This window comes from Rhipicephalus sanguineus, chromosome 3, assembly GCF_013339695.2.
Source record: "Rhipicephalus sanguineus isolate Rsan-2018 chromosome 3, BIME_Rsan_1.4, whole genome shotgun sequence".
Taxonomy (NCBI): Eukaryota; Metazoa; Arthropoda; class Arachnida; order Ixodida; family Ixodidae; genus Rhipicephalus; species Rhipicephalus sanguineus.
The window spans coordinates 169,539,146-169,827,503 of NC_051178.1; the positions used below are offsets into that span (position 1 = coordinate 169,539,146).

Here is a 288,358-nt window from a genome sequence, read left to right on the forward strand (position 1 = left end):
AAAGAATTCGGTCGAGTGATGCAATTAGGAAATTTGTGAGAACCGCTCGGAATCAACATGCGTACGACGGACATTAGTAGGAATTGTTAATTTATCAATCAATCGCACAATACTTCGCTGTTCTCACAGTACAGATAGGGAAAGGAGACGCAGGGTAAAATACTGCTCGATTCAGCTTGAAGGAAACTCTGCGACCAGTATCGTCACATGATACGGCAAAGTGAGCAGTCGCAACAACAGATCCCTGGAAACGGCCTTCATCTTGTACTGCACATAAAATAGGCTATTGACGATAGAAAATGGTTTGAAGTTAGAAAAAAGGCTAACTTCTGCAACACATAATATAGCACGGTACAGCGCTGTGAAGGGGTTTCGCGGGGCGAAGGGGGGAGCAGGAATAGGAGAGAGAGAGAGGGGGGGGGGAGGGAGGAAAGGCCACATTTCGATGTGAGTACCCATGCATAACTGAGTGCCACGTCGGGTCACTTGCAGATGAGGAAAGAATGAATGAGGGCGAAACCATTTTAAAGCAAAAGGCTAAAAGAACCCTTAAACCACCCACAGGTGGAAATTTAGATGTGGTGTTGCACTTGACCAAGGGTCTACAACGAGCACGTAGCCGTGAGAATTTTTCGAAATGGTGCCGTAATTGCGGAGTTACACGCGTTTGATGATACGAAAGAGGCCCTTGATCGTTTCGCTCCTTCCTTCGCTATATATGTTCCGTTCGTCGGCTTGTCTCTCCTCCTGGTCGAGTGCTCCTCCTCGCCAAGCGAGTAGGAAGAGCGGCGAGCGCGCGTACCTGCGTGCAGACAAACAGGTTCCTTTTGTAGATGGCATGAGCAGACGACAATGTTGACGTCACGGCGAACGCTGAGGGGCTGGCGATTGCCGAAAGTCTCGCAGAGAAGAGATAGTTTTTTTTTTTTTTGGAATAGGTGGTGCACCCGCGGCGTGCAGCGCTGCCGCGTTTCGCATTGTTGATCGTGAAGGCATTGTCAACTCAATGCGCGCGTTTACTTGAAATGTTAAAGAAAATTATCAGCAGGGGTCTAGGAGTCCTTTAAGTGTCTCGTTGAGCGGCCGCTTCAGCGAAACAAGACAGGAGAATGAAGCGGTACAAAAAACGCACGTGACCTACGTCACTAATGACGCCATGCTGTGACGTCACCGCGTGCATTCATCATGACGTCATGTTGTGACGTCATCATGATGATATCACCATGTGACTTCATCAGTTGAAACCGTCGCTTCTTAAAAAGTGAGCGAATGCCGGAATTAGTGCAACACCAAGTGAAGTGTAGAGAGCTCCGAGGAAGGGTGTGTTGGGTGGGGCGGAAGGGGGGGGGGGGGACAATGCAATCGACTGTGAACTTCAAGGTAACTTAGCATGTCGCTCTCACCTTGCGTTTCGTTATGCGTTACAAAAGAAACTCTGGTCCCCGATTGTATAACTATACGAAGTGAGCAGCAGGTTTCCGCCTTATAGTGTTGCAGAGAGTAGAAGCGTCTACAGTTTTTCACCTGATGTATCCCTCTCTCTACCCGTCCTCGTCCTGTTAATACTGCTCCGCAGCGAAAGCAAATCTTAATCATATCATGTGGGGGTGCCCTAAGCACACCCCTCCCGCATCCCTCCCAGAAGTGATAAATAATGAGGAGCAATGGGAGGCTGCCTTGCGCATACTGAAACTCGACGTCCAGGAGGCCATTCTGGGTTGGGCAGAGAGGGTTCAGGAGGAATACCGTGTGTAGTAATCTCCCCCTATCTGTATTCCCTCTGCCCCTTTCCCTTCAAAAGGAAAAATAAGGTTTTTTACCTACCTACCTGCCTACATTGCCACGTATGCAGTGCCTTGTCCAAGCAGCCGGGCGTCCTGTTCAAGGTGGCGTTCGAAGGCAAAGCCGTCTGTGGCTTGGGCACCATCGAGCGCGACGTGGGCGGCTGTGCGATCGTTCGCCACCTCATGGCCAATGGCGTGCGCGTGGCGCAGCTCCTGGTGCGAACGCTGATCGTCGAATTCCCGCCGGCAACCTCGACGGGCGTCTGCATGGTGGCCAGCGGCAAGCGCTTCCCCAACGAAGGCGGCCCTTCCAAGAAAGCTAGTGGCAAGCCGGCCTTCTTCTACGAGCCGTTGGGACTGCAATACGTCTCCACCATGCTCATGGCGTTTACGCAGCGGGAGCCCCGTATTGATTACAATCGCGTATTTGCACTGTATGCAGTATGGTCTGCCTTCGTGTTTGTCATGTCTACATATTAAGCTAGAAGCTCCGATTCAGCTATTAATTGTACATTTCGGGTTCGCTACCGCATTCCACGAGGAAGAGGCATTAACGATAAAGCGCGCCAAATATCGAATCAGTGCGCATTGTAAGAGCGTGGGCCCTTAGCTTATGTTTGTAGTAGTAAGCATATGTCTTTGGCGCAAAGCAGGTTGTAGTTATAGTAAATGCAAATGCAACACACGCAGTAAACGGCCATGTAGGAATCATCATTCACGGTTTAGTGCAGATGTAAAAGAAAATAAAAGTGACATTTCTATTGCAATGTTTAAAGCGAACAGAAAGGCGCGGAAAATGTGCACAGTGACTGGTTTGAATCCTGAGTAGAAAAAGTCCTAATAAACCCTCACAGGTGGGTCTTGCGATTACGGACCCAAGACTATTAGTATACCATCACTTTCAAGGCATGTTTACGGAGTGTATGACTCTCGGAAAAGCTTATATTGCTTGTAATGTATAAGCTTATAATGGTTGTAATGCTCGATAATAGCGCCGCGGTTGAAACGTCCTGCCCCGAAGCGTGCATTTTACGAGGTGCACAATGCGGCGATGAGAGGACCTTGTCACGTGGCTGTGCAAGCTAGAAAGGCGAGGCGTGTTGAGAATTGGCGGCGCCAACGTCAATTGCATACATAGCTCTTTCAATGCACGCGCCAGGCGCTATCGGGCTTTTTTTCTGTCTCTTTTCTGCCTTTTTTTTTCATTTCTCCTTTTTTTGTGTGTGAAAGTCGGTTGGATATTGATAGACAAATAATGGTGGCACTACCTTCCGCAACCTTTCTGGGAGCACGAATCAGTGCCATCGGGAAGGAATTAGAAGAAGGAAGGAGTAGAAGATATGGGAGATAAGCTCTAGCATTCCTGGGTGTGTCGCGGCGCATTCATGTTCCCTTTCTCCAATTGTAGGGCTGTGTTGTTAATGAACTAACTGCCCCGAACAGTTGTCGCAACAGTACGAGACTCTCCAACAACCAGGGGACGAATTCACAAAGGTTCTCTCTCGTAAGTTATCTCTCCCATTGGACGGCTGGCTCCATTGATGGCATGTCGAGCTTCAGTATTGGTTGAAATATTCTGTGACGAATATTTTTAGTGTAAGACGACGTTCTTGAGAATCAAGGGCCCAGGACGCCAAGACGCCAGAGTTACTGACGACGACACATGCGATGCAATGGCATTTCACTCTGTCGCTTCTCCCGCTGTCGTGCTGCGAAGCGATACGTGTGGCATGCAGAAACGATTGCGTCAAGATACGACATATAGAGCTTTCGGCCATTTGATCTATCTTGCTTTCTTCGCGTTGGCGCCGAATGAAACACGGAGAATGCTTGCCAGCTTTCAACGTATGCTGATTGTGCCCCTGGTGTTTGCAATGCAGCGCAGGACGGCAAGGAGATGAGCGGCGAGGTAACACAACAAAGCCATCACCGACTTACACAACCGCCAGGGATAGATTATGCTGGGCCAGTATAAATTAAAAACAACTTGATACTCAGCAGCGCAGAGGAGTGGCTTAGCTCATGTTTTGCGTTCGACAGTCGAGCTGAACGTCACATCCCAAACACCTTTTTGCTACCTCCTTGTAGAGAGCGACGGAAGGTCACGAGCAAATAACTAAATAATATCTGGCGTTTTACGTCACAAAACCAGGATATGATTATGAGGGACGCCGTAGTGGAGGGCTCCGGAAATTTCGACCATACGGTGTTTTTTTTTTTCTTTAACGTGTACCGACATCGCACAGTACACGAGCCTCTAACATTTCGCCTCCATCGAAATGCGACCGCCGCGGCCAGGACCGAACCCGCGACGTTCGGGTCAGCAGCCGAGCACCGTAACCGCTACACCACCGAGGCGGACTGTTATCAAGTAAACGATGCGCAAATGGCTAGAGAATGAAATAAAAGAGATTTCGCTGTTTTATTTAGTGCTGTCTAAGCGCAACGCATTCTTGTGGGCGAGTAGCAGCTCATAGAGGTGCTGGAATACTGCTTTCATAACAATACCAATTTAATGTTGATTATGGTAATAATGACGATGACATCAAATCATGGCACATGTTCACTCAGTTGTAATAATTGATCAGCAGCGCGTGTTGGCATGTGTGAGTTAAAAAAAAAACTACATTCCATACTCGATTAATCAATAATAATAATAAATGTTGTGGTTTAATGTCCCAAAACCACGATATGTTTATGAGAGGCGCCGTAGTGGAGGGCTCCGGAAATTTCAACCACCTGGGGTTCTTAACGTGTACCTAAATCTAAGTACAAGGGCCTCAAGGATTTCCGCCTCCGTCAAAGATTCCGGCCGCCGCAGCCGGGATCTCGATTAATCAAACTAAGAGAGCAAAATTTGGGATTAATCAACCAGACAGACGAGTTTTTCATACGTGTAACATTTTTTCGATAATGTGCACGTTGCTGCTTCGGGGTTCTGGCTTTTCTCAAAAGGTGAAGGTGTTTGCCAGATTGTTGACCTGACATCCTGTTCCACGTGCAAGGTTATCAAAACGTTCTTACTGATCCTAACACGCATTCTGTAATCGATACCCATTATACCCTTCAGTGCGTATTTTGCGTCTTCGCAGTCCTGTGGTTCGAAAGCGTGACACAATCGACGCCCTACTGTTCGTTCCCTGTCCAGCGCGGCGCCACATCTCTGCCGGCGCATTTGTTCAGTCTATATGAAAATAGCTTACTACAAGTTACTAGCAGACCGCGCACTCTACACAGCGAAAGTACGCCCAAAAATCGAAGCCACGTCTCCGCTATTTTGCCTGAGGTGCAATAAGATACCACAGAAAATATTAAAAAAAACTTTCTTCACAGTCTCTACAAGATTAAAATGGCTAACATAGCAGCACAGATACTGCTTGACGTGTAGCTTGATCTTATTGGTCTTGTGATAAAGGCCTGAACGTCTTAATAAATTCTATCGATAAAATAAAGGGCCACCATGCCCCTCTGTGCCTATGGGCAGCCGCGTGGATGCTCCTATGTGCGCGTGCAGGGGGGTACCCGAAACAAACGGCACAAAAAACCATGCTTCCACATTGAGCTCTGTTCAGAGGCACATTGTAGCCTTCGTCAACGTGAGCGCTAAACGAAGCCTGACAGAGAGAAGAAAATAAATGCGCTCCAAAAGGACGCTTCGCTGTATATTGTCGATTCACACAAAGCACGTTGGATCTGCTGCCATTTTTGACAAGTTCTTCGTACTTACTTTTGTCATTCATTTCTTCCTGAAAATTCACGCCGATTTTAATGACGACATTTCTTCGTAATGGACTCAAACTTTAATTAATTACCGGTAGCGCGCACGCGCCACCCCGTGAAGGAAAACGAAAGGAAGCGCCACGCGAGAGTTCGCGTGCACGGCTCGGCTGTAGTCGCCGTACCCGGCGTTTCGTCGGGACCATTTTGTTTTTAAATCTACGGAAGGCGCTGGTTCGTTTAACCAGCCCACACGTCGACAAAGTTGGCCACCAACGCTCCGTAGTTGCGCCCCTCCCCCGAACACGTCATCAAAATCTGCGTGAGGTGAGTCGACGAGATTCCTTCCCGCGTCCACGACACCAGACGGCTTCAGTGACGTGGACTGTATACTTCGCCGGTTCCGTGCCTCCGGAGACGTGAACCTCGCGCCAAGGCTCGTCTTTTTCTCCCTTCGCGTCTCTCCGAATGAATCGTTTAGAACAGGCTGCGAACATGTTCGATTGCTGCTACCGCGGCCTGAGGGGCAAAGAATCATCGGACAATGTGGCCCCGAAGCGGACCTTCCTAATGAGCGGCACTGGCTCGAAGCCGTCCATCGGTCAGCTCTCCGCAGCCATGGTTGAGCACCCGACACCCGAGGAGTCCGAGGAAAGGTGAGTGCCGAGGACCGTGGTTCGATTGGCTTTGTTATATTTCGAGTTATAGGGCTGCACCGACTCTGTTCAAATCCCCTGCATTAACGAGCGCCGTCATATACATTAGTTCTAATTGCACAGGAGGTGTGCTTCAGCGTTTGTACTTAATTGCAGTTTGCAGTTTTACCGCGTGTAGGGTAGAAGAAGTAGGCAATTCGATCCCGAAAACTTCGTTCTTATGATATTTGTTTCTCTTCCGTAGTTGTGTAACACAGTATTCAAGGTTTTCGTGATATTTTATTCGAAAAACTTACTTAACTCCTACACGCTGTAGCGCCTGTAGGACAACTGTGTAACCACCAACATTTAAAATAAAACGCAGAGTCGCGGATAGTGGACGGGTGGGAAACGTCCGCTACAAAACATTTGCTTCAAACGTAAGCCTTACATGACGTATATAATTGAGAGTATATTGCGATCCCTGAAATTTAGAGGTGATGTTGAGCACGTGAAGCGAACATTGTAACCGCATTTGCAAAGCTATCTTTATTGTGTGCATCGTATTAACAGCAATTCCTGTCAGAGCTATTAGGCGTATCGATATGAAACTCGGTAGATTGGAGTTTGCCCTCATGAGGAACGTGTGCGCTAAGATTTATATCTATACTGCCCAAGGTACAGACATTAAATTATTTGCATCTTGAATTGAATATTGGAGAACCTCCAGGTTGTAGGTGCATTTCCGGGTCCTCATAAGACTGGAAATCGAACGATAAAACATTTAACTGGCTTTCTTAAAGTACAATTCAACTCCTAATTGTAGCTTGGTGTGGAAAAACGCGGAAAGTACACACGTTTGTGCAAAGGTTGACCAATGACATCTTCGCGTACAATTTCTGCTGGATTGGGCTCTTCGATCGCCAAATGAGCTAAAGTTGCGTCAAGCGCTCGCCAAACGCAGCAGTTTTCAAAAGCATGGCAAAAGACATCGACATGCTGGCTACTCGGATTGCGTGCGCGCAATTGTGCGTGTGTATTCATTATGGAAACACTCTGTGGTAATCACTCTGTGATGCGCAGTTCGCCCTCCTCGTGTGGTACCTTTACGTAGACCAAACATAAACCCGTGTACATATTAAAAAAAATCACGCCATATACACGAAATCAATGATGATGAGTGGGCGAAGCTCCGGAGGTAATCTGGTAAACCGTGAATCATCCGTACATTTTGCCCACTCGATCATCATACAAATGTGACACAGAAACACGGGGGTGTGGTGTGATTATATATACAGTATATACATAATGTTTTATTATTTACATATTGATACAGTATATACACAGCTGCGGGTCCGCTTGTCGACAAGCCCGCGCCGCTTCCGCTTCGCGAGCTCTCACCATAAGATCTTGACAGCGAGCCCGCGCTGCAGCCGTTTTGCGAGTCCTCCGCTCTGCCGCCGCTTTGTCTTCTTCGGTGTTCATAGTAGCAGGGTAGTAGTATCGGAGCGCACTGTGTGACGACCGGCGAAAGGGAAAGAAAGCGCGCCAAGAGTGAGCGCTATATATAGGCGCAGCCCTCTAGCGGTCTCCTACCAAACTAGAGCACGCGCCGAGAGTGTAGTGAGCGCCGCAGCGCCATCTATACTCGCGGACAACTTTTCTTGGCAATGAAGGGAAAGCTACGGGGGCGGAGCGCCTGCATATGTGCTGCTACGCGAAGTAGTCCGGCTTGGCGCGCGTCTCGTAACGCCGTGGAAAGTGATGACTAACGTTGCATTTCGACGGAAACGCTGCTTAGCGTCTAAGGTACGGGTAAAAGGCGCGACTTTTGCACGCACGCAAAAACGCAAAGTGACAACGTATAAAGTAAAAGAAATACATATATCTCGCTTGTGAGCGCGGCGTTCGTTCTCAAAAAGCTACATGTAGAAAATGAAGGAGTATTTTACACATCTCACGCAGAAAATACGGACGCAATTGTGGAACTACATTCATTAGCGGTAGGATACGTGCAGTGTGGCTCTGTAGCCTTCGCTTCATTGCCAAGAAAAGTTGTCCGCGAGTATAGTGGACGCCATTCAAATCAAACGAGAGCACAGCTGCGCCTCTAGCGGGAGCGGCGAGTGCTAGCGTGGCTACAACGGCGTGACGACGGATAAGCCTCGACCCTAAGGGGCTTCGCCCCTAAAACATGCACACAATGCGAATGCCGGTGTTGAAACTGGTCACTGGGCGACGCATTGTCGTAGCTGTAGGACTGTCATCCCTCTTTCAACACATAGGTACATGAAATCAGCGGGAAACGCGGCACAGACGCTCGTGTCGTTTTAGAGTGCGTAGATGTACACAAGAAAGTCTGCTGCGACGACAGCACTCCGCCAAGTGCCCTAATTTAGAACGAAAATGAATTTCCTCGCCCATGCACTAACCTCAGGAATATCGCACTAATACAAGTAAGCTGCCATCTCTCACTTTCCTGCTTTCTTCTTTTTTTTTTGCATGGCTGTAAATATCCCTGCATCGCTTCAATAAAACTCTTTGTTAGTTGGGGGCAGTAGCGTAGCCAGAAATATTTGCGGGCGGGGGAGGGGGGGTTTCAACTATACTTAATGCGTGTTCGTGCGTGTGTTTGTGCGCGTGAGTATGCACACATGCAAAATTGGAAAATTTTGGAACGTTTGAACACCGCCGACCCCCCCCCCCCCGCCTTGCCACGTCAGTGGGTGGCGGTGTCCTCGTCACCTTTCTGTCGTCCCTATGCAACGTTACATGCTAGTTAATCCAGCCACTACGCGCTAACTAGCCCAGTAAAATACCGACTTAAATCGAATTATGCTATAAGACATTCAGCAACTGTTGTAACGGCACTTTTAATTATTCTACGATACTTTCTTTCTTTTTCCTTTTGCGCCACAACCATCAGACATCAACGGAACTTCGTAATTCGGGCAATGCGGCCTGAAGAGCTGGAGGCAGCCTATAAAATTCGACTCCAAACAAACTACGTGTTTTCCAAGAACACCCTCGAGACGTCGTGGAAGATGCAGCCCGACAGCTTCCTGGTGGCCGTCAGCGATGACGGTAAGCATATCTGTAAGAAGCCGCGCGTCTGTGAAGCCTCTGAAATTCAGACGGGCTTTGAGATCGAGTTAACACCGCTTTTCGCCGTTTCGTCTGAACGCAGGGACGTACAGATATGATATATGAAAAAAAGAAGTGCAACACTTCGTTAGCGAAGTGTGGGCCTCCTTTTTTTTTCATGTGTCATGTATCTGTGAGCTTGCCTGGTGCTTGCACGTGGAAAGCAAGGAATATATCGCGAACATAAATCAAGCGTCTTTACGGCCAGGACCATAAAGTTTCATAATCATACACTAGAGAGAAATCTGGCGCCAGTGTCTATGGAAGCTGCAATGGCGCTTCAGCCAGCATGGAAAGGATGGGTATACGTGGATTTGCTTAAGCTTCGTTCTGTCGGCTTCCGTGTCTTCGTGTGGCCTGCAGCCGCTTTGTCGCGAGACGAACTTCACGAAGCTCAGCAAAAGTTCCGAAGTCTAACTTCACCATCTTGACCCTTGAGGCTATCACCACTCGAAGTTCACAACGAGTGACTCTTCTATCCGAAATAAACGCCAAAACAACGATAAACGAAGTCACAAGTGCGTTCGAACCCGCAAGCACGAAGACCGGGCAAATCCACGTACTACCCATCATTCCCATGGTGGCTGAACGATCGCAGCGCCACGGTTTCATTCAGTAAATATTATGGGAAACGCTATGGCCAGGACCACGCAGTAACCGGTGGCTGGAAAACGCAGAAGCTAGATGTTGGTTGAGATTATTTTCCCCACTTCATTCATATATGAGATATGGCAAAGGGCTTCTTTCAAATGGCAACGTTAGGTGACATTTTGTTCAAGCTGCCCCACCCCCCTCCCCCATTCGCGGCTACAACTTTCTTCACTGTCCCTGCCCATCCCGAGGGTAAATTCCGTAACTGCGGCCCGCTAGCTGAGGTGAGTTTCAGACCCTGGTCCATACGGTTCTTCCCCCATTCCTGCTTTCAAAGTCATTGCAACTGTCTGCCTTTCATCTTTGCAATAAGAGCAAATGCGTAATCGTAATGAAAGCAAAGGAGGCACGTGAACTCGAAGCAGCTGCATGCCCTGACGTCTGTGTACGCACACATTTCGACATCCTCATTTTTTTTTTCACTAATTATACAGTTCATGCAAACATGGAGAAAAAATGCCGCACCACCTAACCGAACTAACTCTCTGTCGGTTCAGTTAGCTGCGTTCCTCGTGGCATTACCATGACCGACTGAAGAGACGTGCTGGCGTTTCTTCAGGAACGTTTCTTCTCTCCATTTCGGCCATGGCCTTAGCAAGTTCAAAGGTGTGAAGCGATCGACTAATGATGCTGCGGAGGGCGCGTGTGGTTGCTTAAACCTTAAAAATGCGCAGCACTTCATGCTTGTTCAGTGTTTAGAGCTGTACTTGGGCATTTCAGGGATAAGTTAGGCTGCTGTTCCCGAGGTAATGGCACGCATGAACTGCGCGTTTCGGGGGTGACCAGCGGCCGCATTTTCAGACGCCACGTAAATCTCAAGCCTCGGGGAACCTATCCCAGGTGAAGTGTTCGGCACCATATCGATGGTGAAGTACAGCGAAGACGTGGTGTTCCTGGGCCTGCTGGTCGTGAGGGAGGATATGCGCCACAGGCGCATCGGCACCGAGCTTCTCAAGGCGGGCCTCGAGATGGCGGGCACCAAGAACAAGTTCATGCGCTGCATCCTGCCACTGGAGCCCCTCTTCAACCGCATGAACTTGTTCATGGTGCGTTCGACCGTGCTGCTGGGGCGCAACGAGCCCGTCAAGGTGGACCCATCCAAGATGACAGTGGCGGACACGCGTGGAGTGAGCATCAAGCCTTTCGAGAAGGCCCTTTGGGACAGGCTTCGAAAGTGAGTGAAGTTAAACTAGGTCGGAAGCACTGTCCTATAGACCTCTTCACGGGTTAGAGGGAGCCTCTTCTTTCTGCACTATGGCCCGGGAGCACAAAGGCTGACGTCACTGCCTCGGCATTTGGGGGGGGGGGGGGGTGACGTTTATTTACCGCAGTCCAAAGGGGATTATGGCGGCGCCTAGGGAGCCTTCTGTGAAAAGGTGTATAGGACATAAAGATAATTAAGGTCTAGGCTGTCTTGCATTTTTCTTTATAGGAAAGGTGCTAGTACGGCGAAGCTCGGGGTTTGCCCAGCGCAGGAAATTTTCTGATATGGAGTAAATTGTGATACAAAGACGTGTTACGCGCCGTAATCTTCATTGGCGTTCTACAAGAAAATCGACTCCTTGGACTCGCTTGAAGTAGCAGTGTGGTGGGGAAAATGTCTGTGGCGACGCCATGGTGTGAAAAACAATGACATATGTTGAAAGTAGTTGAACAGAAGCAATAATCACTCAGAAATATTTGTCATCAGAGCAGCTATTCTGTAGTGACTTTATTAAGGAAGGCTGAAAGTAGTGGATAATGAAGTATGATTGTGGTGCAATATCCGGGCCCAGGACTTATACAACTGAGTCGCTGCATCCTGAGAATGTGCTCATGGCAAAATAGAGAAGAGAGGTATGAGAGCAACACATGTGCATACGTGCACGTTTCATAGCAGGCTGAACGCATTCGCAGTAATTGAGCTCCCGTACTACGTGCTGGGTCGTAACCGTACCCACCGATGTGTTACAAGCTGCCCAACGACTTTTTTCACTCTCTTTTCTTGATATATGACATCCTCATTCCAGTACACCTTGGACAAGCTTTCATTCAACACATCAGTTCTAGGCAAGAGAGAGTTAATAAAATTCAACCGAAGATGTTTACTAAGGTATAAGCTTGGGCGAGTTGGTGATTCATTCTTGGTTGCAGCGCAAAGAACACAGGACGCGGACAAGCGAAGCATATCATTGTCCGTTCACTCGTCCGCATCCTGTGATCGTTGCGCTGTGACCACGAAGATGTTCGTAATATGGCCCGTTGCACGGGTAACGCATGAATTCAAGCGCAGCTATTGCTGAATTTCACGGTGCGCTCTGGAGGCGACGAATCCACTCTAGCTTAACCTGCGCAGGTACGACGATGTTCTGATGACCGTGGACCGGTCGCAGATGCTCCAGGCCTTCATGGAGGAGGAAGGCACCCTCACCGACGTGGCGCTGAGGGAAGACGGCTCTGTGGCCGGCTACAGTGTCGTGCAGCTCATGTCGGACGGCTCGTGGTACTTCTACATGCTGGCTGCGGACACGCAGGACTTGGCGCGCATGCTCATAGGCAACTTCCTGCACCGCTGCCCAATGGCCAATGACAAGGGCGTGGTGCTGGTCAGCCCACTCTGGCCCACCGAAGAGGAGTCCTTCCTCGTGCGGACCCTCGGCTGGAGCGTCGCCAAACGCTCAGTCTGCCGCTTCAGCGACAGCGAACTCAAGTTCGACTACAGTAGAATATTTTCCATGTAGACGTTCGTAATGCGGGGTCCACGTCACTTCGGTTCAGCACACGCGTGCATCGTGCTCAAGGCAAAGAAAATGAATTCGAAAACACTCGCCGCACAGTCGCACGCGTGTCGCACACCCGATGGAAAATAGTTTCAAACAAAACCGGAAGGTCAATCTTTATTGCCGTAGGTCAGAATACTCGCTGCAGCTTTTAATGGTTCGACGTGAGAACACCGTTTCAAAATTTGGACTCACGGATTTGCACCGTGTAACCTTACTCACTCGATACCTTGAAATAAAGGAAACATCTCGGATACCATTCTGTCATCTTTGCCTGTGTTCACTTGGAAATAGCTGTCTAGACTTGGCATGCAGCTGCTTCGAGCATGGAAGTAAAGTTGTACCAAGATAAGTCGAAACTAATATGTGAGGGAGAAATGCAAGACCTCGCAAGCCTGATGGCGTGTTTTCCCGCGCATTTTCTTTTTTGCTCTTCGCGTGGGACTGCAACCGGTGTGATCGAACCGGAAGCCACGTGCTTTACTACATACCTTTTATTCAATGATGTCGCCTTGGCAGACCGGCAAGTGACATGTCGGCTCGTGCATTCTGTTTTCTGTAGACGAGGTGTTGGGCAGTCTGTCCTGGCGCCAGTTCGCCGATGACCTGATTATACTGGATCAGCTGACCGTAGACCGCGACCGCCATGGCGAAGGCATTGGTCCAGAGCTAACAGCCGCTTTCGTCGACCTGCTCTCCCCACAGAACATCATGGTGCGCTTACCGGAGAACATCGAGCAGCACTTTGTGCTTGAGATGCCTCCTTTTCCCTACAGGCGAGTGGAATAGACAATGTTGTATTGTAGTCTTACGTGAACAGTCCTAAAAGTAGGTTAAGGATCAAACTCTTAATTGGGAGTCTGCCCTCCCGCAAAGACGTCAACAACAAAGCGGTGAGCAGGGTCAATGAATGTGCACTGTAAGTCGGAGTATGAGATGTGTTGCTCTAAGCAAGTCGTGCTGTGTTCGCAGGACGACAACCACCCCAGAAGATCCGTCATGGAGGAATTTTGCCGGCGATATAGCCTACGTTATTGCGCTCTTCCTAGTTGAGCAGGTTTCGCTTGTCACGCCTGTTAATCCGTCAATCTCAACTTAGATTAATGCGGAAATTGGAACTGAAATGTCTACTACTCTGACAAGTGTCGCCAAAGTACGTGCCTACACTGAGAAGTAATGAGGAAAAAATCGGCAGTCCTCCTGCTAACTAGGAACAATGTATTCGTTACGAATCAGGACGTAACAGAAAGTTAAGATTGGGTGAGAACAAAAGCGCTTTAATGTGTCTACAAGCGCAGGCTCAGAAAGGCACGAAAACACGAAACCTTTAACATCTCTGATTGCAACTAGACGTTGAGATTTGAACTTGACACTTAGGATGCTTCTGGAGGCAGCTATGTAGTGACATTAGAAGGTAGAAACTCCAGCTCAGCCACAAATATTTCATTTCAGACTTGGGAGTGCATGCTCACTCCGTTATACAGGGGTACTGACGCCATTTTTCGAACGCGAGTTTACTCTGCCATACAAATCTCCTGTATACAGAGACGTCTCTGAAGAAGTGCGAAGCTCAACAAATGCTGATATTTTATTATTGCGATAGCAATTATATGGACACTCTCGGCTGGAAAATGTCCGTCCCCGTCGCCGTCATTCACCGTATATGTATAAGTATGTATATATGTAGAAAAGCCATAAAGAAAAAATTCAGAAATTCTTTCCGACGCACGGAATCGAACGGGCGACCTCTCGGTTTGCAGCCCGCCGCGTTAGACGTTAGGCCACGACAGCACCGCCTTTCAGCCTGCTAACGGCGCGCTATTTATATACACCATGTAATTCAGCGTGGTTTCTTAGTGGCTACATAGATGGCGCGACGTGCGCGCGCCGCTCCTGCGATCGCCGTTGCTCTACGCTCTACAGGGCGTGGTCGCTTTCGTGCGCTTATCTCGAGGAAAGAAGGGGCCCGGCCGGTGGGGTGCTTCGCTTCTCTCGCTGCAGCGGCCGCGTTTGCGAAAGGAGCGCGCTGTTCAAACAGAAATAAGTAACAAAAGTGACAATTAGTTCGCGCTCGTCTGGTGTGTACCTGTTCGTTCGTTTCGTGCGTCCTGCTTTATGTTTCAGCAGTGCGCTTCAATGTGTCGAGCTGTGACGCATTTTCTTATATTTGAGCAGGGAGAACCTTGCCCTTCCGCTGTCTGCTCGCGCGGTTTTCTCGTGCTGAGGGAAGAGGGATGTTTCACGCTTTCACCGTGATGTCCGCGCTCATGTTACGGAGCGTACGAAAGTCACTCGAGCTCAAGGGACGCCGCTAAACGAACAAACAGAAGATGAGCGCCAGCTATCAAGTGTCACAGCTCGACACTTGAAGCACGCTAGGCCGCCTTTGCAATTGGAGCGCTGTTCAAACTGAGAGTATCCATTGGCGAGCCTCACTTCGTATAGCATTAGTTTCTTGCTATGGCATTCATTGCTTCGCCCTTGCGGCGAAACTGTGACTTTTTTGTTTACCTGCGTGTTTCAACAGATATATATCCGTCATACTCAGCCAATCCTATACTATCTTACTCAATATACTCAATCTGGTTTGCATTGGTGCTTTGGGAGAACTGCCACTTCAAGTTTCTCGTTCACCGCCTATTCGCGAAAATTGAGATATTATAACGCTCAAGAGGCGCTATCCCCGAGATGTGTCTCTCGGGGCACCTTTCATTCTGTCTTTCATTCTATCGCCGAAGGCATTCGATACTACTGCTGAGCACGTGGCCGGCTTCGCTGCAACTCGAGCGCCTTCAGACGGATTCTGCCGGAGTGATCGTGGAGCCATTCGAGAATAAGTACTTGGAAAAGCTGCTGCAGTATGACATGGACGTGTTCCACTGCGATCGTACGTCACTCGTCAAACGCCTCGTGGAAGGCGCGTACAGCGTTAGCCTTCTGGCCTTCAACGACGACATGGAGGTCAGCGTGCGCAGTGAAGTCGGGCGCTGAACTAAACCTTCTAAGCTGCGTAGATTATATACATAACTTGCAAGTGACGTACGTCAGTTCCTCTCTTCCGTGCGCCATCACCGAGCCAACGGATCACATGCGTCTCAGTGAACGCGCCGTGTTTACGTTCGTACGGCGGATCGTTTGGCGTAGTGTGCGTGCTTTTATCGTTTGCCATGTGCTCATGCCGAACGAAAATCGTTCAGGACATTATGCAGCCTGCAGCGAAGCAGTGTTGACTGGGGAACTCGGATTCTCCGTGTCTGTAGTGTCCGACTCCATGGTGTCGCACGTAATGGGCGAAACAACTTCGCACGAGATTTGGAAACATAACTTGCCTGTTATGAAGTGACGCCCGCACACACGAACGTTGTTCAATGTCTTGAGGTCCTTCCTGTTTAAGCACGCATAAGCCATGTGCTCCGCTTCTCGGACAGCTCTTTCGTGCGGTCGCACGGGTCTGTGGTCACCTTTGACAAACGGTGCGTTCCCGCGTCTGGTCCTTTTTTTTATATGATTTACACTTACTTCTCGTGCGGCAGTCAAATACCGCCATTGCGACGTACGGCGTTGACGGGAAATGTGAGAGCCGCACAGCGTGACTCGGTGTCGTCTGCTGCCATGTGTTCGGTGATGGCGCCGCATGCCGAGATCGTATCCCAGAGTTCTACGGTGTGACGTACTTGCAAGTTATGTATAGCATCTACCTCCGTGTTTCTGGTTTCCAACTTTCTTGTGGCTTCATTTACAGAGCCACGTCCGCCTATATCGGCGTGATTTTCGAAGAAGACCTTTTCGAAGACATATTCTGCGCGACTGTCCGCAAATGCAGTGAACAGAGGCAATCTCTTTGCAACACGCTCGACTATAGTTGAATGGGGCAGACACATGGTGGGATAAAAGTGCGTACTCCCCCTTCAGCTTACGAGGGCGGAGGAAGACGTGCTTTGGAGGCATTGGGCTGGGATTGCCCTTCCACTGGCTGTCACCTCAAGGTAGAACAGCTCCCACTTACTACTGGGTGCTAAGTGTCCACACTGTTACGTTGCAGTGATGGAAGCATATGCATACCATCTGATGTGGACATGTCAAGCCTTACAATAGGAACGCTCCCGTCTACTACTGCAAGCCGGCCTTCGTGACTGTACCACAACCAGCTATGACCGCTGGGTGCACGATAACAGATTCCGTAAGACGCTGCTTCAATTCATTCACAACACAGGCCTTACAGCACACATGTAATGCACACACGAAGTATTATGGTTGGTTGAGTTGTCTGCTTTTCTCTTTCTCTCTAACTCTCGAAGAAATCCCGTATTTCTAAACGTAGAAGACAATACATCTCGGTGCGCATGCGCAATCATTGCTTGTTGTCGGCCCTCAGGTGCAAGTACACCCTGTCCTCAGGTGGCCCGCACACCCTGTCCTCATATTCGTTATCGAACAATTCACAATATCACCTAAGGCATAATCGACTTAGAACGCCAATGCTCAGAACTAAATATGGTACTCAGACACTCGCCTACTTAATAAAACGTTTCCTGAATAATAATCAAGAAGTGGCTAATATGATTCATGATTGCAGCTCGGCATACAGCCTCGGAAAAAAAAGTTAAAGATTACTTTTTGCTTGGCTTTTAACAATCCTTATACGGTATGCAGCTTTCCTTGCGGTCTTGATATCGTTTAGTATTTGCTTTTAAATTTCTTTCCTCTTCGTTGTATACTGTTCTCGAAACATTCATTAGCATTATTGCTTGTATATTTCCTTGCTACGCATTACTATAGTATGTATAAAACGTAACTATCTTACTTTTTGTACATTTGATTGCCTGTTGCATACATTCTGACCTTCTTTTCTTGTGTCTGTATTGTAGCACTATGTTTACGCGATTTTTCACCCCCAAGCAATGTATGGCTAGGGGATGTCTGTCAGGCAGTTGCATATGCCTTTAGCCCCTCATTCCAGTCAACGTGTTTAAATAAAGTTCAAATGCAATTGAATTGGATTCAATTCAAGTGAAACTGAATACCACTTCTCAAAGTCACGAAGCTGTTTGAAACCAGAAGGAGGAAGTTAAGCAATTTTGTGTACTGGAAGTTTTTCCCAGGTTGGACTTAACGTCATGCTCACAACCATCGGTCGCATCCTGTCTGATCAATGCCGCATCTGCAGAGGCAGAATGCGCTGGCAGCTGCCACCATGCGTATCAACATTCCTTCGGCAGCGCAGATTGCCACAGACGTTGTGCGGAAACAGAGTGCCTCCCAAGAATGGGCATGCTACCATTTATTTATTTATTTATTTATTTATTTATTTATTTATTTATTTATTTATTTATTTATTTATTTATTTATTTATTTTGTTACCCTCAATCGCCGAAGCTTTACAGAGGGGAGTGGGTTACAACATGAAAAATACAAAACAACGAAAAAAAACGTGCTATTTTATACATGAACAAGACTAAAGCAAAAAACATCTCTACTCAATGAAACGCAACAAAAGTGAAACGTAAAAATAAGGAAATCACAAAAAGCAAATAGTGAATGTGGTAAAATTGTACAGTACTAGCAGGAAAGTGTAAAAGTAAGAGAAATGACACGCACACACAAAAAAATCAAGAATCCACTGGAAAACGCTGGCATCTTGATGCTAGCCCCAAAGTTTCCTGCAGTCAACTTTGTGGTAACCTCTATGCCCTTTCTTCATGCGACTTTGCAGACGTGGTGATACGGACAAAAGAAATTCCAGCCAGCTACACTCCGTGAAAGCCGTCTAAACAGCGAAGCTGATAGTCCTTCCTTCGTCAGGCTATTGCCTCTCTATTGCCGACGTCCGGCGGCTTCTTCCTCGGGAGTACGAGCAGTCTTGACCATTCTGGAAGAGCGAACTCCCGAAAAACCGACACCCTCCTATATACTCCACCGAGCTCCTCACAGACCTACTTCTCGCAAACAGTTGGGTTCTGACCACGGTGTAAGATGTATCTATATCTTACACCGTGTTTCTGACACGCTTTCCGCTAAGCCTCACCCCGGGCCCCCCTTGGCGCGCCTCTCACTGGTTCGCGCCTTCCGCCGAGCGAAACCCTTTCCCCTCTCGGAGCGCCTCTCGTTGGTCCCCCCTTTCCACCAAGCTTCACACGCGCACCTCTAGGCAAGGCACTGCCTTAACCCCTCTCCGCCAGGCTTCTCTCGGTTAACATCCTTTCCTGTTGGTGTTGTCTCGGCACGGCGCAGCCCTCCCCCCCTTCCTACCAAGCCGCGCTCGCGCTACACCGCAAGGCCACGTGACCAACGTTACACCGCCAGCGCCAGCGAAGAGTCAACTAAGAACAGTTTCTCTTTTAATATGTATCTGTTCCCACATATTTAAATAGAAGCTCCTGAAGCAAATACTTCTTTTAATTCTTCCGCAAATGAATTCGCGCATAGGTGTTTTTTTGTAAAAAACAGCCCTTCTGCTTTGGTAACCACGGGGTACGTGTGTGCAGTTGTTGGGCTACGGAGTGGTCCAGGAAATGAGCAATGGAACAGGAGACGTCTCCGTGCTGCTTGCCGATGAAGAAGCGATCGCGGTCACCGTGTTGCGAGCGTTGGCACAGAACCCGGCCACGCCAAGACTTCTCACGCTCACCTCGCCTGCACCGCCCGAACGCCGTAGCCACTGCTTCGCGACGCGCATCGGATTAAGCGTGCGCCAGGCCTACGTTTGCCGCTTCACGCGTGGGAAGCAGGTCATCGACATCTCACGGGTATTCTCATTCGGTGCACTTTAGGCTTTAACTGGTCTCACAGGTGTGACGTCTTTAGTGTGCACTGGAAGTAGTTGTAACCGCGTGGTGGTCCTTGGCGGTGATTTTCAGAACATTTCCAACTGTGCCTTGGAACGCAGTGACCACGCCTCCTCGGAGTCTCTCGCAGTGGAATCATCAAACAATTATTTTATAATACCACAAGGACTCGAAATGGTCGCAATATATGGTCTTTCGCCTCTAAAATCTGTGAGGTTTTTCAAGCCTTACTGTTGAGATGCAGCGCAAATTTCACGGCGTGCTAGTTTCCGAGTATACACACTGCGAGAAAAGCTTACGGGGAGCAAGATTCGTGAAAAAAAAAACATTGCATTCCCCTGAAACCAGCGCACATACCTGGGCTCTGATGCAAAGCTTCACTGGCCTCGCGACTTACATATAATTACCGAACAAATTATTACGCCTTATTAGTGCTAGAACTCATATTTCTTGACGAGCTCACGACCCGTGAACTTTTGTAATCGATTGTAAGTACGTTCGATTATGCTCGTTATGTATGCATTGTGCGCTCAACTGCGCTTAGATGCGCTGCGAGCGTACCCATGCGACTTTTTAGCTGTTACAATGCTGGGATGCACCATCTGCGAGATTCACCTGGCGTCCTCACTCATCTATGTGCACCCGATTTATTTACACGCAACCATTCTCAAAAGCCGCCAGTCGCGGAGAGACAACCCGGCCGCAAGATCCCGCATACGTGTATCACAATTATTAGTGTGTGGGTTTGGGCTAGTTGTTGTCGGCAATCCATAACTTCGTTTTGTGTCAAATCAAAATAGACACTCAAAACTTCATTTGTGCCTAGTTGGTACGTAATATTTAAGGTGAAAACTACAGCGCGAAACAGGACGGACGACAAAGAAGAGATGAGACAAGCATCCACGTTCGTGAAGAACACAGAACACAGAAGCACTTGTGCGCATCTCGTCTTTCTGCGTTCTGTCTGCTTTGATTTGGCGCTGAACGAAGCTATGGATCTGTACGCGACGTACGCGACGTCGCTGCTGTATACCTCCGCCATTCCAAAGACGTCATCGATTTATTCGGCTTTCGACGAAGCCGCGCGCCGGTGGATGGGCGCTTTAATAAAGCGGCAGACCTTTTCGCTTGCCTGTGCTTCCTTTTCGCTTTCAGGCATTGCCGTGAAACGCTCGAAGGCTAACGAGAAGCGTGCCGCACTGAAAGGAAGAGGGGGCGCGAGGGAGCGGCATATATTACACCGCGAATAGACGGCCGCACACGCGCGCGTTATACTTTTTCATAAATTAAGAGGCGTTGAGCAACGGGGCCCTTCAAAGAGGAGCGGACAGTGCCGACATCGAGCCGGCAAAGAGAGGAGAAAGCACGTCTTTCCTCAAACCCCTTTCCCTTTCCCATCCGTACTTCTAACGCTCCACAGGTTCGTTTTCTTATGAAACGCCGCGGGATAAGGGCATATTAGTTTTCCCCAAAGTTCCGTGCCTGGAGGGAGAGGAGGCACGGAGAGGAGGTGCCAGGGAATGAGTTCCCTGGCGTTCCGGTTCCCTCTCTCTTCCTTTTCTCTCTCCCGCGCTGACAGCATGTCTCCCCTTTTTTGTCATTGCGCTTTCCCTCGAGCTCGGGAGATCAGCGATCGCGTCCGGCAACTCACTTGGCTTCCCGCGGCCGAGACCTAAACCGTTTACGCAATAAATGTATATAGGAGCCTTGTCCCCTCATATGCGCGTGCGCGCGACGGTGATGAGCTTTTCATTGCGTAACGGACGAGCACATTGAGCTCGGTACTATAAAGCGCACCGCGGTGCCATCCCTCATCGGGCGCTCCTTATTACGCGGGAGGATTACACCGACTTAGGTGTTAATTTGTCACCGCGCTCTCGTTGAGGAGCGGCTTATGCGGTATAAGAGCCTCGCTCGCTCTTCATCCGCGCTCACCGTCATCTCGCCATCTAGCGGTTTCTCTTTTGTTCCCGATGCCGTGGGCCGTGAGAGCCTCTTGCGCAAGCTTTGTTCAAAGAGAGGGCTGTAGAACGGGCACACGTGTGTTAGCGCGGGTGAATATGTGCTTGCTAATGTTCTTTACTCCATGCATCTCATGTGTTGGCGCATTCGTTAGTTCTTGAGTGCGCACGTATGTATGTGTGTGCAATTAAAGAGTGAGTAAAAGAGATAGAGCGTGTGCGCGTGTGTCTGTGTGTGTGAGAGAGAGAGCGCGTGTGTGCGCGCGCTCTATTGTCTACGCATGTGTTCGCGCAGGCGATCGCGTGTGCTAATGGACCTCATGTGTGGTCGCATAACTGTAATTTCACATAAATTGCTCTCGCTCACGTCGCTGCACATCACGCGCGCGGGTGTGCGCGTAGATTATTCCACCTGATGTTAAAGTGGCCGAAGTTTTCATATTGCAAAGCATGTACAAAACTGTACATTGCCTTGTATCCGTAACTCTGACTAAGCATACGTTTGCTTACTAGATCATGCACACACCTAAAACAATTAAGAATGCTTGTTTAACTTTTTAATCATGATTAATCCTTAACCGCGCCTCAGCCATTAAACGATGAATCCCCATCACTGAGAATTTTTTCGTCGAGTAATCGATTAATCGACACTTTTGGCGGTCGCATTCGAAAACGCTGAAACAGTTTATACAGTTCCAGCTTCCAAACCAATAACTTGAGCACGGGCTCTATTAATTTGCATGGAAGATACAACAAAGATGACAAACACGACTGCGTAACGGTCTGATAAATCATATTTCCTTTGTTAAATACTAGCTATAATTGGTGCTAATAAATAGCCAAATGATCGCTAGCTGCCCAGAGTAACAGGTACGATACTCTGGGCGGCACGCATCCGTTTCGTATTTAATGTCTACACTTACGGACGCTGGCAGGGAAGGAGGAGGAAGAGTGTGGTGGCGGATCGGCGTAGTGTGGTGGCGCTGTTGCAGTATGGCGCAGAGCGCTGCACTAAACAGGAAATGACGAGACGGCACAGCGCCCTCACGATGGAGGAACAAGCGCAGATGTGTCGACAGTAGCAACGCGAGTACATACAGCGAAAGCGATACCGTGCAAAAGCGGAGAATGAGGCCAAATAACCAGAGTCCGACGAAGAACGTCGTCGTAGTCGTCGTAGTCGTCTGCACGCAGTCTCTCGCATCGGAGAAACGAGCGGAGAGGCGTCAACAGCAGAAACGCGAATACAAACGCGCATAAAGCTTCGCCGATAACCTATCTCCATATGCATGTTGCGGCCCTACGAATTTTTTAACACGAAAGTGTTTCATGCCAGCGTGCACTAAGCATTGAAGCACTTATTTTCGTCACGGAAAGAAATTAAGAAAAACACTTTGCTGTGTTACCCGACCTAAAGACCGGCTCTCGAGCGAATGAGCCACACACGCTGTCACCACAACCGAGTACCGAACCTTACGCACGAACGCGCAATATGGGCTTCGCACTTCGACAGTGACGGTGCCGCAATCTTGGAACCGTGAAGTTAAGCGCTGCGGGGGCGTCTCGGCGCGGTACGGCGCCGTCATGATTCAAAAGAATGCGTTGCTGGGATAGCCGGTTCATGTTACGCAGTAGACCATAAAATCTCGCATGATTTCGTCGGTCCAGCGAGGCATCCGCCAGTGGGAAGCACAGCGCCTTCACCCGTTCTAGGCGCTCACTGCGAACTGCACTTCTCGCATTTGTGAATCTGAGGGTGACGAAACTTGCTGGGTTGCCAAAGACACTACGCAGTCCGATCAAAATGTTAGACGGGGAAGCAGCAGTGTGTGTCAATATCGGTGCATCCACGTAGAAGGCTGTCATACCGGCTCAATAGCAACGCAAGTAGTTTCAGCTCTGTTGAACGCTAATAAATGCAGTTCACGCAGTGCACGTTTCGCTTTCGTGTTACGTATGGTTCCTACGAAGAAGAAATCAGCAATCAGTTTTCCCCACTCTTCTCATTTCACCTTCTTGTTTTTTTTTAATCTGTAAGAATTCTACGCCTACCTCCTCCCCCCCCCTCCCCCCCCCCCCCCAAAAAAAAAAAAAGAGACGGCACGCTCCTGTACATAGGGATGCATGAGTTCGTACGTTCGGTACTGTATGACAATGCCGCATTACTGCAGAAGCAAAGCAGCACTTTGCAGTTTCTGCTGCAAGTAACCCAAGCATATACAAGCTATAGTGTAGCATAAGTGATGGCTGAGGCCACCTACTGACAATGGCTGTCCTCTGACAATGGCTCATACACAATGCAGGGGATTGGCCGAGTAGTGGATGGATTTTTCCATGAGTTCTATAGTGCAGCATTACTAAATCGTATCGTTAAATTCTATAGATTGGTTTGATGCGAATTATCAGCAATAAAATATTTGAAGAACGTAGAATTTAGCAAGACATTCTTTTAGTATGAATGATAAATTCCTACTCTGCGACCCGTCCCTGTGTCTCAGAGTAGTAGCCCCGAACGAATGAATAACTGGTTCTGTTAATTCCAGGAGCAGCTTTAGAAAATGTGGTACTAGCATTCTTTTTCTCGAAATCGTGAAATGGCGGCAGGACAGAAACAAGTTGCCAATCGTTTCCTCCAGATTACAGAAGAGGCACAGAGGGGACGCCGCTAAAGGTGATTGGGTAAGTAAAAAATTAAGGCTGGAAACATGGCAACATAATTTCATGATGGCCACTTCCACCATGCTTCACTTGGATAAATCGCACCGACAGGGAAAGAAAATGTGCTTGCAATCCGCAGAAGAAGTCAGTACTGGGTCTGACAGTCCTCTTCTGAACGTAAGTGAGCGAGATCTCGCTGTGGTGATGTGTTCTGCTGGTGGGAGAACACGAACGCTTCGCAGAAATTCTGGTGCCGGCGTCATTGGTATTGAGCGAAAAAGCGGCGTTATCCGTGAGCGCGAAATCGTGACAATAAAAACCATGGGTCCGAATCGGAATCGAACCCGAGCCTTCGACGTGGTAAGCAGGTGTTCTACAACAGAGCTACGCCAGTAAAAAAAACTGAACAAGTGTTATACATATAGTGTTTGGAGTCGCATTAACACATGTAATACTGCATGGCAGAAGCATAGAACCGCACCATGCGTCACACCATGTGAATTGCGAATTGAGGGGGTGGTTTAAAGGCCCACGAATCACAAAGCGCTCAGACATAATGGTTATCATCGGCAACAGCATTAACCAAGCGTACAGCTGCGTATGTGCGAGTATTGTCTTAACGAACGTGTAGTGGGTACTTCGCTTTTTCGCGGCATGATGAATTACGGCGTAGTGGGTACTTCTAAACTTTACTTGGAGCAGGTATTCTAGGATAGTTTAAAACTGAGAATTCTTTACAACGGAGCTGTATACTTCTCGTTGGTCGGAAAATTTCGTGGCGTAGACACGAAACGTCAGGTGAAAGGGCCCCTAAACCACCAACAGACGCTCGCGTGCTCCTCTGCTAGCAGATGCGCGCACTCCTTGCGCTTTCACTTCGGACGCTGAGGAAGGGCATTCGGAAAGGTGGACAGACGGGCCGATGAACGCAGCGTAGCGAAGGAAAGAGCGAAACGAGCAAACGCGTGTAACTCTGCTAGCGTTCGCTGTAGACTCGTGCACAACTTGCAACGAAACTACTGAATTTCCACCTCGGGGTGGTTTTTAGGGGCCCTTTAACGACTGAAGGCAAACGGCATATCTTTCTTTGCAATCAGGCATACAGAATAGAGCTCACTATTCGTTTCGATAAAGAAAACCACAAAACAAGCATGAAAACCACATGCTGGATGGTAATGCGCCTGTGAACAATGGGAACACCCTCCCACGCGTTCCCGGTAAAGTTTAGGTGGCAGCTGCTTCGCACTTCACACGAGGGCTTCGAATGACGTCAAACGGCTCTTGTTTCTCCCCGCGTGTGTTTCCCTCTTTCGTGCACAAAAGGGAGAGACCTATCTAGCAAATGATACAGTCCATTCTAAGACTGCCATGGGTAGACCACCTGAGAATATCTAGCATCTTGAAGACATGGAAGCAGCGCGGCCAATCCTTCACATAAAGGCGGCAAGCCCGGCACGCGTGCAGACGTTCCTTTCTTTCCTCGCGGTACGGTTGATATGCCCACCGAGAAGCGAAGCCTGGCTAGCGAATGAGAAGGCGATGCGAACGGGGCCCAATTACGCTATCGCGTTCTACTCTTGAAGGCGAAGCTCAAGCAGCCTCCAAGTTTCTGGCTTGTGTCAGCTAAATTGCGGATAATGTCAGCTAGTGTTGGGCAATGTAGTTTACACTGCTGCCATAGGTACTCACTACAATGGGGGAAACCGCTTCTTTAACAACTGTACTATAGTGACGGCGCAAAGATTTATCGTACATGTGCGGCATCCGCACCGTATGGAGATTCTGTGTACTTTATGCTTTAGCGGTCTCCCTTTGTCACCTGGGCGCACGTAAATACGGTTGGGTCAACGCACACGTACACATAACAGTTTTTTCATTCATTCATTCATTCATTCATTCATTCATTCATTCATTCATTCATTCATTCATTCATTCATTCATTCATTGCTAATGCTATTGCCCTCAGAGATTCTTTTGGTTGAACCTGCCCCATGTTTAGCGAAGAATTCGTTGCAGGCATTTAAGCGTCCCTCTTCCAGGCATTTTCATCATCCTGCAGCCATTTAGTTAAAGGATGAAATGGAAATATAATTTATCTCTCGCGCGGCATACCTTACTGTGTAGGTTAGGAATCAAACAATTTCGAGAGGAGCAGAACTCTGAATTCAGCCGGATCGATCAGGGAGGCTTTACAGGATGACTAAAGTTAGGCGCGCTCTTCTACATTTGGATTCAAGGACGGTAGTGCGTGAACGCCCTCGACGGTTAGCGGCCGCATATGGATTGGCTGCAGCTCCGTGCACAACAACCTCGGTTGTTGAGCAAAGAGCAGTCCCCTTGCCTGGGTAAGGCAGTGATTTTTCTCGTTTACGTGAGGCCTCGAGAAATGCCGCGTCTGTTCGGCGCTTCTCGCCGAACGGTGGCACCCTTGTCCGGGAAACTCCTGGGACCCGGGGCCGGGGCCCTGCCGGGGCGGACGTTCTGGATGATGAGGAGTCGATGAGTATGTGAGCTCATGTGAGCTCCGGGACTAGATACCTTCGGGTGTCAACTCCCCTTCTGACAACCGTAGCGGTTGCTATTTTCGGGACGGTTCACTGCTATTCCATAGTAGATTACATATATTACTCTAAATCGCCGACCGTTGTTCTAAATACGCAATGTCTGTGCACACGGTGAGGGACAGCTCGCGTAGGAACCAATAGAGAATATATTTTCTGGCGTCACGAATTGTGCCGAAGAGACTGGTAACACCAGGAGATAATAGACAGTTTTAGTTCGGCGTCCGCAGCAGCTCTGCGGCCGCAAGCTGCCAGCCATTCCCAATGGCAGGCTGCGATGGCAGAGCTGTTGCGGACGCTCAACTAAAACTGTTTAATAGATAGTTTTAGTTGTGCGTCCGCAGCAGCTCTGCGTACACATGCTGCCAGCAGTTTCCAATGGCAAACTGTGTCCGCAGAGCTCTTGCGGACGCACAACTAAAACTGTCAAATAACGCGTCCGCCTTTTAAGCGCAGAGCTGTTTAAAGGGCCCCTCACCAGGTGACATAATGAATTTTAGTTAGACATAGGAAGTTGTTGCGAGACCAATAAAGAGCGTTATGTGACAAGAATTTTTCTAATCGGTCCGGTAGAAGCTGAGAAAAACAATAATTTGTAGCGGCGCGAAACCATGATGCGAGGAGGCGAGTTTCAAACCCTTGCCGCTCGCCCCGTGTAGCCTTCGCAAGCGAAATCCCTTCCCTGCCCTCTCCGGCACGCGAGCAGGAGGATCACGTAACGCATACGCATGAACACGTCATGCGCACAAAATGTCACGAGCGCATGACGTGCCCGAACCATCCCGAGCCCCCGAGACGCGAGCGGTGTTGTGGCGGCGTTCGTTGCGCTTCACCTATGCAAGTTATGCCGAATGCGCCCTCGCCGATCACTTGGCTTTTACCCTATTACTGAGCAAGAAAGCTGCAGCATTTGTACGGACGCGAGACTAGCGGTGTGCCGCATGAAAGTTAGACGCGGGAGGATAAATGAGCCTAATGAGCGCTGGAACGCACTAGAAAATTAGTTTCGTTGTAAAGGGTGGCGTCTGCACGATGCGCAAAGCGCGAGAACACGAACGCGTGCGAAACAGAGGGAGATTAGACTCGAATCTCGCTGCACTTCGCAGTAAAAATTAAAAAAGAAAACGCACACATTCCGTTTGTGTGGTTTATTATTGCTCTGAAGTTTTATTCATTCATTCAAGCAACAAATTACACAAACTACACGTCGTGTCAAATAATTATCGCAGTGTCACGTGTTACTGTTGGCGACGTCAGAGCACAGTCGTCTACGTAGAGGGGCGACGTCACAGCACTAACATCTACGTAGGGCCATTTTCTCATGTACGTCATCCCCTCATTCTCTAAAGCGCGCGCCCGCGAGGGGAAGGGCAAGCAGCGTTCACCTTGAAATCTGAGCCATTTCCGCGGCGCGTAGCGTTGCAAATTTTGGCAGACGTGATCGTGAACGCCCAGTGCGTGCATTGCGCTCGCCAGCTCAAAATTGTCAAACCTGGTGAGGGGCCCTTTAAGGCGGGCGTTAGTCCATGAGCCGCGAACAGAAAGTGATCATCATCACTAACCGACACGCGCTCTCTCCGTCCTCTTCTTCATCGTCGTCGTCTTCTTCATCTTCTGCTTCCCTCCCAGAACAATTGCACCTATTTCTCCGGCGCGGGATATAATAACCCGATGGGCGAGACAATTACGAGTACAGAGAGAGAGAAGGCGGAGGACGAGAGGTTGAGGAGAGGAAATGAGGCTATTTTTGCAGCCCTAGTTGGGAGCCCGGCTCAGCGCATGGGAAGCAGGAGAAGGTAAAAAAAATTACACCACCTCCCGCTAAATGGGACCATGAGGCGATGCGAAGCCGGAGCACCTGCACGATCGCGTTCCGTTGGCTTTCGTTGGGCATGCTACCGACCTCGCGTCGTGGAACGCGAAGAGGAACGCTACGCGCGTCGTGTCTTCCGTCTAGTCTAGCCGTTAATTCTCACAGGGCGAGCGGCGAACGCGGTCGTCAGGCGCGCGAGGGGGGAGGGGGAGCGTAGGAGAGGAGAAAGAGGGGGAGGGGACGTGCATGCGCTGGCGCTCATCGCGGCGTTGCGCAGGATAGGGGCGATGCGAAGCAGCGTTTCGGCATGTAGAGCCCGCGTTTCAGAGGGGGAGTGGAAAGGGGTAGAGGGGGAGGGGAGGAGGAGGGGGAGGGGAGGAGGAGGGGGATGGGAGAGGTGTTGTGGAGAGGGGGAATGAGAGAGGGGAAGTGGAGAGGGGGCAAAGAGAGGGGGGAGGGGGAGGAGGGGGATGGGAGAGGTGTTGTGGAGAGGGGGAATGAGAGAGGGGAAGGGGAGAGGGGAAGTGGAGATGGGGAGGATGTATGTGGAGAGGGTACGCGCATGCGCAGTAAGGGTGGTCATGCCGCACACCACCACCGGTTTGAGCTCCACTAAAAGATGCTTCGCATCTAATAAAATCTGAGGAGTAGAGGAGAAGAAAGATGAATAAAGATAGAGAAAGAGAACAATTCTAGGGGGAAAACTTTCATCGCGAGACGAGATTCGAACCCGCGTACCCATGATCAGAAGGCGAGCGTCTTAACCACTCGGCTCTCCAAGTACTCTAGCAGAGCTTAGCCTAGCCTTGTATACAACAGTATAACAAGGCTGTGGGAAAGGGAAGTGAAAGTGAGGAGGGCAGATGTGAGAAGGAGGGAAAGGAGGAGGGGAGAGAGCATAGCATAGAAATAGATACATAGAGAAAGAAAGGTAGAAAGAGAAAGAAGGAGAGAAAAAGAGAGAATCAAAGAGAAGGGGATACAAAGAAGAAGCGAGAAATACAGAGAGAGAGAAAGAGAGAGAGAACGAAATGGAATAAAGAGAAAGAAAGATAGAAAGAGCAAGAAAGAGATAGAAAGGCGGAGAAAGAAATAGAAATAGAGACAAAAATCACGTGCGCAAAAAAAAGAGAGAGAAGAGACAAAAAGAAAGAAATAGAGGTAGAAAGAAGGAGAAAATTTGCAAAACTTAGCAAAACAGCAACAGCCAGGGCTACCTAGGTGCCTATCAGCTCCGCTGTTTCTCTAGAAGTGCGCCTTCAGTGCAAGCCACGCCAATTTTTAAGTGCGAAGCATTTCTTAGCGAACCAAAGACACTTTGGCTGTTCCTATCTATCTGGCGATCTATTTATCTAGCCGTCTACGTCTGGGCGCTCTCGTGGCCATCTCCTTAGCTTGGCATATAGCAAAATTGGACTAGGAGGGCACGAGTACATGATGAACACGATTCACGTGTCTGGCACATACATGCATTCCGCGGCCCGTGGTAAGCGGAAATGCCCCACAGGTGATTCGCACGTGCCCGAATCTCTTGGTCAAATAAAGTTTTACCTCCTCCTCCTCACACTCTACACCAGAGAGAATGAACTTTGGAAATCTCCACCTGATAGCGTTAACGAGCCCGTGTTGTACAATATCCTGTACCGGCGTCGGCAGCGTTGTCGATGAGCAAGATATCCCGATGGAGACAAGGAATAAAATTCACTCCTCGAGCCGGAATTGAACCCAGGCGTTCTGCATGGCAGACAAGTATTCTGCCACACAGCCACGCCAAGCGCTTCAAATGTATTTGGGAAAAGACCCTGCCATGTCGGCCTATGCCAATTGTGCAGTGTTGGCTATCCGCTTTTATAGCAACGTAATACGCATTATAATTATGCACTCCTGTGACTCCGCAAGACATTGTCAAGCGCTGCTCGAATACTCCGACAACCACTGCTTAATAATACGAAGGTCATCGCACCGTAACGTGCGCTTCGTTGCGATTAAAGTGACGTCTGTGCTGTACTGTGAGTGACAATGTCACGGCGGACCGTGAGCTACCCTTTGCACGTCAGTGTATTCGACGTGCCTTGTAATCTCACGATATGCGCTCGACTATACTAAACTAACACAAGGACGTCGATCCACCTCCCAATACTTTGCTCAAAGCGAAAAATCCGGCATACGCTGCTACTCGTCCAGTGCTTCCCATGAAATCGATTCCCACTATGCGTGGGATCTGCCGAACATTTTTGTATTTTCGGAAGTTGTTTAGGGGACCTTTAAAGGGAGCATATGCTAAACTCAAGAGGGACTTTACGAACAAACATTTTGGATTTAGTTGCAGGGTGGACAGGCGACCGCGGCTCACCGCAGGAACTACGGAGCTGCGAAATACACGACGATGCTTATGATCCTTTTAGGTTAACACTTTCTTGTAAGCTACCTCGTGCCATCCGATTCTTGGTCAATCCCGGTTTTAATGTTTACAAACACATGGCCTGGACGGCTTCCGGTTTTGTCCACCGACGTAACATACTAGCATTGGCGGGGAAGAAACGCTTTGGTGACTAACCCGCAGACTTTCATCAATTTTCTCCCTGTGCTTAGTCAAATATCTCAAATAAGTATTCTACTAAAACAGTCCTTTGGTTTCGGCTAGTTCGTGCAAAGTAAACAAAGTAGACGCCCGTGGCGTCTACTGTTTCTTTGCCCTTGTGTCTTTGCGCTGCCCTCTCTAAACAGTATTCTACTAAGCTACACACAAAATTATAGAAGACGCTCTTATGTCCACTACACAGCATAACACCATCAGTTAACTTTGTGGACGGACCCGCACACCCCTACAAGAATCGGAAACAGTGTATCAAGGGACACGAACCCGGATCTCACCTTCACAGCGGGAATATCCCAAGTCGAATGGACGAGACTCGAAGAAACTCCGGGAAGCGACCACCTCTTGTTGCAAACGGAAATAATCACGGACGGGACTGTTTTCCAAAAAGAAGAGCTCACACAAAGTATTGAAGACCTTGAGGAGTGGACCAAACTCACGACAGAAAAAGCACACAAGTACACGAAAGGAAATTCAACTGACTGATGAAAAACCAGTTGCGGACCCCCACCTGCTCCACCTGTAAGAAGCTCGTAGAAGCCTTATCTGTCGATGGAAGAAACAGAAACGGAACAGGGTCTTAAAAAACGTATAGCGGAGCTAACCAGGCAAGCCGACAAATACGCCGATGAATTAGCAAGGCAGAACTGGAACCAGATGTGTGACAGACTCCAAGGAACATTAAGCAGCCGCAAAACCTGCAACATCCTCTAGTCAATGTTGAGCAATACGGAATCAAAAATAAATTCCAGAAAGAATCTCGCAAAACCCATTCACAAATACGGGAGCGCGGAAGGTGAAATCCTGCAAGAATTAAGGAAGAAGGTGACGGAAGGTGCCAAAGCTGTAGCGATTCCTGCTTTGCACCTAGATTACGCAGGAAAACGAAATGATGAACTCGATCGCCATTCAGACTGGGAGAAATGGAAGTGGCAGTGGCAAAACTCACTAGAAACACAACCCCAGGTAAAGACCGCATAAATAACAAGATACTCCGCAACCCAGGCAAGAAAGAGGAAGGTTATCTCCCAAAAACTATCAACGACAGCTGGGAAAGTGGGACCGTTCCAGCAATACGGAAACACGCTGACATCGTCATGATTCCGAAGCCAAACAAACCACTGGGAATAGGAAATATGCGACCTATATCCCTGACATCCTGCGCCGGTAAACTGTATGAGCATATGGTCCTTAACAGACTAACTCCATACTTGGAAGGAAACCGATACTTGCCTGACACCATGTATGGATTCCGCCACTATTTATCAGCGCAAGACATTTAATTACAGCTGAAGGAGGACGTCATCTATCATCTAGGCAAGCGCAGCAAGAGCGCAGTCTTGGCATTGGATGTGAAAGGAGCCTTTGACAATGTCTCCTATAGGGCGGTACTGAGGAACCTTGAAGACACGCACTATGGCGAAAGAACGTACCACTGCGTACGAAACTTTCGCACCGGCAGAACAGCGACAGTGCGCCTTGGCAGTCTGAAATCGGACCAGTTTGAAATGGCCAATAAAGACACCCCTCAAGGCTCTGTGATCTCGTCACTCCTTTTTAACATTGCCATGATGACACTGCCGAACATATTGAAAGAAATAGAGGGGATAAGACACGCCTTATATGCAGATGACCTAACCATCTGGACAACCGGTGGCTCTCCAGAAATGCAACAGGACGCACTTCAAGAGGCGTTGGATCGCACAGAAAACTACCTCAATACTTGTGGGCTCACATGCGCGCCCGAAAAATCGGAGCTTCTTATACTAAAAAATAGAACAAGGGGACGACCACCAACAGGTGAAATCCCAGAACCAAAGCTTTGGTTGAATGGTGTACAAATACCTAAAGTAGACTCGCTCAGAGTCCTTGGTCTGCACATCCACACAGACGAATCGGGCGCAGCCACCTTACCAAAACTTCAAGAAACCGTCACGCAAGTCGCGCACTTGGTACGACGGGTATCAAACAAAAGGCATGGCTTGAAACAAGACAAAATCAAAATCGTCCAAGCGCTCATTATCAGTAGAATTACTTTTGGGACTCCTTATTTAGACCTCAAGAATGCAGAAATTGAAGAACACAGGACGAGCGCGAACTAAATGTCACAGTTGTTACTTATTTCTGCAGGAACAGCGATAGCGTCGCCTGCTTCGGGACCACCCACTCGCATCGAAAAGGAAACTTTAGAATGCCACCTGCGCTGTAATTTTGGTTAAATGGGGAAGTTTCCCCGCGTCGGTCGTGCGCTTGAGAACACTTGAAAACACTGCAATGTGTAGTCGCTGTCTTTCAAAGCGTTTTATATGGTAGGCCAGTACTCGGTGCCGCAGTGCAGGACGTACGCAACGGAGCACGGTGTCAGCCTTCACACATGTCTGCAGGGTAAGAAGCTCCGTGCAGCTTGGATTGTGAAATTTATAATAGTGAACAGCCATCGGTTGCAACAGACGCGTGTAGCCAGCACTTCCGCGAGGAAGATTTCTGCTTCGGCTTTGGGCTGGGATGTTCGGTGAGTCGCAAAAAGCGCTCGCTGAGACGCTCGCCCGCGCACGCTGGTCGGCTGAGGACGCTTTTCTCCCGCCAGCTGGCCCATATGTTGCGCACCTTCATAAGAACACCAAAATTAGGTTGGCTCACACCCAAGTTCAAGTTTCTCCATCCCAATCCTATTTGTTTTCTACGGGGCCGCATGTATTGTTTCCGGAAAGGCGTGACGCCTTTCGCGTTATAGACACGATTTTGCCACCAAAATTGCTGGAGAACTTACCAACGAATTAATGGTGCGCGTTAAAACATTACATTGCGGTCTCTGCAACTTGTCTTTACACCGCTTTGCAGCCACTTGCTGCAATAACTTCTCTGTTTTTCACTGCGATTCCCAGCTCATGCAGGTCCTTGTCTACTGCCGTTTATTGGAGAACTATTCCCGCGAACATCGCACGTGATATCTGTTCGCCTTCGCTTTGCACCACGCCACGTGTTTCACGTCGTAGACTTCTTCTCCTTCTAGCCGCAATCGCGAAGCATACAGTTCTAAGCTTTGGTCTATGCTCGTTTTGCTTATATAGATACTGTCATGTTCAGTGTAATAGAAAGGGGGCGGTAGGAATCATGTTAAAAAGAAGGCACGTCATATGATCATGTCTTTCTTAGCCCCAACAAATGTTCGCACTGGATTAAAAATAAAGAAGCAGCGGGAAATTGATCGCTGAGGAGAAAGATAAACGTAGGGTACGACGTCACTTGATAATGGTAACAAAACGTCGAATAACTAAAAATAAAGCAAGCAATCTTGCTTACGGCGCGCGCAAATCGCAGTAGGTGCTAATTTCCTTAACGTTTTTAAGCAATTATCTTCCAAAAGCTTTAATAACGTCCACACAACAGCGATTACTTGTGTACACAGTTAAAATGCTCATGATCATTCATGAGCATATATGGAGTGGCCGCACGATCGCTTTATTTAGGCTTCATTCCGGTTTGCGCTATTTATTTATGGACATAGACCGATGTAAGAGTACATGTCACATAGTCCGGCCCCGGGATTGCCTGCTTTTCACACAGGACGCTTTTTCGGGGATTATGTGCACTCCTTACAGGCTCTATCTGTTTACTGAATATTTACATATTCGGTAAACAGATAGCGTCTGTAGTCGATTTTGCGGTTTCTCTTTGTCCACGATTATTATTTTGACTGGCAATGGTCGCTTCAAATCAAGCGGGCCATCTGCTTGCCAGCGGCACCATTAAAACAGGAAATTCGAAATCGCTAAGGAAGCGGCCCCAAAAAGTTAATGGCTCCATTTGACGACAATTTGATTACGGCGCTGGCGATTGTGTACACAGCGGCCAGCGTCGTCGTAATCAGTGACTCTAAGACCGTGATTCATAACTTCGCTAACAGAAGGGCCTCGAAAGAGGTGACAAGACTCCTGACGAATTTTTGCCGAGAGCGCAGCGTTTGTGTCATATGGACGACCGCCCGCTCCTCCCTCCCGGGCAAAGAAACCGCACACACCCCATAGCTCGAGAGTTAGCGAGCCGAGCAGGTGCATGAATGACACGGAGCCCGCGTGTGGAGAGAGACCGCATGGTAAAGTACAATGAAATTGCTAAACAATACAGATTAGGAAGGCAGTTTTACCTCCACCACACTCCTCAATAAATAAAAAGCAGGCGACAGCATGACGCCTATAACAAGCAAACAACCTCCCAAACCCAATCGCTTAGAGTCATCGTTGCCCAGGCCTCACAGACAGATGTAAACACTGCAATCAGCGGACGGACCTCAAACACATTATCTGGGCTTGGCCCAACATCTCGAAGGTACCAAATAACACATATGAATGCGGAGCAGTGGGAGACCGGGCTGCTTGGCCCAAACATCGAGGACCAAATATATACAATCGCCAGGCAAGCCGAAGAGGGCGCTAGGGCTCAAGGACTCCTATCTGCCACCTACGGGAGGGGGCATAAACTCCACTGACACTTGCGGTTTCAATAAAAGTTGTTTCGCTCTCTCTCTCTAAAAACTTTCCTCATTTCGAAAGTAGTCACAGAAATTTCCAGGAGGTCTTCCGCGTGGTGTTTTCGTAGAGCGCCGATAGCTAAACCTATAAAGAGCGCGCCGGCGCTATCTATACCTACAGCACGCAGGAGAGGCGCGCCCGATAGAGGGCGACTCCGCAACTCCTCGCCCCCAATAGTGGACACCCGCCATAAATTTGAATCATCATCAGCGGCACCACGACCACCTTTACTACGTCTGCATGCTTGCTCGTTGACCAATCCACCCGTAGTGGATACGCGCCATGGTATATAGAGAAGCGAGTAAGCAAGAGGAACAAGATTGGCAACCGTTCGCCTCGGAACTCACGAAGGCAGCGGCGTCCGGCGGCCTCCGGCGTCACCATGTCCGTTGCCACGAGTGCCAGCCGAGTGAAATTTCCCACAGCGCGTCGTGCGTCTGAAGTGGAACCCAGGGTTGCAGAGCGAGTGTGCTGCTCTGCGGGCCTCCTGCCGGAAAATTACCTGGAGTTGTTCAGAAAGATCGTGGGCAGGTTTGAGCTCTGTCTCGACGAAAACGGTAAGAAGGAGCAGGGCCGGGCTAGAGGGTCGCATCTCCTCTAGCCCGGCCGTGAGGTGCCTGAGGCTTTCGCCTTAAAAGTACACTAAAGAAAAAAAACATTTTCTTGTATTAGTAACCTACCCTTTCCAAATGCCAAGAGCATTAACTGGTAATGTGTCAGAATTATTCATTTTCCTTCTTACCACGCACAATAACTGATCGGAACGCCTTACCATTACCAGAGTCATTCAACGCTTCTGAAGGTCACGAAACTGCCGCGTCAGTTTCGTATGGAGCCATCGGCCGCCGCCAGAGGCGCAGCTGTGCTTGAGAGGCGATGCGAACGCTGCCATCGCTGGGGTTGTGTGTGGGACAGCCTCGGTGTTTTAGCTTTCTAAACTTTCGCAACAGTCGAGTTGCTTTCACACTTTTAGTTTTAGCACTCGGCATGCATAAATACATTCTGAACGCGTTTTCTGTTTTAAAATGAGCACCCGGGAAGGAAAAAAAACTAGCATCGGACACGTTATTCGAAGGTCGCAGGTTCGGTCCCTGCCGGCGGCAAGTTATCTTTTCGTCCACTTTACTTTCTTCACATTTATATCCCAATTATTACAAATCACATCCCCTATACTTTCGTTGGCATTACTGTCTGTTAGTTCTCATTAATATTGTGTCTAACAAAGAAAAACGAGCCCTTAAAAGTAATCTTTCCTTCACCTCAAGACATGCAGCTCGCGGTGGTATCAGCCGAAAAAATACAAACATTCGGGGATTAACAAGAGAATACCAACATATAGTTACGAACGCCTTAGCGGGGGACGTCTGAATGATTTTTGCCACCTAGGGTCAAAATGTACCTAATTCTGAGCGCACTGGTGTTATTGCATGTGCACCCCATCAAAATGTGGCCGCTGCGGCCTCGCAAGCTCCTTTCGTCTCAACACTACGACACTACGGTAGGTACAGCTTTTTAACATTTCCGTCAAGTTAATCATCGTGCATTCGCAGCAATGTGCCAGCGGTGCCAGTTGTACAAATAGGCAAAAATACGACCTGTTACACGCCCATTCGTGTGGCTACGATGCGGTACAAACAGGGCGTCGGCGATGCTCGCAGCTCTTCACAGGACCACTCACGTGGTCGTTTGCATGGTGGTCGCATTGTCGATGAGCGAGATCGAGGTTTGAGCTTCGTGAGATACGAAGGAAGTCCTTCAGAAATCCTTGGAGCGGCGTCAGCCTTCAGCGTTGGTTTGTCGCGTTTCAGGGACACGGGAGTCGCCGTTGATGTTAAAGTCATACGCAGTGACACTGTCCGAGGCGTCGAAATGGTACGCACATAGACGTGTATACTTCGACTCAAAGTTAAAATCGCCACTTTCCTGCCGCGGTGTGGCCCGCTTCCCTTTCTCGCGCTGCTGCTTGTCTAATGGCAAAGAAAACAACGACTCCTTTCTGGTTCCCTTGTCGCCGGAATGGCACCCCGGCGCACGCAACATCTGTTAGGCATCCTAGTCCTGAGACAACGTTTACGCTAACTTAAACATATCATATCCAGCCGCTTGTCTCGCACTGCGCGAGTATTTCAATACGCGTATGGCGCAGACGATCGCCTCTGTGGCGCAGCGGCGGCGCGTTGCGGCATTTTAGAGCAACATATGAAGCTCGCCCATAGCGTGACGGGCCTGACGGCGCAGTTTCGTGACCATAAAGAGAATTTAATGACTCTGCCATTACTCATTGCCACTGAACCCGACCTAAACAAGTTTCAAGATCTAATTTGCTCACGAATAACCATATCACCTTATTATTATTATTAATTTTACGACTTTGAAGTTATTTTCTGGCGATCTCCTCTTTCCTTTTTTTTCTACGGTCTCATGCCACCCATAGTATTGTCTAATGTATGAAGTGCGGAGCACTTTAGGGGCCCGGCTTGTCGCCCATCCATGCATCTCGTGTGGCGTGATCACGCTCACGGTAAAGCGCTCAATACACTCCATAACAAGGCTATCACTGCTCAAAACTGGGTTAACATGAACGAACAAGGTCTAAAATATGAAGGAAAGAAGATGATTCTTAAGGGCTCGTTTTCTTTGTTAGACACAATATTAATGAGAACTAACAGACAATAACGCCAAGGAAAGTATAGGGGGTGTTATGTGTAGTATTTAGAATATAAATGTGAAGAAAGTAAAGTGGACGAAAAGATAACCTGCCGCCGGCAGTGACCGAACCTGCGACCTTCGAATAACGCGTCCGATGTTCTACCACTGAGCTACGGCGGCGGTCATCCTCCCGTCCACTTTATGGGGTATATATGTGCATTTAAACCTTGGAGTGTTAGTCAGCGCCAATCGCAGCCATGGCGGCGAGTGTGGAACACTCTTTTTCTGCCTTTATGGCGTCACGTAGCACGTGATCTTTTTACGAGCTGGCCGCCGACCAATAATCCCTCGCATACTACCTGAAGGCATCAAGTCTGCCAGAACGAGACCCTTGCTATGAATGAAGGAAAGAAGATGATTCTTAAGGGCTCGTTTTCTTTGTTAGACACAGTATTAATGAGAACTAACAGACAATAACGCCAAGGAAAGTATAGGGGGTGTTATGTGTAGTATTTAGAATATAAATGTGTAGAAAGTAAAGTGGACGAAAAGATAACCTGCCGCCGGCAGGGACCGAACCTGCGACCTTCGAATAACGCGTCCCAACCCCCTCCCACTGAGGTCCTTACGAGCAGTACGCACTGCACAGATTAGGTATTAAGGGGAGAGGGGGAGGTTAGAGAGCGCCGCCCCCTCCCCTCCCCGTGCGCACTCTTATGATGATATCACTAATTTCGGCGATCAATGACGTCGCGATGATGTCACATGACATTATCGAGGAGGCCATCTTGTCCCATGACATTACTGATGACGACACGTGGCATTTTGCTCTGGTCTCGCGACGACAACGCCAGGTATCGCAAAACGTCGCAGTGCCTCAGCAGGTCGCGCGAAGTATCATGGAGTCACGCCGTATCTTGCGAAGTATTTTGACTTTCGCCTTAATTTAAAGGACCCCTGACCGCGAAATCATTGTTTGCGACTTTTTTACCGTAATTTGTAGCTTTGTCTCTGGTAATACTGAAATTGAATCGTAGATACTGTAACGTATCTTATAATAATGCTAGCGTCGTTAATTGTGAACAATATTAGCGTCACTTCGAAACGCCCGCTTACAACTAAGAAACTAGCGCCCCTCTGCGGGGGAGTGCCTAAGACCGCGTGCGCCGAGCTTTCGTGATGTTGAAAGCACAGTTTTCAAATAGGGGCAACGCACGCGGCGCCTCAAGAGCGTGTCCCCTCAGAGAAAAGCAGTCCTGGCGTAAGCAGCCACAAGTACCTTGAGAGGAGCCCGACAACAGAACGAGGGGGCGAGGAACAATGGCCCTCGTCGGGTTTCAGCCGTGGCGACCCGCAAATCCACTGCGACGTCGACAAAAAATTGAAGGACACTTTGTAAATTCCAAAGTGTGTTCGGCGAAAGCCTGTGGCTATTCGACTCCGCCGACGGACGCCGCCGCTGGACGCCGCCGCCGCGTTGAGCAACGGTTGCGGAAGCGTGTCGGAAGGAGCAACGCGCAACCGTTGCGCGTTGACGGACGGACGGACGCCGCCGCTAAACGCCGCCTCCGAGTTGCGCAACAGTTGCGCAACGCGCGTTGGAAAGAGCAACGCGTAAATGTTGCTATGTGCCGCTTTGCCATCACGTGATTGCTGAGAGAGTGTGAGGGGGATAGGCCACAGCTTGCACCGTGTCAGGGCTAGAGCACTGCACTGGCCCGGGCCGGCCCGAAAGCCCGGGCCCGGCCCGGCCCGCGGGCCGGGCTGTCCGAAGCGTTTTCCGGCGGGCCCGGGCTGGGCTCGGGCTTGAAAGTACGGGCCCGGTCATTAAAAGGCGGACCCGCTCATTAAAAGGCGTAAGTCGGGCCTTCGAGCACACGCGAATGTTGTGCATTCCATGGTCTAAGGTATACTGTGCCAAGCTGAAGTGACACGTCTATATATATATATATATATATATATATATATATATATATATATATATATATATATATATATATTATATATATATATATATATATATATATATACATATATATATATATATATATATATATATATATATATATATATATATATATATATATATACAGTAGAACCCCGCTGTTACGTTCCTCACTGCTGCGTTTTCCCGGCTGTTACGTCGTTTTCCGCCGGTCCCGGCATAGCTCCCATGGGGTACAATGTATTGGGAACCCCGCTGTTACGTCGTAACTGTCGGCCCGTTCCCGTATGATACATCGCGAAGTGCGCTCGGAGCCGACCGAGTGACTACCAAAGAGAGCCGCCATGGTGCATTTTCACGCAGCTTGGCCTCGTTTGACCGTAATATTAGCCGCATGAGAGGCGCCAGCAACAGAATCTTTCAATTGATGCAAACAAAAGCATGGCCTTCGAGATTCAAATTGCAAAGATGGCGTCTATGACGTAACTGCTCGCGAAAGCAAGGCCTTCGAGATTGGCATTTACTATTGACAAAAGCATAGCCTTTGAGATTTGTATTGCACAAACATGGCGTGTATGACGTAATTGCTTGCGAAAGCAAGGCCTTCAAGATTGGCATTCACTTCTGCCATCGCGTTGGCGTAGACTCATCATCATCGTTATTTGTCGGAGAGCGGAAGGAGTTCGAGCTGGTTGGAGCTCGCATGGTCGTGCGTGCGGTTTGCGGTCGGACTCGCCGCGCCGGTCGTGATTGCGTGTGCTTAGTTCTTTCATGCCTACAGCTGTTGGTGTTAAAAAAACCACATACGTTGATTACATTTCTGTGGATGAGGCCGTCCTAAGCTCCGCGTTTCTATCCATCGACTAGATCGCGGCTGAGCGCGCCAATTTTTGTGCTGCTCGTAAGAATTGAAATAAAATTCTGTACCACTAAATATTTTGCCGTTTTTCCTGTTTTTCGGCTGTTACGTTTCCCGTCTCTTACGTTTATTTCCTACGGTCCCTTCAAAAACGTATCAGCGGGGTTCTACTGTATTAACAGCACTAACAATGGGCCAGATCACGGTTGTTCCCATGGGAGGCATAAGGATTTCGGTCTTTTATTCGAGGTTGACATATACGGTACATTTCATTTATATCCCTTGGTATTACGTGCCAAAACCACGATATGATTACGAGGCACGCCGTAGTGGCACCGGATCAATTTCCACCACCTCGAGTTCTGTAACGTGCACCTAAAGATAAGTATATACACGGGTGTTCTTGCATTTCGCCCCCATCAAATTGCGACCGACGTGGCCGCGGGAATCGCACCCGCGTCCTAGGATTTAACAGCGAAACAGCTTAACCGCTGAGCTACCACCGTGGGCAAAGCAACATTTCGATGCATGTACACACCGGATTTTCCGTCCGATCGCCCGCTACAAAGCGCACGGCATCATTGATAATCATCAACAACTAATATCCTCTAGCGGGCCCGGGTCGGGCCTGGTGATGAACAAGCGCGCCCTGGATTAGTTTAGTAATGAACGCCCGGGCCGGGCCGGGCCCAGGCTTGGAACGACGGGCCCGGGCCGGGCTCGCGCTGGGTACGGTCAAGTACGCCCGGGCCCGGGCCGGGCTCGGGCTGGGTTCGGTCATGTACGCCCGGGCCCGGGCCGGGCCCGCGCTTGGAACCACGGGCCCGGGCTGGGCTTGGGCTTCATAAAGCGGGCCCGGGCCGGGCCCGGGCCGTAAAATCCGGCCCGTGCAGTGCTCTAGTCAGGGCACGATCGGATGGACGGACACCGCGAGTATGAGACATCATAGCTTTCGCCTTAATACTCGATCGCTTTACTCGTGGAACATCACACGGGGTCCCAACCTACGTCATACCAGTGGCGATGTCGCGAGGTGCTGCCGAGTAAGATGAGCACTCACGCTTACTTTAAAATGGAATTGAAATACCTTAAAGTCGACATTCGCCACTAATAATTGGTCAGAAGTGTCCACCTATGCAGAACTATCAAACAACACAAACGGCTCGAGGTTTATGTCTTGGTGTCAGGGGAGCTTTAAACTGTTATGAGTATTTGAATGCCAATGAGTGTTTGAATGAGTATTTCAAGTGGCCTTTACGGTTACCGACGAAACTCCTAGGCTGGTGTCAGTGGTCCAGAGCGTGCCCTGAAATGACACTTCACGTGTCTTAGTTGTGTGGCAGATAGCCAGCGTAAAAACAGGTGGTATATTAGGATAAAATACATAAGCTATTGATTCTTTTAATGTCAGGCGGCATATTAGGTTAAAAGACATAAGCTATTGATTCTTTCTCGAAATTTCTCCCGACCGCCATCCTCGGCCGCTGTGGAGCTTCGTGAGCACTTTGAAAAAAGTTTGAGGGGATCCCAGCGCGTTTGAGTAGGTCATTTACGATCGTATTCATGCACTTATCAAGTCTTATATGGCTCCATTACCAGTGCAGATCCTGTCAGCGAGCGGTGCGCATCTGTACAGACAATCAATCGTAGAAGTTGTTCTGAAAACATCATTGGCTTCGTCGCTACGCAATCCCATAGCGAACACCACCTAGAAGTCACGGTGGTGTTGCCATAGCACAGAGTGGTTCATAGCACCGTGGATTCCAGCAACCCTTTCTCTTTCTGAACAGAAACGTTAGTTGAAAGTAAGCGACTGTATCGTTTTCTGTAGCCTGTATCCCTGTGTTTTTTGCGCTAATTTCACAGTGCATTCATACCAACGGATACAACTTTAGAAGCCTGAGAAGTTTCCTTCTCAAAGGCGGATGCACAAAAGCCTGCACCAATGGGCGAGCACTCCAGGCTGACGTCACGAGTCTAATAATAATATCTGGGGTTTAACGTCCCACAACCACGAGATGATTATGAGGGACGCCTCCGGACATTTCGCCCACCTGAGGTTCTTAACGTGCACCTGAATCTAAGTACACGGGCCTCAAACATTGTCGCCTCTATCGAACATGGCGGCCGGGATTCGATCACGCGACATTCGGGTCAGCAATCGAGCGCCATAACCACTAGACCACCGGACATCACGAATCAAACGGCCGGTAACTCCCCCCCCCCCCCCCCGCCCTCTTCGGAGAGCATTGCAGAGCGCAAGAGCGGGACTATTCGCGGAGGCGAGCGGCTGCCGCGCTTCGGTCGTCTGGGCGGTGTGCATCCGTATCCGACTATAGCTCGCTTTTCTTACTACTGTAGCACATGACGATTCTTATAGCGCTAACTCAGAACAAGAACAAAAGGACACAAAGACGAGCCTGAGTTCGCGCTATAACAATCGTCATGACCTACCAACTAGCCCAAGCCGCCACCCTTCTACTGTAGTACATAGCGTTATAAGCTATCATCGGGCGTTTTTCGTACACCTCTACCAATTTACAGTACGTGGTACTCAATATCATTATCATTTCTTGTTCAACCCTTTTTTTAAGCGGAGGCAGCTGCGATCCCATAATACTGCAGTACGAAGTAATGTTGCCATTTTAGAATACTGCTATTAAGCGCCCCGTGGGCTTGTTTTGCGGCGTTGTTTTCACGTGACGTCACACTCAGCGGCGCGTGAAGCGGCGGGCAGTCCGTGCGGAGCCGTCGTGCTCGTTTCTTCGTGGTTTTTTGCAGTAGTTCAGGTGATTGTGGTGCTTTTCGTGCAAAATGCCGACGCTTCTTAGTAAGCAGCCCTTAGACCCGACTTATAGTTCGGATCTTTTCAGCGCCCTCGCGATGCAGAAAAAATGCAAATGTCTTACAATATCGACCCCTTCACGTAGCGACCGGGAACGGCTACTTCAAGCGATGTGGACATATTTCCGGACATTTGTTACGGAGAGATCGCCAGTTGTCTCGTTTTTTCTGCGAGTTATTTGACCCCGAGGAAATGAAGGCGTTCAAGTCGACCGAGGCGCATGGTTATTTCACAAGCGGTTGGGTCAAGGGTATGTCGGCGAAACAGTCGCAAGATGACAAGATGCTTCTGCTTGGCGAGGTAAGTGGCAGTTTTTTTTTATTTTTCAGAGTGAGAGAGAGCGAAATAACGTTTAATCAATGCACAAGTGATTTAGTGTGACAATCCACTCGGCTATTTTCTAACTCTCACTCAATCCCAAAGTGCCATCACGCGTCTTTTTTTTTTAACTCTCATGTGATACGAGCTGTCGTTGGTTTGCATAGGCGTGCGCAGGGTTCCCCATAAGGGGGGGAAAGGTTTGTCGCAGCACCCCCCCCCCCCACCCTACTAAGTCAATGTATGGGCAGATTTTGCGCCCCCTCCCTATTAGGTGACTAGAAGGGTCAATGTATCGGGCAGATTTCGCGCCCCCCTTTTAGGTGATTAGCCCCCCCCCCCCCCCCCCCTCTGCCCTCCCTGTGCGCACGCCTATGTTGGTTTGTTCAGTTTGGAAGCTTGGCAATTTAATGCGCGAAGAAAGAAAAATACGGCAACGCGTGAAGAGATTCATGTTACTCGCCGCATATATGTCAACCAAAAATTTAGGTACCATGCACTCGTCGCGTCGTGCAATGAAGGCCTGCTTTAACTGATCTAGCTTGTCGCTATTGCTCGCTCAGTAGCGCGAAAAACTCGACAGCGACGTGCACAGGTAAGTCCTACGTTACTTTGTATCTTGCAACATTTCCTTTGCAGGTGAACCATTCACAAAGGTTGCGAGACCAGCCTCTACGTGTGTGGATTCTGTGCAAGAAACATGGGGTTGTGCTCTCAGCCCATTACTCGTGCATGGCAGGCGCTGGGGAGGCACGTTCTCAAGTTTGAGCTTGCCTGTACGCTGTAGAAACTGGCATGCGGATGAGAAATGCTACCAGCTGGACGTCACAGAGCAACATTTTGCTTCCTGCCTACATTGAATAGGTACAATTCAAGAGACTGAAAGACACTGACTTCACCTCATCCAGAGCCAAAAAGCGAAAGCTGGACGATAGCATCAACCGCTGCAGTTCAGCAGAGGACGAAGTGAAGGAACAGATGGACATTCCAGCGCCAAAAAAAAAAACAGGAACTACGAAACCTCTACAGAGCTTTTGAAAGCACTAACGTTGTGCCCGAAATATTTTCAGTGCCAGCATATCAACACAACTTTCAGATGCCCTTACGGACGAAGCCTGCTCATTGAAGAAAGCTATATTGTGATGAAAACTCGGCCGATGATCTCGACGTCTTTCTGGAAAAGGCGAACAACTTTATGTCCACATTTTCAGCCACGATGGACACTGTAAAATCGGTCGAGGCTGCAACAAGACGCCAGAGCAGCTCGCCCGACTGCTTTCTTTACTGGTCGGCGAGATGTGATGAAAAGGGTATGCCACACAAGCATTCAGAGCCCCAGCTTGTTACTGTTGGAGTCGGTATGTTACCTTGAAATAAATTTCATCAATGTTCCAGCTGTCACGAGGGGATTCGACCATGAACAAGATCCAAGCTTACGAAGCGAAAGAAGCCAACAAACACCGTGACTTCCAGTGCCGAAGGTCTGCAGGGCTGCACCTGGGCACCCCTTCACTGGCGCATCACCAGATGCGATAGTGTCGCGGAGGTTAAGTATTCATTTTTGCTGAAAGATGCTGAGCAGATCACCACCAAGAGTAGTTGTCTGAGTGACGGATCACTTAGGCTTTAGGCCAGTCACGTTTACTTCTGCCAGATCCAAACCCAGGTGACTGTGTGCCAACTTGAGTTCTGTGACTTCGTGGTGTGGGGGCTAAATGCACTGCATATTGAACGAGCAATGCGCGACCAACAATTCTGCACCAACATATTTGCTCGTGGAAGGCAGTTCTTTGAGAGGGTAATTTTACCCGAGCTGTTTAGTCGTTTCTACACCAAGCAACAAAGCAGTCATGAAGACAAGCCGTCAGATGGTGTAGAGCACCATTTATGTCGTGGACCAGATACAGGCAAAATGATGGCTTGTGACAGTGCATCATGCCAATACAAGTGGTTCCACTTCTCTTGTGTTAGACTCAAACGCAATCCAAGAGGAAAGAAATTGTATTGTCAGTGCAAAGAAACCAGCACGGACTAGTGTATTGTCCCTCTCCCTTTTTAGGTGCAGTTAAAAGCTGTGTGCGCAAATGTGAAGGAGGAGTTGAGATCTGGGCCAGTTGATTCATGATACTTTAAGAAAGCCAGCTATAGAATGGGACACGAGAAAGAGGCAGACGCAAACACCGCTGGATGTCCAGCGATGCTTGCGTCTGCCTCTTTCTCGTGTCCTGTACTTCTGCTGGATTTCTTCAAGTAATGTGAGGGAAATTTCCAGGGTGTGAAAATTTGCTCTATACATCATGAAATGGAACCTTTGCCACGTTTTAATTAAGCAGAACTTGCGTAAATAAAAAATACAGTCCCTTCCTCAAGTAGAATGTGTTATGGTGCTTTCTTTTCATTCATTGTACAGACATAGTCAGCATTAATTACAACAATATGTTCCTGGGAATAACTAGAAACCTACATATGTTTAGGTTGCATCGTAAAACCATTTTATTGATGTCCATCAACAACCGCCGCAATATTAAAAACAATGCATACATATTATGAGGTCATATTATGCACTGTAGGCAATTAAACAAATTTGTACATGCAGGAGGTGTATAATGACTGCAGGCCACGCAAAATGGTGCACATAATGCATGCTGACACAAAACAAGAAACGTGACAATGTTGATCTATCTTTTTACTAGTGCTGCTTAATACAAGTAATTCACCTCTGCCATATTTTGAAGACGGATGGAGCCATAAAAACACAACATTGCCAACACACACACACACACACACACACACACACACACACACACACACACACACACACACACACACACACACACACACACACACACACACACACACGCACACGCACGCACGCGCACACACACACACACACACACACACACACACACACACACACACACACACACACACACGTTGATTCATGATACTTTAAGAAAGCCAGCTAAAGAATGGGACACGAGAAAGAGGCAGACGCAAACACACACACACACAGACACACACACACACAGACACACACACACACACGCACACACACACACACAGAGAGAGAGAGAGAGGGAGAGATGCCAAAAAAATATGCATGACACGGTATCTAGTACAGCTAGGCACGTATTTCAGAGGCTAATGCACCATATTTGTATCCGCCCTGTAAAGTGAAATGACTAGGAAGGGGGGAGTATAACGGGTAGGTTTGAACCAATGTCATTCCCCAACTAAAAGAGGCACTCAATATTCATCATCCTGTTTCTGCAATGCAACTATCGATGGGCATAGACTCACCACTGTGCGTCCAATGTAACGTCCCAGAAGATCTGAATCATGATCTTCGTGAATGCAAGCGATACGCATCAGAGAGACAGTCTCTGAAGGCGGCCTTGCACCTTCAACGGGGATCGTGCTTAGATTTGCGACATGTTCTGGGCCCATGGCAAAGCAGCACCTGTGCGCTACGTGCCACGAAAGCGCTGTTGACTTTCTTGCAGGCCATGAGCCTGAACGAAATTTTGTAAACATGTGTGGCAGTATGTGTTATGCGTTTATCAATGTATATATCATAATGGTCACCCAGCACCTGGAGTAGCATGTCAGGCGAATAGCCCGGCAAACATCTCCAGCTTTTCATTAAAATGTTTCTCTCTCTCTGATGGGCATAGATTGGACATGCCACAGCAAACAGTAACAATTTTGTCTAGAGGTGTCAAATTATCGCTCTGTCCGCTAACAACATAGCCAGTAGGCAGTGTGGCCTTCAGGGTGACATAATAATTCCTGATTAGTCCGATAACTCGCTCAACATGGATCCTAACATTAGCCAGTTTCCTAGTGCTCAGCACATCTGCAGCGGACAGTTGTTTCTTACCCTTCGTTAATGCTGGTACGTGAAGTATGGCGCAGTAGAAGCCGACACTTCCAGACACGTTGAACCCTCGGTCTGCTAGAACAATGTCACCTGGAAGTAACTTGTCTAGGAGACCACAGTGTTCAGTTATGTGCCTGTCACTACAGTGCCCTCCCCAGCCTTTAGAGATAAAGTTGGCGATACCTTGTGGTGCTATACCAATTAAGTACTTTGCCGTATTGCTGCCTTTATACTGAGACCATGTCTCACATCTGGGGAGGTAGGAAGATGGTCTCTCTATCTTGATCTCAAAGCAGTCAATTATGACGGCAACATTTTCTCCAAAGAAATCGTAAAATGCTTGAGGCATTGTGCTTTGCAGAGTACTTCGTTCAGGCCACAATATTTGACTTCTCAGACGGCAATAGCCAGCATGCATTCACTTGTCAAAAATGCGTGACACTGCGGCATCAAACACGCTAAATCTGAAGGCAAGGTCACTAATGTGTAAGTTTAACTTCAATTTCATCATGAAGAGCAGGAATTCCTGGAACTTCAGCAAACTATTGTTTGTGCTGTGTGACACAATTCCCTCAATCACATTGAACACTGCAGAGAGAATTGTGTAGTTTGCCACGCCAATATAATATGTAACCTTCGTGTCGCTACACGTGAATGCATCTTGTGTAAGCTCCAGCAACTTGTTTTCATTCCGTGATATGTAAAGACGTTCATTCAGTAACACACACTCCCTCTACAGTTCTTCAATTTCACCCATTGTCATGTCTGTCTGCACTGCAGTTCCTGGAACAAAATACATCTTTTTGTGTAGTTAATCGCGTTTTCCAAAAAAGACAATGCTAACACGGGAATGGGGGAGGGGGCGAGCATTGTTCAAGAAAACCAGATAAGGATGCTGTCACAGCAGTACACCATCCAGTAAAAATTAAACCATAAACTCCATCCCACATTTGCTTGTTTCGCCGCAACCAGTCTCAAAACTTCCCAACTAAGAAAAAAAGCTCACCTGTTTCGCCGTCCTCTATGCCAACTTCGTATTTCGCTCGAGGTGAAGACACCGGAGAAGCGACAACGACGTCCGGGCATTCGAGGATCGTCGATTCTGTTGCCGCTGCTTCGGCCTTACGCTTCACCTGAGCGGTCTCTTTCTGGAATCGTCGTCTCACCAAGCGATCGTGCCGTGCGAGGTCACCTTGTATTGAGCTGTAGCCGAGAAAAAGCCCAGTCCGGGCCTACCTCCTTCCACAGTTTCGATGGCCTGCCCAAACGTAACACAACTTAGCTTAGAAAAGTAAGTTGTCCCGTTGTGGGTGTACATCGTGACCCAAATAAACAATGAGCGTATGAAACGGGCCTCCCTTTTACAAGTGGGTGCCACGAACACGTATGTCTGTCCTATCAGTGTTCAGATCGGCGCGTCTTATCCGGGCCAGCCACAATTCCCGTCGCTTCGCGCTTAACTATTTCGTACGGTCACATTGATGTTCGGTGGTCTTTGCGAGACGGAAAAAGTTAGTGTTCGTTGATTTCGGCTAACAAGTGCAGTTGGAACAACCAACAACAGCGCAGATAACCATAGCGGCGCGTCGAACGTTCTGCCAAGATCCAAACTGCACTGACTGCACCGCCGCGGCCGCTGGCCCGCTGCAACAGCATGACGGAATCATATCCCAGGATTCCTAGGCGTGACGTCAGTGCAAGCTTTTTTGGCAGTACTGTGAAAGCTACAGAAGCGAAACGCATGCCTGCTACCGCGCTAAAAAATAGTGCTTAAGTTTACTGATAATTTTCTCACTTGCCTTGCTGAAATAAATACTGCTTTTTTATTATGAGACTCAAACAGTTGCGGGAAGTCGTAGGGAAAGTACAGTTATTGTTCACTTTGGAAGAATGCCTTCCTTTTCTTTCTGTTTCTTATACAGCACCACCTTTTCAGCACGCCCGTTTTCCAAAGTAAACATGGCGTCCGCGACGTGAGTGGGTCAGTGTGCCGCCGCGAACGCGCTGTTTAGTTCTAAAAGAAAAATATACTCGTAATGTGACACTAAAACGTACACTGAACAATCTAAATGTCAATCCCATTCACATTTTTTCGTGTATGTGTTTTTCTGAACACGTTAACTTGAACTCGTACTACTTGCAGAGCAACGCGAACGTGAGGAAGCCCCGCCTCCGCAGCCTTCGCTCCACTGCCAAGATAAGTGTTCGCCGAGTGTAGCGTTACCGTAAACAGCGTTACCGAGAGAACAATGTACTGGCTCAAAAGATGACAACGAAAGAGCAAACGCCGAACGCTGCAGAGGATGAAAAAGGGCAAACGCGCCAGCCATAGGCGTGCGCAATGTTCTCCATCAGTGGGAGGGCAAAGTTTCATCTCAATGCTTCCTCCCCCCCCCCCTCAGCCTCCATTGACGGAGTTCAAGAGACAACATGCATGACAATAGACGAAACAATGAAAATGAAGCGGTGACTGGCTGCTCACAATGGCTTGCGTCGGCTCTTGGCTTTTCAGGAGTAAAGCTGGGAAGGAAACAGTTGTTGGAATGCAAAATCAGGGGCCTTCGGCCAAAAACCTTCGTGGCTATAACCCTATTGTTGAAACAATGATCGGACAAGTACAACTGAGTAAAGGTATGGGCAGACTTCACCCCCCCCCCTTTTAGGTGGTTTGGTGGGTGGGGGTCGCCTCGCTCTCTGCCCCCCTCGTGCGCACGTCTATGAGTGACCAGTGCTGATGTGCCCCTACCCCCATGTATAATATAGTATTCTCGTAAAGAGCGCCTAATACAATAATAATAATAATAATAATAATAATAATAATAATAATAATAATAATAATAATAATAATAACCGAGAGCAATTAGGCTGCAGCTTATCACGCATAGATATCGTGAGATATCGTGTGGATTCATATTGATAAGGAAAACTACTAACGCCTACCCGTGCATCACCTCTTTATATGTTCAGCTCCAAGCGCATCCTATAACAGTAAAACAGATCAACAAAATAAACACAAGGACTTTATTGCCACTAACGAATGTTCCACTTCGGCAGACCAGGTAGTGGCCAGCCTGGCGACCATCGAACTCTCGGACGACACCGTCTACCTGGGCCTCATGAGCATGAGACGGCCGGAGGACTGGCCGTACGTCTACCAGCTCTGCAAGGAGACGGTCGAGAAGCACTCCACCAAGAACGTGTTCGCGCGCGTCACCGATGAGATGGAGCGCGCCTGCAAGATCACGGAGGTGCTGCGCGTCCGCTCGCCCTGGATGCTCGTGAAGACGGTGGCCAAGGTCATAGAACCGAGCAGGCTTGTCTACCGTATTCCGGGGGTAACGACGCAACCGATAACGCCGCAGAACTTGAAGGAAGTGGCTCTTTACGATGAGTGCGTCATGAAGGGTCTGCGGGACAACTACCTCACGGTAAGCGAAGTGCGCAAGAAATATGCCGCAAACGTAGTCTCCTACTTTATCGCAGTATTGGAGATGCGAGTTGGGCTAGTTGGTGCGAACTGACTTCATACATATCTGTGTCAGACGCTTTTAACTTTGTTGTCTTCTTTGCAATTTTTTTATTTCTTTCTTGGCTTACCAAGGCCTCTGTTCGCACAAGTAAAACGGTCAGTTATGCCTAAGACGACTCGGAGGCGAAAGGCATCTTCTTTTTCTTCTCAACTGATTGTACTGATCCCTCCCCAAAAAACTTTATGCACCAAACGTGGTTTTGCACAGCCTCCGGGATCGGCTGACCTTTGACCAAGCGGCTATGGTGTACTAGCAATGTCCCTGGGAGATGAATCTTACGTTTGCATAGCGGCAGTCTTGTGATGACATCATCATGTGACGTAACCATGACGTTATAAATTCTGGCGACCAGTGACGTCATCATGGTTTGATGTGGTAACGTCATCACATGATCATATTTTGCGCCGCTCGTGTTGACGCCGTAGTCGCCGACTGTCACTTTTCGGGTTTGATGACACACTTAAGACCGTAACGTTCTAGTTCTGCGGACAAACGTAATCCGCCTCTTTCATTTTCCTGTGCTGCCCTCTACCGTATTGGTAGGGGTTTGGTAGGGGCCGGGAGAACCGGTATTGCCAGAAGTAAAGCCTCCGAGATGAGGAGACGTTTCGCGACTTTTCCGCTAGGGGAGGGCGCATGCGCCGGGGCGTCGTGAAAAAAAAAGGCGGATTCACGAATAGAGCTCAGATTACCGTCCTCATTTATTGCGATTCGGCATACTTTCCACGCTTCACAGGCGCTTACATCCGACAAGAGTACCTTCAGTCGGGTGGCTCACGAGAAAGGCGCCGTCTGCGGCTTCCTGGTCATGCAGCCGCTTCCCGACAGCTCCGCGATCGCCACGCACCTGGTGGCGAATGACAAGCACGTGGCCAAGCTGCTTCTGCTGCAGGCGCAGAACGACTACCAACCGGCTGCACGCAAGGGTATCGTGCTCGTCGTGCCACTCGTGGACGACGGCAACAGGCCCAGCTCGCACAGCTTTGCCGAGGACCTGCAGCTGCTCGGGGACACGGTGTCCTGCCTCCTCTACTCCCGCTCCGTGCTGCCTTTCGCGTACAAGAGGATCTTCTCTCTGGGAGACTTCATCTGATCGGACATCCGCGTCTTCGCCAGAGGTCACGAAATAAAAGGGTTGCGGAAACACGAGCGTTTCTTTTACACACACGTGCATAGGCGCGTACACAGGGGGGGGGGGTGCTCTGAGGGGGGCGGGGGCGCCAAATCTGCCCTGTGCCTTTACTCAGTCGGACGTGTCCCGTCGTTGTTTAAAAAGCAGGGCTATGGCCAGGCAAGTTTTTGACGATAATGGCGGCCGAAGGCCCCTGATGTTGCATTCAAGGAACTGTTTACCCCAGTTACCCCTCAAATACCGCGGCCCAAATGAAGGTCGTTGTGGGATGCACGTCATCGTTTAATTTTCATTTTCGCATCCATTGCGAAGCTTGTTTTCTATCTCACTGGACCAAAGCGGTGGGGGTGGGGCGGCTTCGGTGAAACTTGCATCCCGCCCCCTCCCCGCCAAAGGAGACCCCTGCACACGCCTATGCTTACGCGGCCATCTTTCAAGCAATAGGTGAATGTACTGCCTTACTAAGTACAGCAATTATATGATCGAGGCGAGTTGTCCCTTGGCACTGTCGTATTGATGCGCGGGACCAGGAAGTATTAACGGATTTCCGTTCTTTCGAGTTATTTTTCCGGCAAATATAGTTATTTTAGTGAGCGTTACGTTCAATAATAGCGCGTTTGTCGACGACTTTCTGTTGATGAACGTTGAAATGAAACATGCGTCGTGCGTGTCAACATTAACGTTATTCATGTTCTGACAAACATGCGCTGAACAGAGTAGATGCTACCCTGGAGACTGTTCAAAAGTAAATATATACTTTCGTTCCTACTTGCGCATATTTTCACGGTACAAAATAATTGAGGTTATTTTTTCACCTTCCCTTCGTATTGATTGTCTTGTTTATTATAGCTAAAAATACTTTGAAGAATGACAAAATTTATTAACTTTCCGCATCTCTAGAGCTTCCTCGCAAAAATCGCGCCGCTTTGTTTTAGGCTTCTTCTCGGATGATTATTTGCTTGTTAGCTCTGCAGAACCTGGCAACTCTGCTTCCCCGCCTCTTGTGAGGGAGCTTGCCGCAGGATATTTCTGGGGGGAGGACTATTCCTGCAACCCCATAGCACGTGATTCTGATTGGCTGGATCTGTGCCGCAATATTTACATTTTGAATTATAGATGCCTTTGGATAAAGTTGCACAAAGCAGACGCCTCACGCCATCTTGCTTCAAATGAGAAAAACAGAGGTGCCTCTAGTATCGGCCGCCAGAGCCTTCTACCAGGGTTGCACTGAGCTATCGATTCGCGATCCTCTATTTGAGATTCCCGCGCGCAGCCTTCGCGCCATCACAAGTGCTTTTGATTCATTACTGTCCTCCTCTCTCTAGAAAGCTACCAAAGGTGGCGCTACTCGTTAAACTTCTTTAGTATTGTCAGAGAAGCAGAAAACCAACAAATTTCCGGACACTTCCTACTTAGAGTATCCGGCCCCGTAAGAGCAGAATGCACTTCGTTTTTGCCTATTAAGAACTGTGCGCGTCAAAATTTATGATGTATGGGCGATTCGTGCAGGAACTTACAAATGGCGTCGCCACCCGCCTTTTCTCTTTGCGCGTTTTCTCGCTTAGAAGGCGCGTTCCTGCGGCAAGTTTTTGGCATTATGAAAGAGTAATTTACTCACACGAGAAAAGTCGTTTTTTCTCTTTAACATCACTTACTATGTTTTTAGAAGATATTTGCGTAACGACGAAACAACGTCTTTTCAAATTTTTTTGTCCACGTTATAACATACTTAAATTGTCTTTTGTTTGCTGCCTATTGTGCGAACAAACGAAGCAAGGGTTTGGCCATAGTCAAGAATTGATGAAGTCTCACCTATTAATCGGCTGGAAAAACAGGGTACAGCACTCAAATTTAGCATAACGAAGTGACACATACGTGTGTTATTACTCAACTCTTCCGCACTCAAAGGTTTGTACACTATAACGAAGTGACACATACGTGTGTTATTACTCAATTCTTCCGCACACAAAGGTTTGTAGCATGGTGTACACACTGCTAGTACAGCAGAACCCGACTATATTGAACTCGGTCAAATCAAGTTATGCTTCATATCGAACTATGTTCGAACATGACAATGTTTTAACGCCAATGCATGGGAAAATTTACGCCTACATCGCCTACATTTACGCCTACCTAGCAGGCACACTTTATATATCGAACATCGGTCAGTGCGATACGCCCCTATAAGGTGGCTTGCCCTCACAAGAGGTTGGCTTTTTCTCACGGATGGAGACTTTCCCGGAAGTATTTGGGAGAGTTAGCGTGGTGGTTAAGGAGGGCGCCGCGCAGAGCGGGTAAAAACTATCGCTTGCCGTGCTTTCTCCCATGATTTCTTGTCGCGGCAGTCGTGTGGGGTCGCCGTTAACTTCTCAGCTCCCTTAGTTAACGCAGTGGCTACCGTAAAAACGGAAGATCCTGTCTGTTTTCCGCAAAGCTGGCGATAATCAACACAGTCGAACGTGGAGAAAAGCCTGGCGTCTTCATTGCGCAGAGCATCGCAGGAAGCACGCGGAGTTTGACATCGTAAAACAACGCCAACATTAGGGCCAAGGCTAACTAGAGGCTTCCGGCGCACTCCGAGTATACGCAGCTGCGTATAAAGATGTTATGTCTCTATTTACATCGATACCGTATATTCTCGTCTACTTACCGCGCCTGCACATAATCCGGATCGCCAACTACAAACCGCGAAAAATAAAAAGTAAAAAAAAGTGACAGTTTCGACGCAAGGGCGAAGCAATGAATGCGATAGCAAGAAATTGGAATGTCACGCGAAGAACGAGAAGCAGCTCGATACTTTCAACGCAATGATTCTTATTATTATTGCGCTTCTTCTTATTGTTATTTTTATTCTAATTCCTATTCGGGACAACGATTAAGTGTCTGATCTGAATGTTTGAAAAATTTTATTCCACTCTTTCGTTGATGCGTACGTTTTTTTATTACTATTTATTTATTTATTTATTTATTCTTTTTATTGGCATCAACATTCAATACTGAAAATATTTTTAAAAAATTTTCATAAGATGACTTCTTGGCCAATCCCCCAGAGTGGGTATGAGCCATGCCGTAGAGGCTACTGCAGCGCGCCACTGAAGCATAAAGAAGGACGCGCCAAAAGAACACACAGGCATACACAGGACAAGCGCCAACTAACAACTGTCACAGCTGTTACGTCTTTGTGCTTGAGCAACGCGCTGCAAGTGTCGACAATGGAGAATCAGACGCTCTCAGATATTTCTTTTTATTTCCAACTGCGGCACGTGGAGTGACCCCTCTGCGTCTCCTGCCACACGGGGGAGTCTGACGCAAGGTGTGCCCGGTGTTCTTTGTTTCTTTTTTCCTTCCACATCACGAGTGGGTACAGAAAGGGGCCACCTTGTCGGGCGCGTCTCAAGGGCAGTATTCAAACTGAAAGGAAATGTAGGAGCGTTGCGTGATAGAAAACACGCTCAAGCTCCTCCGAGATTTGCGTACCACCAGCGGTAAACGTCGCATATAAATAGCTCGTCGTCATTTCGCCGGCGCATGCATGACGCATGGTTGAGTTGTCTAACGCAGCGCGCTGGGGAGCGAGTGTGCTTCGGAATTTTTTCTTCTGCTTTATTTTTCTTTGTCTTATATATATATATATATATATATATATATATATATATATATATATATATATATATATATATATATATATATTATAAAGGAGATTTATTGGGCGTCGAGCTTATCGTTGGTCGCGTAATGCACCGAGCACAGTCCGCTAGCGCGAGGCTCTGCCGCACTCTCGATGCTGCTGCTTCTGCGCCGGAGTACTTCGTCTTCGTTACAATGGCCCCGGGGAAAAAAAGGAGCCATCCTGGCGACTTAGTCGTCTGCAGGGACCGTAGAATCATGATAGGGTTTGAGTCTCTGGACGTGTACAACCTCGCGATTACGGCGCCGCAGGTCAGACGGCGGCGTGAGAGGTTCAATAAGGTAGTTGACCGGAGAAGTCTGTTCGAGAACGCGGTATGGCCCGTCGTACTTTGGAAGAAATTTAGAAGAGAGCCCTGGTGTGCGATGCGGCACTGACAGCCACACAAGGGCACCCGGGAGAAAAACGGGAGTCGAGTTTTGTGCATCGTGGATGGCTTTTTGGCGGTTCTGGTCATCGGAGGTAAAGTGGCGGGCCAGCTGGCGACATTCTTCTGCGTGTCTGGCGGATTCCAAGATCGGCGGGCACTCGGACGCGTCCGGTCGATAGGGCAGGATGGTGTCAATGGTGTGGGAAGGGTGACGGCCATAAACGAGGTAAAAAGGGGAGAAACCAGTTGTAGCTTGCGTCGAGGTATTGTAGGCGTAGGTTACGAACGGAAGAACTAGGTCCCAATTCGAGTGATCAGGTGTGACGTACATAGCGAGCATGTCACCAAGAGTGCGATTAAAGCGCTCTGTTGTGCCATTGGTCTGCGGATGGTAAGAGGTACATGTGCGGTGTACGATAGCACATTCAGCGAGCAATTTTTCAACGACCTCTGATAAGAAGACGCGGCCACGGTCGCTGAGTAGTTCTTGAGGACCTCCATGACGCAGCACAAAACGGTGCAGTATGAAAGAGGCGACCTCTTGTGCTGTGGCAGTTTGAAGAGCAGCAGTCTCGGTATAGCGTGTTAGGTGGTCGACTGCAACTATTATCCACCTGTTGCCGGTAGGAGTCAATGGAAGCGGGCCATAGAGATCTATACCGACCCTCTCGAAGGGTCGGGAAGGGCATGGCAAAGGTAATAGTTCACCGGCGGAGATGTGCGGTGGAGATTTTCGGCGCTGACATTCACGGCAAGAGCGGACGAAGTTGCGGACGAAAGTATACATGCCACGCCAGTAGTAACGGTGTCTAAGTCTCTCGTACGTTTTGAAAACTCCTGCGTGGCCACACTGTGGGTCAGCGTGGAAAGAGGAACAGATCTCCGACCTCAAGGCTCGCGGTACGACGAGCAACCACGTGCGTCCCTCTGGTGCATAGTTGCGTCGATAGAGGAGCTTGTCACGAATCGCAAAGTGCGAGACTTGGCGCCGGAGCATTCGCGACGCTGGGACTTGAGAAGGGTCGGAGAGGAGGTCTAGCAGAGACGCAGTCCACGGGTCATTGCGCTGTTCGGCAGCAATGCTGTCAAAGTCGAGAGATGATAATGTGCTCTCACACGTGGAACCAGCAGTGGCTTCCAGAGAGAGAGGGGAACGGGAAAGCGCGTCAGCGTCAGCGTGCTTCCGTCCTGAGCGATAGACCACGCGTATATCGTAGTCTTGAATTTTCAACGCCCAGCGAGCAAGGCGGCCGGATGGGTCTTTTAACGTCGAAAGCCAGCACAGCGCGTGGTGGTCAGTCACGACGTCAAAAGAACGGCCATATAAATATGGGCGAAACTTGCCAAGCGCCCACACAATGGCCAAACACTCCTTTTCTGTGACGCTGTAGTTACTCTCTGCCTTGGTGAGCGTGCGACTTGCGTATGCAACGACGTATTCTGTGTGGCCAGGTTGACGCTGAGCAAGCACAGCACCCAGGCCTACACCGCTGGCGTCGGTATGGATCTCAGTTGGAGCCTGAGGGGTAAAATGGCGAAGAATGGGTGGCGTCGTGAGAAGCCGTCGCAAAGTGGTGAAAGCCTCGTCGCAGGCAGGCGACCACGATGAAAGATCTTTAGTGTCGCCAAGGAGTTGCGTGAGAGGCGATATAATTGACGCAAAGTTTCGAACAAATCGCCGGAAATAAGAACATAGGCCAATGAAACTGCGAAGTTCTTTGATGCTAGTAGGTTTAGGAAACGCAGTAACAGCGCGCAATTTCTCGGGATCCGGGAGGATGCCATCCTTGGACACAACGTGGCCTAGAATGGTCAGTTGACGCATGGCAAATCGACATTTTTTAAGGTTCAATTGCAAACCCGCGTTGGTCAAGCAACTAAGGACGTGCTGAAGGCGGCGCAAGTGTGTTGCGAAGTCAGGGGCGAAGACCACGATGTCATCGAGGTAGCATAGGCAGATCTTCCATTTAAGGCCACGCAGAACGTTGTCCATCATTCTTTCGAACGTAGCAGGCGCGTTGCAAAGTCCGAAAGGCATGACGGTGAATTCGTACAAACCGTCTGGCGTGACAAAAGCGGTTTTGGGGCGATCAGCCTCCGCCATCGGCACCTGCCAGTAGCCTGACCGCAAGTCTAGCGAGGAAAAGAACTCGGCACCCTGTAAAGAGTCCAGAGCATCGTCAATGCGCGGCAGTGGATAGACATCCTTCTGCGTGATCTTGTTCAATCGCCGAAAATCGACACAGAAGCGGATGGAACCGTCTTTCTTTGTGACAAGTACCACCGGAGACGCCCATGGGCTCTGTGAAGGTCGAATGACACCTCGGCGGAGCATGTCGTCCACCTGGTCGGCGATGACACGGCGTTCTGTAGCGGACACGCGATATGGACGTTGCCGCAGCGGTGAGTGAGAGCCAGCGTCGATGTGGTGTTCGACTGCTAAGGCACGACCTAGCGATGTTTGTGCAACGTCGAAAGAAGGGCGATAGTGCTGAAGCATGGTAAGGAGCTCTGATCGCTGCGCAGCTGTCAAATCTTCGGCAATGAACGGACGGAATACATCTGTAGATGCTGGGTCAGGCGTGGAGAGGACACCCAATTCACAAACGGCCGTCGAAGGCACCTCATCGGGGACGGAGATGATTCGTGTGGTGTTGACCGTCTCGACGTGGCCAAGGCACTCGTGACAACGCAATGATAGCGGCGATGAATGATGGTTGTAAATGGGCATTGTGGCGAAACGTGCGACAAGGTCAAGAGCAGCAAAGGGCAACGGAAGGGCTCTTCGGGTAACGAAGATCTGAGAGGGCGTGAAGAAGACCGTCCCATCGGAGATGGCGCTGCACGAGACTGGTACGGCTGCCGAAGAGTACGGAGGGATGTAGGTGTCGTCGTTGACGACAAGTTTAGCGGAAGATTGGTGGTCGACGGAAGGTGGGTCATCGAGTGAGCAGAATTCGACTTCAGCACGAGCACAATCGATCACGGCGTTGTGACGCGACAGGAAGTCCCATCCTAAGATAATCGCATGGGAGCACGATGAAAGTACGATGAGCTCTATCGTGTACAGAACGTCCTGAATTGTCACACGCGCTGTACAGACTGCGGCCGGTTGAATGGGCTGAGCACTGGCTGTACGAAGCGACAATCCGGAGAGAGGCGTCGTTACTTTACGAAGTGAGCGGCAAAATCCAGCATCGATAACAGAAACAGCAGCACCGGTATCTATAAGAGCGACTGTAGCGACATCTTCGACGAACACATCAATAACGTTAGCAGGTGACGAATGAGGACTTGGACAAACTGAAACTTGCGCAGTTCTTGCCTCAGGAACTGCGTCGTCTAGTTTCCCTCTTCGTTAGGTGCGGACCGTCGACGCATAGGGGAAAGCGAGCGGCGGCGCGGGGATGGCGAGCGAAGATGTTCCAACCTCGGGCGGCGATCAGACTGGTAGCGAGCTGGCGCTGGAGCAGAGGGAGCGTAATGCGCGTTTGAGTCTGGCGGGCAGTACGGCTCTCGAGGGCTGTCATCGTTGCCTTGCACCCGTCGGCGGCAATACCTGGCGACGTGTCCGGGGTATCGACATGCGAAGCATATCGGGCGATTGTCGAGCGTGCGCCACGGGTTGGCTGTGGCATTGCTGGCCCAGCGGACCGGAGGTGGAGGATAGCTCGCAGGATGCTGGAAAGCAGGTACGGGTGCTTTGCGAGAAGGCATGGCAGCGACCGCAGCGTATGTAAGTGGAGCAGTCACAAGACTTTGCTCGCGGGCAGCTGGTAGCGCTTCAGCGACCTCTCCTTGAATGACGCCGCGGAGGGACGGTGGCAGAGTTGTGGTAGCTTCCTGTGTGAAGGGCACTAGGGAGAGCTGTCGGGCGACTTCTTCGCGGACAAAGGCTTTAATTTCGGCTATCAGCGACGCTTGATCGTGCCCGTTGGTCAGGCTGGACAGTGATGCCAGATCGCGTGCGGGAGGTCGTCTCGTCAGAGCTCTCTGCTTCCGCAATTCATCATAGCTCTGGCACAAGCTAATAACGTCATTAACTGTGGTCGGGTTCTTCGCCAGGAGCATTTGGAAAGCGTCATCATCAATTCCTTTCATGACGTGCTTGATTTTCTCACTTTCCGTCATGGCAGCGTCCACGCGTCTGCACAGGTCGACAACGTCTTCTATATAACTGGTGAACGTTTCACCCGTGTCTTGTGCGCGTGCGCGCAACCGCTGCTCGGCTCGCAGTTTTCGGATGGCGGGTCGGTCGAATACTGCCGTGATGGACGTTTTGAACTGCGGCCACGTTTGGACATCTCCCTCGTGGTTCCTGAACCAAAGACTGGCAACACCCGCGAGGTAGAACGATACGCGCGTTAACTTGTCCGCGTCGGTCCATTTGTTCAGAGCGCTCACCCGTTCGTAAGTCGAGAGCCAATCTTCAACGTCGTTGTCGTCTGTTCCGCTGAAGATTGGAGGCTCACGCTGCGGAACGCTGCCAGGGCAGGTGGCAGGTGGTGATGGAAGTGTCTGCTGGTTGGCGTCCGGCATAGCAGAAGGTAGCCTCCGAGAACGAAGATCCAGGATGGTAGAGGAAACGTTACCCAGCACGGCTCCACCAAATATAAAGGAGATTTATTGGGCGTCGAGCTTATCGTTGGTCGCGTAATGCACCGAGCACAGTCCGCTAGCGCGAGGCTCTGCCGCACTCTCGATGCTGCTGCTTCTGCGCCGGAGTACTTCGTCTTCGTTACAATATATATATATATATATATATATATATATATATATATATATATATATATATATATATATCAGGACCATGACGGCGACGACAAAAATCAGCTGAATGTCCATATAATTGCAATAAAAAAAGCCACGTATTGCCGTAAGTCGCATTTCTGGCATTATCGTGAAGCAATGCCGTGAAGCCAACTTATGCACTGAAATTCACACCGAAATAAAGTGAATTCTTTAAAAGTTTTATACCGAATTACACGATATATTGAACTATTTCGCGTGTTTTAGAGAGTTAGACATCTGCGGGATCGAACGTATTTGTGCAACGAGTTTAAGAGTTTTATTGGGAAAAGACCAGTACTTCGCGCAGAGAAATGCAGGAAATGCACAAAAGTGTAATAATGGTGACTTTTTCGCCCTAGCTATTAACCAAATTACGGTAAATCAGTTCTGGAAGAGCCCACAAGGTAGAACAAGCTTCATGGCGTTTCTAACGTGAAGGTACAAGAAAATTCATACGATTTTCTCGGGAAGAAAACTTCTCAGTGAAGTGAAAAATTCATCCGGGTCTGGGATCTTGGACCAAGACGAATTTTATTTGAGCAAGTACATTGAACATCGCGCGCAATTCACTTATGGAGTATCTGAGCATTGATACCCTATCCGCTTCTCCTCATCATCTTAGTAGGCGGTGATATAAGCAAGCACAGAGCTAAAAAAAAAAACACCGCCCAAACACTCCGTGCAGATGGTTAACAAACGAAGCCGAAACGTGCGGCCCCGGTGTTCATCACTGGGTAAATCGCGACGGTTCATTAACGTCTCTCACAAATATTGTTACGAATGTGCGGGAATCTTAATTAGTGTTTGCCGCCCGTGTGTTCCCTTCATTTTTAGCGATCCTGCGGTGAGTAGTGCAGTTTACCTTATATTTTTGCGGCACATGCGGTTTCGCCCGCGGACGACTTCATTTTTAGTGGACCAGTGGTGAGTAGTGGGGCTTGCCCAATTACTGTGGGACATACCTATTCATGATGATGATAGCGTTTTGCGTACATAGGACCGCTAGATTTTCTTTTTGGCTAGCCATATAAACCTCTGTTTAAAAAGAAATGAAAATGTCACAGTTTCGCCGCGAACGGCGAAGCAATGAATGCGACAGCAATTGGAATGTAACGCGAAGAACGGAAAGCAGCTCGAAATTTCGAGCGCGTCGCTCAAGCGCAAAGGACACACGAAAAGAATACGCGCAGGGCGAACGCGAACTATCAAGTGTCACAGTTGTTACTTATTTCTGTTTGAACAGCATGCTCGTTTCGCAAACGCGGCCGCTGCAGCGAGTGACCTTCGTACGCTCTAACTTCAGCGCGGACATCGCGGTGAAAGCACAAGACATACAACCCCTCTACTCCCTCCACGAGATAAGCGCGCACGCAGGTGACCACGCCCTGTATGGCGAAGTGCACGGAGGCGCGCGCGCGCGCAACGGCTACGAGCGGGGCGCTGACCATTTAAAGCACGCCCCTCGCGCACTTCGCGCCATCTCGCTGGTGAACAAGAAAGCACGCTGAAGTAAATGGTGTATATAAATAGCTCGCCGTTAGCATGCTGAAAGACGGTACTCTTCGTGGCCTAGCCATCTAACGCCACGCGCTGCGGAGCGAGAGGTCGCCCGTGCGATTCTGCGCGTCGGGAAGTATGTCTGAAATGTTTTTCTTAGTGGCTTTCATATATATATATATATATATATATACGGGACACGACGGCGACGCCGACGGCAAAAGCCAGCCGAGAGTGTCCATGTAATTGCTATCGCTATAAATATCACACACCTATATGGACGAGTCCAAAGCGCATATGACACTCAGTAAAGCTTGTTTCACGTGAGGCCAAGTATTTTTCAGTATCACTGTTTTTAATAGGTAATCTAAAGAAAACACGTTCACAGACAGTTTAATAAGGTGCCATGAGGCCGACAAATTTTCATGGTCACCTTTTCAAAAAGTCGCGGGCAAACGTTACCTTTTCTTACACCAATATCAAAGCCCACAAAGATGCCTACCCACAACCACGCGCGGCCTGTTCGTGCAGAGCCCACGGTGCGAGACAGCAGTTGGCGGCCAAGGATCGCGGGCGAGCCGAAGAAGCCAAAGAAGAAAATGTCCGAAGAAAAACCGCCTCTCATCAAAAACGGTGAGTGCCGGCACAAAACGGACGAAGCGCGAAGACGTGACGACGCTGTATTTGCTATGAATTCGCTACTAGCATTACGAGCCACTGTATTGCACTGATTGTGGGACTTGAAGCCTTCCAGCGATCAGACATATTTCGTGGATCGTCTTTCGCCTGTTTCGTTTCCGTCACGGGGTATATACGGCCACATCCCTTTTACGCCCACGTTTAGTGCAAGCATACATAATCTTGACTCCAGTTGTCACCTGTGGGCGCGGCCAGCATAGGGACTACGGGTCTGGCTACATCTCAGTCCTTAAGCATTAGATAAGGACGGGTCGGACATCGCCCGAGGTCCCCTGCCAAAGATTACTGCCCCTACAAGCGTTGAATTCTGTTCTAATGATCATTCGGGCGACATAGAGACGCCGTTTTTCATTTATCGATGGTGGTTTTTCTAGTGTGAGACGAGCAAACGTTCCGCATTGCAACGTTTAGTAGGGCTATGATCTGACGTCAGAGCTCCGACGATAACGAGAAGACCCCATCTTTGACATGCGGAATGGTCTCTGTCTCTGACGAGTTTACTTGTCGAAACGCTACGTCCTGAGTTTCCCGTTGTTTTACCACCCTTGATAATATCAATTCGCCGCCCCCCTATGAACTACAGCCTCCGCATACTTAGGCAGACTGATCCCAGGCACTACGACTAGGCGTGCCTCCCCCGGAAAGTAACGGCGTAGAAGAGGACGCATGCGCGATGAATGTTTCAGGCATCTGCGGGCATTACTGCCAGACTCGAAGATAAGCGACGTTGTAAGGCGCCGCCACAGCGTGTGGTCGAAGCTCGTGCGACATAGTAAGTAAAGTAAGGAAAACAAAAGCCATACGGAGAAACAACACTGCAGTTACTAAGATTGGCAGCACTGCGTCTTTTGCACGGAAGCGATGGAATAAAAAAAAGAAGAAGAAGAAAAACCTAGGTTTCTTGACATTGCTATCTATAACTGTGCGGCCACGCATGCAACAAAACGACTGTTTCCTTCTGAAATAAACAGCGTATAGCTATCGGTATCGAACATTATCGCCTTCGCAAGGTGTTCACATAGCGTGCGATTGGTGCTCGCGCGATATAAATAAAAATGTGCTGTGCCGTACCTCCCTCTTTAGCAAGCACTGAACTAAATAATAAAGGAAAGCCCCTATGGTAAGTTAACTCATTGTTTTGTTTACTGGCCTTGTGGGAACGTTAAGTCAGCGCTTGTTTTCATGTTCCAAATAACAAGAAATTAACATAACACAAGTAACACAAGTAACTTGCCGCAGAGGGAAGCTCATTTAGGTGGTGGCTGCTCGCTGTTTCTGCTCCTGTTTGCCTTCTCGCCTAGTATGATTTTGTTTAATGTTGTCAGGTCCGCTGAAATAAAAAAAATCAAGCGCACATGATTCTTGTTAGATAAGAATCCTCCTTTCGGCAGTGCTCGCTGGTTTGCTGGTTTTCCGTTTTCCGTCTGCGCAAGATCAGCACATTTCGTGCAGTTTCCAGGGCTTTTGTCCGCCCCGCCGAAAAGTTACAGTGAACCGCATCGACGCGCGGCTACATGAACCCGGGACCTTGACCTTTCAAGCAGATCGGGATAGCTATAACGAGTCACCACGCTGGCCGTATGTAAGCCCAGACCACATGATGCTCTCTTACTCGGAGTGCAAGAAGCTTCGAGTTCTGGGCACAGTGGCTAGCAGTCACAATCATCATCATCATCATCATCATCATAATCATCATCATCAGCCTGTCTACGCCCACTGTAGGGCAAAGGCCTCTCCCGTGTTCCGCCAATCAACACGGTCCTGTGCTTTCTGCTGCCATCGTTATACCTACAAACTTCTTAATCTCATCTACCCACCTAATTTTCTGTCTTCCCCTCACGCGTTTGCCATCTCTTGGAATTCAGTCAGTTACCCTTAATGACCACCGGTTATTCTGCCGACGTGCTACGTTCCCGGCCCATCTGCATTTCATCAATATTAGTGCCAAATACGTGTTCCGGCCATGCTTTCGGGTGGCACAGCGATCAACCTGGTGCCCTACAGAGGCTACGTCGTTGCGCTGCTGACACGAGAACGCCACTTCCATTCTCGACCATGGCAGCCGCATTCCGATGTGGGCACACCTTTGCAGCCAGAGTCAATCCTGCCGATGAAGATGAGTTAATCCTGATGGCAGCGTTTCTCACAGTTACTACGTAATACCAACAGAATTCAATCATTAAAGGGACCGACAACTGATTTTTTTCGACCCAGCTTTTTACGGCGCGACAGGAAGCTTACCCTTCGTAGCGTTTGTAGCTGCAGTGGTTTACCCTAAAAGCACGTAGTTATTTTATAAGCAGTATTTTTCGATCTGAAAGGCTCCAAACACGCATGAAGGCTTGCTACAGCAACGCTGAGAATTGATAGCAATGCCGCTAGCCCTTGTGAAAGCTGTCGTTGTTCTGCTTTCGCAGGAGTTGCTGTAGCTATGCTTAACCACCTTTATTTTGAGCTTTCCAGCCATTTTCGAAAATAGCAAGCTGTTACAATGAGATCATGTGGCTTTATACACCTTCTCGGTATTTGTACAGCGTTGTGCGCGCCTACGACCAAGGTTGCCTGCGCCTGTGTCGTGGATGGCTTTTCGCGGCATGGGATCATTACGCCAAGCGATGGCAGCACCACTTTGTCGCATACAACTAACGCGGGCCTATATGTACATTTTTATGGAGTAATATCTTTTAATATAAAGAAATGAACAATATTTCAGTACTAACAGAAAAGTCATCGAACGCATACACCAATCAATGGTCACGTGACCGGCTTCATCGGACCGTGTATGATTTTGCCGCCAGAGGCGCCAAATGTCATTTTTCGCGACTTTCAATGAAGAAATAAAAATATAAATCCGCCTCTCACAAGGTAAACAGGGTTGGTTTGAGTCAATGCGAAGGACAATCTTTCCATCAGTGCAGTCATCTTATTTCATGTTCTGGGCAGTTGTCGGTCCCTTTAAACAGCCATTGTCTAACGAGTTGCGTGTTACGGCGCGTTTTGCACTGACATTCTCAGCGCCTGCTGTATACACACGACGATTCGGTGCGCTGTGTTCGCAGCGATGCCCCTGAAGGACCGCAAGTACACCATCCGGGAGCTGCAGTACGAGGAGCTCCCGCGGCTGGCGGAACTCTGGAAGACCATCGGCTTCATGATCAGCGGCGACCTCATCGACTCCCTGTGGAAGTGTGACCGGGCCGGCATGATTGCTGCCGTCGCTGAGGACGGTGAGGTCGAATGTCGTCAAATGAAGGGATAACTCGTTAAACAGTGAAGGAGCTCGCGTACCGTTCACTAGACAACCTGTGAAGCCGCTCCCTTATCGTTTCTTCTTTTCTGCTGGTTGTTAAGCGAATTGCACCCTGGTAGTTTCGCCTAGACGGTGAAAAATAACGGCAGCAAATTTGAACCCGCCTGTGCGCATATAAGTACACGATCATTTCTTCATGGTGAAATTCCTATACCATCCCATTAGATTCTCCTCTCTTTTGCAGGTGAGCGTGATGGCAGGGCTTCAAGATTGCCACATGACCATCCCGTGACAGCAAATAATAGCTAGATATTTATACAGTAAAAGATGGTTAATTCGATCCTCGTTAATTCGGAAAACTAGATAGTTCTGACGTGTTCTCTGGTCCCGGCCATCAAATGCATTGTCTAATGGCATCAAACTGTCGTTAATTCGGTCACATTGGGCCGCAACGCGGTTCATTCTGACGATCCGTGGAACGCGGCGAGCGCGGAGCGCCACAATTGTGCGAAGCAAAAGAGCGAGAACGGCGTTCGCACAAGCAAAAACGACGCGGCTCTGTCCGCAACGCAATCTTCATCAGTTAGTGACCACGGTTTTTTCCAATGCGGATCCGGCACTTAGCAGCTTCGTTTTAACTTGACGCAATGCGCGCGCAATTTATCAGAACTCAAACATGGCGGAAGCTGTTGAGGATGAAAAGCTTTTAGCCGCGGTTGGCATGCTGGCGTAAAACTCGTTTGGTACATCGTGAGGGACAAACAACGTGTTGCCGGCCATTTTACCTGGCCATTTTACCTGCGGCCATTTTACCAGCGCGTGGTGGTGTTGGCGATATGCAATAAGGGAGGTGTGCAGAGCACGCTGCGGGCTAATTTACCACGGGAGTCTGCCGCCGTGGTCCCATTCAGAACGAAGTCGCTGCATGAGGAAATTTTGGTTTTTTACACTTACGCAAAGTAATTGCAGGATTTACGTATCATCAAGAAACTGAAAGTGTATTGATGTAACGGACAACTGTTTTTTTTTTGTTAATACTTTCAATAATTCGGCATTCATTTATTTCGGACACTTTTTCTGGTCCCGTGAAATCCGAATTAACAAGCTTTTACTGTATTCAGCCATACTGTATTCACAGTATGGCTTCTGAAGAAGGAAAGCTTGACAATCCCTTCAGGCAACGCTAAGGAAAGCACAGGCGTAAGCTCTCACGAGACACTCATTAAACCTACGTTCTCAGTAAATTCCGTGACGTCATCAGATGACACCATCAGTTGGTCACATGACTTTTGGTACCATTGGTGTTCCCGCCGACGCCGGATTTTTTTACTCATGAGACATCGAATCCAATATTTCGCTCATCGTAGATGGATGTTCAGCTACTTCCCCACTGCTGCGGTGTTATATTAGCAAGACATGTGTGCAGTCGTTAGCAAGCTTAACTCGAACGCTTCGCAGCGTGGCCTGGACTGGTTTGACTGATGCCAGCCGCCAAGCGACGGGCGCTGTTGGCGATATAATACCTCGGTATGCTTGGACAGTATGTCGGCATGCATTGGTAACATCTCGGCAACAGAACCCAAAGCTACGCGGCGCTGGCGTCAATCATACTGTTTCAGGACACACTGCGGAGCGTTCGAGTCGCGCTTGCTGACGACTGTAGATGTACTACCCATCACTCTCTCAACAGATGAAGCGTTCGCAGCGCCAATGATGTCTCTATAATCGGATACAACTGTAGAAGTCCGCGGCGCTTTCTCCTCAATGGCGGACGCACACAAGCCTGCACCAATGAAGGCGTGCTCCAGATTGACGTCATGAGCCGGATGGCCGGTGACCCCGCCTTCGAAAAACATTGCTGAGTGCATGAGCAGCACTATTTCGTTAGTCGCGGAGGCGATCGGCTGCCGTCCATTTTCGCGGTGTTCTGGGCGGAGCCTCTCCAGACACCTTAAGTTGTATTCGACTGTAGTAACTTCAGTACGAAACTATGCGGCAAGAAGAAATCGCCTACACAAGATTGCACACAGTGACTTTATATAGAGCATTAACTGGAGTCTTGCGTGCAGGCGAGGTGATCGGCTCGTGTTGCGCCCCGTTCGTGGGGGAAGGCATGGCCAAGCTGTGGCTGCACGGCCTGCAGCAGCAGTACCGCAACCAGGGCCTGGGCACGCAGCTGGCCGACCGAGCCATGGAGCACATCGGCGACGCGAACGCCTACACGCTGTGCATCCCCGAGCACGAGCACATCTACCTCAACAAGTACCAGTTCAACGTGAGCTCGCGCCTCTTCCAGATACTGGGACCCGCCGTGCCCCGTCTGACGGGCGTCATCACGTCGCTGCCCGGGGTGCGCGTCATGGAGAGCGAGCGGGGAGTCCGCGAGCTGCTGCTCGAATACGACACCGACATCGTCGGCTTCAACAGGTCAGTATGCCGGTAGTGGGCCCTTCTCTACGGGCACATGTCTGTATATAGTAGCGCAGTTGAAAAAGTAATACAGGCTAACAGGCTATTTACAGCCTAAACGCATCGCAATTCAGCACCTAATAAGTACGCGATTTCACGGAAGACAAGTACCCTCTTCGAATTTCTCTTTCTTTAACCCTTTCGGCCCTGGCGTCGTGAAGTGACGACACCACACAAAGTTACTCTAGCACCTCGGAAACGAAATCAAAACTGGTAATTCTTGGGGTAGTATTTTTTCAACGTTCCCCACTGCGATCGACATCACCATTGTGGAATTTTTCCGGAGTTGGGAGCCGCAAAGAGGAAGAAGCTTGACCGAAGTCATGGGTAGTCATGGGTGACGCCGCGGCGAGCGAGCTGAGGCGGGTAAGCGCCGTTTTTGGGACGAAGTCCGGAAGTTGTTTCGAGGACTTCCACGCTTCCAAATACGCTGTTGGCTGTGATTTGGAGCTACTCTAGTGAATAAAAGCAGGAATAAAAGAGCCATTTTTTCTCATTTCATGACCGCTGAGCCCTGAAGACCTAATTTGAGGTCATGTCTGTAAATTCATAAATACTTACACCATTGGCTCAATTTTTTTGTTTGGGGTCTTCTGAGGCCGTAACTATTAGGAAAATACACACTAAAAACTCTCCGGCAAAAATAAAAATTCCAGGGCTGCAAAGGTTAAAAGCGCCGCGTTTTCCTGCCATGGGGATTCACTCTGAATGTTACAAATTAAATTATCCGTCCGCTTTATTTAAGCCCAGCAATAAGAGATAAACCGCCTATCCGACAGGTTGATGTTTCCCTGTCAACTTGCATTCTTTTTCGGATTACTGTAGGGTGTTTAAGCAGTGACGGTAACATCGAACAGTTCAGGATACGGTATCACCATTCCGTGTGAAATGCAGCACGATCCGAAAACGTTTTAGCTGCTCGAGTTGCTCGATGCGTGTAGTAACATCTGATGAGATGATAACAGGGTAAAAATGCATTGCCTGTTTACCCTATAAGGCAAGCACAGAAATACCGTACCGTCGTGGTGGGCTCGTAGTTTTCTGTCAGAAATACATCTGTTAGCTAATTAGATCACGTCGTCACGTTACCGTATGCGGTGAGCAACTCGCTCGGCTAGAATATTTTTAAAAGCTGTGTGCCGACCACGAAGACACGGTATTTCCGTACTTCGTGCGGTAACCTGCCACTGCTAAAACACCCTACTGATTTTATGCAGTGCTGCACCCATCGTCTCTACAGTACGGTACTTTCGAAGCAGCATGCATTTCAGTTTTTAACCGCTTCTCGCCCTCTTTTATTTATTAAGGCGACAGCCTTAGATGCCTCATCAAACGTGAAATTTGACCGTCGGTGTCGGCGGAGTTGAGGACGAGTCATGCAAAAAAAAGAATCATCACGTGATGACGTCATAGAGCGCCAAAATTTGACGTCATTATGTCGTCACGTTATGACGTGACGTCATAACTTATGACGTCATCACATGAAATTGGAACTTCGTCAAAGGTGGTCCAATCACGGAGGTGAGGTGCCTCCGATCTTGGAGGCAATGCAAAACCATGTTAGGGGCAGAGAGTTTTCGAAGGGTGGCGGGGCAGCATCAATACATCGACTGAGAAGAAAAAGAAAAGGGCTTTTGCCTTCAAGTCTTCTTAAGTGAATGCATAAGAGACCCTGTGAGTTTCTTCATATTTTTGTACCAAACCTTCGTTACACGATACCCAGTCGCTTGTCGATCAAACAGTCATCAGTATTTTTTATTAGAAAAACTTCAGTTTCATTATAGACGGTCGTCGAGAGACAATACGCCTTCGACTTTCACGTCACGTAGTATTATATAAGTTTTAGAATAGAGTACGCAAATATAGTGGTCGTTGCAGTCGCCAACTGTTTCCGTCACTTAACGTAGGCCCGCAAGAGGATAGCGTACGATGCATGCGCAGTGGCGACAAACGCTAAGGCAAAGCTTTGCGTACGCTATTCTAAGCTTTTTTTTAATCTGTCTGGTATTCCGTTCTCGCAAAGGCGTAGCATAATACCGGATAGCGTGTGTCATAGCTGCTACCACGTCAAGTGGCGCCAGCTATGAAGGATAAAAAAAAACGTATGGCAGCTCCACTACTGCGAAACCTGAGGAAGTGCGTAGCACAGGCACCCAGCGATTCCCGTTCGTAGAGTTTCCACTGCTCCGTTCAGCAAAGCGTCGATGACGACAATGTTTGAGGTAAGCACGTAGAGCTTCCCCGGCACGAGTAAAATCTTGTTAGGGAAATTCGCAAACTCGGTGTTCGGGATGTGCGCTACTTTTTGCTGCGTTATATCGACTTCCTTCTTGTTACGGCAGTTGAGATACGCGTCGTTTACAGCAAATTCCGTCAGGTTGTTTCAGCGCCGGCGAATCGCAGGGAGAGGGGCATTCCCTCGCTCGGCGAGGCGGTGGCGCCCTCTCTTACGAGGCGCCGGAGTCAGCCCCATGTTTCCGAAAAGTCTTTAGTGATTTTAAGTTAATTATCGCGATTACTTCTTGGTAATTTCTGCTAATTATATTATTTTAGACGTTGTTCGTTCATTTTAACACGTATTTGAGCATTGATAGCCTTGGTATGGCCTGTATTGAGCGCTTTGCTGTGAGCGTGATCACGCCACATGAGATTTATGAATGGACGACAAACCGGGACACTAAAGTGCTCCGCATTTAAAAACAGTTAACAAACACGTAAGCTATGTCTTCAGAGATTCCGGGAGCGCCAATCGCCACTCGCTAAGCCTACAGCATTGATTATTTGAGTATGATTCTCCAAAACGGTGCCGAATCGACACGAATAATTTTCTGTCGAAGCTTAAGGATATGAATTTAATACCCCTGTCACACGGCAAATCTAACGTCATTTACAACGAATGACATGAGGTGAACTTAACGTCACTTTACCTGCCTGCTGTCACACGACGAAAACAAATATTTTAAAATTATGACCATGACATTATCCCTCCTGAGCCGTGACCTTGGGAGAAATAAAAATCTATTAAAAATTGCATGTAACATGTGTGTATCCCCGAAAACACTAAAAAGCTGCTCCTAGCATATAAACGCAGCCGTTTTACACAACTTGCCACAGCTGCACGACACAAACGAAGTCAAGACAAAAGCCAATCGAAACCCAACATGGCCGACGATATGACCGGGCGTGAATACAGTGAACCGAAGCGTGGGGGCACGACTGACACCCCGGTTGCAGAAATTAGACAGCGGCAGCTAATTCGTGTAGTCACCACCTTGATCATGAAAATCCGTGCAATCGGACGATCAACACCGGCAATACAGGCAACAACGACAACAGAGCACAAATAAAACATGGCCGGCGCCCAGCCGCTGCAGTTGAGAGTAGCTTTCTTTTAGGAACGTTTGGCGCGTGCTGTTACGTCATAAAATCAGTAATAAGTTAATCTAGTAAAGAATAACATATTTACGAATTACAAAAGTTGCGTGTACATAAGTTAACAGCCATCTCCCTAAAGGGTCCCTGGCGTCGAGACTATGCATTCGGTCCGAAATCGAATACGAATGTGTTTCGTGAACTCATTCGACAGGAAGTGTCGTTTTCATCGAATGGCACTAGTTTCCCCGTGTCGTGCACAGCAAAGAAATGACATTACAAACGAATGACATCCGCTGTATGACATTAGATTTGCCGTGTGACTGGGGTATAAAGCAAATAAAAGCATAAGTTCGGGGCTAACGAGCTACAGATCGCATGACGGCCAGTTGATAGATTAGAGGTGGACGGCAACCGCTTTGGGCGGTGCGGCCATGTTTCTCACCCGGTATACACACCCGGTATACCGCTATACGCAAAGCATTTTGCTATAGCGGAGTGCTGGTCAGACTAAAAAATGTCCGGGGGGCAGCGCCCCTTGGACCGCACGTTAACTTCAAGAACCATCCCTCGATTCACGCCCACTTGATAAATGACTGCTGAAAAAAACATCCGTGAAAAGGATGCTTCCTGACTGGCTGATGTCTAGCGCCCGTACTGCTTACGTGTCTCTACCTGCTGTGATTGTTGCCTCGCGCTTGTCAGGATGCACAAGGTCGTTCATCATGTCTGGTGCACGCGCGTATACTTTTCAAGTAGAGGAGTTTCAAGTACTCAGCTAAATGTCTCCACGTCTTGTGGATGCCACGTTGGCGCAGGACGGCACTGCTGGACCGCATGCTGAAGGAGAAGAACACGATGCTGCGCATAGCGCTTCGCGAGGACAACCAGATTGGCGGCTACGGCTTCATAAGCGAGGGCCTCCATGGAGCGGCCATCGTGCGCCACCTTAGCGCCGACTCGATCGACATCGCCGAACTGCTGCTGGGCCGGCTGTTCAGGGACTGCCCGGCGGTTGCCTCGAAGGGTGTTTGGGCCGTCGGCTGCATCCAGAGCTACGAGTCGCACAGCTTCTTCAAGAAGTTCAACCTCAAGTCCATCCATGAAATGAAGCTGCTGCGCCGCCGAGGAGTCGACAACGACATGTCGCGGGTTTACGTCTTCTACTGAAGCGCCACCTCGGAGATCGTACCGTGGCACCGTTGGCAGCGCCCGCTTTGACAGCGCGTGCCTTTCATGCACCGTCCTTCGATTCACGCCCGCTTGAAAATTGATTGGCGAAGAAAAAAATACGTGAAAACATTATTTTCTGGCTTTTTCGGCTTAATATTAAGGAGATAAAATAGGGGGTGGGGGTGGGGAGGAATGAGAACTTGTCTTCAAAAGGCAAGAATCGCGTTGTATGATCTAGTCCCACGGCTAGTTCACACCAGCTTCGGTGTGAACTCGCCGGCAGCCTCTGGATAGTACCGAAGTGATCATTAAACGAACACACAATGAGGTGTATTACGGTAGTTACTTCGCCTGAAATATTTATTTCAGGGACAAGCACGCGCGCGAACGCACCGCGCATGCAGTACATTCATATCGGACATTTCCTGTCGAAGATCGGCTGTAGCTGAGTATTGAATCAATTAAGACCAGTTATCTACGATGCGTGTCAAAAAGTTCCGTATTTAGCTTAAGTTATCTCGTGTTTACTCGGAACAGATGCTTACCCATTAAACAGCAGACGGGTAAGTACTTACATCCTGGCAAGTCGCTCGTAAGCGGTTCCCTCTTGTATCGCGTTTATGATGGTGGTTGCGGAGCATGTCAGCCTACAGTGATGCTGACAGGTTGAGCGTTCGTGTGTTCTCGTGTCGCTTTTCATCATCCGTGACATGCGCGGCATCGTTGAACGACAGCGTGCCATTAACTTCTTTTTTATTAAACGCCGTCATCGTGGCATTGTCGTAATCTGATTACCAAAGGTTGAGCGCTTGCTTTGCTTTTGCTCGGAGTCCGATTTGATGATGCTCCAAGGATTATTGCCCAGAAGTTAGGGGGGGGGGGGGGGTAGGCTAGAGCCGGGAGGCGGATAGTCCATGCTTTGAGAAGTCAGAATTCCCGGTGAAAGTCGGCTTGAACAAGAACTGAGCAGCGGTTTCTTGGCCCTAGGAAAGTAGGCCCCACACACATGGTCCGCCTTCAACTGCAATTCCAAATCGAGAGACTCTAGCCTAAAATCATGCCAATATTCTAAGGTAAACTTAAGACCTAGTTCAAGCCACTCGAAGATCGTGAAGATGGAGATCGCTTTCAGCTCCTTGCAAACCGCGAGGGAAAAGTCCTGTACTCGTGAAATGCAGAACACCTTCTTTAAACAGGTCGCAAAGGCTAAACATCGCTGGGTATCCGGACCACGTGAGAGCCACTGTTTGTAATAAGCTGGTTTGTGTAGTAAAAGAAAGAAAAAGAATCTACAGGGAGACGGTAAGAAGGTCACTGATAAGCACAGAGTTACGGCAGTCCAATATGTCCATGGCCCCTCGCACGGCCTAAAGAAATAGGAACGAAGTATGGCTTACGCATGACCTTTTCAGCGCCGCCCAAGCTGTCCAAGGACTGCAGTTTAGTGAGCCGAAGGAAATAATCTGCCAGTATGACACAGAGAAATGAGTGTCATGTTCAACATAACAATAAATATGTGCCATCCAAGGTAGGCATAGTTTATCAGGTCTACTTAACATGAGCGAAATCTTATATCGGTGAAAGCGGAAGATGCATTAATATGAAGTTAAGCGAACATGAGCGGTCGCTTTCTAACACACCGGGCTTACGCTCGCCAGCGTACTGCCGAGAGTGTGGTGGAGATCCCGTTTTAATGATGTGCCAGTTGTCTACAGGAAAAGCAGGTACACAGGCGCTTAGATAATTGAGGCATTTCATATCAGGAGAAAGGGAGATACGTGTATTAGCTACCCCTCTATCGATTTATCTGACAAGGAGGTCGCATATCTGTGCTCCATGTTCTACAGCTGACTACGCGGCCGTGACTAAAATCCCTAATTGGTTTTTTGTTTTTGTTCAGTTGCTACTCTTTGACAGTGACACGTCGTCCTTGCTCGGAACTATTTAAGGTTGTCCCGTGTATTAAATAGATCAGTTGCGAGTCTGCGCTCTTCTGTCTTTTCTTTCCTTGTGTCCTGTGCCCCTACGCAGTTCGTTAGAAGATGGTCCCTTGCGTTCTCCGGCGCTGTTTCACTGCGATTAATTCACTGCTTTCCGAAAGACTTGCTTAAGATAGGATCCAACATACGCATTCATCTGCAAAGTTTTTTATTCCGCTTAGAGTTGCTACTGTAAACACGTAGCCAGCTAAAGAACACCCCAGTGAAGACATCAGGATGGCATACTACCCCTTACAAAAATAAAAAGAATTGTCTCAGTCCACGAAACAGCCACGTGCGCACAGGTCGAGCCGCTGAATGTAAGCGTTGTCATCTACTGCGAAAGTGAACAAGTTGGAGGTTCTTCATTGAATAAGTGCAGAGCATAGACTGCAATGAGTACGGTACAGGACAATATTGGAGACGTCAGTCCAACGAAAGCAATTGCCTACAAGTTTGTCACGCTGAAACGCACCTGAACTTTGTCGTCTGAGACAAAGCCACATGTTTCAGCATGTGCGATGTTCACGGCTTGCCAGCTGGTAAAATAGTAAAGGGTTTCCGCGCCCATAATTTTCCACGGAAAGCCAACTTTCATCCAAGATATGTGTTCTTTCAAACAATCATCATTTGCGCCACCTGCGCGGCTAACTAGCCGCATTCTTAACACACAATCCGGGGGCTCCTCATGCATGGTATTAAAGAAGCGCTTGAACGCATACACAGTGAAGCGAACCCGGCTGGTTCCGTCTATAGTATGTAACAATGGAATAAGCAAGAAACCGTAACCATGTATAGGCACGCGACATTCACATCGACCATTCCGAATATAGGCTGTAGCATGGCCCGTGCTGAAATGCGTCCAGTTCTCTATGATGACATCGCAGCATTCTTGGATTTCGCTGTCCTTAGTGTCGTGCTGTGGCCCCAGAAGCGATGGTTGTGGGTTCATCAGGGGACGTTCACAATCTGGCTCATTCAACCCTTCGGCGATTACCTTTTGTATCGCGTACGTTGTTCCAGGCCAGGCCGGACTTGAGGACTTCGAGAAAGCACGATCGGAGGTTTCAAGTTTTATGGCGCGATTTTCCGCCATGGAATGCGCTGCCTTATTTCGCGACTGTGCGTCACTATAGGAAATTCGGTTAAAAAACGTCATGAAGTTATTCTCATTCGTACAGATGAAATCTTCTATTTCACTGATCCAGGCAACAATCTGAGGACCCCACGTGGTGCCCTTGATTCGGCCGGCTTCAGCTGTCATATGGCATATAGTCGCCGACAGGTGATCCATCATCTTCTTCATTTCGTGAATGCGCAACACGATCGATGCTAGCCCCGTCTGCGTAGAAGCGTTCTCTTGCGACGTCTTTTCGAGCATTTCGCTGGTGTAGGGAAAACTGGCAGCAAGGGTGCCCTTATCGTACCTTGCAGGAGAGCGGGTGGCTGCGCAGCCAGACATCACGTGACCCGGAAGTTCTCGATGCAGCATTTTCTCGCCGCACTTCTGGCAGTTCACGGTGTGGAACATACAGGCGTTGGCAAAGTGGTCCAGCATGATGGAGACGGTGTCTTCAGCGTCACAACCGTTGCCCGCGTTCCAGCAGCGTATCCTGAAGCCGAGAATGGCTTCCTTCTTGATGAGCGCGGGAGCCACTTCCTCCTGCCTGAAGACTCGCTGGTCCAGGGGGCAACGGTCGCTAATTTGGCGGCACTGGTAGAAACACGATCCGCACAGCAGATGCTTGCAGGGCAGCATGAACGACGCTGCGGGCAACAGTCCACACAACGAGCACAAGCTTTTGGAAGGCAATTCAGGCACGAATATGGTAGGCCGCCAGTCGAGATGAGCGCCGAAGCCAAGCACGCTCTGAGCGCATATGGACGCCATGGTCGCGTGCACTTTCGCGAGCAGTGTAAATTGTGGTCTTGTAGCGGCGCCGTGTACTTAGCGGGGAAAGGCGAAAAACAGGTTGAGATAACATGGATGCTACGAGCGCCCCTTTTATAACGGGGCGGTGACATGTGCGCCACCAGGCCCGACAAAAAGAAAAAGAAAGAAATATCTTTTTTTTTCGTTGGCTTATTGCCTTGTCTACTTCGATTAAATCGATCTTACCATAGAAAAAAAATCACATTTCAGCTCTCTGCCTCTCACGGCAGAATGGCCTGTATATTTGTTTTTGTTCTAAGTGCCTTCGGCAGCGCCACCCTGGCATTTGAGTGGACGGTGAGCAAACTACAACCTGCATACAAACCACACGGCGCGACGGAACTCTTATTTGCCGTCTCAGTATCGCCGTCATCGGCCGACGAGGGCACCAAGAAAGTGAGGCGTTTGCAGAAGACGTCTACGAGCTCAAGCGTCTCCCTTTTGCGCACCTTTACAAAGAAGGCTCCCTGAGTGCGTCCTTAAGGAATACTGACACCATTTTTCGAAGGCGAGTTTACTCTGCCATACATATCTGTATACAGAGGCGGCTCTGAGCAAGTGCGAAGCTCGGCAAATGCTGATATTTTATTTTGATATTAAAATCAATTTTGCCACGGCGCACCTACCGACATCGACATTAGTTTCACGTCTGGCTACAGGGTAGAGTGACCTAGAATAGGGGGAGTGTCCAAAGCGCCGGCTCCCGCGCGTCCTTTTGCAGTGAACTACCGGGCCGCGCCGCTGCTGCGCCGGACCCGTGGACTTTCCGCGCGCTCGGGAAGCGCGCGGAAAGCGAGGGGCGTCTGTTGCGCGCTGTAGTTTTTTGTGCTGAGTTCACGCATAGGGCACTTGACGTCTACTTAATTTTTATTGCGATAGCAATTATATGGACAGTCTCGGCTGGATTTTGCCGTCGCCGTCGCCGCCGTCATGCACCGTATATGTATAAGTATGTATATATATATAAAGGCCCCAAAGAAAAGTAACTCAGAAAAATGCTTCCGAAGCGCGGAATCGAACCAGGGACCCCTTGCTCCGCAGCGAGCGGCGCTATCCACTACGCCACGAAACGCAGATCTTCCACGTAGCTAACGGCGAGCGTTATATACACACCATTTAGCGCTGGACGGACTCAGAGACAGCAGGCGATAATAAGCGTTTCTTCATTACCAGCGAGGTGGCGCTAGGAGCCCGACGGGCGCATTTAAAAGTCGTCGACGAGCTCGCTCGCTTCTTCTTATAGTTTGCGCATGGGAGAAGCTTGCCCTTCCGCTGTCTGCTCGCGCGGTTTTCTCGTGGCGAGGGGTAGAGGAATGTTTCACGCTTTCACCGTGATGTCCGCGCTCATGTTACGGCGCGTACGAATGTCACTCGAGCTCAGGGACGCCGCCAAACGAACAAACAGAAGATGAGCGCGAACTATCAAGTGTCACAGTTCGACTCTTAAAGCACGCTAGTTTTCTTCGCTGTTTCGGCCGCCTTTGCAACAGAAGCGCTGTTCAAACTGAGAGTATCCATTGGCGAGCCTCACTTATAGCATTAGTTCCTTGCTATCGCATTCATTGCTTCGCCCTTGCGGCAAAACTGTGACTTTTTATATTGCGGTGCGGAATGGAGCTTTTCCATATTTAAGCGCTGTCTTAGTGCTGGGGCAACAACAGAATGCAAGAAAATCATGTGTCAAGCGGCATCAGCGTGGCCTCGTTCCGGTAATAGAGTTCGAGAACGTTGATACGTGCGCAAAAACGCGCAAAACGAACACGCACAAGGAAAGAACAAAAAAAAACTTATTCTCACGGGTAATTGGGAGTAGCATCATGCATGCAAGAATTAAGAGTATTAAACAAAAGTAAATTACACGCGCAGTCAGCTGAAATACTTACGCGCAGTGACCGCTTCAACTACGAGCTTTTTACTCATGGTCGCCAGTGGTTTGCTAGGCATATGTACTATCGTGAGCAATATGAGCTCGAACGCACGAGCGCGTGGCGAATAGCCTCGGACCCTACATCGGCTGATTCGCAGCGGCCACTGTCGGAAACAAAGTGGAATGGGCGCCGCGCTTCCGCTAGCTGTTGACACTCCCGCCTCAATATCGTTGCAGAAACGGCAGCTTATAGAAACGGCAGCTGCAGAAACGGCAGCTTATAGCGTGTCAGGGACCGCTAGCGGTGATATGAATTCACATCAACGAGCACAGCCACATCCAATGACCCGTAAGGAATGCAGCTGCATAGACATCGGCTGTGATATAGCCTGCCGTGATGCACAGGCCATACTTTTATTATATCTAGGTGGTGTTGGCTGAGCATTTTGATACGCCTCTTTTATTTATTATTGTTTTCGTGCTATCTTTTTTTTGCGTTTTCGTTGCTAGCGGCCGATGGCACGCAGTCAGCTGCCATTTCGCAGCAACGCTAGCGAAGCGGGTGTGCCAACAGTCAGCGGAACAGCGCCCCTGCTTTCCCCTCCGGTTTCGGCCAACGTTACTAGAACATTTCAAAGCTCCGTATCTCCGCCAGCGGAGGAGGGTGGTCCGAACGGCGGTCGCGAGAACTAGCGGCGCTGCAGTTCCATCTTGCGCCACTATCGGCGCGTCGTCTGCTGCCACGGCATAACGCTGCGGTCCGCCGCGCAGTTGCTCGCGGCAACTTTCTTATTGTACTAGTTAGGTGGATACTTAGGTGGATATGCATAAGGTCGTCTGTATGCATTGGTCCGCGTGCGTTGTTCATTGATTGGCTAAGAATCGATGTTCGGTCTATATTGCCACGCCCACTTCTTGTTTTATTTTGATGTATTCGGGTTTGACCAGCAAGGACGGTTATCAACGCTCGACGCTGTCCTGTTCGAGAAGCTTCGCGATTGTAATAGATCGTTTTGTTAAGATTGCGCGCTGCACGCGAATGTTCCAGCTTTGTCGAGAGATAACGCCGCCACCAGCGATATCGCTGGAAAGTTCGATAGCGCCTGTATAAAAGCCGACGCGCTTGACCGCTTGTCAGTTGATCGACGGTCGACGCTCTGTTCGCCGCTATCAGTGTATTGCTGTAGTTTGATTTTGTTTCCCGGCCACAAGTTTGGCCAAACAAAGAGTTTCATCTCGGACCTGCTGACTGCTACCTTCGTCGACGTCACGACCCTGTAACAATATTTGAGCTGTCTACATTGCGCTTAACTTCCAAGCATAGGAGTTTCCAAGCGAATGAGTGTTTTCAGAGTAATTTTTATAACTACCACCACAACAACCCAACACGTTTGTAAAAGCCTTTATAGTGCACAAAGAAGCGTACTTACTCGAGATACACAAACGTTCTAGAAAAACAGTACTCATGTTTCTACAATTTATTGAAAAAAATTTTCTCAAAAAACATCACCATTGCTTTGCAATGTGTACAAGACACGTTTTCGCGACGGTTAAAGAGAAACTGACCCAAAATCGAAAAATTTTACGAGAACTCAGTAAATGAAATCTCAGTGTGCGATTACATCGATTAGATGTCGTCTCTGAGCAATTATTTCAGCGGATAGTTGTATTTTCGGCGTCTCATCTTTCTACGGTGCCTTAAACAATTCGAACAGATCGGTCGTGATGTGAGCACCGAGCAGTTATTCGCGCGTACTCTGTCGCTAGAAGAGTCGTCAGTATTGAACTTCAGTTTTTCAACTTCACCGAGCAGATGTTCCATGCCCGCAGCACTTTACACTGTACGACAGCCGTTTGCGTTTCGTGCTGAAGCCGTTCACTACGCAGTTAAATTGCTCGTCAACTACAATTATCTTTTGCACAAGTAAGTCTCCGTCCCCGAAGCAAAGTGTGGGATTGGGCTAGTTGGTATTCCATTATTAAACTGCTCAGCGCAAAAAATTTGACACGGTACACAAAGAAAAGACGAGGACAGCGCTGGTCCTCGTCTTTTCTATGTGTACCGTGTCAAATTTTTGCGCTGAGCAGCCCGTTCCCGAGCCGGCGGGTGTAAAATATTCCGCACATCTTGTTCAATACCTCGTCGTAAAATCTCTCGAAAATCCACTGCTTTGAAGGCATAGCGACAGCTGACAACTGATCGAATGTTAGTGTGATGCAACTCTCAGTCTCGGTAGCTTGAATGGCGTAGGGTCTTTTGCAGGTCCGAAGAAGTGTCGTGAAGCGGTGTCGTTGCGGTAGCCGCTCTTGCAGCCCGGCGCAAAGCAAGTCGGCATACCGCACTGTGAATCTGTTCGCCCTCGTTACGCTTCGTACATCATGCACGTGTCTCCGTACAAGACGCCAAGCCTGGTCAAGAACAGTCGCAAAAATGACGAGCTAACAAAGCGCACACGACGCTGTAACCCGTGCGCTCGTACATTGGCGGCGCCGATCACAAGCGCCAGCCCGCCAGCCGCGGGAGCTAGACGTGACTGCAGCGCCACTAGTTCTCACGACCGCCACTCGGACCGCCTCTCCGGCGGAGCTTTTAAACTGAGTTTGCTCTAGTAACGTTGGTTTCGGCAGCGCCGTCCACATATCGCGCTATCTCGGTTTTGAGACTATTCGCCACGCGCTCGCGTGTCCGAGGTCATATTGCTCACGATAGTACACCGCTTTATTCGACAATTTCTTAGCCGCCCTTAGCACTTTATTATGGACAAAGCACGCCGGGAAGACGTAAGGGAAACAAAAAGGAAGAGTAGAGACGGCCATATGACCGCAGTGCTGTTGGCTTACTTTTGCTTCTGAGGTAGCGTGCAACAGGGCTAGCTCACCGTACGCAAACATTTGAGAGAAAAGCAATGCCAGGTAAGCCAGCCTTATACTTCAAGTTTTTGCATAAAAGGCGTAATATAGAAAATGCTTTGCAAATATCCAGATGTAATGAAATAAAGTTACAAATACCCCCAGATATAGACTAGATGTTTTGGAGCCAGCTGTGATCACTCATGCGTCGGTCTTGTTTCTATATCTATAGGGATCGCTGAACGTCAGTACGAAACGCTCGCGCGTTTCAGAGACTTTACAAAAACATGTGGACGAGTAGTTATATAAAATAAAATTGTTTCCGCGGCAATTGAGTGCGCGTGAACAGGGCACAATTTCCCGCTTTTTCCTGATGAGCTTAATATAGCGTCCACCACGCTTTGGTGCTGAAGCTACGGAGTACTTAAACAGTGTGTCCAGTCATCTCTTTATTAAATATAAAGAGATGACCAGACGGGTAAAGCGAGGTGTGGGAGCGGGCTAGTTGGTATTCCATAATGCTAAAACTTTAGCGCAAAACGAGCACAGCGGACAAAGGAACGACGAGGACAAGCGCTAACTTCCAACTATCGTTTATTAAAGCAACACACACATATATACCTGTCACATGTGATTACACAGATATCAGTCAACGCGGTGTCATAGAAGAAGCGATATTTGAATTTGGTGCGGTAGCATTCCAGAATGAGTGCGGTGTCGCAGTTTCCGATTTCCTTGATTTGCTCAAACTCTATCTCACTTCTACCTATGCCGACTGGAACGGCAGTGTCTTTTTGCAAAAAAGTGGCGTCTGCATTGGTTCCTGTATAGCCCCAGTGCTCAGTGACCTGTTCTTGGCGCACATGGATAGAAAGGTTCAAGAACGCTTACAGGAAACTAATGTTCGGAAATGCTTCCGTTTTGTTGATGACTATTTAATTTTGTTTGAGTGTGATGATAGAGCCTTTAATACTTCCCTGCAGCAAACATTGGCACTGTTCAAGGATTGCCTGAAGCCGCTAACTCTCACGTACGAGATTCCTGAAAACGGATCCCTGAGATTCTTGGACCTTAGGCTTTCCTTTTTGAGTAACCATATATGTTGGAGATATGAGCCTCGTGCGAAAAAACCTATGTTGCCTTTTGCCTCTACACACAGCAAGCTTGTCAAGCGCGGAATTGCTGGTGCCTGTCTACACAACGCTTTGACCAAGTCCTGCTACCATTCGATGCAAGAAAGCTTCTGCGGGCAGATTTCTCGCTTGAAGGCAGCTGGTTATCCACGTCACCTGCTGGTATATGTTTCAGAGAAGCTCCGAAAGTGTTCGAAGAACAGTGACCCGTGCACTAATTCGCAGGCAGCAGTTCGTAAGAAGGTGGCTGTGATTCCATACCTGCATGGTATATCGCACAATCTGAAAAAGATTGGTCAAAGAGCGGGGATATCAGTTGTGTTTTCAGCGCCTAATAAGTTGTCGCAGTTATGTGCCAGAACCTGTCCGGTAGGAAGGCTTTCCAATAGCTGCAAAATTAGGCACCGAAACGAATTTGTCGAATGTGTGAAGGGCGTAGTGTATCACATCCCTTTGTCTTGTGGTCAAAGTTACGTCGGACAGACAGGCAGATGCCTGAATGTGAGATTGCTCGAGCACAATCAGAAAGTGAAAAAAGGCAGTGATGGTTTCTTGGCTGCTCATTGCGCAGAATGTAAATGTGTGCCTTTAATTGACAGTACATCAGTGTTGGCATCTCACCCTAAGGAGCATCAGGCTCATCATTGAGGGGGCAGCGATTGCTAATGGAAGCTGCATCAGCAAGCCATCCATCGCACTAATAAAAAAGGAACTAGGTTACTTAAATTCACCCGCACGTGTAGGTCCTGCGTAGTTTTGCTGCTTTTTTTATTTATATAAGTGTCCCCTTTTGCGCTGACTGATATCTGTGTAATCACATGTGACAGGTATATATGTGTGCGTTGCTTTTATAAACGATATAGTTGGAAGTTAGCGCTTGTCCTCGTCGTTCCTTTGTCCGCTGTGCTCGTTTTGCGCTAAAGTTTTAGCATTATGGGTAAAGCGAGCCTCTTTTGTACCACAGACGCGCGCAGTCAGCTGCTCTGAGCTTAGAATCACATTTGTTTTCGGGCTATCCCTTGTAGCATGAAGTGAGGCATACGCGTTGTTGCACTGTTATCATTTCATTTACTCTGGTTTGTCTTGCTTTCTTGTAAAGGCAGAATCCTTAGATGCCTCATCAAACACGAAAATTGACCGTCGGCGTCCCGCGTCGCCGACACGAGTGCTGCACAAAGTCATGACGTGATGACGTCGTCATGATGTCACAGATCGACAAAATTTGTGACGCTACTATGACGTCATCGTGAAGTCAGTCAACATGACGTCATATAATGACACCATCACATCATATGGTCGCTTTGCATTGCCTTCGTGATCTGGGGCCGATCACGGAGGCAGTGTAAAAGCAGGTGAGGTGCAGAAAGCTTGCAATGCCTTCGTTCCTGTGGGCAGTCCGAAACCACATTATGTGCAGAAACCTTTCGGAGAGGGGTGGGGAGGATCAATGCATCGACTGACTTGAAAAAAGATGGCTTTCATTTTCGAGTCGTCTCAGGCGAATTGCATAAGGTACCGTGATTTCTTTTTTTTTTCATGTATTTTTTCGCATACAATTTTCCTATGCGGTTAGTTCTTCAAAATGTATCGGCAAGTCCTACATGGTGACGTCGATATTGGTGACCACCACGTTTTTATCATCTGACGGAGACAAATCGTCAGACCACACATCGTCAGAATTATTTCTGGCCGAAGAAAGCGGGTTTGTGCGCCACACGCAATATTATTATTGTTAGTCGTTACGCAAATTCCAAGCATGTCAAGTTAGCTATGCCATGACCTATCGATCACGTTAGGCCTACATTCGAGCCCCTCCATGCCAATTTTAATGTATACCAAGTGAACGAGACGCGAGTTACACGAGTAACTTTTCTTTTGGTACAGCGGCCCCGCCGACGGACACATTCGGCTTCGCGTGAAAAGGCTTGAAACAGCAGAGCGCGGGAGGCAGCCTTGTAATACAAATCGAACGCACGAAATAAAAAAAGAATATGAAGGGTACAAACGCGTTAACATGAGCTAGTCATTTACTACGTGCATATCTGCTATGTTCTCCTGGTTATCTCCATTTTATTCTCTCCTGAAGCAAATTTACGCTGTCATTACACACAAAAGTAAATTAAGCGCCTTCTGTACATACTCGCCTTTCCCCACCCCCGGTGTAGAGTAGCAGGCTAGAGCATAATATCGCTCAGGCCGACCTCTCTGCCTTTCTATAAATAAACCTCTCTCTCTTAAGCGCCTTCTCTCACGATGAAGTGCGCGCAGAATGCGGTCCTCAAACAGGTGCGTAAGGGTAGAGCATTGCGGTGACAAACCAGCTGAATATAAATGACTACGAATTTATATGCTAGGTTTTGTCCCTTGCCCTCCTACGTTTCCCAGCTTGGGTGGGGGGTGGACTGAAAAGCGATCAAGTGGCCCTTTACTCCTCCCCTCCGGTTCCTGCCTACGTAAACTGTGTAAGCTCAAATTTTCTTTGAAAAAATCTGGGCGATTATAATGTTAAATTACCCAGCATTGTTTCCTTCCGTATAGGTCGTTAGCTGTTAATGATTGGTCGAAATTTTCTGGGTCATGCTCACAGCACCTGCTCGTAAAACAACGCAACAAATGACGCGTAAGTGATCCACCGCGCAATTACCACGTACGCATGACTGCGTAAAAAATGATAATAATGAACTAGTTTCAAACGGTGTATTGTTTGTCATTGATTCTTCGCTATTCGTCAAAAATTTTCAATGTGCCATAAAATCGCCTCCAATTGTTACGCGACGTCACAAGTCTGCGAAAACTCGCGGCGTTAAAATAAACTGTGCACAATAAGCAGCACATTACTGTGCTGAACAATAACTCTTTTTTTTTTCGGAATAGCCACACAGTGTCTCTTTCTGAACGTAATTTAAGAAGGCTGCCCACCAGTCACATTGGCAGCGGCTGCTAATATCAGCGGGCGAGATGGATTCATATGTGTATGATAGATACTCTCAGTTGTAGTATAACGATGCGGAGCTGTTTTTGCGCGTGTACAACTCTTTGTGAACTCATCGTTGCTGACAAAGTGGTAGCGAGAGAAATAAACATTATCAGGAACAGACACAATCCTTTGCAGGTAGGCAGCCTCCTTAGTCCGGAAAACGGTGGACGCGCTGATCATCTCCCTGGTGAGGTAGATGAAGTGACGGGGCAAACTTGAAAGCTGGTCTTCTCAATGTGCTCGAGTCCACTGCCTTGTTACAAGCCGCCACGATCGCTGCAGGCTACCGTATGATAAGCCAAGTCAAGCAGGCTAATCGGAGACTAAAGGGGGAATCTATTTTAGCTGTCCTGGCTAGGCACAACTAAAATACTGGACACTTCTACACACTCATCAACTCACTGGAGCTTGAATATGCAGCAGTGGCAATGCTATTAGTTTTCAAAGAAACGGAATTTCCTGAAAAAGGAGAGCGTTCGGGCTATAAAACGTTTACTGGCTCCCGCCTATATTTGCGTCGCGGATTGTTTAAATTTCAGGCCAGGCAGGACAAAATAAAATCATGACAGATTGCTGTAATGCTATAGAGCCCCTGCTGAGCGATAGCCTCCTCTGCAATGCTCGAGCGCAAGACGCACAAGCGTGGAATAGGCAGCCCGCACGGCAGGTAGCCTACAGTGCGTGGTCATGAAACACAGAGGGCAGCCGTCACAGCAGAATCGTAGGACAAATTTTATTACAAAATTACGTTATTGCTGCGTTCAAGTAAAACTTTGCCTGACTTGTTAGCTTCATGGTCTGCAGCCGAAAATAACCACTGTCGAAAGTGGGAGCGCTCCGCCCCCTCAACATTTCTCAGAGGGGGGGGGGGGGTAGCGCCCCCCTTGCCCCCCCGGTAGATACGCCTATGGATTTCAGGATAACAAAAGAGCAAGCATTTGCTGCTACAAATGTTATTGGTTCCGTGTGTATGCTCTAGCCTTGCAAATTGCAGCTGCAGGTGGAAGAAAGCGCAGTAGCAATTGAAGAGGTGAATTCGTGGAATGGTGAAAGTCACAGTACTGGGCTGAACTGAACCAAATGAAGTATCCCATGCCTATAGAGGTGTGTCAACCATCTTGAAGTTAAATGCACCATCTAATCTGATGATGGTGTATTTAACTTCACACATTTTGCATTACGCCAAAGATCGTCCTCAAAATTGCACCTTTACCGACCCCAAACCGTAGAAACAAAGATGCAGGCGCATTCACACCACTGATACACCCGTCCTACAACATGAATGAAAGCAGTCTTGCTTCTTCTCAAAACATTTCGCATCTCTTTATCTCCTCACCATGTAGATGTATCCTTGTCACTGTATGTCCAAACATTTAACACTAGTAATGTGGTGTAACCAGCAGTTGCAATTATTTTTTATTACGACTTCGCGTCTAAGGAGCCTGCTCGGTTCTTTATTTATAGAAGCATGGACACTTTCATTATTTTGAGTGCATGTGCCCTAGATTTTTAGCGTCAACTACTTTAAAACTCAATCACAGGCACGGGCAGAACCGTTATTGCAAGTAATACCGGTGACACACGGGCACCTTTGATCGCAGTCAGGGTTGACCGGAACCTGACTTCTTGATCGCGATCAACAATCATTGCTGCTACACGGTTCAAAATAATCCGGATCATGTTTGATGCAGACGTCAGTCAAATCGCGATCTGGGAGCCAGATCTCGATGCGCAGATCGTTGATCGCGAATAAAAGTGACTGTGTAGCAACACCTGATCTGGAGCGAGCCTAATACCGATCAGTCGTGATCGCGATCAAAATTGCCCGTGCGACACCGGTATAACGATCGGCGAAGTGCTTTCGTTCATGCCAATTTCCTAAAACGTGCAATATTCTCACCTGCACTGATAATCAATACTACATAATGGTAGCTGGAGGCGTTTGACGGGAGTAAAAACAAACACGGACGGTAAGTGACGGCGCGACAGGGCTACATGGCATCATACACACCTAGGCGGCAGAGCACGGATGCGCCGTCCGCCAGCAAATCAACAACCCTCGCACGCCAACCCGCGAACAATGAGCGACAAGCTCTCCTAGAGATAAAAAGAGCATCACATGTATTTCTAGGTAGTACCCAGACATAGGGAGATCTTCAAGGAGCAAGCGGGGCGAAAGTCCCCAGATCCAAGTTACCCGGATGGATTCTGTGAGAAAGAGACACTCGTAATTTTGGGTACTTCGTCCTTCTCACATTTTAAGCAGCAGATTTAGCGGGGTGCAACGTCTTGCATCAAATTGGTGCTTCAAAAAGCGAGGTCCTGTGACGCAATGAGCAGCATTAGTTCAATGTCCAATCGTGTGGCGGATATGGCTGCTCTTCGTCATGCAAGCAGTAGTTTCCATAAACCGCAAGTTAATTGACCGTACGCACAGCCTAGAATCATATTTCTCTTTCGTTCTTTAGCTCAAACGTTTATTTCTAAGTGGTAGAGTACGGCGAAGCACTTCTTCGGAAAAATTAAGTATTTTTTATCACGTTACGTCATCGCAAAATACTGTGTCATAGAGCTATTGCAGCACCACATCACGAACGACTTCGCGTGACGAATCAAATCAGGCAACATGGTGGAATTTGACAATGTCCAGAATAGCACCCCTGTACGACATGACCAAACAACGTAAGAAAGAAATAGACGACAAACAGCCGCAGAGTGAACGCTGGCCTTATCGTCTGCCTTCCAAGTTTAATGGCCATTCATTACTTTTTTACGCTTCGTAAATTGTACATCGACGCAGAAGTCTCCGAAGTAAAAAAAAACTCATTTCTGTGCAATGATAAAAAAAGAAATAGCTAACTACGCGCTCCTTCAGTACATATCGACCATTCTGACGCAAGGAACGAGTCGAAGACAGACGCATCTTCGAGGTGTCGGGGCTGTTCGTGAACGATGCCAACCCGAACCAAGTCTGAATCTACCCCAGCATTCCCATGCGTACAAAAGAGTTTATGTATGCAACCTTTAGGTAGGTAGCGTATACAGTGAGTTTATGCACTGAGCGAAGGATGCGTCTTTCTTCAGAGCACACCGTGGCATTCATGTATCTAAGCTGTCACTGACCGGTCTTTGCTCTGCCTTGTGGATGATTTCCCGACCTTCCGAAGTATTCACAGGTCGGCATAGCCAGAAGCTTTGTGGCACGAAGTTCTTCTCCTTGCAATTCCAGGGAAATTCCAGCTGGGTCTCAAAGGCGGATATCCCTTTTATGGACTTTATGTAGTCTCTTGGCGAGTTGCGCTACCTCTAGTCCGGAGTCGGCACATACAGACTTAAAGCTGAATATTTTGACGTTGCAAGTCTGATTGGGTTACCCAAGGCCAAAGCAAAGACTGGTGACAACTCGGATACATTAGTACCACGCTGTGCTCCGAAGGAACAAGTAGACGCGTTCTTCGCTCAACGACAACTGGAACACCAGGTACCGAATCTTCTCTCTTCAACAGAATCGTTTGCAAAAGCAACCGCCTCCTCAGAAGCTGCAAAACACCACGCGGCACAGGAAAAGAAACTCGCCGTTCTTACCAAAACAAAAGAGCAAAAAAACACAAGAAATGATTGACCAGTATCTTGTAACCAACCTATCGGCAAGGGATCTCACAAGCGAAGAAACTTCAGTGCTCTCTAAAGGCCAAAGATTCAGTGTTATCACGGACAAACCCCCCATTCCGAAGATGGTGGCCGCACTGGAGAACGGCATCCGAAACCTAGAACCCAGTGTTAAAGATCAAGTGAGACTCATAGAAGTTGGCATTATCAGCTCGACGAAGAACCGCACGAAAGAAGTCTCCAGATGAAATGAGCGCACTCGGAACCTACAAAAAGACACAATCATAGTATTCCTACTCGCAGACAACGGCAACTCCATCGTCCTCCTGAACACACACGACTAAGAGAAGAAAGCACCATCATTGTTAAGCTCTGGAGAAAAGAGAAGCTAGAAAAAGGATCCCACCACAGGAACACAGCAAGTACTGAACAAGACGCTAGCAGATATATTCCGGGCAAGCCCAATTTTCGCAACCTTTACCTCCAACTAATACGCAGAAACGGGTCAGCCCCAGCATTCTGTGACCTCCCGAAAATTCACAAATCTGGAGTCGCCCTGCGCGCAACCGTAGACTTCTCAAGTTGACCGATACGATCACTCTCCACGTACCTACAACGGATTAATTTCACCGCTGACCGGAAAGACAGCATCTCATGTGTGCAACGCGCAAGACTATGTTGGACTGACACCAAAGCTACGACTAGACGACCACGAGTGCCTAGTCTTGTTTGATGTGGTATCTCTGTTTACCAGCATACCCATACCTGCCAAGTTTAGAGAAACGGAATCCGGGAGATCTACTCAACGGGGGGGGTACTGCGATAGAAATTATATGGACACTCTCAGCGGAATTTTGCGGTCGTTACCGCTGATCGGTACATACGCATCGTCTGTTTCACGTGCGAGTAAAAACGTGCTAGCGCTAGGGTCGAACGCATTTGAAGCAGAGATGAAACGACCCGGCCGTCACCGTCGCGCGAAGGGCACATGTACAGTAGAACACTGTAGGCACGTGCGAGGCCTGTCGTCGCTTGCTTAACAGTTATTTCGTCGGGCAAGGGACCATCAGGGGCGCCGTTGAGACGGGGACGGTCGCGAGCGCTGGCGAACGCGCCATCTCGACAGACATCGGTAACGGCTACCCTTTTAAGTGCTGGGCTCTTCACTTAAAGCAGTAGTGACACAAAATTATGAAGGCGAGATAACCTGTGGGATAGATTTGTGTGTACACAAACGCATCATCTACGAAATATTAACGGCTGATATAACCTATAACACATTTAGGATAAATTTTTAAATTGCGTGTAGCGCATCTGTACGCGAAACGTCCCACCTCGCGTCACGACAACAAACAACAGCCATTTCCGGAAGATTTTCCTATCACCCGTACAACCGGAAGAAACGTTCAAAATCCGGAAGTCTCCCGGGTAATCCGGGAGACTTGGCAGGTATGCATACCCATACAACTTGCAGTCGCCGTGAACCGAGATGCCCTAGAACGCGACAGTGCTCTGAACGAGAGATCTCCTTTGAGTGCACACAAAATCTGTCGACTCCTGGCATTCTGCCTATCAAACACGTATTTTTACTTCAAAGGCGAATATACTTCAAGCAGACAAAAGGAGCACCAATGGGAGCCTCAATCTCAGTGACCATGGCCAACATCAGCATGAAAAACGTCAAAGAGAGAGCCCTGAGCACCTTTGCACAGAAACCCACTGTCTTCATCAGGTATGTGAACGATTGTTTCTGCATTGTAATGGCATCGCAAGTCTCCAACCTACACAGCCATCTAAACTCCATAGAACCGGACATTCAGTTCACTGGTGAGCGCAAAAAAAGACGGATCCCTTCCATTCCTTGATTTACTAATGAAACGAACAGGAGACTTCCTACCTAAGTTTCTCAGTCTACTGCAAACCTGCACACACAGGCCACTACCAGCACTTTAATTCAAATCACCCTGCAAGCTACAAAACATCGGTAGTGAATACTTTGATAAGAAGAACGGGAATGCATTGCACATTAGAATGGGACAGAAGGAAAGAAAGAAGCACCGTGTTCACCGCACTCCAAAAAACGGCTACCCGCACCATTTCATTTGGAAATCAATCCGGCAGCAAAAAAGAAAAATACTTCTAACTGATACCTTAGCCTCCCCGCCTTCCCAGAAGCGAATCTCTCTCCCCTACATGAAAGGCACCAGTGAAGCCATTAGCAGACTCTTAAAGAAGGAAGGCATAATGGTCGCACACAAACCAACCAACACAATAAATCTCCTTCAACCGAAACCCAAGGACCGTCCACCAAGAAAGAAAGCGCAAGGCATCGCTATAAAACCAAATGTTCTGACTGCCAGGCCACATACATTGGCGAAACAAAAAAAGATGGTTGATCCCTCCGTCATGGGAATCGGAAAAACACGAAAGTGAAGCGTGCCCTTACAAAAGTAACAGAATGTTTACTGTACATTGATATAAAAGAGTTTGCACTATGTATATTGATGTCTGGCAGCTATAGAACCCTTTAACGTGGATGCATCCACTTTGATTATTGGTGGTACATCTCCATCCCGATGACTAACGCCCATGTTAAATGATTAAACAAACCCTTGTGGTAGCTGTAATAGTTAACGGTGAAAGCGTAATCAGGGAACGAGGTGTGATAGCCAGCAGAGCGTTGCATATTGGACGCTGAACTTGGTCGTCATCCCGCCTCATGTTAAAATGTGATTGAACACCACGGCCGGACTAGAGGGAAACGCAAAGCGCGTCGTGCCGCCCCGGTAGCCCGGCCGCGATTTTTTCTCGGGGCGAGCGCGTGAGCGGGGAACACGGTGTTACAGCCAGGTGAGGCAGGCGCGCGTCGCAGAGCTAGCTTTCGTTTGGATTAGCGTGATGCTATGAGCGAGGCCGACGCTTTTACGACACTTGGGCTAAGATCGCCACCTGGCGGTGTGTTAAGGCATTGACAAAATTGAACTTCTATTGAAAATGTGCCGAATGGGACGGACGTGTAACAGGTTGCCGGCGCTAATCGCGGAGGCCACAGTAATGACGAATTCCTTTACCTTACCGCTCCCAGAAGGCAACACCACCCCGCCGACCAGGAGAGTGGTAGATATAAGAGGCGCGTTTGTAAACCCTCTACAGTCTGTGACCGTGGCGCAGTGGATAGCGTGACCGGCATCTGTTGTTGCAGACCGAGCGGTCGTTGGTTCGATGCCGGTTGACGGAACGTTTCTTTCTTTGCCATCTGAACGCCTAATTTTTTCGACTTCATTTCCGTGACGGGAATACGCCACTGAAGTCTTGGTGGACCCCGGCATAAAACACTTTCGTGTTAAAAACTTGATCGAAATAATTAAACAGCACAAAAGCAACGTCAGGACATCCTCAAGACTACGAAACCCCCTTGCAGAACACTCTAAAGATGCTCACCGTAAGATTGCCTTCTAAAAAACCGAAATCCTAACAACAGATACGAACCAACGAATAAAGGCTGTTACTGGAGTCGTGGTTCATCCAAAACACCAAAAACTTGAACCGTTGCAAAGGAAACCTGTCGTCGGTATACAGACACGGACTAACCACAGCAAGAAAAGCAAGGCAAACCGAGCCTCGAGTGAACTAAACCACCCCTGGCCGCCCCCTGCCCATCAATCTCACGCAACTGCAGCAACCACAACCCCCTCAACACTCTCCCCACCAAAGAAGACTTGCCTTCCCTCCTTCTCCAGAGCTGGTTCGTGAAAGAAGTTTAAGGTTGCAACTCGACGCCTCCGCTGTCACTCCCTCTGAAGAAGGAAACGAGTCGATTCCGAAACGTCGGGAAATAAGCTTATTTTTTTATTGGAGCCCTTTGAAAGTCTTAATTACCTGGGGGGTATACCAGCTGATCTAGCCCTGGTGGAACCACTTGAAGTGGTTTATTGAACCTGGACTGCAAGTGGAACCACTTGTGATTCAGGTTTAATAAACAACTTCAAGTGATTCCACTTTCAGCAAATTTTTGCCCGGGGTACGTATGTGCACAATGATCGTGTGAGCGGTCAAACATAGAACGCATCTCTCGATCTGCTTGTAGTCAACTCACTGGAGCGTGAAGGTGTGTCCTTTTGGTTTCGTCTTCGTCTTGCAGCAAAGCTGACCGCGTCTCGGCAAGGTGTACTTATCAAAAATGCGAAATATATGCAGTTTCTTGCATTGCCTTGGTACGCTACATCTGCGCGGCGCTGCGATGTTCGTGTGCTTGTTTTTGCCGAGCTGGCGCGAGCACCAACACGTGACTGCTCCTAGGGACACGCAGACCTCATCACCAGCCCTCGCTGGAGGACTCAGGTGGAAGGATAAAAGAATGTACCGGTTTTTTCATTTTATTGAGGTGGCTTATTGGCAGCAGTACTATCTTGAGAAGTGGAGTTCAGCTAAGGTTCATTGTTTCGCACGGTGGTGTTTCTATAGCAGTATCCTGTATCTTAAGATACACGGAACATTATTACACGGAAAGACATGCATACACGGAAGGATACACGGAAAGACATACATATACTTGTTTTGCGAGAATATCGCGATACAGATAGTCCACGAGTATCTAAGATGCATATATCTTCGATACTGCCCAGCAGTGGCAAGCGTGGGTGTTCAGCCCAGTGGTAAGTCTGGGCGTGGCACAGGTACCTAGATTTCAAACCCAGCACGGTCAAGAAAATTTTGTTTTCTTATTAGTGGCAGAGGGACGCATACAAATTCTCAGGCATTTCACATATTTTTAGGAGTGCCACATGATGGCAAACTGCATGCCGATTTCACCCAGATAAAATTAATGACTTTTTAAAAATGTTTAGTTGATGTGACCTGAAATCCCCCATCTACGCTTGCTCGAAATGGTGGTGAGAGCAGCATTAAAGGGACACTAAAGTGAAACAATGAATCATTTTGGACTGATAAATTATACTATGAAAGCTCTAGTGCCATTAATATCACCTGCATAAGTGCATTATGTAGAAGAAAAAAATAAAAGTCAGTTTCATTTTTAAATTTCGCTCTACGTGTGACATCACGGATTTCAAACTGTTTTGTTCGTACTTTGGCCACACTAGCTCAACGAAATTTTCTGAAAAATGGTATATGCTAAGTCTCTGGTCCCCTCGGAGGACAATGTGCTTCAAATTTACAGATTAGGAGCACGTAGGCCATAGTAGACGCCGTCAAAATCTGCGATGTCACAGCAATTGGTGCGGGAACTTCAAGGTGGCGTCACCTACCACGTTTTCTTTTTGCGCGTTTTCTCGCTTTCCAAGCGTATTCTCGAGGCAAGCATGGCGATTTTGGTATTCTGAAGGCGTAATTTATTAATACAAGAAAAATCGATTTTCTCTTAAATGCCCCTTTAAACAACTAGTTTATAACTGAGTTACCGCAGCTAAATGATTGATAGGGATTCCACAGCCCCATAATTCTTGATAGATGACACTAACATAATGATACAGTGCTCATGGACAGAAACCTGACAATTTAGGGCCACTTAATACACACAATTTTGTTTCCACTGCCTTAAATTTGTTTCATATCGGCATAATTTTGATTAAAAAGTACTTGCATCAGAGTGAATAACCTTTAGCGGCCAGATTCATAGCGATATAATGTGGATATCTAAAGTCATTACAAGTACCGGTTATTATATAAACACTTGTGTTCAGCATCAGCTGGGCATTTAGTGCAAGTGAGTGAAATTGCACTGTGCTGTAGCAGTTGAGCAAGGAGTGTCACTGACATGCTCTCACAATGTAGGTACATGAAATTTGATATGTTTAATTAAACTATTTTTAGCTCCTTTGTGGCTCGTTTTATGTATGGTTCTATACAAATAATTTGAGGACACACCAGTAATTATATAAGGTACTCAAAAATTTGAAGAGCTAGTAATCCTTCCAAAATATTCATTCCTTCATTCCACATAAATGTTTTTATTCGGTCTGTGGGGAAAAAGCATGCCCATACATCAATCTCGAAAGCACGCCGGTGCTTAGAGGCCCAAAAGAGTCTTGAGTTTCTCGACTATGTAGGCCAGTATCTTGAGGCCCATTTCGAGCATGGTGCTCAAGCATTTCATACTGACAATGCATTGTCCATCTGCGGATCGTCCAGACTTCGAGCATGTGTCAAAGTTTATCACAACTTTCCCCTCAAATGGCTTTATGGCTGGAAAACAAACATATGGAATAAAAACATTTTACATTTCTTATATTTACTACATTAAACACCACAATGAATTCACAATAACTCACTGTACCATGGCATGCCTGATCTTTAAGATAAAAATTTGGAGGGTGCAAGAGTAGAGTAAAGATGCAATGCAAGTGTACTTGTACCTCATAATATTCCTCTAAAATCTTACTGAAAAAATCAAATATCGCAATATTAGTCATTTTTATCAAGGTTGCCATGAACCCACGTAACCGGAGAAAAATGCAGCCACCATGGACGGTGCTGACAGGGTGGCATTGCGTGCCCTCCCAACATGGTCAAGTCAGTATAACTTCCATGACAAAAAACCACTGCTAAGCACTCCAAAGCTTCGCAAGCTAACACATTACAAACAGCACAAGAAGTGTACACAATGCCTTGAATAAGTTCCAAAATGTTGCCAGAATTTCGAGCGCATTATGTGTCATGCATAAAAATTGCAAAAAAACGGTGTCAAGCAAAGGCTCAGAGTAAATATTCACACAGATCATACTCCTGTTATCAGTTATGTCCACAGTAGCTCTACAATGCACTGAGATACTGGGATTTCTTCTAGTAGAGAGGCAATGCATGTCGAATACAACGCATACTTATGCACAAGGTACGTAGATTCCCTTGATGAAATGTGTGCTTGTATCTTAAGTTTTAAGCATCTGGAATTAATACAACTTAACCAGTAAAATATACCTGCAAGCACTATAACGCATTCTTGATGTATATGAAAAAGTCCAGCAGCTGCTCAGTGAGTTCAGAGAGACAGTAAGGGGGAGGGGGGTCGATCCCGCTACTGTTTCATTACTATAAAATTCTATATGCACCTTTGTTTCAGCATGAAAAAAAAATCTTGAAACTGAGACAACGTTGAGCGTGCAGCTTTAGTCACGTTTTGTTCAAACTTTGCGAGAATGTAAAAAAAATATTCACAGCTTCTCTACTTTTTGTATACCACTGCGTGAAAAAGAAGTGACCTGTTGCCCTTGCAAGCATTGTGTTTACAAGCAATTCCATTAGTCCCACAGGCTTACAAGCAACATTAACTGCTATAAATTGAATCAACGAGTGTCAAGTTCCAACTACAGAGGCCCATTAGTCGTAGCACATTTTTCTGCAACAACACCCATACTTCAATGAAAATGAATGCAAATACACTCCATTACTTAAGAATTTGGTAAACAAAGTAAGACTCTGTAAGAGTGCACACTGCCTCCTATCACCATTTACTGAACTTTTGATGTCAGCCTGCGCTCCAAAAAAAAAAATGTTGCAACCTTTGGAGGGGTATTTTTGTCACAACAAAAATCATCTTGCTTGAATTTCCTTTCTCGAAAAGAACAACAACAAAAAAAGCAACCCTCACCAGTTTTCTATCAAGAACGCTAGTCATGCCGAGTGTGCAACCCATTCGTCCCGTGGAGGTACTGAATGCATAATGTTAAAGCAAAGTAGCAGTTCGGAAATACATGGTGCACTAGTATGCACCTCAGTGTCCCAATTCCCAAAGAGGATAAACCAGTAATCTCAAGAGCTATGTTTTAATACTGCGGGCAGCAATGTCAAAAGCAAGAAACAAGTCATGGTTGCCATAGGCGTATCAAAAAGGCATGTTGGAGGAGTTCAGCTCCCTAGCACTCCCTGAAACTTTCGCAATTTGTATGCACATTCTACATGCATTTGCCCAGAAAACGCATACACGTGCACCAGGGGCGGCGCGAGTGGGCAGCTGCCCCCCCCCCCCTCAAGAGCAAACATATTCAAAACTTCATGTGTAAGTTCTCCACCTCCATGCCACCGAAGGAACTCACTTATCATGAGTGCCCCCCCAGTAAAAGAATCCTGGTGCTGCCCCTGACGCACACATACATATTGGGGCCAGACCCTACCACAAGTAAAATCCCAGCTATGCCCTGACAGCTGCCATTTTTTATAAATAATATAGGCCATGTAGGTGGTTCAGAAGTTTTGTCGCCTCCTCAAATTCTGTCACAATAAAGCTTTTTAGCTATGCACATGGCACTGTGTTGGGCATAGTGTTTGTAGACGACAAACCAAATTCTTAAGGACTGCAACCAGTCAAAAAAGAAAGCGCAGAGGAGAGAAGTGGCACACAAAACAACTTTATGTGTGCTGCTTCTACAGTAGTGTGTGTCGCATCTCTCCTCTGTGCTTCGTCTTTTGGCTGGTTCCCATCCTTAAGAATATGTACCACCTGTCCCTGATCACAACTTTATTACAAACCAAATGCGCTGCATGGCTGAGTGCACCACGTACTGAAGAAACAACAGCTGCTCTCCATCACTACACTGATTAACAAGATACTCCCCTCAGCCATGCAAAATCAGAAGCTGAGCAGCTACGCAGAATATTCACACCACATATAAATGCTTGTGCAGTACAGACAGCACCCAGGCATAGATGGCGTGAGCTTAGTAAGTGATGTACTGCACCCAACTAGCTAAGGATAAACAGCTCCGCCAGTGCCAACTCTATTGTTTGAATGCTAATCAGATGTACCTGATCCAACCGTTCACCACCCTCTCCTATCGTCTTTTCCTACTCTCCCCCATCGGCAAGCGTCTGCGCTTACTTAATTTGCATTCATGGGGGAGAGAACCCTTTAGGTGGTGCCTCATGACGCAAGTAAGAGGAGGTAATTTTTTGTTCAGATATGTTTCTATCCAAGGAGCGGCGTCTTGCATCCCTCATGATCACTATGTTCGCTGTCACGCTGGCTGTCTAAGAGGCACGGTGTTTTGAGATAGCGCGTTTCCGTTCGTGGCGCTATGCGTGCGCCACGAGATGCATCACCAAGATCATGCTGCATGAGCTGGCTTTAAAATTTGCCACACGAGCGCTGCGAGGTGGCAGCGATACCGATTCAAGCCACAAAGGAACAAACCTGACGGGTGCATGATATAGGAAAGGGACGACATGTCTACTGCATCTCTGCGGGAACAGCAGCAATGAGCACTCAGACGCACGTGTGATGCAGGCAGTCGTACCCTTTAGGTGGTGTCACACCATGACAACTACCTGAAGGTGGTCCAACGGTTTCAATTGAGGAGCAAGCATATTTCATTTCATTTAATTTTAGTATACCCCTCAGGACCAGAGGCATTACAGAGGGGGAGTGGTAACAACACTTTGACAAAAAAAATAAATAAAATAAACAAGGGAACAAAGAATAAAACAAGTACCAGAAAATGCACATGAAACGAGAGCAAAATATGAACTTACAGTGAGATTAGAAAGAGCCTGAGTGTACAATATTAGCTATAGAATTATGGAGCTGTTCACGATGATTAACGTTCGCAATGTCCGCGGGAAGGCCATTCCTATCGCGAGAGGTTCGTGGCAGAAATGAACGATAAAAGTGCGCAGTATTACAGTATGCATTGGCATTGAAAAAAAATAGAGGAGGCGTTGGCCCCATGCAGCAAATGGTTTCACATTTTATTCCAGCAGCTTAGATTTCTGGCTAGTAGCAGATCGCTGCAAAGACCCACACAAACAAATAGGGGTGAACTGAACAAGTTGTCCATCTCTTTAGCCATCATGTCTACTCGCTTTCAGTTTCGAAATGCTGCTGGGCATAGCCGCCATGCATTAGAACATAGCAGTGTCACAAAACCGGTACATTGATCCACACATTGATGAAAAATTCAAAGGCCTCGTAGTAAGATTTTCAAGCAGCATTTATTGTAACATCGCACTTCTTTTGACAGCAGTGACGGAGCATGTAAGGATGTGGAAATTTGTACCTCACAGTTATTGTGTATTACCATTCAACACAGAGCAATGTTAAGTTTTTTGCAGGTACATATGAACGAGGCTTAACTGCACCAGGATTTTTGCAGCAGCATTGTTTCTTGCATCAAAATGCAACACAAGACACTAGTTTTGTTGCTTTGCTTTGTGCTTCCTTTACACACCAAAGGTTTCAAAGTGAGGCAAATATCTTACATTCTTTGGGCAGAACTGTGTTGGTCGTCCGCGGCGGCTGCTTGTTTTGAAGCTTCTGGGAGACCTGTCCTTTGTTTATGACCTCAAACTGCACCTCATGTCTGCACTTGTGTTCTATCTTCAGCTGTAAAGGGAGAGCCATATTAGCATGAGTGCTTTCTTATCATCAGGCGCTCATCTTCGCTATATCTACCATATGTGATCACAGGCAATATAATGAAACTGCAATGCATTAGCGACCTTTGCTTCTGAACCACGCTAATCAAAAAGGGGAGCACCAGTAACTCATGGTTTTACATGGCCAGTGTGCTTGTCAAGTCGAAAATTTATTTCTTTATTGATACTGTTAGCCCTTGACGGGCTATTACGGGAGTGGAATAAAATCGTATTAAACAGAAATGTGCATTAGAGAAACTTAAGAAAAGGAACCATTACTACTGAAACATCATTCCACAGCACATATCAAAATACATAGAACAAATACAGCTCAGACCACTTATAACGTAACCGCTTACAGTGCAATACCGGCTATAATGCGGTTTTTTCTGACTCCCGTTTACCCTCCCATAGAACTCCATGTATACGCATACCGCTTATTGTGCAGTCCCCCGAGATGAAAGACCGGTTATAATGCGGCTGCCGGAACGTTGTCAAAGACTCGAGGGAGCGAGCGTGCTTCTCAGCGGAGATGCGCCGGCGGGGGAGAGAGCGGCGACAGCGTTACAAAGGAGGAGGGGACGCGGAACGAATGAACAAGGAGTGGGGGAAAAAAAAAAAGGGATGGCTTTGGGGGGCAGCAGCCCGGCGCGGGTGCATAGTGTGAGGAGGTGGAGCGGTCGCGCGGCCGACGGAGAAGCCTTTGCCCCCTTCAGCCGCTTGACATGCGCGCTCCGCTATGTACGGGCGCCCGCGTCCGCATCAAGAGCGCGTTACCGCTGTTTGTCTCCGTCGGGAAAATAGTTTTGAGAAGGATGCACCAGCTTAGATGCCGCAAACTTCGAGTACTCGCATGTCAGTTTTGTTTTCGACTTCGCGCTGTATATCAAAAGAAAACGTGCTCCATACTTGACGACAGTGGTTTAATTTTTTGGTTTAGGGCCTCCACAGCATATGGCCAATCTATTTCGCCAAATGCACCGCGCCGTGTGATTTTTCGCTACCGAGAGAACTGGTGCCCATGTTGGAACAGCCCTGCAGATCGACTTGCGTTGGTTCTGATGAATGCTGGAATTTATTATTTTTTTTTACAGCTGAGGTTTTATCAACACTTTGTGTGACAACACTAGAAAATAGTCCTGGATGAATATTTTGGCTAGAGAGACCTACTTTCAGCATGACAGCTCCTGGGAGGAAGTCACTCCCACTAGAGATGCTGAAACTTATTGGGATGATCGTCTACATGAGCTTTCCTAGTGTCGCGACTCCACCTATACTAGTGGATAGCCGGAATATCAGTGGCCAAATCATTGGCACAAGCAACTTTCTCAGACAGTGCATACGTTGGTGGAAAACATTTTTTTTGCAATATGAGGATCTTGTGAGCGTCAAGAGCTTCATTCTCTTCCCTGAACACCAAAAAGACAACCCAGCAGTCCCAGAACTTTCCAGGGGCGCCTATTTTGACCAATTGGCATATATAGAAAGTAATTCTGAACACATGTTCGGAGATGATGATGTTCCATAAGGACACGCCCCCTTCTCCCCCCCCCCCCTTTTTACCGCCGGACCTCGCTACACCAGCCAAAAGATGGAGAAAATAAGAAATTGTGATATTTTCTATCAGAAAACAAAGACGAAACAGAACAAACACCTTCTGTTCCACCTGAAAATTTTATCTAAGTTGTCTGACTTCAAGTGACTGCTTTGATGAGTGGCACAGCCATCAAGGCTGCTAGACTGTTGTTCTCTGGAAACTGCAATACATGGTACACTGGATTGATGTACATACAAAAATGATAGCTAAGGGAACCAGGAACAATTTCTATATTTCCGGATTGGGAAAATAATTTCCTGGCTAAGCACACTTACTCACTTCTGTTGTGTTTACACCTTTTTGTGCATGTTTTTTTTAATTGCCAAATAAACTTTAAATAATTGTAACCCTCAAAGCACTTCCCATATATATACAAAAAGCCAAACTGATGAGCTATGATTTCATATACAGCAATGCTAAATGTGCCTAGTTGTTCAAGAGAATTTTTTTTGTGGAAGCACTGAAAATTAGCCATTTTTCTTCAGTAAGAAAGAGTTAAGTGGGAACTAGTGGCATATAATTAATTTTTATTTTCTCACTTGTTTGGTGGTCTTTGCAACATGAAATATGAGCAAGACCACTTGCCTACTCACATTGCTTGTATGTCTCAAGTGCTCTAATATGGCATGACGTCCTTAAGAAGGAACAGCCTAGTGGACGATGGGCACAGCTTAGCACGCCCTGTGGACATGTGCTTACCATCGTTCTCTTTGCAACTTCGCTCCGTTAAATGGCACTGACACAGAAAAGCGCCGCTTGCACTAGTTGAAGATTTCGGCGCCTGTACATTTCCCAATGTAGTGATGCTACCGAGGACTTCTGATTTGGAGCAATTTTTGGAGCAGCAAAATTTCCACTTTGGAGCACTTTAGAGCAGCAAGAATTTCCATCTTGCAGCACTTTGGAGCAGATAATTTTGCCTCTGGGAGCACTCTGGAGCAGCTAATTTTACACATTGGAGTGCACTAGAGAAGCAAATTGCATTAACATTCAAGCACCCGAATAAATATTACAGGGCTCTTATGAAGAACTAGAAGTATTTCGATTCACTGCAAACCTCATGGAAAAAATCATCTCGGGAGAACTCCATATTTCACTCGATAATGCAAAAATAAGGGCTCATGCAGTTGAGTGTTCTGGATTAACCACTTCAGTGGTTATTTTCAACAGTAGCAAACAAACAGAATACCGGATCAATAAAATTGTACTTTATGAAATAATACTCTAAATACATCTATGTGGTTGTCAGCTAACGTGGTAGACAAACGCCATGACATACAACAGTGCCTCAAAGCCAAAGTCACACTATTTCTAATGCATTCCCCTAAGACGACTCCAAGGTGAAAGCCAGGTTCTTTTTCTTCTCGATCGATGTGTTGATCCCCCCTCCCTCTCTGCAAGCTTTCTGCACATCACCTGGTTTTGCACTACCTTGATCGGCGCACCGATCACGGAAGCATGACGTCATCACGTGACATTACAATATGTGACGCCATGATGACGTCACAAGTTTTGACGATCTATGACGTCATGATGACGCCATCACGTGATAATTATTTTTTGCATAAATCATTTCACGCTGCCGACGGTCAATTTCCGTGTTTGATTAAGCATAGATCTAAGTCTTTCGCATTTATATTGCGTATTGAATGTTAATAGCCTGGCCGTTAACAATCTGGCCTTACATACCAAACTGTCCTCTATCATGTCACCTCTGTGCCGTGCGCGAAACAGCTTCGCTTATCATTACTTCACAGAGTGGAATGGCTCCTGATTTTTAAAAATTTTTGTTGTGATAGCAATTATATGGACACTCTCGACGGGTTTTTGCCATCGCCGTTGCCGTAATTTTCCTGCAAAGTCTAAATTGATAACATCACCCCGCGCATTCTACCCGCGGGTAAAAGCTCGCGAGCGCTGGCGACAAATGCGGCTGAAGCAGAGGTTAAAGGAGCCGGCCGTCTCCGTCGTACGGAGGGCACATGCGATAACATCATCCCGCTCGGAGGCCTGCCATCGAAGCAGAAAGGAAACGCCCCGCCCTTCTTGAATGTGCATGAAAAGACGCGAGAGGAAGAAGGGTGCTGCTAGGGCAACAACTTCGAACTTCGATTCTAAGGGCGCGGTCGCGATCGCTGGTGCGGAAAGAGCATCTCTCTCTCGAGCGGCCGTACTCTCTTACACCAGCGTTTTGTACAGTTACGCGAGATCGGATCCTTGCTATCGCATTCATTGCTTCACCCGTACAGTGAAACTGTGACTTTTAAAAAGCAAGCAAAGAATTCGAATCGGAACACTAGCACTGACGAGCTCGAAAGGGCAGGGCCTTTTAAGGGGTATTTACCGCAGAGTGATTACAAACCCGGATGTGCTGGTGGAAGGAATTATGAAAAAGTTCTTCTGGATAAAGATCTTTGGATAAGTATATCTGAGGAAAAGCGTCAATGCGTTCCCACCATTCACGTGCTCTTCCATAGACGCGAAGCAAGGAAAATTCGATATTGTACCATATATATTTTGCTATTGATCCCATACTTCATTCCACGATGTCCAGAAACAGAAGTGACAGACATTTTAGCGGCACGCGTGTAGTTATTACTGAACATTGCTTTCATTACGTGCCATGCGACGCTTAAAACGAGCTATCAGCGGCGTTTCTGAAACAGATGACGTTCGCCGATGAACCGCCGCCATACTTTCACGATGCCGATTGGCCTAGACGTCACGAGCGTCAGCGGAGAGCGCGTTTTGCTGTCAAGCCGACTTGCAGAACAGAAGCTGCGTCGGCACCGTGCATGGCATCATGCCTTACTTGGCACGCATGCGCGAGCGCTGTTTATTCAGCGAAATAATTCTTGGTCCGTGGTTGTAACTTTGACAGCCCCAAGATCAAACTGCACATGTTTTCACGCGCCGGCGGTGCGACTGCCGGTGATAGACGCCCCCAAACCCGAGACCAATCTGGCGCAGTTTGGCGCAATTTTCGTCGATATTATTAGGATGGCGCAGTAAATACAATATGGCGCACTTTGGCGCAGGAGTGGAATCACTGCCAATGTCTTGCGGTGCTTACGGATCCGCAGTTGTAATGTTGACTTATTTTCTTCACGTGCTCCTTTGTAGCCCTGATCTTTTTGGGCTCCTTGTATGTTGCAACGACAACGTGTGGTGGCTGGGCCATCTGAAAAAAATATCAGCAAAGACATCATTAAGGAGCTCTTAACAAATGCTACCTTTGCACAATACACGGCCACCAACATTTCTCACGACCACAATAGAACCCGCATCTTCTATGTAGGCAGCCGAACACAATAGCCACTAAACCACCGCAACAGCACAGGAGGACGTGGGTCTAAAATGTCTTTTTAATCTTGAGTGAATATGAACTAAACTTCACTGTATCGGCCAGTTTTTCATGAAATCTGTAGTTAGTTTTCTAATAGCTACGCTGATTCAGAAAATATTGAGGTTCAAAAAGAAACAAGTGCAACGTTCTCATGGAACTTCCCAACAATTTCGGCATGCTAAAACCAAAATATAAGTGCATGGTCCCAATGCCCATGTCACGCTGTAGGGGTTGATGCTGTTTATTCATTTGAGAGCGTATGTAGGCAAGTGAGAAAACGGTTGATTACTTGATTATTTCTCTTATTTACTCTCATTAATATCTTTATAATTTGCAAAATGATGCTAGAGTATTACAAATAGCAGCACCCCGAGGATCATTTCAATATGAGTAAAATGATACTAAATTTGTAATTTTTGCTCAGCGAAATGGAAAAAATAGCTGCAAGGCTGAGAGCGGTGAGCAAAAACATCAAACTGAAAAATACGCATTTGAAGTTTTAGGCAACTGTAAATTTTGCAGAAATGCCGCTGCAGCACTACTAGTTATCTTGTTTTTAATTATAGTTTTGTTCTTCCCGAGAGTATTCATACTAAATATGTGACCATGCCCTCATAACGCAGTGGCAAAATCTTGTTATAAGGCCATGTACTGCACGCAGAACCAGCGTAAAAAACTACATTTACCAGTTCATAGGACTGTGCCAGCTCTCCGCAAGCTAAAGAGATACAAAAATTGTCTAATAAAGTGGCCTTGCCATAGACAAACAAAACAGACACAAATATAAAGTCTAGAAGGCACACGGTATATTATTAAACCAAAAATTGGTTGTCCAGCAATAACACTTGGCTCAACAGCAGGTAAGGGCTGTACTAAGGGCCACCTGCTGGCTTGTGTTTTGAAAGCCTGTTCTTGGTGTCACTATGGTCCAAGTGCTCCTTTTGCAATTTCACATGTAAGCTTTTATCCTTGTCAACGTTGTAGCACACGAATTAGTGCGCCAGTTTACCAGAGTAATTCAGCACCTCGAGTATTCGGGTGCAGCTCATATCGGGCCGTGGTTGAAGCGGTTGCCGTTGTGCCTTTGCTGATGGTATTGGTGGCCTTAATTGGGGACTTTCACTTCAAAAGGCAATACTTTAGCACCACTATCACCTTCGATGAGAAACACTTTGCACGCGTGTCGCGCTGTGACAAGGAAGAACGATCTTCGAACACAGCCCACACCTTCCGCTCACAAACATCAATCTATTAATGACTTTAAATGCATTTCTGGAGCTTATAAGGCTGTGGTATGTACAAAGGGGCCAACTGCAATAAGTTTATTTAAAACTGCGGCTCGTACCGCCACTGCTTCAAGGGCCGTTTAGAGTTGCAAGTGCTGGACAGCTTTACTTTTATAGACTACGATGGCGACACCACCAGATGATGAGATTGTATCCTCGCGATTTTTTTTAAGAGTGATGCGTTGTCGGAGAAAGTTGGTGTGCCTCGTACTTTCAGTGAGATTCTTAGACACACAGTACTTTCGCATTAGACTTACTGTACTGGACTAAGGTGCCCAAAAGATGGCCCAAATGGTGTGACTAGCCGAAATTGACTTGAGAGACTCTTTTAAAGCAGCGAAATTCCGATTTTGGAGAAGAAATTTGATTTGCAGTCATCAGATGCAATTAAAGTGGGGTGAGACTTTGAAAGCGAGTTTCAAAGTTTGGCTGTACAGCAGTGGTAATAAAAGCTATCGCTATAAAATTTTCAAGGAAGTAGTTTGAAGGTAGACGCAGGTTGCTAAGTTGTGTTTAATATTTTTTATCTTGGTTTTTCTAGATATATGCTTTTTTATAAGATATGCTATGTACGAAGCATTGCAGTTTTTAAAAAGGGTAGCTACTAACGCTTTACGGAACTGAAATTGTGAGTGTACAACAAAAACTAGATATCTTATCTATTTTTTACGTTTCTAGATGTATGAAAATTGCCACTTATGAATGTTTTTTTATACTGAAAAATACAAATGCACCTCACCTACTCATTCTAGCTAGTACAAGTTACGTAAATGCCACTAATTAACCCATGGGAAAAATTTTGTTTGCTTATGCACGATAGTTCCCGAGAAAAAAGGTACACAAATTCCGAAAATGTTGTTTTGAGAAAAACGCTGCATTTTCTGTCAAATGTGTCAAAGAAAAAGGACCGACAATTCTTTTTGAAACTGGACTCTGTCTAAATGTGGTAATTTTTTTATCTGTCAGAAAACTTATCAGGTGATTGCAAAATCCCCAAATTGAATTTTTTGACCAAATGAAGTCTCACCCCACCTTAACATGTCATCCCAAGTGCTTGACAAAACAAATCTGTAGAAACTTGGGAGACAAGTACACATATTAATTCGCTTAAAATAGACATAACACTTCAACAGGGTTAGGACACAGCCTTTTAACATATCACGAGGTATGAACTTCACTACCTTTTTAAAAACCATGCTCTCTAACCCGAGTGACAAAGTATGGAGTAATGCAGAAAGGCTCTGCAAACTAGGTTGACTTCATAAGCGTTTGAAAAAAGGAAACTAGAAAACATCATGCTTCTCGAAAATTAAAATAAAAATGTCATTACACAAGAATTACAGCTACATAGCAGTAAGCATTTACTTAAAGGAGCCCTGCAACACTTTTTGAGCGTGGTCAGACAACAACGCTGCCGATCGGCAGTCCAATCTCCTGAGAGCACGCGAGCCAAACGTTATAGCGCAGCACGACGCCTGGACTTTATAATTAATGCTCAATGTCAGCTAGAAATCGCTCCGTCTTTACAAATGATGCCCTATACCCAAATTACAGCGTCATATACCCAAGTCCACGGCCATTGGCTGATTGAAGCATCGTGGGCTGAAAGGCGTGTGCTCGTCGAAAAAGAACAGCGCCGTATATGAGCGGCGAGGAGGCAGCAAGCAGTATGTTACCAGCAGCTCCAAGGGCCCCGGCAGCAGCGGTAGGGGTCATAGGGTGGAGGGACGCTTTGCAAAGGGACACTAAGGGTGATCGTTGGATGTGCGGCAAGTGGAGTGGCTGCGAGTGACTGGAGGGCCGTTGTACAAAGATGGTCCTCGAAACGGTAGCGACGCTTCATCTGGAACTCGGCCCCGATATCGTTACCCGCGGCGTCGTGGGTAACGGAGGCTCCGCGTCAACCGCGACACTCGGCAGTACGTTAGGCGACAGCACCGCGAGGAGTTTGGTTGCGACGGCTGGCATGTCTTCCGTGAAGCGCCCCCGTCGTCGCTGCGAAATTCGCTCGGACGCGAGCGCTTTCGAGTAGGTTCCAATATGACTGGCTGTGCCAAGAAGGTCGATAAGACTTGCATGAAATGCGTTCAAGTGTGCAGAGAGGCTGCGGTGGCGGCAACGGGCAGGAGGCTCCCGAGGCCGCCGGGCATCCGGCGATGGCATGGTCGGGCGTGAACCGATTGTGCCGCGAACGTCGTCAGGAAGGTCTCGGTATCGGCAGAAGTTTCCAGAAAATGAGGAGCTTTGGGTTGCTCGCTGACGAGTCGCTGGACACCTACCCATAATAAGCCACATTGGCACAGGCGATGAGGTGTCAGAGTACGCGGTTCACGTGAACGCGACGCTCTACGCACGCCTATGCGACTAGGTGAGACCGTGGGCTGTGGTCGGCGTGTATGCCAGGTAGTTGTGAAGATGGCTGCGCTAAAACCTCGCGGGTGGTATCTATTGCGGATATGGTACGTGTTAGTCCTCGATGAGGACTGACAGTAGCAGAAGTGCTAAATCAGCGAGGAAGTCTCCAGTAAGAAACAATTGCTCGAGCATTGAAGCCGAAGTGCGACAATGCGAAAAGCACTGCGTGATATTTACGCTGTAGCGTCTCCAGCAGATGCAGGAGCCACAAACGAAGTCTGCTCTGTGCGAATACTCGTGGAATCATTTATACAGCAAGGTGACAAGGTCCATTCCAAAATGGTTGTTCGCGAGAAAACCACGACGAGCCGTTGCGCTAAAGCGAAGCGCAAGGACATAAACGTCTGATGGCGCCTTAACATACAAGCCGAAGCTCGGTCCTCGCACAAAGACCCAGCAAGGTAACCCTACCGAGCCTTGCTTGCTTGCTTCCTTGCTTGCTTGCTTGCTTGCTTGCTTGCTTGCTTGCTTTTTCCTTATGTTGGCTCTCACCCACTACGGGGGATCGGCCATGAAACCGGCGGTTAGTAAGATATTCAAAAAGATTGTTTTGTCTAAAGAATGAGGAATAAATCAATTGCCGAAAAAATAAACGAAAATTTAAGAATAACTTGTCGATATGGAATAAGGAGCAGAATAATACAACAATATGAGAAACAATGATTGAATGAAAGGAATTCTGGAGTACCAAATTTTGTTCAGGAATAAGTTAACAAGGAATTCTTCGTGTCTGACCTAGAAATTCGCATAGGGCTGAGCAGACGTTCCTGTTACTGAAGCCAAGAGAAGCCACCCCAAGGAAAAGAATATTTTGAGAATTCAGATTAATTCATAAGTTTCTGAATAGCACTTCGCAATGCATATTTCTATGCCTAATGAATCGACGGCAGGTAAGCAAGAAATGATCAATACTTCCAGATTCCTGACAAAAATAGCACATAGGAGATGGTACCAGACCAGACCTGTATAAATAAAAATTAAGTGGGGGTATCCGGCCTCGCAATTTCGTAATAGCCACTTCCAGTCTTCGAGTGGAACACCATACTCTGGCGTTCATTTATAGACAACTTTTTGGATATAGGCTGCTCATTGGCGGACACCGCGGTCCGCATGCCAACACTTCATTGGCGAACAAAAGCCCAGGATGCGGGGACGTAGCCAATTTTTTTTTCTTTGGGGTTTGATTTGGGGTGAGGGGGGGGGGTTAAAAAACACAGAGCGTGTTGGGGCGGGGGGTTTAAACAAAATTCACCATCTCCCACTAAAGGGCTAAAGGGGACCATGTGGGGATGCGAAGGAGAGCATGGGTCGACCTAAAGTTCCGTTCATCACGGGCACCTTGCCCGATGTTAACGTCTTTGCATGTGGAGCACACCATGAATTCACTGTAGTTGATGTTGCTCTTACTCGCCCCGAACTCTTGTTCGAGCACGCCACGCGGGTTCATCGCGCGTTTGCAGAATCTCGTTCACCGACGCCATCACATGATTGCTGAGAGAGTGTAAGGGGATAGAGGCCACAGTGTCTTACACAGGCCCGAACGCGCTAGCGCGTGCCAGCACACGTGGTTTTGTCTGCGTTACGCCGAGCTAGGGCAGCATACGGTAGCCCGGGCCCCTAAAGTGCTCTGCTTGTATCATCATCATGGCGGTCGAAGAACGAGACGAAGAAGACTTCTCCTTAGTGCGAGCGCGTGCTCTGCACGTATCATCATCAAGGCGGTCGAAGAACAAGACGAAGAAGACTCCTCCGTAGCGCGAGCGGGCGCTAAATGTGTTACAGATGACTATGGTAGGTTTTAGAAAGCGGACGGTCGCCAATGGAACTACGGACAAAGCCCAGCGCAAAAGCTGCTTCGCATCTAAAACACAGAGCGTTCTATGTGTGAGCGTTCTAGCGTGCGCTCGCTACAACCTGTCACGCACGCCAAGTGGCTGACGCGGGCCATGAAACCACCGCCAACTGATCGGCCTACCGCCCTACCGCTGCAACGGAGCCGACGAGTCGCGGCCGCAGCTGATTTCGTTCGCTCAAACCACGGTTGAGAGCAGCACGATCGCGCCGCGCGAATGCGCTAGTCAGAAGACGTTAGCTAGTCACGTAGTATTTTAGGGGCGAAGCTCCTTAAGGCGGCACCCGTTCGTCCCTCGTAGTCGTCGTGATCGTAGTAGTGAGTAACAAGTCTTACGCTTTGACCTCCAAGGTGGTGCCGGTGGGAGATTTCTCCTGTGCATTGTTGAACAATAAAAAATTCGCAGCGTGCGCATTAACTAAAAGCCGAATTCTTCTGTCTCTCATTCCCCATTAGCAGCCATTGGCATGTTCCAGTAGGAAACGTTAGTAGAAGTAGAAGTGTAAGTGTTAGCTAAAAGCCGACTTCTTCTGTCTCTCATTGCCATTAGCAGCCATTGTTTACCTCCAAGGTAGTGCCTGGTGAGATTTCTCCTGTGCGTGATTAAACAATAAAAATTTTGTTCAAAACGCCGTTGATTGATGAAATAAACCAACGAAAGACGCCAGATGTTTTGTAAAAGCAGAACGAAAGAACGCCAGATGTTTTTCTTAAAGTGTAGTAGTAGTAGTTGTATTTAGCCACCTCGCCCGATCGTCAACGGGCGAGGTGGACCGGCAACGGCGCGAGGACCCTGCCGTACGAGAGTTAAATCACACTAAAAGACATACTTTGCGGGCGATACACTCTAGTGAGCTTTCAACTTTTCGTCTTAATGTACATGATAAAGAAATTATTTCTACGAAAAACGCAAGGCACACCTTGAGCAATATGTTTGGTTTTGGGACGCTAAATGGAACCATGAGGCGATGCGAAGCCGGAGCACTTGCACGATCGCGTTCCGTTGGCTTTCGTTGGGCATGCTACCGACCTCGCGTCGTGGAACGCGCGTCCTGTCTTCCCTCTAGCCTTGCCTTTAATTCGCACAGGGCGAGCGGGGAATGCGGTCGCTCTTGGCGCTCTTTCGCTCGGGAGCGGACTTCTTCCTTGCATTTCACCGATCACAAGTGATAATGAAGGGACCACGTAAACCAACAGTACAATAAAAGTTTGATGTTTAATATACACACGATGTTTCACACTCTTTATATTATGTACTGGGCGCATTTCACGGAAGAGTTTCACGGTTTACAGATGATTCCCTCCGTAGCTTCGCCCCACTCATCATCATTCACCCCGTGGATATGCTGTGATTTTTAACCCTTGGCACAAGTTAGCTTGGACACCCGGTATATTTGTCACTATTGTTACGAGAGGCACCAGGGTCTCGTGGGCAGCATGACACGAGGGCCAAAGGACTGGGCTGGGAAGATCCAGGCAGTGGCAAGGCAAACGGTAGCCAACGAAAAAAAAACGTTCAATACGTGGCGAGGACAAAGCACAAACAAAGCACGTGGACGAAGAAGCCCCCGACGCTAGATGCGCCGGCCTTTTATGAGCACTCAGACGGCTAAGAGGAGAAGGGCGCAGCAGTCCAGCGTCTCTGAGAAGGACGCCAGCAAGGAAGAGAGCACTGCACATGGGGTCGCGCGTCCTGGAAACAAAATACCATGGCTCTTCTGCAGAGCCACTTTTTTTCTCTAAAAATTCCTTCCGCACGGAATTCTGCTGCTTCTGAATGGTTGCGTCTGTATCCAGATCTTTCACAAACTTAACCTTGTCGACCGAGCGCAGGCCTTTAAGATTACTACACGACGGCGGCAAGATAACTCTATGCAACGCCTCATTTTGCATGGCAGCTTGCCCTTGCACCTCCGGAGACGCGGCATCTGTTCTAGCAACGGTTCTAGCGTCTAGATCGGCAACGCTTTCTGGCGTCGCGCCATCGGCGTTCGGCTGCGGCGCCTCGCATGCGTCTATCAATGCGAAGGATCATAGTTCACCTGCCTAGCAAGTTCTCGTGCTATTGAGTGGGTAAGAGGGCAAACCTCCCCCTACTCAAAACAAGTTCCCATTTTCCTCGCAAACGTTTTTGATTTAATCGAAAATAAGTAGGAGTACTTTGGTGGGAGTCTGGCCGAAACCGCAGCCTCAGTAGTGAACGCTCCAAAGAACCCCTCGAAGCGGACGCGCGCGAGTGGCAGGCGAACGCTGTTCTCCTGCACCACGTGTCGTATCCATATACACTCGCCAGTGAAGTCCTTGGCGCTGACATAAGACGGATGAACGACATCCATGGTGGCTGCGGAACCTCTAAGAACACTGCAGCGCTTTCCGTTCACCGTACACTCTTTTCATGAATGGCTTAAGTAGCTCTAAGTTCTCATCGTCGGCGCTGACATACGAGAATATTAGACGCTGATTTCGGCAACCTGAGGCAAGGTGCCCCAGTTGAAGGCACTTATAGCATGTTATTGGCTTCTGCGCTTCAAAATGCTTGTTCTTCTCGTCTTTAAAAGTAGCTTTCGGTAGCGTCTGCTCGACTTCCTTCTCCGGCTCTGCGCCTTTCGCGTTCCCGTCGTGTTTGAAAAACATTGCGGATCTATTCTCCACGCCTTTCTTCGGAAACGCACTGTGTGTCCGCCCTTCATTGGCTGCGATGTATGGCGCGACGCGTATTCCTCCGCGAGCTCAGCCACTTTTTCAACTGTGGTCACGTCGGGCCTGTCGAGGATCCATAAACGCATTCGGTCAGGAATCGTGTTGTAGAAATGCTCTAGGCACAGGCACTCGACAACCATCGCCATGTCTCCGTAAACTTCCGCGCTTCTTGGCCATTCAACGAAGTTGGGCTATAAGTTGTATGCGACCTCGACGTACGACTCGTTTTTCAACTTAGTGGCTTTTCGAAAGCGCTACCAAAATGCTTCTGGAGACAGGAGGTGACTGCATTTTACAATCTTGTAGTCCTCATACTGTTCTGCGCTAAGTCTACCCATAGCATCCGCTACCTGACACTGCAAAACGGTTAACAGGCGCTGTGGCCATGACGCCTTAGGGAACTTCATTCTTTGGCAAGTCCGTTCAAAGTTCACGAGAAACCTTCTGATGTCCTTTCCTACTTGGAAAGGCTGCATGAACTCCTTCATAGTAAACTTTTCTCGTGCTTCAGCGACTGGCAGCTGTGCTTCGACGCTAGCCGCCTTCGCATTGTGCAGTTCCAGCTCTAAGAGCTTTAATTGAAGCTCAAGCAATAGTCTCTCCTTTTCATCAGCGCGCCTTTTTTCTTCGTTTGCGTGACGCTCTTTCTCATCAGCTCGGCTATTTTCTTCGTTTGCCTGGCGCTCTTTGACAATTTCCCAACATTCGAGAAGCTCGCTGACATCTGCTTCCAAGGCAAGCAAAGCCTGAATGATTTGCGGCTTGGCGTTCCCCGCTTCCAATCCCAATTCTGCGCATAACAACAACAATTCAGGTTTACGTAGAGAATTGAGATCCATGACAAGCTTAAACACTGAACCTCTCTCCCTATCTTTTCTTTGTCAGCTACCGCCAAGTGCGATAACGCAAAGGGACTCAGTACTGATAAAGACAACCTGCCAGCTTCAAGTTTCAACTCTATTCTTAAAAGCCTGGCAAATTTCAAAGGGGAAAAGTCCGACACTCACGTGGCTGCAGTCACGGGCTTGGTTGCGAGGTCCACGGTTCGGCTGGCACAAGTTGCGAGGTCTACTGCAATCCCACCTCCGCCATCCAGTTGTTACGAGAGGCACCAGGATCTCGTGGGCAGCATGGAACGAGGGCCAAAGGACTGGGCTGGGAAGATCCAGGCAGTGGCAAGACAAAAGGTAGTCAAACTAAAAAAAACGTTTAGTACGTGACGAGGACAAGGCACAAACAAAGCATGTGGACGAAGCCCCCCGACGATAGATGCGCCGGCCTTTTATCAGCACTCAGACGCTAAGAGGAGGAGGGCGCAGCTCCGCCGTTCGGACGCGTCCGGCGTCTCCGAGGAACGCGTCCTGTGTCTCTGAGAGGGACGCCGGCGAGGAAGAGAGCACTGCACAGGGGGTCGCGCGTTTTGCACGTTAATGCAGCTCGGTTCTGAGACATTTTCCCAGGTAGTCGTGCTCGTTGTCCAGCCTGTGGGAGCCTCTATGGTGGTCGGTCGCAGCGCGTTCATAACACTATGTTCTATTCGAAGCCTATTTTTTTCGTCACGACTGTTTCTGAAGGGATAGATTCTCACATAATTATTCAAGGGGTCGATTAAACAAGCGTGCGCAATGATTCTAATGTGGCTGCAGCGCACCGGTGAGAAATGAAGAAAACGCGCACGCAGAGGACAGCGTCTTAACTTTCAAGATCTAGGGGCTTTGATCATGAGTACGGTTCGTGGATGGATGGATGCTATGAGCGTCCCCTTTATAACGAGGCAGTGACATGTTAGCCACCAGGCTCATGAAAGGAAAAAAAGGTTTTTTTTTCTTTCTTGACCCCCCCCCCCCTCTTTTTTTTTTAGGTTGGCGTAATGCCTTGTCTACGATTAAATAAATCTTACTATAGAGAAAAACAAAAAAAAAAACTAATTCACAGCCCAGTTCTCTGCACCTTACGGCAGAATATCCTTACTTTTCCCACTATTTATTTCTGTCCTTCCTCTCTAGTTTTCTGCCACCAACACGCTAGCCGTCTCTTACTTATTTCTATCGCGGGCTTGTTCAGCTTTCCAATGTTGTCCCTAAAATCTAAGGCGTCATGTAGGCTCGCGCCCAAACGTACACCTGGGTGTATATCTCCACATTCAATCAGAACATGAGGGATGCAGGACCCGCCCCACGATTATGAACGAAAAATTACCACCACTAATTTCCGTCGTGCGGCACCACACTATAGTCGGATACAACTTTAGAAGTCAGCGAAATTTCCTCCTCAAAGGCGGATGAACACAAGCCTGCACCAATGGGCGCGCACTCTGGACTGACATCATGAGCGGGACGGCCGGTGGCTCCGTCTTCGGAGAACATCGGCGCGTGCATGAGCGGGACTATTTCTTTAGTCGCGGAGGCGATCGGCTGCCGCGCTTCGGTCGTCTGGGCGGGCCCGGGCCTCTCCTGACTTCTTAAATGGGTCATGAAGCACCCTTTGGGCTTGTTGAAAAAACACATCCCGCGGAAAGTTGACACGGCTATGAACTGCTCTGCAAAATATTACAGACGTGCGCGCCGCGTAAAGGCCACAAGCGGAGCGCGAAGTTGCCGTTTCCTCAGGCGCCCTCTTTTCAAACAGAGGCCGGTTCTCACTCACGTCGGTAGGCGGGGCGTCTGCACGTTGACGTCGCGGATCTGCCTGTTTACGTCGCAAGAGACATAGCATGCTTATTGGCCGATAGCCGGATGAGATGCGCTTCTTGCCACGGGGTGCCGCCACTTGCCCGCGCCGCACTCCTCAGTCTGCTAACTTTACAGGGTAGCCGCACTCGCGCATGCGAATCACAGTGGGAGAGCGATCGCGTTTCATGACGCGCGCTGACGTAACTTCTTACCCCCGTGCCATCCCTCCCAGTCTAGCTTCCAGCGCGCTCGCCGGCACGAGAAAAGAGAGAAAGCGCTGAGAGCGTGCGCCAAACCTCCGTAACTCCGCTCATTCTTGACGGATTCGAGAAATTTTTGCGGCAGTCGATTCGGGAGGCAGTAAACTCCGATATTGAGGCCATTAGATCATTACTTGGAAAAGTGGTCCATGACCCCTTTAAGTTGTATCCGACTATTCGCCTCGATATCTTTGAGTGGCTCCCTCGCACGTGTGACGTCACAGAGAGAGGACTCGTGTGCCGCTCTTCGCGCTCGCGCTCGCTACGTGAATGCTGCTTGACGCTACCAGCCAGTCTATCCTGCTCGGTTTATTGAAACATTAGTGGGCAAGTTCATAAAGCAATTTGTACTGAATGTTCAAGCAAAATGCCCAGCGAAATCGAGCGGAGTTGCCGTCAGGAGCACGTTCAGTGTCGATTGCTCCTGGTGTCGTCTGCTAGCCATCAGTGTGTACATCTGCATGTATGGCGACTATTTCTTTTCGCGTCTGTTCTATGGCTGTGGCGCACTCAAAATGACTTCCCGGCCCATTTTCGATCACTGATTTCAACGCTCAGGTTTCGGCTACCGTGTCTGCGTTAAAGCGCAATATACGTATACCGCGTGCTGCGCGTGTTTGGTTGCCGAGCCTGCTCCTTCGATTCAATTCCTTTATGCGGAGTTTTAAGCACATGACAAGCGACGTGTGATGTCATTCAAATAAATTGAATGGTCGTTACAGGCAACAACGTTTGATTAAATCCAAGTTTGCAGGGGCTGCCGTGCAAGAGCGTCGTAAGTACTTTAGGTTTAAACAAGAAATGAAAAGATTGAGAGCACGTGTCAAAAGGGGATGCACGACGGTGATATGAAATATTTCGTAGGTTGTGCGGAGTTTTTTTTTGCAACATGTTTTAATCCCTACGTTAAAAATCGACGTTTTCTGACTCGTTCATAGTCGTCTGAAAGTATGCTGAAAAAAATGAGTGTAACCATACTAACGTAGACAAATAGAAAGCTTTCGTATCAGAAAGTCGTAATAAGATGTATTCGCAGTAAAATAGTCTAAATCATTCTCAATGGTCGACTCCTCATAGGGCGTGGTGCGATCACTGATCTATAGAGACTCACAGGGTCCCTCATGCATTTGCCTATATGACTCGAAGGCGAAAGCAATCTTATTCTTTTTCTTCAGTCAATGTATTGTTCCTTCCCCGCTCCCCTCATAATGCTTTCTGAGCGTAACGTGGTTTTGCACTGCCTCCAGGATCGGAAGTATCGCAAGCCTTCTACACATCACCTGGTTTTGCATTGCCTCCGTGATCAACCCACCGACCACGGATGCAATGCAAACCGATGGTGTCATCTGATGACGTCATCATGTGACGTGACGTTATGACATCGCAAATTTTGGCAGTCTTTGATGTCATGAGGACGTCATAAGGTGACGTCATCGTGTGATGATTTTTTGCATCACTCGTGTTGACGCTGCCGACTGGGAACGCCGACGCTGAATTTTCGCGTTTGATCAGGAATCCAAAGCTTTCGCCGTAAAATATTCAATCTTGTTACAGCGCGGTAAAGAATAGCAATAACCAGCCAAAGGGACCAAAAGAATGGTGGGAAAGCGCTCTCTTTCTCCTCTTCTTGGACATCTCCGATTTTTCTGCTGTTTACCAAGCTGTGCTATTGGTGACAAATGAAACACGAACAGCGGAGCGCGTTTCCCAAGCATTAAGGCCGAAACATATACAACGTTCTTGCCGCCTTTTTCTGACGTTACGTCCCTCGGCGTCGTCGCATCAACGCCGCCAGAGAGGGCGGCAAACCATATGAAAAGCGTTAAGGCCAGCTTGCCAGCGTCAGCTCAGCGTCGCACAGTGTGACCAGAGGGAATGAACCTGACACCTCGTAAAGCAGAGTACAGTTTCTGTCAATAGATTGTGATGCCCGTGAACCCTCATAACATCATTTTTTCTTTTATTTATTGATTGTAATTTATGTTCTGTTAATGCCATTATTGTCGAGAGGTCAGTAGCTCTGTTTTTTCCTGACGTTGCTTCTGTACTATTTCTGTGTGTGATGTATCTTGCACTAAGTTATAGTCACATATCCATGTTATGCATTTACACCATTCTCTACTAGTCAGTTCTATTGTTTATTTATTAGTGCTAGTACTTTTTTGTATATCATGTATTACACGCTCGCGTGTATGGTGCTAGAGGCCTATATAGTCAGGTGACGTTTCTTTCAACGTCACCTTTTGCCACAAGCACCATGACCATCTTGTATTGTTGCACAAATGAAGAAATAAATAAAATAAATAACTATTCCTCATTATAGCTTTTATGTCTCATTTGCAGTTTTGTGGCGCAAAAAAACGAGTCACGGTGCCGCCGAAAGGTCTTTCTTTTTTTATTTGACTTGTAGCGCCAGCTATTGGCATTAAGAGGAACCACAAACTCGTAATATACGGCCTCTGAGCTTGAAGTTGTCGCACATCTTTGAGGCCACGTATTCGGCCAATACATTCATTCCTGCTAAGCCTACCGATGAACCTGAGTACGGCTCTCGGAAAGAGTTCAAGTATTTCACAAGCGCTTTGCTGTCGAAGCTTCTAGGGAACAAGCTAAGTCAAATACAAGCATCAGTTGAGAACTTAAAGGCCGCACAGTGCGACGACTTATTAGATCCGAGGCGGGCGGCAGCCATTTTGGCAGCAGCGACGACGCCGTTACGTAGCGGAAGTCGCTGCCAGCCGCACGCTGATTGATACCACGACCTACTATACTCCTGACCTGCCCAGATGTCTCCTCTCCAGCGCCCACATTCTAGTTCATACCTCTTGCCGCTAGGGATGTAACCTACGAGCGTTGTGTCGCTAGTCAGCACCTGTTCGCTGACGTCAGCTTTAACTCTCGTGATGATGTTTCGCCAGCGCAGAGCGCTCATATCGTGTAATTATTATTCATAAATGCAAAATACTTTAGAAATAAAAATACGGAAAGTGAATTAGAACATTTTTTTTTTTGCATTTAAAAGGACACAGCCGTCGTACACTATGCAAGTCTACGGTTTCTCACGTTAGTCAACCAGTGCGTAGTAATACTTAACCGCACAGAATAGCTTACTTGACCCTCGGTCTAAGTTTGCAGAAACAGTCACATATAATGCCGGCAGTTCGTCACATAATACAGGCGTTCTTACTCCAGCGTCGTCCAAACGGTCGCAGAGTAGCAGACGAACAGGTTATAGGAAGCGCCACCTACGGCGAGCGTTTGAACGAGAGCGGGGACGCGCGCTCCCATAGGAACCGCGATATCTGGGCAGGTCAGGAGTACAGTAGGTCGTGATTGATACTACGTCCATCAAACTGCTTCCGGCGCCGACGCTGACGCCGGTGATGTCTGGACCGTCCTGAGGTGGACGTTTTGGTACTGGCCTCGAGGAGTTACGGAGTCGCCCTCTATCGGACGCGCCTCGATTGCGTGCTAGGCAGGATGCCGCCGGCGCGCTCCCCATAGGTTTTGCTGTCGGCGCTCTACAAAAACACCTCGCGGAAGCCCTCCAAGGCATTTCTGTAAGTACTGTCGAAATGAACTGTGTTCTTTACTGTCAAGATAATCATTTTCGACGAACTGAAAGCACAAGATAGTCTACAGTCGCTGTCTCTTTGCAGAAAACCGAGCACCCGCTTCACGGTGTCACCGCGTTGGAGACCCCTGAACCGGCTTCTTGCGTGGAAGGTAGTCACTCGCTGAGTGCAAACTATGTGAAATATCTCGTTAGAGTAGACTGCCTGTATAACCAAACGGAGCATAACAGAAAGAAGCCTCAAGCCAGCGATCGCACGGGTTCGCGACGACTGACGGTGCCTCTACATGTATGAGCGTCTGCATGTATGTTCGTACTGATGGTTTCGCTTTTGCTACGAGCGCGTTTTGGCACCGCGCTGTGAACTTTAGGCCGCAAAACATGAGAATTTGTGAGTAAACAAACAACTATATACTGTTGCGCGGACGCTATCAGAGCAGTTCAAAAACAATTTCCTTACAACTTCGGCTTCGGTGCGCATGACAACTTTGTGATCTGCCGTCCCGACGATTCAGTGTTTTTTTTTTCTTTTTCGGTCTAAATTCGGGTACGTTTCAATGTCATTTGACAAGTTGTCTCGCACTGCGTATTGATCGGTCTTCTCAGCGGGCAAATGCCGCTGCTTCTGTTTCTTTATTCAGCGCATTCGTTTCGTTTGGTGCTCACACAAAACGTGAGCAAATGCGACGCCTTTTTTTAATGCTCCTTAATTATCGTTCCGTTTGCATTCCAGTGAACTTGCTGCTCTCTGTCATCAACAAATTCATAGACCAAAGCTTCACCACTTCGAGATTGCTGGTGGAAGGAGAACCAGTCTACGAGACCGAGCATGTAGTAGCATGCGACGCCTAGGAAAAGAAAGAAAATACAGTAACGCGGGAGAATCAGTACATCGACTGACAAGAAGAATATGGCTTTCGCCTTCTAGTCATCTTTAACGAATGCATAAGGAACCCTGTGCGTTTTTTAATTCAACGTATCTAAACAATGACTTGCGCATCTGCAGCCGATTTTGTGGACGCTGAGCGCGGGGCCGACGATCAAGAGGTCGCATTGGAGGGTTCTGAGATGGCATCGCACGTAGTAAAATGTAGCGCTTTTACCATCCTGTGGCAGATAAGCATCATTTGCCGGCGGGAAGCGCGCGCGAGCCATCGTCTCAGTGCGCGCTGTCTGCTACTCACCGAACATCGCAGGCCCGACGCAGTAACAAAAGTCTCCGTCGCGGAAGTGCTTGTTGCACACAAGACTCGTAGCGGATGGCTACTTGCCGGTTCTTGGCTTTACAACCCATGCTTCACGCTGTTTCTTGTCCCGCGGTTACCAGTGCAGGCTGACACTGGGCTCCTTTGCGTAAGCGCGGCGCTGCGGCGCTGCGGCACCGAGCGCTAGAGCCCCATGTTCGTCGCCTTCGGAGGCAGTCACTCTATTACAATGGTTTCAATTGAGTAGAAAATGAGAGAAAACTTCCGCATTTGAACAGACCGCAGCGCATGTGGGACTTGAAACTCGTTTTCAAAGCACGCGGCAGTGCGCCACAAGCAGCCGACGCGGCCGCGGAGACCACGTGATCCTGCCAAGTACGTCACGCCGACGGTGGCGCCGGCGTTTCCAGTGGTGGGCCTCGAGGCCAATATACTCAGGGAGAACTTTCTGTGGCAATGAAGGGAAAGCTACGGGGGCGGAGCGTCTGCACATGTACTGCTACGCGAAGTACTCCGGCTTGGCGCGCGTCTCGTAACGCCGTAGAAAGTGATGGCTAGCGTTGCATTTCGACGCAAACGCTGCTTAGCGTCTGAAGTACGGGTAAAAGACGCAACTTTTTCACGCACGCAGAAACGCAAAGTGACAACGCATAAAGTAAAATAAATACAAATATCTCACTTGTGTGCGCTACGTTCCGTCTCAAAAAGCTACATGTAGAAAATGAAGCAGAATTATCTCACGCAGAAGATGCGGACGCAATTGTGGGACTACATTCATTAGCGGTAGGATATGTGCACTGTGGCTCTGTAGCTTTTCCTTCATTGCCACAGAAAGTTGTCCCCGAGTATAGTGCCTACAATATACTTACTATACTCGGGGACAACTTTCTGTGGCAATGAAGGGAAAGCTACAGAGCCACAGAAACCTGATGCCGCGTCGAGCGTTGAGAAGTACCTGGCTCCGGATATCTGTGAGGCTGCGTCTTCTAGGGTCGGCATTGGGTAATGTTCCTGCAGCAGCATTTTGTTTAGCGCCATAGGATCCAGGCAAATTCTAACCTTGTCCTTCTTAACGACTGTAACCATATGGCTAAACCACTCGGTTGGCTCCGTTACCTGTGTTATGACGCCTTGGGCTTCCATGCGCTGCAGCTCGGCCTTGACCTTGTCCTGAAGAATCACGGGGACTCTCTTCGCTGGAACGACGACGCCCACTGCGCCTGTTGAGCTTCATGTCGTACTCGAAGTCTTTTAGCTGCCCGAGTCCTTCGAAGACATCTGCAAAAGGTTGCACTGGCGGGTACAGTTCTTGCTGTATGTCTCGCATACGGTAGATGAAGCCAAGACTTTCAGCTGCTGCACCACTCAAAGTGGCAGGGACGTCTTGTTCGACAATAAAAAACCTTTTGTTCTTTTGGTTCTGGCATTGCCCGAAAGTGTCAAGTGAACTTGCGCATGCGCGGCTGTTGTGTGCCCAAAAAATGCTGCGAGCTTAACATCGCAAGCTTGCTGAGGTTTATCTGGCAGTTTTGCAACAGTCTTGAAATGACAACAGTTGGCGCCAGTATCTAGCTTGCATGTGAGGGGATGGCCCTATGTACACAGTTGCGCTCCAGTCATCGGTGGCGATCGCACCGACAGTCAACGTTTGTAAAAAAAAATCATTGTCTTCTGCTCGTAGCTCTCGCATTTGTTGGCTGACGTTTCGCGGGTACTTGGATGACCTGCATACTCTAGCGAAATGGTTCAGCCGTCCGCACTTTCGGCAGGTTTTTCCTCTTGCTGGACACATGTCACTGCGGTGCATTTGACCCCCACATTTGTAGCAAACATTTTTTTTCTGTTGCGACTGTGTTTACAAAGGTGCCTTCACTGGATCCTGTAGCTCCACTTATCACTCGGAAATGCTCTTTGCCTTGTTCATGCTCACGGCATATGTCGACAGTTTATTCGTACGTCGGGTGTTCGGCTATCAGTCTTTGCTGCAGGTTCTTATCCGTTGTGCACAAAATGATTCGGCTACGCAACATGCGGTCTTCAAGATTCCCAAATTCATAGTTCTTCGCTAACACACGCAGTTCTGTTAGCCACTCGTTAAACGTTTCGCCTGCCTTTTGGTTTCTTGAACCGAAAAGAAATTCTTGAAATGTTAAGTTGGTTGCAGGCCTGTAGTTCTTCTCAAATGTCTTAATTAGAACTTCAACGTCATTTCTGTTTTCCGCCTCCTCGAACTTGAAGGTACTGTATGCCTTTCGAGCTTCTTCGCCTATGGCGACTAGCAACGTGGCTGCTTGAACATCCTTTGGCTGATCGTTCAATTTCGTCGCAGTGGAAAAGAGCAAGAAACTCACTTTTCCCAGTTTTCCAGGCAACCCAAAGGTCCTGTGACACCTCCATGGGCTTCGGGGGCGGTAGTAACGCGGACGCCATCGACGCATTATCTGGGTAGAATGTACTAGAACAGGGGAGTGCTGGGAATGGCCGCAGCACCGATGTACAGAAAGTGAAGCCCAAACAGGGTCAATCCACCTGCAGCGCTGCGATCGGTAGTCTGCAATGTGTCGTCGTTTAAGAGTTGCGCGCGGCTCCGGCACAGTGGTGCAGGGATAGAATGCCCGCTTCCCACTCAGAAGGCCCGGGTTCGAATCGCAGCTGTAGATCGTGGGTTTTTATTCTTAGTGTCTCCTTTTATAGATGTGTTGGTTTTTTTTACTTTCTATCTTAAAACTAGCTTCTGTTGCTACATATTCCTACAAAAAGTAACGTAAAATGTGAAATTTTCTTTCGAGTCTCGTCTTCGCGAAAATCTCGGAGGCCACACTTAACGTTTTTGTTCAATCCCGGGCGGTGGCGCAGCAAATAACTGCGCTCGCTCTCAACTTTCTTCTATTTTACTTCACATTTTGCGTTACTTTTTGAACCAACACGTAGCAACTTAAGCTAGTTTTAAGAAACAAAGGAAAACCAATACAGCTACAGAAGGTGACACTAAGAATACAAAACCCACCCTTTGCAGCTGCGATTCGTACCCGGGCCTTTTTAGTGGGAAGCGGTCATTCTACCCCTGCACTGTTCCGGCGGAGCCGCGCACATCTCTTAAACAACGACACATTGCAGACTACCGATGGCAGCGCTGCAAGCGGATTGACCCTGTTTGGGCTTCACTTTTTGAAGCTCGTTCCGGGCCCTTCCCTGTTCTAGTACACTCTATGTGGGTTTCGCTGCCACCATGTAGCGAGGTCGACAGTCAGGTGAAGGACAACTTTATTGCCGTTTAGTTAGTGCTACATAAAGAGAAGAAGCGTGACGTAACATGTCACGTAATTACGGGTGTTAGGTGACGGCTGCACACTCAGCCGCGCTGAAAATTTCAAGAGCATTTTTATGAAAGATTAAATTATACGAAACGTTCGGCACTTAAGTGCGACTTATGTCGCGTGAGCTGAGGGAAGAATCGTACATGTTAAGGCCATTTTCGATCTCAGCTAGTCGCGGCCGGTCTGAACGTAGTTCATATCGAGCGCGACTGGCTCCTTTCCGCAACTTGCACGAATGAGTCAGTCATGACCGAAAGATTTGATCCTGGTCACGCTTTAACGCGATCAAATTTCATCGAGTGACACATCAATAACTTTCTCCATCACGAGCTTGCGAGACCGAAATTCTACAAGCGCGCCCTACAATTACGATGGCTTCGACATTGTTTTATATTGATATGAATAACGACAATGTACAGCGGCCTTTCGCGGTTTTCTTGCCGTTCCTTGGGCACTTCACATAAGCAGTAATCCGAATTGCAATAAAACCTGTAATTGGGCAAGGCGAAGGCTGTCAGATGAGAGAAAGCAGGAAGGGATTCCCTCGAAAGCCTCCGATGAAATTATGCAATGACCTATTTGTTTCCAAATACGTACGAGAACATTTACAGACTCTTCTGGTAGCCAGGCAAAAAAAAAAAGGTTTGTGCAATCATCTCTACTGGTATTTCAAAACTGCACTTATAGCCAGTGAGCAACGCTAATGTCTGTAGCAATGAACATGACGAGAGTAGCAGCGACGGTAGGATTACCCGACTGAGTTCCAGCCAATGTTTCCCAGCCCAACGGAGTATGTCTTCTTCGGAAATGCCTTCACGACATCATCGCCAACTGAACATGAGCGACTGTCTCGGTACCTTTGATGCCGCATGACATCGCGCGCTGTGTGGGCACAAGTAAAACTTTCCGCGCGTTCACCACCTCTTACTGAGTCAATACAAGAATACCATCTAACGCGCCCTTCGAGCGCCTATTATTTAGCGCAGCTGCAGACGTATTCACTAAGAAGCGAGGCAAGCTCTCCGATGACAGCTTTGAAATGCAGATGTTGCTCATGCTCAGCAAGTTGTACGTACATGCCGTACTCTATAGCACTGCCTGTAAACTTCGTTTTCACAATTACTTTTGCTTCTTCCTATCTGTAACTGCGACTACGTTTCTGGTTATTAACTGTGCACACTCGCAATTTGTTACGCCAATTATGCAGGCTTAAGCGAAACAAGACCAATACAGCTATAATAGGTGACACTAAGAATAAAAACCCACTATCTACAGCTGCTATTCCAACCCGGGCCTTCTGAGTGGGAAACGGGCATTCTACCCCTGCACCACTTCGACGGAGCCCGCGCAACTCTTAAACGACGACACATTGCAGACTACCGATCGCAGCACCACGAACGGATTGACCCTGTTTGAGCTTCACTTTACGAAGCTCGTTCCGGGCATTCCGCTGTTCTAGTATACTCTAGCTGTAGTTTGTTCACCGTCCATTGAAAGACAGGAACCGCAGGGTGGCGCTGTCAAATGCTCTTTCTTATCTCAACGTGTTTCTTTCTTTTCCCAGGTAACTGCACGGTGCCGCTGCAAGACCACAATTTCCACTGCTCGCGCAAGTGCGCACGACCATGGCATCCGCGTGCGCGCAGAGCGTGTTTGGCTTCGGTGCTCATCTCGACCGGCGGCCTACCATATTCGTGCCGGAATTGGACTCGAAAAGCTTGTGCTCCCTGTGTGGCCTGTTGCCCGCAACGTCCTTCATGCTGCCCTGCAACCACCTGCTGTGCGTGTCGTGTTTCCACCAATACAGCGAAATTCGCGACTACTGTCCCCTGGACAAGCAACCCTTCACAAAAGAGGAAGTGGGTCCCGCGTTCATCAAGAGCGATGACATTCTCGCTCTCAGGATACGCTGCTGGAACGCGGACAACGGTTGTGACGCCGAGGACGCCGTTTCCGGCATGCTGGACCACTTTGTCAATGCCTGCATGTTCCACACCGTGAACTGCCGGACATGTGGCGAGAAAATACTGCACCGGGAACTTCCGGGTCACGTGATCTCTGGCTGCGCAGCCACCCTTTCACCTGGAAAGTGCGATAAGGATATTCTTGCTGCCATTTTTCCTGACACCAGCGAAATGCTCGAAAAGACGTCGCGAGAGAGCGCTTCTCTGCAGATGGGGCTGGCATCGTTCGAGTTGCGTATGTACGAGATGAAGGAGATGATGGATCACCTGTCGGCGACCGTAAGCCGTATGAAAGCTGAAGCCGACCAAATCAAGGGCACTACGTGTGCTCCTCAGATTGATTCCTGGATCAGTGAAGTAGAAGCTATTATTTGTACAAATGAGAATACCTTCATGACGTTTTTTAAGCGAATTTCCTATAGCGAAGTGCCGTCGCTGAATAAGGCAGCACATCCAGTGGCGGAAAATCGCGCAATGAAATGTGAAACCACCGATCCTGCGTTCTTGAAGTCCTCTGGTCCGGTATGCCCTGGAACAACCTACATAAACTCGATCCAAAGGGCAACCGCCGAAGGATCAAATGTGCAAGATTGTGAACCTCCCCTAATGTACCCACAACCATCGCTACTGAGGCCACAGCATGATACTAAGGACAGCGAAATCCAAGAATGCTGCGATGTCATCATAGAGAACTGGACGCATTTCAGTGCGGGCTATGCTGTAGCGGACATTCGGAATGGTCGATGTGAATGTCGCGTGCCTATACATGGTTACGGTTTCTTGCTTATTCCATTGTTACATACTGTAGACGGAATAAGCAGGGTTCACTTCACTGTGTATGCGTTCAAGCGCTTCTTAAATACCACGCATGAGGCGCCCCCGGATTGTGTGTTAAGAATGCGGCTAGTTAGCCGCGCAGGTGCCGTAAATGATGCTTGTTTGAAAGAACACATATCTTGGACGAAAGCTAGATTTCCGCGGAACGTTATGGGCGAGGAAACGCTTTACTTTTTCACCAGCCCAATAGCTGTGATCACAACAGATGTACAAACACGTGGCTTTGTCTGGGGGGACCAAGTTCAGGTGCGCTTCAGCGTGACAAGCTTGTAGAATTAGTTTTCGTTGAATTGGAGTCTCAAATATTGTCGCGTACCGTAGTTCGCAGCAACTACATTGTAATCTATACTCTTCGCTTATTCAGTGAAGAACCTCCAACTTGTTCACTTTCGCAATGGAGGACAACGCCTGCAGTCAGCGGCATGACTTGCACGCACGCGGCTATTTCATAGACCAAGACAATGTTTTTTTATGTTTTTAAGGTGTAGGATGACATCCTGATGTGCTCACTCACGTGTTCTTTAACTGACTACGTATTTACAGTAGCAACTGTAAGTGAAATAAAGGATATGCAGATAAATACGTATGTTGTATCCAATCTCAAGCGATGCTTTCGAGATGCAGTGAATTATTGTCGGTAAAACAGCGCCGGAGAACACAAGCGACCACCCTCTAAGGAACTGCGCAGCAGGGCAGGAGTGAAAGTGAGAAGAGACAGGCGAGCGCAGACTCGCATCTGATCTATTAGGATACGTGGCAACTTCATATTGTTCCCAGCAAGAATGGCGTGTCACTGTCAAATAATACCTGAACAAAAACCAGGAAGGAATTTCAATCATGGGCGCCTAGACAACTGTAGCACGTGGAGCGCAGATATGCGAACGCCTACTCAGACACACCGAGAGAGGGGTAGCTAATACACGCATCTCCCTTTCTCCTGATATGAAATGCCTGAATTATCTTGCGGCCTATGTACCTTCTTTCCCTGGAGACAACTGTCGCATCATTAAAGACGGGCTCGCAACCCCACTCTCGGCAGCGCGCTGGCAAGTGTAAGTCCGAGGTGTTATAAAGCGACCGTTCGTGTTCGCTCATCTTCCGCTCTCGCCGATATAAGATTTCCCTTATGTTAAGGGGACCCTTTCGTGCACCTTTTCAATGAATTCTCCCTGGGGCGGACGGGTAGTGACACCATTTTTCGAAATATTTTTGAGCAAGTTTTACAGGGGAGTTGAACGGCACCTTTTTGGTATTGCTAAACATAGCTTCAGGTATGTAAGGTTCTTTTCGTTCTGTTCTTTTCGTTTCTGTTCAGGTAAGGTTCTTTTAGTTAACTTGCTCTTCTGTTAATTCTCAAAGAAGGCCTTTTGAGCATGCGCGGTTTGCTGTAGAGATCGAACAGTTCGTGGAGTTGTCATTACGGGTCTTAGGCTGTGGGTGATAAGTGCCATCACATTAGTGCGTACTGCGCCACTGGTAGATAAAGAGATTAACAAATCCAGACGTGGGAACAAGCCGCGACCACCTGTCTGCGCGCATGCGTGATCTGCGCTGCCGTGTCGAAAACGCCTACTTGAATGGACGTGACGGCCGCTGGCGCCGATTGTGGCGGTATTAGTGTAGTTACGACTCAGCCTATTACGCTTGGCGCCACAGCCGAAGACTAGCTGCCGCACTTTGGTTCCTCCCGGGATAATTCCCAGAAAATAGATAAACTTCGTGACTGAGTCGAAACGAGCCACAGAAGGAGAGTCGCACTAATGGCATGCCTGACCCTCGCCTGTACTGCGTCTCCAGGTGCAGGGATTGGTCACCACGTGTCTTTAATGACGTCGGCGATATTCCATTGTCGCTGCCTTTATAAAGAAGATAATTATAGGCTCCATCAAGTAATCCATGTGGGTGCCTTGTGGCAGGGCCATGCCTAAGCCTCGAACAAAGAAATTGCTTGGTGCAGTGCGGTGGTGTTTAGGTGATTTGACCGGCCCGCTTCGCTCTTTCTCGGGGGCGGAAAAGGTGGTTCGCTACCTTCTTGCCCCTTGGGGCGTCATGTTGGTACTGGTACTTAATTTGACAAATGACGTGAACAATACTTTCCCTAGCAAGCGGTCTAGGGACACCGAAAGACATTTAAAGGGGTGGTGCCACCAAATTTGTGGCTTGCGCGTTTTTTTGCTGTAAGCGTTTCCTATAGCTCCAGGAAGCATGATGCACGCACAAAGATTAATGTATTCTCGCTAAATAATTCTATATCGCCTTTTGATGCCGACAACTTGTGACGTAGAAGTGTAGGAGGCTTGGTCACGTGACCACACAAGGCTGTGACGCACTTAGCCAGGAAGCGGTCGAAACTCGGCGAGTGATGTAGCAACCGATGCTTTGCCGGTACTATAGTGAAGTAGAATATATTCTAGTTCATTACAGCCGGTACGTACGTTGCGGAGGTCCGGAGGTCACTCACGTCACTACAGCAGATCTGGTGTGACGTCACTACAACTTTCGTTGCCCCTCCTATAGATCTACGTCAGAGTTGGCGCGCTATGTCCGACCCTTCGGCTTCGATCGGGAGAGTGGGCATTTAGGTAGACATTGGAAATGAATTAAAATATATTCTAAACGTTTGCTGTGTCCGACCTTTCGTGTGGAGTGTCCTTGCATACAGAGGAAACCCGCAACAGGTTTGCTTTAGCCTCGAAATTCGATGGCACCACCCCTTTAAGTCGGGATGCGGCCCGTGGGAGGAGTGTCAGCTACTAACACGTAATCGAATAAACATCTCTTTTTACTTCTTATCTCCCAAACTAGCCGTTCCGTCTTCCTCACTGCTACAAGATGGCAAGTTGGCCTAGCTGGTATCCGTTCATCTTTTAAAAATTAGGATGAAGCGCACCGATGACGTGGGCAGTAGACGTGGACAGGACAGCGCTTTCACTCACAACTGGTGCTTTATTAGTCAGAAAAAGGCGTGTAAAACAGATACACGATTCTTCGGACATGGGTAACAGTCTACAGAGGAGGGCGCAACAAAAAGCATTCATGTCAAAATTACTACAAGAATTTTCTACGTTACATGTCATTTATTAGTTATCACAAGCACTACGTGTCTAGATACACGTGCTCCTTGTCGTGCAGCAAAATCGCGGCTTGACTAACACAGTCATGTCCCCACTCCAAGATATGGTACGATTCTGCTATCTCGCGAGTCAGTTGGTCCTTGTGCCGAAAAATGATTTCGGTTTCACGAAACACGGTGTAACATCCGCAGTTTTTACAGTGAGCAGCGACATGAGTACTGCGTGATGCCTTTATAGATGCGTGGTGTTCCCTAAAGGCTCTCATATACCCGAGCGTAACGTCGACGCGCGCGTGCGCATGTCACGGCGTGACGTAACGCACATGCCGTAACGCGCGTCGACGCCTGCGTGCGGCCTGCGTGACGTAAGTGCGCGCGTTACGTCAGGAAAAGAAAAAAATGTTGCAGTGGCTTAGCTCGGTTATGCCAGGGTATACGTAGCGTTAGCAAAGGTTCAGCTGATTATTCTTAGCTTTCCAGATTGTCTCGGATTAGCTTGATTGTCATGCTTACTGCGGCTCCAATGACACAAGGTTATATGTTGGGCGAGTTGGTTTCTAGCTTCCATATTTCACAGCGCAAGACGACAACACAGTAAGGAACACAAGACACACGGAGCGCTGACTGACAACTGATATTTTATTGAAACCAGCCAGTCTTTTATACCACTGGTGGCGAGGAGAAACGGGCAAGGTACATGCGCGGAAGGGTCATTAGTGCCGGGAGCAAACAGACATGCGTCAAACTTCACAGTCAAGATATTTGATTTCTTTTTGGGACCGACCTTGCGGAGCGCACCCTCAGTAGCATTGTCCCAAAAAGAAATCAAATATCTTGACTGTGAAGTTTGACGCATGTCTGTTTGCTCCCGGCACTAATGACCCTTCCGCGCATGTACCTTGCCCGTTTCTCCTCGCCACCAGTGGTATAAAAGACTGGCTGGTTTCAATAAAATATCAGTTGTCAGTCAGCGCTCCGTGTGTCTTGTGTTCCTTACTGTGTTGTCGTCTTGCGCTGTGAAATATGGAATCCAATGACACACACACGGTATACGTATTATGTGGACGTTCCTCCCTTTCCTCCAGTGTCTCCGCAGCACGTTTAGCCTTCTTCTGCTCATTCTTCGTACGCTGAACCGCTAATTGCCAGTCAACTACTTCGGGATCCGATGAGATAAGCTTATCGGCTCTTCTGTGCCGTCGAGTAGCATTTGCGCTCTCCTTCTCCATGGCGCTACCGACCTGCAAACGCCAGTCAGAGGCGCTATCACGCGGCCCCAGCGCAGTGTCAGACGGCGACTCCACAGGGAATGCGAATAGCTTCGCGCGCGCCGGCGCCAGTACGTCTACGACGTCACTCCTCTCGAAAGCGGCGAAGTGCGCGTGAGAAGCCAGCTCCGGTGACCCAGCAGTGTGACATCACTGATCCTCGCGCATGCGCAGCACGGCTCATGACGCTCCACGCGAAATTGGCTCCGGCTAGGCAAGTGTAGCTAACGCTACAAAAAAATACGGCAGATCCCACGCACTGTGGGAATCGATGTAATGCGAAGCAGCCAGCAAAGAGCTGCATACATCGCTTTGCTTATTTTTGAGCCAAATGAAATCATTCATGCCATGGCATCTAGTTCACCATATATCGCATGTTTGCTATGCACGCGTGCATGCACAATCTGGTATATACCATGCCAATGAAACGTATATTCTGGTATATACACTGCATGACCGCTCATTTATGTTTATCACGCGCTCCTGTCATGCCATACCAATTTTGGTATATACCCAGCTATGTATATTTTGGTATATACCCAGTATATACCCAGCGCACCATAACAGTATCATGTAGACCATATGCTACATGACATGCATAACATAATTCGTATGTTAGGACCTGTCATTTATGTTCGTCATACAGTCACATCGCACAATACCAACTTTGGTGTATATCAAACGAGCGAAATGGCCGCGGGTCCACCATGAGCGTGGCATGTAAATCATGCCATACATGACATGCATGTCATGGTTTTCATGTTACCACCTGCCATTTATGTTCGTCATACATTCGCGTCACGCAATGCCAAATTTGGTATCAAGCAAGCGAAATGGCCGCGATCGGACAATGAGCGTGGCATGTAAATCATGCCTTAAATGATATGCATATCATAATTTTCAAGTTACCACCTGTCATATATGTTTGTCATACAGTCACCTCGCGCAATACCAATTTTGGTGTATATCAAGCGAGCGAAACGGCCGCGAGCGCACCATGAGCGTGCCATGTAAATCATGTCGCCCATGACACGTGTGTCATGATTTTCATGTTACCACCTCTAATTTACGTTCGTCATACAGCCGCGTCGTGCAATACCAATTTTGGTGTATATCAAGCCCGCGAAACGGCCGCGAATGCACCATGAGCATGGCATGTAAATCATGACATACATGACATGCATGTCATGGTTTACATGTTACCACCTGCTATTCATGTTCTTCATACAGTCACATCGCGCAATACCAATTTTGGTGTATATTGCCACACCCACTTCTTGTCTTGTTTTGATGTATATATTCGGGTTTGACCGGCAGGGACGGTTATCAACGCTCGACGCTGTCCGCGAAGTAGTGTTCTAGAAGCGTCGCGATTGTAGTAGATCGGTTCGTTAAGATTGCGCCCCGCACGCGAATGTTCCAGCTTTGTCTAGAGATTACGCCGCCACCAGCGATATTGCTGGAAAGTTCGATAGCGCCTGTATAAAAGCCGACGCGCGTGACCGCTTGTCAGTTGATCGACGGTCGACGCTCTGCTCGCCGCTATACCAGTGCATACCGCGTGTATTGCTGTAAATCAACTTTCCGTTTCCCGACCGTCGATCAACTGACAAGCGTGACCGCTTGTCAGTTGATCGATGGTCGACGCTCTGCTCGCCGCTATCAGTGCATACTGCGTGTATTGCTGTAAATCAATTTTCCGTTTCCCGGCCACAAGTTCGGCCAAATAAACAGTTTCCTCTTGAAAACGCCGACTGCTGTCTTCGTCGACGTCACGACCACGTGACAATATCAACCTAGCGAAACGGCCGCGAGTGCGTCATGAGCGTGGCATGTAAATCATGACGTGCATGACACGCGTGTCATGATTTTCATGTTACCACGTGTCACTTATGTTTGTCATGTCGAACTGTGTCGTCATACCAGTTTTCGTATATATCCATTCATTTAAACGGCCGCGAGCGCCCTGAGACCATGTCATGTAAATCATGCCGCACATGACATGCGTGTCATGATTTGCACGTTAGATGTCGTGCATGACACGCGTGTCATGATTTTCATGTTACCACCTCTAATTTATGTTCTTCAAACAGTCGCGTCGCGCAATACCAATTTTCGTGTATATCAAGCCAGCGAAACGGCCGCGAATGCACCATGAGCGTGGCATGTAAATCATGTCGTGCATAACACGTGTGTCATGATTTTCATGTTACCACCTGCTATTCATGTTCTTCATACAGTCACATCGCGCAATACCAATTTTGGTGTATATCAACCTAGCGAAACGGCCGCGAGTGCGTCATGAGCGTGGCATGTAAATCATGTCGTGCATGACACGCGTGTCATGATTTTCATGTTACCACGTGTCACTAATGTTCGTCATGTCGAAATGTGTCGTCATACCAGTTTTCGTATATATCCATTCATTTAAACGGCCGCGAGTGCCCTGAGACCATGTCATGTAAATCATGCCGCACATGACAGGCGTGTCATGGTTTGTACGTTAGGACCTCTCATTGTGTTGGCCATGAACTCTTGTCACGTCATACCAGTTTTGGTATAGGTGAAATTAACGGAATGGCCGCAAGAGCCCCAAGGCCGTGGAATGTAAACCATGCTGTTCATGACATGCATGTCATGATTTTCATGTTATGACCTGTCATTTATGTTCGTAATACGGTCATGTTATTCCATACCAATTTTGGTATACATCTTATTAACGAAACGGCCAGGAGAGCACAAAGTCGTAGGCGGATAGATAGATAGATAGATAGATAGATAGATAGATAGATAGATAGATAGATAGATAGATAGATAGATAGATAGATAGATAGATAGATAGATAGATAGATAGATAGATAGATAGATACGCTCAAACTCGCAGAAGTTCGCTAAGAAATGCTTCGCATTTAACAGCCCTCTATCACGGCCGCTAAATAAAAAAGAGGTGCGGCCTGCCGAATGGGTGCGTTTTCAATGGGGGAACGCGTGACATACAGAGTTTTGAGACGCTACCGCGGGGGCGCTGCACATCGGTAAACCGCGGCCGCTAGTAAGCGAACGCTCGGGGCGTTGGCTCGGGCGAGCGCAAGCAAACGCTCTTGCTGGAAATGAGCAGCCGTACGCTTGCTTACGAGGTAGAAAATATGCAAGTTTTTTTTGTTGCGTTGGCTCTATCAGTGAGCGTCTAATGTGATTGGACATTTCACCATAACTGCGATGCCAAGACCTGTCGCCGTGGGGGAGATCGGTCACTGCGAAGAAGTCGCACATTCACTTCGTTCACTTCAAGCAGTATGACTTCAAGGTAGAGCGCAAGGTGCTGCGACCGACAGCCGTGTCGACCATATTTTCATCTTTTCCAGCTTACAAGCTAGCCGCGTCCTCATTCAAAGGTAGACCACTTGTTCGTGTTTTGCCTACTCGTTCCATATCGAACAGCAAACAATGTTAACTAGACGAGTGCCAAAGCTCAAGAAAAGAAGTTGTCAATCAGCGCTGTGTACGTCCCCTTCCTGTGTGTCCTGTGGTTTTGCGCTGTTTTTTCTAATCATGTACAACCAACAAGCCCAGCTCTCCGCACTTTTGTCAATCCCTTGCGTGTGGAAGTTGCTGAAACAGAAAGCTTGGTGAGTGGAATGACGTCGAACGCGGAAGGATTATCTGGACTGGACGGCCACCTACACAGCCCTGCCGTGGAAGACCGCGTTAAAACGCGAGAGTTAAAACCCAATGAACCTCCAGTTCGTTGTGCAGCGCTGTGTGTCTTTCCGCCATTTCTTGTTTTCGTTTCTCATCTGCGCTGTTTATTCAGGACGTGAGTACGCGCCAACTCGCCCAACTTGCCATTTTACTACAACATGTAGGCAAGACGTTTGCATTTACTGTATTTCAGTAATGCAGTTCAATGGTAACAACTAATGTTTGAATCGGGTGTCATTTAAAAATGGCACTTACTAGTGCAATGCGAAGCAGATATACACCAGATTTAGCAAGTGTACACGTGGGAGATATTCCAAGTCACGCTAATTTATTTTGAAGAGCAGAAAGTAATCACGCATCTCTAAAAAAACCCTCGCATTGACGAAGTCGTCCACGCAGATAACAAAAGCCAGAGCATTCAAACGACTGAGGACATCAACGAACAGCAGCGGACCACTTTTGTTCCCAGTAGAAGAAAAAAAAAGAACGATTGTTCAATAAAGTTTTACATTCATCCATCTATCCTTTGTCAGCGGCGCTGTACAGCACCCTTATAGGCGTGTCTTCATGGAAGCATGCCCCTCACGCGTATAGCAGCAATAACCGCAAAGGAAACCATGCTGATACGTCATCTGGCATGTCTTGCACATAATTAGCCGAAAGGCAATCACAGGTCAACGTGAGGCCACTGTAATGACCACTAAAACGAATGCACGCAGCCGGCTGGCCGCCTGTGCGAGCGGGTTTTCTTTACCGTTGTGCAGCGTTGCGGCGGCGGGAGCAAGAACTAGCGCTGTCACCGGCGCAAAAGAGCGTTCGGCAGGCCGCACCTCTTTTTTATTTAGCGGCCGTGCCTCTATAGTCCGGCGTCGGCTGAACGCCGACGCGGCCGACGGCTGCTGGCGTGCTCGGGCGTCGCTCGGCTCCGAATAGATCCTGCTGCATTTCGCGCCGGACGCGCCGGACTCGCATGTATACCTGCTTTGCGGGCTGTTTCATCGGTTCCCGAAAGGTGGCGCGGCGCGTTCTTCGCTTCACTGCGCATGCGCTCTTCGAGCTGCCATCGCACCGGCGCGTTGGAGCCGGCTCGACTAGAGTCATTAGAAAAATTTCAGAGTATCGCATCTGTTTTCAGCGCGCCGCCGCCGACGCGATTGGCTTACTGCATCGTGGCCTACCTCAAGAAAAATTCACCAGGCAATCTCTGGCGCTCATTAAACACCTTATTGGCAAGAGCTTTAATATAAAGTTTCAGTGGATACCATCCCACGTTGGCATTGAAGGCGATGAAAAGGCTGATGCCCTTGCATGCGAAGCGCGGACATCTGTTCCAAAAGTAAGAACTCCTAAAACTTACCAGAACAACAAAGATGCGATACGCAATCATTTCAAGGCGATCTACAAGTTTCCACACCAAGCATGTGTAATCACCGGACTTTCTCGTGAACAAGCGACGCTGTTGTACCGCGTAAGAACCGGCTCCGCATACACCCCGGCTTGGTCATTCAAGACTGGGCGATATGCTTCCCCGTTTTGTGCTTTCTGCGCTGACATCGGGGACATTGAACATTTTATATGGCTTTGCCCGCAGTTTGATGTGGAAAGAGCAGCGATGGTCCGCACGTTGCAAAAAGGTTGTCATAGGCACCGAACATTTGAAGACGTCATTTTTCCTGAAGCGCCCGCGGCAACGAGGAGGAGCGTGCAACGAATTTTGTTGGTTTTCCTGCGAGACACTGGGCCGTTCGGCACTTGGTGACATACCCCTACAATTCAGGAGATGCTCAGGCGGAACAATTGCCGGCCATGCAGGCCAGGCTAACCCCGCCTGCTGCAACATCACCATCACCACCACCACCACCACCACCGATTGGCTTACTCGTGACCTCTCGCGTGACCTCTCGCCGCCATATCCCTTCCAAGCGCTTTGGGTGCAGACGCGTTTAATGCTTAGCGCGGCCGGACATTTAGCAGTACCACGGTCCCTAGAAGTACTTCGTCGCTTTTTTAAACGAGTCATGCAGATGCCAGAGAGTAGCTCACCAGTAACCGAACGTTGCTGGTGAACTACTCCGGGAATTTCGTATATTTTTGTATTCCGTGTGGGAAACATTAACGTCAAAGAGCGTCGTTGTACGTGGCTGCATAGTTGGCCGCGGAACGAATTCGCCCCCCTCTAAGAACACTCCTTTCTGCAGTGAACTACACAAACTTTGCTGTAAAAACTCTCATGCAACATGATACTTCATCTTTTCGGTTCGCTATGTTCAGCGATATTGAAAACTACATACTACATACCTTTCTATTTGCTCGGCTGTTCATATCTCGATGTGTTGAACAGATCAGGCCCGTAGCCAGAAATTTTTTTTCGGAGAGGGGGGGGGGGGGGGGGGAGGTTCACTTGCTGAAAGCCTTGACTACTTGAGAAAAACGCCTATTTTCATTATTTATTTTTGGTAAAACATCACGTATTATAAAAATTTCGGGGGAGGGGGGGCGCCTCCCACCCCCCTGGCTACGGGCCTGGAACAGATTGTACATGCATTTAGAGTTATAAGCGTGTCACGCACGAGAGCGAAATCGAGGACTTATTAAAATAATAACTGTTTAGTGTATACCTTGAAGGTAATTGTCGCATGATCATTTGCCACTGCGCAAAACTGAAGCGTGGAACTCTGTTGATAAACTTGGTATAAGGCAATGTTATTAAGCATATTTTATTTTTTTTTGTTGCTAATGTTGCATTGCGCCGAGCGTACCCTTACAATACTGTTTAGTGGGTGAGAAATGGTCACAGCAAAAAAAAAAAAAAAAAAAAAAAAAACTTATCATCCCACGCATTCAGGGGATCGATTTGATGCGAGCCCTATATCTATATGCATACTGTGTTGCGGTAGCATGCGCGTTAAAAATTTTCGGGATGTGCTACTTCTGATCAAAATAACATAAAGCACTACGCCGAGGAAGTTTTAACAAGAATGCATTAGGAAAAAAAAGTTGAAATTAAAAGCAGTGCAGAAACCGAACCCCAGCTGTTCACGGGCTGACAACGCCAAAAGAAAAAATCTTCTTCGGAACACAGCAAAATATTTGCAAATGCACTGCAACGTTGGGAATATTAAGCAGACCAAAAATAGGAAATGAAACAACTGAGTAGTGACGTCAATCATTTTTGATGGCCTATTTTCTACGCATCTGTTCGCAAATGTGTTCGCTATTAAGGACCCACCTTAAATCCAAAAATTGTAACTCATTATTCTCAGGCAGTTCTGTAGTGAAATTAAGGCCCCTGCCATTCTTCCTAAATGCCTTTGAAACATTCACTACATCTCGAGAGGAATCCGTGTTATGTATGAATATCAGGAAGTCAGCTACATACCTGAAGATATGTTTAGAAATACCAAAAAGGTGCCGTTCAACTGCCCTGTAAAGTTTGCTCAAAAAGATCTCGAAAAATGGTGTCACTACCCGGCCGCCCCTAGAGAGCATTCTTTTAAAAGGTGCACAGAAGGGTCCCCTAAACATCAGAGAAATCTTATACCGGTGACAGCGGAATTACCTCAGGCAAAGGTAATCTGCCTTTAGCCCCTTCAACCCAGGCAAACTTCCCTTTTGTCAAAATAAACTGAATGAATGAATGAATGAATGAATGAATGAATGAATGAATGAATGAATGAATGAATGAATGAATGAATGAACATGAGGTTAAAGGAACACGAATAGCCGCTTTATGACACATCTGGCTTACACTTGCCGAGAGTATGGTTGCGAGCCCGTCCTTAATGATGTGACAGTTGTCTCCAGGAAAAGCAGATACATAGGCGGAAAGATAACTGAAGCCTTTCATATCATTAGAAAAGGAGATTGGTGTATTAGCTACCATCTATCACTGTGTCTGACAAGGATTTCGCGTATCTGCGTTCCACATTCTACAGTTGTCTAGGCGCCCATCATTAAAATCACCAACTGGTTTTTGTTTAGTTATTATATGACAGTGGCATGTCATCCTTGCTGGGAACTATTTAAGGTGCCACGTATTTAAAATAAATCAGATGTGAGTCTGTGCTCGCCTGTCTCTTCTCACCTTCACTCCTGTCCTGCTGCGCAGTTCATTAGAAGGTGGTCGCTTGTGTCCTCCGGCGCCATTTTACTGCCATGAATTCACCGCTTTTCGAAAGCATCGCTTGAGATTGGATACAAGATACGCATTTATCTGCATGATTCTTTATTTCACTTACAGTTGCTACTGTAAATACGTAGCCAGCTAAAGAACACGCCAGTGAGGACATCAGGATGCCATTTTACACCTTTAGAAAATAGAAATCATTGTCTCGGTCTATGTAATAGCCGCGTGCGTGCAGGTCGAGCTTCTGACTGCAGGCGTTGTCCTCCATTGCGAAAGTGAACAAGGTGGAGGTTCTTCACTGACCAAGTGAAGATCATAGATTACAATGTAAATGTTGCAAACTACGGTACGGGACAATATTTGAGACTCCAGTTCAACGAAACTAATTTGCTACAAGCTTGTCCCGCTGAAACACACACGAACTTTGTCGCCCCAGACAAAGCCACCTGTTTGTACAAGTGTGGTGTTCAGAGCTATCGGGCTGGTGAAAAAGTAAAGCGTTTCCTCGCCCGTAACGTTCCGCGGAAAGCTAGCTTTCATCCAAGATATGTGTTCTTTCAAATCAGCATCATTAGCGCCACCCGCGCGATTAACAATTAACATTAACAATTAACAACAGTACAATCCGGGGGTGCCTCATGCGTGGTATTAAAGAAGTGCTTGAACGCATACACAGTGAAGTGAACTCGGCTTATTCCGTCTACAGTACGTAACATAGGAATAAGCAAGAAACCGTAACCATGTATAGGCACGCGGCATTCACATCGACCATTCCTAATGAGCGCTATAGCATAGCCCGCACTGAAATGCGTCCAGTTCTCTATGATGACATCGCAGCATTCCTGGATTTTGCTGACCTTAGCGTCGGGCTGTGGACTCAGAAGCGATGGCTGTGTGCTCATCAGGGGAGTTTTATCTGGCACATTCGAACCTTCGGCGGTAGCCTTTTGGATCGGGTACGTTGTTCCAGGGCATACTGGACTTGAGGACTTCAAGAACGCAGGATTGGTTGTTTCACATTTCACGGCGCGATTTTCTGCCGCAGAATATGCTGCATTATTTAGCGACGGAACTTCAGTATAAGAAATTCGCTTAAAAAACGTCATAAAGTTATTCTCATTTGTACAGATAATAGTTCTACTTCACTGATCCAGGAATCAATCTGAGGAGCGCACGTAGTGCCCGTGATTTGGTCGGCTTCAGCTTTCATACGGCATACAGTAGCCGATAGGTGATACATCATCTCCTTCATCTCGTACATACGCAACTCGAACGATACGAGCCCCATCTGCATTGAAGCGCTCTCTCGCGACGTCTCTTCGAGCATTTCGCTGGTGTCAGGAAAAATGGCAGCAAGAATATCCTTATCGCACTTTTCAGGTGAACGAGTGGCTGTGCAGCCAGACATCACGTGACCCGGAAGTTCCCGATGCAGGATTTTCTCGCCACATGCCCGGCAGTTCACGGTATGGAACATGCAGGCTTTGTCATAGTGGTCAAGCATGACGGAAACGGTGTCCTTGGCGTCACAACTGTTGCCCGCGTTCCAGCAGCGTATCCTGAGAGCGAGAATGTCATCGTTGTTTACGAACCCAGGAGCCACTTGCTCCTGCGTGAAGGGTTGCCTGTCCAGGGGACAGTAGTCGCGAATTTAGCTGTATTGCTGGAAACACGACACGCACAGCAGGTGGTTGCAGGGTAGCATGAAGAACGTTACGGGCAACAGGCCACAGAGGGAGCACAAGCTTTTCGAGGCCAATTCCGGCACGAATATGGTAGGCCGCCGGTCGATATGAGCACCGAAGCTAAACACGCTCTGCGCGCACGCGGATGCCATGGTCGGGTGCACTTGCGCGAGCAGTGGAAATTGTGGACTTGCAGCGGCACCGTGCAGTTAGCTGGGAAATGAAAGAAACACGTTGAGATAAGAAAGAGCATTCTGCAGCGCCACCCTGCGGTTCCTGTCTTTCAGTGGACGGTGAACAAACTACAGCCTACCACGGCCACTCGATAAAAATAAAAAGTTGCGGCCTGTTGCGCTCAAGGAGATTTTGAAAAAAAAATTGCTGGAGTGGCGAGTATTCCTCAAGAGTGAAGCCGTGCCCCCAAAAGATGGTGGCGATGGCGCCATCTTAGCCGTCCAGAGGATTGTTGAAGGCATGATCCCAAATAATATTTGCCAAGAGTTCGAGGCTCCCCAGGAAAATCTGCAACACAAAGGCACTCGTGCGTTCTTTAGCCACCTTGGTGCGACCCGCCTTGTGGCGCCACAGCGGCAATAAGTTCAAGCAGGCAGCTCCCACTGTTTTCTGGGCGCATAATGGGCCGCACCTTTTTTTACAGCGAAATCTGTTATGAGATCAAAACAAGGGCCGTTTTTGGCGCCGTAGTTTTCCGCCGTCGCCGCCGGTGTCTGTAACCACTACCGCGCGAAATAAGAAAAAAGAAACATAGCTGATCCCTCTATCATAGGAATCGGTAGAACACGAGAGTGAAACGTGTCTTCAGAGACGTAGTTGAGCGTTTGTTGTGCATTCTTTCGCCCCAAGCGCGAAAGAATGAACACTACAGCAACAAATTGTAATGTCCCGCGAAGTAAGCCAAGCACCTCGAAACTTTCAACGCGCTGCTCAAGTTGAAAGGACGCACGGAACGAACATACACAGGATGAGCGCGAACTGTCACATTTTTATTTTATTTCTGTGTGAGCAGCGCTCTCCTTTCGCGAAAGTGGCCACTGCAGTGAGCGAAGTGACCTTCGTGCTCTCAACGCAGACTTGCTGTGAGAGGGGGCGACGACCTTTAAGGCGCGCTCTTAGAGTCCTTCGCGCCATCTCGCTAGTGATAACGAAAACGTGCTGATATACCACCGATCTCTGCGTATCGCCACCGGCAGATGTTGTATATAAATAGCTCGCCGTTAGCCTGGCAAAGAACATGCCGTGTGTGGCGGAATCGTTTCGCGCTGCGAGCTGCGGAACCAGGGGTCTTAAGTTCGATTCCCAATCACGGAACTATTGCTTCTAGTTTTTGTCTTTGCCATCTCTTAGTCCTTATATTTTACAACGTCACATCCGTGACAGAAATACGTTAGTGGAGCTGTGGTGGACCCCGGCATAAAACTCTTTCGTGTTAAAAAACTAAATAGGAAAAAATATCCGAGATGGAACGAGGTTCGCACCTGGACCGTCTGCGTGGGAGCCCAGTATTCTACCTTGGAGCCATGAGGATGCTTGAAACTGCTTTGCAGAAATACCCTATACAGGCTTCTTGTCGGGAAGGAACCATATTACCATATGTAATATAGTGTGGTAGAAGAGTAAAATAACAACCAGGTGTCACACAATGAGAATTGCGCAACGAGTGGGTTGTTGAATGCTTCCAACAAGAGCCGGGCGGGGGATAATCCATGCTTTGAGAAGTCTGGATTCCCGCTAAAAGTTAGCTTGAACCAGAAATGAGCAGCGGTTTCTTGCCCCTAGGAAAGTATGCCCAATTGCAATTCTAAATCGAGAGACTCTAGCCTGAAATCATGCCAATATTCTGAGGTAAACTTAAGACCCACTTCAAGCCACTCAAAGATCATAAAGATGGGGATAGCTTTCACCGCCTTGCAGACAGAGTGGGAAAAATCCTGTACTCGTGAAATGCAGAACAACTTCCTTAAACAGGAACAAAGGCTAAACATCGCTGGGTATCCGGACCACGCGACAGCCACTGTTTGTTATAAGCTGGTTCGTGTTGTAAAAGAAAGAAAAGTAAGCTACAGGGAGACAGTAAGAAGGTCACTGATAAGCACAGAGTTGTGGCAATCTCATATGTCCAAGGCCCCCTCGCATGACCTAAAGAAATAGGAACGAAGTATGGCGTACGCATATCCTTTCATCGCGGCCTAAGTTGTCGAAGGTCTGCAGTTTAGTGAGCCGAAGGAAAGAATCTGGCAGTATGACACAGAGAAATGAGTGTCATGTTCAAAATAAGAATAAATATGTGCCATGCAAGGTAGTCATAGTTTATAAGGTATACTTAAAGGGGCCCTGCAACACTTTTCGAGCATGCTCAAAAAGCGCTGCCGATCGGTAGTCGAGGCTCCCGAGAACACGCGAGCCAAATATTATAGCGATGCGCACGGCCTGGAATTTACAATAAATTCTCAAAGTCAGCTGAAAATCGCTCCCTCTTCTCTCGACAAATGATGTATTAGTCCGCAAAATATGACGCGATTGTCGGCCGTTCCACCATTGGCTGATGTTATAATCACGATAGCACCCTCATTTTTACTTTCGTTGTTAATTTTTAGTTCAATAAGTAGATAATATGTATGTTTATATTATGTTATCGCGTTAAAAACACCGAACAAACATTAATATTAGCACTTCCGGTCTCGCCGACAGCTCGTCTGCTCGTAGTTGCGTGGTTCCGTTTTCTTCGCCATGCGCAGTGCCGAAAACGTGAATATTTCTGTGCTTTTGACCATCGCCGGTTGCCGTTGAGAGTGGCAGCCGTTCGAGTGTTGCCTCGTCAGCTGAGAACTGCATCGTCGGCACGTTCTCACGACCGACCGAGGCACGGGCGCAGCGTGTCTCCGATAACAATGCTGGCGTCCGGTAATGGCGGCGCTTCGGGGTCGTCTGCCAGTGCCGTCTTACAAGGCGGTGTATCGGAGTATGGGCCGAAACCGATCTCAGCTGTCATTCGTTCCAAACGAGCGCGCACGTTTGCTTCCATGGTTGGCAGAGCGATGAAAACACTACGGCGTTCGAGGTGCACACCCAACATTACCAAACCGACGCGCAGTTTTCAAGCACGCGCGATACACAGCGCGATCGACTCCGCTCGACGAGAACGACGCAAGCCGACCGGAAGTGCCGGCACAGACCACGTGGTTGCGCCGAGACGCCAGAGAGAAAAAAATGAAAAAAATGCCGCCGGCGCTGACGTCGCCTCCTCGCACCTCCGCCCTCCTTCCCTCCCCTCACGCCGCGCGCAGCTTTCCGCGCGCTCGCTGCGTTGAGTTGAGAGAGAAAGCTGCGGAACGTGATCTCTATAATTTGGTAACACCACTTAGACTTGACGGATTCGAAAAATTTTTGCGGCATATGGCTCGTGAAGAGTCATACGTCAATAATGGGACTATTCTAGGGGTGTGCGAATATTCGAAAGTTTCGAATATTCGTCGAATATTACATTCGAAATATTCGTATTCGATTCGAAAATCGTGTATTCGAATGGTTTCGAATATTCGATAACTTCGAATATTCGAAAAATTCGAATATGCGATTCGATTATCATGCATAAAATAACTCGTCTTCCACATTTCTGCTGCGTTCGTATCGCTAAAAACGTTGCCGAGAGGAGCGATAAACATCCTAAGTACACGGAGGCACGATATCTGCCTGCGACGAGCGCCCCAATACGTATGATTTATTGCTGGTGCATCTCCGACGTGCAGCGCTGTTGGCGATCATGTAACCGTACATTTTCAGTATTATGCCGCCGTAACGTGCCGCACTACCACTCGTTCACTATGCGGCACCACTTCTGAAGAAAGACAGTGACCCACGTGACTGGTGGCAGACTGTAGGCACCTTCAGATACCCCAGTATGGCAAAGCTTTGGCCCATGTAACTTCCTATACCAGCCACTTCTGTTCCAAGCGAGCGTGCCTTTTCAGTGGCAGGGGGGGGGGGATGTATCTGTTACAAGGGAGCGCCTGCTGCCTGATCATGCGGAGCAACTCATATTTCTTCATGATAACATGTATTCATTACTGCCATTGTGCCGTGATATTTGCTTGTGTTGTGATGTGCATTGTGCTAGCCTGGACATTGTGTTCTGGAGATAGCAGTGTATGTTGTGTTGCCAGTCATGCTGTTAATGTTTTTTTTTTTTTTTTTAAATAGCTACATGTTAAATAAAATATTGTTACTGTGGATGCATTTTTCCTTTGATATTCGATATTCGATTCGATATTCGAAGGTGGATATTCGTATTCGATTCGTATTCGAAAAATTCGATATTCGCACACCCCTAGACTATTCCAATATAACAAAGAAAGGTGTTGCAGGGCCCCTTTAACACGAGCGAAATCTTATATCGGTGAAAGCGGAAGATTAATATGAGGTTAAGAGAACGCGAGGGGTCGCTTTCTAACATCCCGGGAATTGACAGCGTACTGCCGAGAGTGTGGCTGCGAGCCCGTTTTAATGATGTGCCAGTTGACTCCAGGAAAAGCAGGTACACAGGCGCTTAAATAATTGAGGCATTTCATATTAGGACAGACAGATAGACAAACAACTTTATTGTGGTCCTAAGAGGCAAGGCAGCGGGCCAACCAGGTATACGCCCCCACCCAGCCGTTGGCTAGTCCCACACTCTAAGAAAAAAGAGAGTCAAAAGAGGGTCATGGAACCGTGACTTTCTTCGGGTGTCCACCTGACCCCTTTTGGAAGGCACAGGCAGAGAAAAAGAGTTCGCATTTGGGAAGGAGTCACTGGACCCTCCTGAAGCGCGTTTCGGTTGGCTTCGGTATACGGAAGAGCCGCCGTATACGCCATACATATCGCGCGCTTGCCCTTTGGCGCCGTTGTGGCGCCTTGCTCGGCCATGCAGAGGGGGTTGGCGCCGGGGTGGCGCGCCGCTCTCCTCTCTCAGTCGTCTCAGTCAGTCTCAGTCTCCTGGTCTATTGGAATGCGTTGCGTGGTTGCGCGTCTTCGGTGGTGTTGATGGTGTTGACGCCGGCTCCGTGCACGAAGTGACGCTTGGAGGGCGGAATATTCATGGAGCTGCGGACGTCGACAACGGGTGCCAGTTAACGGTGAGTGTACTGCTTTTGGAGGTACTAATTATAGAGTTTTAGCTGGGCGTCCGCAGCAGCCTTGCTGAAGTTATCCGCCAGCCATTTCAAACAGCAGCCTGCGTCCGCGGGGTTGTTCCGTATGCCCAGCTAAAGCTGTCAGTTAACGAGTTACCACCGTTATGCGCGTTGCTGTACAAGCTCCCATAAAGTGAGCGATGCAAACAATTATCGAGGGTCATTTCTTGCGATCGCACGTTGTGTCTGCACTACTGAAGGTGCAAGATGTCGTTTTGAGAGGCACTTTAGTCTACTTCATAATAACAGTTCCATCGACCTTGAGTATGCAGCGTGCTTCCGCGCGTGGGAACGTGAAAAAAAAAGCCTGTGTACATAACGCTCAGACGCACTATATATAATGGTTTTTGTTGGCTTAAAGACGGTAGTTTGAGGTGCAGATATAGTACGGTGCCTTCCAGGACGTACGCGGTAGTCATTCCAGTCGGACACGCCTCGCCGGTAAGGCGAAAAAGCTAGAGACTTTCGACGGCGCCCGTTGTTGCGGCCACCGCCGTGCACTTTTTTCCTTCGTTTCTGTTTGCTGTTTTCGTGGTTTGCATACACTGCGATGACGTTGGGCGCTATAACAGAATCGAGTGAGTGTACGTGATTGTGGGAGTTATGTGCGCTAATTCTAGGATATGACATGTCTGATCTCGACGTAGACGGCGTACGCACGCGCTGGGTGTCGTTCGGGCCCTAGTACTCGCATCTGTTTATCTGAGTATTTAAGGATGGGTTACGTTTGTAAAACATGCGGTCAATAACCGCTCACGGCATGCCCCTGTCTGCCGGAGGATGTGCTTTGTTGTTTTGTTGTTAGCCTTTATTATGTCTGTGTGAACCACTTATTGTGTAGGTTTTGCAAACCTTTACTGCAATTTCATTTTCTCATCATATTATCACGTTCTGCTTTTCAGATGCTGTTTTTCATGGTGCTCACGCTGGACAGGAGCGACAACCTAGCAAGCCACAAGTCTGATGCCTCAAGCCGTCACCACTTTTTGATTTATTCTTAATCACAAGGAATAAATATGGAAACATGATGGCGATTTCTGCTGTTTATTTAGCACCATATGACACTGTGCACATCACAGTCACACATTTTAGGTGGCTGTACTCATAGAAGCATGTAAATGAGGAATACACAAACTTCTTAATTGGAAATCACAGACCATCTTTTCGCGCTTTCTACATAACTTTGCTGGAAAATATGTGTTGTTTTGACGAGTTTTATTAAAATAATGCTAAAACTGAACTATTCTTTTTTTACAGTCGCTGGGCAGAACGGCAAGTATTATTGGACTTGCTTAAAATGAATACTCCACTATTTTCAACAGTAGTCACGCAAAAGTAGAGCAAGGGTCAAATGAGTAGCTTAAAATACTTGTGGAGTCGCTTGATGCTTCTGTGTGGGTCCCTTGACCCCCGTAGGAGTGCTACCGGCAAGAGTCGTCTGACTCCCTATAAGTGGTAACGTGATCCTCCGGATGAGAGTCTTTCCACTCTTCCTAGAGGGTCAGGGGACTCTCCTAGAGCGAGCCGACCCTGACCCACCAAGAGAGTCACCGTGACTATTTAAAGAGAGTCCTATACGTGGCAAGTCAGAACTCTTCGACAAGAGTCACGCATACTCTTTTTTTTTTCTTAGAGTGCATGTCGGAACAGAGAGGCCATGCCTCTCCGCTCTTTCACGAGCCCTCTGGACAGCCTAAAGCTGGATGCCGTGTCTGGGGTCTGTGATTGCCGTCGTCCAGTCTTCTTCTCTTTTAAAATCCTGTAACACAGTGCACTGCCAGAGCATGTGACTCAAGGAGTCAAATTCACCACAATCTGGGCAAAGTTGATCAATATCCGAATGAAGCATGCTCAGAAAGCCCCTAGAGGGGTAAGACCCCGTCTGCAGCATGCGGAGCGTGCTTGCTTGTGATCTGTGGAGCTTATAATGGGGAAAGGGAAAAGTGTCGCTCTCCTCTGTAATGAGATGTTATCTCGTGAAAAGTAACGAAAGGATCGCTTTGGACGAGCTCTCCCGAACTCACCCGAGAGGCCACCCCGTCGCGGCTTGTGAAAACTCGCGCACTGTCGTGGGCTATCTCGTTTGGGTTCAGGTGACCCGGCAGTACATCTGGTCCCATGTAAGCGGGAAACCAGACTATCTGGTGAATAGTGTCTGAGAGAGGTTTGCTGCGGAGAATTCTGGCTGCCTCTGTGGCTATCAATCCCGATGCGAACGCCCTAACTGCCACTCGGGAGTCGGTGTACACCGTTGTGCGTTTCGTGTCCAGTAATGCCAGTGCTACAGCAGTCTGTTCTGCTACATCGACCAAGGAGGTCTTCACCGAAGCTGCCGAGAGGAGTTCTCCCCTGTCACTGACGACTGCCACGGAAAACTTGTTGCCGCTGGCGTGGCGCGCCGCGCCAACAAATGTCTCCGTTCCGGAGAGGCGCTTTATGAAAGCCCTAGCCCTCGCCAACCTATGACCTTTATTGTGTTGGGGATGTATGTTTCGTGGAAGTGGGTCTACAATGAAGGAATTCCTCGTTAGATAATCATGTTGCGTAGTTTCTCCTTGATTGAAGATAGGACGGAGGCCTGCCGCATCGAGCAGTTGTCTTGCTGTTTTGAAATTTGATAACCGAATTATTTGTGCCGACCTTTGTGCTTCAATTCCGAAGTGGTATTGTGCACTCCCAACTTCATGAGCTTTTCTGTGCTAGTCGTGATTGGGACGCCGAGCACCTTTATGACACTTTTGCGCATGAGTGTGTCCAATTCATCCCTCTCTGTTTTGGTCCAATTGAGAGCCGCAACTATGTAAATTATATGGCTCATGAGGAAAGCGTGGTGAGCCCTAAGAAGGATATCCTCGCCTATGCCGCCCTTCTTGTTGGACACCCGCATAGTTAATCTCAGAATATTCTCCGTTTTTGTGGTGAGATGGGCTATAGTTTTTGCGTTGCATCTAGTGATGCAGAACTATCGATGGTACTATCGATACTATCGATAGCTGAGTCACTATCGAACTATCGATGGCAAAAAATACTATCTATAGTGCTATCGATAGTAAAAAATTCGATGGTACTATCGATAGTATAAAATCAACAGCGCGGGCTCACTGCAGAATAAACTTGGTTCCCCGCGCGCGTGGTACACAGTGGAGCCGGATGAGTATGCTGGAGGGCAAGAAAGTTGGCATGATTGTGTTCTTCACCAGAGTGCTTTGCTGACACATGATCATAAAGTCAAACTGTTCAGCTGTAGCGGAAATGAAGCCGTTACGTGTGGTGGAAGTGCGCGGCTTAAATTGATATTGCATTTTACGATTTCAAAATAAAAAAAAATGTCAAGAAGTTAATTGTAAGGTGTAACTGGTTGCTTTTGGATACGAATTTATTGATGGATATATCCCCCATTTTCACTGCGTGAATAATTAATTTCTCTGCCAAAAATTGCTCCTAAATTAAGCGAAGCTGGTCGTAGGCTATCGCAAATATTTTGGAAATATGGCCGGCCAGCAACCGCATCATTATTCACACCACTATCAATAGTATTGTCACGTGGTTGTGACGGTGAAGAATGCTCCAGCAAGACTGGGAAATACGGAGTTCTTTATTTGGGCGAACTTGTGCCCAGAAAATCAAAACTCAAAATACAAGCGATACATGCTGCGCACTGACAGCGGCGGGAGCAGTCGTCAGCCGTTGAGTAATCTGATCATCGGTGGAACGCTACGTCCTTCATACATCAGTCATCAAACCTTCCAGCGTTATCGCTGGTACTCGCATAAGCTCTCAAATAAACTTGACTTTTCGCGCCCGCCACGTAATCTTAACAGAATGATCTCAAACAATTGTGAAGCTTCTCAAACATTACGGCACGGTCTGCGTCAAACGTTGCTTACAGTCTTTGTGGGTGAAACCCGAATACGTCAAAACGAAGCAATAAACACGCGGGGCAGTAATATCGCTAGTAATATTAACGGTGGTACTACCGTACTACCAATTGCACTATCGATAGTTTGTCGATACTAGCACTATCGATAGTTTATTTACACTATTGATAGTTTCATGAAAACTATCGATACTATTGATAGTCAATTTACCGATAGTTCTGCATAACTAGTTGCATCGCTTACAGTCTAATAAAAGCCCCAGAATTTTCATAGTATCGACTCTAGGAATTGTGCGACCATCCTTGGTGCAAACGCTAATGGGCACCTGATCGAGTGGGGTGAGACCCCTAGCACCTCGTCTAGCCTGTCTGTACAGCAGGAGTTCCGACTTTTCCGGCGAAAGCGCCAGTCATGTACCTTCCAGGAATGACTCTGTAACGTCCAAAGCCTCCTGCAGAGCTTGTTCAACCGCCGCCTCCGATCCTCCGGGACACCAGATTGTAATGTCGTCAGCATATAAAGCGTGTCCGACATTATGAATTGTTGAAAGGCTTTCCGACAGCTTGCGGATGGCTGTGTTGAATAGAAGGGGGGAGATAACTGCCCCTTGGAGAGTACCCCTTCGTCCGAGTTAGAAAGGCTCTGAGATTGATTGTCCCAATTTTATTGCCGCCGTTCGGCTCTCGAGAAAGGAAAAGAAAGGGAGATACGTGTATTAGCTACTCCTCCGTCGGTGTGTCTGACATGGAGCTCGCATATCCGCGCTCCACGGGCTACAGTTGAACACGCAGATGTGATTGAAATCTCTACTTGGTTATCGTTCAGTTGCTACTCTACGACAGTGACACGTCATCCTTGCTGGGCACTATTTAAGGTTGCCACGTATTTTCAATAAATCAGTTGCGAGTCTGCGCTCATCTGTCTCTTCTTTCCTTGTGTCCTCTCCTCCTGCGCAGTTCGTTAGAAGATGGTCCCTTGGGGGTGCTCTCCGGCGCTGTTTCACTGCGGTTAATTCACTGCTTTCCGAAAGCATTGCTTGATATGGGATACAACATACGCATCCATCTTTAAAATCTTTTATTCCACTTACAGTTGCTACTGTAAATACGTCGCCAGCTAAAGCACACGCGAGTGAACAAATCAGGATGGCATACTACGCCTTACAAAAATAAAATATTGTCTCAGACCACGAAACAGACACGTGCGCACAGGTCGAGCCGCTGACTGCAGTCGTTGTCATCTACTGCGAAAGGGAACAAGTTGGAAGTTCTTCACTGACTAAGTGCAGATCATAGATTGCAATGAGTACGGTACGGGACAATATTTGAGACGTCAGTCCAACGAAACTAATTTCCTACGAGCTTGCCACGCTGAAACGCACCTGAACTTTGTCGTCTGAGACAAAACCATGTCTTTCTGCATCTGTGGTGGTCAGGGTTCGATAGCTGGCAAAAAAGTAAAGCGTTTCCTCGCCCATAATATTCCACGGAAAGCGAAGTTTATACCATGAAATCTGTTCTTCCGAACCCGTATCACGTACGCCACCTGTGCGGCTAACAAGCCGCATTCTTAACACGCAGCCAATGGGCATCTCACGCGGGTCATCAGAGCAGCGCTTGAACGCATACAAAGTGAAGCGAACCCGGCTGGTTCCGTCTCTAGTATATAACAATGGAATAAGCAAGAAACCGTAACCATGTATAGGCACGCGACATTCACATCGACCATTACGAATCTCGGCTATAGCATGACCTGTGCTGAAACGCGTCCAGTTCTCTATGATGACATCGCAGCATTCTTGGATTTCGCTGACCTTAGTGCCGTGCTGCGGCCCCAGAAGCGATGGTTGTGGGTTCATCAGGGGACGTTCACAATCTGGCACATTCGACCCTTCGGCGGATGCCTTTTGGATCGGGTACGTTGTTCCAGGCCAGGCCGGACTTGAGGACTTCGAGAAAGCACGATCGGAGGTTTCAAGTTCGATGGCGCGATTTTCCGCCACGGAATGCACTGCTTTATTTAGCCACGGTGCGTCACTATAGGAAATTCGCTTAAAAAACGTCATGAAGCGATTCTCATTTGTACAAATGAAAGCTTCTATTTCACTTATCCAGGCAACAATCCGAAGAGCCCACGTGGTGTCCTTGCTTTGGCCGGCTTCAGCTTTCATACGGCATAGAATCGCTGACAGGTGATCCATCATCTTCTTTACTTCGCGCATGCGTAATACGAATGATGCTAGCCCCGTCTGCAGAGAAGCGTTCTCTTGCAACGCCTTTTCGAGCATTTCACTGGTGTCGGAAAAACTGGCAGCAAGGGTGCCCTTATCGTACCTTGCAGGAGAGCAGGTGGCTGCGCAGCCAGACATCACGTGACCCGGTAGTTCCCGATGCAGTATTTTCTCGCCGCACTTCTGGCAGTTCACGGTGTGGAACATACAGGCGTTGGCAAAGTGGTCCAGCATGACGGAGACGGCGTCCTCGGCGCCACAACCGTTGCCCGCGTTCCAGCAGCGTATCCTGCAGCCGAGGATGGCTTCCTTATTGATGAGCATGGGAGCCACTTCCTCCTGTCTGAAGACTCGCTTGTCCAGGGGGCAATGGTCGCTAATTTGGCGGTACTGGTAGAAACACGATCCGCACAGTAGATGCATGCAGGGCAGCATGAAGGACGTTGCGGGCAACAGGCCACACAACGAGCACAAGCTTTCGGAAGCCAATGCAGGCACGAATATGGTGGGTCGTCGGTCGAGATCAGCACCGAAGCCAAACACGCTCTGCGCGCACGCGGACGCCATGGTCGTGTGCACTTTCGCGAGCAGTGTAAATTATGGTCTTGCAGCAGCACCGTGCACTTAGCGGGGAAGTGCGAAAAACGCGTTGAGATAGCATGGATGCTATGAGCGCCCCTTTTATAACGTGGCGGTGACATCGCCACCAGGGGTGACCCATAGAAAAAGAAAAAAAATAGGATTTTTTTTAGTTGGCCTGCTGCCTTGTCTACTTCGATTAAATCGACCTTAGCATAATAGAAAAACATGTTCGCAGCCCAGCTCTGCCCTTAAGGCAGAATGACCTATATAGTTTCCCACTATTTATTTTTGTCCTTTCTAAGAGCCTTCGGCAGCGCCACCACTTACGTTTCAGTATTTCAATAGACGGTGAGCAAACTACAGCCAACAAACCAGAGGGCGCGACGGAGCTCGTATTTGCCGTCTGAGTATCGCCGTCACCGGCCGCTGAGGATACCAAGAAAATGAAACGTTCGCAGAACACATCGACTAGCTAGCTCTAAGTGTCTCCCTTTTGTGCACCTTTTGAAGAAAGGCTCCCTGTGTGCGGCCTTAAAGGGATACTGATACCATTTTAAGTGTGGATCACTTCAGGGGCCCGGGCTGTCGTATGCTGTCATCGCTTGGCGTAATGCAGGCAAAACCACGCATAGCATAGCCATCTGTAACATATTGAGCGCACGCTGGTGCCAAGGAGAAGCCTTCTTCCTCTTGTATGATGATATTATGTGCGCAGCACTTTAGGGGCCCGGGCTGTCCTTTGCTGTCGTATGCCGTCGTCTCATGCCGTAACGCAGGCAAAACCACGTAGCAAGCGAGAAATAGAAAGAGACAGAAAGAAAGGGGAAAAAATAGGCAGAAAATATAAATAAATAGAAATAAAGAGAGAAAAAAGATAGAAAAAATGGAAAAAGAGAAAAAGAAAGAAAGGAGGAAAGAAAGAGAAAACCGAAGAGAAACAAAGAAGGTTTCGCACTTCCTTCAGGCTTGGCACCCCTCATGCGAAGCTGCCTTACTTTTTTCAAAGGCGAGTTTACTCTGCCATACGAGTCTTCTTTATACAGAGGCGACTCTGAGCTAGTGTGAAGCTCAGCAAATGTTGATAAGATATTTTATTAGTGCAATAGCAATTATATGGACACTCTCGGCTGATTTTTGCCGTCGCCGTCATGTCCCTGATATATATATATATATATATATATATATATATATATATATATATATATATATATATGAGAAGACACAACAAATAAGCAGAAGAAAGAATTCCGAAGCACCCGACCGGGGATTCGAACCATCGACCCCTCGCTCCCCAGCCCGCTGCGTGACAATTCAACCATGCCCAATGTATACGCCGGCGAAATAACGGTGAGCTATTTATATACCCCATTTGCCAATGGTGGCAAGCAAAACCCGGAGGAGCTTAAGAGTGTTTTCTATCACGCAACGCTTCCAGTTTTCTTTCAGTTTGAAAACTGGCCTCGAGGCAAAGTGGTCCATTTCTGTACCCTCTCGAGATGTGCAAAGGAAAAAAACAAAGAACACCGGGCATACCTTACATCAGACGCCCCCCGTGTGGCAGGGAATGCAGGGAGTCATTCCACGCGCCGCAGTTTAAAAGAAAAAGAAATATCTAAGAGCATCTCATTCTCCATCGCCGACACTTGCAGCGCGTTGCTCAAGCACAAATACGTAACAACTGCAACAGTTCTTAGTTCGCGCTTGCCCTGTGCATGCCTGTGCATTCTTTTCGGGCGTCCTTCTTTGTGCTTCAGCGGCGCGCTGCAAGAATCGAGATGCTTCTCATTCTTCGAGTGACATTCCAATTTCTTGCTATCGCATTCATTGCTTCGCCCTTACGGCGAAACTGTGACCTTTCTTTTATATTAAAATCAATTTTCCCATGGCGCACCTACCGACATCGGCACTAGCTTGACATCAGGCTACAGTACTAATTCTGGTGACTTGTGGTGCGATCTTGTACGCATTCCAAATAAACACGGAGGCGTGGCGTCACATCCAGCCGCACGCGAATGACCCATGTGAACCGCGACAGACGTCTTGCCCTGCATTGACCAATCGCGTGCGGTCACGTGCGGCTGAATGTAATGCCACGCCTCCGTGTTTATTTTGGAACGCGTACAAGATCGCACCACAATTTATGCAGCAATCTGGCTAGTTTTAATGATGTCAGGTACCAAAACTTCCAAAATGGCCGCGTGTGTGTCACCAAAACGTTCAAAATGTCACCAACGGAGCCACGGTGCGTAGCGGCCGTGGAAACGTGATGATATCTTGCGCGAGCACGTGATGAGAATTTTATACCGTGTTGTGACGTCAGGGTACAGTAGGAACCGAAACTAGCTTTTAAAAACATATCGTGATTATTTTTTCAGGGTACAGTCACGCTTAGCGGTACATTTTCTAGGCTCTTGAAGGCTTGGCCTTTCAGTTGACGCGAGAAAACGACAAATGGAAATGTTTTTGTGAGTACCATTATAATTCCTTCGGCGGTGTTGTAAATATGCGCGACCCCTCCACCACACTGAAAAAAAAAAAAAAGCACTGCCGAGCCCGATTTCTCTGCTTCTACTGGCTCGGCTGTGTGGTTTAAGGGGCACTACTTTCGCATCTCGAAAGCTGCATTGCCCGGTGCATGCAGCAGCGAACGCTCTCGCCGATTTTTTTGTGTAGCCAGAATAAAGGGACTGGCAACCAATTTTTATGGTACCTCTTTTCCTTTGCACAACAGAAAGCGTAGAATCGGTCAGAGTGTCTGGTCGCGGGAAGACAACGCGGAGAACGCCGTGAAACATTTGTAATCAAACTGTTTCGATCTGCGGCGACTGTGAAGTCGTATACACAGAGCACATGCTGCAATCAGGGCCCGTATTCTCAAACGATCGCAAAAGGCAATAATATCGCGTTTGGTGACGTAGAATCTGATGCGTTCAATAACTGAAGAAAGACTTGCCTGTGACGTCATTGTTGCACGGGCCATTGGTGTTCCGAATGTCTCCCAACACAGGAGTGAGCGCACCGTACGAGCGCAGAGCGACCCGAGTGTGGTGTTTTCGAATGTATGCTGGCTTCTACGCAGTGGCCAGGCTTGGCTGTGGTTACTTGAAATATAGGACGTGTTGAAAGTGCATTCAACGTTTCAGGGGCGAAGCTCCTTTAGCTGGGGCCTTGTCTCCCGTCGCGCCGTAGCCAGCCGCTAATACTGGAAGCGCTCGCTTTCGCACTCGCGCCAAAGAGAAGTCTTCTTCCTCTTGTCCTTCGAGCGCCTTGATGATGATGCCAATAAGAAAAATTTCAGAATCACGGCATATCCACGAAGTGAATGATGACGAGTGGACGCAGGCAAAACCACATATAAAAATTTAAATAGAGGAAGCAAGCGACAAATAGAGAGACAGAAATAAAAAATACGAAGAAAAATAGAACTAAAGATAAATAAAGAGACAAACACGAAAAGAGAAGAAGAGAGGAGGAAAGAAAGAGAAAACGGAAGAGAAACAAAGAAGGCTGCCCAGCTCCGCACTTCCTTCAGGCTCGATCAGAGGGACTTGCATTGACCTCGTCTTCTCAAATTTCAGGTTGGATCCCATACAAGTACCTTTGGCCTTACATTTCACCGATCATAAGGCGGTCATAAAGAAAGGAAAACGCCACCCACATCTCAACACCCTACACACAGTGTGATTAATAAACAACTTTGTATATACTGCACATGCGTGTTGTCAGGTCTTTGCATGATCGAGTGGGCAATGTGTGGGGGGATTCACGCTTCATGATTTCCCGGAGCTTTGCCCACTCGTCATCATTCACTTCGTAGATATGCTGTGAATATTTTTGTGCAATTGTTTAATGCACAGTATAATATCTAGAGAATGCAACTTTGTGTGAAATGTATTTTCGTTGAGAGTTTAACACGGCGTACTCAGAGAGTTCAACTGTAGTGCGCCGCCCCAGCGACATTGTCTCAACGTCTCAACATGTTACCGGCGCGCAATAAACCACGCGAGCAATACACGGTTCATGTTCCTGGAACGTTCGAACCACGAAAAAACACGCGCTCGCAAAGAACGAGTACTGAAAACACTCTAAAGTAATGCTCGCTGAAAGCTTCAGCGTAAAAAAATGCTGCGCACATCCACCGAGGATTGAATACTAGAAGCTACCATCTATGTCACTGAAATGCAAGACTTCACCACCAACCGAAGGTGATAAGGTGTGTTCGTTTATTCCAGGCATGTCAGGAGCGCAGTAGAGCACCGTCATTTCGACGGAAATTTAGATGGCGCCCTCACATTTATAGTTTTGCTCAATAGCCAATCAGCGCGCACCAAAGGCGATACTTTTGCGACTGTCGCCTTTTGCGATCGTTTAAGAATAGGGCCCCAGTGGGACGTGAGCACGACAACAGTTCGTGTTGGTGCGCGGCGGTTTGGTGCGCATGCGTACACTCTGGGCACATGCGCCGTGGCTCGACATGTTCCGCTAGATGCCATGAAGGCAGCGCCGTTTCTCAGCGTGCAACTCCATTAAGCAGCAGAGATGTACATACTCTAATTTCTGCCCTCATTCTGGCGCACATGAAAGCATCAGACTACGTACAGTACAGTATAAGACTCCATAACCCAGCTTCAAGGCTCTTCTTCCGCTAGGCTACGTGACATACCAGCTTTTTTTGTGACCTTTAGACGCGTTTAACAATATACACGCATCCTACTCAGATCGCAGAACGGATTTCTGAATCTGTGACTATAATTCACGGCATTTTCATTCCATCAGGATCTGACCACATGTTCTGGCCAGTTGTCGGCCCTTTTAATATTGTTTATCTTGCGAACCTTTTCCTACCCTCTGAAAAACTGCCGCCAGAGATTAGCAGTTATCACCACTTGCTTAGTTTATTCTTTTGCCTCAATTAAGCATCGCTGATGAAAAACATAACATTGTGCATTCGCCGATGAGTGTGACGCCCGTTGACACGATTACGGTGCAAAGGGCAAAGCGTCATTATGAGGTTACCAGTGTCTCGCATGGCGTTTTCCTGGGATGTAAAGGTCATCATTGCCTCAGTGCGATGAAGGTTCTTTCAGTTAACCTGTTCTTCTGTTAATTCTCAAAGAAGGCCTTTTGAGCATGCGCGATTTGCTGTAGAGATCGAACAGTTCGTGGAGTTGTCATTACGGGTCTCAGGCTGTGGTGGATAAGTGTCATCACACTAGTGAGTGCTGCGCCACTGGTAGATAAACAGATTAACTAATCCAGACGTGGGAACAAGCCGCGACCACCTGTCTGCGCGCATGCATGATCTGCGCTGCCGTGGCGAGAACACCTACTTAATCGACGTGACGGCAGCTGGCGCCGATTGTGGTGGTATTAGTGTAGTTACGACTCAGCTTATTACACTTGGCGCCACAGCCGAAGACTAGCGGCCGCACCTTGGTTCCCCCCGGGATGATTCCCAGAAAATAGATAAACTTCGTGACTGAGTCGAAACGAGCCACAGAAGGAGAGTCGCACTAATAGCATGCCTGACCCTCGCCTGGACTGCGTCTCCAGGTGCAGGGATCGGTCACCACGTGTCTTGAATGACGTCGGCGATATTCCATTGTCGCTGCCTCTATAAAGAAGATAATTATAGGCTCCATCAAGTAATCCATGTGGGTGCCTTGTGGCAGGGCCATGCCTAAGCCTCGAACAAAGAAACTGCTTGGTGCTGTGCGGTGGTGTTTAGGTGATTTGACCGGCCCGCTTCGCTCTTTCTCGGGGGCGGAACAGGTGGTTCGATACCTTCTTGCCCCTGGGGGCGTCATGTTGGTACTGGTACTTCATTTGACAAATGACGTGAACAATACTTTCCCTAGCAAGCGGTCTAGGGACACCGAAAGACATTTAAAGGGGTGGTGCCACCAAATTTGTGGCTTGCGCGTTTTTTGCTGTAAGCGTTTTGCCATAGCTCCAGGAAGCATGATGCACGCACAAAGATTTATGTATTCTCGCTAAATATTTCAATATCGCCTTTTGATGCTGACAACTTGTGACGTAGAAGTGTTGGAGGCTTGGTCTCGTGACCACACAAGGCTATGAGGCACTTAGCCAGGAAGCGGTCGAAACTCGGCCAGTGACGTAGCAACCGATGCTTTGCCGGTACTATAGTGAACTACAATATATTCTAGTTCATTACAGCCGGTACGTACGTTGCGGAGGTCCGGAGGTCACTCACGTCACTACAGCAGATCTGGTGTGACGTCACTACAACTTTCGTTGCCCCTCCTATAGATCTACGTCAGAGTTGGCGCGCTGTGTCCCACCCTTCGGTTTCTATCGGGAGAGTGGGCATTTAGGTACGCTTTGAAAGTGAATTGCAATATATTCTAAACGTTTGTTGTGTCCGACCCTTCGTGTGGAGTGTCCTTGCATAAGAAGGTAACCCGCAACAGGCTTGTATAGCCTCGAAATTTGATGGCACCACCCCTTTAAGTCGGGATGCGGCCCGTTGGAGGAGTGTCAGCTACTAACATGTAATCGAATAAACATCTCTTTTTACTTCTTATCTCCCAAACTAGCCGTTCCGTCTACCTCACTGCTCCAAGATGGCAAGTTGGCCTAGCTGGTATGCGTTCATCTTTTAAAAATCACGATAAAGCGCACCGATGACGTGGGCAGTAGAAGTGGACAGGACAGCGCTTACACTCACAACTGATGCTTTATTAGCAATAAAAGGCGTGTAAAACAGATACACGATTCTTCAGACATGGGTAACAGTCTACAGAGGAGGGCGCAACAAAGAGCATTCATGTCAAAATTACCACAAGAATTTTCTACGTTAGATGTCATTTATTAGTTATCACAAGCACTACGTGTCTAGATACACGTGCTCCTTGTCGTGCAGCAAAATCGCGGCTTGACTAACACAGTCATGTCCCCACTCCAAGATATGGTACAATTCTGCTATCCCGCGAGTGAGTTGGTCCTTGTGCCGAAAAATGATTTCGGTTTCATGAAACAAGAGGTAACGTCCGCAGTTTTAACAGTGAGCAGCGACATGAGTACTCCGTGATGCCTTTATAGATGCGTGGTGTTCCCTAAAGGCTCTGATATGCTCCAGCGTAACGTCGACGCGCGCGTGCGCGTGTCACGGCGTGTCGTAACGCGCGTGCCGTAACGCGCGTCGACGCCTGCGTGAGGCGTGCGTGACGTAACGCGCGTACGTGCGTTACGTCAGGAACAAAAATGTTGCACTGGCTTAGCTCGGCTATGCCAGGATATGCGTAGCGTTAGCAAAGGTTGAGCTGATTATTCTTAGCTTTCCAGATTGTCTAGGATTAGCTTGATTGTCATGCTTACTGCTGCTCCAATGACACACACACGGTATACGTATTATGTGGACGTTCCTCCCTTTCCTCCAGTGTCTCCGCAGCACGTTTAGCCTTCTTCTGCTCATTCTTCGTGCGCTGAACCGCTAATTGCCAGTCAACGACTTCGGGATCCGATGAGATAAGCTTATCGGCTCTTCTGCGCCGTCTAGTAGCATTTGCGCTCTCTTTCTCCATGGCGTTACCCACCTGCAAACGCCAGTCAGAGGCGCTATCACGCGGCCCCAGCGCAGTGTCAGACGGCGACTGCACAGCGAATGCGAATAGCTGCGCGCGCGCCGGCGCCAGTACGTCTACGACATCACTCCTCTCGAATGCGGCGCAGACCAGCAGCGGCGAGACGCAAGCGGCGGCGGCGGAGAGCGCGTGAGAAGCCAGCTCCGATGACCAAGCGGTGTGACATCACTGATCCTCGCGCAGGCGCAGCACGGCTCATGACGCTCCACGCGAAATCGGCTCCGGCTAGGCAAGTGTAGCTAACGCTACAAAACAGCCCTCTATAGTCCGGCGTCGGCTGAACGCCGACGCGGCCGACGGCTGCTGGCGTGCTCGGGCGTCGCTCGGCTCCGAATAGATACTGCTGCATTTCGCGCCGGACGCGCAGGACTCGCATGTACAGGGACCTGCTTTGCGGGCTGTTTCGTCGGTTCCCGAAAGGCGGCGCGTTCTTCGCTTAACTGCGCATGCGCTCTTCGAGCTGCCATCGCACCGGCGCGTTGGAGCCGGCTCGACTAGGATCGACTGTAGCGGGGATCGATTTGCGCCTGGCGTAGCGTCGCCGGCTCGGTGTGATGAAACGCAACGTCCTCGCGCGCGCTTGCGTCGGAAGTCGGAGTATAACAGCGCCTTAAGCCGATCACTCACGCACCTTCCACACTGACTGACGTACACTTTACCACAAGAAAAATGAATCATATAAACCACCCCTTTTACGCATTGCACAAACTTATTGCGGTGTTTTACAGAGAAAACTTTTGTACCTATCTGCTTATTAACGCGCGGACACAAACTTGCCATTTTGTTTCATGCCGCAGACTTCATGTCTACGCTATACCTACTGCCAACATGTTTCATGTTGTGTGCCAAGTGGTGCACATATGGAATGATAGCCATTTTTCCGCGGTTCTTTGATTGCTTGTTTCCAAGCTGGCTCCCTCTTTTCCGCCATTTTCCGCCATTTATTTCTTGGCTAGTATGGTGCGCAATGAAAACATTACCTGCGTGGGGTGACCTGACTTCTGGAAATTCTCCAACTGACTCTTGTAACTATCACTTACTAGATGAACAAAATTTTTTCCAAGCGGTCATGAAACATCATTTGACTATTCCCCTTTTCACTATCTTGAAGTGTCCGGATGCATAATCTAGCACTGGCATAACACTACTAGGATGGTAAAACCAGCAAATGTGTTCGCTATTGAGGACCGACCTTAAATCCAAATAGTGTAACTCATTATTCTCAGGTAGTTCTGTAGTGAAATTAAGGCCCCTGCTATTCTTCTTAAATACATTTGAAACATTCACTACATCTCGAGAGGAATCCGTGTTATGTATGAATATCAGGAAGTCATCTACATGCCTGAAGATATGTTTAGAAATACCAAAAAGGTGCCGTTAAACTCCCCTGTCAAGGTTCCTCTAAAAGATCTCGAAAAATGGTGTCACTACCCGGTCGCCCCCACAGCATTCTTTAATGATGTGACCATTCTTTGAAAAGGTGCACAGAAGGGTCCCCTAAACATCAGAGAAATCTTATACCGGTGACAAATATGCATTAACATGAGGTTAAAGGAACATATGGCCGCTTTATAACACATCGGGCTTACACTTGCCGAAAGTATGGTTGCGAGCCCGTCCTTAATGATGTGACAGTTGTCTCCAGGGAAAACAGATACATAGGCGGAAAGATAACTGAAGCCTTTCATATATTTCATTAGAAGCGGAGATTGGGGTATTAGCTACCATCTATCACTGTGTCTGACAAGGACTTCGCGTATCTGCGTTCCACATTCTACAGTTGTCTAGGCGCCCGTCAATAAAATCCCCAACTGGTTTTTGTTTAGTTATTATATGACAGTGGCATGTGATCCTCGCTGGGAACTATTAAAGGTTGCCGCGTATTTAAAATAAATCAGATGCCAGTCTGCGCTCGCCTGTCTCTTCTCACCTTCACCCCTGTCCTGCTGCGCAGTTCGTTCAAAGGTGGTCGCTTGTGTCCTCCGGCGCCGTTTTACTGCCATGAATTCACTGCTTTTCGAGAGCATCGCTTGAGATTGGATACAAGATACGCATTTATCTGCATGATTCTTTATTTCGCTTACAGTTGCCACTGTAAATACGTAGCTAGCTAAAGAACACGCGAGTGAGGACATCAGGACGTCATCCTACACCTTTAGAAAAGAAAAATCATTGTCTCGGTCTATGAAATAGCCACGTGGGTGCTGGTCGAGCCACTGACTGCAGGCGTTGTCCTCCACTGCGAAAGTGAACAAGTTGGAGGTTCTTTACTGACCAAGTGAAGATCATAGATTACAATGTAAATGTTGCAAACTACGGTACGGGACAATATTTGAGACTCCAGTTCAACGAATCTAATTTGCTACAAGCTTGTCACGCTGAAACACACCCGAACTTTGTCGCCCCAGACAAAGCCACCTGTTTGTACAAGTGTGGTGCTCAGGGCTATCGGGCTGGTGAAAAAGTAAAGCGTTTCCTCGCCCATGACGTTTCGCGGAAAGCTAGCTTTCATCCAAGATATGTGTTCTTTCAAATCAGCATCATTAGCGCCACCCGCGTGGCTAACTAGCCGCATTCTTAACACACAATCCGGGGGCGCCTCATGCGTGGTATTAAAGAAGCGCTTGAACGCATACGCAGTGAAGTGAACTCGGCTTATTCCGTCTACAGTACGTAACATAGGAATAAGCAAGAAACCGTAACCATGTATAAGCAAGCGGCATTCACATCGATCATTCCGAATGAGCGCTATAGCATAGCCCGCACTGAAATGCGTCCACTTCTCTATGATGACAGCGCAGCATTCCTGCATTTAGCTGATCTTAGCGTCGGGTTGTGGACTCAGAAGCGATGGCTGTGGGTTCATCAGGGGAGGTTTATCTGGCACATTCGAACATTCGGCGATTGCCTTTTGGATCGGGTACGTTGTCCCAGGGCATACCGGACTTGAGGACTTCAAGAACGCAGGATTGGTTGTTTCACATTTCACGGCGCGATTTTCTGCCGCAGAATGTGCTGCAATATTTAGCGACGGGGGTTCAGTATAAGAAATTCGCTTCAAAAAAGCCGGCAGATCCCACGCATTATGGGAATCGATGTAATGCGAAGCAGCCAGCAAAGAGCTGCATACATGGTCTTGTATGTCATTCAGGAAAATGCGTGTCATGGTTTTCATGTTAACTCCTATTGTTTATGTTCGTCACACAGTAACGTGGCGCAATACCAACTTCGGGGTCATCAAGCTAGAGAAATGGCCGCCAGCGCACCATGAGCGTGGCACATAAGTCATGCTGTACATTACATGTGTGTCATGACTTTCATGTTAACTCGTGTTATTTATGTTCGTCACACAGTCATGTCGCAAGATACTAATTTCGGTGTATATCAAGCTAGCGAAACGGCCGCCAGCGCACCATGAGCGTGGCACGTAATTCATGCTGTACATGACATGCGTGTCATGATTTTCATGATAACTCCTGTTATTTATGTTCGTCACACAGTCACGTCGCAAGATACCAATTTTGGTGCATATAAAGCTAGCGAAACGGCCGCCAGCGCACCATGAGCGTGGCACGTAAATCATGCTGTACATGACATACGTGTCATGATTTTCATGTTAACTCCTGTTATTTATATTCGTCACACAGTCACGTCACAAGATACCAATTTTGGTGTCGAAACGGCCGCCAGCGCACCGTGAGCGTGGCACGTAAATCATGCTCTACATGACATGCGTGTCATGATTTTCATGTTAACTCCTGTTATTTATATTCGTCACACAGTCACGTCGCAAGATACCAATTTTGGTGTATATAAAGCTAGCGAAACGGCCGCCAGCGCACCATGAGCGTAGCACGTAAGTCATGCTGTACATGACATGCGTGTCATGGTTTTCATGTTAACTCGTGTTTTTATGTTTGTCACACAGTCACGTCGCGCAAGACTGATTCCGGGGTAGATCAAGCTAGCGAAACGGCCGCCAGCGCCCCATGAGCGTAGCATGTAAATCATGCTGTACATGACATGCGTTTCATGATTTTCATGTTATGACTTCTCATTATATTCGTCATACAGTCATGTTACGCCATACCAACTTTGGTGCACATTCGATTAACCAAGCGACCAGGAGAGCACAAAGTCGTAGGCGGATAGATAGATAGATAGATAGATAGATAGATAGATAGATAGATAGATAGATAGATAGATAGATAGATAGATAGATAGATAGATAGATAGATAGATAGATAGATAGATAGATAGATAGATAGATAGATAGATAGATAGATAGATAGATAGATAGATAGATAGATAGATAGATAGATAGATAGATAGATAGATAGATAGATAGATAGATAGATAGATAGATAGATAGATAGATAGATAGATAGATAGATACGCTCAAAGTCGCAGAAGTTCGCTAAGATATGTTTCGCATTTAAAACGTCATAATGTTATTCTCATTTGTACAGATGATAGCTTCTGCTTCACTGATCCAGGAATCAATCTGAGGAGCGCACGTAGTGCCCTTGATTTGGTCGAGTTCAGCTTTCATACGGCATACAGTAGGCGATGGGTCATACATCATCTCCTTCATCTCGTACATACGCAACTCGAACGATACGAGCCCCATCTGCATTGAAGCGCTCTCTCGCGACGTCTTTTCGAGCATTTCGCTGGTGTCAGGAAAAATGGCAGCAAGAATATCCTTATCGCACTTTCCAGGTGAACGAGTGGCTGTGCAGCCAGACATACCGTGACATGGAAGTTCCCGATGCAGGATTTTCTCGCCACATGCCCGGCAGTTCACGGTATGGAACATGCAGGCTTTGTCATAGTGGTCAAGCATGACGGAAACGGTGTCCTTGGCGTCACAACTGTTGCCCGCGTTCCAGCAGCGTATCCTGAGAGCGAGAATGTCATCGCTCTTTACGAACCCAGGAGCCACTTGCTCCTGCGTGAAGGGTTGCTTGTCCAGGGGACAGTAGTCGCGAATTTAGCTGCATTGCTGGAAACACGACACGCACAGCAGCTGGTTGCAGGGTAGCATGAGGAACGTTACGGGTAACAGGCCACAGAGGGAGCACAAGCTTTTCGAAGCCAATTCCGGCACGAATATGGTAGGCCGCCGGTCGATATGAGCACCGAAGCCAAACACGCTCTGCGCGCACGCGGATGCCATGGTCGGGTGCACTTGCGCGAGCAGTGGAAATTGTGGTCTTGCAGCGGCACCGTGCAGTTAGATGGGAAAGGAAAGAAACACGTTGAGATAAAAAATAGCATTCGGCAGCGCCACCCTGCGGTTCCTGTCTTTCAATGGACGGTGAACAAACTACAGCCTACCACGGCCACTCGATAAAAAAAAAACTTGCGGCCTGTTGCGCCAAGGAGATTTTTTTAAAAAATTGCTGGAGTGGCAAGTATTGCTCAACAGTGAAGCCGTCCCCCCAAAAGATGGTGGCGATGGCTGCTATCTTAGCCGTCCAGATGATTGTTGAAGACATGATCCCAAATAATATTTGCCAAGATTTCGAGGCTCCCCAAGAAAATCCGCAACACAAGGGCACTCGTGCGTTCTTTAGCCACCTTGGTGCGACCCGCCTTGTGGCGCCACAGCGGGAATAAGTTCAAGTAGGCAGCTGCCGCTATTTTCTGGGCGCATAACGGGCCGCACCTTTTTTTTACAGCGAAAGCTGTTATGAGATCAAAACAAGGGCCGTTTTTCGAGCCGTAGTTTTCCGCCGTCGCCGCCGGTGTCTGTAACCACTATCGCGCGAAATAAGAAAAAAGAAACATAGCTCATCCCTCTGTCATAGGAATCGGTAGAACACGAGAGTGAAACGTACGTGTCTTCACAGACGTAGTTGAACGTTTGTTGTGCATTCTTTCGCCCCAAGCGCGAAGGAATGAACGCTACAGCAACAAATTGTAATGTCCCGCGAAATACGCCAAGCACCTCGAAACTTTCAACGCGCTGCTCAAGCTGAAAGGACGCACGGAACGAACATACACAGGATGAGCGCGAACTGTCACATTTTTATTTTATTTCTGTGTGAGCAGCGCTCTCCTTTCGCGAAAGTGGCCACTGCAGTGAGCGAAGTGACCTTCGTGCTCTCAACGCAAACTTGCTGTGAGAGGCGCGCGCTCATACGCGTGGGGCGACGAGCTTTAAGGCGCGCTCTTAGAGTCCTTCGCGCCATCTCCCTAGTGATAACGAAAACATGCTGATATACCACCGATCTCTGCGTATCGCCACCGGCAGATGTTGTATATAAATAGCTCGCCGTTAGCCTGGCAAAGAACGTGCCGTCTGTGGCTGAATCGTTTGGCGCTGCGAGCTGCAGAACGAGGGGTCTTAAGTTCGATTCCCAATCACGGAACTATTGCTTCTAGTTTTTGTCTTTGCCATCTCTTAGTCCTTATATTTTACAACGTCACATCCGTGACAGAAATGCGTCAGTGGAGCTGTGGTGGACCCCGGCATAAAACTCTTTCGTGTTAAAAAACTAAATAGGAAAAAATATCCGGGATGGAACGAGGTTCGAACCTGGACCGTCTGCGTGGGAGCCCAGTATTCTACCTCGGAGCCATGAGAGTGCTTGAATCTGCATTGCAGAAATACCCTATACAGGCTTCTTGTCGGGAAGGAACCATATTACCATATGTAATATAGTGTGGTAGACGAGTAAAATAACAACCAGGCGTCACACAATGAGAATTGCGCAACGAGTGTGTTGTTGAATACTTCCAACAAGAGCCGGGCGGGGGATAATCCATGCTTTGAGAAGTCTGGATTCCCGCTAAAAGTCAGCTTGAACCAGAAATGAGCAGCGGTTTCTTGCCCCTAGCAAAGTATGCCAAACACACATGGTCCGCCTTAAATTGCAATTTCAAATCGAGAGACTCTAGCCTGAAATCATGCCAATATTCTGAGGTAAACTTAAGGCCCACTTCAAGCCACTCAAAGATCATAAAGATGGGGATAGCTTTCACCGCCTTGCAAACAGCGTTGGAAAAATCCTGCACGCGTGAAATGCAGAACAACTTCCTTAAACAGGAATAAAGGCTAAACATCGCTGGGTATCCGGACCACGTGACAGCCACTGTTTGTTATAAGCTGGTTCGTGTAGTAAAAGAAAGAAAAGTAAGCTACAGGGAGACAGTAAGAAGGTCACTGATAAGCACAGAGTTGTGGCAATCTCATATGTCCAAGGCCCCCTCGCATGACCTAAAGAAATAGGAACGAAGTATGGCGTACGCATATCCTTTTCATCGCGGCCTAAGTTGTCGAAGGTCTGCAGTTTAGTGAGCCGAAGGAAAGATACAGAGAAATGTGTATGACACAGAGAAAGTATGACACAGAGAAATGAGTGTCATGTTCAAAACAAGAATAAATATGTGCCATGCAAGGTAGGCATAGTTTATAAGGTATACCTAACACGAGCGAAATCTTATATCGGTGAAAGCGGAAGATGCATTAATGTGAGGTTAAGACAACGCGAGGGGTCGCTTTCTAACATCCCGGGAATTGACAGCGTACTACCGAGAGTGTGGCTGCGAGACCGTTTTAATGATGTGCCAGTTGTCTCCAGGAAAAGCAGGTACACATACGCTTAAATAATTGAGGCATTTCATATCAGGAGAACGGGAGGTATACGTGTATTAGCTACCCCTCAGTAGGTGTGTCTGACATGGAGCTCGCATATCCGCGCTCCACGTGCTACAGTTAACGCAGCCGTGATCGAAATCCCTAATTGGTTATCGTTCAGTTGCTACTCTTTGACAGTGACACGTCATCCTTGCTGGGCACTATTTAAGGTTGCCACGTATATTCAATAAATCAGTTGCGAGCCTGCGCTCGTCTGTCTCTTCTTTCCTTGTGTCCTGTCCTCCTGCGCAGTTTGTTAAGATGGTCCCTTGTGCTCTCCGACGCTGTTTCACTGCGATTAATTCACTGCTTTCCGAAAGCATTGCTTGAGATGGGATACAACATACGCACTCATCTTTATAATATTTTATTCCACTTACAGTTGCTGCTGTAAGTACATTGCTAGCTAAAGCACACGCGAGTGAGCAAATCAGGATGGCATACTAGCCCTTACAAAAATAAAATATTGTCTCAGTCCACGAAACAGACACGTGCGCACAGGTCGAGCCGCTGACTGCAGGCGTTGTCATCTACTGCGAAAGGGAACAAGTTGGAAGTTCTTCACTGAATAAGTGCAGATCACAGATTGCAATGAGTACGGTACGGGACAATATTTGAGACGTCAGTCCAACGAAACCAATTTCCTACGAGCTTGCCACGCTGAAACGCACATGAACTTTGTCGTCTGAGACAAAACCCTGTCTTTCTACATTTGTAGCGGTCATGGTTTGACAGCTGGCAAAAAAGTAAAGCGTTACCTCGCCCATAATATTCCACGGAAAGATAAGTTTAGACCATGAAATCTGTTCTTTCGAACCCGCATCGCGTACGCCACCTGCGCGGCTAACAAACCGCATTCTTAACACGCAGTCCGTGGGCATCTCACGCGGGTCATCAGAGCGCTTGAACGCATACAAAGTGAAGCGAACCCAGCTGGTTCCGTCTTTAGTATGTAACAATGGAATAAGCAGGAAACCGTAACCATGTACAGGCACGCGACATTCACATCGACCATTCCGAATCTCGGCTATAGCATGACCCGTGCTGAAACGCGTCCAGTTCCTTATCATGACACCGCAGCATTCTTGGATTTCGCTGACCTTAGTGCCGTGCTGCGGCCCCAGAAGCGATGGTTGTGGGTTCATCAGGGGACGTTCACAATCTGGCACATTCGACCCTTCGGCGGTTGCCTTTTGGATTGGGTACGTTTTTCCAGGCCAGGCCGGACTTGAGGACTTCGAGAAAGCACGATCGGAGGTTTCAAGTTCGATGGCGCGATTTTCCGCCACGGAATGCACTGCTTTATTTAGCCACTGTGCGTCACTATAGGAAATTCGCTTAAAAAACGTCATGAAGCGATTCTCATTTGTACAGATGAAAGCTTCTATTTCACTTATCCAGAAAACAATCCGAAGATCCCACGTGGTGTCCTTGCTTTGGCCGGCTACAGCTTTCAAACGGCATATAGTCGCTGACAGGTGATCCATCATCTTCTTTATTTCGCGCATGCGCAATACGAACGATGCTAGCCCCGTCTGCAGAGAAGCGTTCTCTTGCAACGTCTTTTCGGGCATTTCACTAGTGTCGGAAAAACTGGCAGTAAGGGTGCCCTTACCGTACCTTGCAGGAGAGGACGTGGCGGCGCAGCCAGACATCACGTGACCCGGTAGTTCCCGATGCAGTATTTTCACGCCGCACTTCTGGCAGTTCACGGTGTGGAACATACAGGCGTTGGCAAAGTGGTCCAGCATGACGGAAACGGCGTCCTCGGCGTCACAACCGTTGCCCGCGTTCCAGCAGCGTATCCTGAAGTCGAGAATGGCTTCCTTCTTGATGAGCGCGGGAGCCACTTCCTCCTGCCTGAAGACTCGCTGGTCTATGGGGCAATGGTCGCTAATATGGCGGCACTGGAAGAAACACGATCCGCACAGTCGATGCATGCAGGGCAACATGAATGACGCCGCGGGCAACATGCCACACAGCGAGCACAAGCTTTCGGAAGGCAATGCAGGCACGAATATGGTAGGCCGCCGGTCGAGATCAGCACCGAAGCCAAACACGCTCTGCCCGCACGCGGACGCCATGGTCGTGTGCACTTTCGCGAGCAGTGTAAATTGTGGTCTTGCAGCGGCACCGTGCACTTAGTGGGGAAGTGCGAAAAACGCGTTGAGATAACATGGATGCTATGAGCGCCCCTTTTATAAAGTGGCGGTGACATCGCCACAAGGCTCGACCCATAGAAAAAGAAAAAAATATCATTTTTTTGGTTGGCCTACTGCCTTGTCTACTTCGATTAAATCGATCTTAGCGTAAAAAAAAAAAAACAGGTTCACAGCCCAGCACTCTGCCCTTAAGGCAGAATGACATATATAGTTTTCTGACTATATATTTCTGTCCTTTCTAAGAGCCTTCGGCAGCGCCACCACTTACGTTTCAGTATTTAAATGGGCGGTGAGCAAATTTCAGCCAACAAACCAGAGGGCGCGACGGCACTCTTATTTGCCCTCTGAGTACCGCCGTCACCGGCCGCTGAGGATACCAAGAAAATGAAACATTCGCAGAACACATCGACTAGCTATAAGTGTCTCCCTTTTGTGCCCCTTTTGAAGAAGGCTCCCTGGGTGCGGCCTTAAATGGGTACTGATACCATTTTAAGTGTGAATCACTTCAGGGGCCCGGGCTGTCGTATGCTGTCATCGCTTGGCGTAATGCAGGCAAAACCACGCATAGCAGGCACGTAGCCAGGATTTTTTTTCAGGGGGGGGCCCAAGGCCTAATTGTTCGAAAGAAAGTCTTTCCATGCCAAAAATAAAACAAAAGTTGCCCGGAAATATAGAAGGCCGGACGAATTTCGGGGGGGGGGGGGCCGGGCCCCCCGGGCCCCTCCCCTTGCCTACGTGCCTGACGCATAGCATTGCCATCTGTAGCATATTGAGCGTGCGCTGGTGCCAAGGATAAGTTCTTCCTCTCGTATGATGATATCATGTGCGCAGCACTTTAGGGGCCCGGGCTGTCGTATGCCGTCGTCGCTTGGCGTAACGCAGGCAAAACCACGTAGCAAGCGAGATGTAGGAAGAGACAGAAAGAAAGGGGAAAAAATAGGAAGAAAATAGAAATAAAGAGAGAAAAAAGACAGAAAAAACGGAAAAAGAGAAAAAGAAAGAGAGGAGGAGAGAAAGAGAAAACTGAAGAGAAACAAACAAGGAGGATACATAGAACTTGCTGGAGTGGAAGCCGCCTATGCGCCCCTATTGGGGAGAGTGAAGCCGCGCCGAGCGCGCGGCGGCCATCTTGCCAGTGGCAGAAAGGAGCCAAGCGTTGCCGCGCGCGTGCTTCTTCGTGCTGCCGATGAAGGTGCTCGCGTTTGTAAAGCAATGAAATCAAGCAGTTTTGGTTGCAAACATTTATTTGCGACTTTTAAGCAGCCAAGTGACATCTATAGAAGTGAAGCCACCTGCACAGCCCCGCCACGGTGGTCTAGTGGTTATGGCGCTCGACTGCTGACCCGAAGGTCGTGGGATCGAATCCCGGCCGCGGCGGCTGCATTTTCGATGGAGGCGAAAATGTTCGAGGCCCGGATACTTAGATTTAGGTGCACGTTAAAGAACCCGGGTGGTCGAAATTTCCGGAGCCCTCCACTACGGCGTCTCTCATAATCATATCGTGGTTTTGCGGACGTTAAACCCCAGATATTATTATTATTATTAATCCACCTGCACAGGCATTAGGAAGAGACGCTTATATCAGACTCACGGTGAAAAACATGATGACTGGTGCCCTACTGGTGATGGAAGATAATCGCCCTTGACAGAGGTGGTCTCATCTTATTGTTGATCCATTCTCGGTTTCGTTCCTTCGTCATGTAGCGTATACTCATTTTTACGTATTCTTGAGCTATTTGCTTGCACAAATTGTAAACGTTCAAGCGGGTCGAAGTCAAAGATGTGCTGTTCCAGTTTATGGAACCACTTTTTCTCGGACGAAGCTACCGGGACTTCCAAGATGAGGTGTTTTGCCCTTATTCACCGTTATGATGGTACGTTCAGCCTGTAGCTACCAGTCCTTTCTCTACTTCTTCATATATGACAGTGACGTCTTGCGACGGTGAAATATTTCGACCTCTGCTGTTCCGCTTAATTAAAGGTGCAACTCACCTGAGTGTAGGGCTGTGATACACTGCTCACATGTAGTTGTTGTACGAACTTTTTGAGCATTGACGCCTGCTATGTACGGCACCACGAAACCGGCAAAAGCAGAGATGCTTTTGGGTCAGTATCGGCCTGCAGGGCTGATTATTTGCGCATGTCAATGAGCGTGCTTTTTGCATCAGCTATGGCAGCAGTAGTGGCTGCATTCAAAATGGAGACAATGTCTTGGGAGCAGTTTCCTGAACTATAACTTCCGTCTGAACCAACAGGTGCTTAATCGTATACAGCCATAGGCTATGCAGCTGTTGCATTGTTATGTCCGCCCTATCCGCGTATTAACCCAAAGAGGTTTTCGGCATTGTATTGACTGAGTTCGTGTGTCAGCAACTACTTCAGCTGACCCTGGCCGACAACCTCGTCAAGTATTCTTTCGGTACTTGCCATATGCATATCAAAAAGCCAGCAAATCCAGTTTTTTTTTTTTTTCAGCTCTTCTGTCACTGCACTTCCTGCCGGATATTCCTGCCCATTTGCGTATGCTCGAGTCTCAGAAAAAAAAAAACGGCTTCCAGCAAGCAGTCAAAGCAAGCCTGCGCGAAGTGCACGGATCATATAGGTGATCTTTGTTTTTCGCATTCCACTTTACACGGTGAACGGCCCTCTCCCACATTCTCAGCACTGTGGGATCTTTAGGAACCTGTCAAGAATATCACGGCTATAATTTGTTGCACGCTCATACCGCCTCAGTTAGCACCCCTCAGTAACGCGCGCGGAATGGCTCAATCGAAGTCGTCTTCGCGTATTTACGGGCAGAATGTAAGGCCACAACCTTTCTTCAGCCTGTGTGCACATCCATAAGCGACACAAGAGGCAACCATCGTCAAACCGTTGGTGTTTACGTGCCCACAGCGTCAAATAACGCACGCAAGCAGCAGCGCGCAACGGCGTGACGCGCGCTTTCTGCCTCTGGCAAGATGGCGACGGCCGGCTTCACTCGACGAGCGCCCCCTCCACTCCAGCTACAAAGAAGGCTTCGCACTTCCTTCAGGCTTGCCACCCCTAGTACGAAGCTGCCTTAATTTTTTTCAAATGCGAGTTTACTCTGCCATACGGGTCTCCTGTATACAGAGGCGGCTCTGAGAAAGTGTGAAGCTCAGCAAATGCTGATATTTTATTATTGCGATAGCAATTATATGGACACTTTCGGCTGATTTTTGCCGTCGCCGTCATGCGCCGGATATGTATATCTATGTGTGTATATATGTATATAAAGAGGCACAAAGAAAAATAAAGCAGAAGAAAAATTCTGAAGCACCCGACCGGAAATTGAAACCATCGACCCCTCGCTCCCCAGCCCGCTGCATTAGACAATTCAACCATGCCCCATGCATGCGCCGGCGAAATAACGGCGAGCTATTTATATACACCATTTACAGCTGGTGGTAAGCAAATCTCGGAGGAGCTTGAGCGTTTTCTCTATCACGCAACGCTCCTAATTTTCTTTCAGTTTGAAAACTGGCCCCGAGGCACACACGGCAAAGTGGTCCATTTCTGTACCCTCTCGTGATCTGCAAAGAAAAAAAAAAACAAAGAACACCGGGCACACCTTACATGAGACGCCCCCGTGTGGCTGGAGACGCAGGGGGTCATTCCACGCGCCGCGGTTTAAAAGAAAAAGAAAAGAAATATGTAAGAGCGTCTGATTCTCCATTGTCGACACTTGCAAACCGCTCCTAATTTTATTTCAATTTGAAAACTACCTTTGAGACGCGCACGACAAAGTGGCCCTTTTCTGTACCCAAGAAAAGAAAAGAACACCGGGCACACATTGCATCAGACGCCCCCGTATGGCAGGGAATGCAGGAGGTCATTCCACGCGCCGCAGTTTGAAAGAAAAAGAAGTATATAATAGCATCTCATTCTCCACTGCCGACACTTGCAGCGCGTTGCTCAACCACAAAGACGTAACAGCTGCGAGAGTTGTTAGTTCACGCTCGCCCTGTGCATGCCTTTCCATTCTTTTTGGGCGTCTTTTTTGTGCTTCAGCGGCGCGCTGCAAGTATCGAGATGCTTCTCGTTCTTCGTGTGACATTCCCATTTCTTGCTATCGCATTCATTGCTTCGCCCTTGCAGCGAAACTGTGACCTTTCTTTTATATTAAAATCAATTTTCCCATGGCGCACCTACCGACATCGGCACTAGCTTGACGTCAGGCTGCAGTACTAATTCTGGTGACTTGACGCAGCAGTCTGGCTAGTTTTGATGACGTCAGGTACCAAAACTTCCAAAATGGCCGCTTGTGTGTCACCAAAACGTTCACAATGTCACCAACGGAGCCACAGTGCGTAGCAGCCGTGGAAACGTGATATCTTACGCGAGCACGTGACGAGAATCTCATACCGTGTTGTGACGTCAGGGTACAGTAGGAACCGAAAGTAGCTTTTAAAAACATATCGTGATTATTTTTCCAGGGTACAGTCACGCTTAGCGGCACATTTTCTAGGCTCTTGAGGGCTTGGCCTTTCAGTTGACGCGAGAAAACGACAAATGGAAATGTTTTTGTGAGTACCATTATAATTCCTTCGGCGGTGTTGTAAATATGCGTGACCCCTCCACCACCCTGAAAAAAAAAGCACTACGGGCCCGATTTCGCAGCTTCTACTGGCTCGGCTGTGTGGTATAATGGGCACTACTGTCGCATCTCGAAAACTGCATTGCCCGGTGCATGCGGCAGCGAACGCTCTCGCCGATTTTTTTGTGTAGCCAGATTAAAGGTACTGACAACCAGTTCTTATGGAACCTGTTTTCCTTTGCACAACAGAAAGCGTAGTACCGGTCAGAGTAGAGTCTTTTAACAAGTTACGGAAATATGACACACAAATACGGTAAGGCAGCACGGTAACGTTCCTCCTTTCCCGCTCGTTGTGCTTAGCCCGCTCCCAGTTCCAGTGACAGTGCGCCCCCCGAAAGACAGGTTCCTCGTTAACAATGCGTAGGCTGACAGGCAACAATGAGGCGTAACAACCCCAGAAAAATTTTTGAAAAAAGCTTTTGTGGTGTTGGGGTGCCAATTCGCCGGCAAAAGCACAACGAACGGAAAAGGAGGAGCTCTACCGTGCGGCCTTACCGTATTTGCGTACCGTTTTTCCGTAACCTGCTCTTCCCGTCCCCTCCCCACCTGCCAGCACTCCGGAGCCTGGTGGAGTTCCTGGACGAGCACACTCCGCCGAGACTTCGCTGACGGATTACGCCAGCTCGTTCGACTCGGCACGCAACAACCTTCGCCGGGAGCTGGTGCGCGAGCATCCTGACGCACGGGTCGCCTCCGGACACCCTCCTCCTCCCATCCCAGCCACTGGTTTCACTCGCCGCGAGCGCGCGCTTCTTCTTGCCCTGAGGACCGGTTCTGTGTGGCCCGCGGAACGCAGGCATCGTCTTCGCGGCGCCGCTGCACCGAACTGCACCGATTGCGGCGCGATCGAAACCCTGTGCCACCTATTGTTTGACTGTCCGTCTCTCAACACTGCGCGGAAGCGGCTCGCCATGAAGTACCGCCTCGTCGGACTGCCGTGTGCGACCCTACAGGACTTGCTCCATCCCACCGGCCACGTACACCGTCGCCGATCAGCCCTTGCGGCCCTACTAGCTTTTCTCGAGGATGCCGGCCTAGTCGAACGAATTTTCTAGCCGCTCACCACGGTGACTCGGACGCCCGTTCTCCTGCCCCCCCACCCCCTCACTGTTTTTTTTTTTTCACTCATACCTTTCTTTTTCTTCTTTTACCATACTTTTTTCACTCTCACTGTCCCTTTAATCCCCAATCCCCCGTGAGTGTATCGGTTGAGGTGTCCTCACTTGAAAGACAGTTATCGTGCACTCCACACCCAATTTCCATTTTCATTTCCTTCTTCCTTTTAAGAATCACCTCCCCCCCCCCCCCTGGACGAGAGGGGAATAGCCGCATACAGAGCATCTGGGACCCTGCCGCTCCTGCCCTTGCTGCCGTCCTGCCCGCTGTTCCGGCCATGGCGAACGAGACACAACGACATCCTACACACTATTACCTTCTTTCATTCCCCTCCCCCCCCCCCCCCCCCCCAAGACGCTGCGCCGTGCTCCCGACAGGGCTGCAGAAATAAGCGTCTCTTCCTCCTCACAACCACAAAGAACAACGTATTTCCGTAGCTTGCTGAAAGCCTCTAGTGTCTCGTCGCGGGATGATAACCCGGGAAACGCCGTGAAACATTTGTAATCAAACTGTTTCGATCTGCAGCAACTATGAAGTCGTATACACACAGCACATGCTGCAATCAGCAGGGGCGTAGCCAGAAATTTTTTTCGGGGGGGGGGGGGGGTTCAACCATACTTCATGTATGTTCGTGCGTGCGTTTGTATGTGTGCGTGTATATATACGCAAGCAAAACTGAAAAATTTCGGGGGGGGGGTGTTAACCCCCCCAACCCCCCCCCCTTGGCTACGCCCCTGGCAATCAGGGCCAGTATTCTCAAACGATCGCCAAAGGCGATAATATCGCGTGTGGTGACGTAGAATCTGATGCGTTCAATAACTGAAGGAACACTTGCCTGTGACGTCATTGTTGCACTGGCCATTGGTGTTACGAATGTCTCACAACACAGGAGTGAGCGCACCGTACGAGCGCAGAGCGACCCGAATGTGGTGTTTTCGAGCGTATGCTGGCTTCTACGCAGTGGCCAGGCTTGACTGTGACTACTTGAAATATAGGACGTGTTGAAAGTGCTTTCGACGTTTTAGGGGCGAAGCTCCTTTAGCTGGGGCCTTGTCTCCCGTCGCGCCATAGCCAGCCGCTAGTACTGGAAGCGCTCGCTCTCGCGCCAAAGAGAAGTCTTCTTCCTCTTGTTCTTCGAGCGCCTTGATGATGATGCCAATGAGGAAAATTTCAGAATCAAAGCATATCCACGAAGTGAGTGATGACGAGTGGGTGCAGGCAAAACCACATATAAAAATTGAAATAGAGGAAGCAACCGAGAAATAGAGAGAGAAATGAAAAATCGGAAGAAACTAAAGAAGAGACAGAAAAAGAGAAAGAGAGAGGAGGAAAGAAAGAGAAAACGAAGAGATACAAAGAAGGCTGCCCAGCTCGGCACTTCCTTCAGGCGCGATCAGAGGGACTTGCATTGACCTCGTCTTCTCAAATTTCAGGTTGGATCCCATACTAGAACCTTTGGCTTTGCATTTCACCGATCATAAAGAAAGGAAAACGCCGCCCACATCTCAACACCATATACGCAGTGTGATTAAAAAGTCACAGCTTCGCCGCAAGGGCGAAGCAATGAATGCGATAGCAAGAAACTAATGCTATACGAAGTGAGGCTCGCCAATGGATACTCTCAGTTTGAACAGCGCTCCTGTTGCAAAGGCGGCCAAAGCAGCGAAGGAACGTGTCGAGCTGTGACACTTGATAGTTCGCGCTCATCTTCTGTTTGTTCGTTTAGCGGCGTCCCTTGAGCTCGAGTGACTTTCGTACGCTCCGTAACATGAGCGCGGACATCACGGTGAAAGCGTGAAACATCCCTCTTCCCCTCAGCACGAGAAAACCGCGCGAGCAGACAGCGGAAGGGCAAGGTTCTCCCTGCGCAAACATAACAAGAAGCGAGCGCGCTCGCCGACGACTTTTAAATCCACCCGTCGCGCTCCTAACGCCATCTCGCGGGTAATGAAGAAACGCTTATAAGCGCCTAGCGTCTCTGAGTCCGTCCAGCGGTAACTGGTGTGTATATAACGCTCGCCGTTAGCTACGTGGAGGATCTGCGTTTCGTGGCGTAGTGGATAGCGCCACTCGCTGCGGAGCAAGAGGTCCCTGGTTCGATTCCGCGCTTCGGAAGCATTTTTCTGAATTATTTTTCTTTGGGGCTTTTATATATATATATATATATATACATGCTTATACATATACGGTGCATGACGGGCGACGGCAAAATTCAGCCGAGACTGTCCATATAATTGCTATTGCAATAATAGACAACTTCGTATATACTGTACACACGTGCTGGCAGGTCTTTGCGTAATCGAGTGGGCAATGTGCGGGGGGATTCAGGGTCAATGATCCCCCGGAGCTTTGCCCACTTGTCATCATTCACTTCGTAGATATGCTGTGATTTTTTTGTACAATTGTTTAATGCACATGATAATATCTAGAGAATGCAACTTTGTGTGAAATGCATTTCGTTGAGAGTTTAACACGGCGTACCCAGAGAGTTCAGATGTAGTGTGCCGCCGCAGCGACATCGTCTCAACATCTCAACATGTTGCCGGCGCGCAATAAACCACTCGAGCATCACACGGTTCATGTTCCTGGAACGTTCAAACTACGCAAGAACACGCACTGGCAAAGAACGAGTACTGAAAACACTCCAAGGTAATGCTCGCTGAAAGCTTCAGCGTAAAACATGCTGCGCACATCCACCGAGGATTGAATACTAGAAGCTACCATCTACGTCACTGAAATGCTAGACTTCACCACCAACCGAAGGTGATAAGGCAGGCACATAGCCAGGATTTTTTTTTCGGGGGGACCCACGGCCTATTTGTTCGAAAGAGTCTTTCCATGGCAAAAAGAAAAAAAAAAGTTGCCCGGGAGTTTAGAAGGCTGGACGAATTTCGGGGGGGGGGGGGGGGGGGAATACTAGATGGCGCCCTCACTTTTCTGGTTTTGCTCAATAGCATGATTAGTCGGGTGGCCAACCGACGACGAGGGATGAAAGAACATGACATAATGCGACTCATTCAGGCATTTGTCATCAGTCGCATCACCTATAGCTTCCCTTACCTGAGAATTTTGAAAGCAGACGAGCATTAAATAGACAGAGTCATACGTGTTACTCTCAAGAAGGCTCTGAACCTTCCCCCGTGGACACTCACAGACAGTCTGCTTCAAATGGGGCTTCACAATACCGCATCCGAACTATTCCAAGCACACCACACGAATCAAGTCACGCGCCTGGCCATAACTAGAACGGGACGGAAAACGCTATCAGAACTTTGCATCGAAGCCCCCATTCAGAGGAGGGGGAAACAACGTATCGCGCACGAATGAAGGCAGGACTTCATCATCAAACCACTACCACGCAACATGCATCCACAGTTCCACGAACATCGACGTCGGGCACGGGTTAAGGCTCACGACAAATACTCTGAGGGCGCCTTCTATGTCGATGCAGCTGGACCAGTGAACGGCAAGTACACGGCAAGCGTCGTTCATCAAGGAAAACAGATAGATTGCATATCAGCCCAGGACACAGACGCAACTAGCATGGAAGAAGCAGGAATCGCCCTCGCCCTACGAAACCCCGTATCCACCTTCGTTCTGACAGACTCACAAGCAGCCTACCGAAATTTCTGCAAAGGCCACATTGGCCCCACTGCACACCGAATCCTCACACAGCTATCGTCCCCACGCTCAGAGGGAGAATGGAAACAGCTGATATGGGTACCCGGCCACTGCGGAGTTAGAGGCAATGAGCTCGCCCACGCCTCGGCCCGAGAATTACTCTTCCGGACCTCCGACCCCGGCATATCGCACCCGCCCTCGGCTATGCGTATGGACCCGCTTCTCACATATATAGAAATTCTATAACACCAAAGACTCGAAAGACGGAAACTTCCGCCTCCGGGGCCGAACCTCAGTAAGGAATCGCAGGTAGCGTGGCGTCGCCTACTGACACTGTCGTACCCAAATCCATACGTACTATCTAAGATAGATCCCGACGCACACAAATCACAGTGCAGGTTCTGCGACAATAAAACAGCCACCCTGTACCACATGGTATGGGAATGTCCGCACAATCCACCCATGCAACCCAGGACACAACTAAACATAAAAGGGTGGGAGGCAGCTCTGTCCAGCTCGGATCCGAAGTCCCAAGAGGCCCTCGTGAAACGTGCGAGGACAGCGGCCCGCGCCAATTTGATCCCGGGCTAAGGACCCCACTCACCGATCTTCTCAAGAACATGAAATAAACGTTTTATTCTCTCTCTCTGCTCAATAGCAACCAGCGCGCACCAAAGGCGATACTTTTGCGATTGTCGCCTTTTGCGATCGTTTGAGAATACGGCCCCAGTGGGACGTGAGCACGACAATGGTTCGTGTTTGTGCGCGGCGGTTTGGTGCGCATGCGTGCACTGTGGGCACATGCGCCGCGGCTCGACATGGTCCGCCAGATGCCGTGAAGGCAGCGCCGCTTCTCAGCGTGAAACTCGTTTAAGTGGCTGAGAAGACAGCCGGGATGTATAACGATGTGCATACTCTAATTTCTGCCCTGATTCTGGCGCACATGAAAGCATCAGACTACGTACAGTAACGTATAAGACTCCATAACCCAGCTTCAAGGCTCTTCTTCCGCTAGGCTGCGTGACATGCCATCTTTTTTTTTGTGACCTTTAGACGTGTTTAACAATATACACGCATCCTACTCTGATCGCAGAACGTATGCCTGAATCTGTCACTATAATTCACGGTATTTTCTTTCCATAAGGATCTAACCACACGTTATGGCCAGTTGTCGGTCCATTTAATATTGTTTACCTTGCGAACCTACTCCTACCCTCTGAAAAATTGCCGCCAGAGATTGGCAGTTATCAGCACTTGCTTAGCCTATTCTTTAGCCTCAATAAAGCATCGCTGATGAAAAACATAACAGTGTACATTCGCCGATGAGTGTGACGCCCGTTGACACGATTACGGTGCAAAGGGCAAAGCGTCATTATGAGGTTACCAGTGTCTCGCATGGCGTTGTCCTGGGATGTGAAGGTCGTCATTACCTCAATGCGATGAAGGTTCTTTTAGTTAACCTCCTGCTCTTCTGTTAATTCTCAAAGAAGGCCTTTTGAGCATGCGCACTTTGCTGTAGAGATCGAACAGTTCGTGTAGTTGTCATTACGGGTCTCAGGCTGCGGGTGATAAATGCCATCACACTAGTGAGTGCTACGCCACTTGTAGATAAATAGATTAACAAATCCAGACGTGGAAACAAGCCGCGACCGCCTGTATGCGCGAATGTGTAATCTGCGCTGCCGTGGCGAAAGCGCCTACCTAAATGGACGTGACGGCCACTGGCACCGATTGTGGCGGTATTAGTGTAGTTAGGACTCAGCCTATTACGCTTGGCGCCACAGCCGAAGACCAGCGGCCGAACCTTGGTTCCTTCCGGAATAATTCCCAGAAGAGGGATAAACTTCGTGATTGAATCGAAACGAGCCACAGAAGGAGAGTCACACTAATGACATGCCTGACCCTTGCCTGGACTGCGTCTCCAGGTGCAGGGATTGGTCACCATGTATCTTGAATGACCGCGGCGATATTCCATTGTCGCCACGACTATAAATAAGATAACAATAGGCTCCATCAAGCAATCCGCCTGGGTGCTTTGTGGCTGTGCTGCGCCTAAGCACCGACCGCAGGAACTGCTTCGTGCAGTGGTGCGGTGTTTGTTTAGGTGATTTGGCCGGCCAGATTCGTCCCCTCCCGGGGCCGGAACAGAGGCGGTTCGATACTTTCCTGTCCTTTGGGGTGTCATGTTCGGACTGGTGCTTCATCGGACAAATGATGTGAACAATACTTTACCTAGCAAGCGGTCTAGGGACACCGAAAGACTTTAGTTGGGAGGAATGTCAGCTACTAACACGTAATCAAATAAACATCTCTATTTACTTATCTTCCTATTCTATTCAGCCAGGACATGCATTCAGGCAGGCGTACGGTTTGAGCGCCGCCCAGACGATGGCGTCCGAGAAGGCTTCGTGCCGACGCAGCAAAAACAGGAGCGCCTGAACAGGCGGGAGCTGCCAGGAAGAATGAATCTTTATTCACATGTAACGCACGCCTCTAAGCTCGCGCTAGCGACACCGAAGCGACGCGCCCGGCGTTTCATTTGGACAGAACACTCCCAAATTCACCGTACCGTCTTCCTCACTACTACAAGATGGCAAGTTGGGCCATTTGGTATGCGTCATCTTTAAAAAATAAGGATGAAACGCACCGAAGACGTGGACAGTAGAAGTGGACAGAAAAACGCTTTCACTCCCAACTCATTCTTTATAAGATAGAAAAAAACATATGAAACAGATGCACGATTCTTTGCACATGCGTAACAGAGCAGGACGCAACAAAAGGCGCTCGTGTTTGGATTACCGCAAGAATTTTCTACGTTACCTGTCATTTATTAGTTATCACAAGCACTACGTGGCTAGATACGCGTGCTCCTTGTCGTGCAGCAAAAGCGTGGCTTGACTAACACAGTCATGTCCCCTCTTCCAGATATGGTACGATTCTACTATCTCGCGAGTCAGTTGATCCGTGTGCTGAAAAATGATTTCGGTTTCATGAAACATGGTGTAGCATCCGCAGTTTTTACACTGAGCAGCGACATGAGTACTGCATGATGCTTTTATAGATGCGTGGTGTTCCCTAAGCCGATCATTCACGCATCTTCCAGACTGACGTACAGTTTATCACAAGAAAAATGAATCATATAAACCACTCCCTTTACGCATTGCACAAACTTATTGCGGTGTTTTAGAGAGCAAACTCTTGTATCTATCTGCTTATTAACGCGCGGACACAAACTTGCCATTTTGTTTATTGCCGTAAACTTCACGTCTACGTTATATCTACTGCCAATATGTTTCACGTTATGTGCCAACTTGTGCACATATGGAATGATATTCATTTTCCCGCGGTTCTTTGCCTTGCTTGCTTCCAAAGTGGCTCCCACTTTTCCACCCTTTATTTCTCTGGCTGGAATGGTGCACACTGAAAACATTAACTGCGTGGGGTAACCTGACTTCTAGAATTTCTACAACTGACTCTTGAAACTATCACTAGGTGAACAAACGATTTTTTTCCAAAGCGGACATGAAACATGACTTGACTATTCCCCTGTTTACTAACTTGGAGTGTCCGGATGCATAATCTAGCACTGGCTTAACACTTCTTTGATGGTAACATCAGCAAGTGCGTTCGCGATTAAGGACCGGCCTTAAATCCAAATATTGTAACTCGTTATTCTTAGCTAGTTCAGTACTGAAAGTAAAGCCCATGCTATTCTCCTTAAATACGTTTGAAACATTCACTACTTCTCGAGAGAAATCCGTGTTATGTGTGAATATCAGGAAGTCATCTACATACCTGAAACTATGTTTAGCAATACCAAGAAGGTGCCGTTCAACTCCCCTGTAAAATTTGCTCAAAAATATTTCGAAAAAAGGTGTCACTACCCGGCCGCCCCCAGGGAGCATTCTTTGAAAAGGTGCACGAAAAGGGTCCCTTTAACATGGCGGAAATCTCATATCGGTGAGAGCGGAAGATGAGATGAAGGGAACACGAACGGCCCCTTTGTAACATCCGGGGCTTACACTTGCCAGCACACTGCCGAGAGTGCGGCTGCGAGCCCGTCTTTAATGATGCGACAGTTGTCTCCAGGGAGAGCAGGTACATAGGCCGCGAGATAATTGAGGCCTTTCATATCAGGAGAAAGGGAGATGCGTGTATTAGCTACCACTCTATCGGTGTGTCTGACAAGGCGTTCGCATATCTGCGCTGTACATACGTGCTACAGTTGACTAGGCGCCCATGACTGAAATTCCTTCCTGGTTTTTGTTCAGTTATTCTTTGACAGTGACACGCCATCCTTGCTGGGAACAATTTGAAGTTGCCACGTATCTTAATAGATCAGATGCGAGTCTGCGTTCGCCGGTCTTTTCTCACTTTCACTCCCGCCCTGCCGCGCAGTTCCTTAGAGGGTGGTCGCTTGTGTTCTCCGGCGCTGTTTTACCGAGATTAATTCACTGCTTTCCGAAAGCATCGCTTGAGATTTGATATAACATACGCATTTATCTGCAGATTCTTTACTTCGCTTACAGTTGCTATACTGTAAATACGTAGTCAGTTAAAGAACACGCGAGTGAGCACATCAGGATGTCATCCTACACCTTAAAAACATAAAAATCATTCTCTTGGTCTATGAAATAGCCACGTAGGTGCAGGTCGAGCCGCTCACTGCAGGCGTTGTCCTCCATTGCGAAAGTGAACAAGTTGGACGTTCTTCACTGTATAAAAGAAGAGCATAGATTACGATGTAGCTGTTGCGAACTACGGTACGGGACATGATGTATTTGAGAATCCAACGAAACTAATTTGCTACAAGCTTGTCACGCTGAAACGCACCTGAACTTTGTCTCCCGAGACAAAACCATCTGTTTGTACAAGTGTGCTGTTCAGCGGTTTCCGGCAGGTGAAAAAGTAAAGCGTTTCCTCGCCCATAACGTTCCGCGGAAAGCTTGCTTTCACACAAGATATTTGTTCTTTCAAACAAGCATCATTTGCGCCACCTGCGCGGCTAACTAGCCGCATCCTTAACACACAATCTGGGGGCGGCTCATGCGTGGTATTAAAGAAGCGCTTGAACGCATACACAGTGAAGTGTACCCGGCTTATTCCGTCTACAGTTTGTAACATAGGAATAAGCAAGAAACCGTAACCATGTATACGCACGTGACATTCACATCGACCATTCCGAATGTCCGCTATAGCATAGCCAGCACTGAAATGCGTCCAGTTCTCTATGATGACATCGCAGCATTCTTGGATTTCGCTGACCTTATTATCATGCTGTGGCCCCAGAAGCGATGGTTGTGGATTCATCAGGGGAGGTTTATCTGGCACATTCAACCCTTCGGCGGTAGCCTTTTGGATCGGGTACGTTGTTCCAGGGAATACTGGACTGGAAGACTTCAATAAAGCAGGATTGGTTTTCTCACATTTCACGGCGCGATTTTCTGCCACATATTGTGCTGCCTTATTTAGCGACGGGACTTGAGTGTAAAAAATTCTCTTAAAAAAGGTCATGAAGTTATTCTCATTTGTAGAGATAATAGCTCCTGCTTCACTGATCCAGGAATCAATCTGAGGAGCGCACGTAGTGCCCTTGATTTGGTCGACATCAGCTTTCATACGGCATACAGTCGCCGATAGGTGATCTATCATCTCCTTCATCTCGTACATGCGCAACTCGAACAATGCGAGCACCATCTGCAGAGAAGCGCTCTCTCGCGACGTCTTTTGCAGCGTTTCCTTCACGTTGAGAAAGCTGCTGGCGAGGGTACCCTTATCGTACATTCCAGGAGACCAGGTGGCTGCGCAGCCAGACATCACGTGACCCGGAAGTTCCCGATGCAGCATTTTCTCGCCGCACTTCTGGCAGTTCATGGTGTGGAACATGCAGGCGTTGGCAAAGTGGTCCAGCATGACGGAAACGGCGTCCACGGCGTCACAACCGTTGCCGGAGTTCCAGCAGCGTATCCTGAAGCCGAGAATGGCTTCCTTCTTGATGAGCGCGGGAGCCACTTCCTCCTGCCTGAAGACTCGCTTGTCCAGTGGGCAACGGTCGCTAATTTGGCGGCACTGGTAGAAACACGATCCGCACAGCAGATGCCAGCAGGGCAGCATGAAAGACGCTGCGGACAACAGGCCACACAACGAGCACGAGCTTTCGGAAGGCAATGCAGGCACGAATATGGTAGGCCGTCGGTCGAGATCAGCACCGAAGCCAAACACGCTCTGCGCACACGCGGACGCCATAGTCGTGTGCACTTTCGCGAGCAGTGTAAATTGTGGTCTTGCAGCGGCACTGTGCACTTAGCGGGGAAGTGCGAAAAACGCGTGTAGATAACATGGATGCTATGAGCGCCCCTTTTATAACGTGGCGGTGACATCGCCACCAGGCTCGACCCATAGAAAAAGAAAAAAATATGATTTTTTTTAGTTGGCCTGCTGCCTTGTCTACTTCGATTAAATCGATCTTAGCATAAAAAAAAAACAAGTTCACAGCCCACCTCTCTGCCCTTAAGGCAGAATGACATATATAGTTTTCTCACTATTTATTTCTGTCCTTTCTAAGAGCCTTCGGCAGCGCCACCACTTACGTTTCACTATTTAAATGGGCGGTGAGCAAATTTCAGCCAACAAACAAGAGGGCTCGACGGCACTCTTATTTGCCGTCTGAGTATCGCCGTCACCGGCCGCTGAGGATACCAAGAAAATGAAACGTTCGCAGAACACATCGACTAGCTATAAGTGTCTCCCTTTTGTGCACCTTTTGAAAGAAGGCTCCCTGGGTGCGGCCTTAAAGGGGTACTGTTACTATTTTAAGTGTGGATCACTTCAGGGGCCCGGGATGTCATATGGCGTCGTCGCTTGGCGTAACGCAGGCAAAACGACGTAGCAAGCGAGAAATAGAAAGAGGCAGAATGAAAGGGGGGAAAATAGGTAGAAAATAGAAACAAATAGAAATAAAGAGCGAAAAAAGACAGAAAAAGCGGGAAAAGAGAAAAAGAAAGAGAGGAGGAAACAAAGAGAAAATCGAAGAGAAAAAAAGAAGGCTTCGCACTTCCTACAGGCTTGGCACCCCTAGTGCGAAGCTTCCTTAATTTTTTTCAAAGGCGAGTTGACTCTGCCATACGAGTCTCCTGTATACAGAGGCGGCTCTGAGCAAGTGTAAAGCTCAGCAAATGCGGATAAGGTATTTTATTATTGCGATAGCAATTATATGGATACTCTCGGCTGATTTTGCCCTCGCTGTCGCCGTCATGTCCCGGATATATAATATATATATATATATATATATATATATATATAGAAAGCACGAAGAAAAATAAAGCAGAAGAAAAAATTCCGAAGCACCCGACCGGGGATTCGAACCATCGACCCCTCGCTCCCCAGCCCGCTGCATTAGACAATTCAACCATGCTCCTTTCTTTATCATGGTATTTAATAGAATGCGTATGAAAATAGTACACAGTATCACAACAATCTATAGCACAGAGTTACACTACTACAGTCACTTAGCGACAATGAAAGTACAAGCACTGCCACAAATATTATGCATGCGCCGGCGAAACAACGGCGAGCTATTCGTATTGTCACGAGCGGTTGCAATGCACGACGCATACAGCGCGAATGAACATGCAGACAAAAGGTTAAAAAGGAAAACGACGTTTGGTGTGCTGCCTCGAGACCCCTTGTGGAAGTAAACGCGAACCATCCAAGCTCGCCTGTTTTTCAACCTTTTGGTGTACTTCTCGCTTGTAACAATATACACCATTTACCGCTGGTGGTAAGCAAATCTCGGAGGAGCTTGAGCGTGTTTTCTATGACGCAACGCTCCTAATTTTCTTTCAAGTTTGAAAACTGGCCTTGATGCACGCACGGCAAAGTGGTCCATTTCTGTACCCTCTCGAGATGTGCAAGAAAAAAAACAAAGAACACCGGGCACACCTTGCATCAGACGCCCCCGTGTGGTTGGAGACGCAGGGGGTCACTCCACGCGCCGCAGTTTGAAACAAAACGAAATATCTAAGGGCGCCTGATTCTCCATTGTCGACACTTGTAGACGCAACGCTCCTAATTTTCTTTCAATTTGAAAACTGCCCTTGAGACGCGCACGACAAAGTGTCCCTTTTCTGTACTCAAGAAAAAAACACTGGGCACACATTAAAGGGATGCTGAAGTGGTTTTACAATTCGGTAAAACTTTGTTGTTAACAAGGACCAACATTATTGTCGACGATGGCGTAATTTCTTTCGCTGTTGTGGCAGCAGGAGCTTTAAAATACGCGAAAGAAAAGTTCATCTTGCTCCCCACAAGCAAGCGCGCCAAAAGTGTGGGCGTGGAAATGAACTAACCGGAACTACGTCATAGTCGGTAGTTTTGGCCACTGTGGTAGAATAACAGGTGGCCCGACGCACCGCTCCGCCAATGCGCCGCGCGTGTCACGGAGGTGCTCGAGTTACCGCCTGCTTTTCCGCAAGGTGGCAGCAGGTATACTCTGGGCCGATATCTCCGCTCCGGCGCATTTGAAAGCATGTGGCCAGCGCTGCGTCGCGAGCATTTAAACTGCAATTTACATATTTAACTTTTGAGAAAGAGATCCGCGGTGCATTTATTACACCAAAGTGGTCTTGAGCAACACTGAAGAGTTGCCGTCGCTTAGAATGGACGCGCCACTAATGAAAGCATGCAACACAACCGGCGTTGTAGCGGCGTCTCTCCCTTTCTGCTTGGTCATCTTCGATAAATGCGTAGGTGTCCGTGGGTGCAAGCGCCTGAAGAGCAAGAGCATCACTATGCGACGCAACCAGCGCCGCAAAGTCACAATCAGCTTTCGAGTCATGATCACGGCCAGATCACGGTGGTCGTGGTTAGGTGATCTCACGGCTTGAGAGATCTGATGCGTCGCGTTTGTTGCGCTCTGTCAAACCGACGTGCGCGACCGCATGACGCATCGGTGTTTCCGCTCACTTTGTAAGCTGGAACCACGGCTGAAACCACGGTGGCTCGATCTGTTCCGCTGATGCGGCGGCCACCATGGGACGAAAATGCTTCGCCCCAAATTGCAAATCTGGCTACAAAACCTGCAAATAAAAGTTGTGTCTTTTCTCCGCGCCGAAAGACGAAAAGCGACTTCAGTTGTGGAGAAAGGCAATTCCACGGAAAGACCGCCAGCTACAATCCTCCGACATACATACGATAACGTGAAAACCAAATGCTTTTTTTTTTTACTCTGTACACTCGCCGGTAGGAATTCTCGCGCTTTCGAAAAAAAAATATATACACGCGCGTCTCTTGCAATCGGCACCCTGTGACAGTCATATCGGGACTACCCGCGCCGATTAAAAAAATTTTAAGCTTCATAAAGCCTGGCGCTCTTACTTTTGCGGTCGAAGCTGGCAGACAGCCACTACAAGCTAGTGAAAGCACAAACAACCGTTTAAAGCCACAAAATTAGCTAGAGAAACCGGTTTTTACAGCACAGCGAGAGCTTGCAATGCGCCTCTTTCGGCCCAAAAACTCGTCGCGAAACTAGCGGCGGCCGCGAGCAAGCTCGAGTAGTACGGCGACGCGCTCGCGGCGCTCGATGGGCCACCTGTTTTATTCTACCACCGTGGTTTTGGCGGAGCCGTGGTCTCCGTGACTACTTCTGGCTGCGCGCGTTGGTGGAAGTGATCGCGAAGGCCACGCTTTTACAGAGCTGATGGCGCCGATGACGCGGCACAACGAAGTTGACGTCACCGCCTTCGCTCAGCAGTTCAAGAAGCCCTGCGGCTGCAGCCGCTGTTTTTTAGGGGCGAAGCTCCTAAAGCCGTTGGTTTGTCCCTCCTAGCTCGTACGTGACCGGCTATGCCGCGGGAATATGCCAGTGGTGATGGCAACGAAGCAGCGCGAGTGTTCTTGGCCCAGCGCAGGGACGAAGAAGACGTTGCAGTTCTTTCTCTGATCGATAAAGCGTGTTTGTTTGTCATGCTCCGTATCCTCGCCGATCCCACGTCGTTACACTGGTGGAGGTGCGGGGTAAGCTTCATGCTTGGCACTCCATCGCGGAGCCAACAATCGAGCCCGGAATCGCCACCACGCGTCGAAACACCGGTCCACCGATTCAATCGCCGTCTGCTAGTCGCCGTCATGACCGTGTACCTCGCACCCAACCTGTCTATCGGGGACGTCAAGTCGTTTATAGACGCTGCGTTACGTGACTACGACAACAAGTACAAGAACCGCCCGTTTGTGCTGGTTGGGGACTTCAACGTGGACCTCACTGCCAATGACTGGATCGTGCAGCACATGCTTTCCAAATACGCACTCAGATGTATCCATATGCAACCTACCACGATCCGAGGGACGTGCATAGACTTAGTGTTTGCAAACTTCCCACTGCAGCCAGTACAAGAACCTCTCTCGCTTCATTTCACGGACCATAAAGCCGTCATAATGAAGGTACCTCGCAATCCAGCCGCCATGACAACGACGAAATGAAAAGAACAAACGAAGAAACGAAACAACAAACGAACAAGAACAAAATAAAAGTTGATTTTGTATAATATACGCACAGTCTTACGTCTTTCTAATGATGTAATGGGCTAACTTTCACGGGAGAGTTACGGTTTACCGATGATTTCCCCCTCTCGAGCTTCGCCCATTATCATCATTTATTCCGTGGATATGGCGTGATTTTTTTTTTTTGCCAAGAAATGCCATTTGCCTTCACTTCTGTGAACTCTTACATTGATTTGCGAATTCAGCAAGGACCAAACTATGATTAGACATTCCAAATTCATTTTTTTAAAGTGCTTCAGCTTCCCTTTAAAGTCCCTGAAAAATGTAAAGTAGCGCCTACTGCGTCCCTTCGCCTCGGCCTCCTCTCCTAACAGCAGCAGCAACGCCCCTAGGGTGTCCTCCGGGAAGCTACAGATTTTACCCGCTGTAGTGAAAACCTCTTCTTTCTGCTGCTGTACCGGTGGTTGGTGCCACTGGCACAGCAGGTCGGCATCCTGAAGCATCCAGAACTACCGTACGAACTGACTCAAGCGCGGTCGACCACGCACCGTGCACAGATCAAGTGAACCACCCGGACGAGGACGAACAAGATGGCGCTCGGACAACCTTCTAAAAAAATAGTGCGCCACTCTAGCGATTTCTTAGCGCCGCCGAGTTTGCAGTGGCGCTGCCATCAGGAGCGAGCACTTTTGCGTACTAAAAGATTATGTACCGTACAACTTTATGCTGTCGGACACCATGAAAAGACGCCACTTGCTTCGGTATACATTGCATTGCCGTATTTATCGCTATTAGGAGCTGGCTCGCCAGGTTCTTAAGCTGGGGCGAACTTCCGCGCCGTAACCTGCATCCATCCATTCAAAGCGTCGTGGAACGCGAAGAGGAACGTTACGCGCGTCGTGTCTTCCCTCTAGCCCGGCCGTTAATTCTCACACGGCGAGCGGGGAAAGTGGTCGACATCCAGGCGAGCGTCGGACAGCTATTAAATGCGAAGCATTTCTTAGCGAACCTTTGGTACTTTGAGCATTTCTATCTATCTATCTATCTATCTATCTATCTATCTATCTATCTATCTATCTATCTATCTATCTATCTATCTATCTATCTATCTATCTATCTATCTATCTATCTATCTATCTATCTATCTATCTATCTATCTATCTATCTATCTATCTATCTATCTAGCCGCTTACGTCTGGGTGCTCTCATGATCGCCTCCTTAACTTGGTGTAGACCAAAATTGGCATAGGAGAGTAGAGGATTTGACGATTATGACTGTTGGGTAAAGACATAAATAACGTGAGAATTCTGTCCCGTACGTCGTCAAACCCTTTCCTCCAGACGCGTGTGGCACATACCCGTTTACCACGGGCCGCGGTGTACGGGTATGAGCCACAGGTGATTGACAGTTTATATCTACCCGGAACGGCGAGAACAGACATTGATAATTTATATGCGACAGCGTTAAGAGAAACCGACATCGGCAGCGTTGACCCGACGAAGGCAAAGAATATTAGGGCCTCAGCAGGAATCGAATCCAAGCATTCTGCGTGGCAGTCAGGTATTCTGCCACAGAGCCAAGCCAGGTATAGAAACTGCTTTTGAAAAAAAGTCACAGTTTCGCCGCAACGGCGAAGCAATGAATGCGATAGCAATAAATTGGAATGTAACGCGAAGAACGGAAAGCAGCTCGAGATCGCCAGCGTGTCGCTCGAGCCCAAAGCACGCACGAAAAGAACGCACACAGGACGAGCGCGAACTATCATGCGTCACAGCGCGACACTAGAAGCGCACTGCTCAAACATAAAGCAGGACGCGCGAAACGAACGAACAGGTACACACAGGACGAGCGCGAACTAACTGTCCCAGTTTTACTTATTTCTGTTTGAACAGCGCGCTCCTTTCGCAAACGCGGCCGCTGCAGCGAGGAAAGCACAAGATATACAACTTCCCGCTCCCCCTCCCCCCCGCCAGCCACCCCTTCTTTCCTCGAGATAAGCGCACGAAGGCGACCACGCCCTGTAGGGCGAAGAGCAGCGGCATTCGCAGGAACAGGGCGACGATCTTTAAAGCGCGCCACACGTGCACATCGCGCCATCTATGTGGCAACTAAGAAAGCATGCTGATATAAGTGGTGTATATAAATAGCTCGCCGTTAGCCGGCTGAACGACGGTGCTGTTGGTGGCCTAACCGTCGAACGCCGCGCGCTGGAAAGCGGGAAGTCGCCCGTTCGATTCCGCGCATCGGAAAGTTTTCTTAATTATTTTCCTTTGTGGCTTCGATATATACATATGCGGTGCATGACGACGGCGACGGCAAAAATCAGCCGAGACTGTCCATATAATTGCTATCGCAATAAGACACCCTATGCAGGCGTAATGCTGGTGCAACGTCAATTGCGGTTCCAGTGTTGGCTCCACTTTTATAGCAGTCTAACAAACATTACATTTGTATTCCTATGATTCAGCAAGCTATTTCAAGCGTTGCTCGAGCCCGGAGGAGTACGCAAACGAAAGTTACGTATGATATTCACATCATCGCACCGTAAAGTGCACTTCATTTCGATAATACTGACGTATGTGATCTAACGTGAGTGATGACATTACGTCAGACCATAAGTTACCCTTTAAACGCCAGTGTTGTCGCCGTGCCGGGCAAGCCCTAGATGTGCACAAAACTACTACAGTTAGAAAAACACGTCGATCTACCTTTTAACGCTTGTCTCAAAGACAAAAATGCAGCATAGAACTACTCGGTGACTGCTTCGCATGAAGCCGATTCGCACAAGGCGTGAGATCTGCCGATTTTTTTCACTTGTTTTGCAGTAATCCTTGGTTGTTAGTTCAGCGCCGTGTCTGTGCCTTCATCTCGTCTCGTCTTAAGCGCTGTCTTATTCTTCGCCTGGGTTGCGAAAAAACGACACCTAAGAAATCACTTGGAATAACAGTCAAATTACGATTTTCAAAACTCTTTGAATAATAATAGGAGGAAGAAAAGATACAGTACACCAATATGTTTTCTGTTAGGTAAATGATTGTTCTATAAGGTTTAGCATCGCAACAGGTGGTGCTATAGTTGTCTGAATTTTATTTGCATCTCATCGCGACTGCTCTCCGCTCTGCCGATCTAGTACGCGCCTGCTGCCGCCAGAGGCGCCCGCGTCGGCGGGCGCCTCTGCGGGGGAACTGCGGGGACCTGCGGGGGAACTAAGGAAACGATGGAACATGTACTGATTGAATGTGGCGATATTCACCCAGGTATACGTGTGGGCACGAGTCTACATGAAGCCTTGGGTTTTAGGGACAACAATGGAAAGCTGAACACGCCCGCGATAGAAATAAGTAAGAGACGGTTAGAGTATTGGTGGCAGAAAAGTAGAGATAAAGTACAAAAATAAATAATTGGGGGAAAAAAGGTTATTCTGCCTTAAGAGGCAGAGAGATGGACTGTGAATTTATATTTTTTGTTACAATAACATAGATTTAATCAATGTAGATAAGGCATTAGGACAACATGAAACAAGGAAGTTTTTTTTCTTTTTTTTTTTCATTTTTTATCCTTCGAGCCTGGTGGCAGACATGTCACCGCCCCGTTATAAAGGGGACGCTCATAGCATCCATGCTAAAGTGACGGGCCCCTTTCGATGTAGTCACTTCCTTGCTTTATATTTGATTGTATCTGATTTATGTTGGGAGTGTTTTTCATTCCAACGATTTTCTGCGCTGACTGTTTAGTGCAACTCGTGGGGCTGCTAATTGCACTATAACGTGTATGTTATCACCGTTTTTAATTTCTTTTACACGCTCGGCCGTATTTTGTTCCTCTTGTTTGTTCTGTTTGATGCAATTGATGGCCTCTTCCTCTTGGACCTCAGCAGCCGCTGGCGGCATGCATATAATAATACTTGCAGGAATTCGACACTCTTCAATGTCGAATTAAGGAGTACCATTAGTTGTTCAGGGATACTTTCGTCGCTAATATACGCCGCGCGTCTTTTGTCATTATGCTCATTTTTGTGCTATTGCATCACAAAAGCTTCGCCATGCAGCGTTACCCAAAGTGCGCGAAATCTGTATAATTATTGTACCACTCAATGGACCATTTTCCAAAAGTCACGTGGCACCTTAGCAACAGCTGGCTAAACTTAGTGCCCGAATGAAAGCGCGCCGGCTCCACCATCGTCTGCTATCGCCATGTATTTGAATGAACGTCGCGACAAACATAGCACCATGAAGCGTTCTCTTGCTGTTATAGGTCAGCAGTTAGTGTGCAAGGTTCCGGATTCCTTCCGATGCATGCGAATGTTCGATCACGGTTTCGAAACATCAGGTAAGACACCAGTTTCTTACGTCGTTTGTTACTGAAAGCGGATCGCAAGAACAAGTATTTTTTTTTTTAAGATCGAGAGCGCCCGTGTTGTGCCCTCTCAGCTGTACTCGTTCAATTTGCGCTGTGCTAACATGTCGATGCTAAATCCCCAACTAGCCCAAGCTACCGTTATATCATCGACTACTCGCTTACCGCCACTCCGTTCGCGCTGATATATTGCAGAAGAATCGCATGTTATAGTCGCAACCTTTCTATGTAGTGCGTGGCGTCATTACTCGTATGGTTACGCGATAAAAAAAACTGGGAGTTGGTCTTGGTTAGAGTCACTTGAAAGTCTTAGTTGGTGCCTCGCAAACACCAACAATCAGTTTCTTGATGCGAATCTCGAAGGCGATACCCTCCCTCTATGCAGATGCAAGACGTGCGAAAAAAAAAATCAAGGTTCGCATCAAATTGACATATTATTCGAATCGTCCAATATACCACTTATTATAGTTAAATGTTTTGTTTGCAAAGAAAAGGGCTGTTCAGTTACCTTTGTCTGCCATCGTTGGGCTAAGTTTGTGTGTTATCCCTATATTGACGTTTGCATAGGAGGTGAAGAATAGCCTTCGAGATAGCAAGTCCGATGGCCACAATTCTTTAGCTCCTGCCTTGTTGAAGGCAGTACAATCCTCGTGAAACGCTTTACAAAGGTTGTACTGCATACGCACTGGCGTATCCCACCTAATCACCGCATTTGATAGGCAAAGATTTCGGCAAGAATTATAAATTGCCCATGACGACTTCACATTGCTATGGATGTTCGCTAGCCGGCGCGCCCTCAAGCCGATCTTCGCCACCAGAAAAATCTGTGGCGCTGCATCTTTGGAAAATGGTCCATTCAATGCTTCCGGAAGGCTTCGCTTGAATTGGGATTCAACATGCGAATTCATCTTCCTAATTGTTTATTCCTTTTACAGACGCTGCCGTAAATGCACGGCCAGCTAAGGAACGTGTCAATGAGCACATCACGATGTCATCCTACGCCAACAAAAATAAAAATCATTGTCTCGGTTCATGAAATAGCCACTTCGTACGCGTGCACCGGTCAAGCCACTAACTACGGGCGTTGTCCTCTATAAGCGAAAGCGAACAAGTTGAAGTTTCTTCACTGAGTAAGGCCAGAGGATGGATTGCAATGAGCAGGACATGATGGGACAATACTTCAGGCGTAGCCAGTTTAACGAAACCAATCAGCTACCAACGTGTCACGCTGAAACGCAGCTGAACTTTGTTGTCCGAGACAAAGCCACGTGCTTCTACAGTTCTGGGGATCAGGGATTGCTTGCTGGTGGAGAAGTAAAGCACTTCCTCGCCCATAATCTTTTGCGGAGAGCTCACTTTCTTCCAGGAAAGTTGTTCTTTTATACCCGAATCCTTTGCGCCAGGTGCACGGCTACCCAGCCGTATCCTTAACACCGAATCCATGGGCACCTCGTGTGTGGTACCAAAGAAGCCCTTGAACGCACACACGGTGAAGTAAACCCGACTTTTTCCGCCAGTGGTATACATCCTTGGAACAAGCAAGAAACCGTAAGCGTTAATAACCGTACCACATTCACATCTGCCGTTCCGAATGTCGGCTGCAGCAGTGCCTCCGCTGAAACTCGCCCAGTTCTCTATGATGCATTCGCAGCATTGTATGATTTCGCTGAGGTTAGTTTCGTGTGGCCCTGGGAGCGATCGTTGCGGATTCACCAGCGGATGTTTGTGACCTGGCACATTAGACTCTTCAGCGGTTGTCTTTTGGACCGGGTTTATGCTGGTTGTTCCAGGGCATGTCGGACCTGAGGATTTCAAGAACGCGGTGGATGTAATGTTCTTGGTGCGACTTGCCGCCGCGCCATGCGCTGCGTCATTTAACGACTGCCCGTCATGATAAAAGTTTCGCTGAAACGCCGGCATGAAAGCGTTCCTATTTGTACGGACGATACTTCCTATTTCACTGATCCAGGAATCAATCTGCGAACTGCACGACGTGCACTTGCTTTGTCCGGCTTCAGCTCTCATACGGCGTACGGTCGCCGATAGCTGATCCATCATCTTATTCATCGCGTAGATAGCCCGCATCTCGACCGATGCCAGCTCCCGCTGTACAGAAGCATTCTCTCGCGACGTCTTTTCCAGCGTTTCCTTGACGTCGAGAAAGCTGCTAGCGAGGGTACCCTTAGCGTACATTCCGGAGAGCAGGTGGCTGCACAGCCAGACATCACGTGACGCGGAAGTTCCCGATGCAGCATTGTCTCGCCACATGTCCGGCAGTTCAAGGTGTGGAACATGCAGGCGTTGACGAAGTGGTCCAGCATGGCGGAAACGGTGTCCTCGGCGTCACAACCGTTGCCCGCGTTCCAGCAGCGTATCCTGAAGCCGAGGATGGCGTCCTTCTTGATGAGCGCGGGAGCCACTTCCTCCTGTCTGAAGACTCGCTGGTCCAGGGGGCAACGGTCGCTAATTTGGCGGTACTGGTAGAAACACGATCCGCACAGCAGATGCTTGCAGGGCAGAATGAATGACGCTGCGGGCAACAGGCCACACAACGAGCACAAGCTTTTGGAAGGCAATTCCGGCACGAACACGGTAGGCCGCCGGTCGAGATGAGCGCCGAAGCCATACACGCTCTGCGCATACATGGACGCCATGGTCGTGTGCACTTTCGCGAGCAGTGTAAATTGTAGCTCTTGCATAGATGCAGTCGCAACGTCCACTAAGCGGGGAAGGGGGAAAATATGTTGAGATAACCAATAGCCATCAGCAGTCTCAGTCTTGGTGTCTCAATCTTTCGGTGGACGGTGATCACATTACAACGCAAGATGATCTTCCGGGTAATCTTTTCTGAGGCAGCGAATGCTGTCACACATTTTCTCATGTAGTTCGATGAATATTATTTGCCTTGTGATCCTTTCCGTGTGCTCTGGAAAATTATCGCCATAGATTATAGTAATTATCAACATTTATTTGACTTATTCTTCAGTCTGAGTCAAGTATACTTATTCGCGATGAAAAACATAACAGTGCGCATGCGCCGATGGTGTAAGATACCCGTTAATGTGTTTAAGATTCACAGAGTAACTCCCCAGTACGAGGTTACCACTATATCGTCTTTTCGTCACACCGTATTCCTATGTGACTTCACTTTTCGCTCTCCTGGGATATAAAGGTCATTATTGACTGAGTGCCATGAAGGTGTTTTATTGAACCCGTTTTCCTGTTTATTCTTCAAGATGGTCTCTTGAGCATAGCGTGCATGATTTGCTGTGTAAATTGAATAGCACCCGCGGTGGCCATCACGAGCCTCACGATCCGGCTATTGATAAGCGCCGTCACATTAGCGAGTGCTCTGCCGCATATGCAGCACACGACGATTTCAGCCATGGCTGAAATCGTCGTGCTATAAAAACTAGAGTGACATATGGCACTAGGGTCTATGTGGATACCTTCAGCGGCTCATTTTCAACCAGCATGGGAATGATGGGAGTACAGGCTACGGATCTGCTTCAGATGCTTTTTGTTCGTGAGATTAGAGGTGCTTATTTACAAAGCGATATGAAGTTATTCTCAATTAGAATTTGCTTCGCTACCTGCCACGGTGGTATAGTGGTTATGGTGCTCGACTGCTGACACGGAGGTCGCGGGATCAAATCCCGGCATCGGCGACCGCATCTTCGATGGAGGCTGAAATGCTTGAGGCCCGTGTGCTTAGATTTCGGTGCACGTTAAAGAACCATAGGTGGTCTAAATTTCCGGAGCCCTCCACTATACGGCGTCCCTCATATCGTGATTTTGGGACGTTAAACTCCAACAATCATAATTGCGTAATCAATTATTTTTTATAACTCTGAAAACAAACGTGTGACGACACACTCGACGTACACACTCGACTTACAACTCTGCTGTAAATGAAAAGTTTCGGTATGCCTATCCATGTAAAACACAATTGCTTTTTTTTTTTTAATTGTAGGGGCTTTTACGTCCCAAAACCGCGATATGATTATGAGGGACGCCGTGGTGGAAAGCTCCAGAATTTTGACCACCGGGGTTCTTTAACGTACACCTAAATCTAAGCACACGGGCCTCAAGCATTTTCGCCTCCAGCGAAAATGCGACATATAAAACGCAATTGTGATATCCTATTACGAGCAAATGTAAAAGCACAAATTGGCCTCAGGAGGGACATAGGAGAAAAAAAATGAAATAAGGTTGAAAAGAAAGTCCTATCGTGATTACTTACTGAAAGAAGAAGTGAAGATTGTTTCATTATAGTGAGTACTAGAAGGCGAAGAGTTAGCAAGTCTTCGATTTTCTGGCTCAACACTTGTGTTCCGAATCTAAATAATTACAAAATAACTCGAAATTATAGGGCCCTATAAATACCGTAAGATTATCGTTATAAACAATTCTGGGGCTTCACATGCCAAAACCACAACCTGATTGTAGGACGCCGTACTGAAGAACTCCGGAATAAGCTTGACCACGTGATTTCTTTAAACATACCTAGACCTATATATCTAAGTACACGTGCTCGGTTGCATTTGGAATGCATCCGAATGCGGCCGAGCTAAAGGAAGTGAGCGGATTAATGCCGGGGAATATGCACATGCGGCATTAACGTCTTTCTTAATGATCGAATACCTTCACAGCGCCGAAAAACGAGGACAGAGGAAAAAGAGTGGACAATACGTCTTCGTTTTTAATAGTGAAACTGTTTAAGGCAGCCGTAATTTGTGCGGTCTGTCCTGTGTGGCCTATCAGGTATGTTCCACAGAAATTGGGTAAATCTCACTACTCACCACTGGTCCGCTAAAAATGAGGAAGACAACAGTTAGCCCAACGAACGGGTATGTGCCACTAGAAACTTGTTCCATGGTACCACTAAAAAGGAAGAAGGCAACAGTTAGGCCCAACACTATAAGGAACTGGAAAGGCAACGGCGGCTGCGAGAAGACCCCGAAGTGATGGAAGGCCTACGCAAACGACGACCTGCCCGTAGATTTATATGAGAGGTGCAAACGCTTGGTTTCAGCGCGAGTTTCTGTCTCTCGAGTTCGGACAACCGTGTCGCGTCTGTTACTAGCTGTGGTTTAGCTCGAACCTCTCTGCGCTGAGAATCAACGTAGAAACAACCTAGCATCACCTAGCTAAAGCCCGGCAGCGACCTAGAAGCAACCTAGAAACAACCTGCATCACCTAGCTAAGGCCTAGAAACAACCTAGAAGCAACCACATTAGCCTCCAGAATCGTCCAGTTCTGCTGTTTCAAGCCTTGCGCGGCTTAGTGCAAGCTTCCCTTTTTTTTGTCTGGCCTCACAGCCGACAATCTGTCCTCGTTTTTCGCGGCAGTGAAGTTATTCCATCATGTTACCCTACGGCTTTTTCAATTTCTCTCCTCTTTCACTTTTTATTTCCATCGCGTTTCATTCTTCTTTCTTTTCGACGTTTCGTAGAGTTTACATATCCCGTTATAATTGTCAGTGTGGCCAATCCCCCTGGCGGGTATGAGTCAGTCTCCTTTAGGCGACAAACAAACAAAATGCCTTACAAACTCATCCATGCTTCTGTGCTTCTAAGGCTCTTAAGCTTTTCGCAGAGTAAAAAGGGAAGTGTAAAAGGATGACCGGACTGCCGTGTAGTATTCGCGCTATTAATAGTGTTCATTTTCTTTATAGAAGGCGCGAATATGTTAACTCGCATTTTCTTGCACTGTTCTTTTTTTTTTTCTCAGGGCGATGTATAACTGGCATGTTCGCGAGCACGCGCGCACGCGCGTTTCAAGCATTCGAAACAGAAGAAGAAGCCGTCTGCCGTGAAAGGTGCGCGCCGTTCACCGCTGCTCTTGCACAACAGAAGAAAGGTTTGTCTTTTCCGGTTATTATGCTCTTTCGTGCCTTTTGCTCATTTCACTAGGTGTACTAATGTGCGCGAGGGTGTTTGAACCTAGGAACTACGCTTTATTTTGTTACAGATGAGAACATGCTCAGTCGGCATAGATCAGATTCTTGTACTCTCGTATCCGCGCTTAGAGCCAGCATACGTAGCAAAGCATTGGGTTGAGCTAGTCGTTCATGCATACTTATGCAAACATCAAGGCGCGAAGCAGACGAGGACAAAAAAACCCAGCGCCCGTCCTGTCTAGTGTTCCTTGCCCTCGTCTGATTCGGGCCTACATGTTTGCATAAGCCAGCATACATAATCTTGACCCTAGTTACGACGTGCCAGCGCCGATCGACGCTGTAGGTTTTGTTACGTCACAGCTGATTGAAAGCGGACAATCAGATGTGACGTAATCAGCTGGCAGCAGGTATACAATAAGGACAGGACGGACACTATCGTGGACGTTCTTTCCACTTGAACCGCAGCCCTCGGCCAACGATGGCTGGCCCCTACACGCTATGACAACCCTTGCCTGTACAGTCGTGAGTACGCCTAGCGTGCCAGCCTACACCAACACAAATCTTTCCATACGCGCAGTGCGTTAGCGGTGAGACTGCTTTACCATTGCGCGCACCGAGCCATCTGAGCGCACCTTCGAGGAAGGCGCTCACCGATGACGTGATAGGAAAATAACTTCACCAACTGCGCATGTGTAGAGCTTTGTGTTAGTGTATGTATAGGCGTAGGTGATATCGCCGTGCGGCACGCGCTCCCGAGTTTACGCTAAGCGCGCCCATGACTATACTTTGACGTGTGCTCGATGCCACTTTCCTTTCTTCGATTCTGTGCAGCGGCCGAGTCATGGCGAGCGCAGACGAGCCGGCGTCTGCTCAGGGTCCCAGCAGGCAATCGACCAGCGGCGCGGACCTGAGGGAATACACGATCAGGCCGCTGCTTTGGGAGGAGTTGCCTCTCACGAAGGAGCTCCGTCTCGAGATAGGCTTCGTGACTGGGACTCACCACCTGGAGACCCTCTGGAAGACCTGACCCTGGAAGCATCTACGGAGCAATAACTGATGACGGTACGGATCTAGAGTTGATTTCCGTGTGTGTGTGTGTGTGTGTGTGTGTGTGTGTGTGTGTGTGTGTGTGTGTGTGTGTGGTGTGCGTGTGTGTGTGTGTGTGTGTGTGTGTGTGTGGTGTGTGTGTGTGTGTGTGTGTGTGTGTGTGTGTGTGTGTGTGTGTGTGTGTGTGTGTGTGTGTGTGTGTGTGTGTGTGTGTGTGTGTGTGTGTGTGTGTGTAAGCATGATTGTCCTAGCACGTGCCTTTCTTTAAGGCTCTTTCAGCGCACTGTGGAGAAAGGTTATTGCGCCGTCATAAACCTATCTTTTCCCAGAGTTGTTCCTTACAACGTTTTTTTTTTTTTTTTTTGCTATGCGTGGAGCTTAGGAATGGCTAATGTACTCATCTGAGGGATATGTGCTGCAGTCTTAATTGTAGATTTACTGAATTACCACATACATGTCGATCATTCAGAGCCTTGTCATTTGTAGATAATTACTTATTAGATAACAAGATATTGTACCAGAGAAAAGCCCCATGTAGGGTCCCAGCAGCGTCGGTTGCCTTTTTTGCGCCGCATGTCCAATATTGAACAAGCGAGCCCAATATTGGTTTGTGCCGTCTGTATGCGATCGAACAAAGGCTGATCCTTCGTCGTGCAGCACGCAATTACCATTGTACTATAATGCTCTTGGTCTATAACCATTGTATTATAATCGCCATTGTACTATAACGCTGTACTATATTGTACTAGAATGCAACTAATTTGGTGCATCGACATCTTCGCTGTTCAAACCACGCAGGCGAGCTGTACGGCGTTTGCGCAGTGCCGTTCGTTGGCACAGACATGGCGTACCTAGCACTGCTGGGCGTCGTGGCGAAGTGGAGACGCCGAGGCATCGGCAAGCGACTGCTCGACGACTCTCTGCGGCACGTAGGCTCGCAGAACATGTTCCTTCACTGCCTGCCGACGCAGGTCCGCTTGTTCAGGCAAGTCAGGCGCAGCCAGGACTATTCTTCACTACAATTGCTATTTCGGCCTGTTGGTATGCCATTAGGGGGTATTGCAGCCCCGCCACGGTGGTCTAGTGGTTATGGCGCTCGACTGCTGACCCGAAGGTCGCGGGATCGAATCCCGGCCGCGGCGGCTGCATTTTCGATGGAGGCGAAAATGTCTGAGGCCCGTGTACTTAGATTTATGTGCACGTTAAAGAACCCCAGGTGGTCGAAATTTCCGGAGCCCTCCACTACGGCGTCTCTCATAATCATATCGTGGTTTTGGGACGTTAAACCCCAGATATCATCATTATAGGGGGTATTGCAATATGCATAAGGGACATTAGCAGAAGAAGGAACGACGAAACACACAAGACACTAATTTAAAACAAGCTTTTATTTCGGAACAGTGTGACCCTTTTTATATACTCGCTGTACATCAGTGCGCATGTCTAGAGAAGTACAAAAGTGTATACAAAGAGTCACACTCTTCCAAAATAAAAATTGGTGTAAGATTGAGCCTTGTTTTGTTTCATCGTTTCTTCTGTGCGTGTCCCTTACGCGCAACGATATATCAACTGAGAACTGTAGAAAACAACGGTACAAGGCCTCCACCTTCGAGTTTTGAAGAACGCATACAAAGAGGCCCATTTATTCACTTTCCTAATAAATACCAGTTTAGTATGTTCTGAAAGGCGTCCTGCACCCAAATTTGGCCCACGTAGTTTTACGTTGCAACGCGTTCCTTGGATTGTCCTGAGATGAATGCAAAAATAATGTTGGAGATAGACGCTCGCAAACAGAAGTTATTGAACTGCCACATTCAATATAAAACCATGCGACAGAAATTGGCATGCCCTTTCGTATTTCACTCACACAGTGACGTGTCAGTGTGGTTTTGTCTGCTTCCAGTCAAAACGCGGCTTACAGTTTCGCTGCGCCGGAACGCTGCAGCACATGGTGGCTTTCCTGTCGCAAGCAGGGCGCCGCGCTTTCCGACGGATTCGGTGTCACACAATTTAGCAGACAACTTTTTGTTGACAAATGAGAGGTCAGAACGCGTCAGAAACGATGAGCTGCTCCGACTGGATGGACTTTGAACGCGAGCTCCCACGAAGAAGCGACACGCTATGCGTCGTTACGTACGAAGACACACCGCTAAGAGCCCAGGGACGCCACCGAGACGCGCACACACTCAAGTTGACTCAAAAGAATAATGCTAGAAGGTGAAAACTATAACACCAGACGGTTCAGGGGAATTGTGTGTTTTGCCATAGAGGAATGCATGGTCTTGCCCTGACGCAGAAATGCAAAGCACGGTGCATTGATGAAGGCTGCGCTTTGCGTATACTATAGACCATACGACAGCGCTATAGACAATGCTACAACAAGTATTAAACACAGTACACTTTGTAAATTCCTCACAATGTGTACGGCGCAAGCGTGCTCAATATATTATTTATTTCAAACCAATCAAAGTGAAGAGCATAAGCTGAGCGATTCCTCACTACCGGCTGCAGCAACTGTTCATGTACGACGCTGCAGTTGGCGCGGAAACCCACTTCGGAAACAAATTAAAATATCAAACGCTTTGCTCTCGCCCGTAAGCTAGACACCTATAACATCTTCTTGGGTCATGAGTCTCATGACCAACATAACCACGTATTATCGGCTTCTTCATATTCAGTACTTCAATGTAGTAAACTCCAGCTTACGCTTCAAGTATGACCACGAGACGATGCGCATATTTAAGTATCGGAGGCTGACAAAAATTCCTCATCTCCTTGAGAGCCCAATTAATGAATCACTCTATTTCTTGTTTTCTCTTCCTCCCAATTGGTTTCGGTTACGAACATGCAGGGACAAGCACAATTTGCAACTCTACGGCCGTGAGCTCAGGTCCCTGGGCCCAGGGAAGCCCAACGTATCAGCCCTGGTGCAGAGCGTACTGGGAGTCAAGGTGGAGGCTGTCGGCGAGGAGACGCTTCCAATGGTCGTGCGATACGACGAGCGTGTCTTTGGCTGCTGCCGTCAGAAGTACGTCGAGCTCTCCTTGGCCGTAAGCTGCATTCATTTTCCATCTTCATTCCTTGTTCACATGCAGTGTTCGCGCCCGTTACAGTTCAGTGATATTCACGTATCGTAACCTCGTGTAAAGTACACTTCGACTCAAAGCGAACGTTGGCGTCTTTATGTGTGTGTATGCAAGAATGAAAACTGAGCACTACGAAAAAAGACCAAAGCTGTGTCACAAGCAGCACACTTGCAGCGTAATCTTCAGGAGCGGCTACCTCAGAGCCCGTCGTAAAAAAATGCTTGTTGATCCCTCTTTTTTATGAATATTTCATAACACGAAGGGAAAACGTGTGTTCATAGGAGTAGTTGCCGGTTTATTGGACGTCAGTATGTAAAAGAGCATAAATTTGTACAGCGTGTATTGCTGTTGGTCCGCTATGACCTGCCTTCGACGTAGACGCACCCACGTTGACGCTTATAGCAATATGCACATCTCCCTCATACCGAAAACTAACGTGACATACCGAAAACATACCGAAAGCTAACGCATATAATTTTTGCTTGTTTGTTTGTTAGTTTCTTCGCACCTGCTCTTCTCTTCACTAATTTTTCAATCTTTCTTTCCCCTTACCCCTCCCCTTAGTGCAGGATAGCAAACCGAATGTTGCAATCCTGGTTGATCTCCCTGCCTTCGCCTAATTCTCTCTCTTTCTCTCACTCGCGCGCGAGCATATCGATGGAGCGAAGCTCAGGCGTAATCAAGTTGGCCGAGCGCAAGTAAGCGCCAGGTGTGCGACCACATCCGAATTAGAATAACAGAACTGCGCTAGTTGGTACGTGTTCGTGTTAAAAGACTGAACAGCAAACACGGACACAAGAAAAAAGACACCGCACAATCCGCGTTTGTGGTGTCTTCTCTCTTGTGCCCGGGTTTGCTGCCCAGTCTTTTAACATGAACATATCCGGATATCTATTCTTACGGCGCGCTTTCTTGCACACATGTAAGCAGCGTGGTGTAACAACCTTCGCAGGAGGCGGACGTGTGCGCGGCGGTGGCGCGGCGCGGCTCGAAGAGGGTGTGCGGCTACGGGTTCTCGTCGGGCGACATCTACGGGAACCGCATCGTGCGCGGCATCTTCGCCGACTCGGAAGAAATCGCCGAGGCGCTCATGGCGTACGTGCTGCAGGACGCGTCCGTCGCCACCGTCATCGTGCACATGAAAGACGCGGAGGAGGCGTACTTCGAGAAGAACATTGGCCTGAAGCGCTCCTCCGACATCAAGACGCTCTTTCGCTGGCCCTTCAGGGGCGGAGACTTCACAAGGATATACGCCATCGGCTAAGTAGAGCTGGCTCCGAGCCGCATTAAAGAAGTGTATCCGTGCCTACGTTCCATGCACCAGCATTTCCTGGTCTGTCATGCTTGAAAATTAGCCTACGGATGAATCGCGTCTTAAACGTTCTGTTGAGAGTTTCTCATTGTACACATTTTCGTTTTGAAATTGTGGCTGTCAAAGCATGACCGCTGCTTAAAGGGACACTAAAGGCAAATATTAAGTCGACGTTGATTGTTGAAATAGCGTTCCGGAAACCTCGTAGTTCTTAAATGAAATTGGCCAAAGTGCGTTGGCGGGCTAGTTGGTTGTTCATGCTAAGTTTCTACAGCGCGACTGGACGTGAACAGAGAGGAACACGCAAACACACACACACAGCGCTGTGTGTGTGTTTGCGTGCGTGTTCCTCTCCGTCCACGTCCAGTCGCGCTGTAGAAACTTAGCATCGTAGTTCTTGTTTCATGCCAAGGAAATGCTGATTTCGAAAGAAAATCACGTTTTAGTGGTTCGCATGACGTTAGCGCACTTGAAATCACCCGCCTGAACGGGCCTTCTGATCTAGCAGTTGCGGCGCCCAACGTTGCCCGCTTTTACTGCCCGACCACCGACGCTACGGTTTCTTGCGCAACAGCGACCATCAACCTTGCCAAGACACAGCCACGGGCCACTCCGAGACTGTATAGTTCACTGTAACGGAGCTTAGCTTGGCCAGCAGCAGAAGTAAAGTATCAACAGTGCGAAAATTGCGAGAGCCAAGCACACGCAGCAGCACGTGATACCGAAACTACCACTGAGACGCGCAGCTCGGCGAAAACGGAACTTTTGAACCACTCGCGCCGTTCCTCGTAGTAACGCCGAGAGGTTCTTTCTTCCATGAATCAAACGGAAACGAACAAGCAGCATTTCATTGCGTGTTGTGATGCACAGAAGGTTATTTTCTTACCACAACTACTTCGATTACTAGAGGTTAATTGTACTCGGGAGTCTTGACGTCATCGGGATCATTTCCGAAATGCCCCACTCGTGGCGCACATCGTGTCCGGCATTCACCTTAATTTCTCGATTAGTAGAGCACCGCTGTTGATAATATTGGCGTTTTAGACGTTCCCACGCATTGACCTTTTACTCTGACATAAATTGTTATTTGCCTTTAGTGTCCATTATAAACTTCGGCAGACCCCACGCGTTGTGGGAATCGGTTTCATGCCAAGTAGTCAGCGAGTACTTCTGTGCTGTATTTTATGGCTTTGAGTCAAGCGTTACAAGCTGGATCGACGTGTTTTCGTAAGTGTAGTAGCTGTGTGCACATCGTGGGCTTACCAGGCACGTCGACTACACTGGAGTTTAAAGGGTAACTTGTGGTGCGACGTAAGGCCAGCCCTCACGTTAGAGTACATACGTCAGTGTTATCGAAACTAAGTGGACTTAATGGTGCAATCATGTGAATATCATACGTAACTTTCGTTAATGTATTCCTCCGGGGTCAAGCAATGCTTCAATATAGCTTCCTGAATCATAGTAATACAAATTAATGTTTATTACACTGCTATAAAAGCGGAGCCAACACTGGAACCACAGACGTTAATCTGATATGACGCCTGTATCGCAGGAGTACATATGTAGTGCTCATAGCTTTCTTGTAAAATTCGATAGCCAGCACCACAATTGACGTTGCACCGTCAGTACGCCTGCATAGGCTGTTTTTCCAAACCAGTCTATAGACCTGGCGTGGCTCTGTGGTAGAATACCTGACTGCCACGCAGAATGCTTGGGTTCGATTCCTGCTGGGATCCTAATATTTATTATTTCCATTCGCCGGTCAACGCTGGCGATGTCGGTTTTTCTTAACGCTTTCGCATTTGAATCACCAGTGTTAGTTCTCGCCTTTCCTGGGTAGATATAAACTGTCAATCTCCTGTAGCGCATACCCGCTTACCGTATACGGGTATGTGCCACACGTATCTGGAGCAAAGGGTTTGACGACGTACGCGACTGGATTTTCACGTTGCTCATGTCATAACCCGACAGTCATATTCGTCAAATCCTCTTACCCTCCCATGCCAGTTTTGGTCTAACCAAGTTGAGGAGGCGATCATGAGAGCACCCAGACGTAGGCGGATAGATAGAAACGCTCAAAGTGCCAAAGGTTCGCTAAGAAATGCTTCGCATTAAAAAAAAAAAGTGCTTGTGCGTTCTATCACGGCCGCTCTGCCATGTTCAAAGACATGATAAGCGTTAGTTTCGTAAGGGGACGTCACTTACTGCCGAAAGTGCGCGACTGTTGAAATATTAATAATGATATCTGAGGTTTAACGTCCCAAAACCACGATATGATTATGAGGGACGCCGTAGTGAAGGGCTCCGGAAATTTCGACCACCTGGGGTTCTTTAACGTGCCCTGTTGAAATATTGGCCCGGAAAGCATACGCGTGTTGTTTTAAAGAGCAAGAGAGAGCTTAGAATTGCAACTACATCGATGAAAGGAATACAGGCATTGACAGGAAAGACGCACAACTTTCAGAATAAATTTATTATTCATTTGCAAGTTACAACTTACCCGCCATGGTGGTCTAGTGGTTGTGGTGTTCGACTGCTGACCCGAAGGTCGCGGTATCGAATTCCCGGCCGCGGCGGCCGCATTTTCGAGCACGTGAAACAACCGGAAATTCACGTGAAGAGGTGGTCAAAATTTCCAGAGCCCTCATAATTAAATCGTGGTTTTGGGACATGAAACCCCAACAATTATTAAGTTACAACTTTCCGTTCGTAAGAGCCCTTTTTCATTGACCTGCTGCCTTCGCTGATGAGATAGGAAGCATCAGGAGCGGCTATAGTTTTTTTTTTTCTTGAGAACGTTACTAGTGTAAGTCGTTCTTTTTTTTTTTTTTGCGAACGTGGGCTTCCTTTTTCTTTGACAAAAAATTTGGCGACACGGTGTATACCATATGTGTGGTAGCTTCATTATTGCTCGTGGCGTAAATTCTTTTGCCCATCATGTAGGTGCCTGTCGTAATTTTATTGGACAAGTTCGACACGGCGACTACTGAATCCTGTGCCAGCGTTTATGTATCCTGTTCAGTTGTTGCAAAGAAACTGTCAGGGCGACAGCACGGAAATAAATCCACGCCAACCAGGAAGCGAGAAACTAGAAACTAATGAAACACTCGGCGAACCATCGGTAAATGGACTTGATCTTCCAGCTTTAAAAATTTGTGACAGTTGGGAACTATGTTGGTAAAGCGCCACTCGTACCAGATGAATTAAGAGCAAAAGGTAATAGCACTGGAATATATTTGTTACACTACATTAGCCACATATCCTTGATTACGCATGGATGATGCTGAATCGTACAAACAGATGCTTGATCAGTGATGGCGTAAGCATTATTGCAACGCAGAAAGCAGTTTTTTAGAAGTCGTGCAAAACTAAGTCATGCTTGCTTTCTGTGTCTGTGTCTGAACGAGTCAGATCTCGAATAATTGGACGCAGGTTAGATGAAGGTGACGTTCTCGTTGGCAGCCGACACTAGCCCACATTATCATTTAGTCAACACTGGTCACGATTTAGCTTATATTATCGAACTCTAGCAGATAATAGGTAACATATAATCCTGTATCATGTTCTGCATTCTATCTTGCTCCTATTGTTTGTATGATTGTGTTTACATGACTGTTGTTTCTGTACATGACTTGATTCACGCTGATTTGATCTAGTATTTTCACTGACTATGGCATTCTTGTTTTTGTTTTTTTGTATTTGTACCCGCTCCTGCGATAGCCCTGTAACTGGCCTGCAGTATGTGAACATAAGTAAGTAAATAAACAAAATATAAACAAAACTGGCCAACATCAGCTAGTGCTAGCAAGCCCTGGTTATGTGCCAGTAAATACGGTATAAGCCGTCTCACCGCCGTTCAGAAATCGTGAAGGAGTTCGTTAAGGTACGCTTTCGCAAATGAAACTTTCAATCCTGAGCCAGTTATAGACGCAACGACGACAACAGAACTTTTTGCCTGCCCTCATTTAGGTGAACCACATTGGCTTCAGCTATACGCTCAAACACACAATCAGCACCACGCACTCCTAGGCGCAAGTACCGCAACGCACGCCGGATATCGATCGCCGCTGGCTCGCGAAGGCGGGCTTTCCTTTGCTTCCTGCTATCGACCGTAGGCGCGGTAATGGAGCCTCAGTGCCGTGCTGTGTTCTTGACAGCGCCGTCGCTCGAGACGCCATTGGCCGACAGCTGCCCCTGGCAGTCGATAAATTGCGCGCCAGACCGGCCCTCCTACCAGCGGTTGGCACGCGCCGCCCCGGGAACTGTGTGTGCCGTATGTGTTGAGAACTTGCAAATTCCGACAAATATATATATATATATATATATATATATTAGAGAATAGACTTGAATTATGCAAGGTAACCAAAGTAAAAAGTACAGCTGTCAAAGGTGTTTACACATAGAGAAATGCTTGCCTGGGTCCTACGTAGTTTCTCACCAGTAAAAATGAAGTACATTGTACTCTGATGGGACGATGAGACTAAACATGCCAAGTTTCGGAAGGTTTCATTGAGCCAATGTCCCCAAAATAAGAAAAAAAGAAAACGCTGTGAAATCCGCGACGCTGCGTGCAGCGATTTCGGCACAAAATTTAAAAATGAAGCTTTGACCTTGATTGTCTCCTCTATTAATATGCGTGCGATGATGAAATTACCGACCATTAGAGTTCTCACAGTAAGTTTATCAGTCTAAACCAATTCGTTGTTTCGCTTTAGCGTGCCTTTGCGCCTAAAAGAGTCACTTCAGGAGGAGGCGCGAACTTGCCTGCGCATTGCAGAGCGTGCGGGTGTTCAGCCATTTTTAAAGACACTAAAATTATAATTGGTAAGGGATCCACGGAATGTCAGAGGGAAGTAATTGAGACATATCAAATGCAAAAACACGGTCCGGCTCGTTGCGTTAGCACACCTTCCCTTTCGCTATCACGAAAAGAGGTGACGTTTTTATAGACAAACGTAAGTAGAAGGTGCCACAAGCGGCGTTTTATCTGCAAGGTTTTAAAGCACATCAGCGTTTTGGGTGTGTTTCGTCGATTGTCACATGCTCACCGCTCTTTTTGCCCCCTCCCACCTAAGATATCTTGTAGGGCGCATGCGCATTTTTTGGCTTTCCTTTTCGAGCAGATGTTTTTCCATTAAATTGTTGCTAGTCCCAGCGCGTGTGGTCGTCTTTCTTTTCTACTTGTGTACCTGTCTCTTGAAGGCTGGGTTCCTCGTTTTCAAGCTGTGTACCAACAGGCCCAACGCCAGACTCCTAAAAGAGCCAGCGCCGTCTGGTCTACACGCCTCTGCATAGCGTCTTCTCAAGTGCGCGTGAGAGTCAGTGAACGAGAACGGACAAAAAGACGAAAACTAGTCGGAACGGAGAACGGGTTGAGCGATGACAGAGTGTGTGCAGAGGCTAGCGAGCGAGCGAATGTGTGTGAGCGAAGAGCGTCTTGTAGATATCGACTGTTTTATAAATATCATAATCCAGTGTTTTCTGTAATTAAATTTAAACAGTGTTGTGACTTTTTTTGCGTCTAATTCGGCCATTCTAACAGGCGCATATGTATTGGTGAGCTGTAATGAAGACAAAGTGGATATGAACGCCATTGAGATTTACTTAGGACAATTTCCTTAAGTTCACCGAGACGTTTCTTCTGTGACCCGAAGGATCCCATCCAACCATCTTATTCACGAGCGACACCTTTTTGTTTCTTTGACAACGTTAAGGTTCAGTAAACCGCAGTCGTGGCCGTTTGGGCGCGTTGGCAAGACAACACGAATTGTTCAGTGAGCCAGCACTCTGCATGACATGACCAAAGAGGCCGTAGCTTCAGGAGATTTGCTTCGAAAGAATATTCGAGTGCAATTTTTGTTATGAGATAAAGAGTGGTTAATTCGTTTAGCAGTGCATGGCATTTTCGAGACCTTGCGCCGGCACCAGAGCTTGGGAGGAAACAAGTTTTTTTTTTTTTGTATTTACACGAGGTCTACTATTCGGCCCCATACATCACCGCAGGAAAAAAAAATAAAGCATTAGCTTTCAGTTTCAGGTGCAAGTTCTTCGTAATCTTTGAGAATCCAATTTAAGGCTATGTGTGTGTATCACACGCCTGCCCTGTTTTTATTCTTACTTTTTTTAGAGAACAAGTAAATTCCGGAATCTTTGCGGATACTATGCATTACTATCTCGTGAACAAGAGATACACGTCATTTGTTTTAGCTATGCAGTGCGTTTTCTTTTCTAACGAATCACAAATTAAGGACTTGGCATCGTGCTGCAGATAACGTGACCTCTTCCGCAAGTAAACATAACCAATTGTGCCCTAACAGCTTCTTCCCACAGCTGCGAATATCGCGACTTTCAATGAGCGAATCTCTTTCACAAACCGCCATGATAATATGTGAGAACGGACAACATGCCATTCAAAATAAATTCGTGGTATTTCGAAGCCACAGAATGCCGGCGTACGCTATAGTTCGTCTTGCATTTCGGGGAGAGGACGACGGATGCTGCCGCAGACGCAAGATGAAAGGAACCACCATAGGTCGGAAAACTCACTCATGGGTCGACTCACTCAGACTCAGATCGAGCCGTGGGTCTGAGTCTGAGTGAGCCAGGCTGAGTAATATTTCCGTTAGCGTGAGTGCGATTGAGTCCGGTTCAGAAAAATTTCGGCGACTCTGAGTCCGAGTGCGTTCGAATGAGGAAAATTTTGGCGAGTCAGAGTCCGAGTGAGCCCGAAGGGCAAAATATATTTAATGAGCGAGTCTGAGTGAGCTCCAAATTTTTTTGCCAACCTATGGTCCTACCTACTCAACTTCGGCATTACTATCAGCCTTATGATGACGCACGTTTATACTGACGTCTACTCACACATACTTCACAGCACTAGCGTTCATAAGCCATCTCAATATTTATTGATCAGAGGCGTGAGGTACGAAGGGGGGTGAGAGGGGGGGGGGGGTGTTGGCCTCCCTCTGGCAAAAGCTTTCACGGGTAGTTCTTGATAAATATATATCGTTGTGAGTCATTTCTTTCGATAAAAATATCCTTACTGGATTGTAACCATTCATAACTCGTATTTCAAGGTATGAGATCAAAATGCGCCAAGCGGAGCACCACTTATAGGGATATTGATGTGAAAGAGCATTGACACTATGGTCGAAAAAGTTGATTACACGCTAGAGGACTCATGAGTCGACTCACTCAGACTCACTCGGACTTAGATCGAGCCGTCAGTCTGAGTATGAGTGAGTCCGAGCGAGCAATATTTTGGCGAGTTTGAGTCCGAGTGAGTTTCGTTGAGAAAAATTTTTGTGAATCTGAGTCCGAGTGAGCCCTAAAGGCAAAATATATTTCATGAGTGAGTCTGAGTGAGCTCCACATTTTTTTCCGACCTATGGGAACCGCTGTTCAATCGGCTGTTCCATTGTGTCCCTCACCCCGTCATGTCTATCACTCTGACCATTCCGTTCAAGTGACGCAATGACGCGAATGGGCGGCCATATAATCCGCGAACAAATCGTTGCGCGACTGTTGCGTGAAGCGGAAATTGCTGTCGCCGCGGCGTCTCCCGTTCACAGGAACAGCGCGGCCGCCCAACTTGGTGTTCTTCCTGGGGTTATGCGGTGGTGCACGCCGCCAACGCGCACCGCTCTATACAGGCGACGGTTCCATACTGAATCTGCTGCTGTGTTGCAAATCTGTAGGCACAGCACCACGAGCGACCCAGAGGCCTCTGATGGCGCGCGCCGGCCCCGTTTTCCTGGACGCATTGTTTCCGCTCCTGCCCTGGTCACGTGGCGCCAGTTGAGGCGACCGCAGGGGGCCGGACCAGTCAGAGAGCCGAAACGACGCCGCGGCCAACAACAGTGCCGTCGCTGCCACGTGTTCGGGCCGAGGCCGCGAGAAAACTCGTTAACAGCGCTGCCCAGTGGCGCGTCGACGAGCATACCCCCCGTCGTGACACCTTGCTGTTCCCCGATTGGTTTTCCTGATCCGTCTTTCTTCTCATATTCGTTCGATTTTTGTACATTAGTATACCTCCATGACCACTCGCATATGGTTGTGCATGCTTCATCATCAAGTATGTTATAGAAGGAAATGCGCAACCCTATTTTGACCCCGAACGCCCTGTATTTTTTACTGGTATTGAACATCGGCCTGAGCACCTTCCTATGCTATGCAGTGTACAATCTTGCAGGCTAGCTGAGCTTTAGGGTAAATATGGGAAATGTGGTTCCAAGGCTACGCTGCACACATTCATGAATAGCTCTCGCTTAATTTAAGCATGGTATAGCGTCTGACACAGTACTATAAAACCGACTTCTGAAAATAAGGACGCCTGCAGTGGCTTTCCTGCGTCATTAAGGATACGCGTCGCAGCACCGATGATGACGTATAATACAAAAGCGTCCGTGCGCTTAGATTTAGGTGCTGTTTACAAAACGCTGGAAGATAAAACACTTTCCCTGAATGATCCACAATGGCGTGCATTGTAAACATAACCCAGGTTTAACTGTCAAATCCAAGAATTTGTCTATTTCTATTTTTGTTGTAGTACGTACGGATTGATCAATTACTGTGTCTTCCCAAGTTCGCAATTTCTCGCATTTCCGTCTTGAATGAAGAAATTGTAGCGCAAAACAAAGCAAGGACAGACAAGGAATACGGGACTGGCGCATTTCCTCCTCGAGGTTTCAACTAAATACACATTATCCGCTTTCTCACGCGCACATTTCGTTTTACTTGCACTGATAATGTCAAGGGGGGCAAAAAACTCAGGAACATTCCTGGGTATTTTATTTCCCATCTATATTTTATGCGGAATTCATGTATAACTTCTGCTGTTACATAAAAACACGGATTTGCCCATAATTACTTCACTTAATATTTTATTAGGAATGGGGTCTTCTTTTTCAATAAATAGACAAAAATGGGCATCCTTACGGCCACTGGTTACAATGTCAAAAACTATACTCAGGAGAAAAGAAAGAGGCGCAAACAACACTAAAATGACAACTAGCCCTGCGTACACTTTGGACACAAGCCGTGTCATCATCGGTAACGCCACTGGAAGCAACGTATATAGCTCTAAGGCGCAGTTCCCTCGTCGCATTGGGATAATGATCATGTGTAATGATACCCCAAGTATCCCGCATGATCAAATGTATGAATACATCTTGCCGCGTGAGTACACATGTATAGGGTTGCTGTTGCCGTTGGCTCTGCTGGATATTGATTTTCAAGCGGAGGAGTCGAAAACGCGTGGTTTAACATACAGCACACGTGTTCCGAACTCTAAGCAGATATCCTCAGTGCGATGATGCGCTTCTGGCCCGTAAAAAGATCACACTTACACAAAAAAGATACTAAGGGTGAAGTTTGGCCCCATACATTAGATTACTCTACACTCTAAGAACTCTGACTCTCATTTTATACATGTGAGAGTCGCATGGTAGCACTCCCTTTAGAGAGGCACGTTGACCCTCTTTGGTAGAGTCATGGGACGCACGACTTTCCAAAAGAGAGTCAATGCACGACTCTCCTGAAGAGAGTCATTGTGCCTCTCTAAAGAGAGTGCTACATATGTGACTCTCACATGTGTGAAAGAAGAGTCAAAGGAAGCCTTTTTTTCTTGGAGTGTAACTTCATATTGTTACGGTGCTCCGAACAGAGCGTCAAAGAAGACGATAAAGAATAGACAGAGAAAGACGACGCAGTGTGCTGGTAGTTGACAGTCAGCGCTCGTCCCTTAGACTTTATGCACGAGTTCAACTTGTTTGTTTACGTGTGACACGCCTCTCGTGATCATTTCTTTCTGGCCTGCAGGCGATATACTACAGCACGAAAAACCCTTTTGGAAACACCTTTACGTGCATAGGCGTATCTACCTGGGGGCAAGGGGGGCGCTAGCCCCCCACTGCGAAATGTTAGGGGGGCTGAGCCCTCCCACTTTCGAACTTGGTCATTGTCAGCTGCAGACTGGGAAACTAACAAGTAAAGCAAAGTTTTACTTGAACGCAGCAATCACGTATTTATGTAATAAAATCGGTCCTACGATTCTGCTGCGACGACTGTCCTCCGTGTGTCATGACTCATGACCACGGACTGTAGGCTCTCTGCGATGAGGGCTGCCTATTCCACGCTTTCACGCATTGCGCTCGAGCATTGCAGAGGTGGCTATCACAAAGGAGGGGCTCTATAACATTACAGCAATCTGTCATAATTTTATTTTGTTCTTCCTCGGCCGAAATTTAAGTAATCGGCGACGCAAATAGCGGGCGGGAACCAGTAAACGTTTTACAGCTCGATCAAACGCTCTCCTCTGTCAGGAAATTTAGTTTCTTTCTTTGAAAACGAATAGTGTCACCACTGCTTCATATCCAAAGTGCTGTGAGTTGATGAGTGTGCAGAAGTGTCCCCTATTTTATTTGTGCAGAGCTAGGAGAGCTAAAAAAGATTCCCACTTTAGTGTCCGATTAGCCCGTTTCACCTTGCTTATCATATGGTAGCCTGCAGCGATCGTGGCGGCTTGCAACAAGGCAGTGGACTCGAGCACATTGAAAAGCCCAGCTTTCAAATTTGCCCCGTAACTTGATCTATTCCTCACCAGGGAGGTGATCAGCGTCCACGGATTTCTGGACTAAGAAGGCTGACCACCTGCAAAGGATTGTGTCTGTTCCTAATGATGTTTTATTTCTCTCTCTACCTTTCTTCCAGCAACGATGGGTTCACAGAGAGTTGCGTACGCGCAAAAAAAAAAAAAAAAACAGCTGAACATCCTTATACTACAACTGAAAGTATTTATTATACACATATTAATCCATCTCGCCCGCTGCATAAGTAGCCGCTGCTAATGTGATTGGCGGGCAGCCGTCTTGATTAACGTTCAGAGTGAGACACTGTCTGGCTATTCCAAAAAATTTAGTTATTGTTCAGCACAGCAATGCGCTGCTTATTGTGCACACTTCATTTTAACGCCGCGAATTTTCGCAGACTTGTAACGTCGCGTAACAAGGAGGCGATTTTATGGCACACCGGAAATTTTTGACGAACAGCAAATAACCAATGACCAACAATACGCCGTATTGAAAACAGTTTATTAATTTTTTTGCGTAGTAATGCGTAAGTGGTAATTACGCGGTGGATCACTTACGCGTCATTTGTTGCGTCGTGTTACTTGAGCAGGTGCTGTTAGCATGACCCAAAAAAATTCGACCAATCATTAAAATCTAACGACCTATACGGAAGGAAACAATGCGGGGTATTTTAGCTTTATAAAAGTCCACAATTTTTAAAATAAAATTTGAGCTTACACATTTTAAGCAGGCTATTTACTTGGAGGTGCCGGAGGGGAGGAGTAAAGGGCCACTTCACCGCTTTCTTAACCACCCCCCACCCAAGATGGAAAAAATAGGAGGGCAAGGAAATTCGTAGTCATTTATAATCTTATAGTATACACAACCAGCTCAATGTGGTTTCCATAAATATTAATCGACTGAACTTTGTCTTCTTCTTTATAAACACTTTATATTAGAGGGCTCTAACAGTAAAGAAATTGGCACTAGGCTTATTCTGAAGACTTCTGCGAAGCACCTTGCTTTGTCAGCCACATGTTTTGTTTAATAGGTGAGAAATTAAGGTACTAGAGTCATAGCAGGTTCTTAGCATCCTTCGTAGACACGAAAAAGCCGACAGACCGATAGAAATTATCTGGACGCCGAGGCATACGGGTGTGCCCGGGGGAAATACGGCGGCACACGCCGCTGCTGCTTCCGCAAGTGGGTCGACCAATCTTTCTCTGCCCCTACCCCTCAGGGTAAACCCGTATGAGCTCTTAAGTCAAATGGCTCCCTCCAGGGGCGTAGCCAGAAATTTTTTTCGGGGGGGGGGGGGGGGGTTCAACCATACTTGTTGTATGTTCGTGCGTGCGTTTGTATGTGTGCGTGTATATATACGCAAGCAAAACTGAAAAATTTCGGGGGGGGGGGGGGGGTTGAACCCCCCCCCCCCCTTGGCTACGCCCCTGGCTCCCTCGGTAGCCACAATGCACTACGTTCGCACGTCCCTGCGTCATGCAAGTAAAAAACGCATTATGCAGGTTACCCCACCAGTCCTCTTTTCCAGCAAGTGTCCGCTTTCCTCAAGAAGTATTCATCAATAAGGTCTACGCAAATTCTGCATACACACCGTATTCTTTAGCTAAATGGCGACAACCGGACAGTGCGACAGTGACGTGCAATCACAATCACTACGGGCTGCGCTGCCGCGCAGACCTTCACCACCACTTATTGTTGCAGTGTTCCGCATTCGATAAAGGGCGAATGGCCATACAGGCTTTGCAGTACACAAATTATCGGGAAGCGCTGCTTATGGACCCGGACACGCAGTTGGTATGTGCGTAATATGGAAGTCAGAGCGGCCTGATCAGAGTGGTTTAGGGGGTCCGACAGACCACAGCACTGACCACACACCGCCTCAGTATGAGTGATTGTGACTTGAATAAGTGCAAATCCTACGACACTGTGAAACATTAGTATAGTTTGAAAGTCCCGCTTATCCCCACAGAGGCCATGCGCCTCCCTTTTTTTTCAATAAAGGACTTTCCATCCATCTTATACTCATCGTATTTACAACGTCAAACTGAGACTGTGACGTTTGCGGATGCAATACTCAGATGTAGAAAGGTTAAATGTTGGTGTAGTTGTTAAACTTGACGGTAATATTTCCAAAATGTTATTACACACTGCTGTGTTGTCGCGGTATAGGGCGGCTCAGCTTGCACAATCGGTTTCTGCAGATTCTTCTGTGGTATCAGACAACAGCTTTGTCAAGCTAATATATTACCCTCTCTCTCTCTAGACACACACACACACACACACACACACACACACACACACACACACACACACACACACACACACACACACACACACACACACACACACACACACACACACACACACGCACGCACACACACACACACACACACACACACACACACACACACACACACACACACACACATATATATATATATACAGCGGACAGAGTGAGCGACGCCACTCCCCCCCCCCCCCCCCCCCCACTCGCGAAAGAGTTGATGCACCACTGTTTACGTGCTATGGGAATGAATTTATCTGTACCTGCGATTTTGTCTTTTGAAGCCTCTATTTCTGGGTTCTCCAATGCGAAAGTTTGCGTGGCTGTGAGGGATTACCTCAATGAAACCAATCGGTTAACTAGATAATCTATATTATTATCCTTTTGTGTCGACACATGTGTATATTTTAAAAATTAGGGTATTGATTTATTTTATTGTATCATTACTATTTTATTACATATTAAATGGAGCGCCGAAATTTCCTATCAAATTTGTAATGTTTCTATTCTGTAACCTCCCTTCTAAAGTACTATAACATTTTATAAAAACAATCAATTCTTGGCTAATCCCCCACAGTGGGTGTGAGCCACAGTTGAAGGTGAACAAGAACAAGACTCATTAACTAACTTCTGTATATTCTGTAACGAGCCGATCGTTTTCCTCTGTTATGCCACCGTTTTTTATCCATACGCAGAACGTTTGTCACAATCGTGACTGGTAAGCTGTATTTAACATTCAAGGATCATTGACACCTAATCTACGCATGTCGTTCTTTTTTCATCCAGAGCAGTTATACGTAGTTAAAAACAGCGCAAGATATGTTTTTTTTTTTTTTTTTCTGAGGTTTAACGTCCCAAAACTACGATATGATGGCAGCGCTACCACTGGCAGCGCTACCTCGCGGTCTCCTCCAGACCGCACTCCCGCTGATCACGTGGCCGCTGAAAAACAGGGACGTGAAGTTTCAGCTGACATTTTGTCTGCAAGGCGCACGCGTGAAGCCATGTCGTCGTCACCAGCATTGCCGCCGTCGCTGTCATCAGTGTCTACAAGTGATGAAGAAAACATTCTGTAATTGGGAATTGTCGCGATTCGCGACATATTGAAATGATGTACTCAGATTGTGGGCGCCACTTTTTCTAGCGTATCGTCGCCCTGGGTGACCTGGGCCACCCAGAATACGTCACAGTAGAGTTGATGGTCGCAAGTTGTTGAGCCTTCGCAAACTGTTTGCCCTCGAAATAAAATAACTTCCACGTGTCGGACGCCATTTATATTTGGCCAAAATAAAAAAAGAAAAACGCATGCATACCAAGCAATCAGGTGAAGGGCACATCTAGAGTTCGAAATTTTATGCGAGTGCCATTTTAACAACGGAAAACCTTTTCGCTGTTGTAGCCTGTCAGTTGGGTGTAAGCCATGGCGCTATTGTAACTGATATCTGGAAATTCCTTGAAGCGTCCCGAAAGATTACGCTGTTAGTGTTATACCAACCACAGAGAACAGTTTTCTTTTTGTAAATTTTGCCCACTTTTTTCTCAGTTAGAATTATCTGTATATGATTCACTTGCATCCGGTTTCATCCTTCCTTTTTTAGTGGTTAGTCATGTTGCCTTTAATTATTTGTCTATGGCAATATTTATTAACTAAAATACGGCCGATCCCCCTCACTGGGTATGAGCCAGTTATAGAGGCAGCAATAACAACAACAAACTGTCTGTAATGCTGGCTACGTTTCCCTCGTATCTCGACCCATTTTAACATTAATGTCGACCTGAAATTTCGCATCCGACGTCATAACATAACGAAACAGTTTCTGACGTCACACAGCAATCGCAGGTTTAATGTTGTTATACAGAAAAAAAGAAAGCTTAATAATAAACATGCTTGCTACTCATGTTTCCTCTCTGCCTGTGCTGAAGCACAACAGCTGCGGCAATCACAGAAATGCGAGCAATCAACGTAGTGACGTCATGACGTATCCACATTATAAATATTCAAACCGAGACTGATTTATAGAAATAAGTGTTCGATATAGTAAATTATTTAGGACGTTCTAGCTAACCAGTGTTTTTTTTTTCTTCTTTTATGAATAGAGAACTTGATCCTTAATTTAACGCAAAAAGCAGGGAACGATAAAAGTTATGTTGGTACTCATTCCAAGATTTTTTTTTTTAAGAAGCAACGCCGAGAACCGTGCTGTCTGCACTGCCCCGACGTGAATACGAGAACACGAGTAGCAGGAACAAGCTAGGTGCATCGTGCCTTCGAGCAAATCAGTCTTCGGTGTCACTTGCCCTGCCGCGGTGCGTAATTCGCCGCGAAGTCGAACAAACGTGAACGACCAAAGCGGTGCGACCGCGGGCCTTCCCGCAGCCGAAGCAGCCGGAACGTTCCCCCTCATTTCACCCAGCGCTCCGCACGATTTGGACACGGCTGCGTGGCTGCCATAGGAACCAATCGCTTTCCTCGGAGCAGCGACGTCGCATCTTCCCACGCTGCGTCAAAGCCAGGCCCGCCGCGTCACGCCGACGACCACGCCGGAGAGACACCGCGCCGCTATTTGTTGCACTCCAAAGTTAACCCAACCGCCTCGAATTAACATCCGAGCCATTAGTCGCGCAGCCAGGGTCCTTGCCGCATTTTTTTTCTTTTTCCTGCGTGCGTATGTGCGTGTGAAAGTGCGTTTCTTCTTTAGTGCCCCAGTTCTTACACACCCTGAAGAGTGAAATTGCGATTTCTTTTGTTTTATCGGGTCACAAGAGCTGTCAACGCTTCGGAGCAAGCGAAGAAGACACAAAAAACTCACAGGGTTCCTTATGAATTCGACTAAGATGACTCGAAGGCGAAAGCCGTCTTTTTCTTGTCAGTCGATTGTGTTGATCCCCGACCCCGAAAGCTTTCGCGCCTTTGCACTGCCTCCGGAACCGGAGGCATTGCAAGCTTTCTGCTCCTGACGTACTTCCTGGATCGGCCTGCCTATGACCAACCGACGACGTCATGTGATGACGTCATCATGTGAGATCACGTTATGTTACTTCAGTGACGTCACTATGACGTCATTATGAAGCCATGTGGCGACGTCATCTCATGATGATGATTTTTCGCATAACTCGTGTTCATGCCGACGGCGCGTGAAGCGCATGAAGTTACTCAAATAGCCTCAGCATATTCCCAACCTCTACTTGACCACTGGAAGTAGACTGCACCCTCATGCAATTGAGATAAAAGAAGCAAAGCTGCCTAGAAAAAAAAACAACGATCTGTGGTGATAAGAGGGGAGTCGCTGTCAAAACATCGCATAATCTTGTCTTTTGTGCTTTCACCCATTCCATATAGCGACGCGCTTCATTTTTGGTTTTGGTCCTCTACGTGCTCGATTACACTGGTTGTCTGTGACGGAAGGTCAAGCGGAGTTCCCGTGGTTTCAAACCATGCGTCGGGTTCTCCTCTCCCATACCTATTAACTCGCGTTCCCTCTCCCTCTCTCAACCACCGGGGCCTCCACTCTCTTCCCTTCTGCGAAGGCAGAGGCAATGGGATGGCAAATTGCAGCTCGAGCATACCTACAATTCTGTGCAGTACAGTGCTATTGGTGCTAGCACCGCGAGGCTCACGCCATAAGTAAAGACGCAAAATGCCAGTTCAACCACTGAGTCAGCACGCCATCCTGCACTGAACTCGCGCCGTAATCGTTCAATAAGGATTCGAAGATTTGATACCTTAAGCAATATGTGTGCTGGTGCAATGTATGCTGCGGCACCTACATAGCACTCTATAAACATGAGGACACTTTCACGGAAGCTCTTAATATTTCCCTTGAGCAAGTTCAGATGGCCTTACTTACAGTCAGCAAGGCAACAAAGCTCTTAAAAGAAAGACGTATACGATACGTAGGCGTGGCCTAATTCACGCTTACAAGAGGCAGCTTTCGCAGTAACGAGGTCGCAGCAAAACGTTACTGAGGCAATGCTGGCAGCGCGCCCCTCTTCCTCGTTCTCGGACAGGCTGGCACTGCACAGATTTTGTGAGCCGCACCGTATACGTATCCGGCGGAAAAACCGCCTCGCCACCCGCGCGGGGTGTCGTCGAGTCCCAGCAAGCGGCCGGCGCTCTCGCCGTGTCCACCGCTGTCCACAGGAGCATCCCAATTTAACGCTCGAAGCTTGGGGCAGCGAAGCGCGCCGAAACGCGGAAACACATTCCCACGTGCTTGAAAAAGCAAGCGACCGCCCGCTTCGTCGGCTAACGAAGTGTGGAGCTTCCCACAAGTGGGCCCGCGCCCGAGTTTCCCATTCAGATATTTTTCCCCCCTGGAAGCACACATTCGATACGCTGGTCGGTAACGCGACACCGTGGCTGGTGACTGCCCGTGGATAGTGTCCCACTGCTGCGGCTTGCGGTGACACCCAATATACGGGGGAGAAAGAAAACAATGTGTGATGACATAACGGTGTTCTCAAGCGGCGCATGAAAACCGATAGATTTGGTTCGTCTCTTGGTGAGCATTGTCGCCATCACGACAGCAAAAGAACAGCGAGAGCTGGTCGGGTGGAAGGAAAGCGCCGGGTGCGGATATGAAGAACTGTGCGAATATTTGAATATAATATATATTCAATAAGGTAGAAAAAAAATGTTTTCACTATGGCTTCGTTTATAGCAATTTCTTCTAACGGCATTTGCGTAAGGCATGGTTTTTTTTTAATCACATAAGCGCATGCGCGTGTAAAACAGAAGAAAAATAACAAAGAAAGCATCAGCACACTCATTAATACTATATCAGCTGGAGTATGATTGATTAAGAAACTTCGGGATAGATAATGGATGGATGGTAAAGCTTTATTGTGTGTCCATCAGATTAACGGCCCAGGCTCAGATAATGCGAAAAAATATATACAAAGGTATTCAAAAGTATCTATGCAGTAACAAAGCAAGCACGCCAAGAAAAAAAAAAACGAGGACGAAAAGTAACTACACACACACATATAGACTGCTTAATTTCATTTCTACAGTGCCGTATGCGTCTGTGGTTCTTTCTTTTACCATTTTTTCCTCGCTGCGCCTGTTTTCTCCAAGCTTTCACTCTAAATAGCTGTGCAGTATAAGGATTATGTTGAACGCAATGTAAGGTTGGCACAAGCGGCGTCGTCCTTGTGACAGAGGCAGAAGAGTACTCTATGAACACGGGAACAGAGCTAGTTTAGAGTGATAAAATGGCTCTTTCAAAGCTATAATAATACTAACATTGAAACGGTGGGCTGAAATATATCTTGGACAATGAGCTCACACGCCTTCAGTTGCAGTCGAGAACAGAGTAAGAGCTATTGCGTATCAATAGTAAATCTTATAGCATTATTGACTGACAACCACCTTGATATCCAACTTGACGATGTGCTTAAAGCTTTCGGTTCCAGCAACGTCTTCTACTTTTCTTCTACTTTGCATATATAACGTTCATTCTGAAACGGCAGTCACAATAATATAAACATAACAAAATAAAGGGGGAGGGGGGGGCGAATGACAGACAACTCATCCATTGAAACGAGACTAACTGAAGACAATGTCGTTAAATTATGAGATAGAAAGAATTAGCCAGTATTTAGCCATCTTGGCAAGCAGTAGCCATAATGTAGCCGACATTAGTCGTAATTTAGCCAACGCTATACATTATTCATTGCTAACTGCTGTTGGCGTACGAATGCATGTGGTAGCTTAACTTTTTTCAGAAATTCGCGTGGGTTGAAAGGGCTCATGAAGGCTTTGTCTTCAAAACATAAGAAGAAGGAAATGGCACGTGACGTCTGTCCTTGAGGAGCAATCTGTAGGTGCACACCTACACTAATCTGTACTTGTACACCAAGATGCCCACCTGTGTACAATTGAGCCCAGCACTGGCGCAGTACGTAATACCTCGACTTCGTACCTTCCGTATGCCGTCATACAAATCCCTTTCATCTTACTGTCACTATCACTTGGGTTTCTCCGCAGTCCCTGCGCTTTTTCTACCACTTCGCGCCCACCGTTGGTGCATTTCAGTCCTTACTGATAGCCCGAACCGACCATGGCAATTCTCGGCTTTATTCACATCTTAATCCCCGTGGTTTAGGCAACACAAGAAGGCTCGCGGCACTCGTCACAGCCAAAGATGAACCGAGGGTCTCTCAACCACGAGAGCCGTGCCACGCGCGTTCGTCGCCTCCCTTTCTCCCTTTCGCAAATCTTTCGGAACCGCACACATCCACATGGGCCGTCACCAGCGGCTGCGGCTTTTCTCGCGCGCCGCAACGGACGGCGGGAAAAGCGTCGACTCGAGAGACCGCAAAGGAGAATGAAAGGGGGGCCGTAGTACATATCGGTTTCACGCCGATTACGGTTCCCACAGGGACTATTTCCACTGCGGATCAACTAGCGTTCATTACGTCACTCAAAAACCGCATGCCCACTTCCTACCCGTCGGCCGTTCACCGCGACATCAACGGGACGGAACCCCAACCCCGTAGCTGGTCCCGTTTTCGCTCCCCACGTCCCCACGCAGGCCGCAGCAGCAACCGTATTGTTACAGCGATTACCTTACCACCGACCCGTGTCCTCGTACACGAAACAATTTCGGCTGCGCCCGCAAGGTTATCCCTCTTCGCTTCGCACCACTCCCCAACAGTCAAAAGCGTCGCGGTTCTCGCCGTTCCAAACAGCGCCGCCCCATTGCTTTCTGAAGGACCGAAGGAAAACGGGAGGGGGGATGGGATGGCGAGGGAAACGGGGAACAAGGCGAGCTTGAAAGAGCTCCCCACTTTCACCCTCCTGTACCCCCCCTCCCCCTCTCGTGAATCAAAACGCCGCCGAAGCGGTGGAACGGGACAGTGAAAGCACGTCGCCTCCCCTCTCAATGCGCTCAACAATAACTCCAATTTGACAAATCTGGGGCTCAGCGCGGTGAACGCAGCCCAAGAGCAGGACCCGTTCGCGCACACCGCTAGTTCACCGCGCGACCGCCCGGAGGCGCTGCTGTCGTCGCTGAGGCTGGTGCTGTCGTCGAGCGCTTTCGCTTCTTGCTTTCTCCGACCCACCTCGTCACCGGCCCGGTGTTGGGCACGCGACCGACGGCACGTGTCGCCATCTTTTCAAGCTGGTTTCTGCACGTGCTGCTGCTGCCGCCGACGGTGGCTCGCAACAGCGCACCCTAGCGGCGCGTGCGCGCACCGTACATCGCAGCTGCAGGCCTCGTGTCTTGTAGCTCGGGCAATTTCTTCCCGAGCTTCAGCTTTGTTTTTAATATTTATCGCAGCTTCGTTTCCTTTCGTACTGTGCCATCCGCTTTGCCCGTATGTTGTGTCTTTACAGTTTTTCACTACGTTATACACAATCACGGCATACAACCGAGTGCCTCGAGGGTTGCAGATTCTGAAACGCGCGCCGCAGTAAAAAGCGTTTACGTGCGAGCGGCTTTTCCCGTGAAAAAAAAAAGAAAAGACAAATACAGAACGGAGTTCTTGCGCAGAACCACCGGAGCACAATGGATGTAAAAAATTTGAGCATCGCTGGGCGTTAGAACCTATTATGCATACAAATTCTTTTTTTTTTCGGGCGGGGAAGAATCGTTAGCATATCTGTATCCGGTGGCACAAAGAAAAAAAGCGCTGTAATTGAGGAGGATTTCGCACCCTAAATTATTCGGCCAGCAACCGCTGCGCGCAGCAGTGTTAAATACGGACACCTCGCAAAGTCCTTCATTCGGGATCTCAGGCGCAACATAATAATCGTTGTTGCCCATGTGATTAGGGGCTTAGTGTAACAGTTCACACGATCAAAGCTAAGGAGCAATGGGATAATCTCCTATCGCAGCTTTGTGATTCTACTTGGAACATTCTTCTCACTTTTTTTTATAGAAACCAAATGCAAATTAAAACGCAGCCGGGAATCTCTGTCTATTTTGCTAGAGAAATTAACAATTTTTTTTTCATTAGCGTTGAATGCGATGTATAGTGATCTGCCTACGCTGTGCAAGTCAAAAAAAAAAGTTTTTCGGGTAAGGGCCTCAGCTGTTTGTGAATGACTCGTAACGTGTGAATGAAAATTATTTACAGTGTCATGGCAACGTAATTCACCATTGTAGAAATCTCGTCAGAACGAAACGATTGCATACCAGACGTGGGAGGCCGCGGCACTTCTGCGGCACCAAGACACAATTATACTCATAGGCTTCCCTTGAATATGTTGGCTGTATACAAATGGTTTTCTAGTTAGGTTATAGTTCGATTTTTCTACAAGATGTCTACGCAAGTTCGCAGAAAAAGAAAAGTGTCGAGGCAGTAGCCCAGCCCGTCCCCCCACACGAGACCTTCGCTAACGAAGGCTCAATTCTTTGCGTCAATCATCAGGAAGCTAAGTACGTGGATATTCTATAAAAGACCATAAAGACCATGTGAACGCACAAATCGCGCGCCTCGAGCCACGGTATATTTTTTAAGGCGAAAGCCTTATATGCCTCACTAAACATGCATTTATTGTTTCGTTTTGCTGCTGCTGTTGTATGTTAACACACGTCAATGTTAATGCCGTGTCACCTTTTGGCGCTTTAATATGTATTTATTTTTTAATGTACACGTCAATGTTAATGACGTGTCACCATTCTGCATTTTATCATGCCTTTGTATTTGCATTTTAATGTTAATGCCCCCCGTGGGCGCTGTAGGTATTGTGAATAAAGAAATAAATAAACGCGGAATTTTACCACCAGCGTCCCGCGTTGTCGGCGGCGTTTAGCGTCCAGCGGCGTCGGGGACGAGTGGTGCATAAAATCAATACGTCATGACGTCGAGATATGACGTCATCACGACGTCACAGATAGCAAAAATTTGTGACGTCGTCATGACGTCATAAATTCTGGCGTGACGTCATATGAAGTAACGCCACATGATGCCGTTGTAGCACCGTCCTTTGGGCGGCGAACAAAACCGGAGAGCGCACGACCTCAAGAGAGGAATATAAAGACGGCGCTTCGCAGTGGCACGTGAAGCCACGGCTCGTGTTCCCTGCTGGCATCGATTCAGGTTCAGCCGTCTCGTTCCTTCGCTCCTGTGGCTTAAGCCTACAGCGTCATCACATGACATCGTAGCTTGGTCAGAGGTGCACGGGCTGATCACGGGGGCAGTGCAAAACCAGGTGAGGTGCCTCCGATCCTGGAGGCAGTTCAAAACCACGCTGTAGGTGCACAAAGCTTTCGGAAGTTGGCGGGGCAGGATAAATATATCTAGGGAGCCTATATGACTGGCCGTTCATGTAGGCTCCCTAATACAACGACTGAGAAGAAAAAGAAGTTGGCTTTCGCCTTCGAGTCGTCTTAGGTGAATGCACAAGGGACACCTCCTGATTTTCGTTGTTGTCGTTGTTGTTGTTGTTGTTGTTGTTGTTGTTGTTGTTGTTGTTGTTGTTGTAATGAGGCAGGGGGGGGGGGGGTGTTGTGGCATTTTTTGTGCCGTTTCGGGATCACGCCGTATTTTTCATTTGATGAGGCACATAAGACTTCCGCCTAATTAAGAACGCACAATATATGGCAGTTTAGGGTATACAGCGCTCCACATATACCCGAGTGTTACAGTAGGCATAGAGTCGAGAATATTTGCCATGTCATACTTGACTGTTTAAAACACACTGTATATACCGTTAAAAGAAGCAAAAAAAAAACGAGAAAGATTGAAGGAGGAAGAAAACTTATAGGAGGCGACTATTTATTTATTTATTTATTTATTTATTTATTTATTTATTTATTTATTTTACCCTCGGGTACAGAGTACGCTTCAGAGGGAAAGCGCAATTGACAACAATAAAAAGGAACATAAACCACAATTAGTACAAATATATGAAATAATTGAGGCACAAAGATTAATAATGCCAACAATTTACTTACAATAAAGCAAATGGTGAACAATAATATTTTTATGCGGTAAAGGCATCAAGCAAAGTAAAGTAATTATTGAACAAGAAATGAAGGGGGTAATTATATAGGTAATAAGCGTTTTAAGGACTTTCTTAAATTTGATGGAGTCAAGGATGCTTGTTAACGATGCAGACAAATAATTCGATTCCTCATAAGTTCTTGGAAGATAATATTGGGCTTTAAGTTTAAGTCATGTGTTGCAATGGGGGACGGATATATGAGTTGGTCATCACGGTGAAGCTAAATGAAGGGTGCCGGTTGAATTATTCGGGAACGGATACCTTTTCACTTAGATTAAATTGGAACTATTTGGTTTGTTTGTAGTTATCATCTATAATATATAAGAACGGCTCATGCGCCAACAGTGACATATTATATTGTTGAGTATTTAGGTATCGACGCGTATAGAATCAATTCGGCAATGCAGCATCGACGTAGACTTTATTATGATTTTTCATTCACTTGTATTTTGAATTATGTTGAATAATTACTTTTGTATTGATTTTTGGTTTCCTCTAGAACACAAGAGCACGGAGTACGCTAGGTAAGTCGAACCCGGGTATGTCACATCTGAAAGGGATCGCAAGTTCTATATATAGGCAATTCGATATATAAATTGTCTTATATGCCGAAAGTATATTCCAGGTGATTTTACAACTGTTCGATATACTCAATAATTCGCTATATGTGGGTTCCATATATGCGAGTTCAACTGCATACTTTTACCTCGATACCTTCACGTCAACCGAGGTGAAACGGGCACAGTATCTTCATATTGCGCTAACCGTGTCAATCGCAACGTGATCAAAACCGCATTGGTAGCGTGAACATACAAAAGCGCAAGTTCTAGTCATGTATAGGTGGTGGCAAATGAAAAACGAAGTCGCCTGCTCGGCTTTACGTCCGATAAGAAATCATTCAAGTAAGAGTGATGAAAAAAAATGTCTAGGTAAGAACTGGCAATGAAATTTGCTCAGTGAAGGAACAGCAAAATCACAAATCGCTTCATACCCAGCGAATTAACTAAAAGACAACAACCTCCACGTCATATTTATTTATTAGATGCGAAGTATCTTATGGCGGAGTTCAATCCGGTGGTGGTGGTGGTGGTGGTGTGCGGCGTGACCGCCTTTACTGCGCATGCGCATACCCTCTCCACTCACCCTCTCTCCTCCCACTCTCCACATCCCCTCTCCCCTTTCCCCTCTCCACTTTCTCCCATCCCCCTCTCCACTTCCCCTCTCCCCTCCCCCTTTCCACTCTTCCACTGAAACGCGGGCTAGACATGCCGAAATTCTCTCCTGCGCAACGCCGCGATGAGCACCAGCGCATGCGCGTCCCCTCCCCCTCTCTCTCCTCTCCTACGCTGCCCCCCTCTCGCACGCCTGCCGACTGCGTTCCCCGCTCGCCCTGTGAGAATTAACGGCCAGGTTAAGGGAAGACAAGACGCGCGTAGCGTCCCTCTTCGCGTTCCACGACGCGAGGTCGGTAGCATGCCCAAACAACGCCAACGGAACGCGATCGTGCAAGTGCTCCGGCTTCGCATCGCCTCATGATCCCCTTTAGCGGGAAATGGTGTATTTATTTATTTATTTATTTATTTATTTATTTATTTATTTATTTATTTATTTATTTTTATTTATTTGTCTATTTGTTTGTTTGTTTGTTTGTTTGTTTGTTTGTTTGTTTGTTTGCTTGCTTGCTTGCTTGCTTGTTTGTTTGTTTGTTTGTTTGTTTGTTTGTTTGTTTGTTTGTTTGTTTGTTTGTTTGTTTGTTTGTTTGTTTGTTTTTCTAGTGTACCAAGTTCGCCGCGTGGTACTCTTCATTCACTGCACGCACTTACAATCAAAGTGAACGAAGAGTACCACGCGGCATCTTGGCATCGGCATCGGCATCGTGGCACGATACCGCTGCCACGACGGTGCGCTTACCGGTACTGCTAACGCTAGTTTGTTATTTGAATGAGGCCTCCAGTGTCAAGACCTCTGGCCGTTGTTTCATTGCGGTGTCATGCCCACCCCATGTTTTTGATGTCACTAAGAGATTGTTATTCCTTCCTGCGCTGGTGTGTCGTAGCATATTTGACCTGTTACTTTTCATCACTGGCGATGTTGAACTGAGCCCCGGTCCAACCATTGCCGATCTGTCGCGCTCCCTGGCTTCAGTTCAACTGAAGCCAGGGAGCTCTAGGCTAGGGAGCTCTAGGCTCTAGACTCTCTAGGCTAGAGAGTTTGCAGAATCAAGGAAGGTCCGAACGCTATACTGCATGAACTTCAGGGCGTAACAGAAGAACAGGAGGCCACTGAACGCGAAATCAAGAGCTTAAGTGAAAGGGTTCGGACACTGGAGGCGGCCTGCCCTCCGCTCGCATCTAGCAAACCGAATGGCTCTAATGTTTGTAACATCGCCAATCAACTAATAAACATAAGGTCACGGTGTGAGGATACCGAAAACCGAATGCGACGTTCCAATATATTTTTCTTTGGTATCGAACAATAATAATAATATCTGGGTCCCGAAACCATGATATGATTGTGAGAGACGCCGTAGCGGAGGGCTCTGGAAATTTCGACCACCTGGGGCTCTTTAACGTGCACCAAAATCTAAGTACACAGGCCTCCAACATTTTCGCCTCCATCGAAAATGCAGCCGCCGCGGCCGGGATTCGATCCCGCGACCTTCGCGTCAGCAGTCGAGCGCCGTAACTACTATACCACCGTGGCGCGGGGCTTTGGTATTGAAGACGATGAGAAGGAAGACTGGACGGCGGCTGAACTAAAGATCATAACTTGCTGTTCCCAAATTCTTGACATCGTACTGACGGGTTTGCAATTTCGTATAGGGTACATAAAATAGGTCGTTTTGCTCCAAACAAGTGTCGGCTTATTATAGCAAAGATGGCTGTCTTCAAGGACAAGCAAAGCATTCTGGCTTCCGCCCGCAAATAAAAGGCTCTAAATTTTCAATAAGCGAAGACTGTTCATCCTCAACATGCCGAGCAAGAAGGAAGTTGCCGGAATTTGCCAGGGTACAGAGAGACTAACGCTTATCGATTATCGGTTAATAAGCTCTGAATTGACCGAGCGACATACGTTTCTGACTCCACTTTTAACTATGTTGTTTTATGTGCACGATAGCTAGGCAGAAAGGAGAACACGCGCGTTTGCAATGAACCTTGTAGGGTTTTGCGGCTGCATCTAGCCCTGAACCCTTTAGAGATGAGGCCAAGACCCAAAGAGATACATCTTTACTGGTCCAAGCCTTGACCGCAACTGCCCGCTGCCAGCGGCTGCCGCGTGACACGAGCGCACATGCGATCGTCGTTTCTTCTACGCGCTCACTAAAGTCCCTCTATTTTTCAAAAGTAGCGAAAGGTCTTGATCCAGCCGCCGCGCCCTGCGATAGGTCGGTTGACGACACGTGACCTTTTCGCCTTCGCGCCCCGCCCAAAGGGTCCAGCGGCGGCAGCGCTGTGCCGGCGATAGGTACGGATCACTGTGTTTTCAAGCCTGGAGTGGGGCGATTTTAGCACGTAGAGAGTACTGCACGCGCCTCTGTCGCACTGTTGTTGCAAACTAGAAGCGTTTATGTACCTGAAGTTGAGTGGACGCAGGAATTCCGCGTTTGAATTTAATGTTTGGAGCGTGACGTGCTAGTATGTCGGGTCTCTATGCCTTCGGTTGCCTCCCCGCGCGGAGGAGAGAAAAAAGCTTTTTTTTTTTTTTTTCGTTCCTCGCGGTGACAAAAATATATGCTGAAGGAAGGCCCAACAAAATCAGTCGCAAGAAATTTGTGCCCACAGAAAACACCCGGATATGCGAAGTAAGTGATTTTGTAATGGTTATAACTTCAAGCAGCCTTTCGCCTGGCCGGCGTGCTTTTGTTCGTGCAGGGACTGGAACGATCTTCCCCCAAATGTCATCCATCATTCCAACACGGATAACTTTCGAAATGCCATAGAATCATTGTTTTATTAACCCTACATTGTTTGCCCACACCCTCATGTAAAGCCCTCTGTTGGGGGGTCCTTTGAGGTATATTAAATAAATAAATAAATAAATAAATAAATAAATAAATAAATAAATAAATAAATAAATATGCATGAGCATTATCTCAGCAACGCTATTATTTCTTCGGCATTCTTTATGCCGTAGATTTGTGCGCAGTAGTCAATGGGGACCCTTACAAAAAACTTACAGCCAATCTGCAGAAATTCTACAGACCACGAGTCACCCCTGATTCGGAATGCGGAAAGAAAAGTGAAAGACATTCTGTCACCCCTTGTCACCTCCCAGTAGGCAATTGGAACACCCTTTCTGCAGAAACCTCTTAGAGTATAAAGAAAATAAGCTTAGTTAAAAATATTGTGTAACCGTGGGAAGACTTCCGAACACTGACAAACACAGTCAAACCAATAATAGCGCGTACTTTGCGCTACGCAATACAAGAGCGCTAGGTGCCCGATGAAGTTTCCGAAAGTACCAGTACGCTGACTACCTGCCTATTTTATTCGAGCTAGAAAACAAGCACTTTTAACTCATCCAAACACCACCTGTTCTTCAAGTTACGCTGAATGTTAAAATATGCAAAGAAAAAAAAATGCCCTGCATGACTGCTGCTGTGGGGAACCCGCTTGGAACCTGCTTCGGAAACGCACGCGTTTTATTTCAATATTTAACGTGCTCCGTGCTCGTTAACGTTATTTTTCCTGTAGTTTGATAACTGCTGAATATCTTAAGCCACAAATATTAATAATTTAGCGGTTCAAGCGAGCACCGAGTTCGGTTTCAGGCGCCAGCAATATGCACGGGAGCGAGCGGCGCGTCGTCTGCTATCGCTGCTCCTTGGACCCCTCGAGAGGGCGCGCGTGTAGTTGTCGCTACCTTTATAAATATAGGGACCTTAGCGCTCACAGCCGCCGAGCGCCCCCATACTGCACCCTCCCGTCGGAAAAAAGTGAGCGAGAAGTACGCGGGCAACTTCACAAGGGTAGCGCGCGCTATACTCTGTTCCAGAAGTTCCGTGCAGCACTGTGGAAGCTACAGGCCTTCTCAACCAATCAGGAGGGCGAGCACATCTAAGTGTATCCTTCCACGCCCTGTCGTCTGCTAGCGGCGAGCGCTGCAGCGAAAGCGGCAAGAGCGTCTCGGGACACTGTGCAACTGCGCAGTGAGATGAGCTGTAATTGTGAAAGCGGTTAAATATTCTCCTCGGCACCGTAAAAGCGCGCGTCTTCGAGATACTTGCACGTAGACATTTGAAGGATAGGGTTCAGTGGCTCATGTTTCGGTGGAAAGCGCCGCACTAGCCAAATTGAATATGAAAGCACCACGCTTCATCAGATTTCGTATACGCATGCCTATGCGCATGCGAAGTGCCGCTTCGCTCCCTTGTCGTAAAAGCTGATCCGGGAACGATATCGCACAGGTGAACCAGGCGCCGCCCTTTTGACTAAGGAGTGACCAAATCTGCCACCGCGGACTAATCACAACCCAAGACTGGGTCTTCCGCGGCGCTGTGGACGCTCGAACTGTGCGGACTACTCATAGAAGTTTAGACAGTGTCGTACCATTCCTTCGTACTTTATAAGTAAAAACATAACACATACGAGCCACAACAGCGTTATTTCTTTCGTCATTTGCATGTTATAACACGTACAAGCAAGAACTCTTTCTTCAGTATCATGGAGCCACAAAAATTGTTTTATACAGAAAATGCGACAAAATCGTCATACAAATCACAGCTACAACACGCAGAGAAGCCTTCAAGTAAAAATCCTCCGACGAGACCGCTTGCAAAAGTCATGAGGACAAAGAACGGGCTACGTATATGGGGCACTACATCTCGCTTCGCAACAACCTGCGCTCGAGGGTCGCGTAGCCTTGGCTCTGCTGCACGGAACTTCTGGAACAGAGTATAGCGTCCTGTCCTGGCTATCCTTGGCCACGGCGGACTGCACGTGGCACACACGACCACATGCCGGCGCTGTCCGCCCAGAACTCTCTGTGGGACCTCATGGGCTGCCGGTCACGGGAACTGCTGACGAGCGCAGCAGAGGCAACTCTGCTGCCACCCGAAGACGGGGGCGCACCGGACTCGCTCAGGTTGACGATCACGGTCGTCAGCCTGACCACGGTCGAGAGCATGATGGAACGCCGATGCTCCTGGTGTAGCACCGGTCCCAGCGAGTCATAAGCCGTTGTCGTTGGCGTATGTCGTTGCCGTTGTAGCCCTGCAGACCATTCACGTGCGGGTGGCGGCCACTCCTCCAGGTAGTAGTCGTTGAACGCCAGCGACCTTGGCAGCCGCGGCAGCGCGACGTCCCCAACGAAGCCCCGACTGCATATGCCTCCGGTGCGCACGCCTCCCTCGCTGATGTTGCGCTGTGGGTCAGACACGCTGGTGCAATTGCGCACGTGCGCGACAGGTTCCACCTCCAGCGGATCCACCTGTTCTGCCGTCATCTCCCGGGATCCCAGGAGCTGGGTTACCGCTTTCAGCCTGGATTGTTGTTTATCCGCTTGCTGCTGTCTTGTCTCAAGCTCCTCCATCAGCCGCTTGTTCTCGATCTCAGCCGAGGCCAGCACCTTCAGAACTTGCCTTCACTCTTCCGCTATTGGATTTATTCACTAGCATAAGAAGCCTTCTGTCGAAATGTGATCAGGTCTCATAATTCCTTGATGACATCTGTTCAAACGTCCTAGCACAAACAGAGACTTGGCTGTGCCCTAATATCAGGGACAATGCTTGATAAGGCCGACACCATTTATAGACGTTACCACATACAAAAGAGAGGTGGAGGTGTACTGCTGGCCATTAAGAAAGAAATCCCACCCTTCATTGTTGACACTAACTTTAATCTGGAAATAATTTAGATAGCATACAGGGCGCACACCAATAACCTACTAATAGGCGTTTGTTATCGTCCACCCGATGCTGGTTCAATGATCCTGGAGGAATTGCGAAACGGTATCTCGGCTGCAATCAAGGGGTGCCCTACGGATCACGTGTACCTTTTTGGAGACTTTAATTTTCCCAACATCGACTGGCCCACTTTTTCATCGTCCTGCCGAATTTCACCTGATTTCGCAAACCTTTCGTTGGATGTTAACTTTTCACAAGTGGGAAATAAACGCACACGTGGCACTAATATTATTGATTTAGTGCTAACCACAGCTACAGATACGATAGGAGCAATCGAATACTGCGATGGTTTTAGTGACCGCAGTCTCCTATAACTCACTATCCACAAAGCGGTACCAATCATAAGTACCATGGCTACCAAATTCATTCGTAATAAAGCGAACCACAATAAAGCGGACTATAACAGTATAAACATGCAATTAGCGGTGTTCTTCCGTCAATCTTTTGCACATACTTTCCCTCTGCAGTATGTGGATGAAAACTGGCTCACTTTTAAGAACAAGCTGTTAGAAATGGTAGGCAGGTATTATCTATATGTCACAGGATAACGAAAATCCTTGGTTCAGCTAATCACTGCGCAGATTGCGAAACAAAAAGAAATGGTTCTACACAGCTGCCAAGCATTCACCCAGCGCGTCTTCCTGGGAAAGGTACAACACCTGCCTGCAAGGATATTCATCAGCCATAAGTTTAGCTAAAGACAACTACTACTCGCATGACCTACCCACATTCTTGCGCTCAAAGCCAAGAAAGTTCTGGCAAACAAAATCACCTGGCAATGCATCGGGCCAAATCCATCTTTTCAATGATGGCAACACACATTTAACGGTTGCGCAGTGTTCATCTGAGTTCAAATTCTTCTCATCATTATTTACAAAACAAGATCGTCTAAACGAGCTTTATGTTCCAAATTTAGGCTACCCCTAATGACACCAATGCAATGCACTGCGGAGGGAAAAGATATCTGAACGCTAACATATTAAATAATGTCCTACCTCTTTCTAGTGAAATACTGTGCAATATCAATCAGTCATTGTCGACCGGCCAACTACATAAAGAATGGAAGGTGGCTAAGGTTATTCCAGTATTCAAAGCCGGACACAAAAAGCTACCAAACAGATACCGCCCCATTTCCTTAACATGCATCTCCTATGTAATACTGTAGCGCATTATTGCAGCGCATATCTACAGCCATCTGGAGACAAACAATTTATTTTTTATTAATCAACATGGCTTTCGAAAACATCTGTGATGTGATGCGCAGTTGCTCGATTACCATGGGCAACAATTTACAAATTGATAGCATTTTTCTCCATTTTTCTAAAGCTTTCGACCAGGTGGCCCACTGCCGATTGTTTTCTAAGTTAAATTCCACCGGACTGGACTCTGCTACCTTATCTTGGATTAGGAATTTCTTATCAACTCGACAACAATTTATCGTTATTAAATTAATAACTGTGTTCCTCCCCTCGCTAATGTATCATCCGAAGTCACTCAAGGCAGTGTTCTAGGCCCTTTACTCTTTCTGATCTACATTAATGACTTGCCCAATAACATTTCTTCAAGCATAAGACTATTCGTTGATGATTGTATCATCTACAGGAAAATAACATCTCCTGATGATCACTACATCTTGAAAAATGACATTAACCTCATAAGTATGTGGTGTAGAAAATGGCAGATGGTACTGCAAATGCAAACTTATTTCTTTCACTCGGAAACAATCGAACTCAGATTTTCCCCATGGTATTAACAACTCTGCCATATCTCGTGTTCAGTCCTACAATTATCTAGTATTGCACCTGACTCACAATCTTTCATGCCCCCCCCCCCCCCCCCCACGTTACTGCTATCTGTGCTAAAGCATTACAAATGCTTGGGTATACTCTCGCCGCAATCTGCATAAATCGCCACCTAACATTCGCAACTTAGCGTACCTAACGTTCATTCGCCCGCTGTTAGAATTGCGTCATCGATTTGGTCCCCTCATTAAGATTACTTGATTACTAACTTTGAGCGTGTACGAAACCGTGACGCCCGTCTCATTACTGGAAATTACGAAGGCAAGTCCAGTATTACGATAATAAAACTGGAACGTTCGCTGTAACCTCTCCATGTTCGTCGGTGCGTTTCGCTTTTGTCTCTTCTTCACGGATACATTAACACCAGGCCACATGCCTTGCTCTGTCACTAGAATAATTCTAGATATCACAGTGCGCGTTTTAGAATGTATAGATTAGATTTCTTTTTTTTTCTGCATTTTTCACCATATGTTATATTTAACTATGGAGCGCCCCCCTTATACAATGCTCCTTTAAGGAGCCTGTAAGGCATTGTGAATGAATGAATGAATAAATAAATAAATGAATAAATAAATAAATAAATAAATAAATAAATAAATGTGAATACAAGGGGTCGTTTCAGAGCTCAGAGCAGTGCTATATAAGGCTCACGGGAAAATAAGTGACTCATGGTACAAATCGTCGAATAACCAGGATAAAATGATCATAAGGTTCAAAATGGGACACAGGGCTAACACACACGGACGAGGAAGGGACAACAGGACAGTATGTGTCGACCGTGTGTGTTAGCGCTATAGCCCATCCTGAAGCATATAGCCAACTAGCCCAAAAAGCCGCGTTGATCATAAAGATTCAGGATAATCATTTCTACGGCTGGTGGATCACGTAAAAAGTTGTTAAAATTGTTCGCCGCGTTCGTGGACCATAAAAAGCACTTTCAAAAGGCCACTCGAACTAGTCATAAATAGTCATAAATGTGGTGTCTGAGCAGCTATGGTGGTTTTTTATGGCGAATGCGCTAGAAAAATATTCTACAACCAAAGTTGAAGTAATTAAAGGCAATCTTGCACCGGGCCAACTTATCTCGCCGGGGTACTTATCCAAATTCCTCCGTATTGTTGAATTCACCATATTTAGATCGAATTCTCAATGGGCCACGGCGTTGCGACGCTTCTTCTGACTGCCTCAAAACTCCAGCATGGCCAAATTAGAGGCTGAACATAATGGCACCCCGGGAATAAGCGTGCGCAGGGTTCTCAATTAGGGTGTGTGTGTGTGTGGGGGGGGGGGGGGGGCAGAGGTTCTACCACAGTGCTTCCTCCCCCTCCCCCCCCCCCACCCGCACCCCACACAGGTGGCTGGGTTCGAAAGAAAACCAGCTTCGCAGTGGACGCAAAAATGAAAATGGAAGGTCGCGGGATCGAATCCCGACCGCGGCGGCTGCATTTTCGATGGAGGCGAAAATGTCTGAGGCCCGTGTACTTAGATTTAAGTGCACGTTAAAGAACCCCAGGTGGTCGAAATTTCCGGAGCCCTCCACTACGGCGTCTCTCATAATCATATCGTGGTTTTGGGACGTTAAACCCCAGATATTATTAAAAATGAAAATGAAGCAATGAATTGCTTGTCACAAATGAACTGCTTTTAGTCCCTTGCTTTCCGGGGGGTAAATGTGGGGGGGGGGGCAAACAGTTCTTCGGATGCAACGTCAGGAGCCTTCGGGCGCCGTTATCGTCAGAAACGTTCATGGCCGTAAGCCAGCACTTTATGCAATGACGTAAAGGACGCGACTAAGTGAAGGTATGGGGCAGACTTGCCGCCCCCCTTAGATGGCTGGGGGGGACGGAAGCCCCCCCCCCCCTTGCTCCTCTACCCCCTATGAGCACGCCTATGATCCTGGGTAGTTGTCACGAGTTGCCTTGATTGCATATGTACAAGCAGCATGCAAAATGTAAAGATAACGGTTAATCGAGCAAGTTGCATGCTTACGTATTAGGCCGCAGGAAAGCGAGCCGACAATGGAGCACGAGCCTCCAGGAGCTCTTCAAATAATACTCGAGTTCTCTGATTACCCTTCAGCGGTATGGCGGGGACGGAGGAGGGAGGAGAGCAGTCCATTAAGCTACCGCTGGAGAGGGCAGGCTTGCGCTTCCAAGACACAGACAATGTTGTTCTTTGTCCTTAATTACTTTCTCCATGTCTTCAAAGCGACGCCCCATCGATATGAAAGTTAAACATGTCCAAGAATAGGGTACGCATATAAGTGGTGACAGCGTGCTTCAGTTAAGAAAATCAAAGATATAAGAACTTCTTCTCTATCCGATCACTGACAGGCGCCGCTTTGTTGTACTGCGGTCTTGTTACCGTACATACTAGACGCCACTAAAAGAAGACTAAAAATTTTAAATTTTTTCAGTGTGCGAATGGTGGCACGTCTAAAATTATTGATGAAGAATTCAAGAACGCCACACGGTGCTTCTTCAATAACGCTTGCATATTCCTCAGACCAGTGGAAAACGTACCACTGCTTTGATTATGCACTGCTGTGGTCTAGTGGTTATGGTGCTCTACTGCTGACTCGCGGGATTGAATCCCAGCCGCAGAGGCCGCATTTTCGATGGAGGCGAAGATACTTGAGGCCCGTCTACTTAGATTTAGGTGCACGTTAAAGAACTCCAGGTGGTGGAAATTTCCGGATAGAGAGAGAAAGAGAATAAACTTCATTGCAGAATTAGAGTACGTGGCTAATCCCGGGTGGAGCTCTCTTGTAAGAGCCCCACTGGCCACGGCGGCTCACCGGGCCTGGTCTTGGGTCACCAGTTGGCTCCCCAGTGCCAGCTCGGATGGCCGTGCCTTCCAAGACCTCGTTGTGAGTGTTTGTAGTGAGCGCACCAACCTAGATACTGCATTGGCTGGCCGCTCGGTACACTGGTAAGTCATGTGTGTAAGTGGGGCTGTGTGGTCACTACACCAGGGGCACACCCCTATTGTGTATACCTGTGGAAAAATTGTGTGTAGTTTTGATATGTGGGGGTATGTGTTCGTTTGGAGGCTGCGCCAATCCCGGGCTCCCACCACTACGGCGTCTCTCATAATCTTATTATGGTTTTGGGACGTTACAATTCTATATTATGCACTGCTACATTTTACTAACACACCTTTCTGTGATGCATCACTTCAACTAAGGATTAAAAGAAGTGATATTATAGCTGAACGCGTTATGACCATTTTATCCTTATCACGATTTTTTTTTGCACGTGTGTTTGTGTCTGTGTTAAAATGTGTTGTTTCACGAGTGATGGACTCATTCCTACGTTATGTGTGCGCCAAATGTTTGCGCTATGTTGGCGTCTCGTTAAAGCGGTAATATATATAATTGGTTTGTTGTAAATTTAATTGAATTCTGATTGGCTTTCAAGCGCGATAACGATGTAATCGACAAATTAAAAAACTTCCGAGAGCTGTGATTACAAGTAATTAATTAAATGCGACGTGTTATCCACTAGTTTGAACGAAACAGGCCTGTGTCAATTCTCAGCAAGCGGTATAACGCAACGTAACGTAACCATGAGCGAGTTACCAACACATCTGCAGTCCTCACGACCGGAGCGCTTCTTTCACGCTCCCTCGGCAACCCGATTTCCCCTGCGTGTCTCCCGCATGGCTTCCACGGCGGCGTTCCTATTGGTCCTCCCGACATCGGGCGTGGGCGGAGCCTCGCGCCTCGGCCTCGCGTTCGCGCAAAGCCCATCCCAGCTGATCGCCCCTCTTTTTTCCCATTCCCTCCGCTATCCAGCAAAGTGTGATGCACGAAGAGGGAACGCGAAGGTAAGAGGCGAAGCAAAAAAAATTAAAGCCCGCGGAACCGTTAGCGGGTGCAAAAAAGACGAAGTGCGGGAAAGAGCCGGGGAAACAGGGACAAGAAAGTTCTCAAGGAGCGTAGCCCACGCAGGAAATAAGAACTCAGTGAAGCGAGCGCGTAGGAAACTACCCGCCGTTGCTGGGAACCTATACTCTTTCCCTCTTGCCGCTGGGGATGCGATGTGCCGTGATTGGTCCAAATTGGCAAGCAGTATGCGTTGGAGACATGGCTTCCCTTTCGTTCCTCCATAGCTGCGTTAGAAGAGAGCGAGTACAAAGAAAAAGGAACGCTCGAGAGGTAAAGGGGCGAGGAGAGTAAATTGAGTGTCACAACGGGATCGCAGGCGATTTTCTTTCTGCTTGCTTGATCCGAGGAAGCGTTACGGAGCATAACGAGTGGAAACGCGCAGTGCCGCTGTCAGCGCCAGCAGCATGCAGTCTCTCTCGCTCGCTGTCCTTTCCACTTCCCTCTCACTTCCTCAGCGAGTAGAGAGAAGGAAATGAGCGCCGTAGGGAATGTATCCATCGCCTAGGCGCGTGTGGCGGCCTAGCCGCAAGGTGCCTGTACGCCGCAACAGGGCGTTGCCAGCGCAGGGTTCCCGTGCCACTGTCGCTCGTTGTCGCGACCGCCAGAACGAGAGCCCGCGGGCCACGCGGCGGGGAGTTGGGGGTTTTCGTGCCGAACGGGAAAAAAGCGTCTTTTTCTCGGCGCCGAGCGGCTTTGCACGCGACGATTGTCAGTGTCGAAGTAGCGACTTTAGCGATCCGTTCACGCACCGCGCACTGGTAGTTGGTCTTCGCCACGCGCCGCCGTCCCCAGAAGGTGCGTCGCTCGTCGCCCCAGGTCCTGACAACCTGCCGCCTGCGCTGCGATTGAGTAGTAGGGTCGCTGGTCCAGACGTGTCGTTTTCTTCGCTGCCTGAGGGGACGAACCTCTCTTTCCTGTCCTTTCCATCATCGCTGGAGAACCGTCCTCTTTCCCTTTCGCTCCTTTCCTCCCACATTTCTTTATTTTTTTCGTTTACTTTCCGTGAGCAAAGTCTTCCTTTCATCTGCGGTTTTGTAGCTATTTTGTTGGTTCAGTTTATTTCTCTCGCCGCCTCTCTTCTTTCCGTGACGTCTCGTTGCCTCTCCGCTGGTCACACTTAGGTTTATTTTTTATCCTTCACGGCCACACCACCCATCAATTTGCATAGCTTATACATAGCTTCTGGGCCAACTCCAGTGCCCGTTTTGAGATCTTGTTTTCCTTGCGTACTGGCATGCCATAACTATATTCCTTAGTTCCCTCTATTTGTTGTGCATTGAAGGTTCTGAAGTTTGTACTTCCTGCTCTGCGAGCGCTTCTGTCGCTGTACTCACCGTCGCCAGACCACAGCGCCACAAAGAAGCTTCTGGACGAAAAGGCAAGAAAGAAAGAAAAAAGTGAGCGTAGAGCTAAAGAAAGAAGAGTGTGCAAAGGACTCCCCAGGAGAAGGCATCGAAAAGGAGAGAGCCGGGAGAGGAGGAAAAAGAAAAGGACCGAAGGAGCAGGAGTCGAGAAATTCAAAGCGGGTGGGAGGATCTGCCAGGAGCAGACTTTTCAATAACCACGCGTGCCGGAACCAGAACCGCGGCTCGACCGCGCTCTTCGGCTTGAGCGGCGACGCGCTCGCGCGCGCGTGGTACTGCCCCTGGCGGTTCTGCACTTTGGCCGTTTCTGCTTTAACGCGGCGTCAATCGGGATCCCCCCCCCCCTTATTATTTCCTCCAGGCAGAAGTTTGCGCTAGTGGAAGCGTGTACTGAGTAGGAGCAAAGTCGTCGACGTCGTCGTCCCTGTTCGGGACGTGTCCAGGGCGAGGGTGAAGACAGGCACGAGGGAAAGGGGGGCATCCTCGGGCACGCGCACTCACGCACGCACGCTGGTCGCGCGGCCCTTTTTTCGGGAGCCAAAAAGCCTCGCTTCCCCAGCAGCGCGCCGCCGGGGAGCGCGCTCGCGCTCGCGTCCAGAAATTGGACTTGTCGCTTGCAGCAGCAGCGGATGCTGCTTCTTTCTATGCGCCCGACTTCTTCCCTCGCCGCGGTGCGGTCTCTTCAGCGCCGGCTGACGCCGCGGCCGCTGCTGCCTCTGACGTTGGCCGTATAAAAAGGGATCGCGGACAGCGCACGGCCATGTCGGCATCGACGTCCCAGGCGCCGCCGTCCCAGCAGCAGCTACAGCTCGCGCCGGCGCCCCCGCACTACCGGCACCCACACCACCGGGCCACCGCCGGCCATCAGCAGGCGCACTTCCCCGAAGACTTCGGCGTCGCGGCGGCCGAGTTCCCGGCCTACGAGGAACTGGCCGGGTTCCCGTGCGTCTCCTCGTCCGGCAGCGGAGGCACGTCTTCGGCGGCGGCGTCTGCCGGCGCGGCTGGAGGATCGACGCCGCACCCGATGCGCCTCGAAGACGCGGCGGGAGACAGGGACTCACCCGGATCGCCGTCCTCGGCCGAGCTCCAGAGGCCCGCGTGCGAGTTCGCCACCAGAGCCGGACCGCTACCACCGCAGACACTGCCCTATCCGACCTGCCTGGCTGGTAAGTGTCCTGAAATTCCACAGTGTCCTCAGAGCCTGTGCATTTTGCATTGTGAGTTCGCGTATGATGTCGCACGAAGTGAAATTAATTGTTACATTGAATCGTGTTATCGCGGACTTGTGTTACTATTGTTCTCTGGCGACGTCTGACTTGTGCGCCGCAGTGCGTGCGTGCAGATTCTTCCGTGGTACTCACTTCCAGTCGTATATCTGGAACTTTGTATTTACTAGTGTTTCTGGTAACAGTGGCTCACTCGTACTTGAAAGTTGTACTATAGTCCTGCCTTCGTAAACTTTTTTATAGTGTGTATAGGTAGGCCGCCGTATCTGACTTGTTCTGTTGGCTATGGGAGCAATGACAATAGCCCTATACTCTTCTAGCAATCGCAAAATGAAACAATGTGAAATAATGTACGTGTATAAGATGTGCTGGGCGAAAACTTTGCCGCGCGACTCCGTGCGTGTACATCGGTCATTCTGGGCTACAAGAACAACTTGGACGTGCACTCTGTTCTTACATTTCGTTAGCTTCTTTCGTTGTCGTCCAGCAAAGAACTAGAAAGTTATGTTTAACATTATTCAACAACGGGTCTGCGGTTTCATTGCTGCAGCATTTATTCGGCTTATTGTTTGCTTGTTTTTTTTTAAACCAATCTTTTGCTAAGTAGTTGAGATCCTTGGTAATGATGGTGTGCCCGTGCAGTATAAGCCGGCTTTCCGTGCCGATGAACACTTGCCAACACAACTGTGCGTAGCTAGGTTTGATGCGGCACGCGCTCCAGTAACTGAGTCCAGTTGTAAAGGTCTGCATTGTTAATGTAACGTAACGTTATTCATTATGTTACAAACTCTTCCTGTAGCTACTATATATTCTGCTGGTGTTACGTATAAAGCAGCGGAATGAGATTATCCGGGTTGGGACGCTTAACGAGTCTATATAGGTGTATGTTTACAATCGCCAGTTATCACCGTTTGAAAACCACGCGGATAAGCTGTAATTCGAGTTTGTTATTTTTTTCCTTTTTTGTTTTTGTACACGAGGAAACGTTCGTACTTGGCTGTATTCAATAATTCCGCGGGCTTTACTTTCCCTCCGAACATGGGATCTTTTCATTACGGTAATCACGAACTGTGTCTAGCCGCCATTCCTCACGCAAGCGTTGCCTGCGCTTACCAGCACCTTTCATCTTTGCTTACCGTCTTATTTCCGGTATATTCTCTTCGCTCCATTTCAAATGATCGTATGGTGTGAATAATCCTTGCTATACTGCGGGAGCGATGTCTTTCCAAATTCTTGTCTTTGCTAATCGGTTAGACTTTTGTGTTGATATGTCATCAACGTTTAATAGAATCTATATAGTTGGCCTATAAGTGTAATGTGCTGAGCGACGCCAAAAAAACAAAAAACAGAGAGAGACGACATATTCGGTGTTTCGTGTTGATTAAGCGCACGTATATACATAAAAACGGTTACTTGACAGGATGTCTTATTGAGCTAGTTGGTTCATCTAGTGGACATATCACAAGTGTTACTTCCTGTCGTTTATCATTGTCCACGTTGAACATACGCACTGTAAACCTACAAGATATACTTAAGCTAACTTTGAAAACTAACGCTTCGAAGCGTTTCACGCCCCCCAAGAGAACGTTTTGCTTTATGCATTCTTGCTGAAAATACCGAGTATTCTTAGTCTGGACCTTAATGTGTCACCACTATGACTACATATCGCGCAAAACAATGTTTCGTGTTCAGGGAATCATTGCAGAGCGATAGCATCCCCTTATACTTATTTACCCTCAAATATAACACGGCAATATATACTTCCTTCTTTATTCTCACTGCAGCTCTAAAAGAAAACATATTACTTCAGAAGGACACACTGATGGGCTAGTTGGTAGTGCATAACTCAGAACAGTGGCGCAAAGAATCGCACGACGGCGACAGGTAAAGACGGGACACAGTGCTAACTAACAACTCAGTGTTTATAGCACGTGATTCCATATATATACACACGACACTGCGCGAAGGAAATAAAGAGGGGGGGGGGGGGGGCACACAGGGCAATCGATCGAACAATCAAACAGGCGGCTGGCGTGACAAAAGTGTATATATATGCGATCACGTGCAATAAACACTGAGTTGTTAGTTAGCGCTGTGTCCCGTCTTTACCTGTCGCCGTCCGTGTGGTTCTTTGCGCTACTTAGAATAACAGAGCTGAGCTAGTTGGTAAGTATTCATTCTAAAAAGACAGGGCGTGCAAACACAGACACAAGAGAGAAGTCAGGACACCACAAACGCCGACTAACAACTGAATAGATGCACAACGGCGGAAAAGAAAGAGGGCACGAAAACTTATTTGCGCATGCACATACAATAGGCGAACCTGTCAATCCGGCACGCGTGGGCGCCTACGGGGAAGACAACTGTTAAGGCATTTGATTTTATCTTTATGCAAGTTAATCGGCGGTTGGCTCACGCGTGCGCTGATACTATTCTCGATATGCCATACCTCAATCATCAGGCGCGTTTCTTCATTTCTGGGCCGGTACAACACTGCGCATTCATCGAATTTTGGCGTGCACTTACACTCGCTACAATGTAAAGATAGATTAGAAGGTGAGCCTCCGGTTAGCGACCTCTTATGTTCCTATAATCTCTGGTTAATGCAGCGGCCCGTCTGTCCTACGTAGAAGCGGCCGCAGCTGAAAGGGACCCTATACACCACACTTGTACGGCAATCAGTGAAGTTGTTGGTGTGTTTTACGAACAAATATCGGTCCGCTTCTTGTCTCTCGCTCATTCTTTCGCTCATTGTTAGAGAGAGTTTGTGGTGTCCTGACTTCTTTCTTGTGTCCGTGTTTGCAAGCCCTGTCTTTTTAGTTTGCGCTATACTGTTCTGAGATTTTACATTAAGCACGACCTTAAGTATCCCATCAGGTCGATTAAGACAGAAGCTGTAATGAAAAATGGACGCTTGAAATGGCATGGAATTGTTGAACAAGGAATGCCGCTAGAACCAACGTTTCGACGAAAGGACCTGATTCCTGACAAAGGCAAGTCCTCCTGTCGAAACTTCGGCTAGCAACATGTCCTGCCCAACGATTTTTTATAATATTATAATATCGAGTGATACAGTGAGATCGTGCTTCACTTTCGCTTTCATTTGTACATCAGCAGCCAAGTGATGCTGTTAGGCGTTGCCTGCAGCGGCATCGAATGCGCGCTTGCTCCCAGAAGTTCTCCTTCTTGTGTGATGCAATCCGCAGTTTTATGGATCACTCAGTACGCATCGGAAGCAATGGATTCATGGTTTCGATGCGTGCCAGAGTGTCCGCACTCTTTAAGTATGACTGGCACCAACCTGCGTTCCGAAACATGAACGCTATCCACCGAAAAAACTCAACTCCTGCTGCACTGTACGAAACGCAAGTTCATATATTTGCAGCGTTAAACTTGATGTTGATATGTTAAAAAAAAATTGATATTTTAAACGCGTCCATTACCATGGGTAGTTTGCACTATGCACTTGAAAAGATGCCGTATTTCGATGGGCTATATTTTCTTTGTTGTACCTGATATTCAGCAATATTCAGTAGGCGTTCGTTCCGTCTATATCTTGCCTCACGTTTTTTTTTCTTTTTTGTCGGTATTGCGCTGTTTACTCGGATTCGTGCAAACTCACCAAAATTTCTGTTGTTGTACGTTTAAAGGGCCCCTAAACAGCCTCCAAAAATCCAAAGTCCGAGCGCGTTAGTATCTTCTGACATTTCCAGTCCTTCCGGCACCGTTCGTGACGCCAGCAGTCTTTTCACGTGACGTCATGAGAAAATAAGCTGTCTGTTGGTCCATATACGAGGGGTATCAGTTATGAATTGTCTCCTAACCTGCTTTGCCATGCAATCGCTCGCCCGTTTTGCCTCTTCTCGCATGACTCCGTTGTTGTCCCGCATTAACCGGTTGAGCGAGAAGCGAGCCCAGCCACGCAAAGCCAAGGAACGATGAGAGAAACTTAGCATAGCCACACTGAGACCGTAGAGGAAGGGTAAATTTCCTCGAGTCAGCGAACGCGGCAATGAACGCGGCTATGACACGCTAACAACTAAAGCTGGAAACGCATGCCGCGTTTTTTGCGAGCGAAAAACGCAACGTGCGACGAACGCCGGCGTTGCCGCCGATCACATCGGTTGCTATTGCAACGGTACGCAAAACATCTGAGGTCTTGAAGTTATGTCACCCCCCCCCCCCCTGATAAATATCCGCTGTCGTCACTGGATCAACGGACGCGCGCCTCTGTTACTTTTCTCGTGGAACGCACCTCGCAAGGAAGGTCTTACACCGTGGTCATGGCTATGCGGTGCAGCTGTTGCGGTGAGTCATGACCATGCTGACAAACGTGTGTGCGGCCGCGCCTGGCAACATAGTGGAAGTTCGATGTCGTCGCTGTAGGAACGCCTTGGTATAGTCGGATGATATATATGGCGCCCCGAGTGTTCCAGAAATGCAGAACTGTGTATAGGCACCGTCCACTGGCCAGAGGGAGCTGCGTTGCTCGCACTGGCCCGTCCCAAGTTCGCTGACATTGGCCGTTAGGGCCACGCAGAAAACAGGCGCGCGAACGCGTCCCCCGTGTAGCCCGGCCACATTCCGCCCACTAATGCAGGGAGGAAGACGCGCGCATTGCGTTCAATTTTGACTGGCATCGTCTCAAAGTTGCTTTTTTTATCCGCTAGGCTGTGCGTTCTGGCGCTGCAGTCACACGGGAAAACTCGACTGCACGGTGCCTATAGTGCCCTCGAGAAAATCGAGCAAATATATCGACTCTCTGCTTCTCGCAAGCCTAGTTGTAAAAGACGTTTATCCGCAGTACCTAATTCATAGGTAGTATTAAACAAGCGTTTATAATGTCGTTCGACACAAGCGGTCGCATATGTTGGTGCATCTTAAAGAGCGCAGCAACGCTTTTGTAGCTTTGTACAACCCAGATAAGCCAGGGTCCCAATATGTTCCCTTCTGTTAACGCACTCTCATATAAGTGTTGTAGGGCTGTTTGAAGGGTAAGCCTCTGATGGCGGTGTAACGGAAATTTGCAAAGGGGTTGCTTTGTAGTCTATTCTTGCAAGCCACAAGGGTTGCAGTTGGCAATGTTCGCCACTCGATTTAGTGTGAAACGAGATATGGGCGTCCGTAAGTCCAACTCCTTGTCGGAAACGACATAGCAGCGTTCCGCGCGTCAAACTAAACCAGGCAACAGCTGTAACGTTATGTCTGGTTTTATGACACAGACAGACAGACAATGAGCTTTATTCAGTTCCTGAGCGGCGACTTCGAAAACCCCTTTATGGGGAGGAGCCACAGCGGGCTGCTCCCACGTCGGGACGGGTAGGCCGTTCCTGACCGTAGCGTCGCGGTCCCTCTGGACGGCCCGTAGCTGAGCGGCGAGGTCGGAGCTTTTGAGCGTCTCCGCCCGCTCTACTTTCGTGTGAGATGATCGTGGTCCCGTAACGAGGAACACCGCCAGAGCATGTGCTCCAAAGTGCAGAAGGGATCTGCGCAACCCGCGCAATTGGGCTCGAACGAGTCCGTGTACCTGCTGACCCTGGCTAGGCTGGGATAGGACCCAGTCTGCAGCATGCGAAGGGTGGAAGACTGAGGCCTGGAGGGCTTTGCGTGGACCGGGGGGATAGACCCTTCCGCTGAGCTGACAGTGCTTTGTAATCTCGTTGAATGTGTGGAGCGAGTCCTTGGTTCTTTGATATCAGGCATACGGCATACTAATGAAGGATGCTGGACGTGCGCAGGCGGAGGCGCTGGGCCGGCCTCGGCGGACGGCTTCTGCTACGAGTACGGCGCTAGCGGCGGCGGCGGTCCCATCGGTGGCGGCGGCGGCCCGCTGCCGTGCTCGGCGGGCGTACCGGGCTTCGCGGGTCCGTACAAGGTGCAGCGCCGGGCGGCCAACATCCGGGAGCGGAAGCGCATGATGAGCATCAACACGGCGTTCGAGGAGCTGCGCTGCCACGTGCCCACGTTCCCGTTCGAGAAGCGCCTGTCCAAGATCGACACGCTGCGGCTGGCCATCGCGTACATCGCGCTGCTGCGCGAGGTGCTCGTCTCCCAGTACGACCCCCTGACGCACATCGAGAAGTGCCTCCGGGGTGAGCTCAAGGGCGAGCACGCCGCCGAGTGGAACACCTCAGGTGAGACCACTTTCACCTTTCCCTAGAAGGAGAAAAAAAAAGTTATATCTTAGCGTGTCCCATTGACATATTTGTTGTTACGGTTAGCGTTTAGTGTACCAGGTCTACTCGAGCGACTCCAGATCGATTTTGATCCCCAGGAGTGTCCTTTCGAGCGCCCATTACACGGTACACGGTTGTTTTTGTGATCCCTCCCTGTCGGAATGCGGCAACCGCAGCTGTGCGGGATCGAACGGTGGACGCTCTATAAACTGCTTTCTGAAAAGCTTCGTCTGGCCCCGTATTTAATTTCGCACAACTACTTATAGACATCTTGGGTACATTCAAGCGTGAAAGCAACTTGTATTTCCTCTTCATACCTTTCGTTCTGTTCTCATCTATTATCTCCTTCCTCAATAAGGAGCAGCCCACTCTATGTTCGTTTTGTTTACTAATTTTCTCTTCTCCTCTTTAACTTTTCTTCACGATTCCCCATTGCAGGGTAGCCTACCCGGCTCAGGCCTGGTTAAACTACCTACGTTTCCTATATTTTCCCCTCCTCCTGCCTGATTCTCGTTCCCCCAACTCAAGCTGTTGTCACATAATTGTATCTGTCACTGACATTTTCTGTAGAAGCATTCTCAAAATGGCTCTTCGAACGCTTTCCCGCTTACGGCACCTCCACATTTCATTCGCTATTTATGATGAAAACTTCGGATGTGCCGCTGTATTCGGCGTATATACTACACGTGAAAGAAACACTGTAACGCCAACCGTGACACTTTGCGCTCTCCGCCCGTGTTTACCCGCCGCGGCGGTCTACTGGTTATGGTGCTCGACTGGTGACCAGAAGGTCGCGGGATCGAATCTCGGCCACGGCGCCCGCTTTTCGATGGAGGCGAAACGCTAGAAGCCCGTGTTACTTAGATCTGGTGTGTACGTTAAAGAACCCCAGGTGGTCGAAATTTCCGGAGCTCTCCGCTACGGCGTCTCTCCTAATCATGTCGTAGTTTTGGGACGTACAACTCTAACCATTGCAATTATATCCGCCCGTGTGCGCAGATCTGACAGCGCGCCTGTCCTGGATCAACTGGGAGAACCTGGGCGTCAACCCGAACCGGAGGAGCGTTCTTACCACGCTCACCCTGACCGCAGACACCATCGGCTGCCACAATGGAACCCAGTGATGATCGTGCCATCTTGCGGTTTAGCCGCCGTGTGTCCGCGCCTCGCTGACTGCTGCCCCCTCCTCCCGCCTCTCTCTCCTCTCTTGGACCGCCGTCCCGACACTCCTCCGCACCTAATATCGTGTTCCGCGACTGTGGACCCGTACTCCGCTGCTCTTTCACAGCGATCCGAGGACTCCAGTAGTGGCCGCCGCCCCAGTTCAGGACTGTGTCCTCTTGCGGTGACCGTTGAGTGCGCACATTGAAAGAGTAGCGGTTTCTTTCGTGCTCGATAGGCGAGGTAAGCATCATTTCTCGGAGCATCAACTTTTGCCACTTTCGAGGATAAAGGCATGAGACATTTGTAGAGCATGCTTCAGGATAGATGACGGTCAAGAAGAGGGAACGCTGTGGTTGCGGAGTTGGGACTACGCCAGTTTGGATAAGCAAGGGTCTTGTCCCGAAAGTGCGAAGGTCAGAGTCATCCGTTTGTTGCCAGTTGTAAGGAGACTGCCAGTATCAAGAAACTACGAATCATTCCGGTCTGAATTATGAGTTTCTAAAGGCGCGTTCGGTTAGACCGATTAGTTCACCCAAACAGTCGATGTAGACTCCCCGTCGGAAGTGATGTTGCGATGAGTTCAGATGGAGAAATATGTTCTTTATTTCTAACTTCACTGCCTATACCTTCAGTGAACGCGTGAGGAGTCTCTATCGCTAATCGGCGTCTTTTGAACGTGCAAAACTGCGAAACCGAGGTTTTTGCGAGTCTAGAATTGTTGTTCTTTTGTTTTCCGCGCATTATTCTAGCTGAGACTTAGAAGTGTGCAGTTCACAAATTCCTTATTCTAGTCATAATTGTTCCGTATTTAGTATGCCGTAAGAATAGGCAAATTTCTAGTCATTAACGCCTTTTAACGTTGAGACACAGTCACACCGGCTGCTTCGTTACGCAAATTTGTATGTATTTCCTTTCGGCCTCGCAAGTTCAAAAACAAACGCATGACTGTGGGAGTCAAAAGAGATCATTTTTCGCTTATGTTTGTATTATAGTGGGAACACACTTTTCTGCATTCGTCAACGGAAATGAACATGAAACCACTGTAAATAATGTTTCTCGTGTGATCCTATTCTTTAGGAGTGTATACGTGATTTTCCGCGGAGATAGGTACTGAAGCGTTCGACTAAGTTTTGCTAAATGGGCAGTTCATATAGAACCTCTGAAACAGTGCAATATCATGGAAACTGTGAGAGAATAAACTACATCTGCCTGATTTTGGTTGACAATCTCTTCTCTTCTTACGTTTCCAATTACTCTACACATATTGTTAATGAGAACTAACGGACAAATAAGGTCGAGGAAAGCATGGTGGTGTTATATGTAGCAATTAGGATACAAATGTGAGGACAGTAGAGTGGACGAAAAGATAACTTGCCGCCACTGGCAGGCACCGAACCTTCGACCTTTGAATAACGTGTCCGATGCTCTACCACTGAGCTACGGCGGCGGTCATCCTCCCGTCCACTTGAAGGCCGAGACAGGCGGCACGATTTTCCTTTAGATGCGACGTCCGACGCGGCGGTGCGGAAGCCAGAATGGTGGCTGTCCGATGCCATGAAAGCTCACGATTACGGCTGCCGCACCTGCGCATCAGCTGTCGCATCGCATGGAAAATCGTACCGTCTATTTCGGCCTTTATGGGGTATATGTGTGCTTTTAAACCTATGAGTATTAGTAGGCGCCTATCGCAGCCAAGGCGGCGAGTGTGGAACACTCTTTTGTCTGCCCGCTGGCGTCACATAGCACGTGATCTTTTTACGCGCTGGCAGCTGACCAATAATCCCTCGCATACTACCTGAAGCCACCAAGTCTGCCAGAACGAGATGCCAAGGAAAGCGCATTCACATACTGCGAATACGCTGTCCGTAATCAGAGACATAGAAAAGCTTCCTGACACATACTGTCTGTTTCATTCACCTGAACCAGCTTATGAGGAGCTGCACCTTGCCATTCGTTTCATCGGTGCAGCACGTGACACCACCTCGACAGCCCACTACGTTCGTTTCAAAAGTTGCAAGAGAGGTGCAGGGCTGGTTAACAATTTTTCTGACGGAGCCGGATTGGAGCAAACGGGTGCGAAGCAGCAGCCAGCAGACACGGCAGCACGGCAGCGGTAAGCGCTGTTTGAACCCAAATACCGCCTGCTCAACGCAGTTTCAAGAACTGCACCTTAGAGTCACTCGAACGAAGAGTCCGAACTACATTCACTGTCGTCTGGTGTTTCCAGGCAACCACAGGTGTGCTAGCACCGCAGAAGCCTACCGTACTTCTTTCTAGAGATTTTTCAAACCAATGCGGCCAACGCACACTAAACGGACGAAACTACGGCCTGCACCGTGTCGGTACCGGGCGGCTACGCCGCTCATTTCTCGAGTTTTTCCAGCACCATTGACCTCGAGCGCCACAATTCCTGAACCTCCAGTGCCCCACCGCGAACCGGTTCAAGGGTGGCGCAGGCAAATCAAACGTCTGCGGAAACTTCCCGCATGAATATCTTCAGAAATTTGTGCCCCTTCCTTTGACCCGAAATGTGTGAAAGAGATTCCGTCGTTGGGGGAGGGTGGCGAAGGTGCACGCACGCACAGTGCTAAAGCAACTTTTTCAAAGAAGCAACAAGCAGTTGCTTCTTTGACAAAAGAAGCAACTGCTTGTCGAAACTTTGGCTCCAGCAACACCCCCTATTTAATAATATCTGTGTGTCTTTGTTCCTATTGCGCGCGCGTGTGTGTGTGTGTGTGTGTGTGTGTGTGTGTGTGTGTGTGTGTGTGTGTGTGTGTGTGTGTGTGTGTGTGTGTGTGTGTGTGTGTGTGTGTGTGTGTGTGTGTGTGTGTGTGTGTGTGTGTGTGTGTGTGTGTGTGTGTGTGTGTGTGTGTTTAGAAAAAATATTAGAAAAATAGATATGATTCAGAGTAGCTTTAGAGTGGGAGTGCGATAACCCGTCCCAAGAAGGATGTACCAATTGTCGAAGGAGTACGTGTTCAAAAAAAAAAAGAGAGAGAGATAAAAGAGACTAATAGGATTGCATGCTCTACTATCTCTACTATGGGAGAGCTGATCACAGCTGTCGCTGAACACAGGCACACGAAGACCTCATAAATATGGTCTTCACATAGTTTTTCTTTTCTTTTTTGCTCTTAGAAGAACAGACAAAAGCTGTCTGTGACGATCACAACGCTCCACGAGAATCATGCCGGTGCGGTGTTTTCAGCTTCGCCGCGAGTGGATAATTGTAATTGAAACAGAAAAAACGCCAGGCCTGCGCTGAAACCGCAGCACAGTCACAGCGAAAGCTGGAAGAGCGGCGTTTCTAGAGCACGTTGTAAGATCATTTGGGGCTACAATAGAAGTACACTAGAAAGGTACCCACTACGACATAAATCACAATTTTTGTGAAGTTGTGAAGCACCTACTAAGCCATTATTTGTCATTCTGCGGAGAAGCGAGGCACCAGCTACACGTCTGTAAGGCATTATGTGCACTTTGTTGACGCGACGACTGATGACGATGAAGAATTATGGCTCAGCCCTTTGTAATGGGTTGGAAGGTTTAAACGGCCCATCAGTTATGTAATTTGCATTGGGTGACGCCCGGTTGCTCTTTCCCGCTCCCGTCACGCTGTAGAACATATATTGACGTGGGAGAGAGACGGGGGGGGGGGGGAGAACTTTACTGAGAGCCCGAGGAAATGGATCATGCGCTTATGGGCTTCCTTGGCAACCAATACAAGTGCACTTGCGAGGAACCCACTACGCTATAAATCATTGTAATTTTTGAGAAGTAGGGCAGCAGGCACTGTGCCATTTTTCGTCATTCTACGGAGAGCCGAGGTACCTGCTAAACGCATGTAAGCCATTTTGCGCACTTTGTTGATGCTGTGCCTGATGACGAGGAAGAATTATGGCAGAGCCCTTTGTAATGGGTTGGAAGCATTCAACAACCTACTCGTTGCGCAATTAGCATTGTGTGACGCCTGATTACAGAATTCGCGTTGTGCGACGCTTGGTGCTTATTTTACTCTTCTACTGCGCTATATTGCATATGCTAATGTGGTTCCTTCCCGACATGAAGCCTGTATAGGACCTTTTTGCAAAGCAGTCTCAAGCACCGGCATGGCTCAGAGGTTGAATACTGGGCTCCCACGCAGAGGGCCCAGGTTCGAACCTCGTTCCATCCTGGAATTTTTTTCTTATTTAGTTTTTTTTTTCTTATTTCGAGCGATACCGGTTACGGACACCGGCGGCGGCGGCGGCGGCGGCGGCGGACAACTACGGCGCCAAAAACGGCCGGTGAAATGATCTCATAACAGCTTTCGCTGTAAAACTAGGAGCCGAATGAAAATGCGCGAGCAAGTCCACTAACTGCGTGTATTCTATAGTGTGATGCCCACCCATACCACTTTACGAACATAATTTGCGTGACACGCAACTGGGTTGAAGGCAGGTGCAAGCGTTGTGTGGTGGTGCACTTAATACCTTTCAGCGGCTCTTCTGATGAAAACGTAGTGCAAGGTAGTGCTTTCAAGCACAAGCAAGCAGCATGCTTTGCCACTTTCAACGTAGTATCAAGCTTTAGTGCTTTTGATGGCATCCACGCCTTCAAGATTACAAGCTTTCGCCTTCAAAAGGTAGTAAATGGTATACGGTGTTCCTGAACAGCTGGCCAGAACTTCGCACCTTCATTCCAGTGTTTGATGTCCCCAAATTTACTAGAACACAAGGCAACCGGCTGCACAGAATACATATATTGGCACGTAAGCAAACAGTATACTCACACTAATGTCCTTTACGTCGCAGACACAGGCGTAGCGCTAGCTCAAACAGCTACATTTTTAGCACGTGGTTACACAGCCTACACTTGATAAGAGACAGCGGGATTCCGCCCATTTCAATATCAGCTTAACTAAGAGTATTGAGCAGCGCGCTGCAAGTTTTGAGCTGCTTGCCGTTCTTCGCGTGAGATTCCAGTTTGTTGTTATCGCATTCATTGCTGCGCCCTTGCGACGAAGCTGTGACTATTTTTTTTTTGTCTTAACGACATCCATGAACAAAAACACATGATCCGGCAAGCATTGATAACGCGAGAAAAGGCAATTCACACTTAGAGTAGAAGAATCTGGTGCTGGGCCTGCTGGTACATACCTTGAAAGAACGACGACACCCTGCCTTCAGAGACTCGTACGCAAGAGGAAAAAAACTGCCCGAATACGCGCGTGGGGACTAGCAACAAGGTTTTATGAAAGAAGAGGGTCCGCAAGAAAACCAAGGTGCGCATGCGCCATATACAGGAACAAGTGGATATAAAAGCGCCGCGCATGGTACATTCTAATAACAGCATTTTCCCACGTTAGCCGCCTCTTTTCCTGATAGCGATAAGAAGGGTACACCCACACACAGATTATGACCACGTGTTCGCAGTCCCAGCGCGTGTGTTCAACCGCCACGGTGGTCTAGCGGTTGTGGTGCTCGACTGCTGACCCGAACGTCGCGGGATCGAATCACGGCCATTGGCGGCCGCGTTTCGATGGAGGCGTAATGCTCGAGGCCCGTGTACTTAGATTAAGGTGCACGTTAAAGAACACCACATGGTCAAAATTTCCAGAGCCCTCCACTACGGCGTCCCTCATAGCCCTATCGTGGTTTATCGGGACGCGAAACCCCAACAATTATGCAGGGTGTTCAAAATAAAGCTTTATGGCTTTCTTAAAATTCAGCCCTGGGAGATACGTGAAAACCACCTTTGCAGATAAGTTTTGCCCCAGGGAGACACAAAGTGAGACAATAATTATCGCTGTCACCTGCCCAATTAAATCAGGTTGAATAATTAACTGCTTAGTGATTGCAGCAAGCGGGCATGTTTGTATTGTAAAATTGAAGGCAGTCGTGTTTATACACAGTTCCACTTCGAAGAGTTGTTAGCATGTCTGTGCTGAGAGATATCCTGCTGCAAAGTTTAATCGCGGTTTGCATAATTACTCATGCAAGACAGAAAGCGCTGGCGCAATGCTCCTCCCCAATGTGCCTCGGCGGTTGCGTGCGGCGTTTAATCTGACAACGGGTCGAAGGCATAGGAAAAGATGATAACGGTTACCCTTTTGCTACCGGCTGGCAATAGCAAGTAATGACTGCTCGTCACATCAGGGAGGAAAATTGCACCGATCCTCACCGCCTTGGATGCGTAATCATGCAAACCACAATTACACTTTCCAGCGGGTTATCTCGGAGTACTGGCAGGCTAGAAGAGTTCTTCCAACTGGAACCGTATAGAAACGCGACTGCCCCCAACTTTTCAATACACGCATGCCCGCTTGCTGCAGTCACTAAAAAGTTCATTATTCAATGTTAGTTAACTGAGCGACTGACAGCGATAATTATTGTCTCACTTTGAGTTCCCCTGGATACGTAACTTATCTGCAAAGATGGTTTTCACGTTATTCCCAGTGCTGAATTTTATGAAAACCATACAGCTTAACTTTGAACACCCGGTATATATTAGCGTGTGCATTCGTGCAATTTTTTTTTCTTTTGTGTAACGCATCTTTGAAGGCTAGGGGTCGTCGTACTTTCAATCACACTTACCGTGATATCTGTGGTTGCTGAGAATCACTCTTTGGTATGTACATTCGGTTGTTGCGCTTAGCGGCAGCATCAATTCTACTTCTCGTCGTGGCGAATTTAGTACAAATGGCGCAAAACGACAACTCAACTTTTATTTTTCATACTAGAACACACAGCAGAGGTTTCCAACGACAAACAGGGCTCACTCATCACATGAACATATAATGCGCACAAAGCACGAGCACTCAAAGCTTCAAGGGATACCGACCATGTCTTGCAGCCCGAGCAGGTCCTTCCGCGCGCAACCATTGTATATACAAAGCAGCGAGATCCATTACTCCAAAAATAATCGCACGCTGTCGCTATTCCCACACGTGTCGCACGTGCTCTTTCAACGCCTATTAAAGGGGTACTCCCTCGAAAAATTTTCAGCCCTCGTTTATTTTTATTTTTTTTTGCGTCAAGTGAAATGCGGAGTCCTCAAGAGCCAAGAAATTGTACTGGGACGCTTGAGTGCGCCCTGGAATATTAATTACGACGCATTTTCAAAAGCTAGTTTTGTTTCCTAATGTACCCTGACGTCACGACACGGTTTCTCGTCACGTGCTCTCGCAAAATATAGTGGCGTTTTCCGAGGCCGCTCCGCACCGTGGCTCCGCTGACGACGCTGAAGTGAACATCTCGCGTGTTTGGTACCTGACGCCATCACAATGAGTCATACTGGTGCGTGAGGTCACCAGCATTGATACTGTGGCGTTACATCACGCTAGTGTCGATGGCAGTAGGTGCACCATGCGAAAGTTTACTTTAATATCAAATAAAATATCTTATGCTAATTTACTGAGCTCCACACTTGCTCAGAGCAGTCTCTGCATATAGGAGATTTGTATGACGCATTAAACTCGGCTTCAAAAATTAGCGTCAGTATCCCTTTAATACATGGTATTAGAGAGAAATTACCAGATCTTTGCGTACGTAATCGCCTTGGGTTCCCATCACTGCACAAGCTCCACACGCTAACCTCTTTTTGGGTTATAGCGTTCCGGCCCGCATTTTTTTTGAAAATAGCGTGCGTACCCAATCCGTGCCCGAAGCTTGAGTTGATCTATATTAGAGCACAATCCTTCCCCGTTTGGGTGTACGGATGCTAAACCCTATTTTATAACAGCTAAGGCGCGGTCACGCATACCCAGCGAACCTGGGTACCAGGGGCGTAGCCAGAAATTTTTTTCGGGGGGGGGTTCAACCATACTTTATGTATGTTCGTGCATGCGTTTGTATGTGTGCGTGCCTATATACGCAAGCAAAACTAAAAGAATTCGAGGGGGGGGGGGTTGAACCCCCCAACCCCCCCCCCCCTTGGCTACGCCCCTACTGGGTACCAAATCCCAAAATTCTGTAATATTAGGGAGCGCTGAAATCGACCACAAGTCCAGCGGATCCACGAACGTGAGCCGTCGACATAAGCAAGTCTCGACGATGGCTCGGAGTGTTACCCTGCAGTTGGCCTGTTGGCGGCACATGCTGAGACTCACCCTCAACTAACCTTTACAAAATGTGAATTCGGCTACTAGAAGACAAGTCATGTAAGCTTAAAAACTCAACACGCTCATCCCTCTTGACATCTTGCAAGTTTTCGTAGCAATGAAACCCCGTAATGGAGAATGTTTAACTTGACGCCACGACTTGACTTGGTCGAGTCCGTATAAAGGAATGCCTTATATTAACATGCCCAAGACACTGAATTTCCTTCGACGCTTTACGAGGGGCATTACGATGACGTCAGGCCATCAAGTGACGTCAGGCCATCACTTCTGAATATGGTAGAAAAAAAGAACAGCTTCACGGGACGTGCTCGCTGTAAACACTGCACTTTAACGTCAATATACATATGACTTCTATAGCGCCTCTTGATATTAAACGGCACTCAAGTGTCAGTGGTTGTTAAACATGCCTGTAGACTCTGCTTTTACGCATGCTTCGTGGTTGTGGAAATGCTTTACGCTCGCACGTCTTCACTTCAGGTAGGTGGTTGTCCTTTTCGATGGCTGTTGAAAGGGCACGTGCGGCATTCAATTCTTGCAACGTAAGAGACGACTCGTGTCATCGTGTTATGTACCAGACGATTCACTCTCTTCGAAAGAAATACGCTCATTTAAGCTCGCTACTATACAGTGACGCTATTTAACATGTTTGGCTCGAGACGGTACACGGAAGCTTTGACGCAGCTTTTTTTTTCGTTTTTCTTACATTTCATTTTCATAAGATTTTACCAAGAACCCTTATACTAAAACAGACAATGTAACTATGAAGGCCAAAGTGGACGACCGCGTTCACATATAGGAAAAACAGCTATTCCATGAGGATAAAGGCGCACTACACACTCTTATTTTTAGCTACTTTGCAACCTTGGCAGAAAGTACTCTGAACAGTTAGACTAACCTGTATGCTCCGAAACCACGCAACAATTCTGGAGGACGTGCTATCGCTACCACGTGCCCAATATGCTATCTTTCTGTAGTTTCAGCTGTAGCGGAAAAAAGAAAATATTCAGACTGCGAACTCCTAGCACAATAACTTTTTACGCCTAAGAAGACAGCAACTGCTTGCTACAAAGCTCCGACGAGCTCCGACAATAATTTTACAAAGCGTTCTACCGCGCACTGCCTGTCTTACTTTTCCTTTCGCCGAAGGCCGTTGTCCTTGGAGGGGATCTTTAACAAAACCGATCGCTACGACAAAGTTTTTTTAATCGAATCGGGTAAATGGGAAACGTCGAATTATTGCTTTCAATAAACACCTCCCGAATGCAACATGTGTGGAGCCAAATTCCAACCATCAAGGGATCTTCCTATTTCTCAAAAGCGTTGTAACTTCCACCCGTTTGCAAAGTAATAGAATAAAGAAACTAATGCACAAGAGCTGAAAATGGCGCCACAGAAACAAAGCCGTAGCAATAAATCCAATCACGGAGACTCGGATTTAGAGAGTTGATAATTTGCACACGCGAGATTTTCGTTTATCCAGAACGCCCATTCCCAAAATGGTCAAAGCTATAATGCACGGGAGGTATGATCTGCTGACCAAAGCTAATGTCGCATTGCACCGCGCCCGACACATGGCGGCGCTGTTTGGTAAGAACTTGTGCGGCGAATCAGCACAAAGTACATGTATCCGGGGAGACTAAACTGCCTAAGCAAAACTTCGACCGTCCGCTGCATCGGTGCGCTATTTATCCATAGCAAATGCGCATTCCCGCGTGCTGTCGTGATTCGGTACTGTGGAGTGCATTGCGTCATTCTTGACAGAGTTGATTGCACTGAGCCGCACGATGTGCGTGCGGTGGGCACGTTTTAGCGCAAGAATTGCTATGCTCTTTTAATGCCACGGGTGTCACGTGAACACATAAGTAGCCATTACGATCACATGTGCGCGCTTACCTGGTGTCAGGTTGAAGGGTCGGCCCTAATAAACACACGCCAAGCATCGGCTCGTTAAAAATTACAATTTCCTCGAGCACTTCGGTAACTGATCCCTAATGCCCCACACGTCGTTTTCACGTAGTTTGGCCTTCCGAGCTCAAACACATGCGCACCTCTGATCTCAAGCATGTTCACACGCCGCTGATAATCAGGTATACATGCAGACGCATACGAGTGCATACCTGCGACTTGCTGAACGCGACAACTTCCACGTCTATACGTCAATCGCGCGTGCGCTTAATGCCGCTTGTGTCGTGCGTACGTAGTTTGACCAGTACGCTGTAAAAATATATCGCTGAACAAACCGCGCACGAGGCGACCAGGAACACAAGAGAATCACGACGAAGCAAACATTCCGGGCGACGTGTGTTCAGAAGACCTGCACCGAGTGGTTCTTGAAGTCGCACACGACCACCTCATTCTGCGCTGTGATAGCGATGCCAGAGATCCAGCTGAATTGTCCGCTGCTGGAGCCCTTGTTGCCGAACGTGCGCACATGGCGCCCGTCTGGACGGCAGATCTGCACCCGGCCGTTGCCGCTGTCACCGACTAGGATGAAGCCCCGGCCGTCCACCGCCACGCACTCGGGATGCATGAAGTGGCCCTTGAGCGCGCCCTTCTGGCCGAAGGTGTGCAAGTGTTCGCCGACGCTCGAGAACACGTGCACTCGGTGGCTGCCGAAGTCGCACACCACGACGCGCTGGCCGTCGGCGCTCACCGCGACGCCCGTCGGCTCCTGGAACATGCTGCGCGACCGGTTGAACGCGTTCTCGGGCTGAGCGTGAGTGCCGATCTCTCGCAGGAAGATGCCGTCGTGGTCCAGAACCTGCGCGTTATTGGTAGACTGAGTGCTTAATTGTGTAAAGAAATAACAACAAATCTACGTTCATGTTTTCCACTATAACGTGCAAAGAGCACGATCATGATAAAAGATCATATTGCTAAGACTTTTATACACACACTTTCAAGCACGAATGAGCCCTTTAATTGCGAATCGTTTCCATAAGTGGTCAAGTAACTGCAAGAAAGCTCTAGATACTTCCGAGTGTGAAGTACCATGTGCACGCGGGGCACGAAATGTGCAAATGAAGCGAGGGAACAAAGAAGAAATCAGATTTGCGATACAACTCAGTTTGCGTGCAAGCATTTGCCATATACGCACCTGAATCCTGTGGTTACACGTGTCACACACGTAGATCCGCCCGGCATTGTCCACGCATATGGACTCGGGGCTGCGGAAGTGACCCGCCGAGCGGCCCTTCATACCAATCTGGCGCAGGAAGTTGCCGTCCCGGTCGAACACGTGTATGCAGTGCTTCCACTTGTCCGTGATGAGGATCTCTTGGTCGATCGGCGACAGCGCGATGCCGAACGGGCATAGGAACTCGCCCTCCTGCTGGCCACGGCTGCCGAACGACCGCAAGAACCGACCCGTCGTCGAGTCGAACGTGAACACCTTGTGGTTGTCCATGGACACGACGAAGATCTCCGACGACCACGGGGACACGGCCACACCCGACGGCCGCTGCACAAGGCCGTTGCCTAATCTCATGCGGGTCAGGAAGGACTTGGACCTGTAGAGGCGAGACTGGGCGTCCGCGGCTACCCTCTGCTGCTCGACCTTGCTCTGGTTCGGCTCGGTAGCAGGCGGACCGGGAGTGTTCAGGGCAATCGCCGGCAAAGAAGCAGAGTTCTGCGTCGTCTCTGGGCTGCCACTCGGAGAGCCCGGAGGTTCGGCTTCGTCCTCGGCGGCGTCCGTTCGGCACACGATGGTGACGCTGAACGCCTCTGCGTCAAAGCTCAACTGCGTGTTGCCTACTGTGGTGACTTCCGAGAGCGCATCGCCGGCGTCTTGGTGCAGCTTCATGAAGGCCCGAATCTGAAAGCATCGTCGGCAGAAATAATTACGAAGTGACGCTTTAAGCATCTGATGTTAACTGGGCCCGAACGCAGTGAAAGCATAAGTTAAGCTAGGGTTGTTGATACGAGCAAATGCCAGCCCATTTATGTTGTTAAGCATGTCACTGAACAAGTAAACAGGCCAGTTGTAGAGCATTTACTAACGAAATCCTTCAACTTTACGGCTTTTGAATGTTAGCTCACCTTATCCTTTTGTGGTCATATTCGCAAGGTTTTTTGGTTGTAATTAAGTGCTCATTTCTATTTACCACTCGTTTTTGCTAAAACATAACGCTCACAAAAAATGTCCGCACCTCTGGATCCCCTCTTTTCTCACAAGCATCATAGTTCAGGAATTTTCACGGGAATATTGGCCCTGAGGCAAAATTAAAAAAAAAAAACATTTCGTTCGTGACCACGCCCCTACCACTGACAATATCCGTCAAAGTGGGGTTCATATGAAACAACAAAATATTAACAACCAATATACTAGAAAAAGAAAAGAAAAAGGACGACATAAAGAAACGATCGAAGAAATTCGCCATAATTCTGTCCCACATATTTCTGTTTGCCGTTACTTTAACCGGTCAGTGAACAGTGCATCAAGGAATAGTAGTTATTCTTAGGTTTATATCCAGGCGGTGTCCCAGAACTCTAATGACACAATCATTCATTGCGATAAGCAGCGATTATGCCGTATCGACTGTCAGGTACGCGGTTCGAGATGCAACAGTGTAATAGTGGAGATGCGCGCATCCCCGCTGTTGCATAAAGAAGAGCTGACCTCAAAAGATACCCCCTATAGCAGAACGAGACTCGGACTATCTGGTGCAAGGCAACATTCTTTTTAATATTCGTAAGCCAGAGTCAGAGTATACGTTCCGCACTTCTATCCACATATCATCCTCTCTCACTGTTTAGCCAATTATTATCTGTTCTTCTATTCTTTCATTTTCGCCCGAGCGAATTTAAAAACGAGCAGGAAATGGGGTCGCTCTCATCGCCCGAGTCGTTAAGTGGCACTCGGTCAAGTAGCGAAAAAAAAACAACTAAACCGCAACAACAAAGAAGAGAAACATCTCAAATGGCGACATTGTACTAGACAGTGCGCTACGACCCGGAAAGAAGTCACTGATGATGGCACGCGCTTTCGCAACTAGCACAGCTCTGTGAATCGCAGCACTGCTGCCGTTGCGCTTCGTGTGACTCATTTGTTCGCATTAGTGAGCCATCAGTAAAATGACGTTAGGTACAGTGGCGTACCAACTCGTGGGGGGGGGGGGGGGGGGGGGGGCTGGCGTCGCTCACTCTGTCCGCCGTATATATATATATCGTTTCAGGTGATTGTTTATATTCATACAGCTGATCAGATGACTTACTTTTCAAGCCTGTTTGCTTTAAATCAAGGAAGAATCTGCACAGATTGTGCAGGCTGGGCGGCCCTATACCACGACAACACAGCAGTGTTTAAGAACATTTTGGAAATATTACCATGAAGTTTAAGAAATGCAGCCACATTTAACCTGTTCTTCATCTGAGCATTACATCTGCAAACTTTGCAGTGTCAGTTTGGCATTGTAAATACGATGATTATGAAGAACCTGCTATGACTCTATTGGCCGCGATATCGAACAAAGTCGTTACCTAGCGGCGAACGGACGAAGCCCCGAAGTGTGGATGCGGGTGGCCCGTCGACGCTCTAGCAGCAGTGCGTCTTGTGTTTGTTGCTGGAGAAATCACGATGGAAGTTGCAACGTGGACGATTTGAACGACGCTCAGTAAACTCATTCATTCCTTTTTATAAAGCTCGCAGAGCCAGTTGCTTTTTTTTTCTCTAAGTAGCTATGCCAAAAACATTCGTTTAATGCGACCGCACAACATACGCTTGCCACTTTTTACCACGTACGCTTGTCTTCCAGCCTTCCGGGCTTAGCAAAGACGAGAAAAAAAAAGTTCGCGTCACGTTGATTAACGAGAAAACAATGCTCGGATATGGTTGGTCGCGGCGCATACTGTAATTTGTTGATTCGCCCTTTGCGAGGCAGCTTATGCTAATCAAATATGCGCTACGGTAACTTCAGCTTTGGTACTATATCAGGCATCAATCATTACCGTTTGAAAGACTGAAAAAACAAATATATCAGCATGAGCTGTGGCTATCAGCTCCCTTTCGGATACTCGTTCATCGCTTATATGGTCCGTCCGTTTCTGGATCGCGAAACAATATTTTTTACTCTGCACGAATTCATGCACAAACTGGACGAGTTTCGGCGCTTATTTATTCCTACTTCGAAACACTGGGAACGCTTCTCGTAGTTGAGTAAGTGCGACGTAAAACGGGCAAACAACAGTAGGTAAGACAGTCGCTTATAAGGACTCGCAGCTAGCGTTCACAAACCTTGCATTCGCTGCGAAGGTGGCGCACGAAGGATGTCGGCCACATTGCATACGTGGAGAATCAATTCATTTACATGCGGAAGTACGCAAAAGCGCAAGTAAATCATGACTGTCAGCCCTGGCCAAGCTGCCACGATCTTTTGCCGACTGCAACAGTCTTCACGCACGTAGCGCGCAGAAATTACGCATACAGCAAGCATGAATGACGATATTACGGACTGATTGTGAGAAACGCGTTAGCGTATTTGACTAAACATCAACACTTTTCGCCAGCGAACGCTTCAACCCACCGTGATCGAAGTGCTTGCTACGCACCATGGCAAAGCACCTTGTCCGACGCCTGACAAGCCCCTCTCGGTGTTGTTGCGCGTCGCCGAGGTAGGAATGAAAGCTTACGTCTGCTTCTGTGCATTCAGTGTGGCATTGTGGAACCTGAACAATACTTCCGCTTGGAAACTGAAACATTTTCGACACTTACGGAGCGCGGAATGACGACACAGAAACAGCAGCCCCGTACACTTACACACAGCGCACGGCCGACGATCCACACAAACGCAGAGGCGATGCCGCCACCTATAAGTCGATCTCGCCGCCAATAGTCGGGTACAACTCTAGAGGACAGCGGCGTTTTCCCCTCAAAGGCGGATGCACACGAGCATAGGCGTGCGCAGGGTTCCCCATCAGGGGGGGGGGGGGCGAAGGCTCATCGCAGCGCCCCCCTCTACTAAGTCAATGTATGAGGCAGATTTTGCGCCCCCCCCTCCTCTTAGGTGACTAGGGGTGTCAATTTATGGATCAGATTTTGCGCCCCCCCCCCTTAGGTTATTAGGGGGCGCGGCCGCCCCCACCCCTGCCCCCCTGTGCGCACGCCTATGCACACGAACCTCCACCAATAGGCGCGCACTTCAGGTGACGTCATGAGCGGGACGGCCGGTGACGCCGCCGACGGAGGGACTATTTCTTTAGCCGCGAAGGCAATTGCCTGCTGCGCTTCGGTCATCTGGCTGAGGCCTCTCCTGTCATCTAAAGTTGTACCCCACTATAGTACCTTAAATTCTCACTTATTAAACAAATCATGTGGCTCACAAAGCAAGGTACTTCGCAGAAGTCCTCAGGATAAACCGTGTGATAATTACTTTACAGTTAGAGCGCTCTAATATAAAGTCTTTCTAAAGAAGAAGCTCAAGTTCAGTCGATTAGTACTTAAGGAAACAACATTGAGCTGGTTGTGTTTAGTTATAGGATTATAAATGACTACGAATTTATATACTAGGTGTCGTTCCTTGCCCTCCTACTTTTCCTAGCTTGGGTTGGGGGGTGGACGGAATCCTCCGCTCCGGTTCCTCCAAGTAAACAGCCAACGTAAACAGTGTAAGCTGAAATTTTCCTTGAAAAAACGTGGGCGATAATAATGTTAAACTATCCCGCCCTGTTTCCTTCCGTATAGGTCGTTAGCTGTTAATGATTGGTCGAAATTTTCGGGGTTATGCTCAGAGCACCTGCTCGTAAAACGGCGCGACAATATGATGCGTAAGTGATCCACCGCGTAATTACCACTTACGCATGACTGCGTAAAAAATAAATAATAATGAACTATTTTCAATACGGCGTATTGTTTTTCATTGGTTCTTCGCTATTGGTAAAAAATTTCCAATGTGCCATAAGATCGCCTCCTTGTTACGCGACGTCACAAGTCTTCGAAAGCTCGCGGCGTTAAAATGAAGTGTGCACAATAAGCAGCACATTACTGTGCAAGCAATAACTCTTTTTTTTCTGTGGAATACCCAGACAGCGGCTCTTTCTGAACGTAATTTAAGGAGGCTTCCCCATTGGCAGCGGCTGCTTATAGCAGCGGGCGAGATGGATTCATATGTGTATAACAGATACTTTCTCTTTAGTATAACGATGTTCAGCTGTTTTTGCGCGTGTACAACTCTCTGTGAACTCATCGTTGCTGACAAAGAGAGAAATAAAACATTATTAGGAACAGACACAATCCTTTGCAAGTGGGCAGCGGCAGCCTTCCTAGTCCAGAAAACCGTGGACGCTGATCATCTCCCTGGTGAGGTAGATCAAGTGACGGGGCAAATTTGAAAGCTGAGCTTCTCAATGTGCTCGAGTCCACTGCCTTGTTACAAGCCGCCACGATCGCTGTAGGCTCCCATATGATAAGCCAAGTGAAACAGGCTAATCGGAGACTAAAGTGGGAATCTATTTTACCTGTCCTGGCTAGGCACAACTAAAATACTGGACACTTCTGCACACTCAACTCACAGCAGCTTGGATATGGAGCAGTGGCAATTCTATTAGTTTTCAAAGACAGAAACTGAATTTCCTGAAAAAGGAGAGCGCTTGATCGGACTTTAAAACAATTACTGGTTCCCACCCATATTTCCGTCACCGATTACTTAAATTTCAGGCAAGGCGGAACAAAATAAAATCATGACAGATTGCTGTAACGTTGCTGCTGAGCGACAGCCTCCACTGCAATGCTCGAGCGCAAGGCGCGCAAGCGCAGAATAGGCAGCCCGCACCGAAGGTAGCCTACAGTGCGTGGTCATGACACACGGAGGACATTCGTCATAGCAGAATCGTAGGACAAATTTTGTTACATAATTACGTTATCGCTGCGTTCAAGTAAAGCTTTGCCTGACTTGTTAGTTTCCCAGTCTGCAGCTGACAATAACCACACAACATTACTATAACTACTGTCGAAAGTGGGGGGGGAGGCTCCGCCCCCCCAACATTTCTCAGTGGGGGGGGCTAAAGCCCCCCTTGCCCCACCCGGTAGATACGCCTAAGGTTAGGTATATTCGCTGCTGCTGCTACTAGCAGTGACAACTGCTGCTACTGTTGCTGCTGCTATAGATGCTACTACTCCTGATGAAGACACTGCGTCATGACCAGAACTGCGCAATAAACGTATATAATAAATAATTTAGGTAGATTCGACTCACGTTGTGGCCTATGTACGCGCGACAACGGTATTGGATTGGAGATTGAACAAAGATTATTACATTGCAGTTACACACTGCTTATAGTACGAAAGAAGGAGAATTGTTCGAGAGGCTCGTTTCTTTGTTAGACAAACCAATGAAACCAACAGAGAATTAAGCCAATTAATTGTCTTGGTTTAATTGTCTGTTGGTTTCATTGGATGCGTCTAAGACAGCGTATAGCCTACATGAGTTCACATTAGCCAACACTTGCCATCATACAGCCGACATTAGCTTGCGTTAGCAAACACTGACCGAATTAGCACTAAGAAGTGAGGGTGGTATGCGAGTTAATCCGGCTGGCCAAGACGTCATCGCTCGCCGTTCCCAAATAGCAAAAAAGAACGAGGATGGAGGGAAGGGGTACTCTAAGATACACGCTTGCACATAATACAGAAGCGGCAAACGTGTGAACATGTCTAGATTAGCATGAACCACCTACGTTCCAATATAACTAGCGATCCTGCTCCCTAACAAGACCGAAATGTTCCTGCACGGCAGTAACATCGTCAACCTGCAATACCACGAAAGGAGGTCACTCGGGGAGTTACCTTTTCGTTGGGGTCTTGCGCTGCGTCGAAGCCTTTGGACGAGAACAAGCGCGCGCCGGTGGCCGCCGCGCGGACCTTCTGCACCACGTCGTGGAGGCCCGTCTCCTCGGCAGCCTTGGCGGTCTCCACTCGAAGCAGTAGCTGAGCCTCCAGGTCCCGGATCTTTCGGACGCGCTTCTCGGCCTCCAAACAAACCTTGGACTGGATGTCACTTTGGCTAGACTGCGTGCGGAACGAAAGTGTTCGGGGCAACAAAGAACGCGTGTCGTATCGTTGATTCCCAAACATAACCCTTCAATGTCGTCGATCTTTTCTGCCCTATTCAAGCACGACGTCTTGGTCCTGATTTCATGCATTGATGCCTGCACGTCGCTCTATGGCGTATCGGAGAATCAGAAAATGCGACTTAACACAACGAAGGAATGGTTTTAAGCAATGCAAAACTGAAAGTAACATGCCATGAATTTCTTTCTCACAGAAGGGACCAACGATGACACTAAGCCGTCAGTACCAAAATAAAGCATTCATTCATTCATTCATTCATTCATTCATTCATTCATTCATTCATTCATTCATTCATTCATTCGTTCGTTCGTTCGTTCGTTCGTTCGTTCGTTCGTTCGTTCGTTCGTTCGTTCGTTCGTTCGTTCGTTCGTTCGTTCGTTCGTTCGTTCGTTCAATCATTTTCCCTCTTTCAAAACTGGCCCACGTCTGCCTCTATGCTCCAAATTCTGCTTCGAATATTATGAACACCAGCATTCTCCAATCCCGCTAATGACAACAATACAAATATATATTCCGGCATAACGGGACTGAATATAGTCCATTGCAATGGAGCAAGTCACGTATTTGTTTTGCAGAGGAAGTCCTGGCGCTCGCGGCGGGAAATTTCGTTTCCATTCTTACAAAGAACCGCCCTGTCGGCTCAATGCCTCTCATGCTCTGGCATTATTAGTTATCTTAAGCTAGGGATCGGTTATCAGAAATTCGTGTAACCTTAGGAGTATTCCGTTTTTTCCCTGCTCCTGGCAAACCTCACCTACGTTTCCCCCTATAAAGAATGACAAATCTACGACTACATCTGACGTGGTAACTAGGTGTACAAATGAAATGTTTTTTTTATCGTTTAGTTAGCCTAGAAATGTTTGAGTTTATGTCTTGGTGTGACAAGGTGCACCTCGTTCCTCCGGAAATAAGTGAAAGCGTTATTACATCGTGCCAAAACGCCATTACGCCAATTATAAAGAAATCTGGCAATTTAAGAAACGTCATTTCTTTTCACATGTCCAGAGGAGCCAGTAGCTTTTCTGTAATATTATTTTAGTCGCTCGCACTGGCTGCGTTCTCTCATGCGTAAAAGCTGGCATGTTATCAAAGAATGCTTGGTGTGACGTTGTACCGAGCCTAGAGAAGCTACTTGAAAGTGCTTTAACATAATGACATAATAATCCTACGAAACAGTCATCAAAAGACACTGCTATCTTCGTATGAAGACACTGCCAACACTAAATATTACGCAATCAAGACGGCAGAGCCAAATCGTATCTGTTTCTAATCTTAGCCTAACGTTTGGCCTAACAAGATCCCACAACTGCAAAACTACAGGAAAAATAAAACTCGCAGCACCAGAGCTGACGTAACTGTTTCGGTAAACGTAGCAACTGCTAATTATTTGGATCGCATTCACATTTGGCGCAGAACCCGTAAAACTAGTCATTTTTTGTTTTCCTTTTGCGGGGTTTCCCTCCAGCGAAAGGCTTTCTTTTCGGCCGGTACAATATAACGCACGTAATATGGGACCCCGCAACGATCACGCAAAAAAAGCCAAACCTCAAACTTCTTGTATCTCAGCGTAATCTTGTCGACGGTAGCGTCCAGCTGGTCGGCAATGTGTCCCAGCTGCTTGGCCAACTCCTCCACGTGCCTGGCCATGCACAGCGAGCAGTAGGAGAGCTTGCAGTGCTCGCAGAACACGCTGCTTCCGCTGACAGTCTGGCAGCCGCAGCACTGCAGCAGCTCGTCCATCGATGCGTAGTCCGACTCCAGCAGGTCCAGGATGTTCTGAAGGTGGATGCTGGACGGGAACCCCGAGATTCCTTCCTTGGGCAGGAGGACCTCGGTGCGGCACTTGGCGCAACGCAGTCGGCTGGCGTCTGCGGACATCACACTGTTCTGCAGGCAGAGGAAACAGAAGGTGTGCTGACAGGGAAGCATTTTGGGTCGGTGCAGGCGGTCGAGACAGATGGGGCATTGCACCATCTCCTTCAGGCTCTCGGTGCCCTTCGAACTCAGAATGGTGATGGAAGCCTGTCGCTGCGCAGCGTCACCGCCACCACTGTTCCCGTTCACGTGCAGAGGTGTGGGTCCGTTCGTCGCATCGACTGGAGAGTGACTTCCGACGCTATGCCCATTAACACTACCGTTTAACGTTGCAGTGGAGGAATGAAATCCGTTCTGCGGTGAATGTGAGAGCACGCTCGTTGGCGTAGCTGAGGACTGGGAAATTGCGGGTATGGATTCGGCGGACGCCGATGAGGAAGTCCCGTTTGATGAGGAGTGGTGAGAGGCCTGATAACTACCCGTGGCCGGCGTTGAGGGGGGCGCGGAACTAGCAGGTGCTCCGCCCGACGTCGAGGGACTGTTGAAGTGGCTCCGGTAGTCAGAGACGGGATGCACTGCGGGACTGCAGGTCGGAGTCGCGGGAGCCGTCCTCACCTCCATCTTGCTGGGGAAGTGAACCAACTTCGGTTGCGGAATCCTGCGGGAAGAGGACAGCAGGGAACATTGTAAGTAAAGCGTCAACAATGAGCTGATATGCCCCGAGTAAGAAATAAAAGAACATACCGATACGAAATAAGCGAACAGTTTTTTTTTCTGCACAATGTTAGCATGTTTCGTTCATTACTTGTTCCATATCGCGTTATGTGTTCTAGCTCCAGTAAAAAGAAAATAAATAAATAAATAAAACCATGACACAAATAAGCTGCAGGTGCTGAAAACCTGCAATATTACGGTAGCAATACTTTAAGAACGTGCGTCAAACGCACAGCACATGCCCGATAACATAACAGCATCCAGCGGTGTTTCCGGCGTTGCATCTGTAGGGTTTTCAGTCTAATGACGGCACAACCTTCATTATAGTCCCACTTGCAGAAACGTAATCGAACCTTGCTTGGCCAATCAAGAACGCCTGTAACAACGGCCCCCCGCTTCCCGTCTGTTCGCCAGTTTTAAGGTTTTTCAAACCCTCGAAAGCTTTTCCCGGTACCTTGGTCGCCAAGAAACTTATAAGTGCAAGTGATGCGTACTGCGACAAACACCTGAAGCCTCAAGCACTTACATACGAATACAACTCTACTGGCGGCCGTCTAGCTCTGATGTATACCTGTTGCTCGATGGTTACGGTGTTCTTCTGTGGCGAACGCGACGTCACCTGACCGCAAACATCTTGTGGCGCAGAGCGAGAATAATTATTGCGCTGCGAGCTTTCGATGCACAAGCTGAGCACAATCCACGCCCCTTTCGCCAACCACGCCACGGTGCTCTAGTGGTTATAGCGCTCGGCTGCTGACCCGAAGGTCGCGAGATCGAATCCCGGCCGCAGCGGATGCATTTTCGAGGGAGGCGAAAATGTTTGAGGCCCGTGTACTTAGATTTAGGTGCACGGTTCTATTTTGTACAGATTCTATGTGGAATCTGAGATCAGGGCGACGAAACGGAAAGTTAATCCGAGGAATACATCAAGGCACCCGAACGCCGGCGTGCGAATGCCACTACCAGACACCTATAGTCGAGGACTGGGGTCGCCTCCACTTTTTTATTTATGCCTATCGATGAAACGTATAATCGATGCAACATATTTTTGAGACGTCGCTTTTTTTTCTCTCCTTTACGATTAGTACAACTTCCATAGTAAACTTGTTGCTGGTACGTAAAAATACATCGAGTGCCATGCAGAGAATTCACCGCGTAAGGTAGAATAGATTTCTCCCAGTTGTCTTCTCTCAACACCGCAACTCACGGCGGAGAAGCCACCTTTAACGAAAGCTCGCAGCTGGGGGTGGGGGGTGGGGGGGGGGGGGATGCGCACGCACGAAGAACGTAGGAGGCGAGTCAAGGGTATACCATATTTTGGATGAACGAATACACACAATTAAAGAGTAATCGCCTGGCCTCGAGTATCGATATCGTAGACCTGTCCAGTAAGAACAAACGAAGGTCTATAAGTATGCCAATGTTCTTGCTTCATGGTTAATGAAGGGGCTGTAATCACCCATTCTGAGACCTGGCGCTTCAGATTCGTCTACACGGTTGTGCAATCTAAAGAGCCTTCCCAGCATTCACGGGCAGTTAACCGTGTCTGCTCGTAAGTGCGCCTTAGATTTGGGTGAACACACTTTCAAATGAGAACAGCCTAAGGCCAGTTTTACTTTTTTTTTTTTAGTGAAATATTTGCCGATGTCGCAATCGGCACTTACCCTGCTTTCTCTGTCTTTTCGGAACACTGTACACACTATTTTAGCACTGGATATCAGGGGTTAATTTATATTGTTTTTATTTTAGTATTACAATTATTTCTTGGTGAAATGTCTTTCGTCTGTGTTGTCATTTCAGTTACATGCATCTGTAACAGCAAGACCTACACACAGCAGGGATATGGTTTTCTAAAACGAAGATGATCGGCGGCTTTTTGCTGCCATATTTCAACCTAACTTAAAGTAACAGTGCCAGGTCTACCATACTCCATCCTACAAACCGGCTGCTTGTTTGTTGTGCACAAATGTTTATTTTTATTAGCAAACGTATGTAAACGTTTTCGCCTGGTACGCTGCTCGATGAGCAAAGAGAACCATAAGAGCTATTGACGTTGTGCCGGGCTGGATGGGAATGGGAAACGAAAAATGATCCTGGTATCCACCACAAACGTCTGAGGAATAATAAGATACATATGTATTACCGTCTCAACAGCTTCGACATTTATACCTTTGCGACACATCAATATGTAAGAGCCTTTACACACGCAAAATGATTAGGCGCAGGACGTAACAACGAGCATAACCACGAAGGCTAAACGCCTCCTTGGCGCAGCTGCCAAACACGAGTAGCACGGGGAGCAACAAAGCCGCACACGGCACGCCTTCCCCGAAAGTTGGCACAGACAACGACGAGTCAGAGTCGCAGCCGGACGTACTCAAGTGCACGCATTGCGGCTTTTACTTTCTTTTTTCTTTCATCTCGTTTCCTTGCGCAACCGCGTAATTGGCAGCCTACGCGACGTTCACCCCCATCACTTTCACCCGCGGCATTACCAGAATCGTATATAGTACGCGTAGACGTACAAATGTGCTTAAATAACGCGTCTTGTCCATCGATTTTCTCCACGCGCCGAGGCGGAAACTTGACCAACGTACACGTTTTCATGGTGGCGTTTGTATACCTTCGTCGTGGTTCTCGGTCCGTTTGCCGTATGCGATTACCGAAAATAACACGTCAGGACAGCAGCCAATAGCATCGAGTGGTACCTTATACACAAGCAATAGAGCAATACGTAATAGGCGTGCCGCCTTTCCTCGAAGGATCGATCATGGCGCTTTGTCTTTGTTGTGCGCCTTGTGAACGCTTCGGTGGATAGCTGCAGGCGGACCTTCGACTACGGCTTAATTCTCGGCGCTCCGTCTTCGCTTTGCCCAGGTGTCATGCCGGCTGAACGAGCGAAAGAAACGAACATCGTGTAAAAGCAAACCCAACTAACCGCACACCGAAATGAGCTCCGAGCACCACTTCAGAGAACTAGTGGCTGGGCAAGTTGTTTCATAATGATTGCATAAAATGCGCAACACACACAAGGACGAGAAGTTCGACACCACCCAATAAGACGCAAGGATTCAAATGACTTAACCTTTCCTCGTTGCCTCCAATAAAAGCGCGCGTGCGTAGTAGAGGCAGCACGCTGGCAAAGAAAGAAAGAAAGAAAGAAAGAAAGAAAGAAAGAAAGAAAGAAAGAAAGAAAGAAAGAAAGAAAGAAAGAAAGAAAGAAAGAAAGAAAGAAAGAAAGAAAGAGAAAAAAATTCCCCCACCTCCCCGAAGGGAATCGTGAGGAAATGCAAATGCATTTCTTGCGCCGAGAGAGGACACCGTTGCCGTCACACATTCGCCTTCACCGATTTCTGCCATCGCCTTGAGAGGCGCCCAGCCAGCGAACGGTCGAGAGTGAGGCGCGAGCGGACGGGAGAGTGGGGCGCCAGCGTTCTCGGCTCGGCGTTGGCGTTTCACAGCGGCGTCTCGAGCACACATTTCCGGATGTTCTTGAGAGGCGCCCAGCCAGAGAACGGTCGAGAGTGAGGCGCGAGCGGACGGGAGAGTGGGGCGCAGGGAGGAGAGAGAGCGAACGGCGAGAGAAGGAGCGGCGAAGCACTGCACCTACCCTCTCCTACACTCTCTCGCACCACATGCTCCGGTTGCTAGGGGCGACGATAAGCGCGCGCGCCCGCAGCTGTTGCTATGGGGGAGGGCGCCGCGGACAACGCCGGATGCCTGACATAGCCCGACTAAGACATGCATTCGCATTTAAAACGCCAGGCCTGCGCTAAAACCGCAGCACAGTCACAGCGAAAGCTGGAAGAGCGGCGTTTCTAGAGCCCGTTGTAAGCTCTCTCGGGGCTACAATACAAGTACACTAGAAAGGTACCCACTACGCCATAAATCACAATTTTTGTGAAGTTGGGAAGCACCTACTAAGCCATTATTCGTCATTCTGCGGAGAAGCGAGGCACCAGCTACACGTCTGTAAGGCATTATGTGCACTTTGTTGACGCGACGACTGATGACGATGAAGAATTATGGCTCAGCCCTTTGTAATGGGTTGGAACCAATACAAGTGCACTTGCGAGGAACCCACTACGCTATAAATCATTGTAATTTTTGAGAAGTAGGGCAGCAGGCACTGTGCCATTTTTCGTCATTCTACGGAGAGCATTGGTACCTGCTAAACGCATGTAAAGCATTATGCGCACTTTGTTGATGCTGTGCCTGATGACGATGAAGAATTATGGCAGAGTCTTTTGTAATGGGTTGTGTTAGGTTTCGCCGCTCATAAGTGGATCCTGCAGACGGGACGGCGCGGCACTGTACGTCGTACAAAGCTTCTTTCTCGGCTCCCTCTCTGCGTGGTCTTTGACTGTGCAATTATCAACGGAAGGAAAACTGCAGGGAGCAGCTCGATCCCACGATGGCCCCCAGGGGTTCCGGGTACGCGACCGTCCTCAGAGGTCGGCTTCGGGAAGAGCGGCCCGAACGTGTGGGAAAATGAGGAGGGCAGACATCTCCTGCTCTATGCCGTCGCTCGAGGCGACAGCATGCGTGACCCTAACAACGACCGGCATGCGCTTTCGGCGCGCCGACTGTAAAGCAGGGTTGAGTCGCAACAATGCACGGTCCGAATGCGGGAAAGGTGAAGACACGCAAATTATTTCCCGGATCCGTCTTTACGACTGGCGCCGTGGGCTCAACTCGATGAGTATGGGAAAATGGCGTGAATGCACCAGGGCTAAGATACAGATGTATTTCGACCGTGAGAATCCCTGAGAGCGTGGGATAAAGAGAGGGAGAGCCATGATGGGAAAGAGTGCCAAAACGCCCGTCTGCACTGTAAAGACACTGCTGTCGAGATTAGGGACAGCCCAGTAGGGAGTGGCTTAATCTGAGGGTAAACGGATTGGATAAGGGAATGTCGAGGCGGACCACCAGTGGCCACCTCCCCTTTTCGTTGTTTACCACAAGGTACTTAAGACTGGACGGAATTCGTTTCCCTTCAGTCTAGGCTGTAATCACTTAACTGATCGATCAGTAAGACTCCGTACGATGCAACTTTTGTCTGGGCCGTAACCACTCGGTGGTCGAACAGCGAGACTCGGTTCTTCGTATGTGGTAACAGTGTTCTAGGCTCTAACTTAAGAAAAGTTAAGTAGAAGAGTAAGACGCTGTTGATGTCGATGTTATCATCAGTGTGCTTCGGCAAGATGTACATATGACTGTAAATATTTCGCTGTAATATACCTTCAAGTTTTTATTACCTCCAACCTGCCTCCTGCTTCATCGACGTCGATCATCTCCTCGAGGGGACTTCAATCCACATCAATGAGAAAACGAACAAGAAAAAACATAACTGGTTGGAAGCATTCAACAACCTACTCGTTGCTCAATTCCCATTGTGTGACGCCTGGTTACAGAACTCGCGTTGTGCGACGCTTGGTGCTTATTTTACTCTTCTACCACGCTATATTGCACGTGTTAATGTAGTTCCTTCCCGACATGAAGCCTGTATAGGACCTTTTCGCAAAGCAATTTCAAGCACCGGCATGGCTCAGAGGTTGAATACTGAGCTCCCACGCAGAGGACCCAGGTTCGAACCTCGTTCCATCCTGGAATTTTTTTCTTATTTCGAGCGATACTGGTTACGGACACCGGCGGCGGCGGCGGCGGACAGCTATACGGCGCCAAAAACAGCCGGTGAAATGATCTCATAACAGCTTTCGCTGTAAAATAAGTGCGCTCGTATTAACGAGGATGAGAAGAAACAGCAAGTTCGCGCCTGCCCCCATCGACTTCAGGTCCTTGCCTGTATTGCCCATTATATTCTCCTTATAACACAGCCAGAGGACGCTGGCTTAGTGCTAAGGCTTTATTTAAAAAAGAGAGTGCAATTTCTATACGTACGTATTCTGTCGCAGAAATATCAGGGGCCGAATTCACAAAACTGCTCTTTCGTAAGTGCGTTTCCCCATTGATCAGCCGGATTCGCTAATGCCATGTCCAGCATCGTGATTGGCTGAAACGTTCTGTTACAAAATTTTTTAGCTTAAGACGTTTTTGTGAATGCCGGCCCAGAGTCTTAAACTACAGCGAGGTGAGCTTGTTTAGAGAAGTGACCTTCGGTAGGTGTTGCTTGCCCTATATGTCCATTAGTGTTTCCGGAGACTTGTTTGCAGTGCTATAGCTCACGCTCTAAGCGCTCGCTTCCTCTCTCGCGAAACAACAACAATTACCAAGTCGACCAGCTTACCGTGTTAATACAAAGGGCGTAATACGATGGCCTTGGAGTTATTTCAGTGCTCCGGATGACAATATTTAGCGCTAAACGAAGGACCTCTTTCTCAACGCTTCACGAGGTCAAAAAGCAGTAGGCTACGTGGCCTGTACGCGAACGTGAGAGTACGTGACTATCGTACTCTCGCGTACTTTCAGCGTGTCTATTACGTCGCGCCTGTGTTATTCAGCGCAATGACGAGTATACAAACGGATGCAATGGGCTGGCGGCGTGTTTCCTACCAGCAGCGGCACCCACGCGCAATGCACTGCAGGCCATCTATTTGTGCCCGTGTTACAGGAAATAAAACCAAACGAATAAAACAGACAATCAGGCCAAGGAAAGCATAGGGTATATTAATTGCTTTCTTAACTGTAGTACAGTTATTATGACGTAAATTGAAATGCATTAAAGTGGACGAAAGATCACCCTTTCAGTCGGTGGGATCAGAACCCACAACCTTTGAACGTTGCGGGTTCAGATCCCACCGATGATTGACCCATAATAATAATAATAATAATAATAATAATAATAATAATAATAATAATAATAATAATAATAATAATAATAATAATAATAATATATGGGGTTTAACGTCCCAAAACCACGATATGATTATGAGAGACGCGATGGTTGACCCAACAGGCCGAGCGGCAGCGTCCCTGTACTCCAGCATCGGAGCAATGCCCGACCGCACTGTTCGCTGCATTGTCGTACTTGCGTAGCGGTGGTTTGAGGAAAGAAAAGACGCTCACTTCTGCAACCGATGAGGAGCACGGCGCAAGTTCACTGGCAGGGAGGGGTAAGGAGAGTGACAGAAGAAATCAGAGAGAAGGGACCAGCTTCTCGAGAAATGAGTACACGGAACAACGAGCGCCAGGTTTGGGCACCTCGTTCCCCCCAAGAAAGAAACAGAAGATGCCTGGCAGCACTGGGAATCGAACTCAGTACCTCCTGCATTGGAGACGGACGCTCTAACCCTTTAACCTACGGTGAGGTATCGAAGCTGACGAACAAGTTGTTCATACCGGAAGCGAGGGAGAGGGGCTCGCGAAGGTAGCTCCACGTAAGAACAGCAAGATGCAGTCGCCACTTTATCCGTACGATATGTATACGGTTGGCATATTTATTTATTTATTTATTTATTTATTTATTTACTCTTTCAGATATCACCTATGAAGAACTGTCTGTAAATGCATCAAATTTACACAATATTATTTCAACGCACTCGATATTCCATTTTAACAAAAATAATGCCAGACTGCGTTGATGTAAGTGCGTTATAGTAATTATTCGTAATTAAGTTGTAACTAAATATCTATTTATACTGAAGTCAGTCATGCTCTGGTTTTGCATAAATAAAATAAAATCTCAGGCTAGATATACAGTGCGAATTCGTGTTCGGTTATGTCCATTTCGAGCAACAACAAAAAATTATACTTTTGTCGTGGCTCACGGGAAGCGGCACGTCGAACTACTCGTCGAACATGGTGCAGCCTTCCGCAAAATGATCATATAGAACAGCACGCTGCAAAGTAAAGTTAAATGGAGACGCATTTATTATGCAGGATGTTCAATTCATCAAAAGGTCAATGTATCTTGAGCTTTCTTGGCCACTAGTAGACACAACCAGCAAAAGTAAATGGTGTACACAATTGTGTACAAAGCGTGACAAAGGTTTAAGCGAAAGCCTTAGACGCCTCATCAAGCACGAAAATTGACCGTCGGCGTTCCGCGGCGTCGGGAGCAGCACGGGTGAGGCAAAAATATCATCATCATCACGTGATGACGTCACCATATGACGCCACAGATCGCAAGAACTTGTGACGTCATCATGACGTTACAAATTCTGGCGTGCCGTTAGGTGACGAAACGTCACACGATGCCGTCATCACATGACATCGTAGCTTGGTTAAAGGTGAGCCGATCACGAAGGCAATGCAAAGCCACTCTACGTGCACAAAGCTTTCGGAGGGTGGCGGGGAGGGATCAACACATCGACGGAGAAGAAAAAGAAGGTGGCTTTCGCCTTCGAGTCGTCTTAGGTGAATGCACAAGGGAGCCTGTGAGGTTTCATTTATTTATTTATTTATTTGTTTATTTATTTATTTATTTATTTAACTGCACATGTCTGTGCAAAGCTGCTGCACACACGATGGTTCCGCCCCCCGAGGAGGCTTGCACTAAGATACGTATGCCTATATCGCGCCTTTCTTTTCGACGGTTCTTTCTTTCTATTACTGAATTTTCTGCTTATTCTTAATGAAAAACGCTAAATCGAGCCCTTCCGGGAAATTGGTGTTGCCTCCCCCCCTCCCTCTTCCCCTTCTTGGAATCATTACTCTACGAGGCCATGCACACGGATGTGCGAAGCGAGAAAGCTTTCGCCGGATACGAGTACAGCTCAGTGTCTAACTTACCGTGTCCAGCTCACGCGCTATTAAAGGGTCACAGCAGACCAGTCATCCGGTTCGGTATGGCTCTTGGCACGGGCACAGTGCCAGTGAGTGCGTAGGCGAATAAGAAAAGGAGCCGCTGCAATTTGCAAGCAAAAAAAATCGAGTGCTCCAGGAGTTTTCACTTTCTTCCAAATTTTACTGGCATGTTTCCAGAAGTTGCATATACATGCATACTGCATAGAAGTTGCATATACATGCATAAACGCAGTAGAGCCGTTTCGCCCTCAAGACTGCCATAAAAATCCCTAGAAGGAGAACATAAACAGACGTCGGAATAAATAGAAATTTAATAAGTGCGTCCCAAGGGCGAGGCCGACTCTTTCCGGAGAAAAACTCTACACACCAGGGGCCGAATTCACAAAACTTCTGTTTCGTAAGTACATGTTCCCATTGGTCACTTTCCTTCGCTGATATGTCCCGCATCGTACATGGCTGAAATATTCTCTTACGAAAATTTTTAGAGTCGGACGTTCTCGTGAATAAGGGCCCAGCGGCCGAAGTCACATGTTTTTCGTTAGTAAGTGCTCTTTGTTATAGGCCTGCCAGATCGGTCAATGATATATCCACCGTCAGCATTGGCTTAAATTTCATCTTGCGATTAATTCGAGACCACGTCGATTTTGTGAATGCAGGCCTGCAGGACTGTGGCACAACAAGGAGCCACCGTGTAGCCGAATATTCGTGCGGCAACGTCCGAGCACGAAAGCTATAGCTGGCTGCTTGAGTCAGATGAAGTTGAAAGCAGCCGTGCGTCGGCTACCACATTTAATTCGACGACAGATATGCGATTACGTAAGAAGAAAAGTATGCCCCCTCGCTATGTCTGCACGCAAACTCTGAAACACTACATTGTCGGCAGTGCCGTCAACCGAAACCACAGTTGTTAGGAAACCTGTTTTCGTCATCGACCTGTAACAATTGCAGCTGCTTCGGCAACGTCGATTGTTGTCGAACACTGTTGCAGCCACCACGACAGCGCCTTTGGAAGGATGTTTGCTTACGCCCAGAGGATTGAGCTTATTAAGAGTACGGTACATGCCACGGGTTCAGAAGCCTAATTGACAAGTATTTTCATTCATAACGTTGCGTGGGCGCTAGCCGGTCGCCTCCACGATTGCCTGGTGTCCACTTTTTACGTATTTTAGCGGCGTATATTCCGGCGAGCAGTGGGGGTGGAAGTCTTGGAGTTAATGTATACACGAAGGCAGAGAAACAATGTAGCGAGGAATGCACTACAAATGAATGCACTGCGCCAGATACTACGCAGCTCAGCGAAGCTCTTGGTCTTCGCGTTGCTCTCAGCCGCGAAATGCGCGAGAGGCGAGTGGATGCGATGGGCGAAAACGAAGAATGCCCGCTTAGCCTGGCGTTCGGTTATGCGTCGCCCACGACGTTGGCAACCGAAACACCGCGAGTGGGACTCCACGCGCGCAGTCGTACACGCCCCAGCTGGCTCTCTCGTGTACGAGTAGGAATGCGGCGAGTATACACTGAGCAATGCCGCCCAGCTAAAGCGCTAGCTCGTGACGCTATGAGCACGGGAATTCCGGTCGGCCGTGGGCCTAAGGAAACGAGAGTCCGTGCTCCCGCGCGACCTGTTTTGCTTTGTCAGCGTTTCGAGCAGTAATTTATCTCCTAGTTCATCTTTCTGCTTCACCTGTTCGAAGGTACGCGTATCGCGAGTGCACGGGTGGTCCCTGATTGTTCGTGTTTCCATGACCTCCTGGGAATTCAACGCTCTCGAAGCATCTGCGTGGGCACAAACTGAATGTTTGCCGCGAACTACAAAACACCTTCGCCCCCACGGGTAGGCAACACCGCGTTTTCATTTTTCGATTTTACGGTCCTTTAGGACTGTATATTGATCCATGCGAAATAATAGGCCATGTAAATATTCCAATTTTGGCTCATCAAAACGACCAACCATCTTAGAGGTTTGGAAACGTATGCAATGAGAGGGTGAATGCTTGTATCGATTAAATCCACAGAAAAAGCCCTGTACTTCGTCAAATTAAGCGAACTTGCAACTCAGGTATTCACTACCACTCAGGAGCAAGAAAACCTTTTTAGACCTTTTCTGGTGAACGGTGTGCGCGTATGCCCAAGGAAGAATTTAGCATTTCCTCTGCGGGCGCGGGCCACACGCTTTTCTTCCCGTAAAGACGTGTTTGCGGGCTAGTTGGTCATCTGTCATAGTGAAGGAATAGAAGCACGAATCTAGGAGGACGGGATGAGAACACGCAGGTGACTTTCCTCACTCTACACATAATAGTTCGTTTTGGGCGACTTGGTTCACACTCGGAGAAATGCAGCGCGAATTAGACGAAGACAGGGGACACAGGGAGACAAAGCTAGATCGGCGCTCACCTGTGCCTGTTTGCGTTTCTGTCTTCGTCCAAGTAGCGCTGCATTTCTCCGAGCCTGAATCTACAAAGAGACTTTACAACACAACAAGTTTCTTATTTAGTGCGAAGGTAAAGTGATATATATAGCATGAACAGTAGATAATAAAATTTTCAACCACCCACGCATCTTTATGCAATAAAGTGCAATGTGCTGATGCGTCTGCTCATCTGCTTATCTAACCATGATTATGGAACGGAGCTCTGAAGTAGCGTGGTTACAGAAGAGCTAGCAGTAACCATTACAGCGACCAACATTTGCGTTGAATACAAGGGCCAGAATAACGGACCTGAAGTGTAATACTTAAGGATCCGCACATAAACCACCGTTCTGACTCTGCAGCCGCGTCTCGTGAGCGAGTGGGACGCTCTGAACGCGCTCAGCAACGACGACACAAGGCATCCCAAGGTAACCGCAGTAACGAACGTGAATGCAACGTCGCGCTTAGACAGATAATATCGCGCCATCGGTCAAACCACCCACCCGCCCATTCTTTCCCGTCTTCATCAGAGCGCACAGACATCCAGCGTATATGAACGAGAGAACACTTTACCTTGACTTGCCGCGATCACAGGCAAGGACTCTTCTGGAGTCGCCGCTGTCCGGCGCATTACCGCCGTTATCGCGCTGCCTGATCGAGAAGCTGAGAGACCTGAAGATCGCCGAAGCGGCCTTCCTGACACCATTCCGTCTCGACCAGGATGACGACGACAGCTGGGACTTTGACTCAACAGGTCGACCGGCAGCAGCGTCCTTGTGCTCCAACGTCGCAGCCATGCCACGACCACACTCGGAGCGAGCCGCCTCTTTCAAGAGCAGCCGCGCGAAGTCATCGACAGCGTCCTTTACCTCGGCACGGCGGCTACAGCCTCTGCGCGATCACGTCCTTGTCAAGCACCGCAAAACCAGCGCAGCCTGAGAAGCACATGGTCGCGGTCGTCGCGACTCCTCCTCGTCGCCTTCTTCTCGGTTGGGAAGACAGCCTTATGCGGTAATAGTCAGGCGTGTCAGTTATGCAAATTTTCTTCCGGTAGGTAGAACCCCGCTACGCTATACTCTCAATAGTTCCACGACGAGAGATTCATCCCTGCACCACCGGACGCACCAACAGACGCACGACAACACGCTTCAGAGAGGGGCGGGTGACAAGGCCGCCACAGATGCGGCCGCGGTCATGTCGACGACGATGCGTCGCGCTCCGTCCGGCCGAGGTCGTGGCTACGCCGTGACACTTCCGACGAGCCGTTGGGGGACGGGGGGCAGGTCGAACGGGGACGTCCGGCGAACGCCTCTGCACGGACACTTTCGCCTGAAAGTGAGAGTGCTCGTTGTCCTCGACTTGGAAAACGTCCGGGTGAAAGCGACGCCGGGGACCCGGTCTTCACGCGTCGCCTTCCGTGCGCTCGAAGATGCGTTGTTCAGAAGAAGCTGCGGCAGCAGCGCGTCTCCCACACCTCGTGGCTGCCGCCGCCGCCGCCGCAGCAGCAGCAGCCGCCTCCGGCGCGACGCGCGTACATCACGCCGCCGCCGAAAACACCCTTCGCGAGAGCGAGAGCCCGCGGACAATCCGGTTTTCCTTTACGCGCGGGCCGACACCCACACCTGTTGGTTTTCCTCTCGAGCCATTTTGTGCCGCGCCGCCGATCGGAGAGCAGCCGAGCCGTGCGCAGAGTTATTGCTGTGTGTAAAGCGGCAGCGTCGCCGGTGGGAGTTGTGTGGCGCGTGACCCGACGATCCCGTCACAGTGGCGGAGAAAAAACAAAGGCGTCGTTTGCGAAACATTCTGTTTCGAGAATTGATGGAGCAGATATGTTCGTGAATATGAACGGCAGCTGGAACGTGCTTCCAATCAGTCAAGATCATCTGATAAACGTTGTCAGAAAAAAAAAAAAACAAGTGGTAGACGAAACCATAGAAGGCCATTTCGCTTAACTGGTAGACAAACTGCAAGTATAAAGCAATTTGAGCGGAGCTTTCTTTATCGATCTCACCACAACATGGCGGTGCTGGATTCATCGACGAGTTATAACTTGGTTGTAATACAGTGAGAGTGTAATTGTAAATTGGGCTAATGTTGATACCGCTGTATATTATGTGTTGTCGCAAAAGTTTTAATGCGGTATACTACGCGTGCCACCCCAGGAGATAGTAAATTCAAAGAACTGATCGTTTAGGTGTATGATGTTTGCTTAGATTCTGTGCCTCTTTCTCTGGGTTTGGAGTCAAGTGTCTCGCCCAAAAGACCTATAGAGGGGATTATCTCAGACCTCAATGGTGCGCGTTGTTCCCCACTACGGCGTGCTTCATAACTATATTGTGGTTTTGGCACATAAAACTCTATGAATTATTATTATCTATGGTGCACAGAATAAAAACCCACTAAGAGCAGCAGCGACACGTCAGCAAGGATCTTAGGAAAGAACTCACGTAGTCGCGCTAGTTTATAGGTCCCCACTTTCGACCACATATGAATGACATTTACAAACCGGTTGCTCCGCATGGTAAAAATTCATCATTCCCTTGCAAGTAGTGTACACTCGAAATACCGCAATGGTTACGTTTTGTATTTCACAATAAATACACCCTTGCTTCCAATTCCACTTGCACCAAGAGACCAACACCGTTTGCTATGGAGGTGCAAGACCCCGCCGTGGTAGTCTAGTGGTTATGGTGCTCGACTGCTGACCCGGAGGTCGCGGAATCGAATCCCGTCCGCGGCGGCCGCATTTCGACGGAGTCGAAAATGCTAGAGGCCCGTGTACTTGGGTTTAGGTGTACGTTGAAGAGCCCCGGGTGGTCGAAATTTCCGGAGCCCTCCATTACGGTGTCCCTCACAATCATATCGAAGTTTTCGGAGGTAAAACCCCAAAAATTATTCTGGAGATAAGCAATCGCAGGTATGGATATGATAAAATGTGAAGCGGCGATCAGCCTTAATTTTTTTTTCAAGCAATAAAAGAACTTAATTCTTCCGTATAGACTCAACACAAGCAGTGGAAAGATAAAAACAGCTCCAACTAAGCGGAAACATGGTATATATACAGGTCGTTTCAAGAAACGTGTCCAAAAATCCTAAAAATATATAGAAGCGCAATAATTGTTCGCTGCCTTCATGATTACTTTTTCCGTGACGGCAGACATCCTAACATGACCAGATAGATCAATTACGGGAGCAATTAAGGAAATTCATTTAATGAACTCTTAATTAGTACAGCCTGTCAGGAAAAATGGGAGAATTGGAGCACTTCCTGCGAAGAGCCCATTGCCGATCTGAGATTTCTAAGAAGCGGACACCGGCAATCTTAGCAGAGTTATGAAAACGGACCAATTTCGCCGGAGAAACACAAACTAAAACGCGGAAGAGCGCTACTACCTTACTATTTTGAAACGTCCATAATGAGCGAGCGTGGTTATATCAACCAATGTCGATCGACTTCGCTTCGTGGGTGTGCGGGCTGTGCTCGTGATTATAGTACGGATGGCGCACGTACGTTAACGAATGCAGAAGAACTGACGCCACTGTATAGTCGTGGTAGTGAACAGAGTCGTCATCCTGTTCGTCTGCTAGTTACGCTCACGCGCGCTTCGGTTTCCGTTTTGTCGGTGAATTTGGTCACATTTCATTACTCTGCAATAACTGACTGAGGTCACCTTTTCTAAATCTCAAAGCGCCAATAGGCTCTTCGGAGAAGGCCTTCGACTCACCCCAGGGGCGTAGCCAAGGGGGGGGTGGGTTGGGGGGGTTCAAACCCCCCCCAAAATTTTTCAGTTTTGCTTGCGTATATATACATGCACACATACAAACGCACGCACGAACATACAAAAAGTATGGTTGAACCCCCCCCCCCCGAAAAAAATTTCTCGCTACGCCCCTGAATCACCCATTTCACCCGACCACCTCTCTCTCATTCGAAAGATGATTAACTTAATTTCTTTAATTACTTTGTTAATTGATGTCTCTAGTCATCTTACTTTGTCTGCCGCTACAGAAAAAGTAATTATAAACGCAGCGGTCAATTATTCCATTCCCCTTAGTTTTGAGCATTTTAGCACACATTTATTAAACAGAACTCCAAGCAGCGATTCTCATTCTCTCCTATACTTTAGACAGCCTCTAACTACAACTGTCGCCAGAGAAGACAGAATCGCTCAGCGTAGATGGAAAGAGACCAACAAATCCAGACAAGCAGATTACACAACACATCGGTGAAACAGATATCACGTCTTCCAATGGAAAAATTAGAATTCTCGGAAGCATAAATGGCTAGCTGCAACCGCCCCCAACAATGGATCTACACTTTGAACCGCAAATGAAATCCGGTGTTACACATGATCCGACACATTTCAATTAAATATCGCGGAGCCAGGCAGAACGCATGCCATACACTTGCAAGAGTAGTGGGAGTAGTTGGAAGGATTCTGTACGAGGCACCCGTGTATGATTTCCCCAGTCGAGATCTCACCGACACCAAAAAGTTACACAGGGCAACCCTTCGTATGATCACTGGACTGCCAAAGCACAAGAGGAACGAGGACCTGCTCAAGCTAGTACCGACACCACTAATACGGGACATCATAAGTGAAGCACAATTTCGCATACAATGCCGACTACGAAACACACCACAAGGGGAAACAGGTCATGACATCGGATAACCGAGCCCACGCGAAGCCA

The 288,358-nt window shown here is 48.1% G+C and overlaps 8 protein-coding genes across 10 annotated transcripts in view; 4 read left to right on the forward strand and 4 right to left on the reverse strand.

Annotated features, from left to right (window-relative positions):
* The first annotated feature begins 35,915 nt into the window (after positions 1-35,915).
* On the forward strand, positions 35,916-52,715 carry LOC119386080 (uncharacterized). The gene is made up of 3 exons (XM_037653428.2): positions 35,916-36,153; positions 51,147-51,520; positions 52,359-52,715. The coding sequence occupies exons 1-3, from the start codon at positions 35,979-35,981 to the stop codon at positions 52,713-52,715; spliced, it is 906 nt and encodes a 301-aa protein (XP_037509356.1). The 5' UTR covers positions 35,916-35,978.
* A 10,875-nt stretch (positions 52,716-63,590) lies between these two features.
* Positions 63,591-74,217, forward strand: LOC119385163 (uncharacterized). 2 transcript variants are annotated; one of them, XM_037652685.2, is made up of 4 exons: positions 63,591-63,733; positions 66,859-67,031; positions 69,124-69,476; positions 73,709-74,217. In XM_037652685.2, the coding sequence occupies exons 1-4, from the start codon at positions 63,595-63,597 to the stop codon at positions 74,058-74,060; spliced, it is 1,017 nt and encodes a 338-aa protein (XP_037508613.2). In that variant the 5' UTR covers positions 63,591-63,594; the 3' UTR covers positions 74,061-74,217. The 2 variants fall into 2 exon arrangements, with proteins under 2 accessions (XP_037508613.2, XP_037508612.2); XM_037652684.2 differs by having other exon boundaries at positions 66,859-67,026; positions 69,119-69,476.
* Positions 74,218-76,317: 2,100 nt separating this feature from the next.
* Positions 76,318-153,532, reverse strand: LOC119386083 (TNF receptor-associated factor 3-like). Its single transcript, XM_049414213.1, has 3 exons — positions 153,056-153,532; positions 77,222-77,469; positions 76,318-76,379 (listed from the first exon to the last, which is right to left on the reverse strand). Exons 1-3 carry the CDS (start codon positions 153,517-153,519, stop codon positions 76,318-76,320), a joined length of 774 nt encoding a protein of 257 aa, XP_049270170.1. The 5' UTR covers positions 153,520-153,532.
* Positions 140,061-197,838, reverse strand: LOC125757705 (uncharacterized). The gene is made up of 3 exons (XM_049413600.1): positions 197,441-197,838; positions 184,902-186,178; positions 140,061-140,151 (listed from the first exon to the last, which is right to left on the reverse strand). Exons 1-2 carry the CDS (start codon positions 197,809-197,811, stop codon positions 185,110-185,112), a joined length of 1,440 nt encoding a protein of 479 aa, XP_049269557.1. The 5' UTR covers positions 197,812-197,838; the 3' UTR covers positions 140,061-140,151; positions 184,902-185,109.
* Positions 169,258-170,870, reverse strand: LOC125757893 (TNF receptor-associated factor 6-A-like). Its single transcript, XM_049414214.1, has 2 exons — positions 170,402-170,870; positions 169,258-169,319 (listed from the first exon to the last, which is right to left on the reverse strand). The coding sequence occupies exons 1-2, from the start codon at positions 170,868-170,870 to the stop codon at positions 169,258-169,260; spliced, it is 531 nt and encodes a 176-aa protein (XP_049270171.1).
* A 6,330-nt stretch (positions 197,839-204,168) lies between the features above and the next one.
* LOC119385164 (uncharacterized) lies at positions 204,169-206,511 on the forward strand. The gene is made up of 3 exons (XM_049414215.1): positions 204,169-204,239; positions 204,958-205,156; positions 206,145-206,511. The coding sequence occupies exons 1-3, from the start codon at positions 204,169-204,171 to the stop codon at positions 206,454-206,456; spliced, it is 582 nt and encodes a 193-aa protein (XP_049270172.1). The 3' UTR covers positions 206,457-206,511.
* Positions 206,512-244,054: 37,543 nt separating this feature from the next.
* On the forward strand, positions 244,055-253,073 carry LOC119387649 (class E basic helix-loop-helix protein 22). Its single transcript, XM_037655111.2, has 3 exons — positions 244,055-244,460; positions 250,259-250,654; positions 251,696-253,073. Exons 1-3 carry the CDS (start codon positions 244,055-244,057, stop codon positions 251,818-251,820), a joined length of 927 nt encoding a protein of 308 aa, XP_037511039.1. The 3' UTR covers positions 251,821-253,073.
* Positions 253,074-258,545: 5,472 nt separating this feature from the next.
* LOC119387650 (RING finger protein nhl-1) overlaps positions 258,546-288,358 on the reverse strand; it is a 61,030-nt gene continuing 31,217 nt past the window's right edge. Inside the window, exons 1-6 of one of the 2 annotated variants that reach the window (XM_049413601.1) lie at positions 284,240-284,941; positions 271,570-272,497; positions 269,740-269,961; positions 263,059-263,775; positions 259,782-262,722; positions 258,546-259,612 (exon numbers count right to left, since the gene is read on the reverse strand). In XM_049413601.1, the coding sequence (XP_049269558.1) occupies positions 262,267-262,722; positions 263,059-263,775; positions 269,740-269,961; positions 271,570-272,497; positions 284,240-284,463 (2,547 nt within the window). In that variant the 5' untranslated portion in view covers positions 284,464-284,941 and the 3' untranslated portion in view covers positions 258,546-259,612; positions 259,782-262,266. Of the gene's footprint in view, positions 259,613-259,781; positions 262,723-263,058; positions 263,776-269,739; positions 269,962-271,569; positions 272,498-284,239; positions 284,942-288,358 lie in introns of those variants that run through there. The other variant, XM_049413602.1, reaches the window with a different exon arrangement.

Coding starts and splice junctions, on each gene's coding strand:
- LOC119386083 (XM_049414213.1), bottom strand. CDS start 153,519: ATGGCGTCCGCGTGCGCGCAGAGCGTGTTTGGCTTCGGTGCTGATCTC. Junction 77,470..153,055: donor GCCACCTGCTCTCCTGCAAG/GTACGATAAGGG, acceptor CTCTCCTGCAAG/GTACGATAAGGGCACCCTTG. Junction 76,380..77,221: donor TGAAATAGAAGATTTCATCT/GTACGAATGAGA, acceptor TCACTTTCGCAG/TAGATGACAACGCTTACATT.
- LOC119386080 (XM_037653428.2), top strand. CDS start 35,979: ATGTCCGTTGCCACGAGTGCCAGCCGAGTGAAATTTCCCACAGCGCGT. Junction 36,154..51,146: donor GCTCTGTCTCGACGAAAACG/GTAAGAAGGAGC, acceptor CCACTTCGGCAG/ACCAGGTAGTGGCCAGCCTG. Junction 51,521..52,358: donor TGCGGGACAACTACCTCACG/GTAAGCGAAGTG, acceptor CACGCTTCACAG/GCGCTTACATCCGACAAGAG.
- LOC125757893 (XM_049414214.1), bottom strand. CDS start 170,870: ATGGCGTCCGCGTGCGGGCAGAGCGTGTTTGGCTTCGGTGCTGATCTC. Junction 169,320..170,401: donor GTCCTCTCCTGCAAGGTACG/GTAAGGGCACCC, acceptor TCCCTTTCGCAG/TAGATGACAACGCCTGCAGT.
- LOC119385164 (XM_049414215.1), top strand. CDS start 204,169: ATGAGCTGCTCCGACTGGATGGACTTTGAACGCGAGCTCCCACGAAGA. Junction 204,240..204,957: donor GACACGCTATGCGTCGTTAC/GTACGAAGACAC, acceptor ACGAACATGCAG/GGACAAGCACAATTTGCAAC. Junction 205,157..206,144: donor ACGTCGAGCTCTCCTTGGCC/GTAAGCTGCATT, acceptor CAACCTTCGCAG/GAGGCGGACGTGTGCGCGGC.
- LOC125757705 (XM_049413600.1), bottom strand. CDS start 197,811: ATGGCGTCCATGTATGCGCAGAGCGTGTATGGCTTCGGCGCTCATCTC. Junction 186,179..197,440: donor AACGCCTGCATGTTCCACAC/CTTGAACTGCCG, acceptor CATGTTCCACAC/CATGAACTGCCAGAAGTGCG.
- LOC119387649 (XM_037655111.2), top strand. CDS start 244,055: ATGTCGGCATCGACGTCCCAGGCGCCGCCGTCCCAGCAGCAGCTACAG. Junction 244,461..250,258: donor CTATCCGACCTGCCTGGCTG/GTAAGTGTCCTG, acceptor GGACGTGCGCAG/GCGGAGGCGCTGGGCCGGCC. Junction 250,655..251,695: donor CGCCGAGTGGAACACCTCAG/GTGAGACCACTT, acceptor CCGTGTGCGCAG/ATCTGACAGCGCGCCTGTCC.
- LOC119385163 (XM_037652685.2), top strand. CDS start 63,595: ATGCCTACCCACAACCACGCGCGGCCTGTTCGTGCAGAGCCCACGGTG. Junction 63,734..66,858: donor ACCGCCTCTCATCAAAAACG/GTGAGTGCCGGC, acceptor CTGTGTTCGCAG/CGATGCCCCTGAAGGACCGC. Junction 67,032..69,123: donor CCGTCGCTGAGGACGGTGAG/GTCGAATGTCGT, acceptor CGTGCAGGCGAG/GTGATCGGCTCGTGTTGCGC.